This window comes from Mirounga angustirostris, unplaced genomic scaffold (assembly GCF_029215605.1).
Source record: "Mirounga angustirostris isolate CCGP_5_RB_7025 unplaced genomic scaffold, mMirAng1.0.hap1 SCAF_6, whole genome shotgun sequence".
NCBI lineage: Eukaryota > Metazoa > Chordata > Mammalia > Carnivora > Phocidae > Mirounga > Mirounga angustirostris.
This window is the reverse complement of record NW_026991714.1, coordinates 55,219,773-55,508,130: the sequence shown is the minus strand read 5'-3', so window position 1 is coordinate 55,508,130 and position 288,358 is coordinate 55,219,773. Positions and strand designations below refer to the sequence as shown.

The window sequence follows — 288,358 nt, the reverse complement described above, 5'->3', positions numbered from 1 at the left end:
TGTTACACTCCAGCAATGAATCATGGAACACTACATCAAACACTAATGATGTAATGTATGGTGATTAACATAACATAATAAAATATATATATATATATATATATTGAATTGTATCTTTTTAATTTAAAATGCTATCCTCATGTCCATTAACAAGACAATTAATAAAGATCATACTTACCTGCACAATGAAATGCTATTCAACAATAAAAAGGAACAAACTACTTTAAAACATGCAGAGCAAAGAAGACAGACTCAGAAGAATATGTACCATATCACTCAGTTTATAAGAAACTCTAAAAAGATAAGTCTAATCCTACAGAAAATCAACATAGTGGTTGCCTGGGGTTGGGCATGCAGGGCATAGCTGGCAAGAAGGAATTCTCTGGGGTGATAGAAATGTTCTATATCTTGTTAGGGGTGTTGGCTACACAGGTGTACACATTTATACAAACTCATTCAGCTATACATATAATATCTGTGAATTTCACTCTGTATAAACTATAACTCATTAAAGTTGTTCATAATTTTAAAAATGCTATCTCAACGGTGTCAGATAGTCTACCAGTGAGAGTATAACTTGGAACCAACATTTGGAGTAGTATTTTCTTTTTTTTTTTTTTAAGATTTTATTTATTTATTTGAGAGAGAGAATGAGAGACAGAGAGCATGAGAGGGAGGAGGGTCAGAGGGAGAAGCAGACTCCCTGCCGAGCAGACAGCCTGATGCGGGACTCGATCCCAGGACTCCAAGATCATGACCCGAGCTGAAGGCAGTCCCTTAACCAACTGAGCCACCCAGGTGCCCCTGGAGAAGTATTTTCATGTGAGTAAAAGAACCTTTAAATACTCACACTTCTTGACTCAGTAATTCCAATTTTAAAAGTTCATCCTAAAGCATGAGTTGGGGGACAAATATTTTTCTGTAATTGTGGTCACAGCAATATAATATTTTCCCCCAACATTTTATTATAAAAATGTTAACATATGAAAAAGTTGAAAAAATTTTTACAGTGAATACATTCATACCCATCATTTTGATTCACCATTAACATTTTACCTTTTTGCTTTATCATGTATCTATCCCACTATCCTTTGAATTTACAAATTAATTTGTGGAAATTTGACATTTTTTTTTACAATATTGAGTCCTAGCATCCAGGACTAGAAGAAAATATATTAAGACACTAACAGATTTTTTTTCTTCCTGTGTAATGGGATCCCACAAGTTTATAAATCTTATTATGAGTGACCAAAATATTTTCTTAAGTGTATTCATGGAAGTAGAGTTGAATTTACCCAGAAGCAGATCAAGTAGTTTTCTCTGTATTATAAAGAGATAAGGAAGACACCTTCTGCTTTCAGGCACCCTTTCTCATCTGCCCTGTTCTTCAAAGTTCCATCAGCATGTAGTCATTCTTTTGAGTTAATGCATTGAATCTAGAGTTTAAACATATGACTAATTCTTGAATGAACACATCAAGCCACAGTTGTTTACACATGTATACATTCAAATGAGCCACTACTAAGGCAGAAATTCCTGAGTTGTGCAGGCAAACTTTGAACTGAGCAGACACAGGAAAGAAGGTGAAGCCTAATGCTGGTGATTCTGAGAGGCTACTGTGCAGTAGGAGTAAACCTGGCATTTGTGATAGGGAAACAGGGCATCCAAGTGCATACACATGCTGGGGACACTGTAGTATGGAGCCGTCCCTGTATTCTAGAAGGGCCAGCTGCAAGGATGAGAACATAACACCTAGACTTGTAGCAAAAAGTTTGTGGATAGTCAGATAAAGCTTTGATTTCCTTTGTAACTATTAAAAATTCTGGGCTCCCCCAATATGCTAAATGGTTTGTGTTAGTTATTTGGAGGTACCCTGAGGCTGCAGTCCATCTGGCTGTATGTTGTGTCATTTTGATTTTCTACTGAAGGCCTGTGGGGACTTGGAATGGGCATCCTCAGGGGACTCAGAGAGACTTTTTGCCAATCCAATCAACTATATCTCTGGCTTAGTTTCTTGTTTTCAAAATCATAGGCACTGTTGTTCCAAAATTAATATTTTTGAATATTCAACACATCCCTGAGGGAGAGCACAGGGCCTCCCCACCTTTGTTTCCCCTGCAAAACAAGTCAAGATGAAGTCTTTGCTGATGAAACTCTTGGCTTCATCTTCTTCAGCTGTGCTTCATCCCTGTGGCTTTCCCTCTTGGAAATCCCAAAATAGTCATGGAGGATGGCCTCCAAGGCTAGAGTTGACCTGGCCTGTCTGGCTGTCTTCCAAAAGGATTTTTTATGAAAATATTACTTTGTTTTTTTCTCATCAGAGCCTTTTCTTTTGTTATTAGAGCCCATGCAAAGCTGTGTTCTTCCCCTCTTTACCATTCTTTCACAATCCCAAATTCTTTCTTTTCTTACCCCATCAAGAATGCAAGCTTCCTTCTCTGGCCTAAAAGCCTTTTCTGAGAGATTAGAAGTAGAGAAGCACGGTGCCTTGATCATGAACATGTAAAGACACTTGAAGTAATGAACCCCTGAAAAGAATTATCCATCCATCCAGTAATTAATTCCCTCTTTGCCTCAGTGGGAACTTGGCTACACTTTACTTTTCACAAATACACATGTCGACTAGCTGTCAACAAAGGCTGGAGAGTAACAAGGAGTTCCCTCTGTTGGTACCTTAATCATTCTGCCAAGTGAGACCTCAGTCCTATGTCCCCATCAGAATGCTGGGACCTGTTAACCAAGAGTAAGTGTTGGTTACTTCCCACTGACATTGTCTGGAGTTTTTCTGGCTGCATCCCCTATTAGACTGTGAGCTCCTTGAGAGCCAGCTCTGTGCTTCATGGTCCCAGTTCTTAATACAAAGTTTGACACATGAGAAGAGTTCAACCGATGTTGAATGAATGGGTGAATTCAATTTATAGTCAAAAGACCAAAGACGTGGCCCTTCTTCATGACTTACTAGTTAAGTATTATAGGGAAAGCCACTTAACCTTTCTGAACTTGTTTTTTTATATGAAAAGAATGGAAATAGTATTATAAATGCCTGCCTCAAATTCCATTTGAGAGGCAAATGGAATAGCTGTATGTGGAAATGATGTGTTAACTATAAAGAGGGCAAGGGGATTGACTACTCTTTCTTCCTGCTTCATTGTCACCCAAGAAGGTGAGGACTCAAGACAAACAGGGTGTTCTAGTGCTGACCCCAAGTGTACCAGTTGTGTGAGCTTAGGTGTGTCATCTCTTTGAACCTCTATTCCTTCTCTGTGAATTGACGAGAAGAATGTATTAGATAGACACAAAGCCTAATACACTGCCTGGCCCATTATAAGCTCTTAGCAGGTGGTCACAGTGGGGAGTCAAAGTAATATTGTGACAGATAAGAACTTTGAAGTCAGGCAGACTTGAGGTCAAAGCTGTGCTCTGCCGCTGAAATGGCTGGGTAATCTTGGGCAAGTTACTTATATTTTTGAACCTCAGTCTCTTTAGCTATGAAATGGGCATAATATTAATACCAGTTACATGGGATTGTTGTGATGACTGCATGGAACAATGGACATGAGGTGCTGAGCACATGGTAGGCAGGAGAGTTCCCTGTTTCACTTTCCTTCTCCCCAAATCAACAGGCTGCCATCCTCCTAGCCTGGCACAGTGCTCAAACCCCAAAAACACAGGACAAGAGAAAAGAAATGCTGAGCCCCACTTCCCCCCAGGAGATATTCATAGGTTAGGCTCAGGTTTCCAGAAGTGCCTTCCTTACTATCTCTAAGCCCTTATCTATATTTCATCTGATGTCAACTACACTGTTCCCCTTTGAACCAAATCCCAATGTCTGAAATTATTAATGGTTCTACAATCTGATACACTATAATTACCCTGCAGAGTCCAATTTCCTTGCAGCTATAAAAGTCAATAATCCCTTCCAGATCCTTGTCAGTCAGACCTTACCAGGGCAGTGGCCCCGGTGCATAGGCAGGTGGCCAGGGTTTGATTTCTGCAGATGGGTCCAGGAGCTGCCATGGGAGCCAGGTCTGTTCTCTCTGCCCGGGCATCTTGCTCTCTGTCTGAGAAGCCTGTGCACACTGGTTTTAGTTTTTAGTTACCCATTCCTATGTGCCTCAAGTGCACTTAAATGCAACAGTTGCCCAAATTGTCTGACCTGGCTTACTTCCAACAGGTTGACCTAGGAGCTAATTTTTTTTAAATTTTTTTATTGTTATGTTAATCACCATACATTACATCATTAGTTTTTGATGTAGTGTTCCATGATTCATTGTTTGTGTATAACACCCAGTGCTCCATGCAGAACGTGCCCTCTTTAATACCCATCACCAGGCTAACCCATCCTCCCCTCTAGAACCCTCAGTTTGTTTTTCAGAGTCCATCATCTCTCATGGTTCATCTAGGAGCTAATTTTTTAAACCATTCTGACATTCTGCATAACTCTTAATTCTGCCATTCATTGCTTAAGAAAAAAACTACTGGGATTTTTATCTAACTGATTCTAGAATGTAGAATTATGGAAATTCACAAGGAGAGAAGAGCCAAAATTCTGACTTTAATGGTTTCATGTTAGTTCAGGAAGGGCTGTGTATGTCAATGAGTAATACTATTAAGAACAGCAACAATACCCATAGCTACTATTTATTGAGCACATATTATGTGTACTACATCATTTGAATGAAGCCATATTAAAGTGGCTGCCAGGTATAGTACCCCCAAAATTTTCCTATGTGCTCTATAGTTTAAAAATGGGTTTCAGAAAGTCTGATAATTATACTCTTAGGCTAGTACAGATCATTTAGCTGGAATGGGGACAAATGGAAACAAAACAATTAAACCTGAGTATTAAGAGGGCCAATGACAATTTTGAGGGGAATATTCCTGGCTCATAAACTTTTAATAGAAATTTTCATTTTTAGCTCAAATGCTGACCTTTCACAGCCATGCCAGCCAGTCACATCACACTGTAGACGTCTTTATCATATCGCTTTTCGGCCTTTTGGCTAAGATCAAGTGTAGACCTCTTTATCATAACTGCAATGCTCTCTAATCTCCATCTCAAACACCCCATGATTTGACCCACATTAAATTCCCATTCTTTTACAGTAGTACCCAAGTCAAACATCCTTTAATGTCACTGTCCAATTTATTTATCCTATGGAACGTCTCCCTATTCTCACTCCTCTCCACTTTTCATAAGCAGCTTAAATTCTATGATCAATTGTTATAAGGAGTTGCTTCCAGACACTCTCTAATCTCATGCCTTGCCTCTTACTTCATTGTACTTGTTTGATAAAACCACAACCACAGTTATATCCAGCCCTCTCCTCCTTTTCACCAGCATCCATGCAGCTAACTATGACTAGAGAAAGACACAAACCACTGACTTGTCATCTTTAAAGTCACTGCCACCAACTCAAGTGGATCCTTAATGCTGCCCAGTAGGCATATTTTATTTCCCTACTCCACTCTCCCTCCTGGTCTCCCAAATAATTGTCCTGCACTCTCCTTTTTCTCCTCCTATCACTTCACTAGAACCACTTCATCAAGGTCTCAAATGACCTCCAAGTTGCTGAAACCAAGGATTATGTCTCAATTCTCATCTTATCTGATTTAACAGCAGTGTTTGACATGCTTCTTTAATTGGCATCTGCACTTGCATCTACCTTCACAGCTATTCCTTCTCTGGGTCTTTCAATGTGTCATCCTCACCTTCCTGTCCTCTAACTGTTGGAGTGCCCAGCCTTCAGTTGTTGGCTGAACTCTCTCCCCAAGTGAGCTCATCCTTTCTCCAGGTTTCAAATGTCATTTATATAATGATGACACCCAAACTATTACCCCCCAACTGCCGACCTTGGCCCCAGGTTTCATCATGACTTCTGTCCTTGTGTCTCTTTAGGCTAAATTCTCACAGTAGTCAGAATGATCCTGTTAAATGTAAGTCACATGATGTCAGTCCTGTGTTCAAAACCTTCCAGTGCTTTCCCATATCATCCAAAGTAAAGTCCAAGGTCCATGCAATGACCTACATGTCCAGTCTTCCTGCTCACTGCACGACACATCCCACACCCACATTAAATCTCTGATCTTATCTACCACTTTTCTCAGGTAGAGATTTGGTCTGTTTTGTTCATTGCCATATCCCAAGTGTTTTACATGTAAACCATAATCAATTGATACTCTTTGAATACATTAATCAATGAATCAGTGCTCATTCCTAGCAGGCTGGATAAAATGTAGGTTTAGGGATCTTTGCGGACACAGTGATGGGTGGTAGGATGGGCAGTGAGTTGTCTTCCTCTTTCCATCTCCACCCTCCCACCTACTTTCAAACACACAGCTAGTCAAGAAATCTGAGGGTTTTATTGACCTGGGGTAGTTTTCTTCCGATTTATTCTGGCTAAGCTTCATTGATGTGCTATTGTAAGCCTGCCTCATGTTGTCTTTCTTCCTATTGAAGAAGAGAGAACAGGTCTTGGAAGGTAAAAGTGCAAATGCACTGTGGTTTGGCTGCTCTTGGGATATGAAAGTGCCATCAAAACAGTGATTGTTGATTACTATAAAATGGATCCAAGTATTAGCTGTATTAGCTTATACTTGAACTTCTGGTAAGCCATGGAAAGGGATATGTAGGGACCCAACCACATTGCTCCTCTTACAAAGAAGGAGCTCGACTAAGGACAAGCTTACCTTGGAAATCAAGATCAGGTGGCTTAGGTTGGGTTTGCCAAATGTTAATTGCACCACATGGTATTGACATCTATTCTGACCAGGTAACAACATATTTCTTTGCCAATAAGCTGTGCATTTTATCTACTAAACCTTCAGCTCACACAGTTACCTAGTAAGTGGAAACTCCATTTACCCCCAAGAATATCCCCTTCCCTTTTGAAGGTCAAACTCACTTCCAATCTTTTCTGCTCATGTGGCAGGCTGAGATGGGTCAGTTTCCTAGCTTGAAGGAAAGGAGAGATGCTAGCCCTTTATAATCCTAAAATTTGTATGGAACCAGAAAAGACCCTGAATAGCCAGAGGAATGTTGAAAAAGAAAAGCAAAGCTGGTGGCATCACAATTCTGGACTTCAAGCCCTATTACAAAGCTGTCATCATCAAGACAGTATGGTACTGGCACAAAAACAGAAACAGAGATCAATGGAACAGAATACAGAGCCCAGAAATGGACCCTCAACTTTATGGTCAATTAATCTTTGACAAATCAGGAAAGAATGTCCAATGGAAAAAAGACAGTCTGTTCAACAAATGGTGTTGGGAAAATTGGACAGCTACATGCAGAAGAATGAAACTGGACCATTTCCTTACACCACACACAAAAATAGACTCCAAATGGTTGAAAGACCTCCATGTGAGACAGGAGTCCATCAAAATCCTGAAGGAGAACACAGGCAGCAACCTCTTTGACCTCAGCTGCAGCAACTTCTTCCTAGAAATAGTGCCAAAGGCAAGGGAAACAAGGGCAAAAATGAACTATTAGGACTTCATCAAGATAACAAGCTTTTGCACAGCAAAAGAAATATTCAACAAAACCAAAAGACACCTGATAGAATGGGAGAAGATATTTTCAAATGACATATCAGATAAAGGACTAGTATCCAAAATCTATAAAGAACTTATGAAACTCAACACCCAAAGAACAAAGAATCCAATCAAGAAATGGGCAGAAGGCATGAACAGACATTTTTCCAAAGAAGATGTCCAAATGGCCAACAGACACATGAAAAAGTGCTCAACATCGCTCGGCATCAGGGAAATCCAAATCAAAACCTCAATGAGATACCACCTCACACCAGTCAGAATGGCTAAAATTAACAAGTCAGGAAATGACAGATGTTGGCTGGGATGTGGAGAAAGGGGAACCCTCCTACACCGTTGGTGGGAATGCAAGCTGGTGCAGCCACTCTGGAAAACAGTAGGAGGTTCCTCAAAAAGTTGAAAATAGAGCTACCTTACGACCTAGCAATTGCACTACTGGGTAATTTACCCCAAAGATACAAATGTAGTGATCTGCAAGAGAGGAGTAAACAACAACACAGACTGGTTCAAAGGGTTGAGGATTGGTTCTAACAACCGGAACATTTTGTGTGGCTTTTATGGGAGAATTTTCTTTAGACTACACAACAGGGAAGACTTCAGTTTAGTCAGTGAAGGATTACTGTATCCAGCTGCTCTCATTTGCTTTTTTTTTTCAATATTCTATTATGAAAATGTTCATATGTATAGAGAAGTTCAAAGTATTTTACTGCGACCACCCACCCACCATTGGAATTCTACCATGAGTTTTTCACCAGACTTGTTTTATTACATATCTATCTATCCATTCATACTTCCATCAATCCACCTTTAAAAAAAAAAATGCAATCAACTAAGCAAGCTGTACCTAGTTCTAGGTAGCTCTAAAGTTACTGGTTCTAGGTACACTGTACCCCTAAGTATACCAGCATGCACATCAGTAGTTCAATATGTGCTTACAGTTTTGTTTTCTTCTGAGGGAGAATTTATATACCAATTAAATGAACAAATCTTAAGTGAACATTTGCTGAGTTTTGAGATACATATATATATATATAAATCCCTTTTAAGATATAAAATATTATTACCCTACAAAGTTCCCTCATACTCCTTCCCAGTCAATCCTTGCTTCCCTCCCTCTACAGAGGCAACCACTTATTCTAATTATTATTATTTTCCATAATTTATATATTGACCTTTACTTCACACAAAAATGGTTTTGCATAATATAGAACTTTATATAAATAGAATCATATAGCATTTGTTCTTTTTGTGTCTGGTATTTCAAGTTCACAACATTTTGATGACATTATCCACATTGTGTACTTTGTTCCTTTCTATTGTTGAAAAGTAGTCCATTGGATGAATATACCCCAATGAGGTTTTTCACTTTTTTATTGATAGACAAGTAGGCTGCTTCCAGTTTTTAGCTATTATTCATAAAGCTGCTATAAACTTTATACATAAGAGGGGGTTTTTGACATATATTTTCATTTCTCTTGTATAAATACCTTGGAGTGGAATTGCTGGATTTATGCTGTCATATAATTTAATTTTTGCAGGAAACTCATGAAATATCAATTGTTTCTATTTATAATGAGGAAGCTCAGAAGAGTTAGGTCAATTTCTCAAGATTGCTCACCTTCTAAGAGGTAAATGCTGGGATGCAACCCCAGGCCTCTCTGAGCCTGAAGACCATGTACTCCATTACACCAGGTTATGCAGAAAAGACATTTTGTCTTCAGTGCATTTTATCTCCTATGGACTCTAGCAGAAAGTGTGCTTGATACCTTCCTTACCTCATGGTACTTCATCACACCATACCTCCTATTTCCCTTTCTCCAAAGTCTATCTTGCTGCTATGTGACAATAAGGGAACCAGATAAATCTAACTCATATTACCCACCCAAACAGCATATTCCATAACACAATTAAAATTTGCAGTTCATACTTTTAACATTACCTGTCTTCATTTGCAATGTGGAAAATAGGGGTAATAACAGTACTTATCTCTTAAGACTGTTTACTTAAATATATATCAAATAAATATTATTTGAAAGGTACTAAGGATAAAATAGCGATCAAAACAGGAGGAGGTACTGTTTTCATGTAGCTTTCAATTTAGACAAGAAGAGACAGTAATAAAAAAGTTGTATTAATTAATGCAGTGTTACAAACTGCTAAGTGCTCTGGAAGAAAGGAACATAGTCTTATGAAAGGATGAGATTTTTTATGGTTGGTTCCCAAAGGAGTGGCCTGTATTTCAATGTTCAAGGGGCACTAGGAACTCAGCTCTATTTCTAGAAGCTCCAGGTGTCTGTAGAGCTCCAACCCAAGAAGCCAGGTACAATTATAAAACAGGGTCTCCTGTATTTGCTTCCAGAGGACCCTGCTTCTCATTAAGCTTCCCCCCACCTTTTCTAGGTACCCAGTGTTTGTTCTAATTTCCCAGAATTCTTTATGCCAGGCCTTCTTGAAATCTCCTCTTTCTCTGGATTTATCCCTTTCCCCTAACTGAAATCTCATTCCCTTGGGACATGAACTGTCAACATCTGAATAACTAAATCATGTTAGGGCACAAACTCTTTACAGTGTTGCTCCTCTGTGACATTCCCCAGCCTTCATTCAGCCTCAGAATAAAAGCTGATGAGGGCAGTAATTTCAAGCACTGTATATGGCCACCTCCATATAGACCCTGGTGGTACAGTGTGAGGAGGCATTATGCACAGTTGCTCAAGGAAGGCACTGGGTGCTTCAAGAACAGATGATACCTCCCACACTAGGCAATCTTGGCAGATGGAATAGCTGCAAGATAAATGGACTACGTGGCCCAAGTCCTCTTGGGAAAAGCATATTCTTCAGACAAGACCAAGTAGGGAGAGATCTTTATGAATTTGCAGCTTTGGGGAAAGGTGCAATCTAGATCTAAATGGAAAATCAAGGACAAAGACTAAAATGAACGCGTTGGGAAACTGGATTTCTCTTAAAGCACAAAAGGCAAAGCACACACTGTAAATTGAATGCAAAATATTCTTGCAAGAGAAAAATTTTAAATCAGTTTTATAGGAGTATGTTACATATGGAGCATTCCTCCATTATAAGTGTACATTTCAATAAGCTTTGACAAATATATACAGTCAAGTGACACCATAATCAAGACATAGAACAGTTACATCAATGCAAAAAATTCACTCAAGCACCTTTGTAGTATGGGTTATCTTTGATTGAATCATATACCAGATTCTACTGAAGATAAAGGGACAGACTTGCTGATGGACTGGGTGTGGAATGTCCAGGGTGACGCCAAACTTTTGTCCTGAAAAAGTGGGTACACAGAGGTGCCCCTCTACGAGAGGTAGATGGATGTGACAAGAGGCAGAGTGGTTTTGTGGGGAAAATCAGTGGTTTAGTTTTGAACATTAAGGAGAAGCTGATTTATGCAAGACAAAATGAAATAAGTGGATAAGCATTTACAAGACTGGCCATAAAAGTCAAAGAGATTCTTATGGAAATGACAGTGTAGTACAATTTTACATGTATGAACTTCTCAGTCATTGAAAGAGATGATGCTATGCAGCATCAGTTGTATTGGGAGAACTTGTGTAAGCACCAACTGCAGATGATGATTCAGATAAAAACTCATTTGAAAAAAGTGTTCCAGAGACATGAGATGTCCATACCTCTTGAACCCTCTCATTCCAATTCTGGGACTTTTTTTTAGGGAATTATATTCTAAAATCGAACCAAATTTAAAAGAAAACCTTTTATTTGCACCAACTGCTCACTGCAACTTTCTTTAGAATGGTAACATATAGGTAGAACTTAAATGTCTAGAAAAGAGAGTATATAAGTTAAGTAAGGTGTTTTTAGATAGAATATAATAAAAATGGCTATTATTGAATATTTACCACATACTTGCCACTGTTCTGAGGCTTAATACACATCATCTCATTTTATCTTCATAATAGCCCTACGACATAGGTACAGTATTATCCCCATTTCACTGATGAGAAAAGTGAAGGACTCATTCTTACTCAACTAACTTACATCATGCAGCCAGTAGGTAGTGAAGATGAGATTTGAATATAAGCAGGTTCTTAGCCATAAGTGAAACCATCCACTACCATGCAAATGTTGAAGGTGATTATGATGGATATGGAGTGAAGGTATAGAGAGTCACAGTATTATGTTAAAAAGGAAAGAAAATGCAAAACTTGTTTCTAGGCTGTAGTTATAGTTATGTGAAATTATGGACACATGGGGAAAGACCAGAAGAAAATACAAAACTGAACCTTTATATGACACTATTGGAATTTTCAGTTTATTAGGAACAACTAGAATTAGGAATTTATTAATGGCTTTGCCAGATAAATGTTCTTTGGGAGGTAAGGGCAAAATCCAGGTGAAAGAAGGTTGGAGAGCGACTGGCATTGAAAGGGAGAGTAAAAGGGAGAGGGAAGCTTGAGTGTAGACTAATCTCTTGGAGGGTGGTGGTGTGGGGGAGAAAGTTGCATGTTTTTGTTCGAAGAGAGCCAGGGTTAGTGGGTATGAAACAAGCAAGGTGAAGAAGTCAAAGGCAACGAACGAGGGAGGAAAAGGAAGAGAGAGACAGAAGGGGATGAGAGGAGAGGGGGAGGGGAAGGAACGGGAAAAAGGGAGGCCTAATGGTGAGGAGATGAAGGATCAAGAGTACAGAGCTTTACACATACAGTTACTCAAAAATATTTATTAAATTGGGAGTTAAAGCTATTAGTTGGAGAGCTAGATAACCGGGGTGTGCTTATTACCTTCAGGAGCTCATTTCATTGTAGTGTGTATGTGTGTGTGTGTGTAAAATAAAAATAGCTTTATTTTACTTTCCTGGGTTGTTTCTGTACATATATATGTGTGTGTATATTATATAAATATATATATATTCAGAAAGCACAGTAAATAAGAAAATAAAATAATCTGTAATCCTATCTAAACAAAATTATGGTTAGAATTTTAGTATTCTTGATTATTTCTATTCATATATGCACATGTATGTAAATTCATATTTCTTTCTATAAAGGCATCAATATTTGTACTCTACTTTTTGTAGACCAATGTCACTCAATGATATATTCCATGAACATTCTCCATGTTAATAAATTTCTTCCTCTTGAATCGTTCTACAGTATTCTGTTGTAGAATTTGGTATAACTTATTTAACCAATCCCCTATTGATGGGCACTGGGTTATTTTGAATTTTTAGTTGTTATAAAAAACATTGTGTTGAGAATCCTTCTATATACATCCTTGTACAAATGTTCATTTGTTTCCTTAAGAATTGCAAATCACTCAAGTGAATTCCTGAAGGTCCATAAACAACATCTCTTCCCAACCAACAGAGTTGAGAATGCCTGCATCCCCCACACCTTGCCATGTTGGGGTAACAGCCTTCTTTCTAATATTTCAGAAAGCCCCTATTGAGATGTACATTCAGAACCTCCCCTTTCTCATTACACATTGCCTTATGAATACATAATTTGTCTTAGGAAGTATCTAGAAACTTCTGGAGGATATTCCTAGTGGAGGAAGTTGAAAACCATCAAGGCAACATTTTATATATTTTACACCCTGACAACTAGTTCTCTCTGATGGGAAAATAAAGTAACTAAACTATGGAGATGCTTAGCAAATGCAAAAATAGATCTTAAGCAATGTAGGGAGCCATGGATTTTCCCCCTGAATCAAAAGTTATGTCAAAGTTTTAGTCTTCTTTAGTTTTTTTTGTTTTAAAGAATAAATATAAAGGCATCATCTCTCAATCCTTGAAAATAAGCATGGGAATCACAAGAAAAAGTTTCATTCTTTGAACTGTGATTAAGCAAACATTTAAGTATTAATATAATTTCAGACAAATAAACTACAGAATTCTAGCAATTTATTACAATTCTAATTTGCAATAAGGGACACTGGTAATATTCCTGCTGATATTTTAATAAAAATTTAAAATGTGTATTTATAACACTTAGTCACTTCCCTTTAAAAAAATCTTTTCAGCCTGTGTGTAAAGTGGCCAGATGCCTAATCAGGAATCCTGAAACTCAGCTGTATTGAGTTAATAAGTATCCGTGGCAAGTATAAACCAGATTATTAGATTAACCAAAATATCCCATTCTTCAACAATGAAAAAAATACTTGTAAGTTCATAAAATGAGCTGTCAAAGTGGTTTGGTAAATTTCTAAATAAGATTATTATATTTACATGTTCTTGCTGACCTATACCATTATTAGAAATCAAACCGTGCCTAATTTATCTCCCTTACTTTTTGCTGTTTCCCTCAACCCTCACTCTTCATTTCCTGGAAATATTTTATTTTTAGACTGACAGAAAGGTTATAGATTATTGGAGTTTATGTAGGGTTTTTTTGTTTGTTTCTTTAAGGATAGAAAAAGATGAGCTATTTTTGATATATGTATCAAATTGTGTGTGTGTATATACAATTTCCCTATTTTAAAGGCTTTGTGGTATATTAGGGAATCAAAATGGATGAAATTTCAGTAATCCTAATTAGTCAGTTGGCCACTCTTCCCACAGCTGAAAATAATTTTTTTATGACGAGGAAGCAATGAAGAGTTATAAATATATATTTTTAACTTCTACTAAGATGATGAATAAAATGTAACTAATATACCTTATAGGAAAAGAGGCATACTCCATGATATTTAGTAAATTACTGACAGTCTGGAGCTTAGTCATGTTTGAAGCTAAATTAATAAATTCATGTTGCATAAATCTTTATGCTTATTTTCAAGGAGTCTAGAGATAAGTGCACTTATATTTTGTTAAGAGAGATAATTAAACTCCCATAGGAAATAAAAGTAACATAAAGGTAATGTTTAGGGGCGCCTGGGTGGCTCAGTCGGTTAAGCGTCTGCCTTCGGCTCAGGTCATGATCTCAGGGTCCTGGGATCAAGTCCCGCATCCAGCTTCCTAATCAGCAAGGAGCTTGCTTCTCCCTCTCTCTCTCCCTCTGCTCCTCCCCACTGCTCATTCTCTCTCTCTCTCTCTCAGATAAATAAATAAAATCTTAAAAAAAAAAGATAATGTTTAATACTTAGTTCAAATTGTTATCATGAAAAATTAACATAATGCATGCAAAGGGCAAAAATGCTTATTTGCCATCTGGCAAGTACTCAGTATCAGCTGTTCTCAGAAGCGGTCACTCTGCCTGCCATAACCTGGCACCACCCCATCTGTTTGCTTATTGATCAAATGAGGATAATAATAGTACTGATTCCATAGGATTGCTATGAAGATCAAATAAATGCTTAGAACAGTGTCTAGCATACAGTAAATTCACACCAAATGTTAGTTTTTACTTTTAACTATTAGTACCCAGCATAAAACCTTCTTGCCTAAATTATTACTAATAGGATTTCTATATATCTTATGTTACTAATTAGATTGCAAAAAATCTTGGACAATAGAGATAGGGTCTCGTTTTTCTTCTGTAGCTGCCTTCTCTTCCAGCTTTGCATATAATAAGCTTGAAACCCACATTCTGTAAATCCACTGTTTCAATACATAAGTGATTTAGGGAATTAATGTGTAAATTCAAGTAGTGTGAGTTATGGTTTAATTGGTCATTGACAGAAATGAAAAGAAAACACAGAATTCCTTCTCAGTCCATCCAGAGGAATCCAAAGGGGGAAAGTTAAATATTTCTTATCATTTACTAATGCTCTGTAATAGAAATGATTCATCAGCCATATTTGTCTTCTCAGAAATAAGGTACTTTTGGAAAGCTTTTGTGTGCTTCTCATTTCTGCCCTACTCAATGAACAATAGGTGGGATTTTCAAACAGCAGCAACAACAAAAACAGATGGTGGTTGCTTAGCGGCTGTGCTTGTTCTGAAGCCATTTATAAAACAACAGTGCCACCTGTTGGATAGAAAAGGCAAGCCTGATACAACTTTTGTTTGCTCATAGGGCAAGTGTTTATGTCTCCTCCAGGCGATGCGGACTGTTGGGATGCTCTATGACAAAGAAAGAAAAATGAAAAACAATCCCCACTTGCAAGAATCATCCTATTTAGTCAAGCAAATGAAAGATTGTTTCTACTCACAGCTAACATTAGAGTCTCTGTTTTAAAACCTGACAACCCCCACCTAAATCCCCCCGTGGATTTTTGTCTATCTGGCATTTGCTCTATTACTCCTTCACACCCAGTGTGTTCACTCTCTCTGTAAGGGACTGCTGGGAAAAAAAAGCAATCTCTAACACCTGTCACTTAATTAAGAGGAGATATTACTTTTAATAAATCAGATAATTGTTTAACAAATCAGAAAAGATGGTTCCATCTGGGGGAACCAGCTTTGCACTGTCCTCTCCTTGCCATTGTTATGCAGTCAGAAACCTCCGAAAGGTCAAGAAAGAAAAATCAAAAATCAAGAAATCAAAAAAAATCAAAATAAAAAAAGAACGAAAAATCAGTTTGATATTCTGATAGTGAGATGACATGTGGATCTCAGCCTTGACTGGAAAATCAAAACAATGTCTTTGTTTGGGACAGTTTTAGAGTGTCTTCAGAGTGGGAGGCCTATCACTACTGCTCAAGATGGCACCTTGCCACTCACCAATGCATTAGTCTAACGATGAAACCACTTGGTGCTGTTGCTTTTCCCTTGCTAGAAAGCACATACCAAAGTTAACTTTGGCTGGGTTTTGGGCAGCAGAGAAAATCTGGAATTGCTTGCTGCCATTGCCACATGTATTGAAAACCCAAGAAGGCATGACAGATGGGAAGTAAAGGTTGCATTATCAAAGAACAGAAGCGGTCTAAAAGAAACAGGTATCTCTGTTTTTTATCTTTGGGCAAGATATTTACCTGAGGACCTCTTTAGATTGATTTTCTGGCCACGAAAACTAACTTAGTCAGGTAAAGAAAAAGATAGGTGTGCACTCAGAACAACAGATGCCCCTTTGTGTCTGTACAAAAATAAGTATAATATAAGGCAATGTGTAATGGCATCTGAGTGGCATGAGTGATTTGGAAATTTATAGGTCATAAAAATTTCAATTAAGATAAAAAGGGAAGACTTACACAAAGAAGCTCAAATTGGAAAGGTAAAAACAAGGAAAATCTGGGATGCAATCAGAAAGAGAAACAGACTGTGGGGATCATTGGGACTGTTCAATTTTTTTCCACTTCTTATTCTTGCAGGTACATTGTACAACTGCACTTTCCTGCCCCATTGAATTTAAGGATGGCTGTATGACTTGCTCCAGGGAAATGTGAGGGAAAACAGTGTATGTTATTTCTGGGCTTTAAAAGGCAGTACAGAATTTTCCATGTATCCTTTTCCTGCCTCAGCAACTGTGGATCCAAATGTTGAGATGAATCTTCTCTCGGTCTGGTCTCTTGGTAACCAAGACTATCAGAGTCCACTGCTAATTCACGATAGACATACACTTTCATGATGTTAAGTCATCAAGATTTCGAGGTTTGTTACTGTAACATAACCTGGTCCATCTTAACTAATACACAGTCAAGGAATATATAAAATATTCAGCTAATAAAAGTAAAAATAAGAAGGAAAGTCTTAAGAAACCTAAAATTAAGGTAGAACCAGAGGAAAGGAATTTATTTGGTAGCTATAAAGAAATGTTTCGGGGCGCCTGGGTGGCTCAGTCATTAAGCGTCTGCCTTCGGCTCAGGTCATGATCCCAGGGTCCTGGGATCGAGCCCCGCATTGGGCTCCCTGCTCCATGGGAAGCCTGCTTCTCCCTCTCCCGCTCTCCCTGCTTGTGTTCCCTCTCTTGCTGAATCTCTCTCTGTCAAATAAATAAAATCTTTAAAAAAAAAAAGAAAGAAATGTTTCATGTATTGTATACAAAGTAAGCAAATATCTGTAGATATATATAGTAAACATATGGAGAGATATAGCAAATATATATATACATAAATAGATACAGGTATGTATTTCCAAATCTTAGCCTTCCTCCCATTGAATAACCCATTGTCTCCCTATTTCCCCAACCCTGAAAACAGCAATAGCCACAACACAGGGGTATGTTTCAGGTAGCTCCTTCTTCCTGTTAAATTCTTTTTCATTCCCCAGACTGGAAATTACAACATCAGCTGGATTCCCTGCTTCTACCTTTGTCTGCACAGAGTTTATACAGGTAGCAGAGCAATTTTATCAAAACATAAGTCCAACTGTGTCACTCCTCTGCACAATGCCTTCCAATAGCTCATGACACACTCAGATCAAGTCAGTCCTTCCCAGAGCTCCTAAGGTCCTGTGTGTTTACTGCCTCCGACTCCTGCTTCCTCCCTGTCCTTACCTCAACTTTTACCTAAGGGTATTTATAGTTCCTAATCCTCATGCCAAAGTATTCTTCCTTGGATGTCTACATAGCTCATTCTCTCCTTTCCTTCTAGATTCTACTCAGACATTTTCTGATCACTTTGCACACTTGAATGACTACCTAGCAAATTTGCTATGCTTTATTTTTTTCTATAATATCTAAGACCCTGTGATATACCCTGTATTTCCTGTGTCTTTGCTAATAATCTGGTTCCCCTAATGGAACATAGTAAGTTCCATGAAGACAGCTCCTGTGTTTGTTTTGTTCTCCATGGAATTCCATTCCATCACCCAGATGAGTACCAGGCATGGAGAAGTTGTTCAATAATGATTATTTTCTCAGTGCTGAACTTCTGTTCTCTGCGGTGGGGCTTCTATTCTGCCTTTTCAGTCCCTGAATTGGCCACTCAGTGTCTGTCTGGGGTCAGGCTCAGGGTCAGAGCCTGCCAGCACGATAGCCCCAGGAAGAAATTAAGAGGGCTTACTGCTGAGGTTCCCAAATGCAGTCCATGGAAAAAATTGTTCTTGCCCATGAGGCAGAGAGACAAACGAGGGCAGATTTTGAGAGTTTTTATATACAGTTAATTTTTAAAATTTAAGTTGTGTCCTTACACTTTTGGCACTAATGTGTCCTTTCATGTATGAAATGATGATGGAAGGGCGCCTGGGTGGCTCAGTTGGTTAAGCGACTGCCTTTGGCTCAGGTCATGATCCTGGAGTCCCGGATTGAGTCCCGCATCGGGCTCCCTGCTCAGCAGGGAGTCTGCTATTCCCTCTGACCCTCCCCCCTCTCATGCTCTCTCTCTCTATCTCATTCTCTCTCTCAAATAAATAAATAAAAAATCTTTAAAAAAAAAAAGAAATGATGATGGAATTCCATGACAGCTTTCTGTTTGGACGATTGTTTGCGTATTCCTTTTCATTGGCTTTACTTGGCAAGGTTAAAGAGTTCAGAGTCTCCAGTAATTTTCAGTTTTCAAATATTCTAGAATTATCTATCTATCCTAAAAGGTGAGAAACTGAAGCCAGGAGAGATGCCATGCCTCCTGTAGGTTCTAAGATCTAGGTTTTAGCAGAGCTGAAGCTAAGCACATGCTCCCTCATTTCCAGCTGGTTCTGCTTTCTCTACACAAGATTCCTTTCCTCTGGGAAGCCCTTTGAGAAAGATTCCTTCTCCAACTGGGAGTGTTCTTTATCCCCTGACACTCTTGTTCTTTTAATTATTAAGCACTTTGCGGTTCTAGTAGAAAATCAAGACTCCTCTTTCTCATTTTTCTGTCTTTATTCCCCTCTGAAAAAAAGAAAAGTTTAAGATCGAGACTGGATACTTTCATTTCTTGCCATGTCCCCAAGGATGAGGGCCACTGCCAGGAGTAGGATGAAAAGAATAGGTACTTTTTGTTGGTAACGGCACAAGGTGTAGAAATTGTATTTTCTCCTTTAGAAATTTGACTAATTTATTTAAATACTTCTTTGTTGCTTAAAACAGCAACACAGAAAAGCTGATAGAATAAAACTCCCAACACTCTTCCTCCCCCAGAGAAAACCCGCAGTTAACAATTTTGCATATATCCTTCTAGATCTTTTTCTATTTACATATGTAAATAAGTAGTGTTCCAGGAATAGCATGGGAAAACCCTGCCAATTTGTGAGAGAATGCACACACACACACACATAATATCACTATGCCAACAGTGGTTCTATCTGAGTGGTAGGAGTAAGAGTGATGTGTAACTTTTATACACCATTTTAATAAATGGTATTAAAAATATGACTTCAACAGAGAGCAAGTTAAGGTTGCATTAAATATTTAGGGAAGCCAAAGAGTTTAAGTCAGTTCTAATAAAATGAAGTGTCTGTGTTAGAAGCAGAGTGAATGGTTAGGACAGGCTAGAAGGGTAAGTAGAAGGTTATGCTGTGTGTAGAACATTCCTGGATGCTACATTGTCTGATGACCCCTTTGCTGTCCTGATTGTTGTTTTGTACATTTCTCAAGTACTCTGTGTGTGTGTGCGCGCATGTGTGCATTTTGCAAATATCCAACTAAACTCTAAACTTTATTGTAGGCCAGAACCTTGTCTCCATGTATTCATTATCCTCCTAACTGGAGGGCCTGCACAGTACACAGCATGGGTAGGTAAACACTGAATGCCTGCCATGTCGACTTTTGCATTTGTTTATTCTCTTCCTCAAAGACCGTTTGAGCTAAAGATGGCTCGATCTGTTAAGAAATTCCCTCCCCATCCCTGGTACTATATTGGCTCGTGAGCTCCTTTCAGTTATGTTTCTTGTTGTCTTGGACTCTAGCCTATAAGCAGGCAGAGAATGCCAAGTGCACACCAGATCACAATCAACAAGGACTGGTCATCACAGCTGACATGGATAATGGAATGTGCTTCCTTTATACAGATCACGGCCCTGGAGAGAAGGTTCGAATTTTCATGAGCCAAACAATTGATTATAGCACCTTCCCGCCACCCAGAATGTCCTGACTTCTATATGGGAACCATCTGGGCCACCATCATGGGGTTTACATTATGATCACCGTCAGTAAACTTGGAAAATCACTGAATTCCAGGATCAAAAGGGACCTTAAAGGTATCGTAATCCAACATCCATCTTTTTTATAGTTAAGTTATTGATGACTGTTAGTAATTTATGCAATACATTGATTGTTAGGAAGTTTTCTTTTCATCCATATGAGGATTTGAAATCTCCCTTGCTGAAACTTCTACCCATTGTTTTCTCATCAATTAATATTTGAAAATTGACCTCTTTATATGTCAGATTCTGTGTTATATGTTGAGGCTAGAAAGATGGGTAAGGCACAGCTCCTGTGTGAATGTGAATAAACAAATGCAGCCTCATGGGTGGGTTGGAAGTTAATTATATAAACATATAATAAATATGCTTTGTTTATGTGAAATGATTAATAGTTTTGTAGAAAAGCAGGGTAGAGGAGCACCTAACCCAATTTAGGTTGGCAGGGTGAAGGAATGGAAGATTTCTGATGTATGTGATATGTCGCTTCTCTTTCTAGCTTGTTAACCATGGAACTATTTAATCAGCTACTAGTCAACCCAACTATATCATCTAGAGAAAACTTCCACATCTTTTCCATGAACATAATAATCTTTGCTGGGGCTGAATGACTGAATCCCTATCATTTCTTTCCCCACTCCTCTCCCACCCCTATGTAGAAACAATAACATTTCAGGAATTGACCCCATAAATCGCATATCCTTTGCCAGGATCACTAATATAAGCCTATCAGTGCATAGCATTCCATTGAAGACAATTACTGTTGAAGGAGTGGGAACATTATGAAGGGAAAAATTATGTTCTGTGCTTGGGAGTGGCATACTTTCTTTCATTTTTTCTTTCCAGAAATGAATGAGGTAACATGTAGCCTATTTTCTACTAGTGAGCAACTTACATCCATGATGAAGCCAACACTGTTATCAGAAAAGAGACAAAAAAAATTGGATCCTTGATCATATTATTGAACTGGATGAACCAGTTCTGACACATACTTCCAAGCATGTAAGCCAAAAAAATGTAGTTACTCTTGTAGCCAGTTTGATATGGGTTTTCTGTTACTTGCATCTAAAAGCATCTTAAGTGTTTAACTTGCCTAAAGCCTTATTGAAATGAAAAAATAGAATGTCTATGTTTTTTTTTTTTTTCAAACAACCAGTCTAATAATATTAAGAAGGGAGAGAAAGTCTCTTTGGTATTATTGTTTTTGTGAATCAATTATGGTTCCTTGTGCCCAAAGGCACATTTTCCAGGAGAAGTGTTCTTGATTCACTTAGAGAATGGATAACAGTTGGAAACAATTCAGCTCCACAAGTATTGATTACATGTCTACTCTTTGCCCTGCATTATGCTAGGCACCAAGGTATATGCAAAGTGGTTCTGAATAAGATATGGCTCCTTTCTTCAAGGAGCTTAAAATCCTTTGGAAAGCAAAGGTAATATAAGGAGTTTGAGCTTTGGTGTCATACACTGAGTTTCAAATCTTGCCCTGCCTATTATATGTCTGGCACTATACATATGCTGTCTCATTCAATCTTCACATCAACCGTTAAGGTCATTATTTATGAATGAGGAAATTAAGTTCAAAGAGGTAACTAACTTTCCCAAAGTGACTGTCAGACATGATGGCGCTGGGAAATGAATATAGGACTGAGTCCAAAACCAAAGGTATGACCAATGTTTAGCTGGATCTGAATATGCCATTAATAGGAAAGCACCGCCAGACAGCCAATTTATGTCTATTGTAGTTCTTCTGTCTTGAAGATATGCTCTGAAGTCAAAGGAAGTGCTCAGTTGGTCTTTTTTAGGGAAAAACTCAAATGAGGCAAAAGCTCCATCTGATGGCAATTAGTGCAAAAGGCAAGAGCATTGAACAAGCTTGTTTGTTGTTATTTATGCATTTAATGAAGATTTATTATACCTAATATATGATAGGCATTGTGCTAAACACAATGAAGAATACAAAGATTCATGAGGTTCAGTTTCTGCTCCGAAGGAGCTGTGGCCTTTTAAGTAACAATAACTGCCATGCATCATATGTCTACTAACTGCAAGGCATTTTTCATAAATCATCCATAACCTTTAAATGGCAGTGCAGTGTAAATCTTTTTGTTCCCATTTTATGGATGAAGACGCTGAGGCTTAGAAAAGGCTATACTCAAGTCACACAAACAAAGTCAAGATTTGAAAGCAAGTCTGACCCCAAAGCTTGTGTTCTTTTTATAGGAAGACTTCTGCCACATACATTTGCCACCCAAACTTGATTGACGGAAGTAGTGTCCAATAGGCTTTCCTTTCTTATCCTCCCCTCCTACCACTTGGCTCCCATTCTCGTCCACACTGAGTACCTCCTCAAGTGCTGTTTGCTTAGGCACTCAAGGACTACACATCATGTGTTTTCAGCTCTGTAGCAGAACTCTATTATCTTGTCCTAATGTTTACCAAGTGACTGATTTTGAGAAATCTGAGGTCTGAGCATTATGTTTCAAGTTCTGTTGGCCATAACAGGTCTTCTTGCCTCTAGTGTTGAACTGGTTATATGACTTAAATTCAACAAATACATTTTGAACACTTACTAGGTATGCTAGGTCTTTCCATATATGTTGTGTCATGACTTCCATTTTGCAAATAATGGATTTGGAGCTGTAGTAAATTCCTCAGGGTCACTCATGTGGTAAGTGTAAGTCCAAGATTCAAATTCCACTTCTCTCAATCCAGCATAGTTTTTAATATATATCCAGGTTTTCAATATATTTTCCAGGATATGTCCAAGTCTAATACATTTTCTGCTACACCAGATGTGAACACTGTTGGTTTTTGTATGGTGAGAACTACTTTTATTTAAAGCATTTACTCTCTTTCTTCCTCTCATTCCACTTCCATGATTGCTTTTGGAATATTTTACGTCTGTGCAACCTCTGCTTTTTTTCCTTGGTGTCTCATAATTACTGGTCCTGGCTCCATGCTCTCTCCCATAACTATTCCCAGAGGCCAGCTCTCACCATGTTACAGCCTGTCTCTCAGTTAACTTTTCATGAGAATTGCCTCTTTTGTGGCATTTACCAAAGGGAAAAAAAATCTCCCAAGCTTCTCTAAATAGCATAAAGTAAGGCTTTTCTCATAGTCTTGAAAAAGTTTCTTTTTCTTTTCTTTTTTTAACTTGTATAACTTATGCTGTTAGTAGGACCTAGACAGCTTGCCACATGAAAACTCTTCAAGTAGACTTTCTTTAAGCCTTCAGTATGACTAAAACAGTGATTTACTCTCCTTAGCCCTAGGTAATCTCTTGGGAATGCTTTATGATTTTCAGAAAGGAACAAAATAGCAAGTGAAAAATGTGAGATTTACTTTTTAAATTAATGTTTATGGTAAAACTCAATAGGACCTCACTGGGGTAAGTCCACAACAGTTTTTATGTCTATTGCTTTGTGAAGTTCTCAGCAACAAATTAGACTTTTCTGTATTTCTTGCATAAACCCATCTTGCTTGAAACTTCAGTGTGGTGGCCCTTGAATTGAACTGAAAGAGAGAGTGGAAATGAGAAAAGAGCTAGGGTCACTCACTGGTACCTTCAGAAGTTGGTAAGTTCTTGATAGAACACTTTACTTGGTATAAAGTAAGATTAAGACAACACTTTCCTTGTAGAAAGGACAAGTGGAAAAAATGTCCTAGTCTTTGAGAGAACAAGCAAAATCATGCTTTTAGCAAAGTAGTGAAAATGAACAAAGCTTCAGCAAAGTAGTGAAAAGAAATAACTGAGAAGTCTGATAGACCAGAGTGCAAATCCCACATCAACTACTTTTTAACTGCAAGTGGTTTAACATCTCTGGGGTTGATAATAGTTACCACTTCATAGGATTGTTATGAGGTTTAAATGACATCATAAAAATAGAGCACTTAGTAAAGCACAACTTGCCTATTGATCCTAAATTTGGTAAATATCCTAGCTGTTGTGATAATGATTATGACTATTTTTTCTAGAAGTGTATATATATATATCTTCAGTGAAGTCCAAGTGGTATGACAGGATATTTCCACTTGGGTATCTGGTCATCACCTCAAGCTTATAATCCTGTACAGCAGAAACAGATTTTTCTGAGATCAGGGTGAAAGGATGGATGGAACCAATGACATTGACCTAGGAGATAGATTTAAGTTGCTCATTGACACTAATCAGTCATGCATTTCCAATGTGTGCTTATTGAGGCAATTAGCCTTCAGTCTCTGTAAGTGTAGGTGACTGGATTTCCTAATAAAGTACTGGTTAAGAAAGATTACATCACTCCAAGTCTCAGCATATGTCATCAGAAATCACATGATATAAATCCAGTGTTTTGAGGGGGAGAAAGTTGGGCAAGAAGGAATTCACAAGCTACTAGGTGACACTGGGAATGACTTGGAGAAGAGAGGGACAAATTGAACATTCAGCTGATTATCCAGATTCTTCACCATAGGCCTTGCAACCCAGGAACCTTTAACATTTGGTCCTTTAGTAGAATATAAATTCCTTTATTACTATCCTTAAGAGACATCCTAACTCCAGAGCTGCTTCTGAAATTGCCAGTGACCTCTGTTGCAAAGAGAATGTTTCATTGGAGAAACTTACCTAAGGCAGGCTTTAGCAGAAATTATCCTAAAAGCACATACAAAAGTGGGATTTTGGATGGCATGACCTCCTGCCTTGCTGACAATAAGGACCACATCACTGGAGAATTGCCCTTAGCAAAAGAGCTTATATATAAATGAATGAATGAATAAATGAATGAATCTTTGTATTTATGCAGCATGGAACCAGGCAAAAAAAATGATTGGAATTATCCTCTATAGTCAAGGGGCTTACATGATATTTTATATAAGAAGCATAGACAATCCTAAATTAATCTACTAATCCCAGACTACATTTAGTTTGGTTATTATTGGATTTTGAAGATTTATGAACTAGAAATAGTAGCCTCCCACCCCTCAAACTGTGCGAACTTGCTTTAAATTTTGAAGCAGAGTATCTGTTCAAGCAAGCAGGAAATGAATTTTACCAAGTGAAGAAAGTCAGCCAACCGCCAGGCAGGCCAACCATTTACCTGGATAGCTGCCTCCCCAGAGATTGTGGAGGACCAGGGGAAGAGCCAGAAAGAAGCCCATCTCCAGCTCCACTCTCTTCCTCTCTCTGGACACCAACATTTCTTCCACAGTGTATGAATTGGATTGGCTTTGACACAATATTTCTGAATAATAAATGCCCGCCAAACTCACTGGTTTAATGAAACAATCATTTATTTTCACAATCTGTGGGTTGGCTTAGCTGGGGTGAGGCAAGGCTCAGCTGTGTGGATCCCTGGGTAACTGTGTTTCTCTGGGATGGCTGGGGTGGCTCTGCTCCACATGTCTGTATTGTCCTGGCATTGAGAACTGGCCAAGGCATGTTTCCCTCAGAGGGAGGAGAGGCAAAAGGGAGCAAGAGGAAGCCTGTGAGGCCTCTTAAAACCTGGGCATGGAACTGGCCCTGTCACTCCCATCCACGTTGTCAAAGCAAGTCATATGATCAACCCCAAAGTCTAAGAAGCAGGTAATACGCACCCTCCACGATGAGGCTGTGGCAAGGGTGTGGATGCAGAGAAGCTAGAGAATAGGGGTCATTCAGTCTACCAATCTGAATCATCTCCAACCCTACAAAAAGTTCTTTCACCTGAAGAATTTGAAGTTTCCTTATTAAAAGGATTTTTCTTCCTTCACTTTTCATCATCATTCAAGGTTCTAAATCCCCTTCATGCCTCCCTTAGCCAAAGTCCAGAGTTCTTGTTTTCATGAACAAGCAACATTAACATTAATGGTATTGCCTAAGTTCACTCCCTGTAAATAATAATAAAGGAAATAAGATACACAATCACTCTCTCTCTTTCTCACACACACACACAAACTATGAAGAGTATCCAAAATAAGGAAAAGCTAATTATTGGGTAGGGTTAATCTGAATGTCTTCATGGAGAATTTGAATATCAAGTATAACCAGGAAGGAAATTACTAAGCTCTCTAAAGGCTTAATTACTCCAGAAGTGTTTAAATAGTCCAAAAATCCAGTTGTAACATTCCACCTATTACCCATATTGTGAGAAAAGAGCTGTATGTACTGGTTAATATTTTGCTCTTTTACTTGTTACTCACCACAAGCCTTCGTCCAGCCATATTAAGCATACAGACCGTTAGTGCAAGGCAAGTGAGTGACAGCAGAGATAGCTTAGACCTAACCCAACACCACAGTTAGACAGAGCTTAAAGCCCAACTTTGGTGAGTCAGGAGTAGGGTGGCTCATGCATGCACCAATGCATGTGTCTCTGTCTCTCTGTACACATAATCAAAAGTAAATGTTTGCTGTGTTTATTGATCAATTAATGCCCATCAGTGATCAACAAATCGTACTGTATCTGCCCAGTTGCAGTTGTTGTCATTAGGAGCCATTAGTCCATTAAAAATATATGTGTTTGAGGGGCACCTGGGTGGCTCAGTCGTTAAGTGTCTGCCTTCGGCTCAGGTCATGATCCCAGGGTCCTGGGATCAAGCCCCACATCGGGCTCCTGACTCAGCCAAAAGCCTGCTTCTCTCTCTCCCACACCCCGTGCTTGTGCTCCTGCTCTCGCAATCTCTCTCTGTCAAATCAATAAATAAAATCTTAAATAAATTAAATAAATAAATAAATAAATAAATAAATAAATAAAGATATGTGTTTGAGCCATTAAGGTGATACATACGGGTCTCCCCCACTATTTGAGAGTGGAGTGTTCCTACGAAATCTTTCATAATCCAAAATGAGGTAAAATGAAGAAACAATTACCATTAATTTACATGGAAAAATCTCTGAGCTTTCCCAGACCCCAAAAATAACCTCTCTTAGGCCTTTCTGACACCCTAGGGCACATCTTGCTAATGGATACACAAAATAAATTGAGATAAAGCGCAGATGCTACAAGACACAGTTCAAAGCTGGATGCTGAGATGCCGAGTGTTGTTCCAGGGAAAGAACTCGGCAGCATCGCTGTTACTGCTCACGGTGCATGCTGCAAAATAAAAACTGCACGCTATTTTCACTTTTCATCTTTTTTTTTTTTTTTTTGGTGAAAGTGCAAATCCTCTTCCAATTTCTTTGGGTTAACGAAAACAGGTACAAATACTTATATTTGATCACTGATGGGCATTAATTGGGCTTTAAGCTCTGTCTGTGTGCTTCTGTCAAAGCAAAGTGGCATACTGCAATCTTCTGGAAAGTGGGGGATACTTGCGTTGTACAGCTGCCTTACTCTACTGTTTCTAAAACCAAGTTTAAAGTAGTAGAGGAAAAGCTGCTTTTTGGGTGAAGTACCCCTAATCACTTTTTCTGTGCCACCCTGACTACCTTTCACTATAGAATTTACCATCCTATACTGTATTTGTTCACTTATCTGTCTCCACCATTTGATCATAAGCACCAGGAGGGCAAGCAAGTAGTTGTCTTCATTTATCATTTATCTCTTGGTACAGTGCCTGCCATGCATTAGATGATCAATAAATATTTATTGAGAGAAATAAACAGCATTCCAATATGTTACACAGCACAATACAAGGGAATCATTTTGTAACTTCTCAGTTTATACAACTTTCTTATAATTATTATAATATCCATTAAAATTACCTAATGAGAAAAATTACAATAAGCAAACATCAGATTACAAACGTACCAGCCCAGGCAATCTGTCGACTTTGCACATTATCTAATTTGGGGGTTTTATGTACAGATCTCAGCATGAACATGTACAGTATATACTTAACAATGTGGGCTACAGGGCATATAAACTTGCGGCATGGTGGGGGGCAGGTCTATACTCACTGCCTACAGACACACAGAGACAACCACATTAGTAACATACAATCTTGGACTTCACATTGAAATGGTTTCACTATGAAAGTCCCTCAAGGTTGTGAAATATAACTGAGATTCAAGTACAAAATAAAATGCAAGTCTTACCAGAGGAAAAATACAGTTTTTCTCCATGTTAAAAAAAAGAGAGAGAGAGAGAAAGAAGATTTTTTCTCCCTGAACGATAGGACCATAATGATTCAATTTCTCTTGCACCAATCAGCATCAGCTTGTGAGATCCAGACCTGGCACATGGAAATTTCAGCCTTAAGTCAAATATTATTTCAAAGTTAATGACAAAATCTATTTTTGCAGTGGTCTTGTTTAAAATATTTCCCCTTAATACTCTTGAAATGCTGTAATTGAAAGCAGTTATTTGAGATGCCAGTGCATACTTCTTTAATTATGTCCTGTACCATCTGTTTCCAATGAAAGGGCAGTATCTGTTTGCAGTTACCAATCTTATGAAAAACAGGCTTGTCCCGAAATAGATTGGAACTAAAACCAGAAAACATTTCTTTCAGAGGCATCCTTTCAAGCCAATTAACTTTAATCATTATAGAAATGTTTATTTCCCATCTTAGTCTCTCTTCACATGTAAATTCCTTCAGGGGAAAAGATCTCTTTTTGTGACTGTTTGAATAGTTCCAATTTGGATTAATCAGAACCTGCTGGCCTGTATATGTTCCAATTGTGAATGCTGGCAGCTTTCTTGATGAAGGAGGCACTCGGTCCCCAAGGAGAACAGATCTAGAAACACAGCAGGCACACACCTACTGGTCAGAGCAAGTTCTCTTAACCACCCAGGCCCCAAGCTTGACCCTGAGCTGCCTTCTAGGGTGGGGACAAATAAAGTGGTTTGATGAGCTGGAGACCAGAATCCTAAGCTACATCAGTATGAAACCCATCTCCCCAGATGAGCCCAATATTCCCTTAGACCACACATTCACATGTCATTATCAGAGAAGTTGTAAGAAGGTTTGGTGACCTTGCAAAACATAGCATTTGTGGTGGTAGCTTCTAAGTGCCATCACACTACCTAGTGGAGAGTTATTTCTGAATTGCCTCTGTTTTTCAGGGAAATTTTCTAGACATAGGTCAAAAAAACCTGGTACAAACAAACCCTCAGTGAATATTTGTTCAATTTATTTATTCTTCTATATTATGGGGATACATTAATAGAAGACATACAAAGTCTCTCTCTTATGGTGTCTTGGAGATAAAAACAAAGTGGTCAAAAGACATGACACATCAACATACACATCTTGAGGATTGCATAATCTGATCATTTCTGTGCTTAGATAGGGTCTGATGCTAAGTATCTGGGGGCAGAGTTGGTGTTTAATAAATATTTGATTAATTTAGTTCAGTAAGCATACATGACTTGGCCACCACTTAGGAAAGCTGACATTTAGGGGCGCCTGGGTGGCTCAGTCATTAAGTGTCTGCCTTCGGCTCAGGTCATGATCCCAGGGTCCTGGGATCGAGCCCCGCATCGGGCTCCCTGCTCAGCAGGAAGCCTGCTTCTCCCTTTCTCCCTCCCCCTGCTTGTGTCCCCTCTCTCGCTGTGTCTGTCAAATAAATAAATAAATAAATAATCTAAAAAGAAAGAAAGTTGACATTTATCGAGCCTTTAATAAGTTCCATTCACTGTGATGAATGTTTTACACATGAGCTCCTCTAATCCTCAAAACAAACAAATACCCCATGAAATAGATATTAAATACCCCCAATGTTCAGATGGGGCACTGAAACTTATATATGGAAAATAACTTACTGATGTTGATCAGTTAATAGTAAATGTCAACATGAGATCAGGAATCTGTCTTAATTGAAAGTCAATATTCATGTATGTTCTCTATTGTCTCTTACGCATTGCTCAAACTGTCCCTCAGGAAGGTTTGCTTCTAACATACCAAAGCTCAGGGACTTCACAGTCATGTATTTAAAATCTGAAACCACATTATCATCATTTGGGAAACAATGGTCCCCATTCCCATTTTTCTCTTGAAGTTTCTGGAGTTGTACATTGACTGGGCCTCCTCACAACGATATCCTTCAATGTTGGTTTGTTGAAGCTAGAGTATGCGTAGCTTTTGGATCTCATGAGCTTCATTCAAAAAGTGGATATTCTCCTTGTTTCCCAAGAATCTTGTGGGTAAGTAATATATTTTCCCCCATTGGAGTTGAAATGTTACACTGTCAGGTTGGATGGATTTGACAGGCTTGAGTTAAAGAAAGCCACCCATCACTCTGAAAAACAAACTGAGGGTTCTAGAGGGGAGGGGGGTGGGAGGATGGGTTAGCCTGGTGGTGGGTATTGAGGAGGGCACATTCTGCATGGAGCACTGGGTGTCATGCACAAACAATGAATCATGGAACACTTCATCTAGAACTAATGATGTAATGTATGGGGATTAACATAAGAATAAAAAAAAATTATAAGCAAAAAAAAAAAAAAAGAAAGCCACCCATCTATCCCACACTCTCTTTCTCTGATGATTTACATGGAAGGGTAAAAAAAAATCCCTTAAAATTTCATAATTTAGTCCCATCCCCAACTTTCCAGAAATCAGTCAGTAATTCCCATGGGAATCTCAAGTGAAAGACAGTACAGTGTGACACAACACAGGGCGAAATGGTGGAACATCGGGAAAGAGAACCGAGACACACTAATTACACAGTAGCTGAATGTCTTAATGCACTCACACTAATGAATGCCTTCTCACATTATGCGGTCAAGGAGAAGCTTGTCTCCATGTCCTTGAGTCTGGCATTCAGGGGCTATGATTCATAAGCTGGGTTGGGAGCTAAGGAGTTATGAACAAACTCCAAGCACTAATTTTACATCAAATGGCTATGATCTATTTGTCAACTGTTCATTTATCATTTAATAATATCAATCACCACTTCTCAGTCTTCCTGCACAGTGTACGAAATTCTACCCTAGCAGCAAATGAGATGTATTTCTACCCAAAGAATGTTCCATAAATTCATCAAACACACACATACACAAAAATGGGATGAAGGTAGGAGTTCCCATAAAGAAAATAGGAATGAGGGCACCTGGGTGGCTCAGTTGGTTAAGCGACTGCCTTCGGCTCAGGTCATGATCCTGGAGTCCCGGATTGAGTCCCGCATCGGGCTCCCTGCTCGGCGGGGGGTCTGCTTCTCCCTCTGCCCTCTTCCCTCTCCTGCTCTCTGTCTCTCACTCTCTCTCAAATAAATAAATAAAATCTTTAAAAAAAAGAAAATAGGAATGACAGGGTGGTGTAAAAGTCAATGTATTCAAATGAAAAAACTAATAACAAAACAACAATAAAAATAACAATCATTTGGGGCACCTGAGGGGCTCAGTCAGTTAAGCCTCTGGCTCTTGATTTTGGCTCAGGTCATGATCTCAAGGTCCTGAGATCAAGCCCCGCATCAGGCTCCACACTCAGTGTGGAGTCGCCTTGTCCCTCTTCCTCTGCTTCTCCCCCCACCTCAAATAAATAAAATCTTTTAAAAAGTAACCATCATTTATCTAGTTTCTCACTATGTGCTGAGTACAATGCTAGGAGCTTCATAGTGACCTTTATAAGGACCCTTTGAAATGAATGTTCTTATACCTATTTTACAGATGAAAAAATTGAGGCTTAAAAAGATTAACATTTTTAGATTCCAGAGCTAGTAAATGATAGAATCAGAATTCAAACCCAGCTCTTCCTGACTCCAAAACCTCAGCTCTTCCCATATTCATGCAGGTGTCTTAAGGATTATATTAGTAGAGAATGTGGCACAGAAAACTCCATCCTATGAAGGAAGCAGATTGAAAAAATGAAGAAGTTAAAGACTAATACAGGATCCTGGAAATACTCCTGAGCTAGACATTAGATCTAAGTTCTATTTTCTGCTACTTCAGTAAAGAACTTTATGACTTGGGTAAGTCCTTCCTCCTTTCTGGGCTTTAGTTGTATCATCTATTCTATTGAATTAATGAGATGAATTTGGAGCTGTTAAACATTTCAGTGGGAAATTTTGGTGTCCAAATCCCACCCTACATTACCTCAGGGCTCTCTGTTGAAGGAGATACTGGAACAAGACCAAATAGTCAAATCGGGAATGACATATCAGCATTTCAGGTGGAGAGTTCCTTGGCCAATTCATACCAGAGCATCCTGGGCTTTGAGGCAGGACTGGGCCCTTCTCCCCCTACTCTCAACTAGTGTGTTTGGTATTGCATACTCTAAATTTACCTAAAGAACTAGCCTCATGAATAGGAACAGTCAGCCTGCCTCAGGCACCCACATACAAAGGAACTTAGGGTCAAAAATGTGAGTGAACTTTCCTTTCCAAATAAGCCAAGGCAAAAGCAGGGGCTGGAGAAGAAGCAGAAGAGAAATGCAATTTCTCTCCTCTACAAATGACTTCTAAGATTTTTCCTGGTATTATGAGTCTATGGATCAATGAAGCTGCTGTCCATAAACAAGCAAGACTAACATTTCATAACTGCCATTCAAACTGAGACATGCAGTGAAATTGCAGATTACCTACAAATAAATGGCAATGAGATTAAAAGCAGATTTTTAATTCAAGCAATATATATATCAGAAGACAGTGGCATAACACATTCAAAGTGCTAAGGGAAAATAATTATAAATCTAATTTTTTTTTACTTAGCTAAACTATTATTTAAGAGGGAAAGGGAAAACACAGTTTACTATGCAGCTTCTCACTGAAAAAATTATCAAAGGATGTGCTTCATGACATTTTCACTTTAAGAACCAGGTAGCTCTCCCGAACCCCATGCTATCTCTAGCTCTTTCCTCTTCTCCGGCTTTTTCTGTGCCTCTACCACAACATAGAATCTCTAAGGCTAAGGGGATGTGCCCACCTTCTAGACACTGGTTTCAATACTTAGAACCCCTGAATTTCTTACCAAATCATCCCTGAGCATACTCATAGATCCTGTATGTGTCTTTTTCCCCAGTTGTTGTTCCAAGAGTGGGAGTTTCCACCACTGGTCACATTCCTGTGTCCCAAAAGATGGCCCAAAGTTGGCTGTTTGCCAGGGTGTAGATGGAACTTTTGGATGTATAAAAGGGAGAACTAACATGTATGTAAGGCTTTTAATTGTGTGGGATGGAGCCAGAGTGGGAGCAGAACGTATGAAAGCTGCAAAACACAGGCCAGGGGGCCCACTCTCCGAAGCCATGATTTTCTGGCTTGGAAGTCCAAGAAATCCAAGAAATCTGATTTGAACTTAGACTTTGAGGTTGTTATGAAGGCATATTTGTCAAGAAGGAGTTTAGAATATCATTCACTTAATAATTGGTGGGCTTTACTTACAACTCTTAAATATTTAGGCATAGGATCTGTGGACCTTCATTTATATTCTTGCTCAAGGCCCTGCAAATATTAGGGGAAGCCTAGAAGAAAAGGGAGCTTATGGAAAGGAGTAGAATATAAGGTTCAAGGAGTGCTATATCCTATTATTCAAGAGAAGGCTACAAATAATGAATAACTTTATATGTCATTAAAACATTTAAAGCTAATTATGTACAGTAAGATAATACAAAGTTTAGGGTAAGCACTAAAGGAATACAAATATTTAGTTTTGGAACTGAGAGAAGAAAATAAAAGGGAAATGCATTGAACTTTATTAATCCTATAGAAAAAAGAAAAAATGGAACAAAGAAATAGTGGTAAACAGAAAAACACAAAATAAGAGAAAGAATAAATCCACATTTTAATAATTAAAATCAATGCAACTGCAATGAGAGCACCTATTAAAAGATAGGGATGAGCAGTTTGGATAAAATAAAGAATAAAATCTGGCTGTCAGCTACTTATATGATATACAACTGAAATAAAACCATGTAGGCTATAAATGCAGTTATGAAAAAAAGACTCTAAGCCAAAAAAAAAAAAAAACCAACCTTATTTATAATGTTAATACCAGGTAACATAGAATTTAGAGCAAGATAGTTAATATAAATAAAGTGTAATACAACATAACAATATAAGGAGAAGTCAAGCAAGAAGAAATTATAATCACAAATGTATGTGCACCGAGAAGTGGAGTTTCTAACATACAAGGAAAAATCTGAAATAAGTATATCCACCATCAGAGCAAAACAAAAATAAGGATGATAGAGAAGATTTGAATCAACCATTATCAAGCTTGATCTAATATCTGTATTTGTATTTTCATATCCATAGAAATTATTTTTCCCGGGCGCCTGGGTGGCTCAGTTGGTTAAGCGACTGCCTTCGGCTCAGGTCATGATCCTGGAGTCCCGGATTGAGTCCCACATCAGGCTCCCTGCTCAGCAGGGAGTCTGCTTCTCCCTCTGACCCTCCTCCCTCTCATGCTCTCTGTCTCTCATTCTCTCTCTCGCAAATAAATTAAAAAAAAATTTTTTTTTAATTATAAAAAAAAGAAATTATTTTTCCCTTTAGTTAGAAAATATACATTGTTTTCAAGAACATAAAATGTATAAACAATTAGCCACATAGTATAGAATTAAATGAAAAATTAATAACAAAAAGGTAACTAAAGTATCCTCTCTCTGTGAGATTAAAAAAAAAAACTCATGGTTTAAAAGAGAAATCATAAAGAAAATAAAAATATATTTACAACTAAATAATGATGAAAATACTGAATTTTGTAATTTGTTAGGAGATAGCTAATGTTATGCTTACATGAAAGCAAGTAATAGAAAAATTAACTCTAGAAAAAGAATAGAAATTAACAAAACTTTAATAGAATAGAGAGTAACGGCTAGGAGGATAGATAGATGGAATTAATTTTAAAAGAATAGGATCGTACTCTTTATGGCATTCAGAATAAAATACCCAACATTTAATTTTACAAAAAAATAAGTTGCTAAACATGAGACATAACATTTCTTCTATATCACTTATTGATTTTACAAGTCCCTCTAACTTTAATAGGAATATATGAAGAAAATCAAATTGGTGTCACTTTTTCTAAAAGCCACATTCCCAATATCAGACTGATTTTCCTCTCTGCCACCAACAATGAAGCAATTAGTATTGCCACAGTCCCTCTAGTACCCCCACTTTCCTAGTTTTGTTACTTAATTTGTTTAAGGGTTATAACACCTATATTGTGTTTTGCAACCATAATTCCTACTATTTTTTTCCTATTTTTAAATGGATTCAATACCCACCAGTATTTGTTTTTCTTTAATTTGACCAGTTTTCCAATCTGGTGTTCTTAATTTCTTTAAAAATCATTTAATTGTCTGGGTTTTATTATTGAATGTTTTAGTCAAGAAATCTTCACTGAGCTCTATAGTCCTTTGCTTTTTTAATATATGAGGTGTCTGCCTTTTCTCCTATTTCCTGAATGGCAATTGGCTGGGTTCATATTCTAGGGTCTGACATTCGTTCCTACAGAAACTTGTAGACATGTGTCATCATATTCGGGAAATTTTTTCCTCCTTTGATGCCTCATTTTTTCTGCCCAACTATCTAAAACAATTCCTTTTTAAAAAGTTTTTTTTAGTTCAATAATTTGAAAGTAATTTAACCAGGATTCTAGATAGCACTAATTTTCTATCATTATTTCTTAATAGGCAAAGTGCCCTCTCAAGCTGCAAATTCAATTCATTCTTCATGTCAGGAAATTTTTTGTTTTATGCTGTATCTTGAGTGGAGGTCTTTATCTCCGGGGTGCCAACCGCCCTCAATGCTAGATTATATTGTCTTTCATGACTATCATCTTCCCCTAATTGCTCAAATCTTTTGTCTGTGATTATTTCAATATCTGCCCCCATGCCATTAATCCAGTTTTTAATCATGCTTGTTCATTTCCTTGTCCTTTCTAATTCACTCATGAATTCTGCAATGTTATTAGTCCATAACCTATTTAACTCATTCTGCAACTTCTTTTTTCATCTCATTCTTTTTCCTCATCCCATCTTTTGGCTCATACTTTTACAAAGTTATTTTCTGTCATAAAGCATATATAGCATTATACCAGGTTAAGATGGTACAGAGGAGCAAGGGCACAGATAACATATATATATTATATAACATATATATATTATATAACATAATATATATAGTATTTTATATAAATTAAATTCAGATAACAATGCTTTGTCTAAATTCAGATAACACAATGCTTTGTCTAAATTCAGATAACACAATGCTTTGTCTAAATTATTAAACAATTAAATTCAGATAACAGTGTTTTGTCTAAATTATTCTTAAGCACTTAGGCTTGGAACAGATATTAAAATTTTTATATTATATTTTGTTATATATATATATACATATATTTATCTGTTTCTAAAGGGAAATTGAGGAATGCAGTACAATTTCTATTAATTTCCCTCCCTTATATCAGTTTATATTAATTCAGTCCAGGTCAATCAGCTCAATTTAACTGAATACAACTGCTTGTTCTAATCTTGCTCCACTTTCATACTAGCATGAGAAAGTAAAACTCCAGCCCTAAATAATGCTTCTCTGTTGCCAGTGTTTGCTCAAAGCACCTTTCCACTTTCCCACTTACTCACTTGACCAGGTTTTTCTCTCTCTCATCTCATGGACCCTTGATCTTTTGGCTTTGTGGCCCAGCTCTTATTACTTGCTTTAGATCCCTCTTTGTTTTGACAACCAATTTGAACCAGTTTCTGTACCCTACCAATTTCAGTCAATTTCACTAATCTCTTCTTATGATCCACTCAGTTTTTTTTTTATTCTATTATGTTATGATCCATTCAATTTTTATGACTCTGTAACTCAAACTAAGAGACACTTCAACTAAAGACTAGTTCTAAAAAATTCCCCAGGCTATGAAACTGTACTTTGGCCTCCCTACCAGTATATAATGCACTATGTCGCAGGGAGACATAAAATGGTAGAGAAAGACTATTTATACTGTAGACGAAAAAGGCAATGATGCCTCAACCTGTTCACCACTGTACTTTGTCCCTCACTGCTTACACCCACAGTTTCCCTAAGTGGGTAAAGCCAGAAAGTCTAGCCCAATCTGGAACTCCTTTTATGTGTGCTGATGCAATTCCTAAACAGCACATTGGGAGAGGCAGGCACGTAACTGAAGACCAGCATCAGTCCAAAGTGGTTCCAAAATAAATTACTTTCCAAATACTTCAAAGAGATAAGGCAGACAGACTATATGGCTGATAAAAATTTGGCATCAAAGACAGATGAGGAATTTAAACCACTGTTCGCTGTATTTTTATGCTTTGAGTGACGGCATAAGTGTCTTCCTGTTATTCTTGGCAAGGCAAAAAACTCAAATTTTGCCTGTGGTGTTTTTTTCTTTACTTTATTATTTTTTTAACTGTGGTAATGCAGTATGATCCAAAACTGAGAAAAAGCATTAAGTTATCTTCTCTATTGCTCTGGCCAAAGAATTGTTCCTTATGATTGTATTCTAAGGCTTCTATGAACTAGGTTAACCTTAAAATATGGTAATGCTCTCACTACTCTCTCTGGGACATGTCTCCAAATCTAGTGATTCTTATTATTAAGTATTTCTTTCTGATTCTGATTTTTCTTCCTTAATTTCCTTCTATTCATACTTCTCTGAACTACATTTGTCTATATTATGCCCTAATCCTAACACTGGTTATGACCTTCATATTAAGAAACATTTCCTTTAGTTAATGTACTGAGAGTGGGAATAGGTATGTGTACTGGGGCAGGATGTTACAGAATCTGAGCGAGGACTTCTCAACCCCCAAGAGGTGATATCTGTTTAAGGTAATCATTGGATGGTACCTTGAAAGGAAAATAAAACTTTAAAGATAGCTTGGTGGATGAGTGAATTAAGAGAGTTCCAACTCTTTATTATGGTGGGGAGAACAGGACATTAACTAAGTAGGCTTAGCATTTATTGGATCTTTATTGGATTCTGAGGCTGTTCTATAAGGTCTTTCCACTCTTTCTGTTGAACCTTGAATGTTTTCTCCCTCTGTGTGAGCTCTAGTAGTTGTTTAGCTCACAATGCCTCAGTAGTCAGTCTTCTTCAATAGTTGTACTTTGCCCAACCTTGTAGACTTTTGCCCTGAGCATGTGTAGCTTATTATTTGGTCAAAGTTTCAATATAGATTTCTGGATCTGACAAAGAATGAGATTTACATTACCACTTCTATTCACCATCTTACTGGAGATCCCATCCAACTGACTAAGATAAGAAAAATAAATAAATGATGTACATAATGGAAAGGAAGATACAAAATAGTCTTTATTCACAGGTGACATGGAAAATCCTAAGAAACCCTCAAACTATTATTAATATATAAATTTAGCAAGGTCACTGGATATAAGGCCAATATACAAAAATTTAATTTTCATTCTATATACTAACAATGAAATTTGGAAAAAAAATAAGAAAACATTTACAGTAGCTTCCAACAATATAATATACTTAGAGCCAAATTTAGTGATATATATGCAGACCTATGCATGCAAAACTATAAATACTGCTGAAATTAAAGAGCTAAATAAATGTTGATATATACCATGTTCTAGATTAAAAGACTTGATATTGTTATGATACAAATCCTCTTAAAATTAACCTATGAATTCAAAGTGGTAACAGCCAAAATCACCAGGCCTTTTTTTTTTAATGAAATTGGCACGCTCTTTATAAAATCTATAGGAAAATGCAAAGGATCAAGAATAGTTAAAATAATCTTGAAAAAGAACAAACTTGAAGGACATACTCTGTTGATCTCAAGACTTAATTAAAGCTACAGTAATCAAGAGAGTATAATAGTTGCATAAAGATAGGCAAATAGGTTAATGAAACAAAATAAAGAGTTCAGAAATAAACCCATGGGGCACCTGGGTGGCTCAGTCAGACCAACTCTTGATTTCAGCTCAGATCATGATCTCAGGGTCATGAGATCAAGCCCCCCGGCCCCCCCGTGTCCCCAAGTCACTGGACTCTATGCTCAGCAGGGAGTCTGCTTCTCTCTTCCCTGCTCCCTCCATCCCCTCCATGCTCTCTCTCTTTAAAAATAAATAAATCCATCTTTTAAAAAAAGAAAGAAACCCATATTTTTAGTCAATTGATTTTTTTAACAAAGAATCCAAAGCAATTCAATGGGGAAAGAAAGTCTTTTCAACACGTGGTGTTGGACCAATTGGCTACCTATATGAAAATAAATGAGACTCAACCCACACTTCACAGGTTACATAAACAATTATTTTGAGATGGATCATAGACCTGTTAAATATAAAAGTCAAGGGGCTTCTGGGTGGCTCAGTCAGTTAAGCATGTGACTTCAGCTCAGGTCATGATATCAGGGTTCTGGGATGGAGCCCCATGTCCACACTCTGCACTCAGCAAGGAGTCTGCTTCTCCCTCTGCCTCTGCCCCTCCCCCTGCTCATGCTCTCTCTCTCCTGTAATAAATAAATAAAATCTTTTAAAAAATTTATATATATATATAAAAGTCAAGCACATATAGTTTCTAGGAAGAAAAACTAAAATATCTTTATGATGTTAGTGTAGGGAATAATTTCCTAGACATGACCTAGTAAACACTAATCATAAAAAAAAATGTTAAATCAAGTTCATCAAAATTAAACATTTTGAAATATTCTGTTAAGACAATCTGAAGACAAGCCACAGACCGGGAGAAAATATATTATCTATATAGTCTACTTTTAATATATTAATTTTTAATATATTATTTTAATATAATTATATTTGATATAATTATTAATTTGTAAATATACATTTTTTAAAAGGACATAATACTTGAGCAAACATTTTACAAAGAAAATATACAAATGGCCAACTTGCATATGAAAGAGTATAAAGTATTCTATATTAGTCATGGGGGCAAAAGCAAATTAAAATCACAATGAGATACCAATAGACACTCTCTAGAATGTTTAAAATTTAAAGACTGATAACACCAATTGTTGATGAAGATGTGGAATAATCAAACCTCTAATACACTACTGGTGGGAATATTATATGGTAAAACCACTTTGGAAACATTCTGACAGTCTTTGATAAAGTTAAACATATACTTATCTGTGATCCAGCAGTCCCACTTTTTGGTACTTACCCAACAGAAATGGAAACATATATTTTAAAAAGTTAATGTTCAAAGCAACTTTACTCATAATAGCTATAAAACTGAAAATGTCCCAAATGTCCATTAACAGATGAATGAGCAAAATGTGATACATCCATATAGTGTAATACTACACACAACATGGCTAAGCCTCAAAAACATTATGCTGAGTTAAAGAAGCCAGACACAAAAGAATCTGTAGTATTTAATTTCATTTAATAGTGTTTGATTTTTATTAAACTGTTCTATAATAGTTAAAACAAATCTGTGGTTCTCAGGGGTAGGAAAATGGGTGGTTAACAGGGATTACCTAGGAAGAGGCAGGAAAGATATCTCTGGTCTGATTAAAATGTTCTGTATCTTGGAAAAAAATATGGGCTACATGGGTGTATGCATTTGAGCAAACTCTTCAGCTCTTAAAATCTGTGCATTTTACTTGATATAAATTATACTTTCACTTTAAAAAAAGATTTATAATGAAAAAAATTCATACTATAATTTTGTTCATTGATGCCATTTCTTCCTAAATGCCTACCCCTTATTTTTCCACTCCTGATGAGGACTTGAGTATAAAATTAAACTTCATTTACTGACAAAACTAGTGACTATATTTATTTAACTACAAGGATATATTGAGTACCAGTACCAGGCATTGTTATGTGTCCTGGAAATACAGCAATGAATTTTTTCCCAAGGATCAGCCTAGAATCATCTCCAAAGAAGGCAATCTGACAGGGGCTGAGAACCAGGGGAAGAAGAGAGGTGCATGCCAGCTGAGGAACTCTTTAGGGAACTCATTAGGGAACTCATTAAGGGAACTCTTGGTAGTGAAGAGTTTTGATTATTAAATAAAATTAGACAAAATAATTACTAAAAAGTTTCATGAATAAAAGATCACATTTGAGAGTGACCACAAAAGTCATGGGAACTGCTCTAGATTTCACCCAAGAGGTGGGAAGCAGCAAACCCCAGAAAGACCAATTCTATCTAGTAGTATGGGTAAAAAATAAAGACTCTGTTGTACTGGTGTCCCCATTGATGGTGGTGGCAGTTGACTTGCTTGTTTATTATGTATTCTATCAAGATCTACTCTTTCAATGTAATAATTATTTCCTGTTCATTCCTCACAGCAGTACTGTTCAATAAAACTCTCTGTAATAACGAAACTATTCTAGAGCCGAGCTGTCCAATTTGGTAGCCACTAACAACATGTGGCTGTTGAGAACTTGAAAAATGCAGCTAAAGCAACCCAGAAACCAGATTTTTTATTTTATTTAGTTTTATTAATTTAAATTTAAGTAGTCACATGTGGTTAATGGCTACCATATTAGGCAAGTTACCCTCAAAGATACACATGTATTGATCGATATAGCTACAGCCCCCAGTAGACCCCAAAAGCATTGAAGTTCTCTATAAAAGGTTGCCTTGACTCTAGAAAGTGAATTGGCATGCTTTTTTTTTTTCTTTTTCCTTGCAAATATACTTGACTTTTTTGGATAGTATACCTTTTTAACCTCTGGATCTCAGTCTCAGGGAAGTTCATGGCTTTTCTCTCCTCATTCCCTGTGAAGCCACTGGGGTCTCATTGCTGAGGAGTCAAACATTCTTATAACACTCATTTGTTCCTTCAGCAATTTCTGTGTGTGCCTAAAATACAGGGAAAGCCACTGGTGATCAAAATAAGTATAGCCCCCACCTATAAGGAATTTACTTCCTGCCTCTGAGAACTTTTGCCCTGAGAGCCTCAGGCAAAATGAGATCAAGCAATTCTACTCTGAATCTCAAGGAGAAACCATATTCTTCCCCTTCTACGTCTTTATTCCTACCCTTTTCTTTTTCTTGGTATCCATATATTAGGGCTAGTCTTCATGGATTTTATTTTTCTTCGCAGTACTATAAACTAGAGCGTTTCTGCAGGCTTTTTATTGAGCATTCAGTTCACAAAACCATTAACATGTTATCAATTTGAAATTCGTCAGGATTTTAAATAATCAAATCTTCTAGTATTAAAAATCATAGTTATAATGATTTTTTCAGGGATAGTATTTACATATTTTGTCAACCTATATATCCCCCACCCCCCCGCCGATCAATAAAGATAGCTTGACCCATAGGTCAGTTAATTCCTCCTGAATGTAGTGTAATGCAGTAGATAAAAACAGGGTTCCCAGGATTAGAATGTTTGGTTTCAAAACCTGATTCTACTGCTTACTGACTTTCTGACCATAAATAAGTTAGAGATGTGCTTCATTTTTTCATCTGTAAAATATAGAATCAATCTCATAAAAGTAATGTGAAGATTAAGTGAGATAATGCATGCAATGCTCCAAGAAGAGTGCAGGGTCCATAGCATATACTCCATCAGCAGGAAGTATCATTTTACAGCATGCTTCTTTTCTTCCTTTGTTAGTCTACTAAATTAGAAAAAAAAAAAAAGAAACTCACAGATTGTTAGGAATGAGAGCGTTTATTGACTCTCAGATCTGGATATTCATATTCAACCCTGAACTCAGGGATACTGAGAAGATTTCTCACTGAAATCTGTGCTGTGTCAGTTGCCATGTCAGCCAGCTTCGTTTGAAGTAGGGAAGAAAAAATGCTTCAACCTCTGAGATTAAGGCAAATAGTTTCCCAATATGATTTTTTGTTTCCATATGGCTGTAGAAAGCATTTCTTAGTTCCCTATTGGATGGGTTATTTTGTTTGTTTGTTTTGCTTTGTTTTGTTTTTCTCAGTTCTTAACAAATCATCAATTTCTTTCTTCAAAGAAGAAGGAAATCCCCAAATGTGGAATGATCAAGATCTCTGTGATCTCAGCTTAGTCTTCTTTCAAAAATCCTAATATCTCATCCTCAAAAATGAAAATGCTGATAATACTGGCCCCACACTAACAGGTTCTGGCCATATAAATGCTGAGTATGTTGTGGAAATATATCACCTGAGCAAGTATTTGGCAATTACAAAAATTGGCATAATGGAATTTCCGGTGTCAATAAGAAAGCTTTCATATCATTCCTCATTTCAGAACTTCTAAGTTGAGAACTTTTACTTGGAAGCCAATGAACTTCAGTGTGGAGGATCAGTGCCGTGTAAGTGCACTCAGCTCCCTGCACAGAATGCCTCAAGGACATGTGCCAGTCACTGTGGCTGAATCACATCTCCTTCCACACTTCAGTACTCTCATCACTGCTTTCGTCAAGATCATGGAACATTTCACTAACCATTAGTCACTCTGGGGAAATATAATAATCATAAAGATAAGGAGAAACAGCATTCTCTAGGAAGTTTCAGTGAAGTTATTGTAGTGTATCTGATGGGTCATTTTTTGACTTCCATGAATATCTAAAGCATTAGTGTTGGCTGCCTCAATGGTTCAGGATTTAGAAATGGAGATTCTAAAGAAACAAAGACTATGACAGACTCCTTGATTAGCCACTCCACCTATGGGACTTCTCTGCTGTGTGCTCTCATGGCATTCATACACCATATCACATTTGGGTCATTATTTAATTTTTCTCTTTCCCACTAGACTGGGAGCGCAGAGAGAATGGAGACTTATTTTGTTTGTGTCGTGTAGCCAGTGATGGGCAGAGTGCCTTGCACAAAGTGATGTCTCAGTTCATATTTCTTGAACATATAAATGATTAAATGAATAAGCCAGTCCAAATTGGAATAAAATGTTAAGATAAAAATTTAATATGAAAACTAAGCTAACCATCTTTCATGTGTTACAATAGTTAATGAGTTGACAAAAGACTGGCATACCAATGATAGCATTCTTTTTATTTTATTGTTTGCCTTTTCCACAATTCCAACATATGCATCTTACTGTAAGTAATTTAAGTTGCACATTGCTTTAGAAACCAAAGGCGAGACACATTTGCCAACCACATAAAGATAGGCAGAAAAATGTGTGAACTCTACCTTGAACTAATAGTTCATAAAGGGAGATTCTTTCTTGTATCAGAATTCCAGCTAAAAAATGCAGAAGGAATGATAGAATTAGAAATCACCATTTTGCAAACCTTAATGAAATAGTGGATGTAATCAACAGTCATCAGTGGATACTAAAATCATTAGATGAAAAGCTAAAGGGGAACATTTTAATGGGATGACTCTGGCTGACAACACCAGAATCTACTGATCTTAATATCACAAAAAGAAAAATAGCCAGGCATGCGGTAGCTACTGGTGTGATGCATAAAACATTCATAATACGTCTATGAAGTATTCTTACCAAAAATCAAATCTATGTCATATCAAACCTCTAGATCAAATTTCGAGTTCACAGGAACTGTGAGGGACAGAGGAACATGTTAGTGACACCAAAGAATGCATAAGCAAATAAGCAATAAGCAATAAGCAAATCCAGACTATAAGAAATTCTACAGGATAAACAGACCAGTTTCCTCCACAAGTATATGACAAGGGGGAGAAAAAGAGAGAGGAGAAATCTATGGTTTGAAAGAGATTTAAAAGATATATCAATTGGGATGCCTGGGTAGCTCAGTTGGTTAAGTGTCTGCCTTCAGCTCAGGTCATGATCTCAAGGTCCTAGGATTGAGCCCCACATCAAGCTCCCTGTGCAGTGGGGAGTCTGTTTCTCCCTCTTTCCCTCCCCACCATTTGTGCTCTCTCTCTCTACTCTTGTCTTGCTCTCTCAGATAAATAAAATCTTTAAAAAAAGAGAGAGATGTATCAATCAAATGCAAGTGTAAACACTTTTGGGTTCTGATTTGAATAAACTGTAAAACAACAAATTTTAAACAGTTATCAGGCAATCAGGAAAGTTTGAACACTAACTAAATATTTGATCATATTAAGGAATTGTTATTTAATTTAAGTATGAAATGTTATTGGTGGGAATCTTTTACAGATACCCATTCAAGAATTCATTAAGGAAGGATATGATACATGGGATTTGTTTCAAAATAATCTAGCTGGAGAAGGTAAGGGATGTACAGATGTACAGATAAAATATGTCTGGTCATGTTTGATACTTATTGAAGTTGGGTGATACAAACAGAGAGACTAATAATGTTCTGCTATTTTCATAATAAACAGTGTAAATTTAGGGAGAAAACAGGCAGAAATGAATTTTGAAAACAACATGGGATTGTGGTTGAGACTGCAGCTCTCTACTACTTATCAGCTGATAAGTATTCACAGTGAATACTAAAAAAAAAACTTCTTGTTCCTCAGTTTCCTCCTCCATTCAATGGGGACAATAATGGCACTTGCCTAACAAAGTTGCCAAGATTCAATGAATTAATACCTGTAAAGCAGGTAGAACGTGACAGATACACAATATGCTAATACATGTTAACTATTTAAAGAGAAGTCATTCTAACCAGGAATTAATTTTGAAGTTCAGCTGGAAAACTTGCCCACTCTAATTATTTGGTAGTAGCTTCCTAAAGTCTTGAAATGAGTATGATTTTGAGGCCAAATGTAAGCAAATGGGCTTAGGTCTGCAAATGTGGGCAAAGTAGGTGTGTGTGTGGAGATATTGCCAACTTTTTTCTGTGGACCCCAAGAACCAAAGACAGGACAGTTTTCATAAAATTACAGAACTGTGTAACTGGCATCTACTTTATCCTTTCTTTTATTGAGGCGAAAACTAGAGAGCAGAGAGGTCAAATAATGTGTTAAAAATCACACAGCTGGCATTTAAACAGCCCATAGAACCCAGATCTCAGGATCCCAGTAAGATAAGTTATGTGCTTCTTATATCCCAACATTGCATCTGTAAGGAAAGTCCATTCACCCATGAGTCCAATTAGAGCTGCAAGCTCTTTTATTCTGGGATTTCCCTAAATATTGAGAAACAGAGAAAGGAATCAGTGTGGTGGGGCTGAGGAGGGCTAAAGCAGACACCAGAGCATGAATCCCTGGTTAGTAAGAAACTGAATCATTCCCCACCACTCATCTCTTTGTTTTGCAGGGTCAAGTTTCCAAAGGATTTTGTAGGTCAAGCCCTACACACTAGTGTCTATAATCATTTACATCTCTGGTTTCCTTCGTGGCCAATGAGACTCCTCAGAATGGTCACTCCAAGAACTCAATAATGACAGTGGCATGGATCATTTTTGAGGTCTGTTTGTAGGCATCTGAAAATATCATTCAATTGCCTTGAAATAAAGGAAACATTGTTTTATTTGAGAGTGTCCTAACTGTTCATAGGGACCATCCAAAGTAAGCATATTCTTTCCCAAAAACGGTTTTCAAAAAGGGTGTATATTTCTTGCATTGCCAAGAACAAAGCTTTAATCTGTGAGGCACTTGAGAGCTAAAGTGTATTTCAAAGACATTTTAAACTTATCTGTTAATAGGTCAGTTCTTCTTGGGAAATTTCAGTGGCTGAATTGATGAAATATTCACAAGGAAATTAAAAATTGAAGTCATTATTCAAAATATTGTCTTTAAAATGTAATTAATCAAAATGGGCCTTTAGAAAGGTCAATCGACCCTTTTTATGTGTCCTCACCATGTAAATTGTTGATGGGAAAGAAAACTATGAACCAGTTACTGCTCTTCGAGACCATTTGCACACAGGGAAACACTTCATAATAAACTAAGCAGTATTTTCAACAAAGTAGTGTAGTGTCTTCAAAACATTTCTCCATAGCAAATATGCTTGCAAAAGAACCACTGTTCTCGTAATTATTGAATTTACCTGTGGTCCTCTTGACACCATGTCTTGCCATGTGCCTTTTCACATATTTGTAGCTATTCTTTGTTAATATACTAAAATTTAATAAGCTGTGATTTCTTAAAGGTTACTTACAATGTAGAATCTGAAACCATACCAACAAACTTTTCATACTCTATTACATTAAAATCCATTTGTCTTCTTATTCTGTGAGGAGATCTTTCACTCATGCCTGATTTTGTAACATCATACATTGGTAATTTGAAACATCTGGTTTGCTGAGTTATTCATATCTTCCAAATGTCGACACAAAATCATATTTATTAATATCACCACCAATTTCATCAGAAAAGCCTTTATGTATTGGGAAGCTGTCAAAGTCATGGTGGTAGACAAAATTTTCCAAGATTCTAATTTTCTTTTTAAAACTTTAATTTTGTCATTGGCAACAGATACTTGTTTTCCCTGAAGTGACAAACTTACTTCATTTCTTCTTGAGAAAATGTCTGCCAAATACCCAAGTCTGAATAACCAGTGTTAAAAAAGAAACAGCAGACCCAAAATGGAGTCACTTGTGCTTAGCCAATGTCACTAAACCAAAACTTAATGCCTAACTTAATTGCAGTTTCAGTCCCCCTTCCCTCCACCCCAGGAATATAAATTTAACTAGTCAGTCTGGAATTCCCTGATCAACACTAGTTAAATAATCCATCTTATAGACCCTTTTGTCTCCCCCAAAAAGGTGAGCTGACCCAGAATAATCCTTTTTTTCCATTTATGACTTCCTTGTCCTACCCCTCCTCTGCCTTTAAAAACTTTTCCTTTTCTGTAGCTCTTTGGAGTTCCTTTCTGTTTGCTAGATGGGATGCTGCCTGAGTCATGAATCCTTGAATAAAGCCAATTTGATCTTTAAATTTACTCAGTTAAATTTTATTGTTTAACAGTCGTGTGTCATTCTTTCCTTCAAGTAAAACAACAACAAAAAGTTTCAGGAATAAAGTGGAGAGTTCAGCTCACAACTCAAATAATCATGCGTGCTTTTCCTTAAAAATAAGAATTCATCTTATTTCATTATCTAGCAGAAGTGCTTTTATGTGCTTTGCATTTCATTACACAGAATATTAAAAGAACATGTACTAGCTTTGCCTGTTTGTTTGTTACAGTGAGTGTGTGGTGGTGAATACAGTGACTGCTGGAACAATGTGGTGTCACCGTATTGATTATGCTAAAGGACTAGCAGTTTTACCCACCAATGCTTTTGCACTATAAGTACATTATTATGAAAGTAGTTTTGACCTCATAGACTCCCTGATAGGGTCTCAGAGACCTACAGATCACCTGATGATGACACTTTGAAAACCTCTGCCCTATGGATATTAATTCTGACAGTCTATAACCTGAAGTAAAAATGTAATAAAGAAAGACTATAGGAGAGGCAAGAAGGAAAAGGCTCTAAAAAAAAAAGAGCTTAATTCCTACTTGGGTTGGGTCAAAAGTAACCTGTCATGGAAGATAGTGGAGAGTATCTCCAGGGCAGGCTAAATCTGATCCTACAGTTCAATGGTAAATGAAGAAATGGAAGGAATAAAAATCTAATACAAAATAGGAAATTACATTAAATACAATAAAAGCATTTTGCATCTGAAATGTGAAAAATACTTTTGGAATATCCTTATTATTACTTCCTTTCTACCATGGGAATAATCTTTATTTGACAATACTTTACTGGACAAATTTAGGAAAGACTCTAAGTTCTCATATTGTATACAAGAATGATAATTCCTTTTTTTTTTTTTTTTTTTTTAGAGTTGCACCTTAGCATTTCAAAGAAATGTAAAATCTGTGCCTCCAGATTTTGGATAGCAACTTTATTACTAACCTCATAACTGGGAGAATATTTCCCCCAAAGTAATATAATGGATAAAGCCAATTTAGGTGCAAATGCAACTAGTTTGATACCATAGATGTGTGGGTTGCCTGGAAAGTACATTTTTGCACACTGATGCATTAAATATTCATCAAGAAAACTTGATTTTGAAAAGAATTCTCAGATGAACCTTTGTTGGGCAGGTAATCACTTCCTATTTTTTGAAACTGTTTACTGGTTGTCTTCCCTAAGCATAAAACTAAAGCTTTTCCTTGTAGAACATGTAGAAAATGTTTTATATATTTTCTAGGAGAAAAAAAGGAAAGAAAAAGGGGGGAAAAGACAATAATAAATCATCCTTAATGTTACCATTTTGTAATTTATGGGATTTTTTTTTAGAAAAAAAATACACATTCACTGTAAAAAAAAATTCTGTGAAATTTTCTAATAAAAGTTGGCATAAGGAAATAAGAATCATTACAAAATGATAACCTCTGTAAACTGCCCTCTCATTAAACCAGTTAAATAATCTGAACTCAGTAGAAATAAAAGCATGGAACAGTTTTATATTCTTTCCTCATTATTGCCTTCCACAAGGCTAGTTGCAGCTTTCTTTCCTATCTCATGCTGATATATTACAGATGACACAAAGCTTTACCATTTTAATCTCACAACGGTGTGGATTTGAGAGGCTCCTGCCCCCAAGGTCCGGCCCCTGGGCCTGGAGTCTACTGGACAGTCACACCCCCCTTCACAATTTTTTCACTCCTTCCCAACTGCAGTCATTGCTAATATTCTTTCACTGTGTTTTTGTCCTTCTTGCTTACTCTTTTATCCCTATGAAAAGGTTAATATTATCTAAGTATTTTTCTTATGTCTTTAAAAACTGTTTGAGCATAATTTTAATGCCTACATATTTAAACTGCCATATGATTATTCTATATCTTTCCATTATTGTTGTATTCAATTTGTTTTTATAAATATGACTCCCAACATCAGATTGTTTTTTAAACATGCACACTTAATGTGTGTTGAAACCCCATAGTGCCCTTCTGTAAACTACCCCTTCCCCATAGAATTCCAGCATGGCTGCAAAGGTTTTAGCTGAGTGTTGTGTAAAAAAGAATTTGGCTGGTATTTGCCCCTGGTTCCTGGGAGGGATCCTCCAAACATTTGGAATTTCCTTAGTGATAGGAGTGTCTTTGTTATTCATGATGGACCCCTGGGAACTACTCTGAGTTTATGCTAACAACATGACTCATGGTGGGCCCTTAGATATTTTCTGGCCATGCCTGGAAGACCAACTATGTCACTAGAGGGTTGCAGGAAGGGAAGAGGGGCTGGAGATCTAGTTCAATCACATGATCAATGATTCAATTAGCATGCTTATGTAATGAAACCCCAATAAAACTCTGGACACAGAAGCTCAACTGAGCTTCCTTATTGGTGATATACATCAATGTAGGGAGACACTTCTATAGTGCTCAATGCAACAGAGACATCAAGAGTGATGGGCAGTGCAATGGTCACCAGCTAGACCCCAAGACCTGGCCTTTACTGCCCACCTGCTTGGACTCATTAACCCTTGTCTTATGTTGTCTCCTAAGTTCTTCTTTCTGGCTTTCTCCTTAACTCAGACAAATAAAACCTGAAACCACCCCCCAGGTGATGGCAACTGCCCTGATAAGACCACCCACGAGCACAGACCACCCAGACTGATTAAGCTAAACCTCACTCATGCTTGTGCAGATGGACCATGGAGTGACCTCTGGCATGACCTACAATTACCTTTACCTCATGATAATACAAAATCTCCACTTGAGGAGGAGCCTCAGCCTCATTTACATAACATGCAATGTATGTATAGGCATGTTTCCCTAAGGCACATGTGTGACCTTATGCCTGCCTTTACACAGGATGATAAGGCTTCCCTGTTTAAATATTCATCCTAACCCTAGACAAAAGGAACCCATTCACACTCTCACAGGGAGTCGCAGCTTTGGAAGCCATTCCTTGTGATCTCCTTATTTGCTGCAAATAAACTGAACCCGGTGTAGTTTCTGACCCACCAAGGAGCGAACTCATGTTGGTTTGGCTACACAACATGCCCATTCTATTAGATATACCAATTATGAAGATCTCTGGCCAAGCTTAGCAAGAAAAATTTTAAGTGAGTAGAGGTAAAAGACAGGTTGAGAAGCAGTTGAGAATCAAAGTATGGATAGTAATGAGTATAAGTTAGTTTTCCTAGAATCTTAGTTGCAGGGGAGAAGGTAGAATAAGTGGAAAGACGGAGAGGAAGGGGCTTTGAATGGAGAGTCATGCATGTTTATATACTGACTGGAAGGCAATAATTGAGAAAGAATACAAAAGAGAGAGTATACTTGATGAATCAGCTTCTCTAAAACAGATGTTGGGACAGGGTCCAGGTAGTTGAATTGATTTAGGAAAGGAGGTAGGACAACACTTCTCTGAGATAGTTGAGTGCCTTTCTCTATTAGTGTTCATCAGATTGAGTTTATTCACTGCCATTCAATGGATTACTTAATCCAGTCCAGGAGAGCAAAATTCAATTCCTGGCTACAAGGGCAGCTCCTGGTGAGTTATTGTGAAAAAGGCCTTCGGCTGCCTCTAATTTGACCTCATCCTTTCTACTTTCTTCTTTCCAGCTTGCTGTTGGCTCAGGTGGGAGACCCTGAGGGCAAAGCATCCCCAGATGGGATGGGAACCAAAACTACCCCTGAGCCAGCAAGACACTACCCGTGACTGACTCCAAGACAGTGACATATTTGACTTTTCATTGCCTACCTGCACGTACCCACTTTTGCCCCACATTTTCCTTATATAAACCTGCAAGTATTTTCAGCACATTGGAGAGTCTTTGAGCCACTACTCCACTGTCTTCCCACTGTTGACCTCATTGAAATAAATTCCTTTCTTCTTTCACCACCATTCGTCTGTCTTTGGATTTTGTCAGCAGTGAGCTGCCAATCCTGGTCTGTTTGGGACCTCAGGAGCCAAGTACTCTTGCACTCCTGTGCCCCCGCTACAATTTTAGTTGTTACTGACAGCCTACTCGGTCAGATGAGGTGATGTGTGCATCCTCCTAGGCCTAGAGTCCGTCATCATTTCCAGAATGGTTCTAGTTGTCTGTCCCCACCAAAATAATTCCTCGTTGCTTAGGGCCACCAGGACATTCTGGTTTCCTTTGCTGAGTTCTATTGAGCATGGGGACCAACAAAGCAAATTATCTGGCTGAGACCTATTTCCCCACAAAGCTACATTCCAGTAATTTTCCTAGGGGATGTTACTTCCTCTTTGTGTGTGTGCTATCTGGGATAGGCAGGATTGGGAACACATTCTCTTGGTAAATGGAATTATGTTTTAAAGGCCCACTGGAAATAGTCTTGGAAAACACTCTGATGAGTTCAGTGTAAATGAATCAGAAATATAAGGATTAGATTTCCCTGGAAATATAAATGGGCTGAAAAATGAAGGGAGGGAAAAATTTCCACCCAAAGTCCTTAAGAAAGCATTGGAATGTGTTGCCAAGAAATGACAACCTGTTTTACCAACAACACTCAAATACCATTTGAATTCTCTGCCTTTCCTTTTCAGGCACCTGAGAAAAAGTGTTTGCTTGTCAGTTGTTTTCCTCTACCCTGAAGTATGACCTTATTAATTCAATTAACCAGGATCCAGTCCTTCTTCCCATTACATAAACTAAAGGGACACCTAGAGTCTTACAAGAGCAGCTGATGAAAGAATGGGAGGCAGGCAGCTCTCTCTCGGGAAGTACCGAAGCTCTAATGAACCATTGCTCACGGGCTTCTCAAAGGGCCAATAGGAGATTATGTTACCATCCAAAGTTAACCAGAAGAAGCTTCCATCCCTGATAAAGCTTGCTTTTCTTGAGGTAAGGGGGCACAAGATGTGCCCTTTGCCTGCTGGTTCACTTCCACCATCTTTTTATTGAGAATGAGATCCTTCCTTTCCCAGATACCATAATAATGGAAAAGAAGAACAGTTGTTCTCTGAGCTTGAGTGTATCAATTAGCTTTTGTGATATAACAAATGATATCAAATGTAGTAGCTTAAAAGAGCAAAGATTTCTTTTTCAATATTGATTGTCAATCCTATGGGTTGCCTGGGAGGTTCTCCAGGTCTGAGCTGGCTTCGCTGGTGCTTGAGGGTCTAGGATGGCCTCCCTTCCATTTCTGGGTTGTGGATAATTTCTATTGTGTAGTCTTCCATTTTTATATGTTCCAAATTTTGTATACTAGTACCCATTAATATTTATATGGGGAACTATTTTTGTCTTACATATTTTTTCTCTAATGTTTATATAATTAGATTCATGACATACAGAGTTTTGTATTCTGATTTTATTTACTAAAAAATTACATTTTTAGAGTTTCCCCATCTTTAAAAATTCTCCAAAACAAAATTTTAATAGCTGCACAGTATTCTTTGATTTTAGGTATGCCTCACAATCAAGGTAACCATTTTTCTTCAGTTGATACTTACATTATTCCTATGTTTCACCATATAAATAATACTGTGATGAAGACCTTTGTAAACAAGATTTTGAATGAGTCTCTATCTCTTTTAGATCTTTTGAAGTGTGATTGTGATGTCACAAAGCAAGAACTCTCCCAAGGGTCTGGATTTATGTCTCCTAATTTAGTGACAGGAAGGTCCAAACGTGTTCCCACAACACTGGGTGACAGCTTCTGAGTATAGCCCCATCCTGTTCTCCCCTGCAGTGCTGCTGGGAACACACATCCTGAAAAGCAAAAAAAGAAGGGAGGTGGAGCACTTGGTAGTAATTTCCATCGTTTTGATTACTGGTCAGTTTGAGCACTTAGAATATCTTTCTTAGCCTTTTCTTTTTCAATAAATTTTATCTTCATGACCTTTGACTTTTTTTATACTGGATCTTAGTCCTTTGAACACTGATCTGTCAAGCCTCTTTAGATAAGACTATTGACCCATGCTTGTCATATCTATGATACATTTCTTCTTAGTTTGTTATTTATATTTTATGCTTTTGATATTACAAATCTGTAGGTGCAAAATCTATTGAAATTTTCCCTTTTGATTTTTTCCCATTATTTTTACAGTGAGATCTTTTTCTATTCAGAGGTCAGAAATTTGCTTATATTTTCTGCTCTTATTTTTTTAGACATTTATCTCTTTAATCCAACTTAAATTTCTTTTGCTGTCCTGTGTAGGTTTAAGTTCCAACCTAGTTCTCCCCTGAATAACCAGTTTTGCCTGTACTCTTGGTAGTCTAATCCATACAGTCTCCAGAGGCTTGTGATGCATCCTATCTCATAAAACTAATTTGTCAAATCCAACTCTCTATTCAGCATCTCTACTAGAACATCTGTCTAATTAATGTACAAAAACTGATCTCCTTTTCTTCTACACCATCCTTGCTCCCCTCCACCCCAGGCTTCCCTGTTTTACAGAATGTCTCATACATCCTTCTATTCGCTCATGACTTTCTCTCACACCTCGTCATGTAATCCATCAGCTAATACAGAAGCCCTAGGTTAAAAACAGTCAGAATCTGACTGTTATTTTGGTCCAGTACCATCACCTCTTACCTAAATTATTATGACCACCTATGTGCTTCTGCATTAGGCTAACTTCAGACTGTTCTCAAAACAAAATCAGAATGGTATGTCAAATCATGTCCTTCCTCTGCCCAAAGCTCCCAATGGCTTCCCTTCTTATGCATAGCAGTGGTGAGATCTCTCTACTAGCCTAATGATATCCCCCCTATTACCTCTCCTAATGCTTGACCCCTGCCTCACTTATGTCCTACTATAGTGGTCTCCTTGATGGTCTTGCAAGAAGTGCAAGCATGATCTGGCCTTAGAGCATTAACACTTGCTGTTTCCTCTATTGGAATGCCCCTCGGCCAGGTAGATGCATGGCTCTTGTTGTCACTCCCTGTGGTCTTTGCCTAAACATCACTTTCTCACTGAAACATTTGCTACCCATACTATTTAACATTGCAAATTATACTCACTCCTCTTATGCCCCAAATCTCTGCCCCTCCTTTTACCTTGTTTTACTTTGTAACACTTATAACTATATGGCATACTACATTTTGTATTCCCTTACTTATTTATTGTCTATCTCCCCATACTAAAAGGGGAGTATGAGAGCAATAATGTTTCTTTTTTTTTTCACTGATGAATATTCAGTCTCTAAGTTTTTATATTTATAATCCCATCAAAGTATTCTTTGATGTTTTCATTCTATTAATGCTCAGGAAAAACAACAACAACAACTCCAGGTGTTTAAGTAGATCATATTTTTGAGAGTCATTTTTTTTTTGTTTTTATTGAATGTAGATAAGTTTCTATGTTTTTTATCTACTTTTGAAATTTGGTAGTATAAAAGGCCAGAAAAATTATTATATGTCCTGTGCCCTACATTTTACAAAGAGTTTTTAAAAAATAAACACTTGGTCCCAAGAATATCACAGATTTTCATATTAAAAGACTTCCATGGAATCCTGAGTCCCTTCACAACACTTCTCAAATTTTGTTATATAATAGGATGTAATAAATTAATTGTGTGTTATAACTATTAAGGACTTTCCTCTTTTTTCCCCATTTTCCAGTACAAGAATTTAATTCTAAATTCAATAATCTGTCCTTAGAATTACCATGTCTAAATGAAAGTGCTATATCACTACCCTCTCCTTCCAAATTAAGGTCTATTGTTTGGGGAATTTTCTTCAGTGTGAAGGTGGGAAGGTTTTCTTTGCTTGTTTGTTTTGTTTTGTTTTGATTTACCAAAACTTGCACAATTACCTTAAAGAAATGTTCTTATTAATTAAAAGAAAAGTCTAAAATAACTAAATGAAATAACAAAAACAATGGAACTAAATTATGATGAACATGCTGCGGATGATGCCAGCGTGCTCCTCTCCAGTTGATTTTTCCATTAGGCATTGTTTTCCATTAACATTATTTTTAGCTTCATATATTTACCATTCCTATAATTAAATGCTAGGGAATAAAAGAATCAGAATAGTCCCTGCTCATCTTAAACATGTCCTTTCTATTTTGAAACATGACACAAAAAAAAAAGAAAGAAAAGAAAAAGAAAAAAGAGGGGAACATAGGGGTAGAAAACAAGGAAGTTTCTTTGGGACAGTTTATAAACATGGGAAGGGTAGGACTTTTTAAAGTTTTCATTAATAAGAAACTAATGCCTCTTCTCCCTCTCGTTCCCCTCCCTTCCCCCACTGCCTTCCTGCTCTTTCAAATGTCCACCATTAGGCCCAAAAAGTGGTGGTTCTCTTGTGCTTCAGCTGTGCTCTTGAGACTCACCATGAAATAGTGTCAAAATGTATTTTACCATAAGATCTATGAACAACTTTCTAACAAATCCATGTTACCATAAATGTGTTAAATAAAATTACAACCATGAAAGTGTTACTTTGGAAAAATAAGCCATAAGTCTAAGTCTGATTTGTTAAGACGTCTTCCAGTAATAATGCTTGTTATTTATTCATTTATTTTGTTAAACAGATAATCAATAATGACACCAAAGATTTAAGTGAGATTTTTGAAAGAATAATTTTTAAATTAGGGAAAATTTCTTCGCCTTTCATCTGCAAATTAGGAAAAGACTTTCATTGTTCAACTGGTGACTTTATTTATTAGCAAAAGCTTTCCTAAAACTAAATCTCACTTTGTTGTATATTTCTCTCAGTTCGGATTTTTTTGTGTGCATGTGACAAAAACTTAGAACAGAAGATTAGAATATATGTGTTTATGAATATAGCCCAGAGGTACACTGTGCAAGGCTGCCAAGTTAGTACCATGATCATCAAAGCCCTCAGCACAGGGTTTCCACCTCATTGTCCAGTCTGCAATGATCATGCAGACAGTAGGAAACAGGAAAAAAAGACAAATAAAGAGAGTCTCTTAATTTACAGATGACTCCAAGAATTTGTATATGGACCATGATAAAGGAGGCTGGGAAATGCAGTCCTTATTCCAAGCAGCCATTCCAATTTTAGCAGCTTAGCTAAAATTTGGGAGTTCTATTATTATAGGAGAAAATGCCACAGCATTTAATACATTAAAGGAAAGAAAAGTATATAAATAATATTTTTAAAATATGTTAAAGAATATCAAGTCTTTGAAAAACTGAGGGAGAATGGCCAGCCAGAAGAAAATGCTTAGCTTGCATCTTGGGAAGTGCAATTAACTGTTTCTAGTAGGAGCTTCTGAATAGCTCCAAAGCACTACTCAGAGAAAGAAACTTGACTGCCCTCCTCATCTCTCCTTGTTTCCCTACCCTGCCCAACCCACATTAGGGGGTCAAGGAGAAGTTCAATGAGAAAGAGAAGAAGCATACCTTACCCCCACTTGGAGGTGGCCAGACCAACACCAGCCCTGGTTCAGGGAAGAAGAAAGCTGTGATTATGATAGAAATAAGTTACTTCATGAAATTGGACAGTTTTAACTACTAAGCTGTGATAATAAAGTGATTATACACAAGATCAGAAATATCACAGATGCACCTGGGGATTTTATCCAGGAGTAGACAAAGAGCTTTTCTTCTGAATAAAGTTTAGAAGAACAATGAGAAATAAAAGCAAAGATCATTTGTGACTATATCCCATGAGTATTGCTTGTACAAAGCAGTAGTTACAATAACTACCTCACAGGATTTTTTAGGGAAGATTATGTAAAAAAGGAATATAAGAAAGTTGCAGAGAACAAGGGTTAGAGAGGCACTAAATAAATGTTGGTTTTCTTCCCTCGATTCCTACTATTCCTTCCACAAATATGCATTGAATTCATACTGCTTGCCAGTTATGGTTTTCAGAATAAAGACATAGGAGGGGGAAAAAAATCAAAGCAAACAGTAGAAGTGGATTTAAAAAAGAAAAATCTTTATCTCACGTCTCTTGTCTAAAGAGAAGTCAATCACTTCTCCTTGTCTAAAGAGAATTTGATGTATCTGCCTCGTACCACCTAAGGGCAGTTGTTGAAATTTTAGACACAGTTCCCAGGAGGAACTCCAGCACTTGAAGCTTGGAATTTTAACATCATTTTATTAACAGTCATCATATAACATATTTGTTGAGTTGTGAGCCCATGTAGTTATTTTTCTGTTAAAAGGTAACACCAACCCAAATGAGTCCACACACACATATAAAAAAGAGGGTCTAAAACCATTTCCTGGGTGTATTGGGCTGGAGAGAGGTCTCTTTCCATTTTCTCACCTAAAAGTGTAATTTCAGTTTTCTCCATTAACATGGTGAATTTCACTTGCTTTTTCTGCTTTCCTAGTTATAATCCCTAGTGCCTACAAATTTTATCTTTAGTGACACCTAGTGGTTCCATATTGTAATGAGGCCACTTCGGCTTTGATCCTTCCTCTGGCTGAATTCACAGGCCAAAAGGAGCTAAGCTTGTGGTTGGTTTTTCACCTTTAACCTCATCAAATAGTCATGTGAGAAAAATGTCTTTGTATCATGGAAATTCAGATTCTTCCACTTCCTACTTGTAAAACAGAATGATATTTGTGCTCCCACATTATTGATAGAATATCAAAAATCTCTGGAAGAGAGGTACTATGTTTTTTCAAGTGGTTGTAATTGTAAAGCAGCTCCCTTCCTACCTTTGGAAGCTATGAAGGTGTTACAAATGAACACTATGGGGAAAAGAGAAGCGACGCCAAAAGTTTTTTTTTCCCTGGTTGGAGCAGAGACAGGCTAAGGAGATTTTTAGAAAGAAAGAAATCCAGTGATTCACATTTTTCTGTCTGGCTTGAACTTGTAATTATTTAAAAGCAAAATGAAAACCACAATTTGGCATTCCAGATTTGAAAGCCATTTCAAAATCATTTTATAACAGACCCAATTGTGGTTCGACAGCTATTTATCTTACTTTTTGTCTTTTGTTTTCTTTCAACCCATAGATTACAAAAATTAGAGTTAAATGAATTCCCAAAGAACAGAAGATTCCAATCCATTATGACTCTTTTCTTTCTTCCTAACTTTTACATAGAAAAAAAGCACAAAAAATAATATAGTGTACACTCATGTGTCCCCATTTTCTTTAATAAAATAAAGAAAATATTATGGGAAAAGTTGGTCTTGTTTTTTTCCTTCATTCCAATCCCGTTCCCCATCACTATCATGCATATGGTATTTATCCTCCCAGCCAATGTTTTGTAGAAACAATTTGCTCTCTATATATGCACCCATCAAAAATATTATTCAGCATGTGTTTTAATTATATAAATATTATTGTACTATAGGTATCATTCTTCACTTTGTTTTTTACAGCTATTCATGTATGGATACATAATCTTAGTCCATTATTTTAACTGCTGAATTCCATTGTATAAAGCGATCACAATTTATTTGTCTGTTCTCTTTACTGTAAGAAATTTTTTTCCAACTTTTTTTCCTATTGAAAATAATGCTGTGCAAGTACTTTTGTAATGGTGGAGTAAGGACTTCTAAAACTCTGTTCCTCCATAAAAGCAACAAGAACACAGGAAAAATTGTCAAAATCAATTTTTTTTTCAGAATTTGGGGAACCAGTCAAAGGCTTGCAAGCATCTAAGGAGTGTTTATTTAAAGAAAATAAAAGGCTGAAAACCAACTTCAAAACCACAGTAGCTGTGAATCAGCAATCTAGACACTGCTAGAAAGGGCAGAATAGGTTTGTAGCTTTCCCCTAATCCTCCAAGGAGCCGTCACTGTTTGCCTTGTTTGTTATCCGCCTGAAAAAATACCATCACAGGGCTTGTCTTTACCTGACTCAAGCTCCTTCAGTGTGAGTAGCTGTATTTATAGCAGTAAATATCTATATTAAGAAAGCAAAAGCGGGCACCTGGGTGGCTCAGTTGGTTAAGCAACTGCCTTCGGCTCAGGTCATGATCCTGGAGTCCCAGGATCGAGTCCCGCATCGGGCTCCCTGCTCGGCAGGGAGTCTGCTTCTCCCTCTGACCCTCCCCCCTCTCATGTGCTTGCTCTCTCTCATTCTCTCTCTCTCAAATAAATAAATAAAATCTTAAAAAAAAAAAAGAAAGCAAAAGGATCTCAAATCAACAACTTAACTTTCTACTTTAAAAACTAGAGTAAGAAAAAAGCAAACTAATCCAAAAGTAGTAGAAAGAAAAAAACAATAAAACTTAGGCTGAACATAAATGAAATGGAGTGGGGGGGGGGAGAAACCAATTGAAAACAAAACTTTGTTATTTGAAAAGATAGCAAATTGACAAACCTTTTGCTATATTGCCCAAGAAAAAAGGAAGAAACTCAGATGACTAAAATAAATGGTGAGAGGACATTACTATTAACCTTACAGAAATTGAAAGGATTATAAGGGAATATTCTGAATAGTTGTATGACAACAAATTAAATAACATAGATGAAAGGGACATATTTCTAGAGAGACACAAATTATCAAAACTTCTCAAGAAGTAGAAAATAATTGAATAGAATTATAACAAGAGGCTAAATTAATAATCAAAACCTTCCTACAAAGAAAAACCTCAGGACCAAATGGCTTTACTGGTGAACTCTACCAAGTATTTAAAGACAAATCAGCATCAGTTCTTTATAAACTCTTCTAAAAAAAAAAAAGGATTGAACACTGTCCAATTCATTCTATGAGCCCACCATTACTTTGATACCAAAGCCAGACAAAGACATCTCAAGAAAAGGAAACTATAGATCAATAACTCTTACGAATACAGATGTAAAAATCCCTCAACAAAATAGTAGCAAACAGAACCTAGCAACATATAAAAAAGATTATATGCCATGATCAAGTGGAGCTTATTTTGTAACGACAATATTGATTTGTCATCCAAAAATCAATTAATGCAAAACACTGCGTTAATTTAATAAAAGACAAAAACCTTATGAGCACCTCAATCAATGGAGAAAAACATTTGACAAAACTTAACACCCTTTCATGTTAAAGACACTTAACAAACTAAGAATAGAAGGGAGCGTCCTTGACCTAATAAAAAAAATCTGTGAAAACCCACAGCTGATACCATACATACTTAGTGGTAAAAGCTTGAATTCCTTCACTACTTCCATCCATCTACAACGTCAACATTGTATTGCAGGTTCTAACCAAGGTAATTAGGCAAGAAAAGAAAAGCATCCAGAGTGGAAAGAAAGAAGCAAAACTATCCTCACTTGCAGATAAAAAAAGATCTTGTATGTAAAAATCACTTATATTTTTACACATTAGCAGTGAACAATCCAAAAATAAAATTAAGAAAAATCAATTTCGGAATCACATTAAAAAGGATAAACATCTAGGTGTAAATTTAATGGGAGAAATACAAGGCTTGTAGACTGAAAACCACAAAAGAATGGGAGATAAATAAATGGAAAGACATCCTCTGTTCATGTATCAGAACGTAATATCATTAAGATGGCAACATTCACCAACTGGAGGTAATCCCTACCAAAATCCCCACTGTATTCATTGCAGGAGTTGACAAGTTGATCCTAAAATGCATACAGAAATGGAAGGGACCCAGAATGATCAAGACAATCTTGAAAAAAGAGATGAAAGTTGGAGGACTCACAGTGAGTGATTTTAAAGCTTACTAAAAAGCTATAGTAATCAAGATAGTGTGATGTTGACATAGGATAGACCTATAGATCAATGGGATAGAACTGTATCAGAAATAAACCCTTACCATTTTAGTCAATTTATTTTCAATAAGAATGTCAAGACAATTCAAAAGGGAAAAAATGGTCTTTTTAAGAAATGGTACAGATAGGGGCGCCTGGGTGGCTCAGTCGTTAAGCGCCTGCCCTCGGCTCAGGTCATGATCTCGGGGTCCTGGGATCGAGCCCCGCATCAGGCTCCCTGCTCGGCGGGAAGCCTGCTTCTCCCTCTCCCACTCCCCCTGCTTGTGTTCCCTCTCTTACTGTGTCTCTCTCTGTCAAATAAATAAATAAAATCTTTAAAAAAAGAAAGAAATGGTACAGATAAATCGATATACATAAACAAAAGAATAAAGTTAAGCTCCTATTTTTACATCCTATACTAAAATTAACTCAAAATGCATCAAGGACCTAAATGTAAGACCTGAAAGCATAAAACTCTTAGAAGAAAACGTAAGTTTAAATATTAGTGAGGTTGGTTTAAGCAAGTTTTTCTTAGATGTGACATCAAAAACACAATCAACAAAAGAAAAAATAGATAAATTGGAATTTATTAAAATTAGAAACTGTCACGCTTCAATGGATACTACCAAGAATTCACAGAATGGGAGAAAACATTTGCAAATCATATATCTGGCAAGTGTCTAGTATCCAGAATATATGAAAAATCACTTACAACTCAACAATAAAAAGATAAATAATTCAATTTAAAAATAAGCAAAGGTCTTAAGTAGACTTATCTCCAAAGAAGACACACAAATGGCTAATTAGTAGAAAAAAAATGCCCACTATCATTTGTTGTTAGGGAGATACAAATCAAAATTACAATGAAATACCACTTCACACCCATTGGGAAGGCTATAATAATAATAAAAATGACAATATCAAGTGTTCATAAGCACATGGGGAAATTGGAACCCTCAGGTGTTGCTGATGAGATTCTGAAATGGTGAAGCCATTTTGGAAAGCAATTTGGTATTTCTTCAAAACATTAAAAATAAAGTTACCATATGAACTAGCAACTCTCCCTCTCAGGAATATACCCAAAAGAAATAAAAACATGTTCACCCAAAATCTTGTACATAAATATTCATAACAGTGTTAGTCATAATAGCCAAAAAGTACAAAAGAACCCAAATCTACATTAACTGATAAATGGATAAACAAAATGTGGCAGACCCATACAATGGAATATTAGTCAGCCATACAAGGGAATGCTTGTACTGATACATGCTACAACATAGATACATTTTGAAAACATTATGCTAAGTGAATGAAGGCAGTCACAAAAGGCTATATGTTGTGTGATTCCATTTACATGAAATGTCCAGAATAGGCAAATCCATGGATACAAAAAATAGATTGGTGACTGGCAGATGCTGGGGGAAGGAGACAGTGAATAAGTGCTAATGGGTACAGGGTTTCACTCGGGATTGATGAAAATATTCTAAAATTAGATAGTATGCATGGTTCCTCAACTCTGTAATATATTTAAAAATATATTTTAAAACTACTGAATTGCACACTTTTAAAAAATGAATTTTATGGAATGTGAATTATATCTTAAATTTTATTTTTACTTATTTGTTGTGAAATGATATTTTATTGGTTTGCATTTTGATGACTTCAAGGCAACTTAAGCATCTCTTAATATTTATTGATCAGTTTTCCCCTTCTGTGAATTTTTATTCATATTTGTTGCCCACCTTCTATTGGGCTGGTGGTTTACAAAACTACCCTTCCATGCCAGTAATGAATGAACCAGAAGCTTCTCTCTTCAACAGTGACAGGTAAGCATTACCAGCTACTTGGGCATGTTGGTATTTCCTAGGGAGGAACCACATCCATTCCAGAATGGAACCTCTGAAATATATGGTCACCATGACAAATGACAACATCTCAAAGGATTCCTTCAGTTGATAGAGTATTTTACCTTTGACTAAGAGATAAAATACTTGAGTTTCTTTTCACTACTGTCCTCATTGACAATTACAGAGAAGTTATACACAAGTAAGTACTTTTTCTCCTACTAATCTTCCAGGCAGTCAAAAGCCTGTCTTCTTTCTAACATGACTACTTTTCTAAGTTTTTGTTGTTAAAAGAAAGAATTGTGGGTATATTAGGCTTTACCTCACCATATGCCTTCTTCTAAAGTTCTTACCAAATTTGCCTATTGGAAGAGTTCATCTTTGTTAATTGACCTCCCTACTTCATGTCTATCATCTTTTCCACAACCTTCCCACATCTCTCCTGCTTTGCAGACATTTGAGCACCTATGTTACCTGATGGCCATCTATACCACCTGTCAATTGACACCCACCAAAGTTTGGTCTCACCCCAATAATTCAAAGTCTAAAATTGAACTCTCCTCAAGAAAACATTTCATTTTCTTCAATGAAGCTGGATTTCAAGGGGTCAGGAAACAAATCCATCAGGTAGTAAAAAGCCTATGGGACTACATAGTTTCAACGTCATTAAAAAATGCAAATCACAATTTATTTATTAAAATAAACTATACACACATAGAAACATAAAATGACAAAATTTGTATCAAGGAAACAATTCTAGATCTGTCCTAAAATTTATTCATGTATGTATTTAATTCCGTTAGAATTTTAAAGAGCAAATTTTCACTAAAGAAAAGCCTTTGGTAGAGTAGACTAGCAATATACATTTAGGAAAATACAAAATGTTTGAAAATAACAATGAAAATATTCCATTAATGAAAAAAGAGCTATATTGTGAGCACATACATCATCTCTGGAATGAGGCTTTTGTTCACATATTTGGATCCAGGGATACCTCCCTAGGGATGAATAATCTCTGGTTCTAGTTTTGACTCAATGATAAGCTGGTGTGGCTGGATGAGCCACAAAGATAAGCCATTGCTGCAGATGGGTCAGGATGGATGAGATAAATTCTGTGGTAGCTTTGAAGTCACCAGGATCAAATAACTGGGGAAGAATAAGGCTTCTAAAAGAGCAAATTTACACACACAATTCTAGGTCAGGAAGAGAATTCCTCCACATGAAAGTCCAGCAAACATTTGATCTGAGGATAGCTCATCTCATTCAATACTGAGTAATAATTAAACAGGAATCAACAGAGGATGTAAACAAAGATTTTACAAGAAAAAAAGCAGGAAAGTAATATAAAAATGAATGACAATTAAATAATTTTAGAAAAATTTTTTCATAGAGCAGGTGAAAAAGACTTTACAATTTAATGAAATAACTTTATCTATACAATATGACCTCAAAATAGACATATAAGAATTTAGGGGGAAATAGTGCAGCTCAGAAAAGAAGTGGATGGGAAAAAATATTCTACAAAAACAAAGGGCCTGTCAGAAATAGTACAAAGAAAATGAATATTGTTGAAAACATGATAAGGAGCATGAAGGACAAGATCGAGGTCAACTAGAAAGATTTTTTAAAAGAGATCAAATATAAGCATAATTGGTATCACCAAGGAAGAGAATCAAAATGATAGAAGAGAAGAAAATATTTAAATAAAAATTTTAATAAAAATTTCCATGATTATATAGATCAAAAAGCAGGCAATGTCTCCAGAAAAATTAACTCAAGATAATCAATGGTGAGTTATATCCCAGTAAAGCTACTGATTTTCAAAGACAAAGAATTGGAAATCCAGGAAAAGGAAAAATGTTCAATTAACCTATTTAGGAGAAGAAAAAATTCAGCTCATTTTGGTCTTTCCACAGCAAAGCTAGGTGACAGTGGAGCCGTGCCTCTAAAACCCTTGAGGAAAACATTGTGGCCTGAGAATGTTATGCCCAGCCAGACTTTAATTCAGAGTGAGTGTAACAAACACTTTTTAACATGAAAGAACTTAAGGAATGTGATTCCCTTCTTCAATAGACTAACAGAAAATGAACTTTAACCCAACTAGAGATGACAGGACAAGTCATGGCAGTATGCAGTGAATCTAGCTCAATACAGGGCTAAGATATAAAGGAAAGTGAAGATTATTATTTCAGAACTGAATATAAATATTATAAAGTTTGAAAATATCGAAATGATATAATTAACACGTAAAAATTAGAAAATAAAAAGGAAAGTAATGTCAGGGCATTGATTTCATCATTATTAAAACTTAGGGGTTAATAAGTAATCAAGTACAATCAACCCTTGAGCAACACAGGGGTTAGGGGCACCTACCTCTGTGCAGTCAAAAACCCACATATAACTGTTGATTCCCCCAAAACCTAACTCCTAATAGCCTAATGCCGACTGGAAGCCTTACTGATAGCATACATAGTCAATTGACACATATTCTGTGTGTTATTTGTATTATATTCTATATTCTTACAATAAAGTAAGCTAGAGAAAAGAAAATGTTATTAAGAACATCATAAGGAAGAGAAAATACACTTACAGTACTCTATGGTATTCACTGAAAAAAATTGATGTATAAGTGGGCCCACACAGTTCAAACCCATGTTGTTCAAGGGTCAACTGTAATACAAAAAGAAAGGCATAAAGTTTCATTAAGTAATCAATTAAAATTATATGGAGAATGAGGGAGGAGAGGAAATAAAAATTCATCTCTGATTTCAAAAATTTCATCTTGGCTCACAGTTGGGAATCAACAGATTCACTCTAAAGTTTTGAAAAATAAATACATTACAAAAAGTTAGTCTTCTTAAACAAAACAACAAAAGCATAACATAAAATATAGGACAAAGTAAAATCCACATCTGTTATGTAAATAAATCAAAACTCACCTATAAGAAAAAAAGAATCTGGATGAATTACAAATAATACCCAGAAATATGCTACATACTGGGGACATTTATAAAACAATTTCTCAAAAAGGTTGTAAATAAAAAGATGGGACAATGGGGCGCCTGGGTGGCTCAGTCGTTAAGCGTCTACCTTCGGCTCAGGTCATGATCCCAGGGTCCTGGGATCGAGCCCCGCATCGGGCTCCCTGCTCGGCGGGAAGCCTGCTTCTCCCTCTCCACCACCCCCCCGCCCCTCGCTGTGTCTCTCTCTGTCAAACAAATAAAATCTTTAAAAAAAAAAAAAAAAAGATGGGACAAAAGCTTTCCAGGAAAGTGTAAACAAACAATCATGGCAACAATTTAGGAGTTGAGCTCTTAATCCAGACAGCCTTGAATTCCACACTTCAAAATAAATCTTAAAGAATTAAATGTGATTTTTAAAGCAGTGTATAATGAAAAAATTTACAATCCATAATGAAAATAAAATAATTTTAAAAATCTACATAAGAATAATTTTAAGATGTCCCCCCAATATTCCTGTCTATCAGTATCTGTGCCTTGAATAAATCCCTCCCCTTGAAGCTGGAAAGGTAAGGGAGGATGTGGGCTGCGGCTCCGGATGTGATGGGATATGACTATGTTCCATAACATAGCAGAAGGGATTTTACAGATTCAGTGAAGGTTGTTAAGCAATTGATTTTGAGTTAATCAAAATGTGTATTACCCAAGTGGGAATGGCGCAAGTCTAGGTCTAAAGGTGGGAGATGGAAGTCAAATGTTGGAGTGTAAGAAGGTGTTGCCCACGTGGCAGGGGATGGCTTCTACGAGCTGAAAGATGCACTCAGACACAGCCAGCAAGAGAGTGGCTCTGTCTTACAGTCTCAAGGAACTGATTTCTGCCAACCCAAATGACCCTGGAGAGGATCCTGAGTCTCAAATGAGATACCAGTCCTTGCCAAGACCTCGATTCCAGCCATCTGAGAACCTACCCAGAGCCTAATCCTCTGACCTACAGAATCTGTCAGACAATAAATGGGTGGTTTTTTAAGTCATTAAGTTTATAGTAATTTGTTACACAGCAACAGAAAATTAATACAATGTATATTCCATGTAACATAGTAGCATCAAAACAGTAAAGCAAAACAATCTATAAGAAAGTTACTGGTTTGGGGCGCCTGGGTGGCTCAGTGTTAAGCGTCTGCCTTCTGCTCAGGTCATGGTCCCAGGGTCCTGGGATCTCCCTGCTCCACAGGAAGCCTGCTTCTCCCTCTCCCACTCCCCCTGCTTGTGTTCCCTCTCTTGCTGTGTCTCTCTGTGTCAAATAAATAAAATCTTTTAAAAAAGAGAGAGAGAGAGCGAGAAAAAGAAAGTTACTGGTTTATGTACTAATACAAAATACTCTTTTGCAATACTAGTAGTAGAAGACTTTAATTCACCTTTGTCAGCATGACATCAAAGATTCGGAAAACAAGTAAGAATTTAAGATGTAGTAAAGACAAAGGTAAGTGTGTATATGTGTGTGCATGTTGTGTGAGAAAGATCCGTATATCCATCTCTAGCCATAAAAACAGAGACTATATTTTTTTTCTAATGCCCACAAAAATGTCTATTCACAAAAGATAACTGTGTTAGGTTAGAAATTTCTGTATAAGTCCCAAAATATAGAAATAGCAAAAATACTCTCTGGTCACAAAGCAAAACATTAGAAAGTAATAATGAACTTATGAGACAAACCAAAAGAAGCAACCTACCACTTGCCATCTAAACTATTCTATTTTAAACAATTCTTGGGTCAAAGAGGAAATTAATACAGAAATTACAGAATATTGATAATATCACAGGACCTAGAGCATGCAACCAAAACAGTGCACAGAACAAGATCCATAATCTTAAATATTTAGACTGCCAGAAAGGAAGAAAATATTTGAATCAAATATCCAAAACAGGAAGTTAAGAAAAAATAAACACAAAAATGAATCCAAGGAAGGCAGTCGGAAAGAAGGCATGCCTAAAGATGAAGCTGAATTTCTGAATTTGATAAGAGGAAATAATGAGACTAATAAGTTCAAATTTTGATACTTTCTCATGATGAGAAGGACACTTCACTTCTATGACATTCTTTCCAAAAACCTATATTCCCAGTCTCATCATGACGAAAACACCAGATAAATGCAAATCAAGGGACAGTCTACAAAATGCCTGACTAGTATTCTCCAAAACAGTCAAGGTCATGAACAAGGCAAGATGGTGAAACAGTTACAGATTAGGGGAAATTAGGAGACCTGATGGCTGAATGCAGTGTGGGATCCTGAACTGGATCCTGGAACAGGAAAAATGGGCGAAATCAAAATAAAGTCTATAGTTCAGTGAATACAATTGTACTATTGTACTAAATTAATACCGATATTAATTTCTTAGTTTTGACAAATGTGCCGGGTTATGTAAGATGTTAATATTAGAGGAAGTTGTGTGAAGGGTGTATGAGATCTCTGTACTAGCTTTGCAAATTTTCTGTAAATCAAACTATTCCAAAAAAAAAATTTTTTTAAGAACTTCAGAAGACCTAGAAAATCTAGACAGAGCAATTAAATTGGAAGAAATACAAGTGATTATCAAAGGGCTATCTCCTCAAACAAACAAACAAAAGCATCCCAGGTACTAAAGTTTCTATAAAAGGATTTTACCAAACATTTTAGTAACTAATAACTCCAACCTACTCATTCTGATAACATAGAGAAATTTAAAAAGCACCCACATTCTTTCCCATGAAGTAAATAATTCAAAAATAATGTAATTTTTCCCTTAAAATTTTAGTATATTATTTCTATTTTCTAAAAATACTGGATGCTATATCCAGAAATGGCAAATAGTGGTAGAAATCTTTGTCTCATTCTTGACTTCAATGATAATGCTTCTAATTATTTCCTTATTACATCTGGTTCTAGCTTTTGTGTTTATATATCACATTAAGAAATTAACCACATATCTACTTTACTAAGAATTGTTATCAAGAATAGACTTGGGGTGCCTGGGTTGGCTCAGTTGATTAAGCACCCAACTCTTGATTTCACCTCAGGTCATGATCTCAGGATTGTGAGATCAAGTCCTACTTTGGGCTCAGCACTGGGCATGGAGCCCACTTAAGATTCTCTCCCTCACTCTCAAAAAAAAAAAAAAAAAAGAATAGACTTAAAATTTTATCAGATTGTTTTGCCTCCACAAAAATTATCATGCAAATTTTCTTCTTTTTAAAGCAATTAATGCTAATAATTGTGTTATGGGTTCTCTTTTACTGAGCCATCCCTGTAGGTTTGGAATAAATACCACTTGGTTATAGCTCATTATTCTTTTAACATGGTTCTGTATTCTGTTTGCTAATCTTTTTGTTAAGTGTCATTCAGTAACATTCATCATGAATTTATCTGAAGTTTTAGTGTGCATGTGTATGAGGCTGTGTGGGTGTGCGGGCACATGCTGTCCTTCTTGGGCTTTGCCATCAGGTCATACTAACTTCAGATTTGGGGATTTGCCCCATTCAGATGACAAGAGATTAAGTTGATTCCCTTTTAACTGTCTCCTTCTCCTCTCTGACTAGCAACCGGTCTCCCGATTCTACAGTCCAGTGTGAAATGGCATCACATGGTAAGTGATATCCTGTAAGACATGACTGTAACTGAAATCTTTTGGGTTAAAAAAAATAACTTGTTCACTCTCTCTCTTACAGGGATATCATAATTAGTGTTTAAAATACCTGTGTTTAATGCAAGGAAAAAAGACAGTTTGATTGAAAACTGTTTTTAGTTTTTTCTTCCCTGCAGAATCATGTTCTTGCTCATCCTCATGTACCCTTAGAAATGACCTTCAACACTAATTCAAAAATGATGAAAGTTTTGACCCACCATCCCACTGCTCCCCCCACCCAATCTCCTAACTGATCTACTGCAACAGCCTCATATCCTTCCTTCCATCGTCACTGTGGAAAGCCTTCTTACCAAACTGGGTCAGAAGATGAAGGGAGCTTTGAGAGAGGGAACCCCTTTCCCACTCCAATTATAGTGAGACTAACACTGACACAGCATTTATAACATGTTAGGCATTCTCTGAGTGCTTTAAATAAATAACTCATTTAATCCTTGCAACAGCCCTCCATGGTAAATACCACTGTTATCGCCACTTGGCAATTCAAGAAACTGAGGGCAGGAAGTGACCTGCCCATGGTCATCTAGCTACCAAGTGGCAAAGCCAGGTTACAAACTCGTGGAGTTGGGTTCCCGGGTGGCCAGTCGAAGTACCAAGCTATACGGTGTCTCCCCTACAACCAAGATCGCCTCCTGTCCTGGAGATCAAGGAGGACCTTTGAGTAAATTATCAAGTTGAAGATTTTAAAAAACAGGATTCAGTATTAATAATATGGTAATGCTGTTCAAATAACCAAAAAAGATGGAAAATTCATGGAATCAGATTTAGATGCCAATAAGGGAGACCACTTTCCAGGAGGGAATCAAGGGTAGAGGACTGGCAGAGAAGAGAGGGATAGAGCACAGTGGCAACAGTTACAGGAAAAATAGAACCATGGCACATTTGTCAAAACTCAGAAATTAATATTAGTACAATTGTATTCACTAAACTATAGACTTTATTTGGATTTCGCCCATTTCTCCTGTTCCAGGATCCAATCCAGTATCCCACACTGCATTCAGCCATCAGGTCTCCTAGTTTCCCCTGATCTCTATTTCACCATCTTCCCTTGATCATGACCTTGACAGTTTTGAAGAGTACTGGTCAGATATTTTGTAAAATGTCTTCCAGTTTGCATTTATCTGGTGTTTTTCACATGATTACACTGGAAATATAGGTTTCGGGGGAAAATATCACAGAGGTAAAGTGTCTGCATATTCCATTACTAGAATGATGCCCAGGAAACCAGCAATAATTCTGGGTCTGGGAAATAGGGCATGGGAGCTGGGGCAAAACTTGGAGACTTTGTCCATTGTTTACCCTTCTATACTGTACATATGCATATATTACTTTTTAAAATCCTTAAATAAATGGGATATCATGCTTTAAAATTTATTCAAAGAGACACTTGTATAGATAATCTACGTTTCATTACTGGGTCAAACCATGTATTTGTCCTTAAATGTACAATCTATCTCTTGCTCTTGTAAAGAGGCTCTTTACTATACATGTCTGCAAATGTCCCTCACTCTCAAAGTCTCAATTTTATCTTCATTTTTACCTTTATTTTCTCTTAGCTTTTATTTATTTTTATATCATTGGATTTTTTTTTTCTTTATCTCTAAACCACCTACAATCGCCCTTTACTTCCTTGTGGGGAGAGGAGATCTTAATTAATAAATTAGTGGAGAGCAAGGTATATTCTTATGTAAATTTGAAGCTTTTTTTTTTTTTTGCTAGTAGAGATTACAAAATGGAGGTTTTCCATTAGTGAGGGATGACCATGCAAAATTTTGATCCACTAGGATACACATACTATTAGAGAAATAGAATACTCCAAACACGATCATTGCCAACAGGAGGATGATGAGTTTTATTGAAAATATGAAGTGTACAGAAAATTTAGAAAGCCTGAAGAGTTAATTTGTGGTATTTAAATTAGTATATTAGATCCACAAATTTGTCTCTGGAATCACAATAGGAATTAGTGATGCAGCTGCTGAGCCTGCACAGTTAAGAACATGGTCCTATGAAGGTTAAAACCACACTACAATTTCAGGTTTTAATTTGTTTTCAGAAGCAGGGTCTATATTTCTCTTAGCTCTGGGAAAAATCAAGTCCAGAAACCAAATTATATTCAAGAGAATGACATAGACTTGGGTTGGAAGTAGTTGAATGTAGAAAAAAAGAAAGAAAAAGATGGTCAGGGCGCCTGGGTGGCTCAGTTGGTTAAGCGACTGCCTTCGGCTCAGGTCATGATCCTGGAGTCCCTGGATCGAGTCCCGCATCGGGCTCCCTGCTCGGCAGGGAGCCTGCTTCTCCCTCTGACCCTCCCCCCTCTCATGTGCTCTCTCTCATTCTCTCTCTCTCAAATAAATAAATAAAATCTATTAAAAAAATAAATAAATAAAGATGGTCAGATGGCTCTTGGGATATAAAACATAAACTTGTTTGATGTAGCTGTCAGGGTGTGAGCCTAAATTGAGTTCCTGTTAGGATCCAAGCACATCTGCCTAAACTAGCCACATTCACTGCCTAAACTAAATATGACAATTCTCCCATTGAGGCAGAACTAACAGAATGAAAGAGCCTGCAAGAAAAGAGCATATCTCAAGTGAAGATTATCAAGGTGGCAATTCAAGAACAAGGGGCTGGTGGAAGGGGGCGTGAGAGGCTCTCACCGAGGCAGCTGCTGAGTCCTAGTGTGATGGGGCTACTGTGAGAGAGAAAAGCAACGAGCAGCTGGAAATGGCGAGGAGTAAATGAGGTTGCCTGGGGCTCTTGCTATAAAGCCAAAGCAACTTTTGTGCAACCCCAGTTCTCTGGATGATGGCCATCAGCAGCCATGGGACACTCTCAGCATGCACTAGTCACAACACCAATGCCTCTGACAGATGGCAGCCACCACCTCAGCAGAATCTTGTGACTTCCACAGGGATGAGCAATGTCCTCACAGCACAGCAGCAATAAAGGAGTTATCACCCTTTCAAATGACTATAGATAGCTCAAATATATAAAACAAAATCTTTTTGTATCTAATTAGACAAATCTATCCAAGTATTTCTCTTTCTCAAAAATGTATCAGCTATTTTTACTCATTTATACTTCCAAAGTATATACTTAGACTTTGGAATATATGTTTCAAATTTCTCCCAGAATTTCTTTGGCATTTTAATTAGAATTGCACGAAATCTATAGATTAATTTATAGAGAATTTACTTCTTTAAATTATTGTCTTGTCATCTGGAACATGGATTTTTCTTTCCACTTACTTGAATCTTCAGTGAAGTTTTTTTCTTCATGTAGACCTTGTACATTTCTTGATCATTTATTTAGGGGTATTTTATAGACTGTATGGTTACTGAGTGTAGAATATATGATTTGCAAATTTTCTCACTGTACTCTGCAGACATAGCTAAGAAAACTGCCTAAACTATATTATGACAAAAATTTTATCCTATCTTTTCTTCTAAAGTTTTATAGTTTTGCCTCTTAAATTTAGATCTGTCATCCATTTTGATTTATTTTTGGGTAGGCATAAGGTAAATATACAAATTTGTGTTTTTAAATATGAATATCCATTGTCCCACTCTTATTTTTAACATAATTTCATCGCATTGTTGCAAAACAATGTGACCTGCACAATTTCTATCTTAAAGAGATTTCCTTTGTGACGTGGTTATGTGATAAATACCTGTCTAGTTGTATTTTTATTCAAATATACTAGACATTCAGTCATGTTTCAATCTAAAAACTTCAGCCATTTATCTCCAAGAAGTTATCTTACATTATTGATTGAACAATGTTCTTTCTTATGTTTTCTGCATTCTCGTGGCTTTAAATTTTTGGACTCCCCACTATCTGTTACACATGAAACATACTGAAGAATCAACTTAGGACAGAACAAAATGTTTCTCCATATGAAAGGATTGAGGTGTGTGTATTAGTGAATTGACACATCAAAATGTTAACTGACAAGACAATTTCAATAATGCTCTAGGACTGTTTGAAAATAAATTAAGGCCTTGGGTATTCATATAATTAAAATGTAGTTTTGTGCTTCATTCCAACTGATATTTTTAAATGTCTGTCCCTCGAACCAGGAGAGACTATGGACTCTGAAAAAGAAACTGAGGGTTCTAGAGGGGAGGGGGGTAGGAGGATGGGTTAGCCTGGTGATGGGTAATTAAAGAGGGCACATTCTGCATGGAGCACTGGGTGTTATATGTAAACAATGAATCATGGAACACTATATCAAAAACTAATGATGTAATGTATGGGGATTAACATAACAAAATTAAAAAAAACTTGAAAAATAAAAAATAAATAAATGCCTGTCCCTAGTAAGAGTAAAAAGAAATCTGGAAGTTTTAAAAATGTTAATATTAATTAATATAAATATTAATATAATCACTGAACCAACACACGCTATTTTTTCAGGTGTCCCTGGACTACTTGTTGGAATATTTGTGGCTCTCCACGGGTTAGGTTTTACCACTTCCAACTTGACCAGATAATGTTGACTGATGAGGATAATAACAATTTTTCTGGCCATTGAAGATTTATTAGTTTAAAGAGGAAACTTTCCATACTGAATACAGAAGCAGCTTGGTAATATGATCTACCTAGAAGTGTTAATGTTCATAGATACCATTAGTATAATCAAAGTGGGTAATAAAAGGCATAAGAGATGGCAAATTAAAGCCATTGATGGACTGGGGAAAGCTGACTTGAAATTGTTCCAAAATAAGTGCCAGTTCCATAGCCCTTTCTAAAATGTGGACATAAAGAAAGTATCTGCAAGTACCAGCTGGCTAAATTTGATCAATTATTTGGAGTTAAAATTTTCTGCTTCAGTGAATATCATAGGAAACTTGTGAATCATTTTTATATTATTATGATAACCCTTAATGACCCAACCCAGGAGTCTAACCCAGATATAAACTAGGAATTTGTTACAGAAAGGAGTCATTAAGAAGCCTCCAAAAAATGAGAATAATTAGAGATCCTCCTCCTCTTGAACTGTTGGAGCTGATGTGAACATGGTGGTTTTCATGATCTGTTTTACTTAGTTTCTTTTTCTATATTACATACTAAGAACACTATCTATTACAAGTTCTGGGGGTTTAAAAGATTATATGAAAGAGGTGAGAGGGAAAGAAAGCAGTAAATTTTATCAGCAGAATTCTATCAGATATTGAGACAGGTATGTGTGAACATAGGGCTTCACAATAGGTCGTTACCAGCAAGTTTGGGAATGCATGAATGAAACCACATTGAGACTTGGACCTGAAACAACACTTTGACTAACCAGTACCAAGTAGATATTACTAGGCATTGACATTGGACACACTAACTGGTTATGATATCCATGTATACTTGAGCTTAAAAATAAAGTTCCTCTTTTAGCTGGCCCTAGTCCAAGAAAGTGGAAATCCTTCCCATTTTAGAAGTCATGGAAATTCGGGTTTCTGTGTCTGTAGAGGTCCTATGCTTTTACAGTCATGCTGTAACTTTTGAGTTACCTCAAAAGAGAATACTCTAGTGGCCATCAACAAGGCAATTCATCAGAAATGCTCACTGCTCTGTTTGGGGTAGAGGAATCAAAGAAAGCACAGGAGGTAAAATTCCACCTGAGAAAAATGATAAAAAGAAAGGCATGAGGTCTCTAGGCATACAATGTCAAGGTCTCTTTAATGAGTATTAATATTTCATGCCAGAATCAGTCAAAAGGCAGGTACTGTACCAAGTACATATGGTGTTGAATGGAAATTGAGTGGTTTTGCCACAATAATACAATCTTTCTTTTTTGAGAGTTTCATGTATTGACTTTGCTCTTATAGGAAGGAAAAGTAACCTTTGGCTAGTAGCGCCTTTTTCTTTGTTCATTTGTGTATGGATTCATTTGTGTCTGAAGATAACTGAGGACCCCCGATCCAAATGTGAGACCTGAACTGCTTGCATCAGCATTGTGAACCCACCAATCTGGGGATCTGCAGCAACCCTGTCCTGAACTCTTCCCATCCAAGTCTCCCATGGCTTTCATGCTCCAAATCTAAAAGATATTGTTCTGTCTTTTTCTTGTATGACATTTAAGCAGCATCGACACTGTTACCAGTCACTATGTATCTCTTAAATCTCTCCTATCTCCACTGCCAATACCCTAACCAACCCTATCCTATTACAACCTCTCTCCTACTGGGTAACATTGGCCTTAATTTTTCTCCTTGCAACCACTTTACCTTGTTAAATGAAGTCTACAAAGCAGCGCTGTGATCTTGTCCCTCCTTTGATTAAATGATTCCCCATTGTTCTTAGAGATGAGTGGTACATCTTCAGCATTCACAAAAGGACTTGTCCTGATTTGGCCTCTCTGGTCCCATGACTTACAACTTTCCTTACTCTCTTTGCTCTGGCCACATGGCCTTCTTACCTGTCCTCTAATGCAGTGGTTCTCAATTCTGGCTTCATATGAAAACTATGTGTAGAGCTTAAAAAAAAATTACTATTGCTAGTGCCATACCTCCAGAGATTTTGATTCACTGGTGTGGGGTGAGTTCTACGCATCTGGATTTTCTCAGTCAGGGTTGAGAACCACTTCTCTAATGCATCAAACCCTTTTTCAACTCAAGTCGTTAGTACACACTGTTCCTCTGTTTGAAAAGCTCTTCCTCCACTCCCTTCACCCCCATAATCTCTAGGTTAAATTAAAATTTCTTTTAAAGGTAAAATTTCCTGGATATCCTTTACTGGGTAGCTTCCCTTAATAATCCCTGTAATTCCTCTTTTAAGACACCACAATTTCTGTTATTTGTTTCAAGTTTGCTTTCCCATAAGATTAAAGCCAAAAACTGTCTGTTTTGCTTCTGCTCTAGCCCCACTGCCTAACATGTAATAAACACTAAAAAAATATCTGTTGGTTAATTGAAAATGTCTGTGTCCTGGGAATTCAGCCTTGGACAGATATTAAAGAACTATTTAGTCCCCCACTTTCCATAACAAGATTCTAGGCTGAAGGAAGATTTATAAGGATGGTGAAGACTTTTTGATGAGGGAAGTGTATATTTGGGGTCCCATCATGAGACTAGACCATGTTTATCCATAAGATCTTAAAATGTCTGGAGAATTGGTGTTGTGTGCCCCACATCTTCCTGGAAGAAAACTTTCTAAGAAAAGACAGCTGAGGCACAAAACTAGTTTAAAGAGAATGATCCACATAGAAAGATTGGGGCAATTCTATATAGAGCCCAGTAAACTCTCTTTCAAGGATTTCTCTCACCAATCTTCCTAGGAGTGTAAGTCATAAACAAGTAAAGTTAAAAGAGCCACAATCCTGAGCGTGCACAGTGTGGTTACACTGGTTCTGTTGGCTTCTGCAGTAGTGGAAAATAATTTAACTGGCTTTGGGAGTCGGGGATGAACTAATCCTGGGTGTAGTCTTCAGCTCTCTCAGTATCTGGCCTGGCCACGGTTGGAGGGATGTGAGAACATCAGCAAAAACATCACTACCTTCAGTAAGGCACCAGCATAGACAGGAAGCCAAAGAGCTAAAGGCATTGGATATTCATGCCCTCAATTCAGATTCTTCATCTCTCTGCACTTTGGTATTTTGTATTATTGAATTATTTTGTATTATTGTCAAAGAAAGGAGGATTCTAGTGAGCTAGAGATGAAGGAAAAGTGCCGACTCACACGATATTTGAGAAGACCATGTCCATGAGCATTCCCAGGATTGTTTGGGAATTACTAGAGGGGAGTTCAAATTCCCTCAGAATAATGATTATTATGGAAATACCATTTCCCCCCAGGCTAAGGTGGCATCAGAAACACATAATGTATGTGATTTGAAACATCTGAGGTTTAAGGAACTAGTCAAATTGGCATGACTCCAATTCCTCTGGCCAAGAATGACAACAGATATTGAACAAAAATGTCAATGATATAAGATATATATAAAAAGCAGATGGTCAGCTTAAAGAAGAAAGCCAAAATAATAAATATGGAAGCGTAAGGCCCACCAGGCTGGTCCTAGAACCTAGTATTATGAAATATATTACAAAGTACAGATTTCCAGGATTGTGACCATTTCATCATTTACTCTGGGTTTCCAATGAAGAGCCATAGTGATTAAGGAATAATTGAAAATGAGAAGAATGAGAATTTATCCATATAACAGAAGTTAAAGCCAGAGTGATAACCATAATTCTCCAGAGGAGGCACTGAAAAATTTCTGGGAACACTGGTGAGCATGTTATAGAGTCTGAGCAATAACAAAAAACCTAACTGGGGAAAGCAGGTGAAATTCCTGGCCAATTCCTTTAACTTCCTAGATTGACATCACTACAGAACCAGTTTATAGATGTTAGACGATCCTTATCACTTGCCAATGTGCGCACTGGCTTCTGGCATTACATTAACTTTAGCGGTACCTATGGTGCAGGCAAAAGCATGTCCACGACAACAAGGGGATGTGCTGTAAATCAGTTATTCAACAAAAATGTGATGCCAAAGTAATAGGAGCAGAACAATAACTCGGTGATGGAGTTGTAGTAACAAATCTGGCTCCGTGAGAAAAAGAGAAGCTAGCTAATAGATGAGAAGCAGAGGTCCCTGTTATTATAGATCAACTAATTGGTAATTTATTACTGTGAAGCAAGCTCCAGGATTGAGAGGAAATAGTTCACTTAAAAAGTGCTTCTCAATCCTGGCCATACATCACCATCATTGAAGCCTTAGTTTTATTTTGTTTTGTTTTGTTTTTAATGTCTGTTATTGAAGACATGGCCGAGGAATCAAAATCAGTATTTTTCAGCCCCTCAGTGTACAACCAGTATTGAGAACCAGTGATTTAGATTTGAAGTGTTACAAATTGATTTCCAAGGACTAAAGCCCAGTTAGAACTTTGTCTATGAGGAAAGTTCCCATTGAGGCAATAGCCCCAAAAGATCATTACTTACATAGAGACAGAATGTTCAGTTAGTCACTGCCCAGAGAAATGGGTACTGGTGGATTTCCTGGACAAATTGAAAGAAAATGGTGACAAGGAAAAAAATGTTGAATTTCAAACTAGACAAATCACCGTTTATAGTTCCATGTCCCAGTGAGAGTTGTCTGCCATATAGAAGGTTTTATGTTCTCTAAGTAATGATAACATGCAATATGGTAATAAGCAACAGAGCAAAGAATTTTTCTCTTAAGATTGAATAGGATCATATTTGCTGTTGTTAGGAATCAATGATGGATATGGATATAAATATTTTAGAGAAAGGGGCACCTGGATGGCTCAGTCAGTTGAGTGTTTGGCTCAAGTAGTAATCTCGGGGTCATGAGATTGAGCCCTGTGTGGGGCTCTGCACTCAGTATGGAGTCTGCTTGAGATTCTCTCTCTCTCCTTCTCCCTCTGCCCCTCCCCTGTTCATGCACTCTCTCTCTCAAATAAATAAACAAATCTTCTTTAAAAAATATTTTAGAGAAAGAAGAATAACTCTTTCACTGCTCAGTCTGAGCCTAGCCCAGAGAGGGGGCTGTTAGGAAACATTCAGTGTGCTCTTACCCAGCAAGGTCATGACAGCATACTTGTGTCTACTGGGGAAATGCCAGTTTTTAGTTCAGATCCCAAACAGGAAGTTTCTCTTACTATCTTAGTCAGTTCAGGCTGGTTTAACAAGATACTGTGGACCGGGTAGCTTAAACAGTGGAAATTTCTCAAACTTCTAGAAACTGAGAAGGCCAAGATCAGAGTACAACAGATTCAGTGTTTGGGTGAGGTTGCTCTTCCTGGTTTTCAGATGGTCACCTTCTCCTTGCATCCTCACGTGGCAGAAAGAGAGAGAAAGCAAGCTCCCTTGCCTCTCTATTATAAGGGCATGAGCCCCATCTTGGGGTTCTACTCTCATGACCTCATCTAAACCTCATTATCTCCCACAGGCCCATCTCCAAATACCATCACAATGGGGATTAGGGTTTCAAGATACGGTTTTGGAAGGGACACAAACATGCAGTCCACAACATGGACTTTATAGACAGGCATATAGCCCTATGCATTGTAATAACTTTCACATCCCACAAAGGCAGGACATATCCCACAGGGCGTTCAATGCTGGAGTCAGAAGAGGAGCACTGAACAGACAGGAAAAGGCTTTTGTTAGGGTGATAAGTAATCAGTGGTGGGCATTTGCATACGCATTACAGGGCATAAGTGCCCTTAGAAATAGCATTAATACACAGCAGGACCTAAAAAAGAACTTTGAGTTATTTCAGAAATACAGGCTGAGAATTTCCATAAACAGTATTATTGGGTCTGAGGCAAGAAGGTGACCCTGCAAGAGAGGCTTGCATAAACAAGACAAGGATGCACACAAGGAAAGAGATGCTCTTCCACTAGGCTTTCTCCAGTTTCTTCAATAAAGAACTTGAAAGTCTTAATGGAATCTCAGTGATTATCACTGATAAGTTTAAATAGCTGTACATTGACCTGTACGTGGTTCTCATTCTATGGTGTGATACATTTTTCAGTAAGGCCTGACTTAAATCATCCTGCTGGTATTTTTTATTAAGAGACCTCCACACTGAGTAGATTGCACTTAAAAGTGACAGTGGTGTGCAGAGGAGCTCCCGGTAATGAACATGACTAACAAAATTTTGTCTGGAAATGCTCATTATAGAAGCAGAGTGGTTGGCTGTAAAAGGCCACCATTCGGGCCGAGATGCTATCATGGATTTAGAGTTTGTTCTCAACACAATGAACTCTTGGATTTATATTCCAGTCCAGTCTCTGGGAAGAAGAGAACTACATGTGATGTCTCACAGCAGCCAACATTGATTCTTTTCTTTTTCCTGATACTTCCAGGAGAACATAGCTGCCAGCCTATGGGATGCGTACTCAGGCCTGTTAAGTGACCAAGCCATGATCCTTGCTATCAACTCCAGGTACAATAAGCTCTAAAGCTCTCCCATTTCACTGACTGAATATCTTTAAAATGCAATAGAGAAAAATCACAATTGTGAAAAACAGAAAACAGCTCCAAATCCTACCATCCTGATTAAGCAGCTACTATATCTTTCTTCCTCATGTTCTTCCTCAATTCTTAAGTATTGTACAGATCTGCAGGTAATCTAATTATTGTAGAATAATAAGCAGATTTTCTGTAATATTTTTCCTTTTGGCATTATATCTTAAGTTTTTCTTTTTCTACATACTCATATTTTCATTTTAATGGCAGTATAAGATTCCCCAATTTTGAAATTTTTAAATTATATTTTATTTTGCCAATATTATGATAATCATCTTTGTACATAAAGATTGTATCTTCTCTGAAATATTTTTTTGAAATAGCATTCTGAGGGTGAGGTTACTGATTTAGATGATAGGCAACCACAAAAATGCCCTGCTGCTGGGAATCCAAATTGGTAGACAGCCCTAGCTGCTCCCTGTGTAGATCCACCAGCATGACCATCCAGGAAGCATGGTGGGATAGTCAACTCCAATGGGTGACTTTGAATCTAGAAAACTCACCAACCTGGCTGAACCCTTTGTAGAACTTACTGTAGTCTAAGACACTTTCTACCGTAAGCCTCCTTCCTGCCTTCTCTCCTTCTCTTAGAAATCTCATGCACCTCTAATCCTGTTTTGGCATCTGCTTCCCATGAACCCAAACTATTACAGATGGGACAAAAAGCTTCTTAGAGCTTTTTTTTTTTTTTTCAAAATTTTTTATTTATTTGACAGAGAGAGAGACAGCAAGAGAGGGAACACAAGCAGGGGGAGTGGGAGAGGGAGAAGCAGGCTTCCCACTGAGCAGGGAGCCTGATGCGGGGTTTGATCCCAGGACCCTGGGATCATGACCTGAGCCGAAGGCAGATGCTTAAAGACTGAGCCACCCAGGTGCCCTGCTTCTTAGAGCTTTTAATGAAGAGTCAGTTTGCTGTCCAGAAAAGCCTCACTAATAATAAATGTTTCTTCAAAGCCTAGTCATGAGAAGATATAGATACATACATACATTTTTCTACTTTACTGATTTAATAGGTTCAAAATTGTACCTCATTATTATTTTAATTTGTATTCCTTTCAAAAAAAAGCAAGACCCAATATTTTCTGTATGTTTATATATTTATGAATTTTCTCATGTAGGAATTTTTTCGTGGCCTTTGCAGCTTCATGAGGATTTTAGTGGTGGCATATACTTAGTAAGCTTATCATGGCATTTTTATGGTCTTAAAATTTTTTATTCTTTTTTATCTTATCAAAATTGATTTTAGTGTCATTGTTGTTTATTTTTTCTTTCACTTTTTTGTATGACATCTGGTATAAAATTAATTCTACATCATACTTCACTATTATGTTCACTTTCTCCTAGTTTTCTGTTACTTGAGTTTTGTTACTCTCTAGGCTATAACAGATATTTTTTATGTTATGAACTAATTTAAATTATCTTCACAATTCCATTATACAAACCAGAAGTCAACAAACTTGGCCTATGGGCTAAATCCTGCTGTTTTTGCAGCCTCCTGGTTTTGTACATTCTGAGAGAGAAGAATGTTTTTTACTTTTTTTTTTTTTTGAGAGAGAGAGGGAGTGAGGGTGGGGAGAGGAGGGGCAGAGAGAGGGAGAGAGAAAGTCCTAAGCAGGTTCCATGCTCAGTGCAGAGCTATGTGGGGCTCTATCTCATGACCCTGAGATCATGACCTGAACCAAAATCAAGACTGGACGCTTAATCAACTTAGCCACCCAGGCACCCACTTTTTTCACATTTTTGAATAGTTGGGGGGAATTAAAAGAAGAAGGATATTTCACAACATGCAAATGCTATATGAAATTCAAATTCCAAGGTCAGTAAACAATGTTTTGTTGGAACAACCACATTTATGTATTTATTCATGCATTGTCTATGACTGCTTTTGCCTTATGACGGCAGACCTGAGCAGAGACCGTTTGGCCAGCAAAGCCTAGTATACTTGTCATTTGGACAGAAAATGTTTGCTGATCACAATACAGATAGCACTTAGTTAAAATGCTTCATTTCCAAAGGCTTGTTTAAACTCTGAATGCTTTTTTATATTCATCTGTATAAGGGAATAGTTATGGGTTTAAGGGTTCCAAGCTATTCTTGAGTATTGTGATGGCAGTGGTAGATATAAGAGGCTTTACATATGATAAAATTGTGTAGAACTAAATACACACACACACACACACAAGCGTAATTAAAACTGGGGAAATCTGAACAAGATGGTTGGAAGGAATCAATATCACTATCCTGCTGGAGATATTACAGTATAGTCTTTGGAGAATGTTACCATTGGGGAAAACTGTGGGAAGTATATTAGATGTTTCTCTGTATTATTTCTTTTTCTTTTTTTTTTTTTAAGATTTTATTTATTTATTTGACAGAGAGAGAGACAGCGAGAGAGGGAACACAAGCAGTGGGAGTGGGAGAGGGAGAAGCAGGCTTCCCGCAGAGCAGGGAGCCTGATGCAGGGCTCGATCCCAGGACCCTGGGATCATGACCTGAGCCGAAGGCATACGCTTAACAGACTGAGCCACCCAGGCACCCCTCTCTGTATTATTTCTTACAACAGCATGTAAAGCTACAAATATCTCAATAAAATTTTTAATTAAAAAAAGAGTTCTAAGAACGCATTCTGACCCAACATGAAATATTGTCAATAAATTAGTGCCACATTTGGCCAGGTAGGGGAGACAGAGTATTTATCCAGGTATTTTCTATTCCCCTATTAGGTATTCTCTAGCATTTAAATTCCCTTCCATTGTTTAGAATTTTTTTGTGGTGCCACCACTAAACTGTTTTGACTTAGTGCTGTTTTGTCATAGATTTTATTATCTGATTGAACTGGATCTTCCTTATTTTCTTGATCATTTCCAGCACAGTAACCTATGATAATCCCTCCAATTTATTTTTTTGAGTGGAAGGTAAACGTATTTTATCAACTTCTGATGAAAAATCACAGGCCTGTACCTCTGAAACAAATAATACATGGTATGTTAAAAAAAAAAAAAAGAGAGAGAGAGTAGGAGGGGAAGAATGAAGGGTGGGAATCAGAGGGGGAGACGAACCATGACAGACGATGGACTCTGAGAATCAAACTGAGGGTTCTAGAGGGGAGGGGGGTGGAAGGATGGGTTAGCCTGGTGATGGGTACTAAAGAGGGCACATACTGCATGGAGCACTGGGTGTTATACGCAAACAATGAATCATGGAACACTACATCAAAAACTAATGGTGTAATGTATGGTGATTAACATAACATAATAAAAAAAATACATTAAAAAAAAAGAAAAAGAAAATGTCCTGAAATTTTAATTGCACTTTCAGAGTTTGTAAAATAATTTGAGAATAATTGACATTTATAAATAATCTTCCTATTTATAAATCTATCTTTCTAATTATTCAAGTTCTGTTTTATGTTCTCCCTCAAAAGTTTGAGGTATTTTTAACATAGATTCTGCACATTACTAGACTGATTTCTTATTTATATTGTATTTTGGTCCCCCTCCCCATTTTATTGTTTGGACAGCAATTTCTGATATGCTGGGATGCATATGGGATTTTTTTGGGGGGGGGATATATTCATCCTGTGTTTGAGCTCACTGAACTATTTTTATTAGACCATTCTTATTTGAAAAACAACAAACTTGAACACAATATTTTAAAATAGGAAATTGAACCCTTATGTTGTTCCTGTTTCTAATAAAAACTCTTACACTACTCAATTAACAAAGTGTTGGTTTAAATAAAACCGTTCAAGAAATTATTCAAACTATTCACTTTTCCTTAAAAATTGATGTTGATATTTATTAAATACGTTTTCAAGATTGATTAAAGCACAATTTTTAATTTAATCTATTATAGGTACGTGTTAATTAATAGTTTTTAGGATATTGATCCATCCTTGTATTCGATGATAAATCATAATTGGTGTCATAATATTATTTTATTATTTTTAAAAAACATTAAAAATTTAAACTTTATACTCTTAAATGAAATTAGTTAATTTTTTATTATTTTAATTCCAGTGTAATTAACATACATGTTACATTAGTTTCAGATATACAATCCAGTAAGTGATTCAGTGGTTCCTTATATTACTCAGTGCTCATCAAGATAAGTGTACTCTTAATACCTGCCATCTATTTCCATCCATCCCCCCACCCACCTCCTCTCTGGTAACTATCTTTAACCAGACTCTGTAGTTAAGAGTCTGTTTTTTGATTTGTCTCTTTTTTTTTCCCCCTTTGTATGTTTGTTTTGTTTCTTAAATTCCACATGAGTGAAATCATACAACATTTGTCTTTTTCTGACTGGCTTATTTTGCTTAGCATTATACTCCCTAGATCAATTTATGTTGTTGCAAATGTCAAGATTTCATTCTTTCTATGGCTGGGTAATATTCCATCGTATATATACGTCATTTCTTCTTTATGCATTCATTTATCAATGGACACTTGGGCTGCTTCCATAATTTGACTACTGTAAATAATGCTGCTATAAACATAAGGGTGTATATATCCCTTTGAATTAGTGTTTTCATATTCTTTGGGCAAATGCCCAATAGCCAGATTACCGGATTCCAGGGTAGTTCTATTGTTAATTTTCTGAAGGACCTCTATACTGTTTTCTACAGTAGCTGCACCAGTTTGCTTTCCCACCAACAGTGCGAAAGGATTCCTTTTTCTCCACATCCTTGCCAAAATCTGTTGTTTCTTAATTTTAGCCATTCTGACAGGTGGGAGGTGATGTCTCATTGTGGTTTTGATTTGCATTTCCCTGATGATGAGTGATGTTGAACATCTTCTCATGTGTCTGTTGGCCATCTGTATGTCTTCTCTGAAGAAATGTCTATTCATGTCTTCTGCCCATTTTTTAATTTATTTGTTTTTTGGGTGTTGAGTTTCATAAATTCTTTATATATTTTGGATACTAATTTTTATTGGACATGTCATTTGCAAATATCTTCTCCCATTCCATAGGTTGTCTTTTAATTTTGTTGGTTGTTTCCTTTGCTGTGCAGTATTTTATTTTGATGAAGTCCCAGTAGTTTATTTTTGCTTTTGTTTCCCTTGCCTCAGGTGACATATCTAGAAAGATGTTGTTATGGCCAAAGTCAGAAATTATTGCCTGTTTTCTCTTCTAGGATTTTTGTGGTTTCAGGTCTCACATTTAGATACTTAGTCCATCTTGAGTTTATTATTGTGTATGGTATAAGAAAGTGGTCCAGTTTCATTCTTTTGTATGTGGCTATCCAGGTTTCCCAACACCATTTGTTGAAGAATTGTCTTTTTTCCATTGCATATTCTTGCCTCCTTTGTTAAAGATTAATTGGCATATAACTCTAGGTTTATTTCTCGGTTTTCTATTCTATTCTATTGATCTCTGTGTCTGTTTTTGTGCCAGTACCATAAAGTTTTGATTACTAAAGTTTTATAATATAAATTGAAGTCCAGAATTGTGATATCTCCAGTTTTGTTTTTCTTTTTCAAGATGGTTTGGCTATTTGGGGTCTTTTGTGATTTTATACAAATGTTTGCTCCACTTCTGTGAAAAATGCTGTTTTTGCATCTATGTTCATCAGAGTTGTTGGCCTGTAGTTCTCTTTTTTTGTGGTATCTTTATCTGGTTTTGTATCAGAATAATGTTAGCCTCATAGAATGAATTTAGAAATTTTCCTTCCTCTTCTACCTTTTTAAAAGTTTGAGAATAGGCATTAACTCTTCTTTAAATGTTTGGTAGAATTCACCTGTGAAGCCATCTGGTCCTGGCTTTTTGTTTTTTGGGAGATTTTTGATTGCTGATTCATTTTCATTGCTGGTTATCAGTCTGTTCAAGTTTTCTATTTCTTTCTGTTTCTGTTTTGGTAGTTTATGTGTTTCTAGGAATTTATCCACTTCTTCCAGGTTATCCAATTTGTTGGAATATAATTTTTCATAATATTCTATTATAATTATTTCTATTTCTGTGGTGTGGTTGTTATTTCTCCTCTCTCATTTTTTATTTTATTTATTTGAGTCCTTTCTCTTTTTTTCTTGATAAGTCTAGCTAGAGGTTTATCAATTTTTTCAATTTTTTTCCAAGAACCTAGTTTCAATTGATCTGTTCTATTGTGTGTTTAGTTTCTTTTTCATTTATTTCTGCTCTAATTTTTATTATTTCCTTCCTTCGGCTGGTTTTAGGTTTTGTTTGTTGTTTTTTTCCTAGCTCCTTTAGGTGTAGGTTAGATTGTTTGAGATTTTTCTTTCACCTTGAGGTAGGCTTGTATTCCTATATACTTCCCTTTTGCTGCATCCAATGATTTGCTGAATCCAATAATTTGAACCATTGTGTTTTCATTTTCATTTCTCTCCATGTAATTTTTTATCTCTTCTTTGATTTCCTGGTTGACCCATTCATTGTTTAGTAGCATGTTATTTAACCTCCATGTTTTGGTGCTCTTTCCAGATATTTTCTGGTGGTTGATTTCTAGTGTCATGAATGATGGTCAGAGAAAATGCATGGTATGGCTTTGATCTTTTTGAATTCGTTGAGACTTGCTGCATGGCCTATTATGTGATCTATTCTGAAAAATGTTCCATGTGAACTTAAAAAGAATGTGTATTCTGGGGCGCCTGGGTGCCTCAGTTGGTTAAGCATCCAACTCCTGATTTCAGATCAGGTCATGATCTCAGGGTCATGGGATTGAGCCCCATGTCAGGCTCTGCACTGAGCATGGAGCCTGTTTGGGATTGTCTCTCTCCCTCATCCTCCTTCCCCCCCCACCTGTGGGCAGTCTGCCTCTCTAAAAAAATTTTTTAAATATTATGTATTCTGCTATTTTAGGATGGAGTGTTCTGAATATATCTGTTAATTTTATCTGGTCCAGTGTGCCATTCAAAACCACCGTTTCCTTGTTGATTTTCTGTCTGGATTATCTATCCATTGATATAAGTGAGGTGTTAAAGTCCCCTACTATTATTGTATTACTATCTATTAGTTCCTTTATGTTTGTTAACTGTTTTATGTATTTAGGTGTTCCCATGTTGGGTGCATAAATATATACAGTTGTTATATCTTCTTGTTCAATTGTCCATCTCATTTTATATAGTGCCTTTCTTTGTCTCTTGTTACAGTTTTGTCATAAAGTCTATTTTCTCCAAAGAGAAAAGCCATAAGTATGGCTACCCTGGCTTTCTTTTGTCTTCTACCTGCATAATGTTTCTCCATACCCCTGCTTCAATCTGCAGGTGTCTTTAGGTGTGAAATAAGTCTTTTGTAAGCAGCATATAGATGGGTCGTGTTTATAAATCCATTCTGTCACCCTATATCTTTCGTTTGGGGCATTTAGTCCATTTACATTCCAAGTAATAGGTATGTATTTATTGCCATTTTGTTACTTGTTTTGTGTTGTTTTTTTTTTTAAAGAGTTTATTTATTTATCTGACAGAGAGAGACACAGTGAGAGAAGGAACACAAGCAGGGGAAGTGAGAACACAAGCAGGGGGAGTGGGAGAGGGAGAAGCAGGCTTCCCGCCAAGCAGGGAGCCCTATGCGGGGCTCGATCCCAGGGCCCTGGGACCATGACCTGAGCCGAAGACAGACGCCCAACAACTGAGCCACCCAGAAGCCCCTTGTGGTTGTTTTATAGCTCTTCTCTGATCCTTTCTTCTCTTGCTCTTTTCTCTCAGTTTGCTGGGTTTGTTTAGTGATATACTTGGATTCTTACTCTTTATTTTTTGCATATATATTATTGGTTTTCGATTTGTGGTTACCATTAGATTTGTGTATTACATTTTCTGCATATACCAGTCTATATTAAGTTGATGGTCACTTAAGTTTGAGCCCATTCTTTACTCCTCTCCCCACCACATGTTTGGGATATGATGTAATTCTTCACAACCTTTTATTTTGTGAGTCCCTTGACTGATTTTTGTGGATACACTTATTTTTATTGCTTTTGTCCTTCCTATTTTCTTACTCTTACTTATGGTCTTTCCTTTATAATCATACAGTCTCCTTTAACATTTCCTGTAAGGCTGGTTTAGTGGTCATGAACTTCTTTAGTTTTTGTTTGTCTGGGAATCTCTTTCTCTCTCCTTCTCTTCTGAATTATAGCCATGCTGGAGAGAGTATTCTTGGCTGCAGATTTTTTTTCCTTTCAGCACTTTGAATATATCATGCTACTGCTTTCTGGCCTTCAAAGTTTCTGCTGAAAAATTTGCTGATAGCCTTATGGGGTTTCATTTGTATATAACTGTCTTCTTTTCTCTTGCTTTTAAAATTCTCTCTTTATCACTACTTGTTGCCATTTTAATTATTATGTGTCTTGGTGTGGACCTCCTTGGGTTGATTTTGTCGGGGAATCTCTGTGCCTCCTTGGATCTGGATATTTGTTTTCTTCCCTGGATTAGGGAACTTTTCAGCTATTATTTCTTCAAATAAATTTTCTGCCCCCTTTTCTGTCTCCTCTTCTTCTGGGATCCCTATAATGAGAATGTTACTATGCTTGATGGAGTTGCTGAGTTCCCTAAATCTATTTTCATTCCGCATAAATTTTTTTTCTCTCACCTGCTCAACTTGATTACTTTCCATTACTCTGTCCTCCAGGTTGCTAATTCATTCCTCTGCTTCCTCTAGCCTGCTATTTATTCCATCTAGTATATTTTTAATTTCATTTATTGTGTTCTTCATCTTTGATTGCTTCTTTTATATCTCTTTGTTATAAGGTCTCCCTGATGTCCTCCACTCTTTTCTCAAGTTCAGTGAGTATCTTTATGATCATTACTTTAAATCCTCTATCTGACATATTACTTATATCCACTTTGCTTAGGTCTCTTGCTGTGGTTATGTCCTGTTCTTTGATTTGGGACATATTCCTGTCTCCTCATTTTGTCTCTCTCTGTCTGTTTCTGTGTTAGGAAAGTCAGCTCTGTCTCCTGCTCTTAAAAGTAATGGCCTTATGAAGAAGAGGGCTGGTAGTGCCCTGCAGTGCAGTGTCTCTTGTTCACCAGAAACTGACACTTCAGGGGTGTCTCCCCTGTTTGTTACATGTGCCCTGCTGCTGTGTTTTATCAACTCTCCCTTCAGTGCAGTCATCTGCAGTGGCTCTGTTTGCCTATGGGCAGTGGCTTGTCCCTGTGGTGTTAGTGGACAAGTCTGGGGCCACCTCGGGCTTAAGTTGAGTCAAACCAGGCATTTGCCAGAGATGAAGTAGCACCAAACTGCAGGGCACTTTCCCTGTGTTGCCCCCTGAGAAATTTTTGTTGGTGGGTGGGGCCTGCAATCAGAACAACTGTCTGCCCCACCCGCTGCTAGGGCTGCCCTCTGACTGGTATGTGTGGCTCTCTTCCCCTTGCTGCGGGGCAGAATCCCTTTGGGATGGTGCTGGCCACTTGCTTGCACATTGCCAGGCGTGCGGCCCCTGTTTGAATAGGCCAAGAGCATACTGGAGTGGATGTGTCACCACCAGTGGGATGAGTTGACTGGGGTGGGGCTCACAGTTTTAGCAAGGTGTGCATTAGTCTTCCATGGGGAGGCCGCCACCAGGGGGACTGAGGTCCCACAAAGTGGACCAGGAGATGCAGTGTTGGCAAGGTTTGTGCCCATCTTCTAGGGGAGGAGACAAACAGCACCAGGACTGAGGCAAGCTTGACTGGAAAGGGCACATCCACTGAAGCTGGGGAAGGGGGGGTTGCGGCGCGGAACCCTGTGTAAGCAAGTTAGGTAGTGAATGCCTGCTCAGTGCTGGTTCCTGCAAGTGGCTGTGTGTTTATGCTGAAGGGCCAGGGGAGGGGAATGGCACCTGCGAGCTCCTCAGTTCCTGGAGAAGTCCCTCAGGGATCCTGCCAGTTCCTTTGTTCCTGAAGGAGTTCCCCAGTGATTTCTGTCCCTCCAGGACATGCTCTGAGATCAGTAAATAACACTCTATCCCATAAGCCCCAGGCATTTTTCAAACTGCTGCTTTTATGCTGCACCTCCAAGGGCTGTTCCTCTGCTATCCCTTTAAGGGCAGAGACTCTGCTTCCTATCGCCCTCTAGGCTGTCCCAGAACCGAGCCTGCTGATTTTTAAAACTCCAGGCTTTAAGTCCCACCGGTTGTAAGAACTCATGAAATTTGGTGCTTCTAGTTTTCAAGCCAAATGTCTTCCCTGTGGGGGCTCCCCAGCGTCAGGGTCCTTTTCTCTCCTCTCTGTGCCTGCGAGCTCCTTCCCTCCCACAGATGGCCTGTGGTCTGTTTAGCTCCCCACCATGTCTCCGCCCTTTCTCTCCTCTTAGATATGCCTCTTTACCTTTAGTTGTAAAGTTTGTTTTGCCAGTTTTCAAGTCCTTTTCTGGATTATTTACACTGATGTGGGTATTATCTAGTTGTATCTGTGGGACAAGGTGAGCTTGGGTCCTCCTATTCTGTCAACTTCCCAGCCTCTCTGGAATTAGTTAATATTTTAGAGATTGTCTTTTATTATAACTGTTTGAATAACCAGTTATAAACAGATCCCTGATTACCATTCATTGGTGGTTCCTCTGAACTTAAACTCATTTACTATTTTGTGTTGAGATGTGTGTGTATATCTTGCCTAGGTGAATTGACTAGAATTTACAAAATAGTGCTACACAAAGACAGATAGTAGGTACACATGAAGACCTTATATACTAAATTAATACTTTATGTGCCAGATAATACTTGGCCAAAGTATGACAAACAAAATCTATAAGAAATATTATAAAATGAAAGGAAAACTATATGTCAAACAGACCAAGTTTCTGATATCAGCTCCACCATTCCCAGATTTTGTGACTTTGAAGTTACTTAACTTCTCAATGCCTCAGATTCCTTGTCTAAAAATTGAAAGTAATGATAGTACTTAACTCTTAGTATTGCCATGAAGATAATGCGTGCAGGGCAAGTAAAATACCTAGTGCCTGGTGTTAAAGTCCTCAGTATCAGTGCTTCTTAACCTATTTTAATTCTCCTTTGGGAATCTGATGAAACTTTTGGACTACCCCTCCCCACAAAATACAGACACATAGAAACAAAAGTTGGTATATTATTTTATAGGGTTCATGAAAAGGCAGACCCTAGATTAGAATCCTCTGTTTCATATCTTTAGCTTTTTTTTTTTTTTTTTTGGTCTACCTAAATGTGTTAAAAATCCCCCAGATAATAATTTTCCTTTAATTTTTAAAAAAAATTATTATAGCTTTTTGTACTTTGGCCAAGTATTATTTGGTACATAAAGTTTTACACAAGCTATATCTTCATATATACTTGTAAAATTTAAGTATATAAATCAGTTTTGTTTCTATTAAACACAACAATAGCTTACTTCTTTTTTTGACTACTGTAGGCTCTTTTTTTTTTAAGATTTTATTTATTTATTTGACAGAGAGAGACACAGCAGGAGAGGGAACACAAAGCAGAGGGAGTGGGAAAGGGAGAAGCAGGCTTCCTGACGAGCAGGGAGCCCGATGCGGGGCTCAATCCCGGGCTCAATCCCAGGACCCTGGGATCATGACTTAAGCCAAAGGCAAATGCTTAACAACTGAGCCACCCAGGTGCCCCACTACTGTAGGCTTTCTTAATATTTAGTTTCTGCTTCCTCTTTTGTTTTTTAAATCTTTATTAAATTTGCCAGCAAAGATCATTATACTTATTATTCCCCCCTTTCTCATTTTATACTTGTCCACTTTGCCTATGCCCTTTATTTTTTGGATTACATTTTTAGTAGCTTTAAAATTTTGTTACATGCTTAGTTTGTCATTTTTCTCTCATTTTATTTTTTTATTTTAAAAAGATTTTATTTATTTATTTGAGAGAAAGTGAATGAGAGGGAGGGAGAGAGAACCTGAAGCAGACTCTGCATTGAGCACCAAGCCCAATGCAGGCTTCCATCCCACAACTTCAAGATCCTGACCTGAGCCAAAACTAAGAGTGGGACGCTTAACCAACTGAGCCACCCAGTTGCCCCTTATTTTAAATGAGAAAAATTCTAATAGTATTCTAGTATTTTTAAGTACTTTGAATTTTCTCATTTTTAAAATAGATTTCTCACTGTGATTTGAGAATCAAATGTATATCCTTTTATATTTTGAAACTTTTTACAGCTTGTAAAAAGCCTTTTACAACTATGATAAGTATTTGTCAGCACTCCATGATTATTGAAAAAGATAATCCTTGATACCTCATTTAATATAATTTATTTATACCTCCTTATTAATTTTATTTTTTTCCTTATTAATTTTAGTAAAGATCTCTTTTGCAGAATTTTTAATTTTTACCTACCATATGCTGATAATTGAATGCTTAATCTTCTATGACTGTGTTTGTTTTTCCTTGTATCTTTAATAATTTCTATTTCTCCTTGTATTTTTAATAATTCAAGACCTTGTACCTTTTAATAATTATTTTTAATAATTTAACTTTTTTCTACGTGTTGTTAACTATTCCTTCTGTTATTTCAAATGATAGTATATATCTCTCTTAATATTCTTTGGTTTGAACTAAACATTTTATCATATTAAAATGTCCCTCCTGATTTATTTGTGATCATCTTTAATATAATTTCCCCATGTTTTTATTAGGATGCATCTACTTTGTTTTATTCAATTGTGGTTCTTCAAATTATGCTTGCAAAAATAGGTATTGCCTTTTGCTTTACTGTAGCATACAGTAATTTAGTGAGGAATGCTTAGTCTTCCTTCTCAAGTTCCTTTCTGTATCACCTGGTTGTGCACCCTGGAATATAAAAAAAGCATTTGCACTGAAATTCTTAATTCTAAGATGTCACTTATTGTAAAATACACTGTAATTTAATAACTACTCTTTTGAAAGCAAGTTATATGTGGATCCAAACAAGTATCCTTAACGGCAATTGTCCACGTTGACCCGTAGATTCGCATGTGTCTTTCTTTAGTATCACTGGTGTCTCCCACTCAACCTTCCTCACATTTAAAATTTGAAGATCTAGGGGCGCCTGGGTGGCTCAGTTGTTAAGCGTCTGCCTTCGGCTCAGGTCATGATCCCAGGGTCCTGGGATCGAGCCCCGCATCGGGGTCCCTGCTCGGCGGGAAGCCTACTTCTCCCTCTCCCACTCCCCTGCTTGTGTTCCCTCTCTCGCTGTATCTCTCTTTGTCAAATAAATAAAATCTTTAAAAATAAATAAATAAATAAGTAAGTAAATAAATAAATAAAATAATAATAAAATTTGAAGATCTGTTGCCCATTAGCAGTTATGCATGGCCTTAGAGGATCATGCTATTTTTCTAATCTTTATTCATGACTTGGAGCATTTTAGCGTTTTTAGGACTAGCAGTATGATTTCGAAGTACATTGAAAAAAACTATTTTCTATTTCATCAAAATCTTAATTTTGCATTTTCCTAAGCCAAGTTATTTATCCCTAAAAGTTAAATACCTTCCCCTGAAAATTCTACTGGAGACTCTTGACAGATAGCTGTTCAGAGTCTAGTAATTCATTAAAACCATGAATAAGCCAAATTAATCTTCCCTAGATTTGAAAATTAATGTATTCTAAGAGAGTCCATTTCAAACAGTGGGTGTTACACACTTTGATTTTCCTGTCCAGTAGAGAAAAGGTATTCTGAGTCTAGCATAAAATTTCTTACCTTACCATCTATATCACCATTTTTTCAGAAAATAAGAAAATATTTTCATCTAAAAAAAATGAAGGACTGTTATCTACATCACACATATCTAAGGAATAATAACTATGTCATAACTTATCTTTCCAACTGCTGATGGGCAGGGTTTTTTTGCCAAGAATTGGAGGATGCATCCCAATAATTTCAGAAATATTAAAATGTAAGAAGCATAGTGTCACAGTTTAGAGAAAATGTGGCAGTAATATAGTTCAACTAAAGCTCAGCATGGCTTTGTGGGCTTGCTTGGAAATGTAACCACTTTTTACATTATTATGTCTATGGAGAAATATATTCTGGTTTCTAAATAACTGATTACAGATGATTTTGAAAAAGAAACTCATTCCTGTATATTTAAAGCACCATTGTCATTTTTATGAGAATATTTAAAACCCACATGTTATATAAAGCTGAGAGCTGGGCCTCATTTTATAGTAAATTCTCTCTTGCACAAGAAAAAGCCACTAAACTTAAGTTACATTTGTTCTCTCCTCTATTTAATAATTACACCTTTTTCTTACCAGCTTTTTAGATCCCTTACTGCAGTTTGAAACCCAACTGAAGATAATAGAGTCCTCCTTTAAAACTGTATTTGCTATACCAACTCTTGAGAAAGTGAAGGAAATGGGAAACAGTAAAGATGACCCAGAGGACCTGGAAGTGAGTCTTTGTTTCCTTTAATTATTATGAGATATTATTATGTGCCACAACAGTTCTGCAGAATGCCCCTCCACGGGTCATAATCCTTGTTGTTATCTCATTCACCCTTTTTAGATACAATAGATTAACAACAGTATATTCCAGCATTAATCTATACACCCTGGACTCCTTGTGAATTCTACAAGTCATGGGATTTAATGGATTGTATAGGAGTTATAGGAACAAATGAGTGAAGAGATTTTTGGTTAATTGTTTTAGCAAGGACAAGAATTTATGGGCAAATGCTGTAAGAAAGGAAATAAGAGCAGAGAAAGGTGGAGAGAGGAATATCCCTACAGTAAGGTGAGCAACATCTCTGCTATTTCCTCAGCACAGCTACCCAGTGCACCTGCCCTATAAGGTGGAGGTGCAATTCATGGCACAGGGTACTGAGAGAGGTCTCATCTCTAGAGCTGCCTCTCTCCTTTCTTACCTTCAGTTTATGGGGAAAACGCAGGGCCCCAGGACACAAAACCATAGACACTGAGTAAAATTACATCTAATTTTATCTGGCTGGCTGGTTGTGTAACTTTTTTTGTTTTTCAGAATTTATATCAAAACATTTTAAACATATTTGAGGACACTCTTCTGATCTTAGTGTCTAGAGACCTCTATAAACTGCAAATCTTAAAGGTAAAGTAAAGGGAAAATAAGCATTTTTGTTTTCTTGTCTTAAATCTAAAGAGCTCACTATATTTCAGTTATTATTTCCCTTTTCCCATACTATGTCTTCTTCAAGTATTTGGTGGCTGATTTTTTTCTTTTCCTCCCAAGCCATATAATTATCCCCAAAATGAAATCATTTCCCTTTCTTTGAATTATAGAGACATAATTTTAAGAATTCAATTTTGGGAAGATGGCATCAATAAAACACTTAAGAAGCCAAATGTTATGTGGCAGTGTAAAAGTGAATACAATATAGGTTAGCAGAAAAGAGAGGGTGATTGGCTTGAACTACCTGCAGATCCATGGAACAATACTTTGATGGTGTCTATATGCTTGCTTCCTCCTCAACAACTCTGGAGCTAAAGTGTCCTATCTTCATGGATACCATGGTATCAGAGGAAAGCCTAACAACTGTCCAAATCCCCACTTACATCCAGACCTCACTGTGTTTTTAACATCCCAGGCAGAGATAGGAGACTGCTCAGGATGTCTTATGATCACTGGGGGCACCTGTCTGGAAATACTGGGAAACCAGAATGACTTACTCTACCAGTATCATTATGAGTTTGTGCAAATCATAAAATACATTCAAGTAAAGAAGCAGAATTAGTATCTCTGAAGACAAGAAGGAATGTGAGGGAAAATAAAATATACAGAGTTAATTTGTGCCTAATTTGAGTCAAATATTTTCTGTCCATTTTAAAAACTTAACCTCACAACCCTTTAAAGTAGTTATTATTATCCCATTATTACAACCATCTCCCTATGCATGCTCTTTCAGCCAATAAACCACTGTTTTTTTGAGTATTTACTCTACATCAGGCACTAAACGGAATGCTTCATATATAGGTTATCTCATTTAATCCTTAAAATAACCCTCTGATGGTTATTTCCCCCCATTTTGCTGATAAGAAAATGGAAGCAAAGAGAGGAGCAATAATATGTGTAATGCTAACAAATGGGGAAGCTACTCTAACTTGGAAACCTGTTACTTAACCATGTTGTTCTTAAACCTTCCATGTCTAGAAACTCACTTGATTCTCAAAAAGAGCTAAAAGCCCACTCCTGGAAAAGGCACAGGCTGACACCACCCCCCACCCCACCCGGGATTTAGAGACTCTTCTGCCCTAGGAAATGGATTTCAGAACAGTTTTATACAATGGGAGCAAGTGAAAAGGAGGAGATTTAGCATAAATACTGTGAACTCCAACAGAGTGCCTTAAGAAATCTGTTAGTGGTGATTGGTATGTGAGGCATATGCAGTCTTCTTCCCTTCCCAAGCTTGTAAATATGTCCTTACATCTGAAGATTTAGAACAAATAGAAGTTACAGCAAGATGGAGTTGAATCAAAATTAACAAGAACTTTCTAACTGAGCTGCCTCCGGGAATATTCTCTGCAACTATGAGCCAGAAAATATCTGAGTGCTGAATCTTCAGAGGAAATTCTGGAGTAAGATGACACTTCAGGATCAGATGACATTTCAATTCTTTTTTAACACTGAAAATCAGATCCTGTGATGAGAGAGAGAGGGAGAGAGAGGATATGTACTTTGAAAGAAAAAAAGGAGAAGCAACTAACAATCCCATGATAGCCTCCTGTTAAACTTTTTGTGATGACTGACAAAGTGACTTATAATGCACATCATTAGTACATATTCGTTGTATAAAATTAAATAACATACAACCTAAGTGTAGTTACTACAGTAGATGAAGTAGTATAGTAGATAGCTTGTAGTATACAACTAGCTTTGTTGTCATCTTTTTGAGATAAATGTAGGTTAGATGTGAAATAATCAGGAGTCCATGGGGACCCTTGACTTGGTGAAGTTGGAAGGGACTTGTAGAAATGGAAACACCATGCTCTAGGATGATTCTTATGTTTTCCACAGGACATGGCTGTGTGGATGAATGAAGATAGTTCGTACCTGCAGGAGAGAATTATAGTGATCATCAGCAGTGTGCTAAGCTTTGCATCCAGGAAAGTCAGGGGATATGTAAGTCACAGAGTACAATCATGCCACCTGCTTCTGAAGACTGCATTTCTATAATGCTGCTTTCCAAGTCTTGGCTCTTGAAAACTCTAAGTGCCTGCTTGGTATGAGCATGCTGGCAGGCTGGGATATTAAGAAAAGAGTCAATATAATACATGATTTTATGTCAATCAGAACAGTCTCTCAACCAATTGATTAAGACCTTTTATGCTTTCCACAAACAGAATGAATGTGTCAAAATTTCTGCTGACTCTCTGGATCACAATCAATGTTATTTGCAACCTTATTAATCCTTCCATCTCTACTTTCCTTCTTATTTCTCCTTTTCTTAAAATATTTTTAAAACCATTATATATGTATTTGAAATTTACACAAGTAATTCCTGAGTCTTTTCATTGTAAAACATGCTAGAGATAGAGCAGAAGTCTTCTTTACTATTCTCTCCATCCTAATCTCCTCCCTAGCATGCTGCTGTGATATGGATCCTGCCAGACAGCCTTCCGTGTATACACCCACATAGACATGCACACACTGAGATGCATAGTTTTTTACTTAGCGCTTCTTTATTAAAATCACATTATATTTACACATGATTCTGCAATTTGATTTTTTCACTGAACAGTATGTTCCTCAGATATTTTCATAGCAATATATGTAGAGTTATCTCATTCTTTTATCCAAAACATATATCCCATAGTTTTAATGTATTGTAATCTACTTATAGATGGACATCCAAGTATATTTAGTTTTTTTTTTCTAGTTCAACAATATACAAATAGTCATCTTTGTTCAAGTACATATGTACTTAGAAATACAAAGATAATAGATCAAAGAGTAGGAATAGTTTATACTTTTAACACTACAAAATTATCTCCAGTTTGTATTCCTGTGGATATTAGAGTGCTTGTTTCCCTACACCTCCCACCAACACTGGGAAGTTATTGGACTTTCTAATTGTTGCCTTTCAGATGGAGAACAAATTGGCATCTCATAATTGCCAGTATTTGCTGAGGTTTTCTATATTTTTAATAACATTATTGTCTTCCTTCTAAGAAACCTTACTATCTATGAACATTTCTCTCTCTTATGGATACTGTGTATCCAGCCTCCGTTTTGCAACTCATCCTTAACTGTGATTTTTAAACATACACTTCTAATTGCTTGTCTGATTGTTTGAATCATTTCAGGAGTTCAGAATAAAGGGGATCAGAAACATACATTCATGATATCATTTTCATGTACCCATTTTCTACTACTTAATCAAATAGCTTCCAGACAGATTGAGACAAAAAGCCTAGATAAACCTTAGAACATATCTGAATTCTTACTATTTTGTTTAAAATCAGCTTTGGTGGAGTGCCTGGGTGGCTCAGTCAGTTAAGCATCTGCCTTCGGCTCAGGTCGTGATCTCAGGGTCCTGAGAGCCTGCTTCTCCCTCTCCCTGCTCATGCTCGTGCTCTCTCACTATCTGTCTCTCAAATAAATAAAATCTTAAAATCAGCTTTGGGATGTAATATAATTTACTTACATGAGGAAAGGTAGTTCATAATGTTCTTTGCATCATGTTGAGTCTATTTCAAAAGAGAGATAGAGCAGTTTGTTTTAATCTTCTGGTTCTCTGGTTCTGTAAACTGGGTGGCTATCCATTCAAATGTTTGAAAGGCTAATCATACAAAATTTCTAGCAAGGCTTGAGATTAAGTGTAGTTCACAACTCCGGCCTATTTTCTGCACAGTTCATAAATGTTTCATGCACTCAGCAAGTATTTGATGGTGACTGTCTGACCAAGTTCTATTCACATGCTTTTATCTGCTTTTGCATTTTCATTCAGTATACATATATCCATTCATTCATTCTAGTGAGTTCCACTCAGGTAACAGGTAAGACATTTTGGAGTTTTGTCATCTTCTACCACCTCTTCTCAGTTCATCCTCCCCTACACATAGCCCACCCCTCAACTGTGAAAAAATAAATGTGCAATTCCACTTCTGTGGCAGAAGGCTCTCATAAAATGAGGGTTCCTACCTATAACTGAGATTTGTTTGAGAAGCCAAGTAGGATAACCTATTATTTTGTTCTGCAATGTTCACTGAGTGCCACCAGGTGGAAGCACACTAGCATTTTCCAGAACATGGAAGCTAAGCTAGCATCAACCAGTTCATCAAAATCAAGGAGGCTTAAAACTTTAAACTTTCTCTTTATGATAATGTCCTCTAAAGATAGTTAAGTCCATGAAATTAATGGAGAAGAGAGGACAAATATATGAAATAAAACAGCTGAATGTATTATTAAATTAAAAACTAAGCTCCCCACAGCCCTCATCTGTGTATCTCTATGTCTGACATATTGAAGATAATCAGTGAAGATTTGTTTTGCCCTTCTCTAATTATATGTAACTATCCATTCTGTTCTCAGGTGCTGTCCATTCACTGGAAAGACCTTTTTTGTTTTGTTTTGTTTCATAAATTACCCTAGCCTTGTCTTCCAGGGTCTCAGAGGCCCTGATCCTATTGAACAATCCTGACTACCATTTGTATTCTATCAAAAAAACTTTTTAATGTAGTAATTCTCCTTATATGACCTATGTGCTATCATGGTGAAAAAAACTTCTACAATCAAAGAATATTTGTCCTTTCAATTAAACTATTCAATTTTCAAACAGGCAAGGAAATGTAAGCTAAACATGTCATCTTATATCATTAACAGAAAGATTTTCTCTGGGTTTGTTCCTTTGGCACATCAGCATTTGAAAGATGGGTGGAATTTAAGGAGGACAATGGCAGTGGAGTAGGAGGACCCTAGGCTCACTTTGTCTCATGAATACAAGTAGATAATTAACAAATTATCCTAAGTACTCCAGAAATCAACCTGAAGACTGGCAGAACAACTAAAGGTAGAGAAGAGTCCAAACCAAAGATGGTAGGAAGTGTGGACACACAGTTTGGGAGAAAAACAAATCATGAATGCTGTGGTGGGGAGGGAGCCACAGCTGAGGAGAAGGGCAAGAGATAGACTAGCACAGAGGGAAGCACACAGGGAAGATGATTTCCCCATAGCAATTGGCTTGGAAAACAAGAGAGGCCAAATTTCGTAAGTTCTTGCAACCACTGGGGCTTAAAGCCTAGAGTTTTAAAGGTCAGCAGGCTTGGCTCTGGGAGAGCCACATGGTGCTGCTAGTAGAGAGAAGGCAGAACAAACAGCCTGTGGACATACAGTGTGGAAACAGTGATATGAAGAACACTCAGGGCACACAGTGAACTTATTTGTTCTTCTCTGAGTGTGTCCCAGAGAGGCAGCATTCATGGAGAGACTCCTCCAAGAACAAAGGAACTCCCTTGCCCTCAGAATTAATCCAGAGCCATGTGCAGGAACCAGCACAGCACCAATACTAGCTTCCTAACTTTCTTACACCGAGCCCTGACACCCCATGCTCCAGTAGAACCACCCTTCCCAATCACACTTGCCTCAGTTCCAGCCCAGTAGGCCCCCTTTCCCAGGAGAATGGCCCAAATCCTTGCCCACACTGAACCTCCTGACCTGGGAGTTTTGCAGGGTTCCAGTTCTGGTAGTGGTGGAGACAGGTCTCATCTCACAAGCAGACTGGAGCACACCTAGTTAAAACTTGCCACATTCAGGCCTGGAACCAAGCACTGACCACAATAGGCAAAGAGAGCCTCTGCAGACAACTGGCTTGAAGGATAAAGTGGTCAGGACACAACAGCAGAGTGCACACAGCACACACTGGAGATACTCCCTGAAGCAACAAGCCTTGGGGAAGAGGGGACACTATACTCAAGGACACTATAGGACTTCTTCTTCATAAGGCCAATATCTTCAAGAACAAGAGATGTAGCTGACTATTCTAACACAAAGAAGTAAGTACAGAGACTTAAACAAAATAAAAAGACAGAGGAATTAATTCCAAATAAAAGAACAGGACAAGCCCACAGCCAGATCTAAGTGAAAAACATAAATAACATCCTGGATAGAGAATTTTAAGTAATGATCATAAAGATACTTGCTGGACTTGAGAAGAGAGTGGAAGTCATCAGTAAGACCATTAACACAGAGATAAAGAATTGCGTGTCATAGGGCGCCTGGGTGGCTCAGTTGGTTAAGCGACTGCCTTCGGCTCAGGTCATGATCCTGGAGTCCCGGGATCGAGTCCCGCATCGGGCTCCCTGCGGAGCGGGGAGCCTGCTTCTCCCTCTGCCTCTGTCTCTCTCTCTCTCTCTCTGTCTCTCATGAATAAATAAATAAAATCTTTAAAAAAAAAAAAAAAGAATTGCGTGTCATAGATAAAGGGCTCAATAAATGAAATCAGAAACAGGACTGACGGAATGAATGAACAGCAGGCTGGGAGAAGCAGAGGAACAAATCAATGACCTAGAAGACAGAGTAATAGGAAGTAATCAAGCTGAACAGAGAGAAAAAAGAATTATGCAAAACAAGAATAGACAGGGAATTCAGTGATTCCATCAAACATAACATTCATATTGTAGGAGTCCCATAAGTGGAAGAAAAAAGAAAAAAGCAAGGAGAAATTTTATTTGAAAAAATAATAGCTGAAAAGTTTTGGGGAAAGAAACAGACATCCAGATCCAGGAGGCACAGAGATTCCCCCAACAAAATCAACAAAAGCAGACTTGCACCAAGACATATTATAATTAAAATGGTAAAATATACTGATAAAGAAAATAATTTAAAGCAGCAAGACAAAAAACATCAGTCAGTTACAAGGGAAAACCCATGAGGCTGGCAGGAGATTTTTCAACATAAACTTGGCAGGCCAGAAGAAAGTGGCATGATATATTCAAAGTGCTGAATGGGATATATGTGCAACCAAGAATACTCTATCCAGCAAGGCTGTTATTCAGAAAACAAGAGATAAAGAGTTTCCGACAAACAAAAACTAAAGGGGTTCATGACCACTAAACCAGCCCTACAAGAAATACTAAAGGGGACTCTCTGAGTGGAAAGCAAAGACCAAAATCGACAGTATAAAGATGGGGAACACAACAGCAGTAAAAATGAATATTTCTGTAAAAAAAAAAAAATCAGTCAAGGAACTCACAAAATAAAAAGATGTAAAATATGACAACGTATAACTAAAATATGGGGAGGAGAGAAGAGAATGCATTCAAATTTAAGTGACCATAAACTTAATATAGACTGCTATATACAGAAGAGGTTATATACAAACCGAATGGTAACCATATATCAAAAACCACTAACAAACATGCAAAGAATAAAGAGAAAAAATCCAAATATATCACTAAAGAAAACCAGCAAACTACAATAGAGAGAGAGACAAGAAAGGATCAGAGAAAATCTTCAGAATCAGTCACAGAACAGGTTAAGAAATGGCAATAAATACATATTTATCAATAATTACTTTGAATGTAAATAGACTAAATGCTCCAATCAAAAGACATAGGCTAACAGAATGGATAAAAAAATGAGACCTATCTATATGCTTCCTACAAGAGACTCGTGCCAGACCTGAAGCCACCTGCAGATTGGAAGCAAGGGAATGGAAAAACATTTATCATGTTAATGGACATCAAAAGAAAGTCAGAGTAGCAAAACTTATATTGGAAAACTAGACTTTCAAACAGATTATAGGGCACCTGGGTGGCTCAGTTGGTTAAGCATCTGCCTTCGGCTCAAGTCATGATCCCAGGTTCCTGGGATCAAGCCCTGCATTGGGCTCCCTGCTCAGCGGGGAGTCTGCTACTCCCTCTGCCCCTCCCCCTGCTCGTGTTCTCTCACTCTCTCTTTCTCTTTCTCTCTTGCAAAGTAAATTTAAAAAATTTTTAAAGAGATTGTAACAAGAGACAAAGGGCACTATATAATAATAAAATGGACTATCCAACAGGAAGATATAACAATTGTGAATATTTGCACACCCAACATGAGACACCCAAATACATAAAACAATTAATTACAAACATAAAAGAATTCATTGACAATAATACAATAATAATAAGGGACTTTCCCATCTCACTTATATTAATGGACAAATCATTCAAACAGAAAATGAATACAGAAACAGTGGTTTTGAATGACACACTAGACCAGAAGGAGATAACATGTATTCAGAGCACTCCATCCTGAAACAGCAGAATACACTTTCTTTTCAAGTGCACAGAATATTCTCCAGAATAGATCACATACCAAAACATGAAAAAAGCCTCAACAAATTCAAAAAGATCAAAGTCATACCACTTATCTTTTCTGACCACAACATTATGAAACTAGAAATCGACCACAAAAAAAATTTGGAAAGACCACAAGTAAATGGAAGTTAAATAACATGCAACTGAACGATGAACAGATCAATCAGGAAATAAAAGAAAATTTAAAAATTACATGGAAACAAATGAAAATGAAAACACATGGTTCAAAACCTTTGGGATGCAGCAAAAGCAGTTCTAAGAGGGAAGTTTATAGCAGTACAGGTCTACTTCAAGAAGTAAGAGAAATCTCAAATAAATAACCTAACCTGACACCTAAAGGAGCTAGAAAAAGAACAGCAAACAAAACCTAAAACCAGCAGAAGAAAGAAAATAATAAAGATTAGAGCAGAAATAAATAATATAGAAACTTAAAAAAAAAAAAAAGAACAGATCAATAAAACCAGGAGCTGGTTCTCTGAAAAAATCAATAAAATTGATAAACCTCTAGCCAGACTTAATATGAAAAAAGAGAAAACTGAGAGCTTTCCTCTTAAGGTCAGGAAGAAGACAAGGATGCCCATTCTCACCACTTTTATTCAACATAGCACTGGAAGTCCTAGCCACAGCAATCAGACAACAAAAAGAAATAAAAGACATCCAAATTGATGAGGAACAACTGAAACATTCACTATTTGCAGATGACATGATACTCTATCTAGAAAACCTCCCAAAAAACCCATCAAAAAGCCATTAGAATTGATAAATTCAGTAAAGTCACAGGATACAAAATCAATCTACAGAAATCTGTTGCATTTCTATACACCAAAAATGAAGCATCAGAAAAAAATTAAGAAAACAATCCCATTTACAATTGCACCAAAAATTATAAGATACCTAGAAATAAACCAAATCAAGGAGGTTAAGGATCTATACTCTGAAAACTATAAAAACACTGATGAAAGAAGTTGAAGATGACACAAAGAAACAGGAAGACATTCCATGCTCATGGATTGGAAGAACAAATATTGTCTATACTACCCAAAGCAGTCTATAGATTTCATGCAATCCCTATGAAAATACCTCCAGCATTTTTCATAGAACTAGAACAAATAACCCTAAAGTCTGTATGGAAACACAAAGGACCCCAAATAGCCAAACAATCTTGAAAAAGAAAAGCAAAGCTGGAGACATCACAATTCTGGACTTAATTTATATTACAAAGCTGTAGTAATCAAAACATTATGGTACTGGCACAAAAATAGACATATAGATCAATAGAACAGAATAGAAAACCCAGAAATAAATCCACAATTATATGGTCAATAAATCTTTGACAAAGCAGGAAAGAATACCCAATGGGAAAAGACAGTGTCTTCAACAAATGGTGTTGGGAAAACTGGACAAAAACATGCAAAATAATGAAAATGACCACTTTCTTACACCATACACAATAATAAACTCAAAATAGATTAAGGATCTAAATGTGAAACCTGGAACTACAAAAATCCTAAAAGAGAACACAAGCAATAACTTCTTTGACATTGGCCTTAGCAACATTTTTCTAGATAGGTCCCCTGAAGCAAGGGAAATAAAAGCAAAAATAAACTATTGGGACTACATCAAAATAAAAATGTTCTGCACAGAGAAGGAAACAACCAACAAAACTAAAAGATAACCTACTGAATGGGAGAAGATATTTGCAAATGACATATCTGATAAAGAGTTAGTATCCAAAATATATAAAGAACTTATAAAACTCAACACCCCCAAAAACAAATAATCCAATTAAAATATAGGCAGAAGACATGAATAGACATTTCTCCAAAGAAGACATCCAGACGGCCAACAGACACAAGAAAAGATACTGATCATCACTTACCATCAAGGAACTGTAAATCAAAACTACAATGAGATATCACCTCCCACCTGTCAGAATGGCTAAAATCAAAAACACAAGGAACAACAGGTTTTGGCAAGCATGTGGAGAAAAAAGAACCTTCTGGCACTGTTGGTGGAAATGCAAACTGGTGCAGCCACTCTGGAAAACAGTATGAAGATTCATCAAAAAGTTAAAAATAGAACTGCCCTATGATCTAGGAATCGCACTACTGGGTATTTATCCAAGGAATACAAAAACACTAATTCAAAGGGATACATACACCTCTATGTTTATAGCAGCATTATTTACAATAGACGACATGGAAACAGCCCAAGTGTTCATCAACTGATAAATGGATAAAGAAGATGTGACATATATATATATATGGAATATATATATACATATTATATATATGGAATATATATGGAATATATATGGAATATTACTCAGCCATAAAAAGGAATGAATCTTGTCATTTTCAACAACAAGGATGGAGCTAGAGAGTATAATGCTAAGCAGAATAAGACAGAGAAGGACAAATACCATAGGACTTCACTCATATATGGAATTTAAGAAACAAAGCAGATGAGCAAAGGAGAAAAGAGAGAGAGAGAGACAAACCAAGAAACAGATTCTTAACTATGGAGAATTAAACTGATGGTTACCAGAGGGGAGACAGGTAGGGGCATGGGTTAAATAGGTGATGGGGATTGAGAGGAGGTCATGATGAGCACCAGGTAATGTATGGAATTGTTGAGTCACTGTATTGTACACCTGAAACTAATATAATACTGTATCTCTAACTGTAATTAAAATTTAAAAATAAATAAATAAAAGATGCGTGAAGGATTTCCAATCAAAGCTGACCGATTGTCTACATGCCTCTCTCTCCTCTGCCTTTAAAGTCCTCACAAAATGGTAGTAATGACATTTGTGAAATTCATAAAAATTTTCAATGGGATAGTGCTGTCAGTAAACTTCTGGATGATAGATAAGACAGAAAATGGTAACTGACAAAGCCTAGCACAGGAAGCTGAAAGGCAGTTGCACACGATCATTAGGAGGAGGTACAGCTTTTCATGAAGAGGTTTGCCCTGTGCAACCTTGGAGAAGTGGGAGCTATGGAAGCCCAGTAATGATAAAGAATGAGAGGCAAAGGAAGGTCAAAAATATATGCATTAACTGAAAGGATTCACCAAAAGTTTATATAGAAGAATCCATACTGCCTTCTATCCCCCTTGGTGCACACACTATATTCCACAGGGACATGGTCCATTGACAGGTAAAATTTGAGGACTTTTTCTCAAAATGTTTAAAAAATCCCTGAGAAAATTGTCTTGATTATGTTGTTTCCATATATTTCAACATGACCCCGGCTTTCCCACCTAATGACTCAAAAGCTAAGCCCACATTTTGACAAGACTTGCTCACATATATAAACCCCACCAAGAAGCATTACATTTTTAAGTATGACTAGATAACCAGATTTGCCAGACATTTGATTAAACTCTCCCAATACAAGAGTCAGCCCAAGATAAATAAAGAGAAAAACGTGATTATCAAAAATAAAGAGACAACTCAGGGCACAGGTGAGATTTTAGCCTCAAAAAAGGTAGAGAAGACATATTTATATGCCAAAAGAAGATATAATTAAAGTGAGCATGACCTATGCATTGACCAATTTTACTTAGTCACAATAATAAGACCACATTATTGATTTTCAACTTTTAGGATCAATCTATACATCAATCACAAAAAACCCACAATGCAAATGCTATTAACTTAACAATGCAAAAACAAAAGTGCAGAGAATAGTTCAGTGGTTCCTCAACAAGTTAAATATAGAATTAACATATGACCCAGCAATCTTAGGTATATGCCCAAAAGAATTTAAAACAGATGTTCAAACAGAAACTTCTACACAAATGTTCATGGTGGTATAATTCACAATAGCCAAGAAGTGGAAACAACCTAATTGTCCATCAGCAAAGTGAATGGACAAATAAAATGTGGTATATTCATACAATAGAATATTACTCAGCCATAAAGATAAATGAATTCAGATATATAATGCAACACTAATGAAACTTAAAAACACACTAAGTGTAAGAAACTAGCCACAAAAAGTTACATGTTGTATGATTCCATTTATATGAAATAGCAGAGTAGGCAAATCCACAGAGACAGAAAGCAGCTTTGTGGTTGCCAGGAACTGGGAGGACAGAAGAATAAGGAATGACTGGTTAATGGTACATGGCTTTCACTTGAGGTGATGAAAAATATTTAGAGTTAGAGGGTCGCCTAGGTGGCTCAATCAGTTAAGCATCCGCTCTTGGTTTCAGCTCAGGTCAAGATCTCAGGGTCATGAGATTGAGCCCCATGTCGGGTTCCAAGCTCAATGCAGAGCCTGCTTAAGATTCTCTCTTTCCCTCTCTTTCTGCACCTCCCCACTCTGCTCATTCTCTCTCTCTCTCTCTCTCTCTCTTTCTCTCTCTCTCAGGAAAAAAAAAAGGATTTAGAGCTAGAGAGAGGTGATTGTTGTTCAACATTGTGAATGAACTTAATGCCCACCGAGTTATGTACTTTAAAATGATTAAAATGATAAATTGTAGGTTATGTATATTTTTTGCCACAATAAAAAAATGCAAAATAAAGTACAGGCAAAAGAAGTAGGGAAGTAGAAGTGATAGAAGAAAGTTGAAGGGAAATAAGAGTGCCCCAAAACACCTACTACATAAAGTGGAGGATCAACAAGATATATTATGAACAAGAAATAAAATTATTACTATTTTGTGAAAATAGAAAAGGGAATGACTAAAAATAGTAATACACATAATGGGTAATATGCTATATTGAAAGGATTGTGGCAAAGTGGAAGGATGTAATTGAGCTAAACCCTAATTTATCACAGCAGAAAGAGATAAGCAATGTCCTAAACTGATATTAGAACAGAAATGGAAGTCCATCTTAGAGATAAAGAGGTGACTTCCAGAAGAAGCAGCTAAAAAACTTAGGACTGGTTGCCTCTGGAATTTAGCATCTAAAACTATCATTATTGCTGAGATAAGGAACTGGAGGGGCCAGATCTTCAAAGAAGGATTCCAGTAAGAAAGGGTCAGAAAACCAAGTAGAAATACTTAAGCTAAGGGATTAATACCGAGAAGCTTCTTTTTTCAGATTTTGAGGTGTTTTTTTTTTCTTTCCAGCACTTGGATAGATTTTCTATAAAAACAGGGCCATATTGTATTAGAAGTTCCCAAAGTCTTATGTTGGAGAGGGTGTAGCTGTGGTTGGCACACTTCTGAAGGGGCTGTGCAGTGCATAATCTGTGTGCTCCATGGTCCATATGGCCTTCTTCCTATCTTATCTTCCTATCTTCCTATCTTGTCTTATCCAAGGTCATGTTCCCCATCCTCCTCAAACATGCCATACAATCTAGACATGGCCACACCTACAATGGAGACAACACCTAGACAGACCTGATCTAGCAAACAGAATAGACAGACCACTGATAGCTTCATTTACAAAAACACCTGGTAAGAATTATACATCCACAAGTTCTTGAGAAGGGGGAATCAAGAAAGGCCATTTGAGGCAAAAGTTATAATACAATAAGACTGTAGGGGTAAACCACTAAAAATTGTTCCCACTGTCTGTGAACTAAACTGAGAGAAGTACTCTTCCATCATGCCCAATACAAAAACACAACTCTTCACTCTGGTGATTCTAAAATCTTGCCCTTAGATGGAAAAAGAAAGTTGGAATGTAACTCCAAAGAAAAGAACGTCCAAGGAAAAAAACATGTCTCCCTAGATCCTAGAGTAGAGGCATCCCATACTGTCTGCTTCTAGATTCTCCTAAGTCATAGGACTCCTAGAATAGAGGGATTCCAAGCCCAGGCTTACAAAAAAGTATGGGCAGAAAGAATCAGAGAACATCCACAGAAGCAAAAGATTATCTCCCCTTCTTCTACTGAGACTATCACTCCCAGCATCCTTGTTCACATGCCTTTGGCCCATGACCCAGGTTGCTTCCCACTCTTCTTTAAGAATAACTCTGTGTGCCCAGTCAGAATGGCTAAAATTAACATGTCAGGAAATGACAGATGTTGGCGGGGATGCGGAGAAAGGGGAACCCTCCTACACTGTTGGTGGGAATGCAAGCTGGTGCAGCCACTCTGGAAAACAGTATGGAGGTTCCTCAAAAAGTTGAAAATAGAGCTACCATATGATCCAGCAATTGCACTACTGGGTATTTACCCTAAAGATACAAAAGTAGGGATCCGAAAGGGTACATGCACCCCGATGTTTATAGCAGCAATGTCCACAATAGCCAAACTGTGGAAAGAGCCAAGATGTCCATCGACAGATGAATGGATAAAGAAGATGTGGTATATATACACAATGGAATATTATGCAGCCATCAAAAGGAATGAGATCTTGCCATTTGCAACGATGTGGATGGAACTGGAGGGTATTATGTTGAGCGAAATAAGTCAAAAAGAGAAAGATATGTATCATATGACCTCACTGATATGAGGAATTCTTAATCGCAGGAAACAAACTGAGGGTTGCTGGAGTGGGGGGTTAGGTGGGAGGGATGGGGTGACTGGGTGATAGACACTGGGGAGGGTATGTGCTCTGGTAAGCGCTGTGAATTGTGCAAGACTGTTGAATCTCAGAGCTCTACCTCTGAAACAAATAATGCAATATATGTTAAGAAAAAAAAGGAAGAAGAAGAAGGTAGCAGGAGGGGAAGAATGAAGCAGGGGAAATCGGAGGGGTAGACGAACCATGAGAGACGATGGACTCTGAAAAACAAACTGAGGGTTCTAGAGGGGAGGGGGGTGGGAGGATGGGTTAGCCTGGTGATGGGTATTGAGGAGGGCACCTTCTGCATGGAGCACTGGGTGTTATGCACAAACAATGAATCATGGAACACTACATCTAAAACTAATGATGTAATGTGTGGGGATTAACATAAGAATAAAAAAAAAAGATTGTGTGTCAAATAGAGATGTACGATTTATGACATTAGCGCTGCCATTAATAAATTTATGCAGCAATTAAAAAAAAAGAATAACTCTGTGTGCATGTGCATGTGCGTGTGTGTGTGTCTGTGTGTGTCTGTGTGTGTGTGTAAGTTTGAGAGAGAGAGAGAGAGGTGGGTCAAGCAACATAAGAGACATTGAAAAGGGGACATAAGAGACGAGAAAGAAGGAGAAGCAGGCCTTGGAATCCTCCCAGAGGGTTGGCTTGGACTCTTTTACCACCAACATTTGCTCTAATCCTCAAAGAATCTTTTTAATAAAAGTAATCACCTGTCTTAGAAACAAGAAGACTCACTAGTTTACCAAATCTATATGTAAACAGAATTATTTGTTTAAAAAAATGGTAATGGTACTCAAAACTTCACAAAAGCAGAATGTGTCTTCCACCTCTCTTTTCTTCTTGACAAATTAATCAAGATGAAAATCTAAATATTTGAGCAGCCTGTGTGTCAAGGAAATTGTAGGAGGAAATACATATATTGTAATAGTAGCTTTGACATCAGAAGTAAATGCCCCGAGTTTTTTTTTATTTTTATTGTTATGTTAATCACCATACATTACATCATTAGTTTTAGATGTAGTGTTCCATGATTCATTGTTTGTGCATAACACCCAGTGCCCCATGCAGAACATGCCCTCTTTAATACCCATCACCAGGCTAACCCATCTTCCCACCCCCCATCCCCTCTAGAATCCTCAGTTTGTTTTTCAGAGTCCATCGTCTCTCATGGTTCGTCTCCCCCTCCGATTTCCCCCCCTTCATTCTTCCCCTCCTGCTATCTTCTTCTCTTTTTTTTTTCTTAATATATATTGCATTATTTGTTTCAGAGGTACAGATCTGAGATTCAACAGTCTTGCACAATTCACAGCGCTTACCAGAGCACATACCCTCCCCAGTGTCTATCACCCAGTCATCCCATGCCTCCCACCCCACCCCTCACTCCAGCAACCCTCAGTTTGTTTCCTGAGATTAAGAATTCCTCATATCAGTGAGGTCATATGATACATGTCTTTCTCTGTTTGACTTATTTCGCTCAGCATAATACCCTCCAGTTCCATCCACGTTGTTGCAAATAATGCCCCGAGTTTTAAAAAATGAATTTCCCTTCGAAGAATCAGAACAATTCTAGGAGGAAAAGTTACATTTCTCCAGTGTAACGAAGAGTGTCATCTGAAGTGTTTTGTACATAGAGAAGAAAGCATGAAAGTTTTAGGGTATCCATCCCCTGCCCCAATATCCTGGGAATTTGCTACCTGAAACTTGCTACCTAACTCATGGAATAGAAACTAGCATTAGTTGAGTTGCTATTCTTTCCAAGCACTTTGCTAAGAACTTTCTTTTTTGTCATAAATAGTCCCCCCAATAACTATTACAAGGTAGCATTTATTATCCACATTTTATAGATGAGGAAATTGAGGCTCAGGAACAGATTTGAATATAGGTTTTGTAAATTCTGAAGCTCATCCTCTAATCCTAGGCCGATATATATATGGATCAGATGCAGACATTCGATGTTAACTATGCATAGCAAATACATTTTTTACTCCTTTGTTTTTCCATCAGGCAAGTGTTGATGCTCCATGTTTGGGTGTCCTGGCAGCAGAACTGTCTCTTCTGTGTTGCCACAATGATCCCTTAATCACACAACAAGCATCCTTAGGACTGTATCACCTCCTCTGCATTGCAAAGTGTCAGAATGGTAAGAATGATTTACCATCTCTTCTAATGGATACTAAGAATTTGTCCCTAATTATTCTACTTGTGGGTCCCAAGAAGGCTCTATGTCTGTAGATTTCTAAATCCTACCCCAAGATCTATAGCCCCACTTTCTAAAATATATTTTGTAATCTTTTTAGAATTATCAAAATATGCTAGTAATATTTGGTTCTTCAAGATCTATAAAGTATTGTACTTAGTGTTGGGTGTTAATGGTGGGGACAGGAATGCTGTGGGGAGGAAGGGAAGAAGAAGAAAGATTGCCAATGAGACTTTTAAAAAGGAGGCATATTTTTCTTCTCTAATGGGGCATCAAATAGAATACTCAGATTCTTCAGTGGTTGGGAAAAATTAGCCCAAGACTAAAGTAGATGCTGCTCTGGACAGCCTAACAAAGCATAAAAGCAAGTCCTGAAAGTATCAAACTATTTCCAAGCAAACTATTAAACAGAGAAAAGATTTATCCTCCCATAATACATGACTATTAAATATACAAATATAAATATATATAATTGTTCTTAAGGCAATGAACATCAGATATCAAAGGACAATGATTCCTGAGAGATGGGAACAAATGAACAAATGAGGTGATTACAATTGCCTAAAGTAAGTTTTTAGGCTCTAATCCAGTAGTCTCACCAAGTTGAAGAGACAGAATTAGGAATCTAGAGAGGTCAAGATACCTAGGGTTTACAGGTCTGAGTACCAGAGAGGAGTGCACAAAGAGAGAACTCCAGAGACCTGCAGAGGGTCCCCTTTAACCATTCAGATATGGAGTGATCAGAACATGCATGTGAGGAAACTACCTGAGGCCAGGAAGAATGGTTAGAGAGAAAAATCCAATGAACTCACAAAGGCTGGGAATAGTGCCTATGACCATAAGCCAGAATTTAAAACTTCATGATTTGTAAGTAATGAAGTAGAGTACTCAAAGTGTTTTGTTTCATTAGAAGAAAAAAAATTATCTCTAGACTAAGTTGTTTTAGTGCCACTTAACAAAGCTTAAAAACAAGATTTAAAAGATCAAGTAATCTCCAAATACTTTAAATGCTCATCAGAATGAAGCTCAAGACTACTTCTAGGAATACAAAAATTCCAACACTCAACAAGTTAAAACTTATAGTGTCTGACATCCAGTAAAAATTACTAGGCATGCAAAGAAGCAGACTACAACCCATAATGAGGAGAAAAATTAATCAAAACTGACCCAGATGATAGAATTAGTAGACAGGGACATTAAAACAATTATTGTAATATATTCCATTTTTTTATATACTCATTTATTTAAGGAGTCAGAGAAAAAGATGAGCATGTTAAGTAGAGATATAGAAAACTTTCTAAAAGACTTCAATTGAACCTCTGGAGATGAAAACTACAATATCTGAGATGAAGGACACTCTGGCAGAGATCAACAGTGTAATTTTAAAGAGAGCCAGAGGAGGGCGCCTGGGTGGTTCAGTGGTTAAGCGTCTGCCTTCCGCTTAGGTCAAGATCCCAGGATCCTGGGATCGAGCCCCACATCCGGGCTTCCTGCTCAGCGGGAAGCCTGTTTCTCCCTCTCCCACTCCCCCTGCTTGTGTTCCCTCTCTTGCTGTGTATCTTTCTGTCAAATAAATAAATAAAATCTTAAAAAAAAGAGAGAGAGAGAGAGAGCCAGAGGAAAAAAGACATTTCATTCAGAGGAACAAAGGTAAAGATGACAGCAAGTTTCTCATCAGAAATAATAAAAACCATAGGCAATCGTGCAGCCTCCCAATGTACTGAAAGAAAAAAAAAAGTCAATCTAGAATTCTTTAGTCAGCAAAAATTCTTTTAAAAACAAAAGTGAAATAAAGACATGTTTAGACATACAAGAGCTGCCAGAATTCATCACCAGCCTATCTGCACTATAAGAAATATTAAAGGAAATCCTTCAAGAAAAAAAAAATCCAGGTGAAAATCTAGATCTACATAAAGGAATTAAGAGTAATGGGGTGCAACTATGTAGGTAAATACTAAAATTCTCTTCTCATTATTTAAATCTTTTAAAATGATAATCACCTGTTAGGGGTGCCTGGGCGGCTCAGTCATTAGGCGTCTGCCTTTGGCTCAGGTCATGATCCCGGGGTCCTGGGATCGAGCCCCACATCGGGCTCCCTGCTCAGCGGGAAGCCTGCTTCTCCCTCCCCCACTCCCCCTGCTTGTGTTCCCTCTCTCGCTATGTCTCTCTCTGTCAAATAAATAAAATCTTTAAAAAAATAAAATAAAATAAAATAAAATGATAATCACTTGTTAAAGGCAAAAAATAATAACAATGTAAAAGCGAAATATATGACAATAGTTCAGAGGCTTGAAAGAGGAAGTATGACTACAGTTTAAGGTTCTTGCACAGAGTCATGAAATATCCCTTAAAAGTAAACTGTGAAAAGTTAAAGATGTATACTATAAACCTTAAACCAGCCTCTTAGATGACATAGCAAAGAGTTACATATAATAAACCAAAATGGAGATGTAATGTTTTAAGTACTGCTAAAGAAGACAAAAAAGGGGTGCCTGGGTGGCTCAGTTGGTTGAGCGACCAACTCTTGATTTCAGCTCAGGTCATGATCTCAGGGTCATGAAATGGAGCCCCTGAGCGCCAAGTCTACTTAAGATTCTCTCCCTCTCCCTCTGCCCCTCCCCACCCCAGCTTTCTCTCAAAAAAAAAAAAAAAAAGAAGAAGAAGAAAAAGAAAAAACAAAAAAGAGGAAAAATAGAAAGAACAAGTGGGAAAAGTAAAAAACAAATAGTGAAGACTGAAAGCCATCTAGAGTAATTGTAAATATTCTGAATACCTCCAATTAAAAGGCAGAGATTATCAGATTGGACAAAAAGCAAGACTCAGCTATATGCTGCCTATGAGAAATCCACTTTAAATGCAAAGCCACAAATAGAATAAAAGTTAAAAGTTGGAAAATGATATATAACATGGTAATATTAGTCAAAAGGAAACTAGAGTGGCTAAGTCAATATCAAAAAAATATAATATAAATATATATGTAACAATAAATAAATATTTATTTTATATATTTATTTATATATTTATTTACGTATATTTATTACATATATATAAATAAATATAATTATTTATATATTTATTTATATTTCAGAGCAAAGAATGCTTCCAGGGAAAAAGAGGGTCATTTCATAATGATAAAGGTGTCAATTAATAAGACATAATAATCCTAAATACATATGTCCCTAAAATCAAAAATATATAAAAATTAAAAATCAATACATTAAATAAAAATGAATAGAACTGGAGTAGATATAGAATTATAGTCAGAGAATTCAGTATCCTTCTCTCAATAATTCATAATTACACAGAAAATTATTAAGGATATAGACTTGAACTTGACCTAATTGACATTTATAAAACACTCCACCAATAATGGAAAAATGAACATTCTCAAGGAAAAATGAAATTTACCAGAATAAACCATATTCAAGCCATAGAAAAATGTCTTTATTTCATACAAAATATATTCTCTGACCAAAATGGAATTGAATTAGAAATAAAAACCAGAAAGATATCTGGAAAATTCAAAATATTTGGAAACTAGGTAGTCCACTTCTCAATAACCCATGAGTCAAAAAATAAATAAAAATGGAAATTGAAAGTATTTTGAGTAAAATGAAAATATAATACCCATAAAGAAAATTCCAGATTGAAATGATCTAGCAAACAGTTAAAGGAAGAAACTATACCAATCCTATTCAAATTCTTACAGATATGTGAGAATGAGGGAATGCTTGCCAACTCTTTCAGTGAGGCCAGCAACATTCTGATACCAAAAGCACATAAAGATTTTACAAGAAAAACAAAAACAAAAAGACTACAGACCAGAGTTCCTCAAGAACACAGGTGCAGAAATTTATAAATAGATCCACATATGTATGGTCAAATGCTTTTAAAAAAAAAATTTTTATTAACATATAATGTATTATTTGTTTCAGGGGTACAGGTCTGTGATTCATCAGTCTTACACAATTCACAGTGCTCACCATAGTACATACCCTCCCCAATGTCCATCACCCAGCCACCCCATCCCTCCCACCTGTTCAAATGCTTTTTGATAAAAGTTCAAAGGAAGTTCAGTGAAAAAAGAGAAAACATCAGTAAATCGTGTTGGAAAAATTGGTTATATATATGCAAAAGAAAATAACTTTGATCTGTATCTTATACATAATGCAAAAGCTAATTCAAAATGGACCCATAAGACTAAATGTAAAATCTAAAATTATGAAACTAAAAGAAGTCTTTGTATCTTGAGTTAGGCAAAGATTTCTTTTTTCTTTTTCTTTTTTTTTTTTTTTTAAGAGGAAGGACTGGGGAGATGGCAGCAGGGAGGGGCAGAAGGAGAGGGAGAGAGAGAATCCTAATCCCCTAATCCATCTCAGGGCTCGACCTCAGGACTCTGAGGTCATGACCTGAGCCAAAATCAAGAGTTGGATGCTCAACTGACTGAGCCACCCAAGCGCCCCAAGAATTTCTTAAATACGACACCAAGAGCATGACCTATAAATTTTAAAAATGAAAAATTAAGTATTTCTGCTCTTTGAAAGACACTGTTAAGAGAATAGATAAACCATACACTGGGAGAAGATTATGTACAAGTTACATATCTGAGAAAAGGCCTATATCCAGAATTTAAAAATGCACACTCAAACTCAGTAAGAAAACAGACAACAAATTAAAAAATAGTAAATTTGAATTTGAGTTCTTTGAAACATTTCACCAAAGAAGCACAGATGGCAAGGATGCACACCAAAAGATGTTCAATATTTGGTCATAAAAGGCATGTAACTTAAAAACTGCAATGAGATACCACTAGAATGTCTAAAATTGAAACGCTGACCATACCATATGTTATTAAAGATGTGAAGCAACTGGAACTCTCACACATTGCTAGAGAGAGTGTGAAATGGTTCAACAATTTTGGAAAACAATTTGCAGTATCCTGAAAAGATAAACACACATCTACCAAATGATCCAGTCATCCCATAACTTAGGATATACCTAAGAGAAATGAAAGCCGATATCCATACCAAGACTTGTACACAAATGTTGATAGCACCTTTATTTGGAAAAGCCAAAAACTAGAAACAACCCAAATGTCTATCAATAGGTAAATGGATTAGCAGATGATGGTATATACATACAATGGAATAGTATTCATCAGTGAAACAGGAATGAGCTATTGATACATACAACTTGGATCAATCACAAAATACTTTTGCTGAATGAAAAATGCCAAACAATGGAAGAGTACATGCTATATGAGTCCACTTATATAAAATTAGAAAATAGAAAATACAAACTTGACAGAAGGCGGATAACCGAAAGCAGATCTGTGGCTGCCTTTGGATCAGGGGTGGGCACAGGGAGCAGGTATGGTGGAGGGAATGAATATGGTTGTTGTTTTGTTTTGTTTTTTACTGCAGTAATGTTTTCATTGGTATATACATATATAAAAACTTACCAAATTGTACATTTTAAATAAGCTGTATGTCAATTAAATCTCTATAGAGCTGTTAACAAACAAATGAAATCACTGAAACTCACCTTCTCTGGAACTAAAGACATCTGCATCTGAAGTTTTCATTGAGAGCTTTTGGCTTTCCTGCTATACAACATCCCCAGCTCCTTGCAAAACGCCTCCAAGTCTGCTCTTCTACCAATAAACACTCCAACTCAGCAACAGCTTTTCCAGTGCACTGAGTGATGCATTTGATGGCGATGGCCTAAATGTATTCAACATCTGCTCAACCTATGAAAATTATCTATGTCTTTCATTCATATTTCACAGAGGCCTCACTTAAACACTTTATGGACTCTGGATCAGTGCTGTCATAATATTTGATGTGATTAAACTATCATCAGAGAATTAAATGTTCAGAATACTTTAGATCTCCAGAATTGGGTAGGAAGGAGAAATTGGAAATAGCAATGTCATAGAAGGAACTAATGATCAAATAAAAACCTTAAACTGTTTTCCTTAATACAGCGGATATTGAAAAAAATAAATCCACAATATATGATAAGTCTGGAAATCAGTACCTCCTGCCTCGTCCCTCTGATATGGAATTCCTACCTAAGGTCTCACAATGGGACAAAACTAAAATTACCCAGGTAACTTGCCCCCCTCCCCACTTTATTCTATGGCTTTTATTTCATGTGTATTATTACTTTTAGTGACAACTTATTTCAACAGTTTATATTTTTAATAAATGTTTTCCATGTTTCTAAAGTTCAGTGAAGCACAGAGTAAATAATGTGTAGAGTATTTGGCTCTCCAATTTTCACTTCTATGAATAAGAATGATGCCTATTATTCCTGAATATAGCCATTTATATTATTTTATGTAATCCTTACAGAATGTAAATAAGAGTTTTATACTTCTTTTTGTTTGATTAATAAATATGAACTAAAGATGGGAAACTTCTGGTTATTTAGCAAACTTATGGAGTCACTAGTTAACAGGCTTTTCAATAGTATTATATTTCATTCAACAAACATCAAAATAACCTGCTTTAGATTTTGTTTTAAAAAGCCTATTAAATTAAAAAATTTTTAAATTGAAGTGATAAACCTCAGTACCAAGTAAATCGTTTTTACATTGACCCAACCCTGGGGAAAACCATGAGGCTCCATGTACTCCCTCACTTTCTTCAAGGTACATGGGCTTGGGGCGCCTGGGTGGCTCAGTCATTAAGCGTCTGCCTTCAGCTCAGGTCATGATCCCGGGGTCCTGGGATCGAGCCCCGCATAGGGCTCCCTGCTCTGCAGGAAGCCTGCTTCTCCCTCTCCCACTTCCCCTGCTTGTGTTCCCTCTCTTGCTGTTTCTCTCTTTCTCAAATAAATAAAATCTTTAAAAAAAAAAAAAGTACATGGGCTTATCCATATGGTTGAGAGTTCACCCAGCTCTGCAGCCTAGGTTGGGCTGTCCCAACAGATGGCCTTCTAACCACACACATTGAGCCAACTGCTCAGCAAAGCTGCTGGGGAAGCCCTTTAGGTGAGTTCATCTCTTGGGATGGGAGAGTCTTATGGTTCCTCCTAAAACTACATACATAAAGCAGTGTCTTCTCCTCCCATGGCTGAGATAAATAGAATTGTGGGAGGCTGAGGAGCTGTGGAAGTGATACATTTTACATAATATGGTCAAAAATACTGCTTAGATATCTTAAATACGCGTTTGCATGATGGTGCATTTTTCCAAAATCAAGCATTATTCTTATCCACCTCCCCTCAAAAATCATGAGACTGGTTGACTATGAAATTGTCCATTTACTTGAAGAAACCAAGCATCTATATTCTACATTCTTGCACCCTCCACTCCAGTGCCCTGGAATTGGAATCCTGAGCACCATGATTGAGCTAGTGAGTGGAGGACAGGCAGCCTCCTCAGAGCCCCTTCCAAGCAGTTCATGAGGCTAGTTACCACCAATTTCAGGTTGCATTGTCTTTTCTGAGTTTAATGTCCTTCAGATTTGGAAATCCTGGGGTTCGGGGGGAGGGTGGCCTGGGTCCTTACGTTCATGACCTCTTACTTGGTTCCCACTTGTGAGACCAAAGCAGGCCAGTCGTGGCCCTGTGTGCAAGAGTGGTAGCTGGGAAACTCTGAGGTGGGGACTTTCAGAGGTGTTTTGGAACAGGTGGGCTGAGAGAATCTAAGTTTGTAACAAGGGGATCAAGAAGACTATAGCCAGAGACAAAGTCCGAAGGATGCAAATAGGAGGATAAGCATTAAGGTTTTTAGCCAAGAGAGCTAGAAACAAAACACCATGAAATGGGAGGATCAAATTAAAAAAAAAAAAAAAAAGAGTTTACAGACCAGTTATAAGAGAGGACACTATCTTCTAATGGAGCCACAAAGTGTCATAAAAGTGTCACAGTCTAAATAAAAAAAAAGTGTTTATACCAAATAAACTAATAATCTCACTCATGGGAATTTATAAAAATGAAAAAAACTCAATATATCTATTTATGAGAAGAGGTTTTTCACAGACGTGTGGTCTATTTTTTAACAAACTGTGTGTCAAACACAGAGAAATAGATTATAAATTGTGGAATATCAAGTTAATAGTATATCATGCAGCCACTACAAGGAACAGCATCAAGAGTATGTAATAACATGATGTAAGAGTAAGAAATAAGGGGAGATATCAAGAGTATGTAATAACATGATGTAAGAGTAAGAAATAAGGGGAGATATCAAGAGTATGTAATAACATGATGTAAGACTAAGAAATAAGGGGAGATATAGGTGATTTCTAAAGAATCCAGCTGGTCCTATGGGACTGGTATATTTCTGAAGAGTTACATGTAAATCCCATTTTATAGGCAGTCCCTGTCCTCTGATGTAGTCTACTGTCATACCTGGAACTTCATGTGACAGAAACTTCTAACAGTAGTTCTAATTTTCACTAGAAATTGCTTCTTCTACAACTTTTAAATAGACACTAAAATAATTTCATTGAATAAACAAATAAATAGTTAAAAGAGAATATTCCCCCATCTCAATGTTTTTTTTTTTTAATTCAACAAATCATATAATGAAATCTGGCTTTCTTAAAGAAGGGCAAACTATTTGTGATACTCAGTCCACCTCACCAAGCCTCAATGACCCTCCTTTAGCTTTCTTCCATAGCATTCCAAGAATACCACCCCTCGCCCCAGTGCCCAGTAGGAGGGAGCCTGGTGGCCACCCATTCTCACTCAAACCTCAGGTTTGCCCTATTGACCAAAAAGAGCTGTGCTCCATCCTTTTAAGAGGGATGCAGATGGGGCGCCTGGGTGGCTCAGTTGGTTAAGCAACTGCCTTCGGCTCAGGTCATGATCCTGGAGTCCCAGGATCGAGTCCCGCATCGGGCTCCCTACTCAGCAGGGAGTCTGCTTCTCCCTCTCCCGCTCCCCCCTCTTGTGCTCTGTCTCTAAAATAAATAAATAAAATCTTTAAAAAAAAAAAAAAGAGGGAGGCAGATAAGCTTTTATTGGCAAGATTAGGTACCTTCTGTACTTGGGAAAATGACGTGTGTGTGTGTTTATAATATAATATGCAATATATATACATATATATTTATGTATATGAAGGGAGAAAATGTGACTCATTCATCTTTCTTAACTGAGAGATCACGTAATTTTGTTCTTATTTTATGGTCCATGGATATTCCTCTGACTTTAAAAAAAGGATTGTTTGAATTGTAGTTCTTGTACCTCAATCATCGACATATGAGCCTTTTTTTCTCTCTTCCTGCTTCTTGATCCTTCTCTGGGTAAAAGTCCACACCCTTGAATTACCCTGCCTTTCTTACTTCATCCCCTCCTGTATCTACTGATCATGCTTGTTTCTGATCTCAGCAAACTCATTTCCAAAGCTAAAGAATCTCACAGTAATTTCTAATATTCGAACAGCTGAACTGGTGTAAAATCAATATTTTACAGTTCCTCCTAATTGTAATGCCATGGTTTTTCATTTTTTCCTGGCCTGGTCCCAGAGCTGACTTATCTAGATAAAAGTGTTTTAACTGCTTTAAAAATCAGAAGAAAAAAATAAATGTAATTCCACTTGAATTATAGTCATCTCAATATCGATACAGTTGTAAAATATGACTTTTAACATTTTTGAATGGAGAGAGAGAGCCATGACAGCAAAAATACCTAAGGCCTGCAAAAATCTCTTGGCCCTACCTGGCCCTGGAGCTTCCTTCAGGATGACTGAATTCAGTAGTTTTTCTTATGTTTCCCATAGGTAAGGCGTAAGGTCATGGCTCTCCTTTTTGGTTTCAGAGTGTAGGACACACCCTACTGCCATCCTTGCTGACTGACTTTGTGTGGAGTCTCCTGATGAGACTCTCTTCACCTAATTATATAATCGCATTCAAGGCGTCAACCATGCTGAAACTGACTCTGGAATATCATGCGCATAAGATCACCATGGTAAGATACTTGACAGTGAGTAGAGGAACAGATTTTATTCTCTAAAGGGCTCTGTTGCCTTTGTTATATGCCTACTTCTTTTCCTATGTATTTCTTGCTATTGTGCATTATGTTACTTTAATCAGATGAGGCTTTTTTTGATGAAATATTTCAAGCACACAGAAAAGTTTAGAAAATAATGTCATGAACGTTTACCTATGAGTCATACCAAATCATAGTATCTTGACACATTTTCATCAGTTTTCTTAAAGAATACATTAATAAGAGTAAAATAGTACAGATATAATTGAAATCTTCTGCGTAACCACCAGGGGAAGTTTTCAAGGACCCTCAGCTTGCTGTAGGGCTGACTACATAATTTGTGGGGCCAAGTGTTAATGAATGTAGGGCTTCCTGTTCAAAACATAGGGAAAAGCTGTCATTAAATATACAAACATATGAAGGTTTTTTTCCTTTCCTCCACAGTCTCTTTCTCTCTCAATTTGTCATGGCATTTTTATTTTCTATTTAATGTCTTTCTAAGTTAAAAAAAAAAACTAAATATTTAAATAGCACAAATTTTGCCATCTTTGTATTGTGCAATGCCAGTGAGAGATGTAAATATAACAGCGCTTAATTCAACAAGATAATGCAATTCACATTTCATAGCTCATACAGGAATATGTTTTGGCTCAGGTAATGATGTGGGGGTCATGAGATCCAGCCGCACAGAGCTCCTCACTCAGTGTGAAGTCAGCTTGAGATTCTTTACCCCTCCCTTTCCCCCGGTGCTCCTCCTCCTGCTCACATGCACTCTCTCTCTCTCAAACTAACTAAATACAATATTTTAAAAATAAAATAAAATAAATCAGTTATAATGGAAAATTGTTCATGGTTAAAATTATCCCTGAAAAATCCCTGAATTGCCCATATAGTATGTGGGTTTACAATCTCTAAATAGATCTAACATGGCAGGTCTTTTCTTAAGAATTAAAGCAGATCGTTATTGCTATACTTGAGTGTACAGTAACATAGCTGGCTTGTTTTGGGTCATGCTGCATGGAAAGGAAAAGGGGTTGAGAAGAGTTCTAAACCCATAGTTAAAAGGTCTATTGAGAAGAGCAATGTTTAATGTCCCCCATTCATGTCCCCCATGTTCACCTTGGAGCATATGCAGTATGAAGAATGTCCTGCACTCTTAACACTTTGCTTATTTATTTATTTATTGCTTGGAGTAGGGGGATGTGCACAGATAACTGACTATATATAAGACAGTTGCAGTGGAATGTAAATTATGTCAACTTATGATCTCTGAGGAATAGTTTCAAAATAAAAAGTGAAGTTATCTTGGGTGAAATCTGATGTTGAATATACAGCCATTAATTTGAGACAAATTTCAGGTCTAGCTAGTAATCTCCTTGTTCAAGAATTAATAAAAAGGGGAAAAAATAAAACTGATATGGGGCCTATGAATAGAATTTGCAAGATATGTGACTCAGCGTTTACCATTCTAGGCCATTCTTCCAACACATAGTTTATCCATTCTGTATGCAGATTCAAGTCTTCTTTAATTGTCAGAAAGGTTTTTTGAAGTATGCAGTTCCATTGTTATTCTGTTCCATTATTTCGACTTCCTTCTTAAAGGACTTGAATTATACGTGGGTTTGTTTTTTCTATACCGAGCTTATATGTCTTAAATAAGGAAGTCTATCTTGCCCAAATAAACTTCTTTTTTTAAAAAAATGGGTATTTTCCCACTATCAATAAATGCATAGGCTTATTTCTCATCCCAATAGATATTTTACATTGTGTAGTCACACACATAAATATGCTTTCCTCTAGTGCTTATTTGTATGTTAATTGCCGCCTTGGCCATTCTGAGAAGGACTGAATTCTTACATCCAAGAAATGCCTTGCTTTAGAGGTGGCCATGGAACAAGAGACTCTTGTTGACCTATTAAATTACTTTTCCAGGTGTCTACGATTGTGGATGCTATTTATAAGCAATTGCGTCAAGATTCTTCTCATGTTATGAGGCATACAATGTTGCGGGTTATCACCTTGTTAACACGCACTTCACCGAAGAAGGTTATCTTTCAACTTATGGATTACCCAGTCCCAGCAGACAAGTAAGACCCCCTCACCCCTTCCACAAGGGTTTGTTCACAGGCTCTAGAATCTGACAGAGCTGAGCAAATTAGGCCTGGCTTCTTTTTTTCTGAAAAAAGATATCTATTTTTGCATTACATAGGATGATCATAAAATTTAAATAAGATCATGCACTTTATTCATATTTTCATACAATACCTACACACAGTAAACACCATCGATAAATGATCATTGTCACTATTATTTCTTTGAGGTTTTAAATGGTGTTCTGCTGTATATCCCATAGGAACAAACCTCTCCTCAAAGTGATGATGGGTTTTTTCCCCCATAAGTGATAAAATTTATAGTGCTTTTTTCCCTCATTTATGAAGAACAGATGTAAGGTATTTCCACCCACCAAAACAATAATGAAACATTAAAAATAGCTGTTCCTTAGCTATTCATCTGAAATTCATTATCGAAGATCACAGGAAATATTAAAGAGAAAAGAATACCAATGTGAGCCTATGGGACAGTGTGAGCCTAACTCACATTAGAAGAGAGTAGTAAATGACATCACTCCATTTCTATCATTTGTACCTTGAGAAAGAAGGTAATACTTCTTTACTATTAACCATATAAAAGGCAGGAAGTTACATTACAGAAAGGATTCAGGCTTTGGAAACAAATGGATCTGAATTCCTTCCCAGCCACACAAGTTTCTAAGTTCCTTGATCCTCAATTTGTCTGTGAGATGAGAAAAATTCTCTATCTATACAGCAATTATATGGGTTAAATGAGTTAATGTCTATGAAAGGGCATCAAAATCCACAAAATGCTAAACCAATTATACGACTTTTTTTTTTCCCCCAACTGAAAGCTTATATTTATTTGGGAGGCTCACAAATACTCAAAGTATTTTACTACTTAGAAAATTTCTGGAAATTAAAAATCTTCATAAGACTCAGTGTTTTCTCATTCAGGAATTAAGCACCCATGGTATGTAATATATTACCAGCCTTCAAACATTTTGTTGAGAGGGAATAGCCTGACATTGATAAAAGTCGCCAGTGAATCCAGTACGAACAGTATGAAATGAGGAAGTACAGAAAGCAAGCATAATTAGAGTTAGGTAAACTTAATTAAAATAGTCACCAGCAGATCCTGTGCAATAGTAGATGAGAACTGAGGTAGAAAAGACTAGGATTTGGAGTTGAGCTAAATCAGAGAAACAGAGAGAATATCTAATCAGCTAGAAGGTATGATCAAGAGGTAAGGGGATGAGACAGGGCATATGAGACTTGATGTCCATGTGGTTCTAAAGCATAGTTCTAAAGCTGAGCCCAGAAGGCAGGAGCAGTGGAGTAATGGGTTCTAAAGAGCTGGTATATCTGTGTTCTGGAGGACCAGACCTCCCTATTAGGACCCTAAATGCAGAGAGACTATAAAATAGGGTTCAAAACCCAGCATGGATTGATAAGATATCAGGAATATACCCACACAGAGGTATATAGCAGTTTTTAAGATAAGCAATAATAAAAAATAATCTTAAAGAGTGGCCAGGTATGTAGAAAGGAGCTAGGGGACTGGAGGTTGAGAAACCAGGCTTCCAGTGAGTGACATCAGTGTCACTAATTAGATGTGTGACATTTCACAAAAGGGCCCACTCCTTCGAGCTCAATTTAAACTTACTTTTCTAATTTTTAAATTTATATAGTTTTTTGCCTAATATTCCTACTTATTTGTTTTTTTAAGTTGATATATTTATGTTAATTTGTATTTTTATACGTTTTTAATATTCTATTATTCCTGGACAAACAAGATCACAAGGTGGGAGGACCAGAGTATGGAATGGAGAAAGCTTATCAGTTCTTGACATTGACCTGGACAGATATTTAAATGTGCTAGGAAATGAACTTGCAGACTTGCAGACTATATTTTCTGTAATATCTCACTGAAATTCTTCCTGTGTTTTCAAGGACAAGAGATTAATGGGATCATTTGGAAATGAGCATATCAATTTGGTTTAGACTTGTCCGCAATTTCTTTGCTGTAAAATGTGTAAACCCAAGACTTTTCCCGATTCATGACGGGAATTAAGTAGGAAATGAACAACCTGATTCTCACTATGGTGGTGGGGGTGGGACTGTGTTCACAGCACTTTGATACTGATGTGGCAGGCGGCAGGTTCTGAGTCAAGTGTGGCCCCTCATGTGCTGAAGACAATCTTGCTGATACTGAAAGGAAAGCCTGGAGAAATGCAGGATAGCTTCATGGAAAGAAGACGTTTCTCTCTTGATACTACTAATATGATGCCCGTAGCGGTAAGGAATACCATGAGTGTGTCTTTGTCCTGGTATTTTTCTGATCATGAAAATCCCTGTCTGCCCACAGATTCAGTCATACTTCTTGACACTGTCCTGCTTTCATTCATTCATTCATCCAACACATACTTACTGAATAGCTACTATATGCCACACCCTGATCAGTAAGCTTACATTCCGGCAAAAGACACAGACAATGAACAAAAAAATGTGTCATGTGTCAGATGATATAAAGCTGAGAAGAGACATAAACTGATGTGGGGAAAAGAAAGTGATAGGGAGGGTTTAGGAAAGTTGGTCGGGGGAGGCCTCTCTGCTGAGGTGACATCAGTCAAGAATGAAGGAATGATCCTTGCAAATATCTGGGCAAGAGAGTTCTAGACAGAGAGGAGGACAAAAGCTCTATAGTGATGAGAGCTTGCCTGGTACATCAGTGACTGCAAGGAAACCAAAAGGAGAGAATGGAGCAAAGGTGGAAGTTCAGAAATGGTGTCAGAGAGTAGCCATTAGCTAGACCATATAGACTTTTACAGGCATATGAAGGCCAAATGTAATTTGTACCCACCATTTTATATCTCCTGGGGAGTAAAATCACCACTCCTGGGAGTAAATTCTAGTCTTACAGACATATAGTGGGAATAAAATGGGTAGTGCTCCACAAATGTGAGGTGGTGGAATGTGTTTCCCTGATGCGGTGGGTGGGTGTTGCTGTAGTTAGTGGGCCAAATGATTGTTAGTGACCTGGCCTGCCTCCTCTTAAATATCTCACCGGCCTGGATTGCTCAAGCACAGGGAGGACCTGGGTTACTGGTAGGACTGTTCTTCATGGTCACATATGAAGGGGACATTGGAATGTATTCTATCCTTGGGAACCACCTTGTTTCCCACTGGTTTGGCAGCCAAGTGATTATTGATAGTGCTTTGGGAGCTCATTGCCGTAGAATACCAGGCACAGTTCCTGGTTCAAAATGGACTTAATAGCTGTTACAGAATGAATGAATACACATGCACACTTTAGGCTTTCTTTAAGGGGGTTGGAGGGGAGGGGTTGTGGTTCCCCCTTTTCCCCTCACTAAGGCTGACTGGGTTTAGAGGCAGAATGCTCCATTCTTGACTTCTTTTTCCTTCCCTTTAGGCATCCCAGGCCCTGTGCACATTGTTGCCTGTTGGTTCTTACAAGAAAGCAGTGGCCCAGTTTTTCCCCCAGCTCTTGATGGCCCTCATGCTTCAACTCTTCTACAGCAGTGACCTGAGACTGATGACAGAGAACAGGATGTTGTGAGATTGTATTGGTTATTTTAGATTCGATAAGAAATAAGCTTCCAGCTGTCAACTATTTCTAGTCCCTTGGGTTCACGTGGAACTCTTTATAATCATAAGCAATGCATTCATTTATTACAGTTTTCTTTCCTCTGAAGGGAGAATGTCTTTAGAATCCCTAAGTACCTAGAAGTTAGCTAGGACCTTCCCTGAGCATGTGCAGTGTGTACGAAGAACCACTCCCACAGAACATGGTTTATTCTTGCCAGAGTGGGAGGCTACCAAGGGAAGAGAGAGCAGGCAGGAGCATTAGATCCAAAGCCAGACACATGCTAGCTCTGCCATTTACTCTCTGATAGTGATTTCTCAGGGTAATTGTACGTGAGAGATTAAAATAATGTGTGTAAATGTGCTCTGTGAACTGTGAAGTTGTTTTGTGTTTGGTGATGTGATGCGTGGCCTTAAGATGGCACACAGTCATTCTGTCCACATAAGGTGAGATTCAGTTAGCTTTGCTGCCCTCTGGGGAAATCTGGACCCACTGCCTGCTCTTTGCCCTCATCAGGGGTGGACTTCTAAACCGGGCAGAACTCCAAGGCACAATACATTCCATTAAGATATTTAACCCATTCTCTGTCTTTCAAGCAGACATGCACCAAATCATCCCACACAGATGAGAATATATCTATTTATTTAAAGCATCTGAAAAAGGAAAGCAGCGGGCACTTTTAGCAAATTATCACATCATTTAACATCTTTTGTTAATAAGCGGTTAAGCTAATAAACTAATACGCTGCTCCATGATTAATCCTAGATTTTACATGCTACCATGTCAGTTGAACCCTAAGTCCCATGTACTGTTGATCAGGGAAGATGAAGAGCATTGAAAGTGGTTTTCCTTTGAAACATCCCCTTTCCCAAAACCAGCATCCTGCCCAGGTTGGAATGAAAAGGCAGGTCACATGTACTTAGTTACATGAAGGCCACTGTCAAGTGGTGACTCTGTTCTTCTTTGGGGCCTTAGCTATGCCAGGGACGCCCTGAGAGTTCTGCTGAATTGTTCTGGACTGCAACAGGTGGATATTGCTCTAAACGAAAAGAATTGCTGGAACCAGTTTAACCAAGCGCTGTTTCACCATCACGGGGTCTACCTTGTTGCCAAGTAAGAACAGGGGCTCTGCACAGGGCTCTATGTCTCTATCCCACCTTCTCCAACTTCCTTCAGTTAAGCCATGTGTGAACACAGTCAATATTCACTCCAACTTCCCTCACTCCCCTAATGATCTGAATTGCCATTTGATCTACTTCTTCCCTTATTTTAGGGTTTTATTACTTATTTGTGTAGTTTTCTCTTTCCTTGTCCTCCTACTTGATGATACAGATACCCAATTATCCTCCCTCCAAAGAATGTATTTCTCTTTTCGTTAAGGAGAACTAGAGGTACATTAGCTTTTTCTTTCCTCTGCTGTTAGCAGATCCCTGCTATGTAGGCATCAGACAGTTACAGAGGTGCTCCCACTTTAAAGAGGTTCAATAAAAATCTGTTCTCAATGAGACAAATAAATTTGGAAAGTATAATGAAAGAGAACTTTTATTTTTCTTGTAGTAGAAAGGGTTTTTTTTCCTTGTTAACTCCTTACTGAATAGCAAGTTTCTGATTATAGAGATCAGATTTTCTGATCAAGAATCAAGATACACAGACTTGACAACATAATAGACCATTTAAAGTTGTGACCAACCCAGAAAGTATAGTCTATATGGTCTCTGGGCCCTCTATGCATTTCAAATGGCATCTTATTTACACACAGATTTCAGGAACATGTTTTATTTTATAAAAGTATGATACATCTGCACCCCACAAATGGCCACTAGTTAAGAGTCACAATATCCTTAGTATCTTTGGATCTTCTTTCTTAAAGTGTGGTCCTCAAACCAGCAGCAACAGCATCACCTAGAAGTTAAAAATAGAAGGCAGACTAGAATCTCATGGCCCACCCCAGTCCCACTGAATCAGAATCTGCATTTTAACAAGATTCCTGGTTAATTTGTATACATATTAAAGATCAAGAAGCACTGGTTTAAAATACCAACCTGGAGTCTTTTTTTTTTTTTTAATTTTATTTTATTATGTTATGTTAGTCACCATACATTACATCATTAGTTTTTGATGTAGTGTTCCATGATTCATTGTTTGTGTATAACACCCAGTGCTCCATTCAATACCTGCCCTCCTTAATACCCATCACTGGGCTAACCCATTTCCCCACCCCCCTCCCCTCTAAAACCCCCAGTTTGTTTCTCAGAGTCCATAGTCTCTCATGGTTCATCTCCCCCTCCAATTCCCCCCTTCATTCTTCCCTTCCTACTACCTTTTTTTTTTTTAATATATAATGTATTATTTGTTTCAGAGGTACAGGTCTGTGATTCATCAGTCTTACACAATTCACAGCACTCACCATAGCACATACCCTCCCCAATGTCCATCACACAGCCTCACCATCCCTCCCACCCCCCACCACTCCAGCAACCCTCAGTTTGTTTCCTGAGATTAAGAGTCTCTTACAGTTTTTCTCCCTCTCTGGTTTCATCTTGTTTCATTTTTTCCTCCCTTTCCCTATGCTCCTCTGTCTTGTTTCTCAAATTCCTCCTATCAGTGAGATCATATGATACATGTCTTCCTCTGATTGACTTATTTCCCTCAGCATAATACCCTCCAGTTCCATCCACATCATTGCAAATGGCAAGATTTCATTCCTTTTGATGGCTGCATAATATTCCATTGTGTATATATATACCACATCTTCTTTATCCATTCATCTGTCGATGGACATCTTGGCTCTTTCCACAGTTTGGCTATTGCGGACATTGCTGCTATAAACATCGGGGTGCACATACCGCTTCGGATCCCTACATTTGTATCTTTGGGGTAAATACCCAGTAGTGCAATTGCTGGGTCGTAAGGTAGCTCTATTTTCAACTTTTTGAGGAACCTCCATACTGTTTTCCAGAGTGGCTGCACCAGCTTGCATTCCCACCAACAGGGTAGGAGGGTTCCCCTTTCTGTGCATCCTTGCCAACATCTGTTATTTCTTGACTTGTTAATTTTAGCCACTCTGACTGGTGTGAGGTGGTATCTCACTGAGGTTTTGATTTGGATTTCCCTGATGCCGAGTGATGTTGAACACTTTTTCGTGTGTCTGTTGGCCATTTGGATGTCTTCTTTGCAGAAATGTCTGTTCATGTCTTCTGCCCATTTCTTGATCATATTATTTGTTCTTTGGGTGTTGAGTTTGATAAATTCTTTATAGATTTTGGATACTAGCCCTTTATCTGACATGTCATTTGCAGATATCTTCTCCCATTCTGTCAGTTTTCTTTTGGTTTTGTCCCAACGTGGAGTCTTAAAATGAAACCTGTCATATCAACTTTCCCAGTCCTGCCACTAGCCATCTGATCCAGGCCAGCATGTCAGGACATCTGTGAGCCTGGCCACTGCCCAGAATGGCTTTAGTGAATCAGGACTCCCCACTTCTTCTCCTCAGTAAAACAGGATAGTCCCAAACTCTCGTCTTCATTTTATCATTTAAAGGAAAGACTTGGTCTAAAACCATGATGATGACCTATTCAGCCATCCTGGATTGCCAAGATATTTATTTTGCACTATTTATTTTCTCTCCTTTTGGTCAGGCAGGAGCTTGTGGTATTACAGGGCATTCTGTTGTGGGGCTCAGGAGGGGAAAGATGGGAAAGAGGAGTGATGTTAAGGAAAGAGAGATTGTCAGTGATCCAGATATATATAATTGCCTGGAGTCTGTGTAGAATTCAGAATGGGGCTGCAGTTTACCTTAGATTTGGGAATATTAGAAAATATCTTTCTTTTTTTTCTGGGTGGTACAAAATGTGAGGATGATGATTCTCTCTTTACTACCATTAGTAGTTGCCGATGCAGGAAGAGTTTTCATCTTCTTTGCTAATTCAGTGCCTTATTCTCCATTACAGAACTCTCAGTGACTATAACTTTCCACAGTTTCCAGAGACCTTGCATTATCTCTACAAGCTCTCGGTGGAAGGTCCTAGACGGTCAGAAGACAGTATCATCATAATAATATTCCTCACTGAAGTGAGTTTCATTAGAAGACTGCGAACAACAGCGTTCTCATTCCTTATCCAAACTTAAGTCAACTTTCCAATCTTTTATCTCCCTCTCTGAATATTAATTCTTACCAAGAGTTAAGACAATGACAGATAACTTTTGTCATGTCCTAGGAGATGTGGATTTGCACAAACACTAATTATTTTTGAAGTACCAGTTCATATATCTCTGCATGCTTGTTAAACTACATCAACAACTAATGTTGTACTATATGCTGGCTAATTGAACATAATAAAAAAATAAAAAGAATTAAAAAATAAAAAATAATATCAAGGAATACTTAAAGTGTACTCAAAGTTTACTTAAAGATAGTAGGTAACATCTGGGATCTGAATGATACTTCAGACTATCTAGGGAAAAAAAAAAAGAATGGTCCAAATAACTAAATAAAATGAAAATATAGAACTACACTAATATTTATATGAATATTACATCATATATTGTAATGCTATACTAGTTGAGCAAATTGAGGAAGTCCTTTTGCTTACAAAAGGCATGTAGAAAGTTCTATAAGTTGAAATTCTCTGAGTCAAATACTAATTTTTCCATAGAACTAATATATAATAAAGTATTAATCTAAGGTGTCATGCCAAATATTCTCAAAAGTTTGACATAATTTCAAGCATCATAGTCAACAGAACAGCTAATAAACTATAAAAGACATACCCATACACTACACTACCTACTTCTAAAGTTTTCGGAAAGATACATAAGTCAGTTTAACTGAACATTGCACTAGCAAATCACTAATGTTTCCAAACTTGCTTAATCTATTTGAATCTCTCATTATTTTTATTACATGACTCATTATTTTTATTGTATCATCCTTTTAAGTATGTACAAACATTAAGTAGACCTAAATATGACATACATGATTGCTCCCATAAAATGATACATTCAAAAGAAATTTACAAACAATGTATGATTTATATAAGCATTATTGTGACAGATGATGTTTAATGAACCCTAATTGCCTCTCTCATCATGAATGTAGTGCTTACTCCTTTTGGAGAGTAATAAACCTGTCCTTCTAAGAACTGAATAATGATCACATTGTTCTCCCACTTTCTCTAACTGGCACTCTGGGCAATCCTCAACTGCCCAGTTCATCATGAGGTCACTTGGCCTTTAGTTGTTCTGAGCACACAATCTATGTATTTTACCTTAGTTTAGTCTTAGCCAGCAATATTGAACAGAGTACTATCGATGCTTATGCCATATATATATGTTATTTCTAATTTTCTACCGATAAAAGTAATGATAGAGTTTACATCTTTGTGCCTGTCTTCTTTCTTTTAGTATTTTAGATTACTTCCTTCTAGTAGATTCCAAGAATCTGAAATAAGAACTAAAGAGTATAAACATTCTAAAGGCTAAGGATTTTTATTGCCAGACTGATTTCTGGAAAGCAGAGTCAACCAGTGTTTCCCATGTGGTTTGTGGGTGCACTCACCCCACTGCACTCTTGCCACTATTGATGAGCTTTCCAATTTGAGGGGTAGATGTGATGTCTTGTGGGGGATTTGATTTGTCCTTAATTTTTGAATTATTAGAAAGGTTGAACATCTTTAAAAAATAATTATTCATAAATTAAATTCCATAATCTGAACAATCTGATCTCTTCTGTGCCCATTTGCTTATTACAGTCTTGGTGTTTTTCTCAATGAATTCTATGATTCTCTGTCTCTCTCTTTCTCACACACCCACAGAAATTTGTGAAGGATATTAAGTGTGTTATGCATTTGATTATAATGCCTGTTGAGAATCAGTATCCAGTTTGTTGTTTGCCTTTTAATTTTGTTTCTGGAATTTGCTTTTTTTTTTTCATAAAATTAAGTATTAAAAAATCTACTGTGGTCAAAGAGTTGATAAATATTCATGTATAATTTATTCACATTTATACATTTTTATATAAATTTTTACATGCAATGTTGTTTCCCATGAAGTTTATATGGTGTACCATGAGGTACACTATAGTTTTCCACTAAAACTAACTAAAACTAAAGTTTTCACTAAATAATTAACTTCCTATCCCAGCATCATGTAATTAATAAGCCTTAAATTCTCTACTCACTGGTGACACTACCTTTATGAATTCTATTATTAATTTCATATACATTCACACAAACACACACCCACATTAGGGTCTGCCCTGGATGACGCTGTTAGGCTCCATTCATTTCATTCCTGTGGAGGTATCACACTGGAATTAGGGCAGTTTGCAAATAAATTTTAATGTCTTGCAAAGCAACTTTCCCTCAACTCTTTTCAAAATGTCTTTAGTCTTTCCTATGTATTTATCCTTCTAGTTGCATTTTAAAATAATTTTGCCAGGTTTAAAAGAAAAAAAAACTTTCGCTGAAACTATATTGCAGTTAAATTAAAGCTATGAGCTTCTTGGGAATATTTGGTATTTTTATAAATTTGCTTCTTTTTTTAATTCAATATTTTGTCATATTCAATTTTGGAATTATTAAGTAGTTTATATTATTTTAAATTGTTAGTGCAAATGTGGCCTTTTTTTGGTTCTCGAATTTATCTCTATTAAATATGATTTTGGGTATAGGTTTTCATGTTTGTTTTGTTTCTTGAGATAGCTGCCACATAATATTACAGTAGTTTTAGGTGTATAGCATAGTGATTTGACAACTCTATACATTAAGCTGTGCTCACCACAAGTGTAGTTACCATCTGTCACCACGCAACACTATTACAATACCCTTGACTATATTTCCATTGCTGTACCTTTTATTCCCATGACTTATTCATTCCATAACTGGAAGCCTATATCTCTCACTCTCCTTTACCCATTTCGCTGATCCCTCTGCCCCTCTTCTTTCTGACAACCATCATTTTGTTTTCTGCATTTATGAATCTGATCCTGCTTTTTGTTTGTTTATTCATTTCTTTTGTTTTTTAGATTTCACATATGAGTGAAAATAAGGTATTTGTCTTTCTCTGTCTGACTTATTTCACTCAGCATTATACCCTCTAGGTCCAACCATGTTTTGCAAATGGCAAGATCTCATCTTTTTATGGCTGAGTAATATTCCACTATATATACATACCACATCTTGTTTACCTTTTCATCTATGGATGGACACTTGGGTAGCTTCCTTATCTGCTATTGTAAATAGTGCTGCTATAAACAGGAGTGCATGTATTGTTGGTGGGAATGCAAGCTGGTGCAGCCACTCTAGAAACGAGTATGGAGGTTCCTCAAAAAGTTGACAATAGAGCTACCCTACACCCAGCAATTGCACTACTAGGGATTTACCCCAAAGATACAAATGTAGTGATCTGAAGGGGCACCTGCACCCAATGTTCATAGCCGCAATGTCCACAGTAGCCAAACTATGGAAAGAGCCCAGATGTCTATCAACAGATGAATGGATAAAGAAGATGTGGGTATTATAAGAGACTGATGAATCACTGACCTCTAACTCTGAAACTAATAATATATTATATGTTAATTAATTGAGTTCAAATTTAAAAAATAAATTGATGTTTTTGTTTTCTTTGGGTAAATGCCCAGTAGTGGAATTATTGGATCATATGGTATTTCTCTTTTTAATTTTTTGACGAACCTCCATACTGTTTTCCAAAATGTGTCCTTTTTCATTCAATTTTCAAGCTCGTTAGAGCTGGATGTTCAGGAAAATTAGTTAAACTGTATTATCTTAAATTCATCTACTTTGTTGTATATAATAATATTTTTGTTAATTCTCTTGGGTTCTCTAGGTATATGATCCTGACGTATAAAAAATAAAGATAACATATTGTTACCTCTGGTCGAATTATTTTCCTGAATTGTGTGTTTTTGCCTTGGCCTTTAAAGTTCCATTTTGTGAATAATCTGACCTCGCCTTTGCCCATTTACCTATTATGATCTGAGTGTTTTTCTCAGTGAATTATATGATTCTCTGTTTCTGTCTCCCTCAAATACACACACACACACACACACACATTTGTGAAGGATATCAAGTAGCTTATGAACATAGTGCTTTGACTATATATATCCTTAGTGAAATACATTCTAAGGACAAAAAAATCTATAAAGAAATATTCACTTTTACTGAGGAGTTTTATGAATATTGTATGTTGATGATATAATTTTAAGACTCTGGTATGCATTCATATAGCAGAAAGCAAATAAGCAAATATATTAACACTATTGGCAAAAAGTTTTTCCAGGTAAGAAAAAGATGAAGCAAACATAAAACTGTTAAAAGTTAACATAAACTCTGTTACGTTATATTTGAATTGAATATATCAACATTGTCAAAATGAACTCATGACTAAAAAAATAAAACAAAATAATTCTTAGTTTCAGGTAAAGGCCAAGAGGACATAATATTCCAATAACAATGAATACATTCTAGTACTCATTTCTAATGATTGCCAAATATCATTACTCACTAAAAGAAACCTTGTCTCCTTGAAGAAATGGCTGATTCCAGGGGCAAGAAAAATATAAGCCTGGGGCATCTAGTTTTTCCACAAGCAAAGAAGTGTTAAAAGATAGATGGGTCATGTCAAAAGGATATGAAAGTCAACTTGAAAGGGCTCCTACTGGCCAAATTTAGCATCAAAAGAAAGAGTAACTGCAAATAATTATAATATATTGGAAAAGAAATTTTTTAAATGCTTGAGTCCTTGGTGGGACTCAAACCCGGAGAGCTGGAAGAGAGAGACAGAGAGAGAGATGCCAGCCAGTAAATATAGAGGGAATGCTAGACATGAAAAATTACCTCTTTGCAAGTCCCAGTGTGATAACTAAATAAAGAAAAAATTATCAATGAATTTTAAAACCATTAAGTGAAAGGTTGTTGGAGAAGAATATTCACATAGTACCAAATTATCACCCACAGATTAGTTACTAGTTCTAAATGGAAAATATGCCTTTATGTTTTGATGTGTGGTGATCACTCAAAAAGAACTAACCTTGATAATATTTGGAAATAACACATCAATAACCATCAGTCTTCCATTGTTCCTAATCAATTTCAATTATCTAATTTTCTTTGCCTCATAACTGGAACAAATCCCAGCATATGTAATATAGAAAAGCTGCCCCAGAAGATCCCGGTGCCCATCCTTGGTTAAGAACCATTGACACAGAGAGCATCCAATATTCTTGTGAAGTTTTTAATCTATTTCACACCCTTTTTCTCACTGTTCATTTTATGTCTACTTTTTATATTATATTGGTCAAAATTGGCCTATTTGAATGCTTTTTTTTCTAGCACAGGCATTAGATTGATTAATGCCACTGTTTTTCTGTTTCCCAATTCCATAACCTCTGCTTCTACCTTTATTATTTTCTTTTTTTTTTTTAAGATTTTTTTTTTTTATTTATTTGACAGAGAGAGACACAGCGAGAGAAGGAGCACAAGCAGGGGGAGTGGGAGAAGGAGAAGCAGGCTTCCCACCGAGCAGGGAGCCCGATGCGGGGCTCAATCCCAGGACCCTGGGATCATGATCTGAGCCGAAGGCAGTCACTTAACCAACTGAGCCACCCAGGCGCCCCAACCTTTATTATTTTCTTACACCAATTTTCTTCAGCGCAATCTCATTGCTTGTGATATTTCATGTCTTGTAATTTCAGGAAATAAATAATTTATTCATTTTTAACATTTCTTTTTAAGCAAAGTCAAGTTATGCATTTCCTTCCAACAGCAGGGTAAACATCTATTTTATTTTTGTTGTTTTATTGTTTTTGCAGTAATCCTTGTTGTATGTTTGATTTCCTCTGTGGTTTATAATTTTGATCCACAAAATAGAGGAGAGTTCTCTTAAATTTCCAAGTGCTTATAGGCTTTTTTATTTCCATTTAAACTTTCTTCTTGGTTTCTTCTTTTATTATAGACACCATGATCTTTTTTTAAAAGGTGCTTTTTAAATGATTTGCTTTAGGGAAGTTATTGATTTTTTGGATCTGATAATTAATTTTTGTGAAAGTTATTTGGAATGTTGAAAAGAATATATGATCTGCCGTCCCCTCTCACTGTTGCTCTCTTGTTCTCTATTCTTCTGTGTACTTGATCTGTCTTAGTGATATTTTAAATTCTTGAAATTTTTTTCTAAAACTGTCACTTGTGTTTCTAAGACATTTTAAAAATATATTTTGGCTGCTAGTTACTAGATGCATAAAAGCTCATGGTAATCACATCTTCATTTTGGGTATTAGCTGTTAAAAGACTAAAACTCTATAACCTAGCCTCCACATCCTGAGCCACCTGCCTTGACTGTCCACCAGCCTCACTACCCTCCAGTCTTCTCATCCCTTCCCATCCTATCACTCTGGCCTTCCTTCCAGTGTTCAAACACACCCCGCTCATTTACCACAGGCCTTTGCACATGGGTTACCCTCCTTGGGGAGATCTTCTCCAAACAATTTATCTAGCTAATGCCAACTCTGCTTTCAAGTCCAAATCTAAATATCACTTTTCATTCTAAATTCAGTTTACAACTGCACAGTCTAAATTCAGTTCTCCTTTAGATGTTTTTGTGGCACCTTGGAACTTTTCTTCCTAGTACTGATCACAATTAACAACTCTGTTTTCATTAGAATAGTGTAGTATAGCATCATTGTACAGTATCAGTCTCTCTTGCTAGTCTATAAGCCCCACAAGGTCATGGATTGAGACTGTTTTGCTCACTACTATATTCCCACTTACTAGCATAATACCTGGCCCACAGTAGGCACAGCCTCCTAGTACATACAAACATTCACTATCAAGGAACTCACCCACCTAACTATAATCTGGGAGAGGGAGGTAATTTAAATTGAGTCACTAAGTTTCCAGCAACGGGGAGAAAAAAAATTTAATGCATATATTTAACTCCTAACAACATGGGAGTTGGGATGCTGACCCCCATACCATCCAAAATCCACATATAACTTTTGACTCTCCAAAAACCTAACTACTAATAACATAAACAACACATATTCTGTATGTTGTATGTATTATATACCATATTCTTACAATAAAGTAAGCTAGAGAAGAGAAAATGTTATTTTAAAAAATCATGAAGAAGAGGAATACATTTACAATATTGTGCTATAAAAAATCTGTATAGGGGCGCCTGGGTGGCTCAGTTAGTTAAGCGACTGCCTTCGGCTCAGGTCATGATCCTGGAGTCCCAGGATCGAGTCCCGCATCAGGCTCCCTGCTCGGCAGGGAGTCTGCTTCTCCCTCTGACCCTCCCCCCTCTCATGTGCTCTCTCTCTCTCTCTCAAATAAATAAATAAAATCTTAAAAAAAAAATCCGTATATAAGTGGACCCACACAGTTCGAGGGTCAACTGTAGATATATACAGAAATACATATACATGTGTTTCCTATTACGACTGCTACTTCTCCTTCCAGAGAACACAAAAACTATGAACACAGAAATATGTGTGGGGATATGTGTAAGTATCTGGAGTTTTAGTGAGACTTGTGCTTCAGTTTTACTGAAAATGTCTCGATTTTTATGACTGGCGCAGAAATCGTGCATTAGCCTTTAATTTTGTTTATGAACTTATCAACTGTTTTCTTTCAGCTTCTAAATAACTTCTTCAAGGACCCATTCCCAGAAGAGTTTTTGGTTCTCTTCAGAAACTGGGTCAATGACTCCAATCCTGCAGTTAGCAAGCTGAGCCTTCAGAAAATCGCCAGCATGGCGCCAGTTATCAATGAGGCACGTGAGTGTGTGATTTGTGGATGCCGTCACCATCATAGTCAATCATAGTTCAAGATCCTTACTGATAAAACACTGATATTTCTCGGTTTCTGTATAGCTAAAACAATTTCAAAGCCTGGGTTGAATGGAAGCAGTGTGGTAAGTAAACTCAGACGCTTAAGCACCCTGTTTATATTCTTCCTAGAAAATCATTAATTGCCCTTAGAATGGATCAGCATTGCCCTACACAAACTCCTAGAGGCTAAACCACACACACATAAGTTAATTTCCCCTCCAACATACACACCTGCCAACACATTAATTCTTATCCCAGAGCACTCGCTCAAGTTTTGTCTTCCACTCAGCACATTCCTCCTTTACCCATACATAGTCACATTGGTCTCTGTTCTCAGCTCAGGTCAGACTGTGCGGGAATATTCTGACCTGCCAGTCACATCCTTCTCAGAGCCACACCCACTATGAGCACTTGCTTATGCAAGACTTTATATTAATAGTTCTCTATATATGATGCTTGAACCAGCAGTATCAGCATCTCCCAGAAACTTGTTATAAATTGTTGGGCCCTATCCCAGGTCTGTGGAATCAGAAATCATGGAGGTGGGGCCCACCAACCTGTGTTTTTGAAAATCCTCCAGGTGATTTTAATAGTTTAAACTTGAGAACTGTCTTACACTCTTTCCTACTGAGTCATGTGAATACTTCTTGCCTTCCAGGAAGACCGAATCTAAGCGTGTTTTGTAATTCTCTTATAAATCCTTTTTTTTTTTAAGTTTTTATTTAAATTCCAGTTAGTTAGCATACAGCTATCTGTCTTCAGCTCAGGTCATGATCTCAGGGTTTTGTAATATTAGTTTCAGGTGTACGATTGGGTGCTCCAACACTTCCATACAACACCCAGTGCTCATCACAAGTGCCCTCCTTAATCCCCATCACCTATTTCACCCATCCCAAAGTACCTTGCATAATGGAATTATGCTGATTCCATAAATCATTGTTGACTTAATAAGTTTAATAATAAGTCCTTATTTATCTATTAAGCATTGTCTCTAAAGGCTCAAAGACTGTCCGTGGGCACCCATTTTGCATTTAGAATGAAATGAGCCATGATCTGTTTGCTTTAAATAAATCACAGAAGTCAGTGTACATTCTTTTAGTAATCAGAGTTATTGCCTTGTCTAGAGCTCTTCCCACTGTTATTAACAACTGAAAGGAAGATTCTATGTCAAGGTTATTTGGGAGAGTAAGAGAGAAACCGTGGAGTGAGCTGGGTTGAGGTCACATACTATTTATCGGTAAAGACAACTTCTCAGAGACACAAGGCCTCTGATTATTATTTTGGCAAATAGTATTTGTTTATTTCTTTTGCTTCGTCTCTTTCTAGCTTTTGTTTCTCTTCTTTGGTGTCTCCTTTTTGCCTTTTTCCTTGCTTTCTATTCCGTTATCTCTGATCCACAATTGACTCTCATGATCTGGCTCAGCAGCTCAGCAGCTCCCATGTCCACATGAGTCACCAGCGCCTGGTTTAGAGGTCATCCTGCTCATGGTGTGCTGGTGAATGCTTAACAACCAGCTCTCTGGAAATAATACCAATTGCTCTGGTGTACTCTCACCAAGGCTAATTTCAAGCAATCAAAGGGACATCATTAAACATAGAATTGGGGAGAAATGCCTGGTAGTGCCTCATTATTTAATATTTCCACCATACAGATATAATACATGTAAATAACCTCAAAGGCATATAAGAGTAAAGTGGAGCAAAAGAAATAGGAAGTGCTAAGTTTTGAGTATTTATTACCTTTGTTTTATCTCTTCCTAGTTTTCTAAAACTTACTTTTTTAATAATGACTTTTTAATTTTAACTCCAGTGTAGTAAACATGCAGTGTTATATTAGTTTCAGGTGTACTATGTAGCGATTCAACAACTCTATACATTACTCAGTGTTTATCGTGATAAATGGACTCTTAATTCCCTTTACCTGTTTCACCCATCCCTCACCTCCCTCCCCTCTGGCAACCATCGGTTTGTTCTCTATAGTTAAGAGTCTGTTTTAACAATCGGCTTACAAAGTTTTTGACAATTTGACAATTGAATCTTGTGAGGCATTCCCAGCACATGACTGTACGCTGCCCAAACTCAGACGTGTGTGTGCCAAATGCTACCTCAAGTCTCCTTCTAGTTCCAAAATCCAACCATTTTCCTCTTTTATATATAGATAGAAAATGTCTGCAGCTTATTAATATCCATCTTGGATGCCTTCCTTTCAAAAGACAAGACTGTTATAATTCGGGCCTTGATCACCCTTCGAAGACTTTTAGTCAAGCTGGACAAGGTGACCTACTCCTCTTTGTGTACTAGAATTGCCTCCAGCTACTGTCCTCTGATGGATCATGTGAGTTACACAGTTAGATATGTGAAATCATTAAGTTTTATAATTAAGCGGAAGCCCCAGCTGAGGCAATGATATTACATTTCAGAATAAATCAACAGAAGATAGTCATGTTGTGCTGAGCTACCATTTCTTCTCCAAAGATAACAATATTAGTCAAAGAAGTACTGTCTGTATATATATATATATATATATATATAGTTATATACATATATAACTACATTTTATATATATTTGTGTGTGTGGAGACATATATATATATAACTACATTATGAGAACCTGGAAAAGTTTGTCCATAAGAAAGGAGAATCAAAGAACAGCCTCTGTCTTTGGAGGAAAGAGAAATTGTATGTAGCTTAGGGCTATATATTGGCTAGCCCTAGATCAGGACTGCCTGGGTTCAAATCATTATTCTGGCTCCACCTAAGCAGGTGATTCAGTTTCTTACTGCTTAAGTTCCCCCCACCCCAATAAAATAGAGATAGTAGAAGGTGTATTATGGGCATTAGAGATGACATGTTAATGTTCCCAATGTGTTTGTTATTATCATATAAAACTCAAAAGGTCTGAGTGGCTCAGTTGGTTAAGCATCTGTCTTCAGCTCAGGTCATGATCTCAGGGTTTTGTTATCGAGTCCAGAATTAGGCTCCTTGCTCAGAGGGGGCCTACTTCTCCTTCTGCCTGCCCCTCTGCCTGCTTGTGCTCTCTCTCTCTGATAAATAAATAAAATCTTAAAAAAAAAAATAAAAGATCTTTAATTGAAAAGTTGTGCACTTTGAAAATTCTTGTTTTGTATGGTAAATGTATTCCAGAAAAATTGGATGATAGTAACATATTTTAATAAGCAAGACACTTTGGTATGCCATACAGAATATTTATATTTAAAGACTTCTATAATGAGTTGTTTGTGAATCAGAAAATTATCTCATAAAAAATTATTTTCCAAAAATTTTGTAAGTTCTTAATTATTCAGATTTCATTGAAGAAGGGAATAATATTATTAAATTATAGAAAGAAGTAATTTAATGGCAAGAATTATTTTCAAAAAGACATAAGGATAATAATAGTAATAATAATAGTGGCTGGATTTATTGAGCATTTACTAAGTACCAGTCACTATTCTAAGGGATCTACATGTACTATCTTATATAATTCTCTAAACAACTATTACTATTATCCAGTTTACATCCAAGGAAAATGAAGCAAAGAAAAGTGAATATTTGGCCAAGTTCACACACCTAACAAGTAGTTGGAATGTCCATGTAAAAAAAATATATATTTTTTCAAAATGAAATCACTTGGGAAAAAAAAAAAATGAAACTAAACTAAATAATCAAACCACACCAAGTGAAAAGAAGCAAAATCAGAGAGAAGAGAAAATTACCAAATATCAGTTTACCCTAAGTCATTCCTTGGAGATAGAGTGTTTGAAAAATATTAGGATATCAAAGAAACTATGATACTGTGTTTCTCCATATTTAAAGAAAAACAGTGACAGGCCTGTGGCCCCCAGTCTCCCGGGCCGCCTCCCCCAGGCATGACACAAGGCCTCAGCTCCCTAGGGCAACAGCACCGCACAGCACCTGGACTCCAAGCCCCGCGCCAAAGCTGATGGTGGTGAGAACATCAGCTCCTTGTTCCAGGAGGAAGGGATGACGGAGTCGGTGCCCACGTGTCAAGACCACAGTTATTTAGCAACCAACATAAACAAAAATGGCAGCTTCGCTAATTTGAGAATTTACCAACATGGATTGGTGTTGTTGGACCTTCAGAGTTACCGCCAGTCTTTTGAACAAAATAGAAGCAAGAACGAAAGACCTGAGTCAGGACCGTACTTGGCGGGTGAAGCGATGACCACCCATAGTTCGAGGAAGGGCCATAGACGGATACTGACCCACCACTAATGGTCGCCTGGTTGAGTAAGACATAGATGTAGTGGTGTATGATGGAGATCCACTTTATCAGAACATTACAATTCTACAATCGAAGCAGTTTGGAAATACTCTCATCCTTAGTGGGGCTGTTACTCTGGCGGAGAGTGATTTGGGTATCCCCAGGCCATCATGCGCAGTGGGAAAGACTAAAGAGGCAAAGACGCACTGATTCTGGGGGGTGGAGATGGGGCATTTTATGTGAAATAGTCAAACTGAAACCAAAGATGGTCACCATGGCAAGAGATTGGCCAAATGGATGGATATAAGAAACACACGTGAAAAACATGTGGCCACGTCTTACACAATCTGAAAGGAGACTGCTCTCAGGTCCTACTAGAAGACTGTATTCCAGTGCCGAAGAGGTTAACCAAAGAAGGGAGAGAGTTTGACTATATGATTAATGATTTGACAGCTGTTCCGATCGCCACATCTCCAGAAGATTCCACATGGGAGTTTCTCAGACTGATTCTTGACCTCTCAGTGAAGGTACTGAAACAGGATGGGAAGTATTTTACACAGGGTAACTGTGTCAATTTGAGGGAAGCCCTATCACTCTATGAAAAACAGCACTGGCACCTATATTGTCTTGTGGAATTCTTGAAGGAGTTCCTCTGTGTTCCTTCAAGCTTGGACTTGTGAGTATTTTACAGTTTGGAAGAAAGCTAAACCTTGAAGACCAGTATCCCCTAATCGTGTGTACTGCAAATAGCCTTCCTGACCTTCTTATGCGGTACAGGAGATTGGAATGAGTCAGGCAATTGATTGTGAATTCTTTCAGGTTTTCTCTTTTTTTAATTATTATTTTTAATTTTTTAAAAAGCAAATGGAAAATGTATATGTTGATGAGCTAGGGTGGGTTGTTGGTGGTGGCTTTTTGTTTTTTATTTTTTTTGTTTTTTGAAAGTCAACTGAAGAATGCTTAGCACAGGGAAGCCTGCTAAATGCACTGAACCCCTAGAATGTGATTTTTGTTACTTTTGTGTGTGTGTTGGGGGGGTGCTTTTTGTTTTTGCTTTGGTAGACTTCAAATTTGGTTGTTTGGAGGAATGAACATCATTGTTTTGTTCTTGATGCTGTTTCCCAAAAGATTTACTTAGATATTAAAATTTGGTGCTTATAAGAAAGAGTTAAGAAAAAAATGAGTAGCAAAGTTTTGATTAAAAATACAAATGAGAAAAAAATTAAAAAGAAAAGAAAAAATAATTTGCTCAAGCTTACCCAATCTTTGGGGGACAAAACCGGGATTTCAGCGGGTGTGGGGCATTTCAAAACTCTTTCCACTAGTCCAGATAGGCTTTCAATGGTTAGTGTATATCTTCCTGTAGACCAAGGATACAAACAGGTAACCCACAGATGAATACAACTTGCAGGTGTGTTAAGTTTGACTCTCAAACAGTGTAAGTCCAATATTTTTAAACTGGGAGATTTCTCACAGAAATCTGAATTGTAAATGAAGTTTAAGAAGATTTGAGAATACTAGAGCCCACAAAACTACCTGGCAACAGTCTGCAGGAGCTGGATGCCCTCTCTGAGAGAGGCCCAGAGCTTTCCTTTGTCTCAGCCTCCCTGGTCTCCCTGCTTTCCCTGAATGCCACCTGCTTTGCTCATTTACATCAGCTTTCCAGCCCCTAGGATGTGATTTGATGACCACTTCTTTATGTTTTCACTTTGATCCACATTTATTACCTCTGGGAAGGAACATAAGAAGGTATATTAGCCGTTTGTATTTTGCTGGGAATATATCTGATGTGTTCCTGAGAACAGAAAGAAAAAAAATTAATGAAATCATGAACATGTCCTAAAAACTGGAAAGTGATATTATATTTTTAAAAATTAACCTCTTCTCTAACTTGCAGTTTTTCTCTTCTACCTCTTTATAATCCCATAATCTTCCTATCTGGCATAAGCAAGCCCTTAGAAACCTGGTTCTATGCCAGTATGCAAAGAGCTCCCATTGGTATTCACTGGCAATCTGCAAAGGTCTACAGCATTTGAATACACCATGTTACTTTACTTTAAGTACCTTTATAGAAATTACTTCAAGGTTATACAGATTATTCCAGTTTATCTTTTTAGGCCATTATTAAATACTGTCTTCCTAAATTTAAGAAACACTTTTTTTTTTTTAAGATTTATTTATTTGACAGAGAGAGAGACAGTGAGAGAAGGAACACAAGCAGGGGGAGAGGGACAGGGAGAAGCAGGCTTCCTGCGGAGCAGGGAGCCCAATGTGGGGCTCGATCCAAGGACCCTGGGATCATGACCCAAGCCGAAGGTAGACACCCAAAGACTGAGCCACCCAGGCGCCCCAAGAAACACTTTTCACAGGGAATTTTTCTAATGCATTTTGAATTTTGGTAAGCAAATCTTTATTTTACAATCAAAAAAAGAGCTGACTACTTAGACCCAGGTGAATCTTTTCTAAAATTAAATGATAGGGATGCCTGGGTGGCTCAGTTGGTTAAGTGTCTGCATTCCACTCAGGTCATGAGCTGGGGTCCTGGGATTGAGTCCCACGTTGGGCTCCTTGCTTAGCAGGGAGCCTGCTTTGCCCTTTACCCCTCCTCCACTTGCGCTCTCTCTCTTTCTGACAAATAAATAAATAACCTTAAAAAAATTTTTTAAACAAAATAAATAAAAATAATTGATAATAATAATTATGTATGTATGAACACATATCTACATGGTATATATACACATATAGTATATATACATGTAAATATATTTGAACATATATATATATTAAAGTGTGAGATATATATCTCCCACTGCTTAAAGAAAAGAACCCAGTGATATCCTCAAATGAGGCCTTTTTCTGTGTGCATATTCTAGAGTAATGGAGGCATTCGGAGTATGGCCATTCAACACTTTGGTGAATTACTCAGGGACATGAGTCAGTACACATGGATGCTGAATGATGTGGTTCTTGGAGGCTTGGTGCCTCTGATCCTGTTTTTGGAGGACACAGAAATAAGAGTAGTTCAAGTAAGTCCTACAATCTTTTTTTTCTTAATTTTGCAGAGAATCTCAGTGTTTTATGTAACATCAGATGAACAGATCCTCAGTGACCTTTTTCTACTTCACAGGCATGTAAGTATACATTAGCAATTTGTGTCTCAGAATTAAATTGGCCAACATCGTATTTGCTCAAAGACGAATTTTACAGTTTTGAGGTGGTGGTGCTCAACATCTGTAACAATCTTGTAAGTAACCCCTCAGTATTTACTACCATAAGAGTTATAGAAATAACTTTAAAGGAGATCACAAGTGATGAAAGGTGTGGCAGGGACAAGAGTGGATCCTGGAGAAAGAATGTGAAGAAAAGATAACACATGAGTAATTACAGCTAGGGCTTAAGACCAGAAAAAAAATTCAATTTTCCATTACCTCTTCCCTGACATTAATTCTCTCTGATTTTCTTTCTCCAACTCACCCACTTTGACCTATGGATGGTTATAAAGGTAGGAAGAGCATTTCAGATCGCCAAAAGCAAAACTGCAATTATTTTGCCACCATCTAATAAGCTGGTGCTCTGAAAACCAGTATGAACTGCAGTGATAAACAAGTGGGGTTGGAAGAATGCTTTCCAAAGGTTGGAAACACAAAGTTGGGAATCACATAATAGACTGAATACATCAACAAACAAAAGAGTAAAGAGATTACTATCCCCTAGTTTTAAATTGGCCCTGATTTGGTATAAGCAACCAAGCTCTTTTTTCTGGAAGCCTCTCCAGAGGGAGCAAATGTGCTTTTTCCAATGATTGACTATTTTTTCTTCATTTTATTCTCAGCTTACTTCTCATGAGAACTACATTACAGATTTGATCTCTGATACCTTAGGATTCCTGAGAAGCTCCCGAGTATATCTGAGGAGAGCATCAGTTATTTTAATAGGTAAAGAAAATTCAACTCTCATTATCTAATTTTCCTTAAAAGGTACAAAATGGGGTAGCAGCTGGAAGTGTTTCTTTAAAAAATATAAATTTTCTTAGTTTATGATGGACAGCACCTGCCATGGTGATATCTATGAATAGAAGTTAATGCATGTGATGATAATAGAGTTCTGTTTTATAATGCAGTGAGTATTGCTGTGTGATTAAATTATTATACAAAGTGTATCCAACAAGATGAATTTCAAATTTAGGATGGACATCTCTAACTACAAACTACAACAAATGAGGAAATGCTACCAAATACAGCAAAGGTTTTTTAAAAAAAATATTGTGGGGGGAGGGGAGATGCAGGAAGATTCCAATAGAAGACACCTAAGGTTTTGTTTTGTTTTTTTTTTAAGATTTTATTTACTTATTTGAGAGAGAGAAAGAGAGAGAGAGAGAGAGAGCATGAGAGGGGGAGGGTCAGAGGGAGAAGCAGACTCCTTGCCGAGCAGGGAGTCCGATGCGGGACTCGATCCCGGGACTCCAGGATCATGACCTGAGCTGAAGGCAGTCGCTTAACCAACTGAGCCACCCAGGCACCTGACACCTAAGGTTTTTGATCTTGGACAAACCTGACCAAAAAAAAATTTTTCCCATTAAATTCTCACCATAAAGATCAGAATTAATAAACCTTTATTTGGAATGACAGGAAGTGAGCTCCCAATTTGACTGTGGGATCTTTCCTCAGCCCTATTTGGCATCATGGAGTAGCAAGGCCACCAAGGACTGAGGAAACACAGTCATGTTGTACTTGTAGAGAGGAGTCTTGTCATTTAGTTAGGGTAGAAGGCAAGCTGAACTATGATCATCACTAGAGCTCCTGATCTCTATTGATCTTAGAGGAGTAAAGGAACACATACAGAAAACTCTGTGTCATAAGAGCTTTATTTCAAACCAGACAGAATTCCTGCTATCTTGAATTCTACCCTGGAACTTTCCACAAACACTCCTCTGTATATAATATTGCAAGATCCAAAAATAAGTAATTTAAAAAAGCATTATCTTTCTACAGAGGTATTCCCAGGGGGAAAATAGAGGAAAAAAGAAAAACAAAGTTTAGAAAATGTTTCTACAGACCAGGTAAAAATCAGGATATATGTTTCTGTGAGTCCAAAACTTTCTTATATAAAGATAAGGTATAGATACAAACACACAGGAAATATAGGATGGGATAATGGGAGCTCAGGAAAAATAAGCCTTGAAAGCATGGGGGGAAGCGTAAGAAAAAGTGCATAAACATTTTTTAAAAGTACACTACAACCAGCAGAAGAGAAAATATATATTGTTGATAATCCAGTAAAAGACAAGGGGTACAAGGCTGAGAAATGCTAGCAAAAGGAATGAAAACCAGCAAGAAACAGTTCGAAAAACTAAGGGACAATAAGAGATATGGAAGATAAATGAAAGACATCACCCATCCTGAGGGAATTACAAATCAAAACCACAATGAGATACCACCTCACACCTGTCAGAGTGGCTAAAATTAACAACTCAAGGAAACAATAGGGTGTGGAGAAAGAGGAACTCTTTTGTGCAGTTGGTGGGAATGCAAACTGGTGCAACTACTCTGAAAAACAATATGGAGATTCCTCAAAAAGTTAAAAACAGAACTACCCTATGGCCCAGCAATTGCACTACTAGGTATTTATCCAAAGGATACAAAAATGCTGATTCAAAGGGGGACATGCACCCCAATGTTTATAGCATCCCTATCAATAATAGCCAAATTATGGAAAGAGCCCAAATGTCCACCGATTGATGGATAAAGAAGATGTGGTATACAATGAAATATTAGCGATCAAAAAGAATGAAATCTTGCCATTTACAACATTGTGGATAGAACTGGAGTGTATTATGCTAAGCAAAATAAGTCAGTCAGAGAAAGACAAATATCATATGATTATGATTTTTGTATTAAAATAAAATTCCACTCATGTGGAATTTAAGAAACAAAACAGATGAACATAGGGGAAGAGAAGGAAAGATAAAATAAATAAAAACAGAGAGGGAGGCAAATCATAAGAGACTCTTAAATATAGGAAATAAGCTGAGGGTTGCTGGAGGGGAGGTGGGTGAGGGGATGGGCTAAATGGGTGACAGGCATTAAGGAGGGCACTTGTATTGAGCACAGGGTGTTATATGTAAGTGATGAATCAATAAATTCTACTCCTGAAAGCAATACTACACTATATGTTAACTAAATTGAATTTAAATTAAAAAGAAAGAAATGGAACTATACATAAATGATATCCCTGGAGAAGAAAAATTATGAGAGCAGAAAAAGGGTTTCAAAGATATAATTTAAGAAATAAAAAAAGACTTGATTAAATAAATTGAGGTGGTAAATAATTTTTCAAGAAACATTTTATACAGAATACAACATTAAGACATTTCCTAATAAAGTTATGGAACTTCACAGTTAAAGAATTCTTGAGCATTTAGGGGGGTAAAAGTCATCTACAAATTACAAAATAAGTAAATCTGTCATTAGATTTCTCCCTTCAGTATTCAACCCTAAAATACAGAAGAATAGTGCCTACAAAATCCTAAGTAGAAAATAAAGGGGAGGGAGGAATAAAGAAGGAAGGAAGGGAGAGGGGAGGGGAAAGCAAGAGGGGGGAAAGGAAAGAAGGCAAAAAAGAAAGCGTCCCAGGGGGAGGGAGATGAGCATGGGAGGAAGGAAAGGAAGAAATATGGACAGACTGAAGGAAGGGAGATCCAGAAAAAACTCTACAATACATGCAATATTTCTATTTTAAACACTTGCAAATATTACTGAAAGACACAAAGAAGATTTGAATAAATAGAAAGGTATAAACCATATTTTGGAAAAAGAATCAAAATTTAAAATGTGCATGGAAGGGATGCCTGGGTGGCTCAGTCAGCTGACCTGCCTTCAGCTCAGGTCATGATCCCAGAGTCCTGGGATCAAATACCACATAGGGCTCCTTGCTCTGCGGGGAGTCTGCTTCTCCCTCTGCCTGCCGCTCCCCCTTCTCTCTAGCTCTCTCTCTCTCTCTGGCAAATAAATAAATAAAATCTTTTTTAAAAATGTGCATGGAATATATGCATGGAATGATATGCCAATTAAAATATCAGTAGGGGGTTGCCTGGGTGGCTCAGTCTGTTAAGTGTCTGCCTTAGGCTCAGGTAATGATCTCAGGGTCCTAGGATTGAGCCCCTAATCCGGCTTCCTGCTGAGCAGGGAGTCTGCTTTTCCCTCTCCCTCCACACCTCCCCCTGCTCGTGTGCACTCCCACACGCGCACGTGCATGTGCTCTCTTTCTCTCTCTCTCTCAAATAAATAAATAAAATCTGAAAAATAAATAAAATTAAAAATAAAAAATAAAATATCAGTAGGGCTTTCTTTTCTCAAAAGTGACATGATGATTATAAATTAATGTGGAATTTATCATACAAGAGTATCCAGGAAATTCTGACCAAAAAAAAGAGAGAGGGGGACAGAGACAAAGACAGAGAGGACTATCTCTATCAGATATTAATATAGCTACTGTACTTAAAATCACATGGAATAAATAGAGAAACAAATAGAACAAAATACCATCTAGAAATAACCATCAAAACATGGCAATATTTTAAAGTGAATCATTGACTTTAACAGTGATGAAAATATAGAATATTTCTTAAATAGCTTGGGGACACCTGGTGAGCCATCTGGAATTTAAAAAATTATTTTATTCCTATCTTACTTCTTACTTTAAATAAATTCCAGATAGTCAAAGGCTCAAATGCTGAAGATGAAACCATAATAATGATAAGCAAAATTAGTTAGAATAGTATGGAAGAATTTGCTTTATAATCAGGGGGTGGGTAAGATCTTTCTAAGGTAAAAGTCAAAATCTAGGAACCATAAAGAAAAGATTGATAATCTAGGAAAAAAGTAAATATTTCTGCAGGGCAAAACCACTATAAACAGAGTGAAAAACCAAATTGAGATGAAATACTTATGACACCACAAATGAAGGGTTAGTTCTTCCTGTCCAAAGATTCTATACAAATCCATAAGAAAAGACAACCCATTAGAAAAATGGACACTGAACATGAAAAAAATTATTTGGCTCATAAACATGAAATTTTCATAACTTCATCTAAAAAGTGATGCAAATTGAAATGATGAAATGTTTCCATCCATCACACTGACAAAGATCAAAAAGTTTTATACTCGACCGTCACCGTGAGGTTGCAGGAAGTAGGTAATCTCTTCACATTACTGGTGAGAGTGTAAATAGCTACCATCTCTAAGAAGACCAGTTTGATAGTATCCATCAAAATGTGAGATGTGGGGCGCCTGGGTGGCTCAGATGGTTGAGCGTCTGCCTTCGGCTCAGGTCATGATCCCAGGGTCCTGGGATCGAGTCCCGCATCGGGCTCCCTGCTAGGCGGGGAGCCTGCTTCTCCCTCTGCCTCTGCCTCTCTCTCTCTCTCTCTGACTCTCATGAATAAATAAATAAAACATTTTTTTAAAAATGTGAGATGTGTACTCTTTTGACTCAACCTCCTCTCAGGAGGACTAATTCTCTGACACACTTGCATGTGAAAAATGATGTGTGTACCTAGATATTCATTGCATTGTTGGCTTTATTATGCCACCCGTCCTTAGCATGTGGCATCTCTCCCCATCTGTGTTTTCTGATTACCTTCAGCATTTCAACAGTGTTACACCAAGGAAGAAACAAAAAATGTAAAGGGCAAAAATTACCTTTTTGTTTCTGCGTCGGCCTGATCTTACAAAGCTTTCTTCAAAGTTTCAACCAGTAGTTTATCTTACACCCCCAGTGACTGTAAGGGTCATTGTGTTTTTCAAATCATTAGTTGAAAGAAATGCTTGGAATTATGTTTTGTGTTGTTTTGTTTTGTTTTGTTTTGTTTTGAATGGGAAAGAAGAGGACAATGATATTGATTGGCAGCTAGCAGTATGTCATAGCAGCCGACATGTAAAATTTGAGAGTTTTCACATGAGTCTCTCTGGATGTCCAATTATTTTGAGCATGGGGGAAGGAAAGATAAAGCGCCCCTGAACCACCATGGTAGCAAACTGAGTGGAGTTAACAGTCACCACACTCATGGCTGGAGCTTGTAATTCCTGTACACCACTCTCCCCACCGCCACCAACTGCCATCTTCCACACAGCTGCAGTTACACTCATGTGGGCCTTCTTGGCATTTTGGTTAATCCACCATGTTTGTCAAATCATCAAATTCTGCTCAACCTTTCTTTTGTGACTTTCACAACCACCCTGTCAGGAGAGCCATTCAATTTTCAGGTGTTGTTGCCTAACTTTGCCACCTGTTTTGTTCCTTTGGTGGTAATACTGCATTTATGAAATATGTCCCTGCCCTGTAAGAAAGACCCAAATATAGCTGTGGCTGATACAGGGTAGTAGTTTATTTCTCTCTCATGTAGCAGGCCAAGTGCCTACTACAGGCCAAGTGTTCTCTTGCTCTAGCATCCTCGTCACAGTTTCCTACATCAAGCCCAAGATGTTTGCTCCAGCACCTGCAACCACTTCTACATGCCAGTCAACTACAAAGGAAAAAATATCAAGAGGTCACACCCAACTCCTTAAAGAGTAAATATGCTTCTGCTGAATGATCATTAGCCCAGAACACAGACATGTTGCCAAAGTGCAAAGAAGTCTTGAAAATTCCGACATCTGCTGGGTAGTCATATGTCCAGCTAAAATGCAGTGGCTTTAGTAAGGGAACTAAAGGAAAGAAGCAATTTGACATTGGGGGGAATTAGTACTTTCTAGCATAGGAAACTTTTATTCATCTATTTGTATTCTCCATCGAATTCTAAAAGGAATTGCATTGGATTACGAAATTAAGCAGATCTAAAAACTTGACATTTAAGGATATCTCACAACACACATTGTTGTTTCAAGCATTGTTCTTATAGGTTTAAGCCCATGTTCCCCCCCACCAAGAACAGTCACTTGAGCTTTATGATCTGTAGATGGGTTTTGAAAATGATCAATTGTGATTTTTGTGATCACTGTTTTGACTAAAGCAGAGACAATATGAAATATTGGTGGGGGTTAGATCAGCTTGCCTTCACATCTCACAATGAATGCTCATTAGCCATGTGACCTTTACCAAGTTACTCAACCTCTGTGGGCTTGGTTGTATAATTTGTAAAATGAGGATAATAAGAACAGTTTCAAAAAGGCTTTAAAACCCTATCTGAAATTTAAGAGCTTTTATAAAGCTTTTATTCAGTGATCCAGAACAGAAGAATAGAAACACCAAAAGAAGTAGACCTGATATCTGGGGATTATTTCCTTTTTCAGGTTTTGCCAATTCTAAATGCAAAAGTGGTAGTTAGGAAGCTGAAAAACAGTGCATAAATTTTAGGGTTCACTGAACTGAAGGAACAAAACTTGCAATAGACTGACCATGAGGAGGAACTCTAGTAAATAGTCCCAGGCTTTTCCAGAACTAAAATAAGGTAGTAACAAGAAATAAAATGTATACATTTGGACAAAAGAAAATAAAACTTTTAAAATTTGTAGATAAAAAATTATATTTAAAAATATTTAGAACACTGGAAAGAATTAAGAAAAAAACTATTTGAATAATTTGTAAATTTAGCAAGTTTTCTACACACAGCATCAAAATACAAAGATCCATTGGATTTCTATATCCCAGCAATAAACAACCAGGAAACCACATTTTTTTAAAGATTTCATTTATTTATTTGTGAGCCTGAGAGAGAGAGAGCACAGAGGGAGAGTGGAAGGGGGAAGCAGACTCCCTGCTGAGCAGGGATCCCGATGTGGGCCTCGATCCCAGGACCCTGAGATCATGACCTGAGCCAAAGACAGACGCTTAACCAACTGAGTCACCAGGTGCTCCAGAAAACCAAAATTTTGAAAATGCCTAATACAACAGCACCAACAAAATCATCAAATGCCTCAAAACAAAACTAAGGAAAGATGTACAAGACTGATACACAGAAAACTAGAAAACATCAAGAAAATTTTTAGAAACTTTAGAGTGACATACCATGTTCGTGGATTAAAGGATTAGATATTATGGCAATGTCAACTCTCCCCAAATTCATCTGTAGATTCAATGCAATCCCAAACAAAATTTCACCAGGGGTGTGTGTGTGTGTGTGTGTGTATGTGTGTGTGTGTGAAATGAGACAAGCTGATTCTTAATTTTACGTGAAAATTTAATGGTTAGAGAGTTAGCCAAGATAATTTAAAGAACCACAAAGCTGAAGAACTTCCACTACTGGAAAGATATCAGGACATGTCATACATTAAGGTAGTGTGGCAGTAGCAATGATAGAATGAAGTCAAGACATTGACCCCCACACATTTTATGATGTAAGTGACTCTGCACAGGAGTAAGGAAAGGACTTTTTTTTCTTTTAATGGTGCTGGGTTAATTACACAGGTATATAAAAAATATATTGACTCCTACTTTATACCGTATAATTATAGTTCAGTCTACAATCCCAAAGAGTAAAAGGTAAAACAATAAAGCCTCTAGAAGTAAGTATAGTAGAATATCAGTATTACTTTGAGACAGCAAAGATTTTCTATCAGGACTCCAAAACTCACTAACCATAAATAAAAAGATGGTGAATTGGACTGCATTAAAATTAGAGACTACTGTTTACAAAAACAAAAAAATACAAAAAGAAAAGTTTAGTCCCAAAGTAGGAGGAGATATTTGTAAGTCATGTGACATTAAAAAAGATTAGTATCCCAAATAAAACATGCCTACAAATATATAAGTAAAAGACAACTCAATATAAAAACAGGCAAGATACTTACAGATATTTTACAAAAGAAATATCCAAGTCGGGGCGCCTGGGTGGCTCAGTCGTTAAGCGTCTGCCTTCGGTTCAAGTCATGGTCCCAGGGTCCTGGGATCAAGCCCCGCATCGGGCTCCCTGCTCTGCAGGAAGCCTGCTTCTGCCTCTCCCACTCCCCCTGCTTGTATTCCCTCTCTGGCTGTGTCTCTCTCTGTCAAATAAATAAATAAATAAATCTTAAAAAAAATATATCCAAGTGGCCAATAAATACTATATAAAACTCTTATTAATCATCACCAAAAAAGCAAAGAAAATCACAGTGTGATACTACCACCAAATCCATGAGAATAACTGAAAGGAAAAAGACTAACAATGTCAAGTGGCAGAGAGTATGTAAAGCAATAGAAATGTTCATAGTTGCCGGTGGGAGTGAAAACTGGTACAACCACACTTTGGAAATTGTTTGGCGGTAATGATTAAGGGTAAAGATAAGCATATCCATTAGCCAATAAGTCCTCTGCTAGCTACATACCAAACATTAGTGCATACAAATGCATACCAAAATTCATATAAGAATGTCCACAATAACATCATCATTCATAATAGCCATGAGTTGAAAACAACACACTGTCCATCATCAGCAGAATGGATTTAAAAAAAAAAAAAATGCTGCATTCATAAGATGGAATACCCTATAACAGGGTTCAGCAAACTCTTCCTGTAAAAGACCGAATAGTAAATATTTAAAGCTATGAATACCTGTCTGGTCTCTGTCAAAACTACTCAGCTCTGCTGTTGTACGGTAAAAGCAGCCAGGATAGATATTATATAAATAAATGAGAAATGAATGAACTATTGCTGCAATAAGGAACCTGGATGAATCTTACAATAATGCTCAACAACAAGTTGAGCAAAAGAATATTTTAACGGGTGGAGGAGGAGATTGGAAAGGGCATGAGGGAGGCTTCCGGAATGCTAGTAATTGTTCTATTTAATGGTCTAAGTGGTAGCTAGAAGTGTTCAATTTGTATTCATCACCAAGCTGTGCAATTATGATTTGTGCACATTTATAGACATAAATATATCTCAATAAAGAGTTTCATTAAATAATTATTTGAAAGCACTAAAGGATGTTTCAAAGATAATCTAAAGATCCTTTTCTTTGAAGAAAGCTATGAAGGCAGCCAGATCAGAGAATGCATTTGCATAATGTATTTTGGGGTAACTTTAATTTTACTTCGTTCACAGGATACTTGGCAAAATTAGGTGGCCATTTACTGCTCAGAGATGAAATTGAAGTCATGCTTGAGGGTAAGTGTTGAAGTTATAATGAAATCTGTATGTATATGTCTAAGTGAATTCACTATTTGTGATTCAGTTCACATATGTGTTCTATAATGGTGCCAGGGATGGGAGGAGAGTGGTAAGGGGGAATCAGTGGAAGGACTAGGTTACAGCACATCTTTTCTTCCTTTCCCTTCCCTGCTTCCCTTCCCTTCTGAGTGTGTGTGTGTGTGTGTGTATGCTTAAACCTATCTATCCGTCTCATTATTTGAGACCTATCATCCTAGAGCCCTTAGGAACTACAGAGTTGAGATTTATTCACTCATTCATCTATCCAACATATATTCTTCCAGCATCTACCATGTGATAGCACTAGTCCAACTGTGGAGCATATAGCAGCAAACAAAGCAAAGTCCCTTCCCTCAGAGAATTTACATTTTAGAGGATAGCAATGCACACTTGGACCAGAGGGAATTAAAGAAGGAAAATGTTTGCTCTCAAAATGTCTGAATCTTTGGCATCTCTCTCTTAGCCTCTATTTCCTCCCCAGGATGAGAATTACAAACAGGTGAGGTAGAAAATAGGGTGGCAGCCTTCCTTCCTTCCTTTTTTTGTGTGTGTCACGGACTTTATTTTTCAGAGCAGTTTTAGATTTACAGCAAAATGGAAAGGGAGGTACAGAGATTTCCCATATGCCTTCTGCCCCCACCCACACACCTCCCCCGTATCGACATCCCTCCCCCCGTGGCACGTTCTTACAACTGATGAACCTGCACTGACGCATCATTATCTTCCTTCCTTTTCCACTCAATCATTGACCCATTCACTGATGTACTCAATACATATTTATTGACAACCTGCAAACGTTAAGCATGATAATTCTGCCTCCATGTCCCGCAGAATCTTCTTCTTCTTTCTCTCCTCATTCACTTCCTGCTCCTTCTCCTCTCTCTTTTCCACATCTGTCCTTATTTTCCCCTCTTGATTTCTTTTTGTTAAGAAGAAAATAAATCCTACAAGCCCGGTATCTGGATAGAATGATATTAGCATTTTGGTATATATATTATCTCAGATGTTTTTAAAGAGTATAAGCTATTACATGTTTATTTTTTAAACTATCATAACTGTTGTATAACTCTTTCACTTCTTCATATATTCATGCCAAGAAACATGGGTTTACATCATCATGTTATTATGTGTGTGCTATTTCATTTTATGATATGCCTAATTTTTACACGCTTCTTGTTGATGAACACTGAGACTGATTCCAACTTTTTTTTCATTATTATGAGCACTATTGAACCTCTTCATGAATATATGTTTATGCTACTTAGCAGAATGCTCAGTACATAATAGGCACTCCATAAATATTTAGTGAGTATTCCTATTTTTATTTATTGAGGTCTGGTGGGGATAAGCAGATAAAACTTCCTGGATGCTTCTAGTCGAAATAATGAAAATTGGGGGGTTGGAGAAGAAAAGGAGAGACTCTGTGAAAGGTGGTGGTGCTGTTCAGGGTTAGAGCTTCTCAACCATGAGAGAGATGTCTTAAACTAAAAGACCCTTCTGCTCTTACAGCTATTGACCGAGTGCTTCGGGATGAAGACCCTGTGATCAGGAAGTTGGCAGAAATAACCTACAAAATTTTTAAGGAAATAGCCCATAGATTGACCTCCTCAAATCTTAAACAAATCTTCCGAAGAGTATTTAACTCTATCTTCACAAAAAAATTGAAGCCTCTTTATAATTATAACTGGCCCAACAACCTGGCAGGCAGTCCTATGAGGATTAAGGAAACCAAGAATGACAAGGAAGTCCATACAGATGAGAATTATGAATCCAATTCGGTAAAGAATGAGATGTTGGTCTGTGGCTCAGAGCACATCTCAGAAGAGAGATGATTTTCCTTTTCCTCTTGATAACTTGAGCCTATACATACATGCTTTTCTGAAGGATGCTAGAAGCCTTTCCTGTCATTTAATTCTCTATTCAAATATAGAAATCCATTGCCTTTCTATGTTCGACAGTGATCAGAGGGCCACTAATAAAACTGAAAAATCATATAAGCAAAGTGTTTGATGAGAGCTCTTGGATTTTGATTTTATCAATAAGCATCTATTGAACACTTTCTAAGTACCAGGCACTATGCTAAGCAGTGGGAACATTTGGATGATATAAACAAGGTTTCTGTTCTTAGGAAGGTCACAGTCTAGTGACACACAGTGTGGCTATTTCCATCCTGCTGGGACAAATGCTGCCTAGAGCAGTACTAACAAAGGAAGAAACGGGACTTGCGTGGAAGGAGGAAGGGAAGTAGGGAAATGTATTCCAGGTGGAGACACTGAGGCAAGAAGAGTGCTGGGGGGAACCTGGAGACTTTGTTATGGACACAGGTGGGCAAGAAAAGAATGGGGAGAGCTGAGGCTGAGGGGAAGATGATGCTGTTCTAGTCACTTTAAACTTCTTGAAATGAAAATTGGATAACCCATCATAGTTAGTGGTGGCCCATTGCCCTCTGTATCCAGTTATCCTCAGAAAGTCCTCAGTGATCTTGCTTGACCTGTGGCTTGGGCTCATCTTTTACTTCCCTCACTGTATCTTCCTCCCACCCTGTCCTACCACCCTAACATCAGCCCTTCCAGTCACAGGAAACTACTTGTAGTTAGTTGAAAGCCCAGATTACTCAGGTGTTGTGTCTTTGTAATGTGTCCCCTTGCAGTGCATGCATGTTTTCATTTCTCTGGTGTGGGGAAGCAGCCACTGCATCTGCCCTGAGTCCTCCTTCAGCTTCTCTGACTTCTGAGCCAGTGGGTTGAATTCTGTTGACAAAGGACACCAGCTTCTCCTGTGAAACATGCACATCATCAACACCATCAATGGTAGAGGCCATACCCAAGATTGTGTGTTCCTACCCTGTCGATTCCCACTCCCACTTTACACGCCCCTTCCCTTCCCAACTGCATGCGCTGCAGACTTCAAGCTCCAGGTTCAATGTGAAGACAACAGCCTTGCAGAGACTACTTAACCTGCAATTGCTTGCAGTCAAATCCCTGATTCTGCCTCTCTACTTGAACCCTGACTGATATATCTGAGATGCATCTTCCAGACCCCTTTGATCAAGTATGTTCGTGTTGCTCCTATGTTTTGCCTTAGTGTTCCACGTAGCTTTCATTGCATTTACCAGCCTATAGTGAAATTACTAATTTTTTCTCTTTCTGCCCCACAAAATTGAAGTTTCTTGAAGGCAAATGTATTTTACACTCGGTTAATTATTCTGGAACTTCAGTGCCTGGCACCTAATGGATGCTCAATGAATACATGCCAAATGAAAGAGATGCTAACAGGACCTTTCTCCCTCACGCTTCAGTAGAAGTTTTCAGATGTTAATGAGTGTTATTTGATATTAAAAATAATGAAAGAATGGATAATTTTAATTTATTCTTTAATCCATATTGCTTCATAGTACTCAGATGTTCCAGACCTCACTTTTCAAAATCAGGGCAAATTTTTTTGCTCACCTCCTAAACTAGCAGGATGCCTACCATGCTAGGCTAACTAGTAACCTTTCCAAAGATATCCAATTCCTGATCCCCAGAATCTGTGAGTATGTTACCTTACATGGCAAAAGGAACTTTATATACATGATTAACTAAAGGATCTTGAGATGGGAGATTATCCTGGATTATGCAGGAGGCCAAATATAATTATAAGGTCTTTATAAGGGAAGGTAGAGATCAGAGAGAAAGAGATTTTTGGAGAGGCAACACGCTTGCTTTGAAGATGGAGGTAGGTAGTAGGAGCCAAGGAATGCAACTCTAGAAGCCAAAAAAAGCAAGGACATGGATTCCCTTCCAGAACCTCAAGAGGGAGCACAATCCAACCAACACCTGGATTTTGGCCCAGTGAAACTCATTTTAGACATCTGAACTCCAAAACTATAAGAAGTTGATGTTGTTTTAAGCCACTACTAAATTTGTGCTAAATGTGCTAGAGTAGAAATAGGAAACTAACATACCTGGATTTCTATAAAACAAAGCAAACCAAACCAAACTATAACCCTCCCCATTCCAAAAAACAAACAGATATTAGCAATGAGTATAACGGACCTTATACAAAATTTGAGGCTTGAGATTTCTGTAAAAGATCTGATATTCTGTGATGTTTATATATTAGACATTTTCTTCAAAGTCTGTGAGGCTACCCTCACCTTCATTCAGTCTGCATTGTAACCTCCTTCATCACCTCCTGGTTCTCTCTCCGCTCTCTCCCTCCCATCTTTTCTCTTCCCTCTAGAGTTCCCTGATTCCCCAGGAACTATGAGCTCTTTTCACTTTGTTTTGTAGAGTCAGCTCTCCACAGTTCCCAACGCCAACCTGGATTCCCTTATCTTCCATATGTTCTGAAGACATAAAAGTATCCCTTAAAAAGATCCTACTTTCTTGAGGACTAGTTGTGATTATAAATAGCACATTTCCATTGGCATATGTCTATGTTATTCCCATTATCTTTTGACTTTTCCATGGGAATAGTTAACATGACTTTTGATGCTGTGCAGAATGTACCTTTGCATCATTGGCCATATTCCTCTAACACTCACCCCTCATTCCCTGCCCTCTGTAGCCACTGGCCTTCTCAGCTCTTTGTGAGCCATGCATTAGGGCCTTGATTCATGCTCTTCCTATGCCTGAAACACGGTGCCTTCCCCATCACCCAGTCAATTCCTACCCAACTTCATCACCTGGTCAAGCTCCAACTCAAAATCAGTTTGAAGGGGTTCCACAGAACCCCCTATATTCTTTTGTAGCACTAACCACAATAACTTGGATAATTAGCTAGGATAATAACTAGGATAATTATGGAACAAATTAATAGAAAAAGTGATTTATTTTACAATTAGTTGCCTATATTCTGATCCCATTGCTAAAATGTCAGCTCTATAAGGCCATGAATCATGTCTGCTTGGTCAGCCCTGTATCCACAGGGGCCTGGTACAGTGCCTTGCACATAATAATATCTAATATATATTTATCACATGGATGAATGAATGAATAAATGAATGAATAAACACATAACCAGGTTTTTTGATACTAGGTGGCTAGATATGTTGGTAATAATGTTTAAGGGAAGAGTCAGCCTGAGCTTGATTAGGCACATTGTTGTGGCCCACGGTATAGGGAAATGGGCTACCATTTGTTGCACACCTGCTATGTGATGCGCACTTTGCTATGATTATTTTATTTCGTCTTCACAATAACTCTGGGAAAGAGATATTTTTACTCCATTGTGCAGATGAGACACTACCATACACTCTATTAGTTTTGATATCCATGTAGCTGGAGGGGGTGCAAGTAGTCCCCGGTAAGGTCACTCTTCCAGAAATGACAACTGGCCTCTAAAATGATGGTGGCACATGGTCAGGAAAGAAAATATCCTCCTACTGAGATACCTTCTCTAACTCTCAATGTGTTCCCATAGCACACTCTGCCTACTTTCCTCAAACAAAGTAATAATAATAATTGATAAAATTGAGTGGCTACTATATGCCAGACACTACGAAGTGCTTTGCTTGCACAATCCAAATTTATTCTCCCAGATATCTTAATAGTTGGCTATTATTACTGTTTCCATTTTACCCGTAAGGAATTTGAGTCTCAGAAAGGTTGGGTAAATCATCACTAACTTAAGGAGAGGGAGGTAGTATATTTGACCTCAGGGACTCCAGACCCAGGGCCCCTAATCACTACACCATTTTATTTGCCTTTCATGGATCTATTTTTCCCACTGAGTGTAAACTCTAGTTATACACTGGAATTACTTGGACTGTTTTGTTTTGTTTTAAATGACAAATAGCAGACTTCAATCTAGACAATTTACATCAGAATCTTTGTGCCTGAGGCCTGGGCATCAGTGTTTTTTAAGAACCCAGGTGGATCTAGAGAGAAGACAATACTATAAATCAATTTTGCCCTAGAGATTGGATTTTAGACATTTCTGTATCTCAGCATCTAGCATTGTGTCTGAAATGTGGAGAAAAACTTCATAAAATTTATCTATTATTTATTAACACATATGGAAGACAGGACCTAATCATTTATAAACAAACATTTATTAAGTGTCTAGTGCACTCAAGGCACTGTACTGGGGAATAAGGGTATAAATTAAGCATTTCCAGATACGTGATTGTAATAAGATATTGCCAGTCAGTCCTTCCATAATAGGGTGAGCAGCAGGGGAAGAGAGTCTATTTCCCTGTAAAAAGAAAAAAGTATCTAAATTCTAAATAGAGTTACTGTTTAGACCAGCATAGTTTGGATTCTAAACATCTGGCAAAGTAAAAATTGGAAGTTTAATATACTTACATTAATTTGTTTACTTTCCAATATATTTTGCTTTCTTTGCAATATCTAAATAGACATTGATGCCAAGTTAATAAATAGTGAATTGTGTCCATGGTATTGAGGCAACAACACCTTACAATAATCACGTGGGTAGACAGAAAGGCACATTTGGTAAAGAATGTGTCACAGTGGTCCTTGCAAGGAAGTGTCACAATGGTCCTAAAACCTTTCAGCAATCGGTGTGAACCACTACTACAATGAGTCCCTCTTCGAATAACAGTAGAAGAACCTAGGCTTGAATTGAGGAGACATGGGGTTGAATCCTGTCTTCTCTGCTTACCAGCTCAAAGCTTTAAGGAATCCACTTCATTTCAGGTTCTCTTTCTGTGAAATGGGTTAATATTCTCCAAGCAAGCTCAGGATTATTATGAAGCTTTAACAGTATAATTATATATGAACACCTTATAAAATACTGTGTATAAACATAAATCACCGGGTCAGTAAAGGCCACATCTCTAGTCCAGTTATGTCCCCTCATTTGGATTCCTGAGTTTGTAGGTTATTCCTGAAAGCCTCTGAGCTGGGAGAGATATCCTCTCCATGCACCTCCACCCCCACCCCTGGCTATTCAAGCTGTGGGGACTAAGAGGATCAATAGCTGGGTGACCTTCCACAGCAGAGCTCCTTCCCTGGACTCTGAACCTTCAATTCACATCTCATTGATTTGGGGTTCATCACTAGGAGTCTTGTTCTGCTTATAGGATCCCCCAGGGAAAACCCAGCATATCATTCTCCTGATAAGTCTTCAGTGAGTCCTGGTTGTTCTCAGCATAAAATTCTAACTCCTGAGCTTGGCAAACCTTCCCTCTCTCAGCCCTGCTTACCTCTCTAACCTCATTATATCCCTAACCTCCTCTTATTTTGTATGCTATTGTCCCAACACAGTGATCTGGAGCGAAGACTTTAGAATCAGGTGGCCTGGACTCCACCACTTGCTAGCTGTTAACTTGCCCTAAGAGAATAAGTATAGATGACTTAGTTCACGGTCTAATAGTTAATCATTCATGAACATTACTAATTTTATTATTGTTCCTGCCCTTACAACCCTCTTCTTCCTCTTTCCCCTTACAATAATAGCATCAAGAGCTCCCATTCATCACAAGCCTACTGATTTCAAAGTACTGCCCCCAGGAATTTTAAACATAGTGTTTTTACGTTTTTCTTATTATTGCAACTCTAATATTACCCCGATTTTACAGATGTAAAATGCGAGGCTCAGAATCTAAGTCGAGTGATTTCAGCCTGCTTAATCTGAATGATGTTTTTACTTCACTAATTCCCACTTCATCTGGGGATTCAGCCAATTCTTCACCTCTTCCTGGTGCCCTGCCTTGGCTTCCTAAGACTAGCAGAGGTGTCCTTCTGTGTTTCCAGGAAGAGGCACAATATTACACAGCAGAATTTTACTACTGCACTCAAATGTTTTGTCCACTAGATAAGAGTGCCTTGAGAAAAGGAATCTTTTTATTCATTTCTGTGCACCTGGTAGAGTGCCTGTTTCAATGAAAGAGTGAACGTAAAGCAGTGAGACAGCTATTAGGCCTGAGGAGAGGGTTCTGCCAAAGAAGTAGGAATTTGTGAGTAGCCAAAGCCACCCTGAAATGAAAAGGAAGCTTTAGCTCACTTGACGGCAGCTACTGCCTTTGGCCTGATCCCTCTGGGCTAGGACCTAAGGCCTGCAATTGCCATCTGGGATCAAGAAGAAATCTTATGTGTTTCTAAATATCCATTTACCATTTTGAATATTATATTCCCTTTAATAAATCAGCAACTGTCAAAAAGTATGCAAAGTGAGATTTCTCAAACATTTGAAAAATTACTTGTTATCTTAATAAAACTCTTGCTATATGGGCAAAGAAAAAACTTCAGTGTTTTTCAGAGTAAATAATAGTCCTGCAAGGTTAATTCTTCAGTGGTTCTAGATGATCACAATGATTTATATCTTTAATTCGTGAATCCATAATTAAGACAATTTTATTTAATTATCTTCTAGACTAGTGTTTATCATCCAACATGCCACATCTCTACGTTTACTTTCTGTATTATGTGAAAGTGACCATTATTATTTTTATTTCATTTGATTGAATAGTCCCAAGCATTCACAAGAATGGAGGTTGATGGGAGCCATTACTAGAACCTCAGCTGGGTCTGTTGTCCAGAACAGCTACCCATGGCTTCTCTATGTGACCTAGGCTTTTTCACAGCTCCGGGAGTGAGACTCCTATGAGAATAGAAGGAAGCTGTATCACTTTTTTATGACCTATCCTTGGAAGTCACAAAATGCTGCTTCTGCTGTAGCCATAAGCAACCCAGATGCTTGGGGAAGGAACTTAGAACCCATCATTCAGTAGGAGAGGTGTCATAGTAAGTCTGTAAGAAGAGCATGGAGGATTGGGGATAACGTTGCACCCATTTTGGGAGAATGCCATCTGCCACAGTCCCAGTTTGTAGCCCTGCAGAGTTAAGAAAGCCGACTGCTACCAAACGGAAAGCATTACAAGCAGAGGCTTAGGAGATAAAATCAGTGCTACTATCATATAAAAGCAGAAAGCTTCTGTTGCAGATGGAATTTGCCATTTTCTCAAATTTCCTCACAGCAGGAGCCATCTAAAAAGATAACACAGAAGCCTGTAGGAAAAAGATCAGAATTTTCACATGTAAAAAGCATGTCTTCACAAGATCTTCAGCTGTTGTTTCTTATGTGTGGAAATGACTGGAAGCAAACAGATGGCAGACCTGCAAATTTGAATAGAATAAATTGGTCAAAGGAGCCCCAAGCCTGGCCTGTAAAAACTTTTAAGTGCTAGAGTAATCTCAGTGCACTCAAACTCCCACCAAAATAAGCGGACTTCAAAAGCTGGGCAAATTCCCAGAAGTGAATCCATCATAATCCTCCCCTTGGAGAGGAAAGATCCAGGTCCACAGAGGACAATGGACTCTCAGAAAGCAGAATCAAAGCAGGAGTTTCCAGATTGCCTAACCAATGAGCTTACTCCTGAGCTAGGGCCCAGAGTCCTCACCATGTCCGCCAGGCAGAATTTGATGATAGCTATGGACAGATGACCCCCACATTTCCCACCCTTCCTTTTTCTGAATGGTAGTTTCTTACTACATTTACCTGTTCCTTCTCCGCTGTTGTATATTGAAGGGTTAGAGGCAGATGACATCCTTTCTGTCTGCCCGGAATGTGGTCACTCTACTGTGAAGAAAAGAGCCACCGTGTGAAACCACCATGAGAAGCAAAAAGACAAAAAGGAGCCTGAGCCCTAGTGGGTCATTAAAGCCATGCATTAACTCTGCATTCTCAACTCCTCAACTTCTTGTTAGATAAGGAAAATTTACATTCCTTTTTTTAGCTACCATTTTTAATCTCTGTTACTTGCAGTCTACTATAATTAGACTGGTCCCATGCAATCCTGACTGGTACAGTATTGTATTCTATTCTCGTAATCAAGTCCTGTACCATACTTTATTGGTACAATCATAAGACTTGCCCTTATTTTATGTACCAAAAACAAAAGAAAAAAGTACTCTGCCAAGTAGAGCTGTAAGATGGCATTGATTGTAAGACACATACCCATTGCAATGATGTTAAGTGTGACCTGATTAAATACATTATATAGAGTTAGAGTTTGATCCATTTGCTTAAAAATAAAATAGTCACACATATTGGCATAAACATAGAACATTTGGGAAAGATACAAAAAGCCATTAATGGTGATAACCTCTGGGGAGAAGAAATGAAGGGTATAGAGTAGGAAAGTCAATTTTTGCATTTTGCTTTCTGTAATTCTAAGCAGGTATTATTTTTATGAGTAATCTCAGCCAGAAGGAGAGCACTGTGAGGGTGAACGTTTAACTTTATCCACTACTGTTGCCCCAAATGCTAGAACAGTGCCTGTCATTTAACAGGCACTCAAATATATGTTGATGTCAAAACCAGATAAATGATTTTTTAAATAAGTCAGTGTCATTGAAAAGGAAATAAAGAAATTGCTATGGCATGAATGTTAGTGTTTCCCCCAAAATTCATATGTTAAATCCTAACCCCCAGTGTGAGGGTGTTAGGAGGTAGAGCCTTTGGAGGTTAGGAGGCTGTGAGAGCCGAGCCCTTTCAGAAGAGACCCCACAGAACTCCCCAGCCCCTGCCACCATGTGAAGAAGATCCAACAGAAGTCTGCTACCTGGAAGAGGGAACTCAAGACCACGCTGGCTCCCTGACACCAGACTTCCAACCTCCACAACTATGAGAAATACATGTCTTTTGCTTATAAGCCACCCAGTCTGTGGTACTTTGTTATAGTATCCTGAACAGAGAGAGAAATCATCTGTTTTCTCATCATTAGTCTACAAGCTTGATGAGGGCCGTGTCCTATTAGTCATCGAACACCCAGCACTTTGCGCAATGCCATATTAGGAACTAGATAAATATTTTAGGAACTAGGTAAATATTAGGTCCATATTAGGGACTAGATAAATATTTTAGGAATTAAAAAATGTTAGGCAGAGGCATTTAAGCTCCTTACGTTGAGATTTCAGTAGTGATACAGAGCAGGGGCATGATTTCATCAAGCTATCAGAAAAAAATCTGTTTGATGGCCATCTGCAGGAGAGGGGAGAGGGGAGAAGTACAGTCGGGAAAGTGAGCCGCACTGACGTGGAGCTACCACAGGTGAAGTCATGTGAGGGCTTCTGTCCAGACTGACACTGGGAACGGGAGGTGGAACTTTGCATTTTCCTTGCACTTTTAATATTTCAAAATACAATATTACACTTATCACAAAAGGCAATATCCCTCTTTAGTCTCCCAACCCAGTGAGAATAAGGTAAGATGCACAAAGTGCAGCCTCAAAAAATTCAGCCAGCCTCCTTCAGCCTCCCGATACTCAGTTGCAGAGCTGGAGTAGGACTCAGCAGTTTTGTTTCTAATGCTCTGGTTTCCCTAGACTCTGCTGATTCCTTTTCAAGAAAACCTTCTCTCTGTCCCTCTTCCCTCACCACCTCACCATGACACAGAGAAAAAATTGAGAACTACAAATATAGCTTGGAAAGAGAATGGTAAGAAATACTCTTTCTGGAGATCCTTTGTCAAAGAACATGGGAACCAAAATTCTATAATCATATATTGATTGAAATTGGACCACCCCTTAGAAATACGTATTTGAGGACAGAAGCACTAAGCTATCCTACAATTTAATTCCTGATATCCTGGGGTCCTATTTCTTTACAGCTTGATTTCAGTTAATGCCTTTCTCCCTTTTATTCTCCCTTTCACCATCTATAGATATGGAATATGTTCCAGAATAAATTCCTTCACCAACTGTCAGCTACAGAGGAAGGTGTTCCATTAAGGGGTTATAACTGTAGCCAAGAAGAGCAAAAAATAAAGAGAGTGGGCAAATGGAGGAAAAGCCCCAAGTAATAGGAGTTATCTGGACCAACAGTGGCTAATGAACATGATGTGTTTTGCAATAAATAAGCTAGAAAAGGCTGCTTCACATTGTTATTTAAGAGGACACAGAGACTATAAGTCAATAAGGTCTAACATACATGTGATATTAATTACCTAAGTTATTGTATAACATATTGAAATTTGGGAGTATTTTAGGTCCTTCCTTGCTCGTAAAATGTCCACCACTTTACAGATGTGTTTAGAAAAAAAATCATAAACTAACTCCAAAAATGAAATATTCTCTACTTCAGAAAAGTTTAAAATAAGCACAGTCATGCATTCAGAGGATATTACAGGTATTTCAAACACTTAAGTCTTTACCAAATGAAATAGTTTTAAAAAATACTATCCTCTCAGTCAATCAGAGAAAAACATAATATGATCTCACTGGATAGGAGGAATTCTTAATCTCAGGAAACAAACTGAGGGTTGCTGGAGTGGTGGGGGGTGGGAGGCATGGGGTGGCTGGGTGAGGGACATTGGGGAGGGTATGTGCTATGGTGAGCGCTGTGAATTGTGCAAGACTGTTGAATCTCAGATCTGTACCTCTGAAACAAATAATACATTATATGTTAAAAAAAAAAGAAGAAGAAGAAGAAGATAGTAGGAAGGGAAAAATGAAGGGGGAGAAACTGGAGGGGGAGACGAACCATGAGACACTATGGACTCTGAGAAACAAACTGAGGGTTCTAGAGGAGAGGGGGGTGGGGGGATGGGTTAGCCTAGTGATGGGTATTAAAGAGGGCACGTTCTGCATGGAGCACTGGGTGTTACACGCAAACGATGAATCATGGAACACTACATCAAAAACTAATGATGTAATGTGTGGTGATTAACATAACAATAAAAAATTAAATTTTAAAAAAACTAATGATGTGTGGTGATTAACATAACATAATAAAATTAAAAAATTAAAAAATAAAAGTTCTTTACAACTTTTTATTTTGTTAAGCCACAATTACAAAATAACAGACACATGCTTGGCTCTGCAGTTTCCATAGGTTTACCATAGCTCCTCCCCAGAGTGTGCTTCTGTGTCTAAACTGATCACAGTAAACTTTTATGGGGCTCCTCTGTTAAGAAAGAAAAAAAGAAGAAAGAAAGAAAAGAAAGAAAAGAAAGAAAAGAAAGAAAGAAAGAAAGAAAGAAAGAAAGAAAGAAAGAAAGAAAGAAAAGAAAGAAAGAAAGAAAAGAAAGAAGAAAGAAAGAGAAAAAGAAACAAACAAACAAGCCCTAAATGGAGTCATCTGCCCCCCAGGACGGCAAAACAAAAATTAGAGTTTCAACCTATTTTAGGAATGTGATCTTTTAACAGTCAATCTGAAATTTCCTGATCAGTGCTAGTGAAGTAATCTGCATGATAAAAAATAAAAACTCTGTCAAAACCACAATGAAATATCACCTCACACCTGTCAGAATGGCTCACATCAAAAAGACAAGAAATAACAAGTGTTGGAGAAATATGGAGAAAAAGGAACCCTCATGTACTGCTGGTGAGTATGTAAACTGGTGCAGCCACTGTGGAAAATGGTATGGAGGTTTCCCCAAAAAGTTAAACATAGAAACACCATATGATCCAGTAATTCCAGTTCTGAATATTTACCTGAAGAAAACAAAAGAAAAAAAAAAAAACACTAATTCAAAAAGATATATGCTCCCATATCTTTACAGCATTATTTACAATGGCCAAGCTATGGAAGCAATCCCAGTGTCCATCAATAGATGAATTGATTTAAGATGTGGGGAATATATATATATATATATATATATATATATATATATATATATATATATATATATATGGAATATTAGTCATAAAAAGAATGATATATTGCCATTTGCTACAACATGGATGAACCTAGAGAGTATTATGCTATGTGAAACAAGTCAGACAGAAAAAGACAAATACCATATGATTTCATTTATGTGTGGAATCCAAAAAACAAAAACAAACAAAGCAGAAATAGACACATAAATACAGAAAACTGATGGTTACCAGATGGGAGTGGGTGGGAGGATGGGCAAAATGGGCAAAGGGGAGTGAGAGGCACATTGTTCCAGTTATGGAATAAATAAATCACAGGGATTAAAGTTACAGCACAGGGAATATAGTCTATGCTATTTTACTAGCTTTGTATGGTGACAGGTAGCTACATTTGTAGTGAGCATGGCATAACCCAAACACTATGTTGTACACCTGAAACTAATGTAACATTCTGTGTCAAATGTACTCCAATTAAAAACAAAGAAAGAAAAGCCAGACTTTCCCTTCCCTGCAAAAAGATGTAGCAATCCAATAATCCTTTCTTTTCCTTTCCTAATAACTTCCTTTCTCCACCTTCTTTCCTATAAAAAACTCATTTTGTACAGTTCCTTGGAGCATCTCTCTACTTGCTGGATGGCGAGCTGCCTAATTCACGAATTGCTTAAGAAAGCCAATTAGATCTTCAAATTTACTACTTGAATTTTTTTTTAACACTTCCTAAGAGCCAAGCACTTTGTATGTGTTATATTATTTCGTCTACATAATAGCCCTCTGAAGGTAAGGGGTTTTTATTCCTTTTTCATAGATAAAGAAACCAAGGCACAAGGACAGTAATTTGCCCAAGGACACAGAACTAGTAAGTGAAGTTCAAGGATTCAAACCCAAGTTTTCTGACTCTAACCTACCCAACTGTTGATTGTTAAGCTCTGTGACTTGTAATCTTTTTAGGCTCATAACATGAGGGCATCACACTTGGTTACAGGATCTTATGTTCATGCAAACATCCTGATTATTACAAACCTTTATACATATGTTACCTTCACAACAACTTTATTTGTTGTAGGAAGGATATATCCCTATTTAAAATTTTTTAAAATTAGGTTGAGTACCTTCCTTAATCAAGACCAAACAGACCGAGCTAGTTTCAGGTATATGGAGAAGTGTGAGCCTGGGGCATCAGAAGGACATCCAGATTCTTTTCCAAAACCAAGCCCAAATACAGTCCCTGCAATTCTTTCATTTGTCATTAAGTTAATGTTACAGGATTTTTTTTCCTTTAGTGCCCGTGGTTCTTGGTCACACCACTTCAAAGAATAGAGGTAGAACAGATGGAGAGTGGTGGGCAGCAAAGTTTATTGAGCGATAGTAAAGTTTATTATTGAGTGATAGTCCAAAGCTCCCGAAGAGGGAGGGAACCCAAGAGTGTTGCCCCCAGAGTTTCTAAGTCTAGGGGGTTCTGTGGGCTTGGTGGTGAGCTGTTTTAATCTGATTAACCCTCCATGAGCCTGTCATCCGATCAGGTTTTTGTCATCTATCTATCATGTGGGAAAGGGTGGAGGGCTCCTTCCAGGGTGGCATAAAATCATTTTAAGGGTGGTTTCCTCTTAGGGTGGGGGCCCCTTGTCCCTGCCTGCCTTTTACCAACTATCCTTCATCATTAATACTTACCAAGTGCTGTCTGCCAAGCAGTGCTAGGGGTACAGTAGTAAGCTCATGGGGTTTACTATTTACCGGCAAGGCAATCTTAAACATATAAATGTACAAATTAGTGTCCAATTATAAATTGTTATGCACGCTATGAAAGGAAATATAATAGGCTCTGAGATCATGTCATAAAAAGACCTAATATAAAATAGAGATTTGGGAGGCTTCTTTCTGCTGAGATGTGGGGTTATGTAGGAATGTAGCAGTGGAAGAGTTGGAGATCATTCAGGTAGAGGAGACACCATGTGTGAAGGCACAGAGACAGTAAGGAGTCCTTAAAAACGGGTGGGATGGATGGAACATAGTGGGGGAGGAGATGGGGTCTGGGTGGGGTGTGTTGCTCAGGATGATACTGGAATGGTTGATAGGAGTGCAGGCTGTACCAAGAATTTTGGGTTTTATTTCAAGTCCCATGGGAAACCAATGAAGAGTTTTAGGCAAGAAAATGATGTCCAATTTGAAGTTTTAAAAAAGATCATTTGGGCTGCTTTGTTAAGAAAGAATTAGAGGTGGGAAAGTTTAGAAGCAGGGAGACCAGTTGGGTTGTTGCACAAGCCCAAGAAAGAAGTGGTAGTGAACTGTACCAAGATAGACTATACCACACCATGATGTGCAGCACAAACCATCCCTTCATCAGACCCAAGTGTTCCAAGATCACAGATTAACTGATATAACAGTAACTCTGAACAGACTCATGTGTTTTATTTAAAAAAAAAAAAAAGGCCCAAAATGGAGTCACTCATAGTAAGCGCCACCAAAATTTAATACCTATCCTAACTGCAATTTCAGCCTCTCCCAGGAGTGGAATTTTAAACCAATCAGTGGAATTTTTCTGACCAGCACTAGTTAGGTAATCTGCAAGGTAAGACCCCCTGTCTTCCTGTAAGGGAAGGTAACCTTGCCTGAAACAATCCTTTATTTTCATTTGGTAATAACCTCCGTGTCCCACCCCATTTCTGCCTACAAAATCCTTCCATTTTGTACAGATCCTCCCAGTGCCCCTCCATTTACTAGAAGCAGTGATGTCCATGAACTGTTGAATAAAACCAATTAGATCTTCAAATTTACTCAGTTGAATTTTGTTCTTTAACAGATTCCAAGACCAGCATCTCTTGCCAAGTTCACAAATTCTGACCAAGACCTTGCCTGCTTTCTTCTGCCTTAAAACCTCCCTTTGATAACCCCAGTCCCCAGAATGTGTAAGTACCTTTCCCAGTAACCCCTTTTAAGACACTATCAAAGTTTGCCAGGGCAGTTCTCTCTCAGCTTTCTATGTTCTGCCTGTTACCTTCTGGTCTCTGTACCTGGCAGCTTTGAGAGTCACTTAGACTATGGTGGTACCAGGCAAAAAAAAAAAGTGGATGGAGTCAATGTATATTTTGGATATAGATGCCATAGGTCTTGAAAACTGGATATAAAGGATAAGAGGAACAAGATGATAAGGATTAGTCCCAAAGTTCTGTTATTTTATTTCAACTCCAAGGAGATAAAGCCTGAGGAACTGATGTGAAGTACTTGGCGTGGTTCTTGGCATATATTAAGCAATAAATGTTACCTACTGTACAGAAGATTATTCACAAGCACAAATTCTAATATGCAAGACATTTAGTTTTTCTATATTAACCGTATTTTTCCACAACAACTTAATTTTTGTTTAAACCCCCTTTCTGCCCAGTGACAGAAACCTTCTCAGTCAGTTCAGTTGTTGTCCCCCCGTCCATCCTGCAGACAGGATGTTAAAGGGCTCAGGTAGCTCCAAGCCAGCAGGTGCTCTGGTGACAAGAAAGTGGATGTAGCTGGTCCTTGCTCAGCATCCCCACACTGCTGACTCTACCTCATGTCTGTCAGGAATTCTGTCATTCAACATTAGTTCATCCCTGGGCCCTGTTCATTCTCACCTCAAGACCTCATGACGCTCAGCTGTCTCAGCCACTCAGGCCTCCCTGACACATGACAAAACCTGTTCCTTTTTCTAAACGCCAACTGTGGGACATTAGATGGGGCTGCCTAAGGCACTTTGCCTTTTATATTCACTTCATGGCGGACCTGGGAAGCTCTGGGGTCTTATCAGCTTCCCGGTGCTCCCCTGCATCTATAAGGATGGGCAGGAGGCTCAAGTCCTTTCTTCCCCAGATCTGTGGATCCCTGGAGTGCATTCATCCCTCTCTCCCATCAAGAGAATTTAAGGGAAGTGTGGCCAGAACCACACTTTCCAGTTCTGTCTCCCCAGTGAGGAGACAAGCCCACCTGGCAGGGCAGGTGAGATAAAATGGTATTCTTTCAAATCTTTTGTTTATGCCCAGAACTTACAATTTAATCATTATGGAGGCCAAGAAGCCCACTACTGTCTGCCAGCTGGAGAACCAGGACTGAGAGCCAGAAGCTCCAATGTTTGAGGACAGGACTTGGATGTCCCAGCTGAAAAAAAGAGAGAGCAGATTTACCCTTCCTCCATGTTTTTGTTCTATTCAGGCCCTCAATGGATTGGATGATGGCCAGCCTCTTTGATGAGGGGGATCTTTTTTTTTTAATTATGTTATGTTAGTCACCATACAGTACTTCATTAGTTTTTGATGTAGTGTTCCATGATTCATTGTTTATGTATAACACCTGTGCTCCTTGCAATACGTGCCCTCCTTGAGGGGGATCTTTACTCACTGGGATACAATTCATCCCAAAACCTTCATTCCTACCACACCAGGTCTCCACTTTATTGGGACATTCAGACTCTTGAGCCCATCCCCTCACATCTTCATTTCTTTCTTTGTATAGCCTAGGACTCTTGTCTTTCATTTCAGCAACCTTCCTAACAAAATACACAATTCCACCACCCTTCTTCTGTTGGACCCATCTAAGAAAACACAAATCTTGGATCAATTCACCCGTTATGTAACTGAATGAATGTGAATTCGCTCCTCGGTGAGACACAGATAGAAACTATACCAGGTGGAATTGTCAGCCAAAGCAAAATTGATTAGATGCAATGAGGAACCATGCGTAATAACTTCCAAAGCTGTAACTCCCTGAGTGCAGTTGAGTGGGCTTCTTTTATTTAGGGTTAGGATAAATACTCAGAAAGGGGAGTTTTGTCAACACATGTAAATGTGGGTATAAGGTCATACATGCATACTTAGGAAACATGCCTATACATGCATCATATGTTATGTCATTAACAAGGAGGTTTGTGCTCCTCTTTAGGCAGAGATTTTAACATTATAATGGGGTAGATTTAACCGTCAGACACTCCATAATCCATCTGTGCAGGTGTGAGTCTGTGGTCGAGCTCAAACTGGTCTAGCCACTGGAGCTCTCCCTGTTGTTCGCCTCTAAAAGATAAGGTTAACATTCCTGTGAAGAAGAAGAGGGGGGTGGGGGTCAGTGGGGTTCTTCCTGGTGATAATTTTAACCTCATCAACCCTGTGGGGCACAGTTTCAGTTGTATCCCCTTTCTAGATCCTAGATCCTAGATTGACATTACTCCTGGAGGAAAATCACACAAGCACCCAGAAGGTGCTACTGCATGTGAACAAATTATGTTCTATTAGAAATTCATGCTCCTCAAACCCAACTAGTCCCTGGGGCCCCCGGGAAGCCATGTGGCTAGTTCCTACCTTTAACACTTTCCCAAAGTTTCTTCCTATACCACTTGCCCACTTGTTCTCAACAGATGACTTTGCTCCCTATATCATAGAAAAAATAGATGCCATCATCCAAGAAACTGCTCAACTCCATGCTCCAGACCCATAAACATTTGCTTCTATTCCCTTTCTTACCCCCGATCTATTTGGTTTGGAATCTATTTGATTCTAAAACTCCTGTGTTCTGTTTCTATCGGAGGGAGGGGGTAGCAGAGGTGGCAGAAGAGAAGAAAAAGGTGTTAGCAAGATGGTTATTTCTAATCTGTAGCCAAGCATAAATATAAAATAAAATTTGTGTTCATATTTAATGCAAAGTTTTGCATTTATTTATTTTGTTTTAGAAGCTTTAATATAAAATCATATCCTATCAAGCTCTATTAAAATATGTAGGTTTCTACACTATATTGTATACTTGAAACTAATATAGCACTGAATGTTAGCTACACCAGGATTAAAAAAAAAACCTTAATAATAAAATTTTTTAAAAGATAAAATCATTTCTTCTTTCTTGAGAGGATATCATAAGATCTTAGGAAAGTTACAGGTCAAACTTGAAAACTAAAACTTACCCTAGGGAGTTGAGCAGTGGTTGTATGTGTGCACATGAAGCAGATGTCAGCTGGTCAACTGCCCTCAAGCTATTTTTAGTTCCAAGGTAGAAGCCTATTGCACCAGGTATCAACTGTGTAGGATTTGGATGAGGATTTCAGGTGTCCCTGGCACATCCCGTCAGGCTTTGCCTTCCATTTCAGCTTTTTCCCAACTCTTTGCTTTCTCTTAAGCTCATAAAAAATCTTTCATGCTTATGTTTAATAGCTCCTTGTATGCAGTTTTCTGAGGTGATCACATATGAATCACTTTTTATCTTTTGTACCGCCATCAGCTTCAAGCTGTAGACATAAGATAATGTAACTCAATCACTATGTTCAAAGTAGGGGGGAAAAAATCAGAAAAGAAGCTTAGCTGCAAACTTGGAGGAGTTTTTAGATCACACATGTGATATTTTATGACTCACACATATTTTTTACAGTACAAAATTTATCTTCTCAACCAAGAAAAGGGATTCATTTCTAAACACTCACCATGGGTTATTGCAGATCTATGTATCGCTAACATGAAAAATCTGGCAGTGTTTTCTAAGGTCAGCTTCAGTATCTCTCACATGTTCACATTTTTACTGACTTTTTTTCATTCCCAAAGTTCTTTCCATCTATTCATTTCCCTTCAATATGTACACAATCTGTTTTATGTTCAAGGCCATGTTCAAGGCCACATTCTTATAAAAAGAGTGTTAAAAAAAAAAAAAACCCACAAGTAATGGCGCAGATAGTTCTTCCACACCTGGTCATGGAAAGATCCCAGAACTCCATGCACAGACTAGACTCCTCAGGTTAATACCACTGCACCATCCCTAGTGCCTCTCCATGTCCAGAGGCCTTATGTGCAATATCTCATTTTAGGACAACAGTGTGAGATACACTGAAATGAATGAGAACTCTGATGTCTAGAGAATCTAAATAACTTGTGCATGATCAAGTACATAGCCAGTGGAGAGAGTTAAGTCTATTAAAGGAATATGTCTCCAATTTGAACTTTATTGTATTTTTATTTTTCATTGTGCTAGTGTCTTGCTTATGAGGCTGTCAACTGATAAAGAGGCAATGTCCTAGACTCTGAACTCCCAATGGAATATCTAGAAAAGGTCTATCATCTTTTTTTGTAATCTAGACAGTCATCAATTTTGAGTTAGAGAGAAGTTTTACTTTGATATCCTTAGCCTTCTAGTGCAACTCTAATGGGGAACAGAAGTATATTAAGTACCTGCAGCCACTCTGCCTTTAGTCTATGTAATACAGCCAGACATGCATTAGAACCAAAGATCTGAGGACCAAGGAAGGTCAGAAAGTAGAAACAGTACAAACCAAGATTTATTGTATACTTATCTGATGCTTTCACTGTCCCCAGCATTTGTTTCCCAGAAATCAACACAAACTATCTGATATTTTTTTACTTCCCACAGAAGAGTGATACCAAGGACAGAGTCAGAGGGCCACAGATTATAAATCGGTATTAAGGTCATCTAAGGAGATGATGACCTCTAGTAATTTCCCCATTACAAAAGATTATCCTAATTATATGCCTAATAGTCAAAGTCATGAGAGATTTCCCCACATATACCAAGCACTTTGGCCTACTAACATATATTCAATTTGAGGGAAGACAAAGAATTTATTAATAATAAGATAATAAATTATAATATACTTGACTAGGGACTCTTCTTTTTACAGTGAAATTATGTCCGTTTCATTTATAGCAATAGAAGTACCATAGATTTGGCATTTAGCTCATTCTTCTGCATGGAAGAGCAAAGAGGGTGACCTTCTTGCAGCCAAGCTGACTCTGAAAGGAGAGTTTAAGGAGCTAAACCCCAGCAGGTTCAGCTCCTTACCCCAAATGCTACTGGGACTTCATCTCTCACTCACTTTCTGGGCTTTGCTAAAGGTACAGACTCCCTGCCTCTTCATACTTTCATTCCTAATGGCTGCCCCACCATCACCACAATGCCAACGACTACCACCAATGCCTGTAATCTGACACAAGAATACGGGCAGTTTTGTCTATAACTCACACATACTACTATGAAAAAAAATTACCTGCCCTTTTTTGGAGTCATGGCTTCATCTTTTTAGAAAGGAGAACACGTTTTCTAAACAGTATGGTGAAAGATTTGTACCTGTGGGCCAGATGAATAAGGCACAACTTAAACCTGAATGAAGAGCCAACATATCCTAGAATCCTAGTCACCTCTTTAATTTCAAGTTTGCTCAGCAATTTCCCATAGTAGTAGTGATCTTCTTAAAGTCATTCTCTCAGGCCACGTTATTACAAGGTCAAATATGAAGGCATTTACAGAAACAGTAGTGTCCTTTGAAGATGGCACCAAGGAGGAAAACACTGATGCTGTCATCTTCGCCACTAGTTAGTCCTTCTGTTTATCCTTTCTTGAGGAAGCCATCCTCAAAATCCACAGCAACAGTCAGATCTCCCTCTACAAATATGTTGATCTCCCCTCCACAATTTAAAAGCCAACACTGTCATTATTGGCCTCCTTCAACTTCTGGGAGACATCATGCCAATTACAGAGTTGCAAGTACACAGGGCTACCAGGGTTTCCAAGGGTGAGGAGAAGGGTGATGGGTTGGAGAACTCGAGAGCACAGCCTCCTGGCCACAACTGTGCCTGGGTTTCTTTATCAGTGCTGCCTAATCTCTTGGTTTGAGCCTCCAAAATTCAGATGACCTCACTGCTTTGCTTCCTGGTGCCCCTTCTTCCAAAGTTAACCTAAGCCATTTAAAACATAACTCAGGTGGATCCGTAATGATCCTTTACTAAGCAAAGTACATTTAACATGTATAAGTTCAGTTGACTGAGGCTTCCAAACAGGCTTGAGCAATTTCTACAGTTCATCAAGTATCACTCAATTTTTAATTCATACTCTATACCTTAAGTGCCAGATCCAGCCAATATAGGTAAAACCTCATCTAGTCCGAAATGTCTCATGTTCAGTTATACATTTGAGGCTATATACAGTTATTTTACAACTCATAAGCCCATTTCTACACCCTCATGCCCTCAGTTTGGGCTTCTCATTCTCACTAAGACATTCCAAATTTCATCCGTCTGAACTCTTCTATAGAACTAGAGGTCCAGTTCCTGTCTTTGACATCCAGCTGAAACAGAACAGAGACGGATTCAGGTTCCCTTGACCTTAACCACCAAATCCAGCATTCCTTGATAGCTAAAACTCTATGCCCATTGAGTAGCATATCTTGCAGGAATGCAGAGGCAGAAATGTTTACCCAAAAAAGGACTTGACTACAAAGACTGGCAAAAATCAGACCAAACCAGTCTGTACCAACTTTCACCCCAGCACTGAACTTTCACCCTTTCTCCCTCATTATAATATTAAAAATCATGCCCAAGGATGGAGATTTAACATGCTAACTAGACATGCAACCCATGAGGAAGCATGACCTTTAAGTGCACAGGTGCCAATAAATCTCTGCCTCTACATGCTTAACCCACCACCCTTTTCCTACCAAGTCCTCTTTAAAGCTCTCCCAACCTCTCCCTGGGGAGCCAGCCTGAAGAACTGTATCTTTTAAGATTATTTCCATTATTTAAATGTTTTTCAAATATGTATTCAAATTAAATGATTAGAGAAATGAAGTTTGAAAGATGAAGATAGGACTTTGCAGAAGCCACAGCCCAACTGTTGGAAGAGATTAAACATCCATAACTTGAGCACTACTCTACATCTGACACACTTAACTCTGCTCATCACAAACTCCTGTCACTCCTCTCTATCACTCTTTTTGGTGTCCTATATCAAATGACACTTTTATTGACTACTTTTTGTTTCAAGTTCCTATGCTAGGCATGGGGATATCACCAAGAGTGTAACATGTATTCTCTTTCTTTGAAGAGTTTAAAGGGTAATTGGAAAGACAAGACAGACAGGAAATTAAATAATAATGCAAGAGATAATAATAAGAGTGCAAAATAACAAGCAAGGCAGAACATGAAAAGTTGCCATGAGTTAAGGAAAGAGTTAGAGAGAGCCCTGGTACTTCTAAGAACCTGTTTTATACCAGGCTCTGTACTGGGTAGTTTTATAGTTTAAGCTTTTTAGACGGCAACATCATAGAATTAATGCTGTTTCCCTGAGTTTTGTCTATTTGAGCCTTCAGAATCTTGATTAGAATAGAAAATAGTCATGTAATATAGGAATTTACTACTATAACACAATTCTATCAAGTTGCTAATGTTAATCTCCCCATTCTATGAAAGAAAAACTTACAACTCATAAACATTCAGTAATTTACCCAAGGTCAAATATCCAATAGATAGAAAAAGCAATTTTTTTATTCTAGATTTTATGCAAGTTACACAAGAATTTAAGAGTATCTCAAACCCACACTCTGAAATAAGAACCAGATGGCCTTCCCTGTAGCTAAGTTAAGCATAAATATAAGTAGCACTACCCTAAAAGACATGAAGCAGGGTGTTTATATGAATGTGCAGTTGCTCCCTACTAAGGACCTGGTCAAAGTAGCCAGGACCTGTAGCTTGTGTAACCAAGGGTACCAAATCTAGTGTGGTCTGGTCAAGTTTTTATGCTGGACTTTTCTGATCCTTCAACTCGGCACTTCTAATGCCTGGGGAAGGTTTTTGCTTTCTTCCTTTCAGAGCTAGTGAGTGAAGTGAGGTATTACAAGGGAAGTGATTAATTCTTGGACTTTGCCCTTCATTTCTGATCCAGTAGGCTTGGGATGAGCCTGGTCATGGTAATCTGTTTTATGTTGATTCATAATCCACTCAAGTTCATCTTGGTGTTCACTGATGTTTAAGAATCTTTAATCCTCAAATGCATGTGTCAGGGCAAAACAGATTAGGTTTGGCTTCGGTGTAAGTGATTAAATAAAGGCCACTTTCAGTGATTCACCACTTGATTTCTCAAGCTACTTGCTTACTTCTACTAAGAGCTACAACATGCACTGTCTTAACCTAAGAAAGCTTCTCTTAAACAGAATATATTTTTGTGCCTATATTTTCCTTACCAGCTGTGCTTTCTTCCAGAATAATCATGCTTTGCTGCTAAATGAGTATGTGTGCAAAAATACTCTCTGCCAAGTTTCATATACATCAGCTAATTTATTCCTGTGACCACCTTCTGCAGTAGTCTACATCCCTGTTTTACTGCTTTAAAAAAGATTTAGAAATGAAATAATTTTCTTAAGTTCATGCAGCTAATACACGTTGGAGCTGAGTTTCAAACCAGATCTGTCTGATTCTAAATCATTCTTCTTCGATTTTTTTCCTCTTTGTCTTTTCTTTTCTTCCCAAGTCTTGAGTGCCATCATATTACCCACAGGCATCTCTTAGTCTTATTCCTGGCTCTGAAGACTGAGGCAGTTGAAACTTGGTGCTAGGTAGATTTCTACCTAGACTTTCAGCTCATATATGAGTCTTTGGATAATTTGTTGGTTTGACACACCACTAAAAAGACTAACAAGTTTACTGTTTGGTAATTTTGACTTTCATTGTGGAGACTATGCATAAATGTTGCCTAATGTTTATTCATTCATCTCATTCTTATTTAATATTATGGCACTGAGAGCAATTCTCACATTTGGCAGGGGGAGGAGGGAATCCCCCTACACCACCAAGCAATTCTCTGGACACCAGCTGGGTGTCCTACAATTCAACTCAATTCTGACACTATCTACCCATAGATTGCATCAGATTCCACAGGTTAAGAGTTCAGTCCCACAAGACTGCTGCCTCACCCACTTCAGATGCCAGTCACAAGCTTCTGTGACTGTCCGACTGACTCGCTACAGCTTGGAGGTTCCTATGACTTCCTCCTTGGGTTCAATTTATTTACTAGAGCAGCTCACAGAACTGAAAGAAACATTTTACATCCTAAATTACCAGTTTATTATAAAAGGCTATAACTCAGGAACAGCCAGATGGAAGAGATGCATAGGGCAAGGTATGGGGATAGTGTGTGGAGCTTCCATGCCACTCTTCACAAATATCCATTTGTTCACCAACCCAGAAACTCCCCAACCCAGTCCTCTTGGGTTTTTATGGAGTAATGAATTCATTAAGTCATTGGCCTTTGATAGGGACCTCCAGCCCCTCTCCCCTCCCAAGAGGCAGGAGGATAAGACTGAAAGTTCCAACCCTCTTAAGCACCATGGTTGGCTCCTCTTGCATCTCCCTGCCATTCTTAGGTGACCTGGGGGAACCAAAGTCACTTCCTTAATATGACAAAAGATTCCTTTACCACTTTCATCACTTAGCAATTCCAAGGCTTTTAGGAACTCTGTGCCAAGAATGAGGATGAAGGCCAAATATATATTTCTTATTATAAATCAAAAATTATAAATGCTTGCTTTTTATTGTAAAGATTGATTTCCCAGGAATGCAAGGTCTCCAATTGGAAAGAAAATATTTCTGTTACTGGACTTTTTTTTTTTCAGGTCTGATCAAAACCCTTAGCAACGATGTCACAATGGTTGATATTATCAAGGTGAAGGACAGTGAGAAGCAGTACAGCAATACTTGTCAGTTTCATAACTTTATATGGGCTTGACTGCAAGGAAGACAGCTAAAGATCATAGCCTCTTCTCCTGTACTAGGCTTCTGCTTCTAAAACTGGGCCCTATTTCTAAAACTTCAGACCATTCAGTAAATAATCCAGTAAGAATATATGTGTGCATTGGGCATCGTGCTAGGAATTGTGCCAAGAGAAATCCAAGGAAGAAAAAAAAACATGACTCCTACACTCTGAAAAATCTATCATCTATTTTTGGAAATGAAATATCATTGTGCAATTACGATGATAATGGTAGCTAAGGCATGATAGTGTCAAAATAAAATAAGATGGAGATCAGGCTTAAAGATCCCCTGAGCAGACAGAACCAGCTAAGCCACTTAAGCAAAACTTAGTCTAGCTTAGTTCATAAATGTAAATGCAATTTAACTCTAAAAATCATAAATGAAATGTGTCATCTTCCTAAAATGGGATAAGATAATCACTTTTAAACAATCCCCTGCCATCTGGAAACTTATATTGTAATAATCTGATAGTGATTATCATCATCATCATTGTAAAGGTTAAACGACTTCCTCGTTTTCACTTTATAAGCCATCCTGTAACATAATGCCTCTGAGCTTCATACCACTTTTGGGTTTGAAGTCTCCCTGTTCAAGACTATTTTGTTTCTCACTCAATAAAATATTCATATCAGGTAAATCTCTCTGAATTTTCTTTTGACAGTAGATATTCAGTACCGTGAAAGTTGAGATGTCAAAATAAGTGGGTGCCTCTTTGAGCCTAAGGAAGTCCTTGGAATGAAAAGAAAAAAATCATTTTACTATAAAATAGCCATCATATGGTATTAAGGAGAGCACATGTTGTGATGAGCACAGCGTGTTTTATGCAACTAATGAATCGTTGGAACACCACATCAAAAACTAATGATGTACTATATATTGGCTAACTGAACATAATGACAGTAATAATAATAAAATTAATTAATTAATTAATTAAATAGCCATCACATAACAACTCTGGCTTTTGTGGGCTCCGACCACTATCCTGTGGGCTTTGACCAGCAAAACCCATGGCGGCGGAAGTAATGACTTGAGACTATTGTTGAGTCAAGAGAGGTGAGAGGGAGCCTGAGGATAGACTCCCCAAGCCACTCTTAGACTCTCCTGTTTATTAATGCAAAGACTTTAGGTAATAAAGTGCAGAGCAGAGGCCTAAGTGCAGAGCAGGGGGTTACAAGATTCTTGAAGCAAACAAGGTAATTAATCTTAAGCAATTCAAAGGGTAGGCTTTACTATTTCTGGATATGAGTTTTCTATAGGTAAGGCAAAAGCAGGCAAGAATCCCACAAATTTGGTAGAGCCTGTACTAGATAAGCGAAGCATGTCCTGTTTTCCACAAGACAGGAAGCAGTTTTCTGCTATAACTTATTAACCCATGATTGTATGCCCACAGACTTTTATCCCATCAGAAAATGTTAACGGGTGTGCTTAAACAGGGTACTTTTTGTTCTCTGATGAAAAGATCAAAGAACGTTTGAATCTCTTCTAACACCTTCAGAAGTCAAGCCAGCAAAACTAGTTCACAAACATACTGGGTTTCATATAAATAAATGCATGCTAATCTTCAAACCCACTTGATTGATCTGCAGATAATCATCACTATAGATTGATCTGTACAGTAATCATCACTAAAACATTTTCATCATTACACGTAACATTTTCATAAACTTTAAGCCTTCTAAAGCAATTTCAAAGGTTTTATTTTTTATTTTTTATTTTATTTATTTTATTTATTTCTTATTATGTTATGTTAATCACCATACATTACATCATTAGTTTTTGATGTCGTGTTCCATGATTCATTGTTTGCTTATAACACCCAGTGCTCCATGCAGTAAGTGCCCTCCTTAATACCCATCACCAGGCTCACCCATTCCCCCACCCCCTCCCCTCTAGAACCCTCAGTTTGTTCTCCGAGTCCATAGTCTCCCATGGTTCGTCTTCCCTTCCAATTTTTCCCTCTTCATTTTTCCCTTCCATCTCCTAACAAAGTTTTTTTGTTTTTAAATGATAACTTCTGTCTAAGTGGCTTCTGTGTTACTCCTGGGCCAGTAAGTGTTGGGTCTCCCCTTGATGGTATTCTGGGTTTGGGAGCAATAGTGAAATGGAAGAGTACTCATTTTAACATTTACCGATAGTATCCTAAATTTTAAAGATAGACCACTGTTGGCAGTCATTGAGGAGTAAACTGGGAAAGTAGCAACAAAGAAGGCCACTTGAATATAAATTGCATGAAGGAATGTATCCTTAATGCTCAGAACATTACCTGGCACACAGTAAGCATTCATTTACCAGATTAATGACTGAAAAATACATATGAATGTAGTTGAAGATACAAATGAAAGGCATCACGTGCATTCTCCTTGATTATAAGTTCCCTCCAGCTCCATGAACCTTATGTATTTGCTATTTTACCTATTTAATGTCATACAACTCAGCACACTGGACAGTGTGTGAGTGAGTGTGTATGTGTGTGTGTGTGAGTGTGTGTGTGTGTGAAGGTAATAGTGAAATTACCTTCTTATGTGTCTGTCTCCTTTGCTAGACTCTGTACTCTGTGTCTCATAAATCTTTGTATCTTCAGCAATTAGCTCAGTGCCTGACACATCATAAGAATTATGAAATATTTTTGTTGAACTAGTCAACTACAATTTGAATAAATCTATTAATATCCTTCACTTTTTTTTTTTTTTGTCTAAAAATAAAATAAGTAGGTTGATCTGTAAGTGGTTCTCAGTGAATCACGATGTGGTACTTCCATATAGGAATATCTTGAGATGTACAAGGACAGTTTTCTGTTTTCCTAATGCCAGCGAGGTATCACTGGTTCTTATTGACTAAGTACCAGGTGAGCTAAATACATGGTAATCACTAAACTAGTCCCACACATTGAAGAATTGCCCTGCTCAAGCTGTCATAGTGAGACCATTCAGAATTTTATTCCCTAAAGTCCTTTCTAGTTCTAAAACTATGATTCTAAGTGGAAAATATATTTTAAAAATTATTGTTTCAATATGCAAAAATGAATATCAAGCTAACATCACCTAGTAAGCTCTTGCTTTGCTTCCTATTTGCCTTTAGCTATGTTTCTGGCTGACATGTTGCTCTCAGGTACAGTATGTGACTATATGAACGAAAAGGCCAATTTTTCTAGTGTGAACCCCAAACTACTATCCCTGTTCCTCGTGGATCCCAAACTAGCCTGGGAAATCTTTCCTGACCCTTGTACACCAATGCAGTTCCAGCTGATAGGATCTAGGAAATTGAGGAGAGCCAAAAGACTCTTTAGCACCCCCACCCCCAAAAAATCTATCAAAGCCCTCGAGACAAGGAATCTCCCTCCTATGAGCTATAAAAGTGATCTTCCGGTGGGCGGAGCAAGATGGTGGAGGAGTAGGAGACCTGGATTTCGTCTCCTCTCAGGAATTCAGCTGGATAGGGATCAAACCATTCTGAACACCTACAAACTCAACAGGAGATCAAAGAAAAGAAGAGCAACAACTCCCTCATCAGAAAAGCGACCACTTTCTGGAAGGTAGGACATGCGGAGAAGTGAATCCTAGGCGATATTCGGGAGGATAGACGGCGGGGGAGGGGCCTCCGTCAGCTGCTTCTGGCAAGTGATAGAGCTGCGGAGCACAAAATCGGAACTTTTAGAAGTCAGCTCCGCTGAGGGATGTCACTCCGGTGGCTAAGCGGGGGTGGAACTCTCCAGGACAGTGTGGTCTCAGGACCCTCGGGGTCACAGAAAGACCGGGGGTGCCTGAGTGTGGCAGAGCTCCCAGGTAACGGAGCAGGGAAGCCGGCTGCAGAGGCGGAGCCCAGGCACCGGCTCTCAGCTCGGGGTCGCCATAAACCGTGATCCGCGGCACAGTCGGGCCCCTGCTCCTCCAGCAGGGACCCAACAAGTGGCAGATCCGGGGAGACTCACCTTCCTCCCCCGGGAGGAGCCGCGCGGGAGTGCACCGCAAGGATCTGCTGGGTTTGGAGACTCCACATGGGGTCGGGTGCCAGAGATAGAAACATGCGGTCACAGGCCGGGTGAGCACACAGTGCAGCCGGAGACCGGGGAGACGGGAGTGACTGACAGCTTTTCTCTGGGGGCTCACTGAGGAGCGGGGCCCCAAGTTCTCGGCTCCTCCGGGGCAGAGATTGGAGGCCGCCATTTTCACCCTCCGCCTCCAAAGCTGTACGGAAAGCTCGCAGGGAACAAAAGCTCTGGAGAGCAAACCCGAGCAGATTACTTAGCCGGGAGGGGGCAAGGGCGGGGCAATTCCGCCTCTGGCAAAGGCATTTGGAAACCACGGCAACAGGCCCCTCCCCAGAAGATCAGCGACAACAGCCAGCCAAGACCAAGTTTACCGATCAATGAGAACGGCAGAACTCCAGCGCGAGGGGAATACTACACATAGAATTCATGGCTTTTTTACCATGATTCTTTAGTCTTTCAAAGTTAAGGTTTTTTTTTAATTGTTTTTTTTTTTTTGAATTTTTCTTTTTCCCTTTTTCCAACCAACATCTTATCAATCCCTTTTTTAAAAAAAACATTTTTATTTTTCATTTTTAGAGTCATATTCTATCCCTTCATAGTAGTTACTGTATTTTTGGCTTATATATATAAGTTGTTCTCTCTTTAAAATTTTGAGATAGTTTCTTCTAACAGATTAAAATATACCCTAAATCTCTAGTATATGGTGTTTTCTATTCCCCTGCCTGATCACATCCTCTCCCTTTTTTTTTTCTTTTTTTAAATCCTCTTCTTTCTTTTTTCAAACAACTTCTTATCAATTCCTTTTATAAAATTTTTTATAATTTCCATCTTTACAGTCATATTCCATCCCTTCATCATATCAACCCTTATTTTTGTACATATATAAGTTTTTCTTTCTTTAAAATTTTGGGAGGCCCTTTCTTCTAAAAGACCAAAATACACCCCAAATCTAGTGTGTGGCACTAGATACCATATACCAGCCTGATCTATATACCAGCCTGATCATATTTGATCACATTCTGGTTTTGTTGTTGTTGTTGTTGTTTTGTTTTGTTTATTTTTGTTTTTATCTTTTTCTTTTTTTTCTTTTTCTTTTTTTTCTCTTTCCCTTTCTTTTCCCACTGCTTCAGGTCTTTTCTGATTTGTTTAGAGTATATTTTCTGGGGACATTGTTACTCTGCTAGCATTTTGTTCTCTCATTCATCTATTTTCCTCTGCACAAAATGACAAGACGGAAAAAATCACCTCAACAAAAAGAACAGGAAGTAGTACCAACTGCCAGGGACCTACTCAATACGGACATTAGTACGATGTCAGATCTAGAGTTCAGAATCATCACTTTAAAGATACTAGCTGGGCTTGAAAAAAATATGGAAATTATTAGAGAAACCCTTTCTGGAGAAGTAAAAGAACTAAAATCCAACCAAGTAGAAATAAAAAAGGCTATTAATGAGGTGCAATCAAAAATGGGGGCGCTAACTGCTAGAATAAATGAGGCAGAAGAGAGAATCAGTAATATAGAAGATGAAATGATGGAAAATAAAGAAGCTGAGAAAAAGAGAGATAAACAACTACTGGATCACGAGGGCAGAATTCGAGAGATAAGCGATACCATAAGAAGAAACAACATTAAAATAATTGGGATCCCAGAAGAAGAAGAAAGAGAGAGAGGGGCAGAAGGTATAATGGAGCAAATTATAGCAGAGAACTTCCCTAATTTGGGGAAGGAAACAGGCATGAAAATCCAGGAAGCACAGAGAACCCCCCTCAAAATCAATAAAAATAGGTCAACACCCCGACATCTAATAGTAAAACTTCCGAGTCTCATAGACAAAGAGAAAATCCTGAGAGCAGCTCGGGAGAAGAGATATGTAACCTACAACGGTAGAAACATTAGATTGGCAACAGACCTATCCACAGAGACCTGGCAGGCCAGAAAGGACTGGCAAGATATATTCAGAGCACTAAATGAGAAAAATATGCAGCCAAGAATACTATATCCAGCTAGGCTGTCATTGAAAATAGAAGGAAAGATAGAAAGCTTCCAGGACAAACAAAACTAAAGGAATTTGCAAACACAAAACCAGCCCTACAAGAAATCTTGAAAGGGGTCCTCTAAGCAAAGAGAGACCCTAAAAGCAACACAGAACAGAAAGGAATACAGACAATATACAGTAACAGTCACCTTACAGGCAATACAATGGCACTAAATTCCTATCTTTCAATAGTTACCCTGAATGTAAATGGGCTAAATGCCCCCATCAAAAGACACAGGCTATCAGACTGGATTAAAAAACAAGACCCATCGATATGCTGTCTGCAAGAGACTCATTTTAGAACCAAAGACACCCCCAGATTGAAAGTGAGGGGGTGGAAAACCATTTACCATGCTAATGGACACCAAAAGAAAGCTGGGGTGGCAATCCTTATATCAGACAAATTAGATTTTAAACCAAAGACTGTAATAAGAGATGAGGAAGGACACTATATCATACTTAAAGGGTCTATCCAACAAGAAGATCTAACAATTGTAAATATCTATGCCCCTAACATGGGGGCAGCCAATTATATAAGGCAATTAATAACAAAAGCAAAGAAACACATCGACAACAATACAATAATAGTGGGGGACTTTAACACCCCCCTCACTGAAATGGACAGATCATCTAAGCAAAAGATCAACAAGGAAATAAAGACTTTAAATGACACACTGGACCAAATGGACTTCCCAGACATATTCAGAACATTCCATCCCAAAGCAACGGAATACACATTCTTCTCTAGTCCCCATGGAACATTCTCCAGAATAGATCACATCCTAGGTCATAAATCAGGTCTCAACCGGTACCAAAAGATTGGGATCATTCCCTGCCTATATTCAGACCACAATGCTTTGAAACTAGAACTCAATCACAAGAGGAAAGTCAGAAAGAACTCAAATACATGGAGGCTAAAGAGCATCCTACTGAAGAATGAATGGGTCAACCAGGAAATTAAAGAAGAATTAAAAAAATACATGGAAACCAATGAAAATGAAAACACAACTATACAAAATCTTTGGGATGCAGCAAAGGCAGTCCTAAGAGGAAAGTATATAGCAATACAAGCCTTTCTCAAGAAACAAGAAAGGTCTCAAGTACACAACCTAACCCTCCACCTAAAGGAGCTGGAGAAAGAACAGCAAATAAAGCCTAAACCCAGCAGAAGAGAAATAATAAAGATCAGAGCAGAAATCAATGAAATAGAAACTAAAAGAACAGTAGAACAGATCAACGAAACTATGAGCTTGTTCTTTGAAAGAATTAACAAGGTTGATAAACCCCTGGCCAGACTTCTCAAAAAGAGAAGAGAAATGACCCAAATCAACAAAATCATGAATGAAAGAGGAGAGAACACAACCAACACCAAAGAAATACAAACAATTTTAAGAACATATTATGAGCAACTCTATGCCAGCAAATTAGATAACCTGGAAGAAATGGATGCATTCCTAGAGATGTATCAACTACCAAAACTGAACCAGGATGAAATAGAAAACCTGAACAGACCTATAACCACTAAGGAAATTGAAGCAGTCATCAAAAATCTCCCAACAAACAAAAGCCCAGGGCCAGATGGCTTCCCAGGGGAATTCTACCAAACATTTCAAGAAGAATGAATACCTATTCTTCTGAAACTGTTCCAAAAATAGAAATGGAAGGAAAACTTCCAAACTAATTTTATGAGGCCAGCATTACCTTGATCCCCAAACCAGACAAAGACCCCATCAAAAAGGAGAATTACAGACCAATATCTGATGAACATGGATGCAAAAATTCTCACCAAAATACTAGCCAATAGAATCCAACAGTACATTAAAAGGATTATTCACCACGACCAAGTGAGATTTATCCCTGGGCTGCAAGGTTGGTTCAACATCCGCAAATCAATCAATGTGATACAATACATTAACAAAAGAGAGAACAAGAATCATATGATCCTCTCAATAGATGCAGAAAAAGCATTTGACAAAGTACAGCATCCTTTCTTGATCAAAACTCTTCAGAGTATAGGGATAGAGGGGACATACCTCAATATCATAAAAGCCATCTATGAAAAACCTACAACAAATATCATTCTCCATGGGGAAAAACTGAGAGCTTTCCCCCTAAGGTCAGGAATGCAGCAGGGATGTCCACTATCACCACTGCTATTCAACATAGTATTAGAAGTCCTAGCCGCAGCAATCAGACAACAAAAAGAAATAAAAGGCATCCGAATTGGCAAAGAAGAAGTCAAACTCTCATTCTTTGCAGATGATATGATACTTTATGTGGAAAACCAAAAGGACTCCACCCCAAAGCTGCTAGAACTCACACAAGAATTCAGTAAAGTGGCAGAGATATAAAATCAATGCACAGATCAGTGGCATTCCTATACACCAACAAGACAGAAGAAAGAGAAATTAAGGAGTCAATCCCATTTACAATTGCACCCAAAACCATAAGATACCTAGGAATAAATCTAACCAAAGAGGCAAAGAATCTGTATGCAGAAAACTATAGAATACTCATGAAAGAAATTGAGGAAGACACAAAGAAATGGAAAAACGTTCCATGCTCATGGATTGGAAGAACAAATATTGTGAAGATGCCAATGCTACCTAGAGCAATCTACACATTCAATGCAATCCCTATCAAAATACCATCCACTTTTTTCAAAGAAATGGAACAAATAATCCCAAAATTTGTATGGAACCAGAAAAGACCCCAAACAGCCAGAGGAATGTTGAAAAAGAAGAGCAAAACTGGCGGCATCACAATTCCGGACTTCAAGCTCTATTACAAAGCTGTCATCATCAAGACAGTATGGTACTGGCACAAAAACAGACACATAGATCAATGGAACAGAATAGAGAGCCCAGAAATGGACCCTCAACTCTATGGTCAACTCATCTTCGACAAAGCAGGAAAGAATGTCCAATGGAAAAAAGACAGTCTCTTCAACAAATGGTGTTGGGAAAATTGGACAGCCACATGCAGAAGAATGAAACTGGACCATTTCCTTACACCACACACAAAAATAGACTCCAAATGGTTGAAAGACCTCAATGTGAGACAGGAGTCCATCAAAATCCTAAAGGAGAACACAGGCAGCAACCTCTTTGACCTCAGCCGAAGCAAGTTCTTCCTAGAAACATCGCCAAAGGCAAGGGAAGCAAGGGCAAAAATGAACTATTGGGACTTCATCAAGATAAAAAGCTTTTGCAAAGCAAAGGAAACAGTCAACAAAACCAAAAGACAACCGACAGAATGGGAGAAGATATTCACAAATGACATATCAGATAAAGGGCTAGAATCCAAAATCTATAAAGAACTCATCAAACTCAACACCCAAAGAACAAAGAATCCAATCAAAAAATGGCCAGAAGACATGAACAGACATTTTTCCAAAGAAGACATCCAAATGGCCAACAGACACACGAAAAAGAGCTCAATATCGCTTGGCATCAGGGAAATCCAAATCAAAACCTCAGTGAGATACCACCTCACACCAGTCAGAATGGCTAAAATTAACAAGTCAGGAAACAACAGATGTTGGCGGGGATGGGGAGAAAGGGGAACCCTCCTCCACTGTTGGTGGGAATGCCAGCTGGTGCAGCCACTCTGGAAAACAGTATGGAGGTTCCTCAAAAAGTTGAAAATAGAGCTACCATATGATCCAGCAATTGCACTACTGGGTATTTACCCCAAAGATACAAAAGTAGGGATCCGAAAGGGTACGTGCACCCCGATGTTTATAGCAGCAATAGCCAAACTGCGGAAAGAGCCAAGATGTCCATCGACAGATGAATGGATAAAGAAGAGGTGGAATATACATACAATGGAATATTATGCAGCCATCAAAAGGAATGAGATCTTGCCATTTGCAACGACGTGGATGGAACTGGAGGGTATTATGTTGAGCGAAATAAGTCAGAAAGACATGTATCATATGATCTCACTGATATGAGGAATTCTTAATCGCAGGAAAGAAACTGAGGGTTGCTGGAGTGGGGGCTGAGGTGGGAGGGATGGGGTGACTGGTGATAGACACTGGGGAGGGTATGTGCTCTGGTAAGCGCTGTGAATTGTGCAAGACTGTTGAATCTCAGATCTGTACCTCTGAAACAAATAATGCAATATATGTTAAGAAAAAAAAAAAAAAGAAGAAGAAGAAGAAGGTAGCAGGAGGGGAAGAATGAAGCGGGGAAATCGGAGGGGTAGACGAACCATGAGAGACAATGGACTCTGAAAAACAAACTGAGGGTTCTAGAGGGGAGGGGGGTGGGAGGATGGGTTAGCCTGGTGGTGGGTATTGAGGAGGGCACCTTCTGCATGGAGCACTGGGTGTTATGCACAAACAATGAATCATGGAACACTACATCTAAAACTAATGATGTAATGTATGGGGATTAACATAAGAATAAAAAAAATTAAAAAAAAAAAGACAACCTGGGAGTACTTTATCATCATCACTATCATCACGATTGAAGTTAACAAATGATAAATCCATGAAAGGAAATGTTTCATATAATTTTACATCACTGATCCAGGACCCACAGATGCATAACACAGATAGAAGACACACAAAAAATACATCTTTGGAAATCAATACAACACTCCTGTTAATATAAAACTTAAAATACAGAATTCTTCTTAAGTTTGTAGTAGAAAGTGCAACGGACTGTCTCAGCCTAACTTAGCAGTGCCTGTACAAGGTGTCCCTCTTGAGATGTTAGCTTCAGAATGTGCACACTGAAGAGGCTGCATCTTTGTAGTGTTCCAGAGGAACACTGGGGATCTGGTCTGAATTTTTAAAGGCCATTGTCATTTCATACAAACCCTCCAGTCATTAAGAGTTGCCAGACAGGACAACATAGCATCACAAGAGTTATCCATCCCATCTCTTATAAGTCAGTTAGAAGACAAAACCAAAACCAAAATGTCTTCAAAATACAGAGCAGATTATGCTTCTCTCCTAGGAAAGGTTAAGGAGATTGATGGGACCAGATATGCACTATTTGTACCAAATGGCAGATGTAGATTTGATCTTCAAGTCTAGTGGAGTAGACACTGCTCTCAGTACCATTGCTGACCTGCAGCAAGTTACAGCTATGGGCAAGCCAGCCACGCCAGTCTGCACTCTCTCCACAGCACCATTTCAGGAGACTTTAACACATACAAAAACCACTGTATTTTTCAGCAGTGCACTCTAGGGTCATCATCCAAGTAACAATGTGCAACCTCACTCAGTAGGAAAAATGTGTAGAATAATTTAACACAGTCTGACCTGCTTACACAATCCTACTACCTGCTCTCAGCAAACAGGATGTTTTAGCTCAAATCTTTTTCATTCTACTCTTAGCTACGACTCCAAGACTTCATACATCACAACAACAAAGCATAATATTATGACCCCTAAGCCAATGCTTACTCTGGATTCTAGAAGCAGCCCTTTTAAAACTACATGAATTAGGGATCAACCAGTTGAGCATGACTTTACTATTATTGGCCAACTAGAACTGATCCACAGTTTCTTCTTATCCTGGTGATTATACCACTTACAAGCTTAACTGAATGTAATCTTCTTAAATCATGAGTCCTTGTAGTATACTTATTACTCTTCCAAACCAGAAATGGGACAGATTTCTCCTTAGGACCATCATGGAAGGAGCCCTCAGCTCCACCATCAGTACCCAGGGCTGAAATTCTACTTAAACTATTCCCTGTATTGTTATATGTAAACAAGAATCATTATTGTCATATGCTAACTCAATATTGAGGAAAAAAATAAAAATTAACCCACTATGTACATCATGCATCATGTGATCCACCACATACTATTTTATTAGTATATACTTGTTTAATTATACATAATATTATATACAATTGTACATTAAACTATTTGCCCCATTCACATAAGCATGTACATTAAACTACTCATCTTATTTAATACATTTGATGGTGTATCATACATAAAACCCCAGACCACATGAATAGTATATACCACCTATCACCATTCATATCACATAAGACAACACATTATTGATTATCCATAGCACAAGTTAGTCAAATTAATCCTTGTCACTATGTTTATCATAGCCATTTTCTCTCCTTAATCACCAAGTTTGAGAAACTAGCAACCTACTCAGGTTATACACTTCTTTCCTCTCCGGCCCCATAATATGTGTGGGGGGGGGGTTAATGGGAAACTATACTTGGCAACTGATTCTTACTTCAGGACCATCTCCTCTAAAATTGTCCATCCATTCCCTTAAATAAGACATCCCAATGGACTAATGACTAATCAGCTCATGCTCACACATAATTGCGGTGCCACACATGTGGTATTTTTTAATTTGGGGGGGATGCTATTGCTCAGCTATGGCCATCAAAGGCCTTAACATAGTCAAGCAACTTGTAGCTGAGCTTAAACTGAATATTATTTACCAACATTATAACCATAAGGTATTAATTGGTCAATGCTCACAGGACATACAAAAAATTATAAATCTGTACACATATTATCATCAAACAATATTAGCTTGGCAAACCTCCTCACCTCCCAATAAACTTTTAGTTCTGTATAATATATGTTTATCTTGCCAAACTCCCAAAATAAGATTCTATAACAACACATACAAGACCTAAATAATCCTAATTATTCCATAATTTATATATTTTCTCCCATTATAGTTTCAACCAAAACATATTCTAGCCCAACTCCTAATTAAATAAAATATAAAAGCACTAATTTTTTTTCCAAATATTAGGCTTAGTGGGCTAGAAAATTTTTTATTCTTTATTAAGTTTAATTTCACCCCTTTCAAAACTGACATAGCACTTAATATTTCGAGATTCAAATGGAAAGGAATTTCTCTAGATCTGATTTAGTTAATGTAGCTTAACAACTAAAACAAGGCACTGAACATGCCTAGAGAGTTTATAAAACTCCTTAAACTCATAGGCTTGGTCCCACTCTATTAATTTTGTATCAAATTACATATGCAGGTATATGCATCCCAATGAGAATGCCTTCTAGATCAGCAAAGATAAAAGGAGCAGGTCTCAAGCTTAATAAGAAGTACTTCATTATGCCTTGCTTAACCACACCCCCACAGGAGAGAGCAGTGATAAAAATTGTTCTAAACGAAAGTTTGACTAAGTTATATTAACTTGTTATTAGAGTTGGTAAATTTTTTGTAGCAGCCACCACAATCATGCAGTTAACCCAAATTAATAAAATTTTGGTGTAAAGCATGCTTAAGATAATTTAATAATAAAGTTAAATTTTAATTAAACTATAAGAAGCTGCAACTAAAACCAAAGCAACCTACAAAAGTGACTTTAATATTTCTGGTTACACAATAGCTAAGATCCAACCTGGGATTAGATACCCACTATGTTCAACCCTACACCCAAACAATTAATATAACAAATTATTCGCCAGAGTACTATTAGCAATAGCTTAAAACTCAAAGTACTTGGCAGCATGTTCTAGGATTGATAAATCCAGATAAACCTCACCACCTCTTGCTAATCCAGACTATCTACCACCATCTTCAGCAATCCACCCTAAAAAGGAATTATAATAGGCATAAATATCAGCATAAAAATATTAGGTCAAGGTATAGCTTATGAGGTGGAAAGAAATAAGCCCCTTAGGGGCGCCTGGGTGGCTCAGTTGGTTAAGCGACTGCCTTCGGCTCAGGTCATGATCCTGGAGTCCCGGGATCGAGTCCCGCATCGGGCTCCCTGCTCGGCAGGGAGTCTGCTTCTCCCTCTGACCCTCCTCCCTCTCATGCTCTCTGTATCTCATTCTCTCTGTCTCAAATAAATAAAATCTTAAAAAAAAAAAAAAAAAAAAAAAAAAAAAAAGAAATAAGCCCCTTATTCTACTTTGAGAACATTAAATATCATGCAAAATCCTTTATGAAACTGAAGACTAAGGAGGAGTTAGTAGTCATTTAGGAATAGAGAGCTTCATTTCATTAGGCCATGAAGCACACACACACTGTCTATCACCCTCCTTAAATATTAATTTCATATTTAAGACTATTTATAATTATCTAACGTGAGAGGCGACAAGTGTTCTTGGACAAACCAAGGTGTAAATAAAGCACCTCGTTTATACTCTGGAGATTTCAACTTAAAATGACCACTTTTTTTTTAAGATTTTATTTATTTATTTATTTGAGAGAGAGAGCACGCAAGCAAGGGGAGGGGTGGAGGGGGGGGAGAGAAAGAGAATCTCAAGCAGACTCTGCACTGAGCGCAGAGTCTGATGCGGGGCTCGATCTCACAATCCTGAGACCATGACCTGAACCAAAACCAAGAGTCAGACACCCAACCCACTGAGCCACCCAGGTGCCCCTAAAATGACCATTTTGAACTAAAGCCAACCAAAGCTTAACTACACCTAACAATTATATTTAAATGAAATAAGATATTTATTTACAAAGATAAATATAGGGGGTAGAAATCTTAGTAGGTGCTATGGAGAAAATACTGTTAGAGAATGGTGAAATAAGTACTTAAAGATTTGGGGACAAAGTTTACCCTTTTACCTTTTGCATAATGAATTAACTAGAACAATTTCACAAAGAGAACTTAAGTCAAATATCCTGAAACCAGATGAGTTACTTTCAGACACATCAAGGAACAAATTCATCTATTTGGCAAAATAGTGAGAAGGTCTATAAATACAGGTGAAAACTTGATGAGCTGGCGAATAGCTGGCTCTCCAGGAGAGACTTTCATTTCAACTTTAACTAACTAACTTTAAATTAACTAAAAAGGTAATAAGTCCTACATAAATTTAGATGTTAATCTAAAAAGTATGGCTCTTTAGACATAGGAAATAACCTTCCTTAGCAGGTAAGTATTTACAAATCCACAGTTGGCTTAAAAGCAGCCATCAGTTAAGACAGTATTCAACCCCACAATTTTATTTTAATTCCAATAAGAAAAATTAACTCCTAATATAAGATTGGAATATAAGATTGGAATAATCAATTAACAAAAGGAATACTGTTATAAGTACTTATAATACTAGTATAATACTAGTAATAAAAATTATTCCTTGTTACAAACTTCTATCAGATCAGATAATCACTTATAGTAATTAAATACATTTAACCTAATAATTAACTATTTATTAAATCAATTGTTAATCCAACACAAGCATGCACAAAAAGAAAGATTTTTAAAAATAAAGGGAACTCAGCAAACATAAATCCCACCTGTTTACCAAAAAATCACTGCTAGCCTTTCTAGTATTAGATGCACTGCCTACCCAGTGATGTGTGTTTAACAGACACAGTATCCTAACCATGCAAAGGTAACATAATTACTTGTTCTCCAAGTAAGGATTTACATGAATGGCCACATGAGGGTTTTACTGTCTCTTCCTTTCAGTCAGTAAAATTAACCTTTCTATAGAGAGGCAGGAATTACAAGATCAGAATGGAGCTTTAATTAGTCTAAATATAAACATTTTAACCACATTGAAAAATTATAGAAATTTAAGTGGATTAATAATTTTGATTGAGGTGACCTCAGAGTATAAAATAACTTCTGATTGAAATTTAGACCAAACTACTCAAAATATGTGTTATCATTTATTGATCCAAAATTGATCAACAGAACAAATTACCCTAGAGATAACAGTGCAATCCTATCCCATTCTAGAGTTTATACTGACAATAAGGTTTATAAAACCTCAGTGTTGGATCAGGACAGCCCAATGTTGTAACCACTATTATGGTTCAGGTCATGGTCTCAGGATTGTGAGATTGTGAGTGATTAAAGTTTTACATGATCTGAGTTCAGACTAGAGTGATCCAGATCAGTTTCTATTTAATATTTTTCCCCATAGGAACAAAAACTGAGAGAAATAAGGCCAACTTGAGAAAATTGCCTTCAAACTAAAACATGATATAATCTTAATCTATTTCTATCAGCCCAGACCAAGACCAGGGCTTGTTAAATTGCAAGTCCAGTAACTGCATAAAATTCAAAACTTTATAAGTAGGGGTTCAAATCCTCTTCTTAACACTATATTCATAATTAATCTTCTGTTAATTATTCTTATTTTACTTGTTGTAGAACTTCTTATATTATTTGAATGAAAAGTATTAGGTTATATAGAACTTCATAAAGGACTAAATATTGTTGGTCTTCATCATCCACCTTAACTATCACCAATGCCCTCAAATTCTTTATCAAAGAATCTTTACAATCATTAACATTATTGATATCTATATCATAGCCTCTATCCTACCCCTTACAGTAATCTTAACAATATGTATTTTATTACCCATACTATATCTACTAATCAACATAAATCTAGGTGTATTATTCATATTAGCTGTAGCAAGTTTAGCTGTTTATTCTATTCCCTGATCAGGATGAGCTTCAAATTCAAAATACGCCTTAGTTGGTGTATGCCAAGCAGTAGCACAATTTCACATGAAGTAATTATTATTCTATTATCTATTATTCTATTATTCTATTATCAGTACTACTAGTAAACGGATCATTTACATCATCAACCCTAATTATCACTCAAGAGTATTTATGATCAATTTTTTCATCATGACCGCTAGCCATAGTATAATTCATTCCAACCCCAGCAGAAACTGATTGAGCCCCTTTTGACTTAACAGAGGGAGAATCAGAATCTGTCTCTGGTTTTAGGGTCATATGTGCAGCAGGCCCATTTGCTCTATCTTTTACTAGCAGAAACATGCCAACACTATCATAATAAATACTTTAACAATTTTTTCCTAGACTTTCACAATACTTACATACCAGAAATGTATACAATTAACTTCATTATTAAAACCGTTCTTCTATTTTCTTTTTATGAATCCAAGCATCATATCCACAATGCTGATGTGACCTTTTTACACATCTCTCATGAAAAAAATTTATCACTAACGCTAGCATTATGCATATGATATGTATCAATTCACATTACTAAAACAAGTATCCTGCCACAAACATTAAAAATATATCTGATAAAATAATTACTTTGGTAAAATAAATAACAGAGTCTTAACCCCACTTATTTCTAGAATTATAGGGATTAAACCTAATCCTAAAAATTTAAAAATCTCCATGTTACCATATCACACCATGGTAAGGTCAGCTAAATAAACTATTGGGCCAATACCCCCAAAATGGTTTATATTCTTTCCACACTAATAAGTCCTCTTATCTTTATTATTATGTCACTTACCATTATTACAAGCACCATAATCATTATGTTAAGCTCACACTAATTAATAACTGAATTGGTTTCAAGATAAATGTAATAAGCCATATTCTAATTCTGATTAAAAATTATAATCCATGACCCATAGAAGTATCCATTAAATATTTCTCCACCACATCTGTACTTTTCACAATAACTATCATTATTAAATTAATATGTTCTGGTCAGTGAACAATTATTAAAATTTATAATCCAACAGCACCCTTTATTATTACAGTAGCCTTTATTATAAAACTTCAATTTTCCCCATTCTACCTTTGAGTACCAGAAGTTACACAAGATATTCCATTAGTGATCAGACAGTTTTATTGACATGACAAAAACTTACATATTAGTTTTATATCAAATTTCACCATCAGTTTTATATCAAGTTTCACCATCAATTAATCTAAATATATTAATTATTGATATTGTATCAATTGTAGTTAGGAGAATGAGGAGGACTTAACCAAACACAACTATAAAAATTCTAGCCTATTTATCAATTGGCCATTTAGGCTGACTAGAGCTATCATGATTTATAAACCAAGTAACATAGCTCTAAATCTATTCATTTACATTATATTAACATTACTACGTTTGTACCATTTATTTACAGTCATCTACCACAAGACTTCCATACACATGAAATAGAATACCTTTAATAACCACTATGATTTTTCTGATTATATATTATCCCTAGGAAGCCTCCCACCACTCACAGGTTTTGGGGGGTTTTTTTACCCAAATGAATAATTTTCCAAAACTAGCAGCATTATTATACCAACATTAAAAGCTATTCCAGCCCTACTTAATCTATAGTTCTACACACAACTAAATTATTCTACATCACTACCATTTCCATCAATAAATAACAGAAATAAAATAACAATTTGCAAATATAAGCCAAGTAATTTTTTTACATCCATTCATTATTGTATCAACATTAATCTTTCCCTTAACACCAAAATTATCAGTGCTGGACTAGGAATTTAAGTTAACATAGACAAAACACCTTTAAAGCTCTATGCATATATTATCTTTGTTCCTGAAATACAGATTGCGGGCTACCTTACATCAACTAAATGCAAATCAAACACTTGAATTAAGCTAAATCCTCACTAAATATGCCAGTCAACTGGCTTCAGTCTTCTCCAGGGTTTAGGGGAGAAAGATGGGACAAGTCTGACAGAACTGAAGCTCCTTTTTTTAATTTGAAGTTCAATCTGTTATTCACCACAGGGCTTGGTAAAAACAGGATTCAACCTCTGTCTTTAGATTTAGTCTAATGCTTGCTCAGCCACTTTACCTATTTTTATAAACCACCGACTATTAACAAGCCATAAAGATATTGGCACATCATGTTTACAGTTTGGTGTTTGAACTGGAATTGTAGGAACCTCCTTAAGTCTTCTTATTCATGCTGAATTAGGTCAACCTGGAGTTTGATTAAGAAATGATTTAATTTACTCAAATAAATAAAATCTTTTTTAAAAAAAGAAATGATAAAATTTATAACATAATTGTTACTGTTCACGTTCATAATAATCTTTCCGATAGTCGTATCTGTTATAATTGGGGGCTTTGGCAATTGATTAGTACCATTAATAACTATAGCCTCTGATATAGCATTTCTTCAAATAAACAATATAAACTTTTACTTCTTCTACCATCATTCTTATGTCTACTTGCCTCATCAATAATTGAAGAGGTGCTGGAATAGAATGAACAGTATGTCTGCCCTTAACCAGTAATTTAGCCCACACAGGAGCTTCTGTATTTTTGACTATCTTTTCATGACATTTAGCAGGTGTCTCATCGATTTTAGGTGCAATTTTATTACTACAATTATCAATATAAAACCACCAACTATGTCTCAATACCAAACACCACTATTTGATGTGTTCTAATTACAAATGTAGTATTTTTACTTACATTCCCAGTACTAGCAGCTAGTATTACTATATTATTAGCAGGTCATAAGTACCACTCCCTTTGATCCTGAAGGAGGAGGCCACCCAATTTTATATCAACATCTATTCTGATTCTTCAGCCACACAGAAGAATATATTCTTATTTATGGGTTTGGAATAATTTCACATATTGTTGTATGTTATTCAGGAAAAAAAGGCTTTTGGATATATAGGAATAATATGAATCATATTATATTGGGAAGTTAAAAGTTACTCCCAGATTTTCAACTGCACAAGGGATCAATGCCTCTGACCCCCACATCGTTCAAAGGTTAACTATACTTGCAACACTGGTATTACACCTGGTATATTTTAACCAGAACAGTGCACTCAAGTAGCACACACAAATTAACCAATAAAAGCAACATATAGACATTTTATTCAGTAGTATTAATTCCCAAGAACTTCTCCCTTTGTCCATGAGCCCTTTCTGTTCTTTTTCATTTACATCTAGCTCCAAATCCTTGATTTTTCTCCTGTTGGGACCCTTCCTGCGTTTTGGATTGGGGACTCACCTTGGCTTTGTTATATTCATCTTTACGGATTTTAAGAGTTTGACTTCATCTTCTTCACTTCTTGACACATCAGGTAGGATATTCTTCCTTAGTTCTGACCCCTTGTGACTGCAAACTCATTTAGGGCAGGTAGTAGGCGTATGTCACCTTGGTTTCCTCCTCAAGGTAATTCAGATAACCATCTGTAAGATGTGCTTTTCTGTGTAGGTAAAGTGTCAAACATTTATCTATTTAGGAAAAAAATTATACATTTGTTCTTCAACAACACTCTGATTCAGATCTAAGCATATCTAGAAACATAAAGTTTCCTTTGCTCTTCTATTAATTCACACATTTTTTGATATTAATATTTTAATTCTTTTTTTATTATGTTATGTTAGTCACCATACAGTACATCATTAGTTTTTGACGTAGTGATCCACAATTCATTGTTTTCGTATAACACCAAGTGCTCCATTAAATACCTGCCCTCCTTAATACCCATCACCAGGCTAACCCATCCCCCCACCCCCTTCCCCTCTAAAACCCTGAGTCTGTTTCTCGGAGTCCATAGTCTCTCATGGTTCATCTCTCCCTCCGATTTCCCCCTCTTCATTTTTCCCTTCTCCTAATGTCTTCCATGCTATTCCTTATGTTCCACAAATAAGTGAAATCATATGATAAATTCACACATTTTTTAAAGATTTTTTATATTTATTTGAGAGTGAGAGAGCTAGCACTAGTGGGGGAAGGGGTAAAGGGAGAGGGAGAAGCAGACACCCCGCTGAGCAGGAAGCCTGACATGGGGCTCCATTCCAGGACCCCAAGATCATGACCTGAGCCAAAGGCAGGTGCTTCACCAACTGAGACACCCAGGTACCCCTAATTCACACATATTTAAATAAGAATACCCAGTGTTAGAAATTAATGATCTCTTATGAAGTAGGATTCAGTTTTCTTGAAGGAAATTTATATAGCAGTGGGACTTGTCAGTTAAGGACTTGTTTGACTTGGATTTGTCTTTATTCTGTTGGACTTTTAAACTTTCATTTTACATCATTCTTCGTCATTATTGCATCTCATTGGGGCTTTGGATCTCTGAATGTGAGCAGGTGAGTAAACAGATGGAACTAATAACTGATAAGCTTTTTAAGATCACCTCACAGAAGCCCTGCAATCCTCTGAACAATGGTTCACTAGAATAATGTAATTTCTCCAAAGCAGGGATAAACCTGTGGCCAAATCTGGTCCTGTTTGTTGTATGACTTGCAAGCCAAGAATGGTTTTTACAGTTTCAAATGATTTGAAAAAAAAAATCCAAAAAAGACTAATATTTCATAACATGAAAATTATATGAAATTCAAATTTCAGGGTCTATAAATAAGTTTCATTAGAACACATCCTCACCCATTAATTTACATATTGTCTACAGCTGTTTTCAGCTACAGCGGCAGAGTGAAGTAGTTGCAACAGAGACTATATGGTCCACAAAGATGAAGTATCTGCTATCTGGCCCTTTGCATAAAAAGTTTGTCAACCCCAACTCTAGGCTTATTCAAGAGGAAAGGAGGTACCAGGCACCGAATCTCCCTGGATACATACAAAATGATGATCTCTTTACAAGCTTCTATAAGTACCTCTTCTATGCAGTTATGGGGACTGAACAAGTCAAGGAAGAGAGAAAAGAGAGTGAGCTGGTACAGTCTTGGTGCTTAACTCGAACATTCCTTCAGGAAGTCTCAGTTGTCAGTCCTCTTCACTGAAGCACTCACATTCAAACTTCTGCCTGGAAACCTGAAACTGAAGGGTCTAGAACAGCAGTCAAAAATAGTGCATGCGGAATGTGACCAGGAATTAAGAGTAAGCTTGGGACACACCTGATCTGCCTCCAAGGAGTGCCATACTCCTCCTCTGAGCTAAATTGCTCTACCAAATGTTCTCTCTAACTGGCCCCAATCCAGAGAACAGGAAGGAAACTGCATAAAAGATTTGGAAAAGAGGGGCAATGAAGCAGGCAGTGGCCACTGCCCCAACCAAGCCTGGGCAGTTGAGATTCTGAAAATGAAAAAGAGCTTTGCAGAAAGCTACAGCAAGCAAAAACTAGGCTGAGATGCCCAGGAGAGAGACCAGGGTCAGTAAATGTGTCCGCCACAGATGGAATATACTCCTGAAAAGGGCAGAGGGGAAGAGTGGCCTTTTTCACCTGCTGGAGAGAGAAAACATCAGAGGCCAAGATGGAATTGGGTGTGTCCTACCCCTCCTTAGATGAACAAGGCTACAGGAATGTTCCTGAGGAAGAGATCCTCAGGATTAGCATTAAAACTAAAAAGAGCTTTATGAAAAATGAGAGGAGATAAAATCATGTGGTCTGAATTGCAGCCCTAGAAAATTTAGTGAACCCTGTGATTAAAAAAAAATATCTTACCTACACCCCACATTCACCATTGGGTAATTGCCACCTACATGCCATGTGTGTGTATATGTATAAATATAAGTATACTTATACACATAAATATCCTATAATCCTTGCAACAACTGAGCAAGACAGATGGTAGTAGTGTAGTATCCCTATTTCATTAATAAAGGAACCAAGAACTGGAGAGGTTAAATGACTTGCTCAAGGCCAAGCTGCTCTAAGTGACTGAATGAAAATCTGAAGTCTAACTGTTCACTTAATTACATTTACTTTACAGATGAGCACTACCATCTCCAAAAGACATAAAAAAGCAGTTCCTCAAAAATTAAATATATGCTAGTTTATGCTAAGTATAGCCTGCTTAGTGAAGGGATTAACTGGGTAGAATAATTGAGGTGTCATAATTTTAAGTGATATAAGAATATGCTTGATAGGGAATTGATTTTTAGAAATTACACTGTATTTCAGGAGTGGGAGTTAGGTGCACCTTATTTAGTCTTATCACCAACATAATTTTATCTGGTACTAATGGATCAATTTATTAAATTTGATCTTTTCCATGATGGCACACTGTCCCCAGAACCAAAGAAATACCAATTTGCAAATTCCAGGCCTTTGACCACAAGAGTCAAAGGAGAGAACAGGAAGAAGGAATGTAGAAAACCCATTTTCACTGCTGGGATATCTCAACTAAGCAGCTAGGTTTCTACAGTATTAGGGGCGCTACTAAGAGATATCCCCCCCAAAATTAGGACTGAGTAAAATAAGGTAAACTTCAAAATAACACACAATAAAATAGAGCAGAAAACCGAAGTCATCTGAGAGAAACTGCCTGACTCCCAGGCCAAGTATCCAGAAGTGTAAGCAGTGGATCATGTTTACCTTGACTAAAGGGAAACCAGTCACCAGGTAGCCAGGAGACTGGGAGAGTCCAGCCTATCTGGGCAGTTGGTGGTGTGGGTTCACTTGTGAGAAGACCGGGAAGTGAGTTCCCCTTTAAAAGCAGGTCCTCCCCCAAAATAAAAAAAAATTAAAAATAAATAAAAGCAGTTCCTCCCATTTTCCAATAGTTTCCATGGAGTGCTGGTTCAGGGAAAACACTTTTCCTTCCCAACTGCCCAAACGACTTGGACAGGACTTAAACATACAGAAGGGAAGATAAAGAAAAAGGTAGAAAAGGGGAAAAGGATGATATTATAATGGGTTGAGAGGGAGGAGGGGGGGATGGGTAAATGGAAAAGGGAATCTATAGTTCATACCAAATGTGGTCAGAATGAGAATGACATATAATTCAGCTAGATCTTTTTTCCCTGAGAAGTAAGGGTCAAGATTCTTATCATTCAAGTCTATTTCACTATGTATCTATGTGATTTTGTCTAAAAAGAAAAAGAAGTAACAGTAAGGCCTGAAGATAGTGTCAGAAACAGGAAAAGATTAGGAAATCTAATTTTTCAAAAAGAGAATGGAAGTGGGGGTGGCAGCTAGGGGAAAGAAGTTTTTTTTAGACAAGAGACCTGACTTTTCTTTTTAATTGAGAAGGTGAAGAACATTGTAGGGGAGAGATGGGGTGATTGCCTGATATACTGAAATGTAGACATGCCCTGACCTTGTTCCTCATTGAGTCTTATGTCAAAGAGAAAGAAGAAATAAATATGTGGGTGCACACACACTCATACATATTTATTTCTTCATTCATATATACATACATGTTTGTGGGTATTGGTATGTGCATATGTGTTTTAGTTGTGAATCTCCTTTTCTTTCTCATGTTCACTCTGTCTGGTGGAAAACTAATGACAAAAGGCCAAAAGCAAAAAAAGATAAATATATATGCTAGACCATCAGTCTCTTAATTTGGGGGAGTTGACTAAAAACAAAGTGCTTCTTTTTTTGGAACAAAACATTCTCTTTAGAAATCAGAGAAATGCAAAATGTAGTTAGATTAGTAAAAAGAGTTCTGATCTATTTTTTAATATTGATTTCTTGGTGCAAAAATAAAGTTTTTAAAGATTTATTTATTTGAGAGAGAGAGGGCAAGCTCCTGTGGGGGGAGGGGCAGAGGAAGGAGAGAGAGAACTTCAAGCAGACTCCCTGCTGAGCACAGAGCTCAATCCCACAACCCATGAGATCATGACCTGAGCCAAAATCACGAGTTGGACGCTTAACCAACTGAGCCACCCAGGTGCCCCTAAAGTTTCTAATTAAGCCAAAGAATGATAGCAAAAAAAAAAATTTTTTTCAGCAATACTGTTGCTAGAAATGTTCTTTTCGTGGGTCTTTGCACAGACAACCATGGGGAAGAGAATAGCCATCATTGGAGCTGGCGTCAGTGGCTTGGCCTCCATCAGAAGCTGTCTGGAAGAGGGGCTGGAGCCCATCTGCTTTGAGAAGAGTGAAGACATTGGGGGCCTGTGGAAATTCTCGGTGAGTGGGACATCACTGCAGCAGACCAGGAAGTGAGGTATGAAGTATGTGAGAACACATAGTTGGAGCACAGGCCTCCAAATCAGCTTCCATGCAGTTATAATCCCTCTTAGGTTAGAATCTACAAAACACAGCATTAGGAGCAAGTTGGAAAGTAAGTTCCTTGCTTACTTCAAGTAAATGAGATAGTGGGCTAGCTTTGAAGGTCTCTGTGTACAGAATTCACCCCTGATAAACCACTAATAACTGAGCAACTTTTGGGAATAAAGTCCAAGGGCAAATATTGGTTAGGTTTATGTAATGTAACTACATGAGTTACTCATTTAAAAAACAGGTTGTTCCCATTCTTTTGTTGAGGTTACCAAAGGTCCACTTAATGATTCAGACCACAGATTTTTTTTTTGTATTTGAATTAAGAATTACTTTATTAAGTACTTAGAATGCACTTAAAAACTATGTATACATCAGTAAAACTACCACTCACATCAAGATATTGAACATTTTACAGATGAATGCCATGTTATTTACCACATAAAGCTTCTTAAATGCTACATCCTACACTGTTTTATACTTTGTTAGCTTAAATTCTGATAAAAATGTTGCTCCCTATTTCAATTTCTATGCCTTAACAGTTTTCATTATCTTTAAACTCCTTTTTTCTATGCCTTAACAGTTTTCATTATCTTTAAACTCCTTTATTCTTTGTTTTATACAAATGTGAACATCCAGGTTCAGAGACTGATTTTTGACCCAATTTGAATCCTTTTAACAGGGATATTTAGCCTGTTTATGAGTGTGATAATTCACCTGTTATCTCTGCTAATCTATTTTATGCTAATTTTAATGTTTCCTTGCTGTTTTTGTTTTTTCACCATTTCCTCTCCAATTTTATCTGTAACACTTATCTCAATGTCAAATTTACTTAGAATGAACTACTACATGAAGTGGTTACTACTGATTTTCCCTAGGCAAGATGTACATAAAACAAGGTTGTCATCTACCACCTCCCCAGTCAGGGATTTGGAAATTTTTTTTTACACTGTCAGCATTAACATTATAAACAAACTTGTTACTTTTCCCCCCTCTATAATTAAAAATAAAGACCACAGATTTTAAGGTTTTAGGTGCTGTTTGGCCTTGCAAAAACCAAATAATTAATGAGACTGCTACAGGAGGAACCAAGAACAAGATACACTGATTTGAAGTTCTTCAATGCCCTTTCATCTGTGCATTCATAATAAGGACTCTGTCAGCAGACATGCCTCTATGCAACCCTTAAATCACTTCCTCTGTTGCCTGACAACCACATCGGCAGGTGTGAGGGCTTGCCTGTGCCCCAGCTCCCTCATTTTCTCCAACCTTAGGAACACTGCATGGTTAAGCCTACCCCATTTGTCTTCTTCTTCTGATAGACCATACATATATGCAAATTTAGGAGGAACCCTTTTTAAGCTACTATTTCCTCCTCAAGTGCAAAATTAATATGTTTTATACCTCAATTAAAAAGATTGCATTTAAGGAGACAGTGTCTGTGACAGACAACTCTTTAAATATTATAAAGATATGAGAATTTTTCTTATTAATAAAACTATTTTTCTGCGCTGTAAAGAATTCTTGAAACTGCTCAACATCTTGTATGATGTTGTAGAGCCTAGAATATGTTGCTGAAATGTGCTGACAGGGCTTCAGATTAGCACACTGTTGATTCTTAGGGCTATTTTAGTGAGCTCTTTCTATATGCCTAACCCTTTTTTCCATTTAATTAAATCTTTACAATAATCCTATAAGGTAAGTATGAGTTTTTCCCTTTTATAAATGAATCTGAAGCTTAAAAAGAAAAGAAAAAAAATGATAAATGGCCAGTAAATGACAAAGACAAGATCCCGATTCAAGCTGGCCTGTCTCTCCAGCCTGAATGCTTAATCCTTGGTAAACTGCTGGGTGCCATTGCAATAAATGGCCTATTGAACTAGTAGGATTTCTATAGGAATCTTAACCAGTCCTCGTATTCAAACTTTGCAAAACATTGCTGCCAATACAGCTACATCTCCTGCTGCTCAAGGAAGACTTTGACATTTGAACCTGGCATCATAGATTGATGATGTTTTCAGCTGCAAACATATGCTTCTCTTCAAGAAAAATATGGAATACCCCAGAGGATGAAACTGCAGGCCCAGAGGCTGGCACCTTGAGACACAGAAGATTATTCCTAGGCCTTGAGACCTAATAATGTTTACCCTACTAGATTTCAAAATTGGGACTGTTAACTCTTTTCTTCCTTCCATTCTCTTCCTTTTGGAATGGGAACATCTGTAACTGGTACCCAATGCCTGTCTCATTGCTGTACTTTAGTAGAAGAGAATTTGTTTTCTAGTTCACAAGTCCACAGATGGAGAAGCATTTTGGCCCAGATAGATCATACCCGGAGTCTCATCCATTCCTGATTTAAGTAATTTTAGGTGATACAATTTGGGACTTTTGAGCTGATGATGTGTAGATGAGATTCAGGACTTGATCTGATGCTGCAATGGATTGAAACTTTGGGGTGATGAGATGGGGTGAATGTATTTTGCATGTGGAGTAGATGTGAATCTTGCTGGGCCAGTGGACTGTGGTAGGCTGAACAATTGAACAATGGTTCCCCCCCAAAGTTTCCAGGTCCTAATCCCTGGAACTCGCAAATGTTCTTAAAAAGGAAAACTAAGATATGATTAAGTTAAGAATCTTGAGATGGTGAAATTATTCTGGATTATCTGGGTGGACTAAAAATGCCATAGCATATATGCTTATAAGAGGGAAGCAGAGGGAGACCTGACACCCAGAGATAGAAGGGGAAAGATAATGTGATCACTTCAGCAGAAAGAGAGTTTTGAAGATGCTATGCTCTGACCTCCATCTTCAAGATGAAGGAAGAGGCCATTAGCCAAGGAATGCAGGTGGCCTGGCCACTGAAAAGGCTAAGGAATGCTGGCATCCACCAGAAGCTGGAAGGGACAAGAAATGAATTTTCCCCTAGACCCTCTGGAATGAACACCAGCCCTGTGAACACCTGAATTTCAGACCAGTGATACTGATTTCTGACTGCTGGCCTCTGGAATGGTTAGAGAATAGATTCCTGCTGTTTTAAGCCATCAAGCTTGTGGTAACTTATTACAGTAAGCAGGAAACTAATACACTGGTTATTCAGAGTTTCCTAATTACTTTACCTCTGTGAGAGGGTCCACACTGCAGGTGGTGGCATCACTTCCTGTGTTTCTCAAATACCACTAGGAGCCTATAGCTGTATGCCTAGAATTCACATTATGGGATTGTATTATAAAATCCTGTTAATTTTGTATTTTCCTTACCTTTGGTTTCTAAAATCAGCATTTTACTATCTCTCAGCATTTTCTCCCTTTGAGAGGTATCCAAACATTTCTTAAGTGTGAAAAAATAAGGTGCAGATCATTCAAACTTTTGTAGCTGTTTCCTGCAGCACCTCCCTATGCCCTTCTAGTTGTCATTTGTAACACTGATCTAAAGCCAGAGTGATGTATTTCCCTCACCTGCTTTGATCACTGAGAAAATAAAGTACTTTAGGACTAGGCCACAAGTTGAAGGGAAATGTCTTTCTTTCTCAGGAGATCCCCAAACACTACATCAGTAAATTGTCTGGATTTGGGCCTGAAGTTTCATGAATAAAGGCTCTTTTTTTCTGGGCACACACCCCTTTGTTCACTTCCCCTAATTTTATTCTACTCTTTGGATCAATTTGTTTTTTAATGTGTAGTCTCTCCTGTGTTGATTACATTTCTACCAAGCTTTCTAACCTCATCAAAAGCTACAAATCACAAAACTACTAGACAAAAATCAATCATTTTTATATATTTTAGAGTTAGCAAACTGGCTCTTTTTATACTGCAGATAATCTATTTTATCTATACAGTTTTTAAGATTTTAATCTAATATTTTAAAATCATGATACTTTACATAAAAATCTAGAGATCTGTCTTCTTTTGAAAAATCAGAAAACCAGGCAACATGGGCTCCTCTTACTCATAGTAATAACTGGCCTCTTCTAAGCTAAATTTAAATTCTCTGTTTCACTATATTCATTTTCGGCCCATTTCACTCATTTCTTATAACCTCCTCTGCACCTATAAAATTTGTTTTGACTGATGCTATGTACAAACAGCAATCCCTTAAATTATATGGAACAAATTCACACCTATTTACAAAATTTTTCATCTCCTTCTTCATATAGTTTTATGATCTTTTTTGTTTAAACAAACCACCATGTTTATTATACTATAAACATGTAAATACTGGTCTGCTGAGCCACTTAGTGGATTCTAATTACATTTTCTTCCTTGAACAACTTTTGTTTTCACTGGAGTTAATAATTGCCTTGTATCCTTTGTTTAACCTTACAAATACTATCTCTAATTCATTCCCCAAGCTCTCCCACAGAATTATGATTCTCTTCTCAATATGTTTAAACACATTGGCTGGTCCATCAGCTTAATTTATCTTTTAACTGTCTATTAAAGATAGTTCTTCTGGGTGCCTGGGTGGCTCAGTTGGTTAAGCGACTGCCTTTGGCTCAGGTCATGATCCTGGAGTCCCTGGATCGAGTCCCGCAACGGGCTCCCTGCTCAGCAGGGAGTCTGCTTCTCCCTCTGACCCTCCCCCCTCTCATGTGCTCTCTCTCATTCTCTCTCTCAAATAAATAAATAAAATCTTTAAAAAAAAAGATAGTTCTTCTGCTTGTCTTCCTTTTCTAGTCAAAGCTGCATTGCTGTTGCCTGGATAAACCCTGTTTTCTGAAGCCCTTATTGGCCTACTATTTAGTTTATTCTCTCCTTTAGTAGAGTACATTAGAGCACATCCTCCAGTAGTTCTCTGAGAAGTTATACATGTGAAAGAAAAGACTATAGACCTAGAATGTCTTATGATACCATTTTTGGATCTGGATTCCCATTTGATTAGACTGAGGCTTAGCTTTCGGCTTTCCTAGGTCTTCTTTCTATTTAGCAGGGTTTGGCTCTTTGTTGACCACTCCCTCCAAAAAAATTTATATTTAAAAATGCAATTATTGACTCTGTAGCCATTCTCTTATGAACTTTCTACCTTATCAACTTAGAAGAATCAGTCTATAAACATGGGCTCTGAGATGCACTATATAACACTGAGTAGAAACAGTAAGATGTCCATGATTAAGTTTAAGGGAAAAAAAGAACAAGTCACAAATGATGTATTTAATTATGCTGCAACTCCTTTCTCAGTAATCAGGACCTTTTGGTGGCCTAAGAAATACTGAAGACCAATCAGCTCAATATTTCTAGGGAGATTGATTATCCTGGAGCAGCCAAAGTTGCAAAACTATTTCAAACCTGTCTCAAAGGTTTGCATCATTTTTATTTTATGAAACTCTTCCCTTGGTGTAATATTACATAATTTTCCCCAACCTTGACTTGCTCCAGTACCTTACCTTTGCCCTTGTATTAGTGTTCTATTGCTGCATAACATATTACTGCAAACTTATCAACTCATAACAACACCCATTTATTACTCTCGGTTATGTAGGTCAGAAGCACAGCATAGTTCAGCTGGGTTCTCTGCTTATGGCCTTACAAGGCCAAAACCAAGGTGTGGCTGGGCTGGGCTCTTATCTAGAGGCACTGGAGAAGAATCTGCTTCCAAGTTCATACAGGGTGGTGGCTAAATTCAGTTTCTTGCTGATGTTAGGCTAAGGTCTTTGTTTCCTTGCTGGCTACAAACTGGGGATTCCTCTCTCGTCCCTCATCTCCTTGTAAGTTCTTGATATTTTGCAATGCTTTATCCATAAGTACATACTAAACTACTAATGCTTAGGTCACTTTTTATGTCTAGCACAAATAACACAACAGACAAATATCCAAAATTACACAGGGAGAAGCATAAAAGCATTCTAAGACAAGTACCCCCAGTTGGCATAGCTTAATCTCCAAGTCTCTTTTGGATCAATGCTCAGTCTTTCAGGTCCCCCCAACCCCTAAATTTTTCCAAGATTGTATCTGGACTTATGGAGAAAAAGGACTTATGTGACCTTGGGGTGGAGGAAAGCCAAAGTTTCTCAAATTCAAACACACATCCTGGGACTGTTGTCTGGCCCCTCTAGTCTCTTGGTGTCCCTTTTTGTTTGCTTATCATTCATGCTCATCCTTTAGAAATCTTAAATTGAAGACAGCAGATGATGAACTTGGAGACTGTCCTCTCTTAGCTTAGTTAGAGGCCAATGGACCTTGCTGATTAGATCTCACTTGCCCCTATGAGCATATCAGATGAACCTCCCCAAGATCCAGTTTTCCCATTGAGTTCCTTAACCAAGTAGCCCACTCTACAGCTCTCTCCTAAAATACCACTTAGCCCCCTCCATAGCAACTCTCTGGTAGACTATCTGCTACAAGTCTCAAATAATTTCTTCATCCCTGCTGGGAGCAAGTGGGAACTCCTTGTTTTGCTCAAACTGAATGGGTTCAAGAGAGCTAAACTAAGATCCTACCTCTTCCTAATCACTGCTACTTGACTCTTCTGTGTCAACCTCCCCCTACCTAGGTTGGTCCAGGGGGAGTCTTTAAGATAAGTGATATCTTACCAAAATCTCAAATCTAGAAACAAAAGCCCCTCTGCCCTCAGTGTTCCCCTCAATTTTATATGAAGTATGTTGATGTTGAAATTTCAGCCCAAAAAATAAACTTTAAGACCTAGGTGATTTACCATCACCGTCTTTCCTGTCTCTATTCCCCTTTCTCCCACCCAATCCTCCAAACTTCACCCTTCATTTCCTTTAAACCACTACTTTTCAAACTAGAAATTATGACCTATTGGTGTGCTATGAAATAAATTAATGAATCAATCTGAATTTTAAATGGAATGGATAGAAAATATCAGAATGCAACTCAAGTAGTTAGATATGATTTATTCATAAAACTTTTGTTGTGTGTTGCAATGTAAAATATATTTCTAACTATAGGTTGTGGTCAAAAACATTTGAAAAACACTATTATAAACATAACCTAAGTTTTCTCTGCCCTAGGTACATAAGAAAATATTATAGTCTAACTCACCAGAACTACCTCATGATATGTTAAAGGAGATTTTTTTTTTATTGCGGCAAACATAGCACAATAAATATTTACCATTTAATCATTTTAAAGTGTACAGTTCTGTGGCATTAAGCTTATGCACATTGTTGTACAATCATACCATCATCCATGTTCAGAATGTTTTTTAATCTTCCCAAACTAAAACTCTGCCAATTAAACAATAACTCTCCATTCCTCCTTCTTCCTAGCCCCGGGCAACCACCATTCTTTCTGTCTCTATGAATTTGATAATTCTGGGTATCTCATATAAGTGGAATCTTATAGTATTTATCCTTTTGTGACTGGCACATTTCAGTTAGCATAATGTCCTCAAAGTTAATCCATATCATAACATATATCAGAATTTTCTTTCTTTAATTCTAGTTATATATTCTTAAAATGACATAATGAAATTCAAAATTTATTTCCCTTAGAAAGATGTTAAGAAAGGTATATTCTTCCATATTCTAAGGTCCTTTGATTAGCATCAAATTGTTTAAGTAAAGTTAATTTATTCCTCATCTTACTGAATTTCATTATGGGTAAAGGTGAGTGATAATTATTTGGAACTGGCACTGACCCTGGTAAGTGTACACATTTACAAACTCTCTTCCATTTCAAACTATACATTTACAGGACCATGCAGAGGAAGGCAGAGCTAGCATTTACCAGTCTGTCTTTACCAACTCTTCCAAAGAAATGATGTGTTTCCCAGACTTCCCATATCCTGATGACTTCCCCAACTTTATGCACAACAGCAAGGTCCAGGAATATATCACTGCATTTTGCAAAGAAAAGAACCTCCTGAAATACATACAATTTAAGGTAAGATGCTGTCAAAAGATTAGTTTGAGGCAACGTTGTGAAGAATTCTATATTTATTAGAAGATTCTTATTTATTCCTTTCAGTATTTCTTCCTTATTTACCAACATTTTTAACAGTGTGGCCTCCTTGACCCTAGATTTAAAGAATACATTGGAAATTTATAAAATACCACATACAGTTCTTAGACCAAAATGCCATTAACTTAGAAATCAATAAAAAATAAATAAGTAAAATAGCCATGAATTTCAAAATTCAAAACTCTTTTTTTCTGAACAATTTATGGCTCAAAGAAGAAATTGCAATGGAAATTTTGATATTTAGATCTGAATGATAAATTCTACATATCAATATTTGTGGGAAGCATAAAGACCAAAACTTTCCTGAGAATTATAAACTTAAATACTTATTTAGAAAATAAGAAAGTTTCCAAAACTAACAAGATGAAGAAATTAAGAAAAGAAAAGCAGAATAAACCCAAAAGAACATAGAATGAACAAGATAATAAAAAGAAATTAATGAAATAAAAAAGCATATTAAGAACATAGAAAGTTCATCCTTTGAAAAACCAAAAAAAAAAAAATATAGATGAGTAGCTGACAGTTTGAGGAAAAGAAACAAAGATACAAATAAATAATACTAGGAATTAAAAAATGGGTAAAACTGATGTGGATGAAATAAAAAATGTAACAAGAATACTATAAAAGTGTTTGCCAAATAATGTTTAAATTGGTTAAATTTAAAATCTTTTTTTTGAACTTGCCAAGATGCACACAAAAAGAAGTAGAAAGCCTGAATAGTCCTTTAATAATTTAGAGTTCTTTTGACTCAGAAACTAAAATTTTTCCCATTAAGAAAAGATTCCATAGGTAATTCCAAATTTGCAACAAGAAAAATATTTCAATATTTTATAAACTCCAGAGACTAAAAAAATAAAGTATGGCTTCCAAGCTTATTCTATGACATTAGAACCTTGACATTAAAAGAAAATAAAAATAATAAGAAATAGGAAAATTATAGACATATTTCCCCCATAAAAACTAGTAGAAAAACTTCAAAACTGAATCTAACAAAATATTTTTTAAAAATTAACTGTCTTCATTGAGTTGAGTTTGGGCTAAGGATACAGAATATTTTAATGTCATGAAATATAAATATGTAATTCAGTACAAAATCCTGTCACAGGAAGAAAACAATGCATTTACCAAATCTGAAAAGGCATTAAATAAAATTTAACATCCATTTCTACCTGAAAGAAAGACAAAGAAAAGCAAAGAAAAAAAAAGAAAAGAAACTCACTAGACTAAAATTAGAAAGGAATTTTTTTGATCCATAGAAACATATAAATATTATCTTAAATCTGCATTGCTCAATATGGTAGTCACTAGCCAAAAATTGAGATGTGCTGTAAGCATAAAGTACACACTTTATCTCAAAGTCTTATTATGAAAAAGAATATACTATACCTATTAATGATGTTTATTTTCGTTACTTGTTAAAGCAATGATATATCAGACGGATTGGGTTAAATTATACATTTTTTCTATTTTTAATGTGACTACTAGAAAATTTTAAGTTACATATGTTGCTCATATTATATTGCTACTGGACAGTGCTGTTCTAAAGAGTGCAGAGTTAGAATCATTTCCTTAAAAATCCAGGACAAGACAAGGATCCCTATTATTACTGCTTCTTTTCAATAGTCTCAAGAAATTTAAGGGACAGTTTAAGTAAAGAAAAATAAATAAAAAGGAATAAATAAATAAATAAATAAATAAATAAATAAATAAATAATATAAAAGGAATGACAACTAGGAAAAAAGTAACATCCATCACAGATGATGTGACTTTCTGCATGGAAAACCCAGAAGAATCTAGAGACAAATTACTAGATTTAATAACAATTAATATAAAAACGTTAGGCAAGATGGTAGTATATAAGATCAAGATATAAAAATCAATTGCATTCCTGTATGCCAGCAGCAAAAAAAACAAACTATAATCCAAAAAGGAACCATTTACCATAGCATAAATAAATGCATAATCCCAGTTATTCTAAATAAATGATATGCAAGATTTTATGGATTCATGGTGCTTGTTTTATTATATTTCATAAGTAACAAGCATTATACAGATATGTGTACATGTATTGTTTAATATGTATGAAATACTATACATAATAAAGTTTATAAGAACAATTCATACCAAATAGAGATTCTCTTCCAAATATAATCAGAAGAATTGAAAAAATATTTTTGACGAGGGAGCACACCAACCAACAAGCAGCTGTTCAGCTGTGAATAAATATTTATTGATAGTCTAATCCAGTGCTACTCAGTATATGGGCCAAATATCATCACATCTCCTGGGAGCTCATTAGAAATTCAAGTTTTCATGTCCTATGCCAGACCTACTGACTCAGAATATCTGGAACTGTGGCCTTGGAATCCATACTTTAACAAGCTTTCCAGGTAATCCTTATGCACACTAAATTTGAGAACTCATTCTCTGAATATAGACAATCTCTCATTTTAAGATAATAATATTGAAAAATAAAATAGCTAAAGAGGTATGTTAAGAAGTAGTTGTTACTACAAAAATGATTGGCCACCAGATTACTTGGTACCTGTGGTACATGCTATTTGTAAACTATGATTGAATTCACAGTCATATCTCCAAGAGGGGAGTCACTCAGTCCAGAACATACTGGCTATGCCCAAGAAGCCATGTAAGGATAAAAATATATATTTACCTGGGCACCTGGGGGGTTCAGTCGGTTAAGCATATGCCTTCAGCTCAGGTCATGATCTCACAGTCCTGGGATTGAGCCCCACAGCCCGCTCATGCTCACTCTCTCTCTCTAAAATTATAAAATAAAATCATAAAATATATATATTTACCATTTAATGTTTTGATTTTTGAGTTTTGAATTCAAATATGTATCTTTTTTAAGTTTTTTTTAAAGATTTTATTTATTATTTATTTGAGAGAGAGACAGCGAGAGAGAGAAAGAGAGCATGAGCCAGGTAAGGGGCAGAGGGAGAAGTAGACTCCCAGGGGAGCAGGGAGCCCAATCCCGGAATTCCAGGATCATGACCTGAGCCAAAGGCAGACGCTTAACTGACGGAGCCACCCAGGTGCACCCATAATATGTATCTTAATAATGGATTAAGTATTTTTCCTAAGCCACTGTTAAGGATTTTTTTCAATACTATTTGATCAAGTTGGTGCCAAATCTACCTGTTAGCATAGAGAAGGCTATCTTTCTATATTTCTTTTAGACACTTGTATCTGGTATAAATAAACATCCTGATTTCTCAATCACCGGCCAATGGGATGTTACCACTGAAAGGAATGGTAAAAAAGAATCAGCTATCTTTGATGCTGTATTGATTTGTTCTGGACACCATGTGTACCCCAACCTACCAAAAGAGTCCTTTCCAGGTAAGGCTGAAATTTCGTCTGCCAACTACATATCTGGCATGAATGAATATCTTGATAATGTCTTTTTTTATATATATAAAAGTACAGGTTGAATTAAAACATGCTTCTATTATATGTAATATACCTGGAGTGTTAAAGTTCCATATTATTGTGACTACATTCACCCACAAGTCTTTTACAGCAGTTTTTTAAATGGAAACCAAATGATTCTTATGTTTCCCACTTTTCACTCAGGACTAAAACTTTTTAAAGGCAAATGCTTGCACAGCCAAGAATATAAGGAACCAGGAATATTCAAGGGGAAGCGAGTCCTGGTGTTGGGCCTGGGGAATTCAGGCTGTGATATTGCCACAGAACTCAGCCACACAGCTGAACAGGTACCGTTTCTCAGATACTCAGAAACTATCTTTAAAGGAACAGAGACAGTTACCATTTGAAAGGTGTGATAAGAAACTAGGGAAGGGGAGGTAGTGTGCAGGGTTCTTGACAGGAAGACTAAGTAGTGTTTCATACATCTCAGCTTCCCTCCATAACAGGGGAGGGTTGTTTTGTTTTGGTTTGGTTTTAGATTTATTTATTTATTTGAGAGAGAGAGCATGTGCAAGCAGGGGGGTGGGGCAGAGGGAAAGGTAGAGTATCTCAAGCAGACTCCCTGCTGAGCAGGGAGCCCCATGCAGGGCTGGATCCCACCACCCTGAGATCATGGCCTGAACCAAAATCAAGAGTCCAACTGACTGAGCCACCCAGGCATCCCAATAGGTGAAGTTTTAAATAGTTTGGTATGACAAAAGCAGAATATCAGCAAGGAGTGATGTTATTCAACAATCTTCTTCGGGACATTTGGTGTCTAATGTGTCTGATCAATTCCTCCAAAACTAGTATGGATTTAGGGTTAAGATTATGACTCTGACACTCTTAAGTCCATCAATCCCTCTGAGTGTCAGTTTTCTCATAAAGATAAATAAAACAGATAAAAATAGAACCTACTTGTTGAGCTTGGTAAGGAGTTAAACATTTAAATACAATTTCATCAACATAGAGTTCTATATTCATTCATTCATGCATATGGTCATCCCATAGTTATTTGTTGAGAGCCCACTATGTGCCAAGCACTGGCTTGGGTGCTGGAGAAAAAGTGGAGAGCAAAACAGACATGATGCTCACACCGAACTCAGAGTCTAGTGTAGCAAATGGGTATTAAACAAGTAAATGCACAAATAATGTGAAAATTGTGAAAAGTGCTAGTAAAAAAAAGAAAAAACATGCTGTAAGAGTAGATAATAAGGGTAACCTGCCTTAGACAAAGAAGTGAGGAAGGTCCTTTCCAGCTGATGACATTTAAGCTGAGAGCTAAAAGTTGAGAAAAGGGTTCAGTGTCAGAAGAGGACTCCAGGAAGTAGGTCTTGAAGCAGGAAGAAGTTTAGAGTCTCAAGAAACTGAGAAAAGACCCCTTCACTGCTGTGCATTGGGTCTGGAAAAGAATGGTATGAGGAGAGGTTGGAGAGGAAACAGAGAAGAGATCAAATAGGGCCCATAAGGGGATGAGAAGGAGTTTGAACAAATGCCACCTACTAGCTTTGGAAGATTCTTTAGGGACTGACTGCCCAGAAGCCCACAGACAGGAATTTTATCTCTAGAGGCTATGCCTACTAATGTCACACTGGGTATCCCCAAACATAGGTCCATTTTAAATGATGGTTTTACAACCAGTGAAGCAAGATCATGACAGGACAAATGGTATAAAAATATATTCCTGTTTACCTGTTCAAAGCACTATACTAAAAGTATAGAGACACAAAGAAGTCCAAGGAATGTAAAATCTACTTGGGAAAATAATACATTGATATAAATTAAACATAACCTCAAGAATTAAGTAGAAACTCTTAACAGTACAAGAGCTGCCACTGGAAAAAAGGATGCACAGGTGATTCAAGAACTAAATGCTCTGATTATGGAACTGTAGGCCTCACAAAGAAGGTAGACCTGAACCAGTCCTTGAAGGATATTTATGAATCATATGGTTGAAGAGGTGTCAAAGGGTGTTTTGGAAGGGAGAATGGCATATGCGAAGGGATGGAGACAGGAGTGAGTACAGCATATTTCACTATTGTGGTTCTTCTTGTTGGAATGGAGATATATAACAATAAAAGTTTGTGTAATGCATTATGGTACTCCAGTGCCTGCATATAAATGTGCTCCTTTGATTGTGGAAAGAAAGCAGACCAGGTTTTATTATGCCCATTTTACAGAAAAGATAACTGAGGACTAGAAATGTCAACTGTCTTCTTGAAAGTCATAGAGGAAATTAATGAAGTGTTAGAGGACTGAACACCAGATCTGATTTCAAGGAACAGAGTAACTATAGGAATTGAGAGAGGAAAGAAAGATTGGAGTCAGGTTATGTCGTATTCTTTAAGGAATTGAATGACAGGCTAAAGAATTTAAATTTCTTTATAAATAATGGTAAATCACTTCAGCATCTTGAGCTAAGGAAAGATATGATAAAGACATAGTTTTAAGATAAGATTCATCCATTAGTTGTATATATGATAAATTAGAGGAAAGAAAGACCAATTTCAGAAGCTCTCAACAGATTGATCCTCTAGTCTCTCCTTCTTTGCTTGGCTTCCCTTATAAAAAATACTTTGAAATGGCATTATATATAAAAATTCTTTTAAAAAGTGCCTGAAAACCTACACAGTTATGGATTATCATGATAGAAGGGGAGTTAAGGAACACATTCTCCATGTCAGGCAATGGTGGTCCTATTTCATGGTAAGCACACTGCATGAACTCACACACAGATTTGATGTGGCAGATACTTATTATCTCCATTTTATGAATAAGGGAACTGAGTATTAGAGAAGTTAAAGGAATTTTCTCCAAATCACATAATCAGTAAGTAGCAGAGCCATGATTTGAGCCTATGGTTCTCTGATGCCAAATTTCTTGCCTTCTTTTGGGATGGGGAAAAGCAGTTAAGTCAAAATGCCTATTTTGGGGTCATAATTGCTTGATTGTAAACAATGATCATCAGATAAGTGCTAGAGAAAATGTGATGAGAATTCAGTTATTGGTCACCTCCCCCAGAGAAGATGGCAGGGTTGTTGGTCCTAAGATGTAGACTGGAGTGTAGGAAGTTTATTTGGGAGAGCTCTCTGGATGAATACCTCTGAGGAAAGGGAAGGAAGTTTCCCTCCACCCCACTCCAAAGCTATCCTTCTGTCCCAAGTTGGGGTGAGAGTTTGAACCTTTATATCCCTGCATCAAACAGACACTGAAGGCAGGGAATCCAGAAAGAGAATAAGACTTTGCGTAAAACCCCCTCCCCCCTTTTCAACCAAAGCAACTCTCAAAGAGGACTGACAGCTGAGGGCTGCCTCTGGTAACACCCCCAGTAGCTACTGTAATAACTCCATTCCAAAAGTCAGATCTGAGGGACATACCACAGTACCCACTACAAATAGTCACTAATGGTTAAATTGCTGTTTTTTTTTAAGGTCATGATTAGTTCCAGAAGTGGCTCCTGGGTGATGAGCCGGGTCTGGGATGATGGCTATCCATGGGACATGCTGTTTCTCACTCGATTTGAAACCTTCCTCAAGAACAACTTGCCGACAGCCATCTCTGACTGGTGGTACATAAAGCAAATGAATGCAAGATTCAAGCATGAGAACTATGGCTTGATGCCTTTAAACAGGTAATGCAGAGTTAAATATGATGTGCCTGTTAACTTTTATTTCAGTGTCAACAACTCACAGTGTGTGTTGTAACTCCCAAACCAATCAAAATAATATTAGTGAAATAACCACGTCTCACATTTCAGAGGATGAAGAACTGCAAACATTCAGAGTGATTTCCTGTTTCACAATCCTCCTTGCCAGATTTGTACAGCTGGAAAGTTATATCATGAATCAGGAATTAGTCCCTCAAGCAAGGATAATAATAGTTAACATGTTTTAAGCACTTAATGTGACTCAGCAAGGCTCTGACATGCATCATCTCATTTTATACTCACAACAACTTTGAGGAGGTCTCTATTACAATCCCCATTTTAAAGATGAGAAAACTGAGGTTCAATGTAGCGAATAACTTTACCAAAGTCCCGTAGCCAGAGGGAGAGGCAATATTCAAAATGAGCCCAGATCTGCTGACTCCAGAGCCCCTCACTCTTAACCACCTTGCTCTACTGCCTCTCACTTCATGGCAAAATTCAGTTAAGCAAAGCAGGACTTTCCCTGTGCTACGCTCTCATCACCTGCCCTTAACTGAAATGTGGCTGCAACACCTGCATCTTTAGCCTCTTCCTCACTCTCTCCTATAATATGCCCCTAGACATATCCCTCAGACACATAAGAAATTACTTTGATGTGTGGTGAACAATCCAAATTATAAACTGTTTACATCAAAGTTAACTTACTCAACAAATATTTATTAAGCATTTATTATGTGTTAGGTCTTATGTTAAGCCCTGTGAATACAGCTATGAACAAAACACACAAAATCCCTGTCCTCATGAGCTTACTTTCTAGTAGGGGGAAATAGACAGGAGACAAATGGCAGAAGATCATATGCTGATGTGTACTATGGAGAAAAGAACAAAGCAGGCAGAGGTAATGGGGAGTGCTGCTAGCATCCCCAGAGGAGGTCTTACTGAGAAGGAGACTTTTAAGCAAATTCCTGAAGGAGCTGAGGAAATGAGCCAGGCGGATGTTTGGGGAAAATATCCCAGAAGAAATGGTTAAGACATTGCCTCTTCAGGGCCTCTTCAGGGCCATGACTGGAATGTTCAATGGCCTGCTCTCCCTGGGGAAAAAGGGATGGGGAGATGAAACAAAAAGACATCAAAATGGCCAGATGGCATTGGGCCTTGTAAGCCCTCATAAGGACTCTGGCTTCTACTTTGAACGCAATAGGAAGCCAGAGCAGGCATCTGAGCAAGCCAGGGACTAGATCCAAGTTAATCTGAAGAAATCACTCTGACGCTGTGGTCATCATTCAGTGTATAAGGATAGGTCAAGGAAGGAAGTGAAAAGACTAGGTAAGAGGCTATTGTCAAAAACCCAGATGACAGAAGTTGGTGACTTGGACTATGATTGTTAGCAGCAAGTGCTCAGAAGTGGTCAGATTTGGGATATATTTTAAAGGTAAACCCAACTAGGATTTTCTGTTAGATTGGATAACAGATGTGAAAACAAGAAAGGAGTCAGGGATGCCTTCCAGACTTTTGATCTGAGCAAAGATGCAAGGATGGAGTTGACAGTTACTGGGATGTGGAAGACCACAGGAGGAGCGAAGTTTAGTTTTAAATATATCAAAGTTGAAATGCCAATTAGTCATCATTGTAGAAGAATGTTGAGCAGCTTAGGAATACCCAAGACAGTAGGGAAATTGAAACCATAGGTTAAAAATGTGGATTCAACAGAATATAGATAGTACTTTAAGAAATGAAACCAAGGGGCGGAGCAAGATGGCGGAGGAGTAGGAGACCTGGATTTCGTCTCCTCTCAGGAATTCAGCTGGATAGGGATCAAACCATTCTGAACACCTACAAACCCAACAGGAGATCAAAGAAAAGAAGAGCAACAACTTTCTGAACAGAAAAGCGACCACTTTCTGGAAGGTAGGACGTGCGGAGAAGTGAATCCGAGGCGATATTCGGGAGGATAGACGGCGGGGGAGGGGCCTCCGTCGGCCGCTTCTGGCAAGTGATAGAGCCGCGGAGCACAAAATCGGAACTTTTAAAAGTCTGCTCCGCCGAGGGACGTCACTCTGGTGGCTAAGCGGGGGGTGGAACCCTCCGGGACAGTGTGGTCTCAGGACCCTCGGGGTCACAGAAGGACCGGGGGTGCCTGAGGGCGGCAGAGCTCCCAGGTATCGGAGCAGGGAAGCCGGCTGCAGAGGCGGAGCCCAGGCGCGGGCTCTCAGCTCGGGGTGGCCATAAACCGTGATCTGCGGCACAGCCGGGCCCCTGCTCCTCCAGCAGGGACCCAACAAGCGGCAGATCCGGGGAGACTCACCTTCCTCCCCCGGGAGGAGCCGCGCGGGAGGGCACCGCAGGGATCTGCTGGGTTTGGAGACTCCAGACCGGGTCGGGTGCCAGAGATAGAAACGCGCGGTCACAGGCCGGTTGAGCATGGAGTGCAGCCGGAGACCGGGGAGACGGGAGTGACTGACGGCTTTTCTCTGGGGGCTCACTGAGGAGCAGGCCCGAGTTCTCGGCTCCTCCGGGGCGGAGATTGGGAGGCCGCCATTTTCACGCTCCGCCTCCAAAGCGGTACGGAAAGCTCGCAGGGAACAAAAGCCCCGGAGAGCAAACCTGAGCAGATGACTTAGCCGGGAGGGGGCAAGGGCGGGGCAATTCCGCCTCCGGCAGAGACATTTGGAAACCACGGCAACAGGCCCCTCCCCAGAAGATCAGCGAGAACAGCCAGCCAAGACCAAGTTTACCGATCAATGAGAACGGCAGAACTCCAGCGCTAGGGGAATACTGCACATAGAATTCACGGCTTTTTTACCATGATTCCTTAGTCTTTTAAAGTTAATTTTTTTTTAACTGTCTTTTTGTCTTTTTATTTCTTTTTGAATTTTTCTTTTTCCCTTTTTCAAACAACATCTTATCAATCCCTTTTTTTAAAAAAAAAACATTTTTATTTTTCATTTTTAGAGTCATATTCTATCCCTTCATAGTAGTTACCCATATTTTTGGCTTATATATATAAGTTGTTCTCTCTTTAAAATTTTGAGATAGTTTCTTCTAACAGATTAAAATATACCCTAAATCTCTAGTATATGGTGTTTTCTATTCCCCTGCCTGATCACATCCTCTCCCTTTTTTTTTCTTTTTCTTTTTTCTTTTTTTAAATCTTCTTCTTTCTTTTTCAAACAACTTCTTATCAATTCCTTTTATAAAATTTTTTATAATTTCCATTTTTACAGTCATTTTCTATCCCTTCATCATATCAACCCTTATTTTTGTACATATATCTTTTTCTTTCTTTAAAATTTTGGGAGACACTTTCTTCTAAAAGACCAAAACACACCCCAAATCTAGTGTGTGGCACTGATCTATATACCATATAGATCATATTTGATCACATTCTGGTTTTTCTTTTGTTGTTGTTGTTTTGTTTTGTTTGTTTTTGTTTTTATCTTTATCTTTTTCTTTTTTTTTCTTTTTCTTTTTTCTCTCTTTCCCCTTCTTATCCCACTGCTTCAGGTCTTTTCTGATTTGTTTAGAGTATATTTTCTGGGGACGTGGTTACTCTGCTAGCATTTTGTTCTCTCATTAATCTATTCTCCTCTGCACAAAATGACGAGACGGAAAAAATCACCTCAACAAAAAGAACAAGAGGCAGTACCGACTGCCAGGGACCTACTCAATACGGACATTAGTACGATGTCAGATCTAGAGTTCAGAATCATCACTTTAAAGATACTAGCTGGGCTTGAAAAAAATATGGAAGTTATTAGAGAAACTCTTTCTGGAGAAGTAAAAGAGCTAAAATCCAACCAAGTAGAAATCAAAAAGGCTATTAATGAGGTGCAATCAAAATTGGGGGCGCTAACTGCTAGAATAAATGAGGCAGAAGAGAGAATCAGTAATATAGAAGATGAAATGCTGGAAAATAAAGAAGCTGAGAAAAAGAGAGATAAACAACTACTGGATCATGAGGGCAGAATTCGAGAGATAAGCGATACCATAAGACGAAACAACATTAGAATAATTGGGATCCCAGAAGAAGAAGAAAGAGAGAGAGGGGCAGAAGGTATAATGGAGCAAATTATAGCAGAGAACTTCCCTAATTTGGGGAAAGAAACAGGCATGAAAATCCAGGAAGCACAGAGAACCCCTCTCAAAATCAATAAAAATAGGTCAACTCCCCGACATCTAATAGTAAAATTTACGAGTCTCAGAGACAAAGAGAAAATCCTGAAAGCAGCTCGGGAGAAGAGATATGTAACCTACAATGGTAGAAACATTAGATTGGCAACAGACCTATCCACAGAGACCTGGCAGGCCAGAAAGGACTGGCAGGATATATTCAGAGCACTAAATGAGAAAAATATGCAGCCAAGAATACTCTATCCAGCTAGGCTGTCATTGAAAATTGAAGGAGAGATAAAAAGCTTCCAGGACAAACAAAAACTAAAGGAATTTGCAAACACAAAACCAGCCCTACAGGAAATCTTGAAAGGGGTCCTCTAAGCAAAGAGAGACCCTAAAAGCAACATAGACCAGAAAGGAACACAGACAATATACGGTAACAGTCACCTTACAGGCAATACAATGGCACTAAATTCCTATCTTTCAATAGTTACCTTGAATGTAAATGGGCTAAATGCCCCAATCAAAAGACACAGGCTAACAGACTGGATTAAAAAACAAGATCCATCGATATGCTGTCTGCAAGAGACTCATTTTAGACCCAAAGACACCCCCAGATTGAAAGTGAGGGGGTGGAAAACCATTTACCATGCTAATGGACACCAAAAGAAAGCTGGGGTGGCAATCCTTATATCAGACAAATTAGATTTTAAACCAAAGACTGTAATAAGAGATGAGGAAGGACACTATATCATACTTAAAGGATCTATCCAACAAGAAGATCTAACAATTGTAAATATCTATGCCCCTAACATGGGAGCAGCCAATTATATAAGGCAATTAATAACAAAAGCAAAGAAACACATCGACAACAATACAATAATAGTGGGGGACTTTAACATCCCCCTCACTGAAATGGACAGATCATCTAAGCAAAAGATCAACAAGGAAATAAAGACTTTAAATGACACACTGGACCAAATGGACTTCACAGACATATTCAGAACATTCCACCCCAAAGCAACGGAATACACATTCTTCTCTAGTGCCCATGGAACATTCTCCAGAATCGATCACATCCTAGGTCATAAATCAGGTCTCAACCGGTACCAAAAGATTGGGATCATTCCCTGCCTATTTTCAGACCACAATGCTTTGAAACTAGAACTCAATCCCAAGAGGAAAGTCGGAAAGAACTCAAATACATGGAGGCTAAAGAGCATCCTACTGAAGAATGAATGGGTCAACCAGGAAATTAAAGAAGAATTAAAAAAATACATGGAAACCAATGAAAATGAAAACACAACTGTTCAAAATCTTTGGGATGCAGCAAAGGCAGTCCTAAGAGGAAAGTATATAGCAATACAAGCCTTTCTCAAGAAACAAGAAAGGTCTCAAGTACACAACCTAACCCTACACCTAAAGGAGCTGGAGAAAGAACAGCAAATAAAGCCTAAACCCAGCAGGAGAAGAGAAATCATAAAGATCAGAGCAGAAATCAATGAAATAGAAACTAAAAGAACAGTAGAACAGATCAACGAAACTAGGAGCTGGTTCTTTGAAAGAATTAACAAGATTGATAAACCCCTGGCCAGACTTATCAAAAAGAGAAGAGAAATGACCCAAATCAACAAAATCATGAATGAAAGAGGAGAGATCACAACCAACACCAAAGAAATACAAACAATTATAAGAACATATTATGAGCAACTCTATGCCAGCAAATTAGATAACCTGGAAGAGATGGATGCATTCCTAGAGATGTATCAACTACCAAAACTGAACCAGGATGAAATAGAAAACCTGAACAGACCTATAACCACTAAGGAAATTGAAGCAGTCATCAAAAATCTCCCAAAAAACAAAAGCCCAGGGCCAGATGGCTTCCCAGGGGAATTCTACCAAACATTTCAAGAAGAATTAATACCTATTCTTCTGAAACTGTTCCAAAAAATCGAAACGGAAGGAAAACTTCCAAACTCATTTTATGAGGCCAGCATTACCTTGATCCCCAAACCAGACAAAGACCCCATCAAAAAGGAGAATTACAGACCAATATCCCTGATGAACATGGATGCAAAAATTCTCACCAAAATACTAGCCAATAGGATCCAACAGTACATTAAAAGGATTATTCACCATGACCAAGTGGGATTTATCCCTGGGCTGCAAGGTTGGTTCAACATCCGCAAATCAATCAATGTGATACAGTACATTAACAAAGGAAAGAACAAGAATCATATGATCCTCTCAATAGATGCAGAAAAAGCTTTTGACAAAGTACAGCATCCTTTCTTGATCAAAACTCTTCAGAGTATAGGGATAGAGGGTACATACCTCAATATCATAAAAGCCATCTATGAAAAACCTACAGCAAATATTATTCTCAATGGGGAAAAACTGAGAGCTTTCCCCCTAAGGTCAGGAACGCGGCAGGGATGTCCACTATCACCACTGCTATTCAACATAGTATTGGAAGTCCTAGCCACAGCAATCAGACAACAAAAAGAAATCAAAGGCATCCAAATTGGCAAAGAAGAAGTCAAACTCTCACTCTTTGCAGATGATATGATACTTTATGTGGAAAACCCAAAAGACTCCACCCCAAAACTGCTAGAACTCATACAGGAATTCAGTAAAGTGGCAGGATATAAAATCAATGCACAGAAGTCAGTGGCATTCCTATACACCAACAACAAGACAGAAGAAAGAGAAATTAAGGAGTCGATCCCATTTACAATTGCACCCAAAACCATAAGATACCTAGGAATAAATCTAACCAAAGAGACAAAGGATCTTTACTCAGAAAACTATAAAATACTCATGAAAGAAATTGAGGAAGACACAAAGAAATGGAAAAACGTTCCATGCTCATGGATTGGAAGAACAAATATTGTGAAGATGTCAATGCTACCTAGAGCAATCTACACATTCAATGCAATCCCCATCAAAATACCATCCACTTTTTTCAAAGAAATGGAACAAATAATCCTAAAATTTGTATGGAACCAGAAAAGACCCCGCATAGCCAGAGGAATATTGAAAAAGAAAAGCAAAGCCGGTGGCATCACAATTCCGGACTTCAAGCTCTATTACAAAGCTGTCATCATCAAGACAGCATGGTACTGGCACAAAAACAGACACATAGATCAATGGAACAGAATAGAGAGCCCAGAAATGGACCCTCAACTCTATGGTCAACTAATCTTCGACAAAGCAGGAAAGAATGTCCAATGGAACAAAGACAGTCTCTTCAACAAATGGTGTTGGGAAAATTGGATAGACACATGCAGAAGAATGAAACTGGACCACTTCCTTACACCACACACAAAAATAGACTCCAAATGGCTGAAAGACCTCAATGTGAGACAGGAGTCCATCAAAATCCTAAAGGAGAACACAGGCAACAACCTCTTTGACCTCAGCCGAAGCAACTTCTTCCTAGAAACATCGCCAAAGGCAAGGGAAGCAAGGGCAAAAATGAACTATTGGGACTTCATCAAGATAAAAAGCTTTTGCAAAGCAAAGGAAACAGTTAAGAAAACCAAAAGACAACCGACAGAATGGGAGAAGATATTTGCAAATGACATATCAGATAAAGGGCTAGTATCCAAAATCTATAAAGAACTCATCAAACTCAACACCCAAAGAACAAAGAATCCAATTAAGAAATGGGCAGAAGACATGAACAGACATTTTTCCAATGAAGACATCCAAATGGCCAACAGACACATGAAAAAGTGCTCAATATCGCTCGGCATCAGGGAAATCCAAATCAAAACCTCAATGAGGTATCACCTCACACCAGTCAGAATGGCTAAAATTAACAAGTCAGGAAACGACAGATGTTGGCGGGGATGCGGAGAAAGGGGAACCCTCCTACACTGTTGGTGGGAATGCAAACTGGTGCAGCCACTCTGGAAAACTGTATGGAGGTTCCTCAAAAAGTTGAAAATAGAGCTACCATATGATCCAGCAATTGCACTACTGGGTATTTACCCCAAAGATACAAAAGTAGGGATCCGAAGGGGTACGTGCACCCCGATGTTTATAGCAGCAATGTCCACTATAGCCAAACTGTGGAAAGAGCCAAGATGTCCATCGACAGATGAATGGATAAAGAAGATGTGGTATATATATACAATGGAATATTATGCAGCCATCAAAAGGAATGAGATATTGCCATTTGCAACAACGTGGATGGAACTGGAGGGTATTATGTTGAGTGAAATAAGTCAAACAGAGAAAGACATGTATCATATGATCTCACTGATATGAGGAATTCTTAATCGCAGGAAACAAACTGAGTGTTGTTGGAGTGGGGGGTGGGGTGGGAGGGATGGGGTGACTGGGTGATAGACACTGGGGAGTGTATGTGCTCTGGTAAGCGCTGTGAATTGTGCAAGACTGTTGAATCTCAGATCTGTACCTGTGAAACAAATAATGCAATATATGTTAAGAAAAAAAAAAAGAAGAAGAAGAAGAAGAAGGTAGCAGGAGGGGAAGAATGAAGCGGGGGAAATCGGAGGGGTAGACGAACCATGAGAGACGATGGACTCTGAAAAACAAACAGGGTTCTAGAGGGGAGGGGGGTGGGAGGATGGGTTAGCCTGGTGGTGGGTATTTAGGAGGGCACATTCTGCATGGAGCACTGGGTGTTGTGCACAAACAATGAATCATGGAACACTTCATCTAAAACTAATGTTGTAATGTAAGGGGATTAACATAAGAATAAAAAAATTAAAAAAAAAACAAACAAAACAAAAAAAAACAATCAAAAAAAAAAAAAAAAAAGAAATGAAACCAGATGACATCCCTTAAAGAATGAATGTAGATGAAGAAGACAAAAGGTCTGAGGGCTGACATCCTGGGGCATGTCATTGTTCAGAGGTCAGGAAGAGGAGGAGAATTCAGCAGGAGACAAAGAAAGAATAGCAGGTGGGTAGGAAAGGAATAGAGAGAGAGAGAGAGAGAGGTGATGACCTGAAAGCAAAATGAAGACAGTGTTTCAAGAAGGAGGAAACCATCAACTGTGTTAAACACTGCTGAGAAGTGACAGTGGATCATTGGATCCGCAGTTTGAGGATCCTGGTGGCCTTAACAAGAGCAGTTTCAAGGTGGCAATAGGGTCATCAGCCTGATGGCAGTGGGTTTAAGATAAATGGCAGGTAATTCTCACAGTTGAATCCAGCCTTTTTCTAACCAGATTGCAACCCATCTCATTGTCTAACTCAGTTTCGTCCCCAGTAGACTCTCCCTGTGGCTTTCTCTCACCGCTCCCATAGTAATATAAGAGCAAAGCCTTTTCCCTCAGTGTTATTCACATTCACCCCAAAGTTCAGATTTATCTGCACTCACTAAAGATAGTGCTGAACAAAAAATAATCAAAAGCTCTCCTTTTCAGACTTCCACTGACCAAAGATTCAAACTAGCTCCCTCCTTCTTCTGGCCTATATAAATTCCTGGAACTCCCTCCCTCACCTGACTTGTGCCTTTGTCTGCAAGGGGCTCATACCCCACCCCTATCAGAGAGCTCAGCCTAGATCTTTGTATCATTTTGGTCTCCCAATGACCCAAGATGGGCATAACAGTTATTGTCACTCCAGATGAGAAAGATGAAGCAAGAGAAATTAAGAAGCTTTAATTTGATCAAGGTTCACAGTTAATAAGAACTGAAGAAAAAAAATCCAAATACCCAGGTACTCTGATTTAAGATCTTTCCTGATACAGCTTTAACAGGGGATAGGGCCTGGGTGCTGATTCTGGAATTTGGAGCTCTGTGGAAGAGAAGAGAAAGATCACAGGAAATAGAGAAAGGATCAGCAAAAGGCAACTTGTCTTATGTCACAATATTGCCTTACTTCAGTTTTGTTCTTCAGCCATATTGGTGATACTCCATGGCACAAGGAAAAAAGCTTGGGTAGTTTTCTCCTTCCTTATGAATTTATTATTAATTAATTAATATGGAGCAATAAAACAAAGAGAATATATTACTGTTCTATTGGTTGTCTTTATTTTCCATACAGAGCCCTGAGGAAAGAACCTGTGTTTAATGATGAGCTCCCAGCTTGCATTCTGTGCGGCACGGTGTCCATTAAGCCTAATGTGAGAGAATTCACTGAGACTTCAGCCATTTTTGAGGATGGGACGGTGTTTGAGGCCATCGATTGTGTCATTTTTGCAACAGGCTATAGTTATGACTACCCCTTCCTTGATGAGTCCATCATTAAGAGCAAAAACAATGAAGTCATCTTGTTTAAAGGCATTTTCCCTCCTAAACTGGAGAAACCAACCATAGCAGTGATTGGTTTCATCCAGTCCCTTGGGGCTACCATTCCCACAGTTGACCTGCAAGCCCGCTGTGCAGTACGGGTAATAAAAGGTGAGTAGACTAAGAAGGTCATTGATGGGGAAGAGGGATGCCAATAAGAATGCCTTTGAGTCTTTGTGAAAACAATAATCTTAATAACAAGGGGAAAATCCTAGGTCCCATCCAGTTTGGAATCTATAATTCTGTATTTTTGGTACTATCTTTTATAAGCATTTAAAAATATATCACATTGGATTATCATATGCAATAGTATAAGATATTATTCAAGAAGTATTTTGTGATTTATAACTCCTTAGAGCTGTTAACTTTTATTAAACTTGAGAACACTGGACCTTCTGGTCTTAAATGCATTACAATTTTATAAAATTGTGATTTCAAAACTCAATAGAATGACCTTGTTTGAAAGGTTAATAAGAGAAGGTGTTTCCAAGCCAATATCCAGCCAACTTCAAATATTCACAGTCATGGAAAAAATTATGATTGCTGGAAAGGCAGTGTCTTTTCTGCTCTATCATCTTCCCTGTCATGTGTCAGATAAGAACAAGTAGTGGATCATTAGAAGCAGAAAGTACTAGGTGTAGTAGATGGTCAGTCTCTAAGGTAGAGGAATACTAAGTTCCTGTATTAAAAAAAAATAATAACAACAACAACAAATTCGATTGGGGTCAGGCAAGGAAAACGGGCAGCATCCTCCAACAAAAGTTACAAGGCTCAGATTCATATTGATTCGAATGCAGTTGTGTAAAGATTCAGATCATAAGACCAAAGTCCATGGTTATAGAACAAAAAAGATGTCAAAGTTTAATGTACAAAGTTTGTTTAGTCCTAGAGGTATAAAACTTCTGGAAAAGGTTGCTTAACAGGTCTACTTCCTTTGAAGCCATATGTAACTGGTCCTACCTGATTTGCTGGGATTTAAATCTTCTTTTATACAGGAGGTTGGAAACTGCCACTATGTATACCAAGACACCTTTCACCACCAGGCTGTCATCAACATGATAACAGTCGCATATATCAGTGATCTCTTTAAATCTCCTTCACTCTTTCCTCCAAGGCAGAGTTGTGTTGCACCATGGAGAAACAGCCAGGAAAGCGGTGGCATGAAACCCCACTCAGAAAGAAGTGAATTTAGGGTTCAGGCTCAGGGAGACTGGCATTAGAGGGTCGGACACCTACTCTGTTTGGATAAGTTGTAACCTGGGCTCTGAAGAAAGGAGACAATGCAGAGACCCAATCAATAGAGAATTGATATACAAGGCAAAGACTCAGCCTTAGGGGAAATGAGTGATAAGGCAAATAATCCAATTTGGGGAATCCAAATACCAGGCCAGAGGGGCCAGCTACAGGCAACCCAATGGTAGTAGCTGGTGGGCTAGTGAGCATAATCACTTCCTTCTTGATCTCTCTTTCTGCCCAGGGACAGGACAAGTTCCAAGGTTTGGAAAAAGGCCATGCCAACAAAGGCTGTTCAGGTGACCCTGCCTGCAAGAATTGCAGGAACAGGGAGTTAGACAATCATTGTATGTCTTGAGCAATCAGATCTGGGATTTCTAGTCTTGTTCTAGGTGGTCCCAAATTTGCCAAAGAAACCACCCTAAATTTCAAGTATCTCTGGGCACAAAAGCATGTTTTGGCATGGGTTTCAGAGAAGTCTGTATACCTATTCCAGAATGAGCCTGCAATCCTGAACAGTCCCAACCTGGATCTGGTCTCTTGAGGCTCCCCCAAATCCTCAGTGACCTGCGCACAGTTCATATCTTCAGTCTCATCCAGAATATGTTGGCTCTTCAGAGGAACAGTTGGGACTTGACTAGATTCTGCATCTTATGTGTTGGAAATTCCTTTTTCTGACAAAGCAGGATAATTTCCTATGAAGTTTTTTTCCTTAAATCTAGAAAAGAAATGCCGATATACCTTTGGCTATAAACCATTAGATAACATTTTAAAAATACAGCTGAGGGACTAGAATATAATCCTTAAAACTAATTTTAAACATCTGCTAACTGGTTTAAGAACAAACATACAAAGATAAAGAGCTATTTGGTTCCTGGTTTTTAATTATGTCGCATTTCAATTCTGAGAAAACTGGAAATGACTTGTATGTTTGTCTCAAAATGACCACCTGTTGATTTGCTCAAGATTTTATTTTGCTAGGCAATGACCCCCCAAAAATGGAAATACTAATGTGATACATAAATCATTATTAAGAAGGAAAAATTGCAGGCTGATCTTATGCCAGACTTATTTAACTATTATCATGTCTTTCCCATTTTTTTTTTAGGAACTTGCACTTTGCCTTCTGCAACAGACATGATGGATGATATTGATAAAAAAAGGGGGAAAAAACTCAAATGGTAAGAGCACCTATTGTAAAGAGGGTCTAGGGTTTCCATAGAAAAATCAGAATCCATGAATACTTCTAACTATTTTAGTCTTAAATGGTCCAGAGTGAAGTCATTAGGGTGACAGCTATGAGCTAAGTTCATCCATTCAACAAGTATTTATGGAGGATTTACTTTGCATCTGACACAGGACTCAGTCCTGTTTCATCCCTCCATGACTCTTGCAATATATGACAGAAAGAAGACCCAGAAAGGATTGGAAATCAGAGGAGTTTGGGAGTGCATGAATGTGGACTTCTATTTTCCAGCCTATGAATCCTCTAAGGTATAAATGATGCCTCAAAACAGATGGCTCTAAGAAACATGACTCAGCAGATGAGAATAGTCAGGAGAACAGAGCTCTAGTCCTACATCTGTCACTAATTAGCTCAGTGGCCATGAACGAACTTCATGAGTAAGAGACAATTTCCACATGTGAATGGGGATGGAAATGCCTTTCTCAGCTGCTGAGCAGTACTGGGGAATGTCCAGATGAGATCAGTATTCAGGTCTCTTGGAAAAAGCTACAAAGTGCAGAATAAATAAGCAAGGTCCCCTTACCAACACAAAGGATTGACGTTGATTCCCTCTGATAAAAAGCTGTGAGGAATTTTCCCTGTTCTTGTTCCTATAAGACATGTACACAGAGCTTCGGTATCCACAGTGCTGTTTCCTCTTCCCACCTCTAGGTTTGGCACCAGCAAGACCGTACAGACGGATTATATTACTTATATGGATGAACTTGCCTCCTTCATTGGGGCAAAGCCCAACATCCCATGGCTGTTTCTCACAGATCCCAAATTGGCCGTGGAGGTTTTTTTTGGCCCTTGTAGCCCATACCAGTTTAGGCTGGTAGGCCCAGGGAAGTGGCCAGGAGCCAGAAATGCCATCCTGACCCAGTGGGACCGGACCCTGAAACCCACGAAGACAAGAGCTGTCGGGAACCCTCAGAAGCCTTGCTTGCTTTGCCGTTGGGTCAGGCTCTTCGTTCTCCCTGTTCTGTTCATTGCTGTTTTCTTTGCATTGATCTAATTATCATTCCCCCTAGGCTTCTGAAAGTTACTGACAATACCCAGGAAGGAACTTTTCTAGTTAAAAATTAAGAATTTCACACCTCCTACTTTCTTATTCAGCAGGCATTAGTCAATAAAACTGTACTATTTCCAGGCTTTTAAATAAGCCTCTTTAAGAGTCATGTGATAATCTAAAGGGAGCACTAATTATTTCTCTTTAGGTTTCCACTAACATTTCATCATCAGAATTATGCTCTTCAACTCTAACCTCAACCGTCTCCTAAAACATTTTGATGTGATTCCCTTTCTCCTTCAATCAAGGTTTGAATTACATACTTCAATCTAAACAGAGAGCAAATTCAGCGGAATAGTTATGATATTCTCCAGCCACCCCCGCAAACCATTTGCAGGAGGATCAAGTAGAGAATTTGGCTATTAATTCTATTTTTGTTTATACCAAATTCCCCAGGCAATGCATCCTGATCCCTGGCCAAAAAGACCTGGAGCCATGGAGACCTGGTCTATAATGAATGCTAACAAGAAGTAAATTAGCATATCTATATTCTTAATAAGGACACAAACTTTCCAACATGTAGCAGCAAAATAATATCAACAACAATGAGTAGAACACTAAATATACCTTTTAGCTGAATGAAATGTCTTAAAAAAAATAAACATTTAACCAAAGCCATGACCACAATCGAATGCTACGTTTATTACATGAACTTTTGGGGTAACAGCATAAATCTAAAGTTCTATTTTTTAAAAGTATTATCACATTGTATAGTTAAAATTTTGATAGTTAACATTTTTAAAGTTTGACATCATAGAGCAGATCTGTCCGTGTCATCAGTCACCAGAGTGCTCTGGTTACGTCACCTATTTCTTATTACACTTTCACTTCTGAAACAACAAGATACATATATGGGAAAGGGACAGAAGACCACATTTTTCTGTAATACTTTCTTCTTTTTTTTAATTCTCTTTATATTTTTGTCTTTGGAGCTAAGATCTATCAAGGATGTTGTTGTACACAATTTTAAATATTTCCCTTTCCCTAACTGTTTAAGGTAGCAAAATAACATTCTGCTTTTTAGGTCTTCTCACAAGATGTGAAATATTCCCAAATGTTCCCACGTGAAACAGAACTTTTCTTGAAACTCCGTGTCCTCGATGGAATCAAATAATGAAAAATTAATGACAGCCCATAGAGTTTATTTTGTTTGATGTTATCAATGCTAGTACATAAAATAAATTCCATATAAAATTGATGCAATCCAGGGCGCCTGGGTGGCTCAGTTGGTTAAGCGACTGCCTTCGGCTCAGGTCATGATCCTGGAGTCCCGGGATCGAGTCCCGCGTCGGGCTCCCTGCTCGGCAGGGAGTCTGCTTCTACCTCTGACCCTCCTCCCTCTCATGCTCTCTGTCTCTCATTCTCTCTGTCTCAAATAAATAAATAAAATCTTTAAAAAAAATTGATGCAATCCAGGGGCGTCTGGGTGGCTCAGTCGTTAAGCATCCGCCTTCGGCTCAGGTCATGATCCCAGGGTCCTGGGGTCGAGCCCCACATCAGGCTCCCTGCTCAGCGGAAAGCCTGCTTCTCCCTCTCCCACTCCCCCTGCTTGTATTCCCTCTCTCGCTGTCTCTCTCTCTGTCAAATAAATAAATAAAATCTTTAAAAAAAAATTGATATCCAATTTCTGTTATTTTTCCTCATATGATTAAGTTTTTGTAAACATTAATTGAATCATAAAGGACATAATATTCTTCCTAAACTAATGTAGCAAACACATTCTCTTAATGGTCCTATTAACATCAATCTATTTCCATGCTAAATTGAACTATTGCCAATGTTTTAATTACTTCTACACATAACAGGAATGATTTTCAATCATTCATTTTTGCATATTTTACTGATAAAATTAAATATATACTTATACCTTAATGGACATACAATTTGAATATATGAAGCACAAAAGATCTTTTCACTCCCAATTTCATCTCAAAATTCTTACCAGGACTTAAAAGTACATGGGTCAGATATTACGAATACAACGAAATAAAAATTGTCTTTGTAGCAGACACAGCTATGCTGATTAGATCCAAAGCTGAACTGCATGATCACAGGGTTGTTGACTGCACCCAGTTTCCAGGATGGGAAGCAGGAATTTGAAGCAGGCTTTTGGCTATTCAGCCCTTCTAGAGGTTTCAAGCTTCTGACACCAAGCAGTTGTTAGCCAAATACTAAGCCAAACTTCAATGTATATATCTACCTATCTTCTTCTCATTCCTCTGTTCCTTTCTCCTTCCACTTTATCTTCCTCTTCTTTCTTATTATTATTCTTACTTCTTTCTCCCTTTTTCCTTCTCTAACTTCTTTGTCTTCCTTCTTTCCCTTTGTTCTTTCTTTTACCTTCTCCTTTAGTAGGAATGATCGGAGGTAGGGATATTCACTTTGAAGGACTCTTGGATCTTCTGGGATAGTGTCCCAGATGCTACCCCAAATGGGCTTTCAAGGAGTGAGTATATTGGGATGCCTGGGTGGCTCAGTCGGTTAAATGTATGCCTTTGGCTCAGGTCATGATCCCAGGGTCCTGGGATCAAGTCCCACATGGGGCTCCTTGCTCAGCGGGGAGCCTGCTTCTCCTGCCTGCCACTCCCCCCACTTGTGCACTCTCTCTCTCTGACAAATAAATAAAATCTTAAAAAAAAAAAAGTGAGCATATTCCCCTACATGCAATTACCCAGGCAAACTCAATGTTACATGATCCAACCTCACTGTTCATTCCAGTCACCGCTCAAATGTTAATTCTATATAAAAATACAATCCTTTGTCACTCTCTACCTCCTGTCCTGCGTTTTTCCCATGGCATCTGACATAGTCGCCATGTGTTTGTGAGTGATCTCTCCCCTCACTAGAAGTAAGTTCTGTGAGAGCAGAAACATTTTGTCCACAGCTGTTCCCGCAGTGCTTGGAACGGCACCTGGCACCTCGTATGCAGCCAATAAATATTAGCTATTCTTGTTGAAAACAGGCATTATTCAGCCTCAGTCAAATGTTCCAGACACAAAGCATTAAGTGTAAGGTGATAAGAAACTGTTTTGCTATGGGTGAGTCCTTTAAAGTGTAGGTTTTATTATTATTTGGGTACGGTGAGGCCAACAGACCAGATGATTGCCGTTGGAAAGATGGGTTGTTAATACTCACAGATCCCAAGAGCAGGAGGCATGCCCACACCACAGTCACCAGGGTCAGACAGGAGGCAGAGGGAAGAAAAAACCTGGGCAAGAGCCTTTATTGGTTTTGGGGGGGAATCTGGGTTTTTTTCTATGAGAAGGAACAGGGGAGGCTGCGTAAGCAGGTTTAGGACTGGCTGGTTTGAATAATTTCAGCAGGCTCTGGGGTGTAGGGGTGGTCCTTATTTGTCTGATACCTAGAGTGTGAAAGCCAGCAGAGAAGGGACTGGGGGTGTGAGCTCTGGATGGGTTGCTGCGCTTATGAAAGCCTCACTCTTTGGGCTAGGTGAGTTTTTTGCTATCTGTACGGATTAGCTAGCCCTGGAAAGGGCAGTCCTGCCACATCCAGCAAGGCTCCAAGATGTCAAAGCATCAAAAATACTGACTAAAAAGACATGACTAATACAAGGTCAAATCTGCCCTGGGTTGGTGCTGGAGGGGAAAGCAGGAGTCAGACCCTAGAGAAGGGAGGGATTCCTAAACAAATGACAGGGATTGAAGTGAGGTAGCAAAGCCAACTGACTAGAGCCTACGTTGGTGGCAGAGGCCACCAGAGGCTTGGAGCAGTTATATGACATGAGTTTGGGAACCTCCTGCTGTCTTAAGGCCAGGAGATTTAGTAGAAAACAATCTGCTCTCAAGACAATTAGTTAAAAGGTGAATATCTAACACTGGCCTTTCACACATGGGTTATTTTGTTACTCCAAGTCAAAGTCTTGCAAAACTATGTGTATATAAGCATTTTTATCTATAGAATTAATCTTTGTTTATTTGAATAAAAAATACATAAAGTCCTTTTGTCATGATCTTTTCCCTGAGTATTTTTTAAATACATAATTCATTTTCAACTAATTTTTCCTATTCTATTGTGCTTAATAACACAATATTGGAAATATCTCAGGTGTCTATAATAAGGAATTAAGTGTCCTGTGAGTCCCCCACACCTCTAAGATATTGCATTCTGCCCTCCAAGTGACCATTTTATTACTATTGTTGTCTGCCAAGGTCAGAAAGAAGCCTCTGGTGACCAACAAAGGTTTGTACTTCAAAAAATATGATAGTAACTTTTTCTAAGTCATGTATGCAACATATATTTATGAAGCTTTTCATGGGCTGGGCCTTGTATAAGGTGATAAACACTTTCCCTGTCTTCACAGAATTTACAGCTTAGGAGGTAAGAACAGATATTAACAAGTTTATATTCAAATATATTTTCAGGCGGCTTACACTTTTGAGCGATAAACAGTTGTTATTTATTTTTAGCTATTCTTTTATTTGTCTTCAAAAAAATCTGAGTCTGCAGGCCTCTGCATTACTATGTGGTAATCTAAAGATAGTCTTAATCAGATGTGACACTTTATTAAAATAAAGAAAAGTCAGGTAGCAGGTAGCTGTTATTCTCAGCAACAATTGCAGCAACAAGATTGACAGTGTTTCATTAATATTAAATACTAATATTAAATAATAAATTCTGTGAAGACGGGGAAAGTGTTTATCACCTAATACAGGGCCAGCCCTCAAAAATATTAATAATATTAAATATTAAGTCTCTTTGCCAGCATTTTAGATCAGTTCCCCAATTATTAATTGATAGCCTATTATGGCCAAGTCACCATGCTAGACAGTAGGATGAAAAAGCTGAGTTAGAGATGGTCCCTGTCGGGGTGCCTGGGTGGCTCAGTCGTTAAGCGTCTGCCATGATCCCAGGGTCCTGGGATCGAGCCCCGCATCGGGCTCCCTGCTCCGCGGGAAGCCTGCTTCTCCCTCCTCCACTCCCCTTTCTTGTGTTCCCTCTCTCGCTGTCTCTCTCTCTGTCAAAAAATAAATTTAAAAATCTTAAAAAAAAAAAAAAAGTGGGGCGCCTGGGTGGCTCTGTTTGTTAAGCAACTGCCTTCGGCTCAGGTCATGATCCTGGAGTCCCAGGATCGAGTCCCGCATCGGGCTCCCTGCTCGGCAGGGAGTCTGCTTCTCCCTCTCCCGCTCCCCCATCTTGTGCTCTGTCTCTAAAATAAATAAATAAAATCTTTAAAAAAAGAAAAGAAAAAGAAATGGTCCCTGTCTTCAGGCAGTTGCAGTTTGGAATGTAACAGAGAACTAAAAAATATCTAGCTTTGCTTTGAGTAAGCAGCAACACTTAATACAAATCCAAATTTTAGAAATTGATAGTACCTGCTATCATTTTAGAGTTTAATTAAAGTATTAAAGCTTAATCAATCCCAATATAATCCTTTGACATGGGTCTGTCAAAAGATAATTACTATAAGTTATATTACAAAAAATAGGAATTTATAATACCTTTATCTTTAAAGATACAGCTGCAAGTTCAAGGCTTTAGGATAAATAACTTCTTTCGGTTCCATTATTGTGAATCTGGGACTGCGTGTGCCATCTTGTTTGGAGATGATATCCAAAGTATAAATGCAAGGCCCTTTAGGAATATGAGTCTGGGCCAAGTGGCCTCCCTGTTCAAGATGCTAGTGGTGGTCAGTGGCCCTCAACACAATTCAGTGCAATGCTCTCGTTTGATAACAAGTGTCTTGTAAAGGTTTTTCTTGTGTGTATACAAAATAATAGAAAGTCCAACTTACTGGCATTGATAAATAATACTAGCCCCATAAAGCCAGCCCTTTGCATTGGCATCCAGAAGTGACTGGGAATGGATGAAAGACTCTGAGTTCCTTCTTTGAACTTCTGTTCATCCTGGTAATGAGACATCTAAATATACAGCTTCTCAAGCCGGACACCCAGGCATAATCCTTGATTTCTTTCTTTGCCTCACACAGTGGTTTGCCAGCATTGCCATAACAATACCACAACCTGAGCGGCTTAACAGAAATGTACTTTCTCACGATTCTGGAGGCCACAGGCCCAATATGTAGGTGTCAGCAGGGTCGTTTTCTTCTTGTCGATGATGACTTTTTCCTCCCTGTGTCTTCACATGCTCCTTCCTCTCCGTGTGGCTGTGTTCAAATTCCCTCTCCTTAGAAGGACACCAGTCTTAATTAGGCCCACCCTAAGACCTCATTTTAACTTAATCACCTCTTTAAAGACCCAATTTCCAAATACAGTCACATTCTGAGGTACTAGGGGTTAAAACTTGAACATAGGAATTTGGGGAGGACACAGTTCAGCCCCTGACACCTCACCATCTGCCTATCCACAGCGTCAGTGAATGTCTTCACCTCTCTCTGCCTCAGCCTCTACCCTGGTCCAGGCACCATTAGGTCTCCCCTGTGGCTCTAAGAGCTTCCTACGTTGTGTCTCTGCTTCCGTTCCTGCACCTTCCACTTCCTGTGCAGCAGCAGGGGTGATCTCTCTCAAGCATGAATGGGATCTTGTCGCTGCCATGCTTCAACTCTTACGATGGCTAACCATTGCAATAAGTATGAAACCCAAGTCCCATCATGACCTACAAGATCCCACTCTACCTTCAACCCCATTTAATACCTTTCTCCTCCTTTTGTATATTCCCAGGAGACTGGCCTTCCTTCCCACTACATTCATTCCCAATTGAGAGCATTTGTTCTCTCTCTCTGCCTGAAATGCTTTATCCCAAGATCTCTGCATAGCTAGCACTTTCCTGTATTCAGATTTCAATTCACATAGGACAATCCCAAAAATGAGATGCCTTCCCTGGCCACCCAGTTTACATCAGCACAACCCTCTTTCAAATCATCCTATTTTGCGTCCTTCTTGGCACTTTCATTTCTGAAATCATCTTACTCATTTTTTTTACTTGTTTATTTTTCTCTCTCTATTTTTTTAGATTTATATTCAATTAATTAACATATAGTGTATTATTAGTTTCAGAGATAGAGTTCAGTAATTCATCAGTTGTGTATAACACCCAGTGCTCATTACATCCCATGCCCTCCTCAAGGCCCATCACCCAGTTACCCCATTCCCCCACCCCCCACCCCTCCAGCAACCCTCAGTTTGTTTCCTATAGTTAAGACTCTCTTATGGTTTGTCTCCCTCTCTGATTTCATCTTGTTTTATTTTCCCTCCCTTCCCCTATGGTTAAGCGTCTGCCTTCAGATCAGGTCATGATCTCAGGGTCCTGGGATCTAGCTCTGCATCAGGCTCCCTGCTCAGCAGGGAGTCTGCTTCTTCCTCTCCCTCTGTCCCTCCCCCACTTGTGCTCTCTCTCAAATAAATTTTAAAAATCTTTAAAAAAAAAAAGAAGTAACACTCTTTAATAAAGGAAATTCTGACTACGATTTCTAATCCTTAGATGGTGCCTACACTGCTCAAACCTTTTCCTAGAGACTTTTGTTTCTACTGTATTCACAACTTCTCACAGACTCAGTTATCAGTTTAAATATGGTTGAAGCCCTGAAGATAAAGAGCTTGCTAAGTTGGAAACATAAGCTGTCAGGAAAATTGCCCATTTCTGATTGCCAAAAGGCCTAAGCTGTAATGTTATAACCTATGTGGAAACCTATAGCATCCTGCATGTTGTGTAACTGGGTGGGTGTCTGACAAATAGAGATTTCAATTCCAGTTGAGTCCACGACACAGGTATGTAGAAAGCCCACAACACTCCCTGACATTGGAACAAACTATGGTGGCAACGAAGTTTTACTTTGAAATTACTGGCTTACCCTTTGGCTTTTGTGCTGCTTAGAATATTTTCTGTGTCGCTCAAATATCTACTGCTTTCATGTATCTTCTGCTTTCACATTAATCCCAAAAAATATCTGTAATTCACTCTTAATAAGGATTGCTGAAAATGTAACTTCTCCTAAAGAGAGTATATTTCAATTTCTCCTTTAGGTTATTGGTACTCTTAGGTACTTAGGCTATTGATACACAGGAAGGTAGGACATCAGCTCCAGGCTGGTGTGAAGGGAACAAGGCCCCAAATCATGCAGGCTACAGGCTTATGTAACTAACCTGCACATTCCAGGATTAACACCACAGAAAGGTGGCCAGTGGTAAAAATTCCAGTTTCCAACTTAGATCAACTCATAGTTGATATCCAAGAGGAGGACAAGTTGATTTTTTGGTCTTAGCAATAATGATGAAAAGATAATGAGCTTCTAGGTGATAGCAATAGTCAAATTCTTACAGATAGTTCTGGAAGAACACTGTAATTCTAGATGGCCCACCCATTTAAATAAGAGTCCCACCAGAAGCAAATGGCATGTAGGAAAGATTCAGCATCTAATTAAAGAGGAGAGAATATTGCTAAGAACCAGAAAATATCAGAGTCCTGATCAAGTGACCTAGGGATCAGAATAGAAGTTCAGTTCTGATTTAAAAGACAAAGAGGGTAAAAGCCCAGTCATAGAGAATGAGTGTGTTAGTCCAGGGTTCTTCGAGAAGGATATGCCAAGACAGGACTAACCGAGCCAGGATTTTGTTAGGAGAAAGCCATGAGAGGTAACAGGGAGGGAGCAGGGAGACAGGAACAGCTGAGAGATAAGGAGGTAGGTCTGAACAAAGCAAAGAGGGCAGGAGGGCTGGGTGAAGAGTCCTAGACTGCTGAGCAGTCTAAGAAAGGTGTGTCAGGCCTTAGGAGAATTGCAGATCTAAAGTTGGGCATCAGATGAGTCCTGTGTCTATAAGGAATAGAACTGCTTAGTGTCCCTGCCACTCTCAATCATCCTGGGAGCAGTTCAAATGAGCAAGGATGGCCTCAGTTTAAAGGCAGTGTTCAGTGAACAGCTTGGGTCCTTGGTCAGTTATGCTTCCTATAGTTGGAAATCTGTGCATTCTTGTGGCTGCCAGAGGGGTCAGTGCAGTAGGATTTCTCAAAAGGCTTGGTGAGGGGACAAGGGAAAAGCTTCTACCAGATACTAATATTACTAAAGCAAGACTCATCCCAGACCCTGCAGCTGGCCAGTGTGAACTTTCCACCCTGGGGCATGGATCAGCTCAAGGACTGGCTCAAGGACTGACAGCAAAATGAACAGATTGAAAATTCTCTGTGTATAGGTGAACAGGTGCCTCTATGTGAAGGCATAACTGGAAATTATTAATCCTCCTTTCCCAAATGTATATAAATTCAGGGGAGGCTCTAAACTATCAATTTAAGACCCAGAGCTTTCAAATAAGGAAATAATAACTTCTTGAAAATTTTCCAACAAGATAATGGCAAACTCCTATCTAAATGTTCGTGTGTCACTTGCATCCTCAGACAACACTATTTGTATCCAGTGTTTCCTGTTATTCCCCTGACCTCTTCTCAGCCTTCTTCCTGCAGAACAATAAACAGATAGTACTGGAGGCAACACAATCTGCTTCTTTCTCAGACTGCTGGTCTGCTACAAATAGCATTTCAATGCTAACGCTTCCAGCCCCAAAACCATTACCATGTTTTCCAGTCCAAAAGTCTCAGTAAAAATGATAATACTTAGGATAGAATTCATATTTTCTGTCAACAGTTATTAAATGTTTATTACATGCTAGAGTTTATCTAAGGCTTTGGGATCTACCAGTGAATCAGATAGAAATTGTCCCTACTATTAAAAAGGTTACATTCTACTGGGGAAAAACAATCAATAAACAAATATACAAATTAATTTTTTAAATATCATAGAATAATAGAAAATAAAGAATATAATAATTAAAATATTTTATCTTATTTCATGTTATCATACTTCTAGTAGTTATCATTATATATTATATTTAATATTCTTTTAAAGAACAAAAGAAAGACTGGAAAGAAAGAATAAAAGGCCAAAAAGTGATCTGGTCCAGTCCTCTAGCTTTAGACCAAAGTGACCCAGGAAAAATGCAATGTTGTTGGTAACCAACCCCAACAACCCCACCAGAGTAATGCGTGTACTTGTCTCAATCTCTCCCCTCCACTGCCACTCTCCTCTGCACAGACATGTCCATGAAAGATGACCTATGAATGCTGGAACAGTAGTGCCTCCTTTGTCCCCACATCTCCTGTGACTCCTCAATAGCTCATTATCAATTTATTCACACTGAATCCCCAGTGCCCACAACTGGACCTGGCACATAGTAGGCATATATATTTTAATGAATGACTAAATGATTTAGTGAATGAATTTAACTGAATTGAATAGCAGTCTGGGGAAACCAGGCTTGGCTGACACCAGGGGTTTTCAAATAAGGGAATGCCTTGGTTAAGCAGTAAGTCATCTTTGTGGAGTGACTGACCTAATCTCAAATTCAGGAAACTTCTCAGGATCTAACTCACTGCCTTCCCCACTGCTCCTTCAACCATGTCAGAAGGAATACGTATGCCAAAATCCCATGGATTTAAGTGGATCCATAACCCGAAACTAGTTTCACATAACACAATAAATGTAGAGAATGTGTTTTGCAACCAATTCTAATGACAAAAAAAAATTATTTGGCATGGGCTTGCCTGAAAAGATAAACATAGCGTATTATATTCAAAACAAAGGAAGAATGGCCCCAAGCATTCCTGTGGAAAGACATGAAGTCTGTTCCAAATCCTGTGGTACAGATAGTACCCTGGCAGATAAAGTTAATCACTATTCTGTGTCACTAATAAGGAAACACTTAGAAAGGGATCATCAGGTTAAATCCACATTTACTTATGGAGCTCCTGTTGAATACCCAGCTCTCCACTAGGTGCTGAGGAAGGTCAAATTAAAAGTATACATGATAGGAAATATGAAATCTCTTTACAGAGGTCATTAACATTCATGAGACAATTAGCAAACAATCCCTAGAAGTCTGCAATGTTGAATAGTGTGGGACACAGTGTTTGTTCTCTGGGAGCTCAGCAGCAACAAGTGCAGGTGCTAAGAAGCCTTCTTGGGGACACTGAACTTTGTTCACAATCTTGACCCATGGATAAGACTTGTATGGACAAAATGAAAGTGGAAGGGCCCCCACCCCCAGCTTCAAAAAGACAAGAAGGAATGTGGTATGTGTGATGGGCATTCAGGTGTTAGACATTCTGATAGGCAGGGTATGTGCAGAGAAATGATGAGAGCAGTGTGAATGCCAGTGGGGCGAGGCTGTCAACCCCTAAAGAGGGGCTTGACATAATGGGTGGATTAGGAAGATTAACTTTCCCAATACTAGTTGAAGTCCCAACTTTAGAAGGACTTAGAATGATCCCTGAGAAAGAGAAAGAAACTTACTGCTACAAGTGAAAGATCTCCACTACAAGAACTGAGTTGAGCTTAAGTTCACTGGATGAGCAGGGTGGTGTCAAGAAGAGGAAGTATTCACTGGAAAAGTGATCCTGCCCTTCTGGCCCTTTAGGCTTCCTCCCTTGGCCCAGGGCATCCTCCTGGCCAACATGAGGGGTCACTGCAAGGTGATGTACCAATATATCTGGTTATGGAAGGAAACTTCAGGAAAGGGAAGGCTAAATCTTTTCCCCTGTGTCCTTCCTTCTATCCCTGGGATAAGAGAGAACCAGTGAGGCATGGGTCCAGACAAGCAGGTGCAGGAGTATGTCTGTGGTAAGAACTGGCCTGGAGATGTGATAGAATGAAACCAGGGATCCAGAAATCATAAGAAATCAAGATCTCTGCATACAGTTGTAGATCCTCAAAAACTCCCTTAAATCTAGCAAAATGCAATAATGAGAATTACAAGATATAACATGATCTGGAAAATCTCCCCAGATCCTCACGCATTCTGCAATAATCAGTTTGTCTGGTGAGCACCAGGCTTCCCACACTTTACCACGAAGCCCAGAGTAAATTCTCCTATCTCCTCCAAAATCCTAGTTGTTGCCCAGGGAAGCCAAATAACAGGCACCCTGTGTAAACCACTCCTGCTCAGTTTGGTATTCAAACTACAAACTACTCATGGAATTTGAAAACTGGAAAGTCTATAAAAAATCCAAGAGCTTGACCAGGTAGTTGCTGCTGTCCCATCATCTTGTAACATACTTTGTCACTTTGAAAGGAGAGAGAGATTTTACAATCCTCTTAAATTCCTTGCAGCCCCTTCAAGGGATGGAAACTCTGTATTTCCAAAACACACTATAATCCCCAAGTAGCTAATGAGTCATTTAATAAAAACATACTTATTGAACACCTGTTACATGCTTAGCAGTGCCCTAGATAGAGAGATAGGAAGATGAGTAAGGCGTGGTTTTTGAGGTAAAGATGCTCACTACTTAATGGTTGAAACAGTGCACAGTTAAAGAATAGCTTAGAAAAAAAACATACAAATGACCAACAGTTACTGGAAAGATGCTCAACATCACCAATCATCAAGGAAATGCAAATCAAAACCACAGTAAGACTTACCTCACACCTGTCAGAATGGTTTATGAAAAAGACAAATAATAAGAATTGGCAAGGAGGTAGAGAAAAGGGAGCCCCTGGGCATTGTTGGTGGGCATTTAAGTTGGTGTGGCCACTCTGGAAAACACTATGGAGATTCTTCAAAAAATTAAAAATAGAACTACCATATGATCTAGCAATTGCACTTCTGGGTATTTACCCAAGTAAAATAAAAACAGTAATTCGAAAAGATATGCACCCCCATGTTCACTGCAACATTATTTATAATAGCCAAGATATGGAAACAACCTAAGGCCCACTGATGAATGAATGGATAAAGAAAATGTGGTATAGATATACAATGGAATATTATTCAGCCATAAAAAAAGAATGAAATGTTGCCTTTTGTGACAACATGAATCAAACATGAGGGCATTATGCTGAGTGAAATAAGTCATATAGAGAAAGACTGATACCGTGATCTCATTTATATGTGGAACCTTAAAACACAAAAACAAAAACAAAAAAACCCAAGCTCATAGACACAGAGAATAGATTGGCAGTTGCCGGAGGTGAGGAATAAGGAGCAGGGAAAATGGGTGAAGGGGTCAAAAGGTACAAATTTCCAGTTATAAAATAAATAAGCTATAAGTATGTAATACACAGCATGGTGACTTTGGCTAATAATACTGTATCATAAAAGTTCTCATTATTAGAAAAAAATTTGAAACTATGTGTGGTGACAAATGTTAACTAGACTTACTGTGGTGATCATTTTGCAATATATAAACATATTAAATAATATCATATACCTGAAACCAATATAATATTATATTTCAATTATGCATCAATTTATAAAAAACAATAAAGTATACTTCTTATAGTAAAAATAACAACAACAATAGTTTAGAATACTGTGAAACTGACTAGAAAAGGATTAGGAGGTCAGAAAAGAGAGAGTCTGGTGGAACCTAGAATTTTGGGAAAAGCTACCCACAGTGCATCACCACCCACATGAGTGCAAAACCCTAAACATGCTGGGCAACAAGCCCAGTTGGAAACATTTGCTCTGAGTCAGAGCCTTGGGGAAACAAGGTGTTAGCATCATTTAAGAAAATGGTTCTCCTTGGTGGACTTGTCTTCTTATAAAGTAGAACCATTCAATAAGTAAAATTAAGTCTTACAGAAGACTATTTTGCACTTGTACTGTAAGAAGTTTCCAGGAAACAGACTCTAATCTAAGACAGTAGCTACCAGAAAGAGAGCCAGCTGTGTTTGTAGAGGCTGAATGGGCCTCTGGAATGAAATCTGAACTAGGGTAAGAACATCTCTTATAATAAATAAGGTGACCATATCATTTTTCACTTAAACCAGACTACTTTTGTGAGTGAGAGAGGGCACTATTAATAAAGATGCCAACACAGCAGTTCCAAGACTGTGTGGAGTAAACCAAGATGCATGGCCACCCTGCTTATGAAAAACTACCCTCTCTACCAACCTGACCTTTCTCTAATGGTCAAAGTTCCACTGTTAGAAATACATTCCTTTGGTTTAAGACATTGCTGTCTCTTAAAAGCCAAATTCCCCTTTCATGAGTTGCCATATCAACCCTTTCTTAGTCATTCACCACTTAGTGTGACTGTTATTCAGATCCCTTGCAGAGACATCATTACCTGGAGAGAAGGCTTTGAAAGGTTCAGGTGGGAGATATACCTCCCTCTGACTCACACATTCCTGTGCACTCTCCCAGGTGCATGCCCACCCTCCCTGTGCGCTCTGACAGGTGTGTGCATTGCTCTTGTGGTCCCCAGGGCTGACAGGCTTTTCCTCTCTCTCTCACTACATTTTTTGTCCTCATGCTTCAAGACCTAACTCAAACACTGATGCCACTGCAAATCTTTCTCCAGTCCCTTCCCGTAGGGTAAACTCCTTACCCTTCTGAGTTTGAAAGACCCTTTTATAAGCCTCTGTTACTGTGCTGATCATCATCAAAAATGTATCATCAGCAGCAGTGTGTGTGGCATACTCCCATCTTTATGTTCTACCACAGTGCCTGGCACCTAATAAATACTCCATGCACATTCATTCCTTTCCCCCTACCTTTGTTCCCCTCAAGAGGAGCGGCAAAGGATCACAGCCCCATCGCTTGTTAGCTGTGTGACCCTGTGCAGCTTGACCTCTGTAAGTCTCTATTTTTTCTCTGTAAAATGGAGACAGTAATACACCTGACTCCCCAGGTCCTTACAAAAATAAATGAAATAATGTGTAATAGCATGGAGGACATTAGGAGAAGGAAGGGAAAAATGAAGGAGGGGGTCAATCAGAGGGGGAGGTGAACCATGAGAGACTATGGACTCTCAGAAACAAACTGAGGGTTCTGAGGGGAGGAAAGTGCGGGGATGGGTTAGCCTGGTGATGGGTATTAGAGAGGGCACGTTCTGCATGGAGCACTGGGTGTTATACGCAAACAATGAATCATGGAACACTACATCAAAACTAATGATGTAATGTATGGTGACTAACATAACATAATAAAATTAAATTAAAAAAATAAAACAAAATGCTTAGCTCACTGCCTGGTACACAGTGAATGACCAGTCAACACAAACAATAGTGGTTATTATTAGTGGTAAATCCTAATACCACCCAGTCATTTCCTGAGCATCAGGCACGGTGTAAAGCATTTTACGTACTGTATCCTGGAGTCTGCACTAGAACAATGCATTCTTAGGGGCTGGTACTCTGTCCTCTTTTTGTTGTTGTTGCATCCCAATGCCTCAAACAGTGCCTGGCACATCATAAGAGCTCCATTAATATTTGTTGGACAATCCTCTGAAGTATTATCTTCTCCATGCTTTCTAAAGTAGATATTCTCATTACACTCATTTTATAAGATATTGGAAAAGACACACCCTAAAGTCATAAACTTTTGTTGGTTTAATTAATTTGAACAGCTCAATTTCTTCATTAGTAAATTGAGAATCATGGTAATAATTATCTGACAAGGGTGTTAGAAGATAACAAATGGAAAGGAAACACTTTCTAAATAGTTGTTAGTATTCTACAAATGTTCCTTAATCTCAATCTGATCTTCATCCAGTTCTTAGAAAGTCTAGTGTGAACTTCGGGGTGCTGTCAGCCTCAGTGGTTTAAGCTACCAAAAAACAGCATGGTATTTTGAGGACATGGAGAGCTGGGGCCAACCAGGAGATCGACTCCCCACTCATGGGGAGGTGAAGGAGCCCTGGTAATGCCTTCCTGGTCGTAACACATTTCTGCCTCCTGGTCCTCCATCATGCTCAGGGTCCGAGCTGAAGAGGCAGCTCCAGGGCACTTTGAAAAATGTTTTCTCATTGTTTCTCAGTCGTGCTCATTTTAATCTATCACATAACTCTGAGGACATTTTCATTCATCTTTAAGTACCTGGAATACCGCCACTTATGTCCCTAAAGATGCTGTCAAGCTGCAGGAACTTAGAGGAAAAGACCCCCAAGCTCATGACTTTACTGATTACTTTTGGGTAATAGACATTTCCGCAGTCTTGTTAAGTCACAACCACACTCTTAATTCAGAAAATGGAAGATCCAGTCTCTCAGCAATAATCAAAAACTTGGACTTCATTTAAAGTTCTAATCTTTTCTCTAGTGCCTCCACGTGGGCCTGCTGCTGGGGGAACCTAAGGTCCTAGAAGGGGGCATAAAGCTTTTCTTTACCACTTAATGCTTCCACTCTTCTTCCCCATGATGCCGATGGGGAGGTTTCTGAAGCTTCCAGAAAGGCCAGGAAGGGAGTAGAAAGAGGGAAGGGAAAGAGAGGTTTAAAAAAGGCCGAGTAAGGGACAGGGTGGAGGGCTGGTGGAGATCTAGTTTCATTGGTATTATCATATTGCAGCTTCCAGGTCTCTGGGCAGGTAGATGTTTAAAACTAGTTCTTACTTGTATGGATGTCTTGGCTTATACTTCAGGCACCCCAAACAATGGTGACCTCTCCCCAGTAATTCTCTTGACCCGGAAGAATGAACCCTATCCCGGCAAACACTTCTGTAGCCCTATTAGACGGGACCTAATATGGCCCCATATTTGCTCTCTCTTGGTGAATCACATCTGGCCCTCAGGAAACCCTTACACATGCTTTGTCTCAATAAACTCTGGGAATGCTGGCCAAACACAATATAAACACAACTCCCTGTCACAGTTAGCCAGCCCAAATCCCATCCTCTAGATTTCCCAGGCAAGATCAGGTAGACAAAAATTCCATGGAGCTCCCAAACTGCTTTCTAGGTGGTAGGACTGAGCCCCTTGCTTCATGTTTGCCTCAAGAAGCAGGTCTTTTGATTCCATTTCTTTGATGGGAAAACAACACACAGCACACCAACAGCTCTTTCCAAAGAGATCTACTCCAAAGATTCTCATGCTCCATGTTCTTGACTCTCTTATATTCTCAGTTCTAGTAGCTGAAACTTCCTTTTTAACAAGTGGCTCTCAGGAACAAATTAAATCAACTTTTTAACAGTTGGATATGTCGAACAAGAAAGATCCTCTTAAGCAAATGAAATGCATTTGTGTCATCTTTGGCTTATATTTTCTATTTTTAAGAAGGTTTACTGAGGCTTAGTCAATAAAGTAAGAGATTTGTGGAATGTTGAAAGGACTTTAGTAAATATCTAGTTCAACTTGTTCATTTTACAGAGGAGTGATCTGAAGGCCAATAAGAATTATCACAAAATATACAACCAAGGGGCACCTGGGTGGCTCAGTCGGTTAAGCGTCTGCCTTTGGCTTGGGTCATGATCTCAGAGTCCTGAGATCAAGCCCCATGTAGGGCTCTCTGCTCAGCGGGGAGCCTGCTTCTCCCTCTCCCTCTACCTGCTGCTCCCTGTTTGTGCTCTCTCTCTCTCTGTGTGTCAAATAAATAAATAAATATTTTTTAAAAAAAACAAAAAGTAACAAAAAGTTAAAAACTTGTTTAAAAACAAAAACAAAATATACAACCAAAAGAATAAATCACTGAGGATTTACTGTATTACTATTAGAGAAGAATAGAGTTTGTTTGGGTATTCTAAGAATACGGGAATGGCTCCCATTTAATACCACACATAACCCACTATGCTAGATGGTGCCTAGTGACACTTGGCACATCGTCCCCACTCCCCCCCCTTGGGTTCCCCCCTCCATCACAAGGACTGGAAGGCTAAAAACTATATTTCTAAGACTTCCTTGCAGTTAGGGCTTGGATGCAATTTAGGTTTTTCCAGTGAGATAGATATCTGGGCTTGGAAGGCAAAGGGAAGCAGAGGCTGAATTTCTGTGACTGTGTTGATCTGTAATCATTTTCCAACAGGTGTGTTTACATCAGCCAAACTCCACATCCCACCCTCTGGAGGTGTCTGTGGTGACAGCAGCAATTCCTGTCCTTTGGATGGTAGCTCTAGAGGTGTGATTTTCAAGGCCTGTGGCAGGCAGACTCCTGGTTTTTGCTCAACAGTCCTTCCATCTGTTGCATGCACCTAATTCCTGCACTAAGTCCCTTTCTTTGTGAACTAGAATGGTTACTGCTTTCTGCACTAAATCAAGAGTGATATGCATATAAATCACAACATAAAACCTCAAAGATGGAACGACCTTATTTGAGGCATCAATCAGTCAACAGATTCCCAAACAACTACCTCCTGAATATCTCTTATGTCTCTCTATTCTCCATTCCCCTGACACTGCTCTACTTCAGGCCCTCAGCATCTCCATTCTAGACTATCGAAATTACCTCCTGGTACCCCTGATTCTAGCCACTATCCATATGAATCTAGCTGTCTAGCTAGATGTCTATTCTGTCTAGCTTCCACATGAATCTGATCTTTTCTGATCTTGTCACTACCCTGCGCAGAATTCTTGAATGGATCACGATAACCTAGAAGATGGTATCCAACCTGTTGAGTGTAGCACTTCAATATCCTTCAGAATCTGGGCCCTGCATGTTCAATTTACCTTCTGCTATCCCCATTACCTATGGCTTCAGCAACACAGAACTAATTGTAGCTCGCTCTATCGAGTTCTTGTACTTCTCTGTGCATTTGCACATATGTTTCTATCTGTCATGTGTTCCTTGCTCCTTGACTGCCTGGCAGGCATCTATTCTTCCTTCAAGACTCAGTTCTCTTCTCACTTCCTCTTGAAGCCTCTCTTATTCTTCTCTTAGGTGGACTCATGTTCCTGCCTGAGTGCTGGCACTCACTGAATCAAACTTCCATTGCAACATCAATCATCTCTCTCCATTAGACTGTCTGCTTCTGTGTGGAAAGCACTGAGCCTTTTCATCCTTGAATCCCCAAGAGACTACTATAACACATGACATATGGTAGGTACTCAGAAAAAGGAAAGGAAGGGCGGGAGGGAGGAAGGGGGAGAAGGAGACTATAGAAGCAGGAAAGGTGGGAAGAAGTGGGAAGGAGCCGGAGACAAGATTCAGGGACTTCACCATTCTGTCCTTTGAGTTCACTAGTTTTACAAACTCAACATCTCCAATTACTAGCTCAGCTCCTCACATCATGCCTTCCTAAGCTTTCAGAAAATTGGGGGTTCTTTTCTAGAACCTAACAAACAGTCCAGGTGCACAGCCTTTGTTTATATATTCTATAGTTCCAAAGCAACAATAAATAAAAGAACCATTGTTCCTTTAATCTCCCAGAGGTTTCATCTTACAGCTTCGGTGAACAATATCAGTTATTTTTATTTTTTGGAGCCAGGACCAGGGACCTCATTCTTGCCCTTTTCCTCTCCCTTTCTTCCTCTGCTTCCCCATCCCCTCCCATGTTCTGCTATCCCTACCACACTCAGTGCTTCTCTTCTAGGTTTTAAGGGGCACTAGACCATGAAATATACAAGGAAAAAGGTATTTTTACTTTAAGACTAATAACTCCTCCCCCTTCCTCAGTTTTTACATCAAAAGACATTGTTAAATACCATCTTCTTCTACATTTAAAGAACTGCTGGTTCTCTGGGGAAAGGAAGGCCTTTCATTAAGACTAAGACCCCTTAGAACCAAGCATTCAAAGTGAGTAGGGATGATTTGGAACAGTGGATTTCATGCAGAAGGCTTGAGTTCTGGTTCCAACTTCTTTACTTAGCTGTGAGATGTCGAAGAAGTAATTTCTAATCTTCTTGGAGTGATTATTGCTACATTTGTAATTGATAGCATTAGACTAATGAACTTCAAGGTCCTTCCTGCTCCAAAATTCACTGACTCTGCTATGTTGGGCATCTTGAATAATCAGGAGAAGAAGCCAGATTTATTATCTTACTATAGCAAAAGTGGTAAAAATAATAAGCATAACTTGTTAATGTGCATCTATGTCTTCTTGTGTTAAGGTGAGGATCCTGACGCACAAACCTTGGCTGGTTCTTCCTACTGAAAAATCCCAAGTATTCAGGGACACTCTTCTGAAAAAACTCTCTCCAGACCTTCTTTCCTGGCAGCCATGGAGAAGAGAGTGGCCATTGTCGGAGCTGCTGTCAGTGGCCTGGCCTCCATCTGGTGCTGCCTGGAAGAGGGGTTGGGGCCCACCTGCTTTGAGAGGAGCAATGATGTTGGAGGCCTGTGGAAATTCTCGGTTAGTGGGACATCACTGTGATACCAATAGAAGGGAGATGGGTTCCTCTGTAAATCAAATCTGATCAGTTCTATTCAGACTTGGAAGGTAGGTCACAAAAGCTCCAGATCTGGAAAGCAAAATTTTATCTCTCCCATCATGTTATTATTGTCCAATAACTCAAAACTACTAGCTCATAAAACATTGTTACCTTCGTAACAGAGCCCAGATCTTGAGGCTGTAAAGGGTGCTAATGTCAGTAATTTATAACAAAAACAAAAACAAAAAACATATCACTGCCTTCCCTGTGTAACTGAAAGGATTCTATCCCTGTTCACTGTTGCTCAGAAAACCTAGGAATGTGGGGGTGGGGGAGAAAGAAAGAAAGAAAGAAAGAGAAAAAATTAGAGTCAGAAGTTCTGAGCTATAGTCTCAACCTTAGGTTTTCTGGGAAGATTAATTTTTCTTTCTTTTTTTTTTTTCTGGACCTCAAATGCTCATTTGTCAAATGTTGAGGTTGGAGATTAAGTTTCCTCTAATATGCCTTCCAATTGTAATGGGATGTGATTCTATAATTAACTCATGTCTATTGCAAAGACATTGTAAGTTATGATAAATAATGATTGCGTGTGTTATGTGTGTGGTTATTGAATACTCTGCAAACCCCAAAACCAGAGAGAAAAATGATTGTCTTTGCCATTCAGTCTCATTGTTGGACAAATGATATAATCAGAAAATATTCACTATAAAAACAATTTTTAAATTTTGAAAGCCAGGTTGGGGAAACTGCTATCCTTTCTGTCCTGAATTTCCCAGCCATTGTGATTGAATGTAGATGATACATATTTGACATGAAGACATTATATCCACACCATTCGCCTTGTAACCAAATTCTGTCTTGGTCTCAGTACTTGCCCAAACCACAACAACACGTTGCTCTACTAGAACATATCAGTGCTAACTTAGGACATATTTATATTCATCTCAAGAGGTTTTTTTTTTTTTAAGTGAGAGGTCTTATAATCCTGAATGTATCATATGAGATATAAGATCATTTCCATTAGGAAATAACCAATAGTTATTTTTTTTTAAGGATGCGATTTTCTTTACTTACATTTGTTCAGGGAGATGTGGCCAGATTAGCCTAAATCATGAAATGGTTCTCTATGATCTCATCAGCAACAATTAAATGCTGCTTGAACACCTATTTTGGCAGAGTTTTGTGCCAGGTCCTGAGATGAAAAATATGTGACATAATTATTCTACATAAACAGTTTCCAATCCTTTCGGTGAAGGATCCATGATCCTTTGATAGAAAATGCACAAAAATTCCTTTGATGGCAAAATCTTTCCTGAAGTCATATGGTCAGAAAACATGAGTTGAATTTGACATTAGGCTAGTTATAATCTTTATTTGTCCCACTTTGTGTTTCACTGCAGAAATGTTCTTGCGTTTGATTATAGGGTGCTGTCCCAGATCTCACTAGAAGTGTTATGGAGAAAAATCCAAAAATCTACAAATTTCAAAATATTTCTAGCCCTAAGAATTTCAAATAAGAGGTTATAGAACTGTGCAACAATGAGGTAGCCTTTCGTGATTGTCAACTTAATGAACAAGTGCCTTGAGATTTGGAAGAGGGCGGGGCAGGGCGGGGTGGGGTGGGGAGGTTGCTACCGAAATGTTAGCAGGTCAAAGGAAACTTCCTGCAAGGAGAGCACTTAGCTGAGACTTGAAGGATGTTCTCAGACAAGGAAAGTAGAGGACTATTATGTGACACAACTCCAGAGAGGGCCGTTCCCACTGTAGTCTGTGAATGGCACCCCATAGACAGTCACCAAGGCTGGTGGGGGAGGTTTCTAGGTAGGAGTGACAAGTATGAAAGGCACAGAGGATGCAGTGAGCATGGTATATCCAGGGATCTGTAAGTTAACCAACGCAACCAGATCACAAATTTTATTTAAGGAAGCAATAGATGACAGATCAGTAAAATGCAAAGTCAGACTCTGAGTTATCCACAAGACGGGATATTTCTTTCCCATCAGGTGACTGGTTATAAGCAGAATTATACTCCACGGCCCCATGGGCTTGTAAACACATAAAAAGACTCTAAAGTTTAGTCCCCTCCATACACTGCACGCCTTTCTTCTTTTAGAAGAAAAGGTGCTTGGTACATACAATCTATTCTCAGAAAGGGATCTTTGAAAAATATGTTACATAAGCTTTTATCTTACAAGTCCTGTTAGGCAGAAGGTATTCCGAAAGAAAGAAACGTGGTAATTCTGAACTTTTCACCATGTGCTTTTTCTGCAAAATGGAAACCAAATGAGGTTTAAACACTAGCAGGCTGAATGTGAACATGTTTTAAGTTTCTTATACTCCAATATTAAGACCTCGTGTCCTCAAAAGACTTTCATGCTGCTGCTATACAAAAGGGGAAAACAATGGAACCAGAACTATCTGGACTTTTGTTCCACTCACTCAACAAATACATTGGAAGTACACCATGTATAGGATACGATGTTAGGTTATGGCTCAGATAAGATGTACGGCGGGCAGCCAGCATTTTTTTTTTTTTTAAGATTTTATTTATTCAGCCAGCATTTTTAAATCAGAGAAAACAAGTCTTAGATTAACTATAATATACATGAATATGCGATTAGGGCAGTAAAAATGATCAGAGGTTGGTAGAGGTGGGGTCAGGACAACTTCCAGTTGATAAGAAAGAGGCAAGGAAAGGCATGATGGAGGGAGCGACTTTTGAGTTGGTCCTTGAGAGTATATTTGGACAAGTAGAAATGGGATTGACAAGCAGAGATGGAATCTGAAAGAAGATCAAGACAGACTGCTGCCATGCATGCACAACATTCTCGAATTAGCCTCTGACCTCGCCCTCCAGTTGCTGACGTTCTAGTGGGGAAGATGAGAAATAGACACAGTTATAACCCAAGACAGGCCGTGATACTGTGACCACAGCTGCTTGGATCTCTGGGTCTAGGGCAAGCTCTCTCAGCCAGCGGCAGAGTCTGAGCTTAACTTCCTCCTTACCCGTTCAAAACACACCACATGTTGAAATTGAAAATATGAGCTCTCTGAAGCAATTGTCTGTTGTTATATAATACATCTGTTTTCCTTTGTGTGTAGAACAGCCCTTTAGGGAAAATTCCAAGGAGCTATAAGGGTACATATTCTTTCTCCTCCTGTTATGATTGGCTGGGGTCAAGAGGCAAAAGAGCAGAGATTCATTCATGATGGAAATAATCCAAGGTTTTATCCTCTGTTTCCCAGAGCAGTCTTAGATTTTTTTTAACCAGTCCCCTGCCTGGAGCTCAAGCCTCCCTCCCTTCAATGCACAGCTGAGAAACTTCCCTCCCACTTCTCCTTCTCACAACCACCAACGAAAGGTATGGCTGTGGGTGAATGGGAAAGACTGAAGCTTGAAAATCTGCCAGGTATGAGCCATCACCCTTTTTCTGACCTTAGCAAAAATTTCAAAGTGAGGCTTAAAGAAAGTTAAAATCTCTGAGCCTGTTTATTTATGAGAAACATAGCAACCGTGACTAGAGGAAGTTTTATTTTCAAACTGAGGCCTCAGGCAGCCCACCCCACACACAAGCCTGTCAGTCCTTTCCAGCACTTTTTGTCTATAGCTTCCTGAGGTCAGTATGGGGCTGGAGGGAGATAGGTATCTCGAATCCAGCAGCAACATGTCATTCCAACCCTTCCCCACATTTCAGAGAGCTGCCTTTGGGTTTGGGGGAAGCAGAGGCTGCCAGATTTTTAATGTACTTTCAAGCCAGCACATTGTGTGAACTTTTATCCTTTCCTTAAAACAGAGAGGAAATGTTTGTTTTCCATTTAGCCTTCAACTACTTCTCAAAAAGAAGCCACTTTTCAATGATGTGGCTTCATGATGGAGTGGAAAGATTTACTACAAGTTCTGAGGCTTCTGGTTTCCTGTGTCTGTTTGGTGAGGGGTGAGGAACCCTAACTGGTGATTCAGGATCTCCTCAAGCACAGAGTTCATTTCTAATAGAGCAGTGGTTCTGAGTCTGGTTCCTAAACCAGCACCTTGAGCATTGCCTGGAACTGTAGGAAATGCAGATTCTCAGACCCCAGCCCAGGCACACTGAATCAGAAATTCTGCAGGTAGGGCCCAGGAATCTGTAATCTAAGGGGCCCTTCAGCTGATTCTGACTAGGCCAAATAAATAAACCCTCCACTTCAAGAGAAGATTCCGTTGCGGGTAAAGCGTTCACTGACTGCCATATAGCCGAACAAAGAGACTAAACACTGCCGCCTCCTTTGGACCACTTAGCTGTGTTTTTTTTTTTAACATGAACATGACATCAGAACCAGTTGCTGTGATTGAAAAAAGAAAGAACACTCTGCGGGACTATAAACACAGAACTAATGTGGGGGTAATTCGAGTAAGAGAACTAAGGTGTAGGGCCCCAGCTCTGGGCTGGGGGCCATGCTAAGGGCTTTCTTTTCCACATTTTACAGAGAGCTATGAATTGTTTTAGTGTCTTTTTTTTTTCTTACATATTAAAAAGGTTTCAACTGACCTAAAATTGAATATTCGCTGAACGGAACGTCATTCTTGGCTTCCTTTTTAAGCTTTATTCCTCTTCCTAGAACCATGCAGAAGAAGGCAGAGCCAGCATTTACCAGTCTGTATTCACCAACTCTTCCAAAAAGATGATGTGCTTTCCAGACTTCCCTTATCCTGATGATCACCCCAACTATATGCACCACAGCAAACTCCAGGAATTTGGACATAAGGACATTTGCTCAAAAGAAGAATCTTTTAAGATATATACAGTTTGAGATAAGGGCCTTGTAACTGGTGCTGTTGAGATCAGTATGTTTATCGGTTGGGGGTGCTGGGGAGCACATTGCCCCTGTTTCTGTTCTAGAAATCAGAGCCAAATATTTGGATAGCTCACCAATCAAATGTTGTTTTGGATTATAAAGTATTCGTGTATTGTTATTTTTCCCTAAACGTGTTCTCCATTAGTCTCTGAGAGCTTTTAGAATACAATAGAAAATATTAGAGAAGCCCTATATCATCATAGTGTACATTCCACCCTCATACTGTCATGTTTTAGAAACAATCCCAAATTCTCTAGTCCATACTTAGACTTCTTGAGTTCAATGCCAATGAGCTGTGGTTCAAGAAGCCATGGCATTCTTTAGAAATTCTGCCATTATGAGGAGAGTAAAATTTTAAATGAATGACTAACATAGTCATTGCTCTCATCCTTTGTCCACTTAGTTCCTTAGATTAGGAGACTTAGCAGATGACTTGGCTCCATAAATAACAATAATATTTCACATTTGTTTAGAATTCTTAATCTCAATTCATTACTGTTAAATACAAAGCATATATATGTAGTGAGAAAAATAATCAACAAAATTATGAATTGCGATTACATTTAATGTAATTTCCTTTATTATTATTTTATTTATTATATTTAATATAATTTTACATATATTTACATAATAGTCATACTATGGAAGTGGCTAATATTTCCAAGGGAGTGTATCTGTACATTGCAAAGGAGAAATAAAGATTGATAACCTTAAGATATTCCCAAATTTATGGAATTGATAGAAAATGAGGTCAGAGAGAAAGAAGCCAGGAATGTCAGTTGAGGGTGGTAGGAAGCAAATGAGATGGCATCTTTCACAAGAATATTCAGTGTAATTTACCCCAAATCTACTAACTAGATGTCAAAAAAAGTAAATATGCCCCACTGGGTAATTTCTCTTGGGAGATCTCAAGAATCACTATGACTCCTTACTTTAATGTTTTCCCATATATTTCTCAATGATCAGGGAGCTCATGACAATTATTTCCTCTACAGAAACACTGTGAGAAAATTAAAACCATAGAATTGTAAATAGAAGGAATTTCTTTCTGGTTTTCTTTAAGACCCTGGTTTCTAGTATAAAGAAATGTCCCAACTTCTTAGTCACTGGACAATGGGAAGTTGTTTCAGAAAAGGATGGGAAACAGGAATCTGCTATTTTTGATGCTGTAATGATCTGTTCAGGACATCATGTATACCCCAATCTACCAACTGATTCCTTTCCTGGTAAGTTTGGAAAATATACAATAGTCTGGGGACATATACAAATATCAAGGGTTGAGCTAGATCTTTCCATAGATTATATATAATAATTATTCTTTTTTTTTTAGTTTTTAAAAAGGAAAATTGCTTTATTTTTTTAATTTAAAAAAAAATTTTATTGTTATGTTAATCACCATACATTACATCATTAGTTTTAGATGTAGTGTTCCATGATTCATTGTTTGTGCATAACACCCAGTGCTCCATGCAGAACGTGCCTTCTTTAATACCCATCACCAGGCTAACCCATCCTCCCACCTGCCTCCCCTCTAGAACCCTCAGTTTGTTTTTCAGAGTCCATCGTCTCTCATGGTTCGTCTCCCCCTCCTTTTCCCCCCTTCATTTTTCCCATCCTGCTATCTACTCTCTCTCAGTTAATTTTAGTTTTACAAAAAGTTCAGGAAAAATTCTCTAAGCATCACAACAGCTGCTCTGAGAGACATGTAATAAAAATGCAGACTATTAGTAAACTGATGGGGAAGTAGGGACTTAAAAAGTAGGTAAAAATATATCAACATACACAACATCAACTATTTATAAGCTTAATGGGGGAATAGAGACTTAAAGTGCAAAATAAAAATACATTTACTTTGTTAAGCAATAATGTTTTTTTAGTTGAGATAAAATTCATAGAGCATAAAATTAATCATTTTGAAGTGTATGTTGAAGTAACATTTACTACATTCATAATGTGGTACAAATGCCACGTCTATCAAGTTCCAAAACATTTTCATCAACCCCAAAGAATATCCTGTATCCATTAGGCAGACACTTTAGCAAAAATATTTTAAATCTTGTTAGCCCTGGGATACAGAAAATTTGCACCACTACCTTAAAAAAATCATGAGGGGAAAACTTCATATGGTTCTTGAAATATGAGGATTCTACATGGACAGATTCTTCTACTCACAGTACTTTCAATTGCAGTGCAAATACATATTGTGAACACTTTGCTTTATAAGGAATACAATTCAAAAGCAGCTCTAAGTGGGGTGGAGTCTAATTTAATTTCTTTAACTTAGAGGAGTATCCATCTGATATTTCATTACATTTCATTACAAGTGTCAACACATCCTTACAGAGCCTTTAAAGGGTAGCCTCACTAGGTTGCAGTGGACCCCATAGGGGATATAGAGTAGGAGCCACCAGGATGCAAGAAGAAAACATTAGAATTCTCATACTTTTAAATTTCTTTTTGGAGTATGTTTTCAAATGTTTATGATAAAATCGTACAATAGTATATCTGTTTTTTTTTTAAGTTATATATTCATTTGAGAGATAGAGGGGCGGGGGGAGGCAGAGGGAGAAGGAGAGAGAAATTCCAAGCAGATGCAGGGCTCCACGTGGGGCTCACGACCCAGAGATCACGACCTGATCTAGCACGAAGAGTCAGAGGTTTAAACTGACTGTTCCACCCAGGCATCCCCATCTATATGGTTTTTAAACAAACAACTATTGGGACAATATGATTAAATAAATTGGTGCTATTAGGTTTCCAGTATCTATCATTGTGTTTCCATAGATCCTTTTTTTTTAATTTTATTGTTATGTTAGTCACCATACAATACATCATTAGTTTTCGATGTAGTGATCCACGATCCATTGTTTTCGTATAACACCCAGTGCTCCATGCAGTACGTGCCCTCCTTAATACCCATCACTGGGCTAACCAATCCCCCCTCCCCCCTCCCCTCTAAAACCCTGTTTGTTTCTCAGGTCCATAGTCTCTCATGGTTCATCTCTCCCTCCAATTCCCCCCACCCATTTTTCCCTTCCTTCTCTTAATGTCCTCCATGTATTCCTTATGTTCCACAAATAAGTGAAACCATATGATAATTGGCTTTCTCTGCTTGACTTATTTCACTTAGCATACTCTCCTCCAGTCCCATCCATGTTGATGTAAAAGTTGGGTATTCATCTTTTCTGATGGCTGAGTAATATTCCATTGTATATATGGACTACATCTTCTTTATCCATTCATCCATTGAAGAGCATCTTGGCTCTTTCCACAGCTTGGCTATTGCGGACATTCCTGCTATGAACATTGGGGTGCATATGGCCCTTCTTTTCACTACATCTGTGTCTTTGGGGTAAATATGCAGCAGTGCAATTGCTGGGTCATAGGGTAGCTCTATTTTTAAATTTTTGAGGCACCTCCACACTGTTTTCCAAAGTGGCTGTACCAACTTGCATTCCCACCAACAGTGTAAGAGGGGTCCCCTTTCTCCACAACCTCTCCAACATTTGCTGTTTCTTTCCCTGTCCATTTTTGCCATCCTAACTGGTGTAAGGTGGTATCTCAGTGTGGTTTTGATTTGGATTTCCCTGATGGCTAATGATGATGAACATTTTTTCATGTGTCTATTAGCCATTTGTATGTCTTCTTTGGAGAAGTGTCTGTTCATCTCTTCTGCCCACTTTTTGACTTGATTATTTGTTTTTTGGGTGTGGAGTTTGAGAAGTTCTTTATAGATTTTGGATACCAGCCCTTTATCTGTAGTGTCATTTGCAAATAACTTCTCCCATTCTGTGGGTTGCCTCTTTGTTTTGTTGACTGTTTCCTTTGCTGTGCAGAAGCTTTTTATCTTGATGAAGTCCCAAAACTTCATTTTTGCTTTTGTTTCACTAGCTTTTGGAGATCTATCTTGAAAGAAATTGCTGTGGCCGATGTCAAAGAGGTTACTGCCTATGTTCTCCTCTAGGATTTGGATGGATTCCTGTCTCACATTGAGGTCTATCATCCACTTTGAGTTTATCTTTGTGAATGGTGTTAGAGAATGGTCAAGTTTCATTCTTCTGCATGTGGCTGTCCAATTTTCCCAGCACCATTTATTGAAGAGACTGTCTTTTTTCCATTGCATATTTTTTCTTGCTTTGTCAAAGATTATTTGACCATAGAGTTGAGGTTCCATATCTGGGTTCTCTATTCTGTTCCATTGGTCTATATGTCTGTTTTTGTGCCAGTACCATGCTGTCTTGGTGATCACTGCTTTGTAATATAGCTTGAAATCGGGCAACGTGATGCCCCCAGCTTTGTTTTTCTTTTTCAACATCTCCTTGGCGATTCGGGGTCTTTTCTGATTCCATACAAATTTTAGGATTGTTTGTTCCAGCACTTTGAAAAATGTCATTGGAATTTTGATCGGGATGGCATTGAAGGTATAGATTGCTCTGGGTAGCATAGACATTTTAACAATGTTTATTCTTCCGATCCATGAGCATGGAATATTTTTCCATCTTTTTGTGTCTTCTTCAATTTCTTTCATGAGTGTTCTGTAGTTCCTAGAGTATAGATCCTTTACCTCTTTGGTTAGGTTTATTCTGAGGTATCTTATGGTTTTTGGTGCTATTGTAAATGGAATCATTTCTTTAATTTCTCTTTCAACAGTTGCATTGTTAGTGTATAAGAAAGCAACTGATTTCTGTGCATTGATTTTGTATCCTGCCACATTACTGAATTGCTGGATGAGTTCTAGTAATTTGGGGGTGGAGTCTTTGGGGTTTTCCACATAAAGTATCATGTCGTCTGTGAAAAGAGAGTTTGACTTCTTCTTTGCCAATTTGAATACCTTTTATTTCTTTTTGTTGTCTGATTGCTGTTGCTAGGACTTCTAGTACTGTGTTGAACAACAGTGGTGAGAGTGGACACCCTTGACGTGTTCCTGATCTTAAGGGAAAGGCTCTCAGCTTTTCCCCACTGAGGATGATATTTGCTGTGGGTTTTTCATAGATGGATTTTATGAGCTTGAGGAATGTTCCCTCTATCCCTATACTCTGAAGAGTTTTAATCAGGAAAGGATGCTGTATTTTGTCAAATGCTTTTTCTGCATCAATTGAGAGGACCATATGGTTCTTCTCTCTCCTCTTATTAATGTGTTCTATCACATTGATTGATTTGGGAATGTTGAACCACCCTTGCACCCCGGGGATAAATCCCACTTGATCGTGGTGGATGATCCTTTTAATGTATTGTTGGATCCTATTAGCTAGGATTTTGTTGAGGATTTTGGAATCCGTATTCATCATGGATATCGGTCTGAAATTCTCCTTTTTGACGGGGTCTTTGCCTGGTTTGGGGATTAAGGTAATGCTGGCTTCATAGAATGAGTCTGGAAGCTTTTCTTCTATTTCTATTTTTTGAAACAGCTTCAAGAGAATAGGAATGTTTGAATCTTTGAATGTTTGGTAGAATTCCCCAGGGAATCCATCAGGCCCTGGTCTGTTTTGGGGGAGGTTTTTGATCACTGCTTCAATCTCGTTACTGGTTATTGGCCTATTCAGGTTGTCAATTTCTTCCTGTTTCAGGCTTGGCAGCTTATAGGTTTCCAGGAAGGCTTCCATTTCATCCAGATTGCTCAATTTATTGGCACAGAGTGGTTGATAATAATTTCTAATAATTGTTTCTATTTCCTTGGTGTTAGTCGTGCTCTCTCCCCTTTCATTCATAATTTTATTAATTTGGGTCCTTTCTCTCTTCTTTTGGATAAATCTGGCCAGTGGTTTATCAATCTTATTAATTCTTTCAAAGAACCAACTTCTAGTTTCATTGATCTGATCTACTGTGTTTCTGGTTTCTAATTCATTGATTTCTGCTCTAATTTTAATTATTTCTCTTCTAATGCGTGGCTTAGGCATCGTTTGTTGCTTTTTCTCTAGTTCTTTAAGGTGTAGAGTTAGTTGGTGAATTCGGGAGTTTTCTATTTTTTTGAGTGAGGCTTGGATGGCTATGTATTTCCCCCTTAGGACCGCCTTTGCAGTATCCCATAGGTTTTGGACCGATGTGTTTTCGTTCTCATTGATTTCCATGAATTGTTTAAATTCTTTGATTTCTTGGTTGACCCAAACATTCTTGAGCAGAGTGGTCTTTAGCTTCCAAGTGTTTGAATTTCTGCCAAATTTTTTCTTGTGATTGAGTTCCAGTTTTAGAGCACTGTGGTCTGAGAATATGCAGGGAATAATCTCAGTCTTTTGGTATCGATTGAGACCTGATTTGTGACCCAGTATGTGGTCTATTCTGGAGAAAGTTCCATGTGCGCTCGAGAAGAATGAGTATTCTGTTTTTTAGGGTGGAATGTTCTGTAAATATCTATGAGGTCCATCTGGTCCAATGTATCATTCAGAGCTCTTGTTTCCTTGTTGATTTTCTGCTTAGATGATCTGTCCATTGCTGAGAGTGGAGTATTGAGGTCTCCTACAATTAACGTATTGTTATCAATATGACTCTTTATTTTGGTTAACAGTTGGCTTATGTAGATGGCTGCTCCCATGTTGGGGGCATAGATATTTACAATTGTTAGATCTTCTTGTTGGATAGACCCTTTAAGAATGATATAGTGTCCTTCTGTGTCTCTTATTACAGACTTTAGTTTAAAATCTAATTTGTCTGATGTAAGAATTGCCACCCCAGCTTTCTTTTGAGGTCCGCTGGCATGGAAGATAGATCTCCATCCCTACACTTTCAGTCTGGATGTATCTTTAGGTTCAAAATGAGTCTCTTGTAGACAGCATATGGATGGGTCCTGTCTTTTTATCCAATCTGCAACCCTGTGCCATTTTATGGGAGCATTTAGGCCATTCACACTGAGAGAGATTATTGAAAGATATGAATTAATTGTCATCATGTTGCCTGTGAAGACGTTGTTTTTATAGATTGCCCTGTAAATTTCTGTTGTAGATCACTCTTGGGGTCTTTCTTCTTTTATAGAACCCCCCCTTAATATTTCTTGCAGGGCCGGCTTAGTGGTCACATATTCTTTCAACTTCTGCCGGTCGTGGAAGCTCTGCATCTCTCCATCCATTCTAAATGAAAGCCTTGCTGGATAAAGTATTCTTGGCTGCATGTTCTTCTCATTTAGTACACTGAATATGTCTTGCCAGGCCTTTCTGGCTTGCCAGGTCTCTGTGGATAGGTCTGACGTTATTCTGATGTTCCTCCCTCTGTACGTAAGGAATCTCTTCCCCCTAACTGCCCTTAAGATGGTTTCCTTGGTTCTAAGATTTGCAAGTTTGACTATTACATGCCGGGGTGTTGGCCTGTTTTCCTTGATCTTAGGAGGGGTCCTCTCTGCCTCTAGGACTCGAATGTTTGTTTCATTCCCCAGATTAGGGAAGTTCTCAGCTACGATTTGCTCAAATACATCTTCTAGCCCTCTCTCTCTCTCCACTCCCTCCGGGATTCCAATGATTATGACATTGGAACGCCTCATGGTGTCACTTATTTCTCTGATTCTATGTTCATGGATTCTGAGTTGTTTTTCCCTGGCCTCCTCTTTTCCCTTTTTGTCTATTATACTGTCTTCCAGATCGCTTATTCTCTCTTCTGTTTCAGTTACCCTAGCTGTTAGCTTATCTGGATTGGATTGGATCTCATTGATAGCATTTTTAAGTTCTGCCAATTCCCCTTTTATTTCTGCCCTTAGAGACTCTATGTTGCCATTAATTGATTTCTCCATTCTAGCCATCGTCTTCACAATTGCTGGCCTGAATTCCATCTCCGACATCTTGGTTATATCTGCATCCATTTGTAAATCTGCAGCATAAGTCATAATCTCTGAGTCTTTTCTGTTTTGGGGGCTCCTCCTCCTAGTCATTCTGTTGATGGGTGGTTGAGGGAATGTATAGAGTCCAAATTATTGACCAGAACCCAAGCAAGATGCACCTGTTTTCTTGGGACCTTAGGGTTGCTGGCCTCTTGTTTTCCCAGCCTGTCTTCTGCGGGAGGGGCCTGCCGCGCTGTTACTCAGGCAACCCTGTTTGGGCAGAGTTGCCCTGCGCCCCTGTGGCGGGGGATGGGCTCAGTGGGAATCAGTCTTGGGGGTTTTTGTTCTCTGGCGCCTTTCCCTGGCAGCTTTCCACGTCTCTTCCGTGAGTCAGAGCAGAAAAGACCGTTTCCAACCCTTTGCCTCAGAGCAGAGAGACCTCAGTCTGTTCTTCAGTGAGCTCTCCAGGCCACACCGTCTCCGTTTCTGTCCGTGCTGCTATAAACTGCAGCGTCCTGGGTTGTGCGCCCCTCCGCAGCACTCCCAGTCCTGCCTCCAGGTCGGGGCACGTCTCTGCCCTTTGTGCTTCTAAAACCACCAGCCGCTCCCAGTTCACTGCGCGCGCGACTCCACCGCTCTGGGTTTCCACCCCGGGAGCTACAGTTCACCAGCGAGACCCTGGCGCTCTGGGTTTCCGTCTGGGGGGCTGCAGTTCGCGTGCGCATGACCCCGCAGCTCTGGGTTTCTGTCCCAGGGACTGCCCTAAAGTCCTTTCCCATACCAGTCTGCGAGTCTGTGCCCCATCCGCAGCGCACGAGGCTATCACTCACCCGCGGTGTAGGATCCCCACAGCCAGGCACCCTCCCACTGCCATTTATCCTCCGATATCTGCCCGCGGAATCATGGCTCTCCGCTTCATACCTCAAAACCAACTGCCTGCGATATTCTGTTTGTACAGATCCAGATCTTCTTACATCTCAGGCTGGTTTCATGGGTGCTCAGAGTGGTCTGGTAGATATCCAGCTCAATTCCGGGGACCAGTTGAAATAGGGTCCCCTACTCCTCCGCCATCTTTCCCCCCTCCTCCCTATAATAATTATTCTTAAGGTTCCAAAGATTTCAAAACAAAATTTTGAAGTCTGATGATACGTGAAATATAGCAGTAATTGGCCTCCTGACCTCTTATGCTAAAAGAATCAAGGACCTGCAAGTCAGAGATCAGATGAAGACCTGTAGAGGAAGTGTTTGTGTAGAGGAAGGGTTTTTAAAAGTCATCTATAGGCACATTTTGCAAATTCACTTTAGAAATTTCAGTGTGTGGGGGCGCCTGGGTGGCTCAGTTGGTTAAGCGACTGCCTTCGGCTCAGGTCATGATCCTGGAGTCCTGGGATCGAGTCCCGCATCGGGCTCCCTGCTCGGTGGGGAGCCTGCTTCTCCCTCTGACCCTCCTCCCTCTCACGCTCTCTGTCTCTCATTCTCTGCCTCAAATAAATAAATAAAATCTTTAAAAAAAACAAAAAGAAATTTCAGTGTGTGTGTGTGTGTGTGTGTGTGTGTGGTTTAGTGGCATACTCCATTACTAAACAAAATGCCAAACATCAAATAAATATAATACACAAGCAACCATCCTTTCTCCTTCCTTCCTTCTTTCTTTGCAACAGGAACACATGTCCACTATAAAATATTAGACTTCCCATCTGCAGGCATGCTGTTCATAGGCCAAGATAATTAAAAGAGTAAGATTCAGGAAGAATAGAAGATTGAAAGCATGAAGGTTTTAAGAGGCAGTATATCAAGGGGTTCTGAATGTAGCCTTAGAACACTTGGGCTCAACGTCTTATTCCACTAGTTCCTTACCATGTGACCTTAGACCAGTCACTTAATTTCTTTGTCTTGATTTCCTTGTCTTTTAAAATAGGGATACTAGTATCTGCCATTCAGAGATGTTATCAAGATTAAATGTTAAACTGTAAATCCTTTAGCAGAGGGCCTAGCCCACAGTAAGTACTCAATAAATATTAGCTATGATTACTATCAAAATATGAGTTCCCATACTGCAGGTTTTTTAAGGCACTGTAAGTACTTAGTTGGGGGTTTATTGGTCAAAAACCACTAAAAGGATAAATGCACTTCAACTAGGAAACTTTGTTTTAAAAATTAAGACTGATAATAGGAATTTTTTAAAAAATGAAAACAGTGAGTCTTCATCATTTCTCCTGAAAATCAACTCAAACCACTCCTCATGTTCCACTTAGGCCTACATCAGTTTCAAGGCCACTACCTCCACAGCAGGGACTATAAGAACCCAGAAGCCTTCAAGGGGAAGAGGGTCCTTGTGATCAGCCTGGGGAACTCAGGATCTGACATTGCTGTGGAGCTTAGTCCTCTGGCTGCACAGGTATACTGTGAGAAACAAAGCTGGGGTATAGCTATGCTCTAAAATCAAAGCTTAGGCTCTGCGGCTCGTGTTTGCCATGTCATAAGACAAGGGATCCACCTATTGCATAGGCCCATTGAATCAAGGAGGACTTAAGACATTCTCCCTGTGAATCAAGGTAATGTGGCCCAGGCTGGCAAGGAAGTACATTCTACCAGATCCAGAGGTAAGTGTACGTGTGTATATATGTATATATAAGAGTGCATTTTTTGTTTTAATTTTGTGTTCTGATCACTTCTAAGCAAACTGTTGCTAGTTGGGATCCACCTTTATTTATATAACAGTATTTCTTATCACCTACCATACAAAAAGCATTGTGCTTATCATTCCGAAAGTCTGGAAGACATGTATGATTTGGTTCTTACTGTCATTTATCCACTCAAAAGCCAGTGCTCAACAAACACTGGGCACATGTTATATGCCAGAACTATGTCCGACTAGAAATAAACACAGAAATAAGTCAGAATACTTCTTGACTTCCAGGAGCAGTCAGTGGGTGGAGGTGAGATGACAGGCACGAAAGGAGGTAATAAAAATGCCACACATTAGGTGTGGAGATGGCAGCACCATAAAAAGAGAACCTAGCTTAGCCTGGATGAAGTCAAAGAAGGCTTCCCAAAGGACTCTAAGCTAAATCATCCATGACCAATAGACCCTGAAGAACTTATTTTTAAGGAAATACATGCTCAATAAACAAATTCTTAAGTGGATGTAAATAAAACTTAAGGAATTTTTTGGAGTTCAATTCCCTTGGGTTGTCACAAAAGTGGCATAATAGACAAGCAGCTGGGCTTGTCTCAGAGCTGAGACTGCTGCCATGGTTTGGGTTCCTAGCAGAGGTCATGGAGTGGGTGTGTAAGAAGGACTGGAAGAGACTTCAGACAGAGAACTGAATTAACTCTTTGGCATCTCTTCAGCCTAATTTCAGGTAGAGATTTAGCTACATTTCTTCCACCCAATCCAGCAACTACCACCATCCACTACCACTGAGGCTCTGGACTGGCTGGTACCCACCAGTCCTACCATCGATGTCTCTGACTCTGTGAAGATTAGGCCCATCACAACTGAATACACAGCCCTCTTGTTCCAAGATGACAGGTTCTCATTATTTCAACAACTGTTCACTACCCCTGTGGGGTGTAGAGGCAGAGTAGTTCTGTCTCTACCTAGTTTCAGTCATGGTCTATTCGTCTTGACCCAACTCTTTAAAAATGCTTCTTTGCCTGGATATTGAGGGAAATGTATGGAGATGTTCACAGAACATGTCCATGTGTCATATCTGCTTCTTTCTTACAGAGTGATATTGAAATCCATGTTGCCTTCCCCACCAGGTCATTATCAGCAGCAGAAGTGGTTCCTGGGTCATGAGCAGGGTTTGGGATGATGGCTATCCTTGGGACATGGTGTATGTGACCCGTTTTGCAACCTCCCTCCGGAATGCCCTTCCTTCATTTGTCTCTGACTGGTTATATGTCAGGAAGATGAACACATGGTTTAAGCATGAGAACTATGGCCTGATGCCTTTAAATGGGTACTACAAGTAACTCCTATTTTATCATCCAAAAAAGTGGGGCACTAGTTTCAGTGGAAATTTTTCTCTCTAGGTCTAACTTTAATCAGCTCACTGAAGTTATTGGGATTAAACTGAGGACTGCATAACTGACACAGTATACTCGGAGATCATGCATGCGGTGAAAATCTTACTGAAATGACTCTAGTGGGGAAAGGTATATGGGAAAATACAAAATGGCAAAGGAGCAGACAGCTAGATACCCCTGACATGCAAGATTCATTTACGGTAGCTACGAGCTATAGCAGAGAATTTTGAAGGCTGAGCCAATTCATGAATTGTCCTTTTGCGGAACATCTTATCCATGTTTTGGGTGAATGGGGATAGCAATAATAATAGCTACTCCCCAAGACTATCCTGGTATGCAGTAAGATAAAAAATTAAGGCATTTTGTAAACTATAAAGCTTTACAAATATTGGTTCTTATTAATCTTAAATTTTCCAATATGCTTCTAAAGAGCAATGAACAAAGTAGTATTAATCAACATGTCTCAGAAAGCAGAAAATCTCGAAATGAAAGTGCACACTTCCTTAACCACAGAGTCTGGGATTTTAGCAGGACAGTAAGGATGCATGGAACATGTAAAACAATGAAGATTCACAAAACTGATGTAGCCTTTAAAATTAATATTTGTTTATATACTTCTGTATAGAGACAGAGCCCAACACCTACTAACTAGAAAGGCATTCTAGGGGCACCTGGGTGGCTCAGTCAGTGAAGCATCTGACTCTTGATTTCAACTCAGGTCATGGTCTCGGGGTCGTGAGGTCAAGCCCCGTGTCCGGCTCCATGTGGGCATGGAACATGATTAAGATTCTCTCTCTCTCTCTCTCCTTCTGCCCCTCTGCCCCTCCCACCCCACTCACATACTCCCTCTCTAAAAAAAAAAAAAAAAAAGGAAAGAAAGGAAGAAAGAGAAAAAAAGAAAAGCATTCTTGGCAGAAGAATCAGTATATCAATAAAAAACTATTAAAGTGGGTAAGACAAGAAAGGACTCACTAAGAAATTTCATCTTGGCCCATGCTAACAAAAATGTTTCATTCTGGGGGCACCTGGCTGTCTCAGTCAATAGAGCATGCAATCTCAGGATTGTGAGTTCAAGCCCCATGTTGAATGTAGAGGTTACTTAAAAATAAAATCTTTAAAAAAAATGCTTCATTGTGTTTAGAGAATCAGATAAGGAAAAACAAGAGGAAACTGTAAATTGGAATAGCAAATGCCAGGTTTAGGAGCCAGACCCTCACTCCACAGCATTTATCCTACCTAGTCTGGCAGACTGCTACATCCTTAAAGAAAAAAAAATGTTGATTTCATGCATTGAAAATTATGTTTAATGTAACAAAAGCTCCAAAACCTGAGCTGATTAAGACTTTTTGTCTTGTAAGAGCAACTGCAAATCATATTCTGGCTTTGCCCTTTAGACAATTGAAACATAGATTTGGAAATCCATTCATTCTTGGAATGAAGCTCCCTCTTAGAAAAGCTTCCAATTACTCTAAGGTATTGATGACACCTTCTCAATCATCCCTTGGGTAGGGGGCAGGGGGAGAAAAACAGGTTTTATTGTGTCCTACTTTTTGTCACCTTATAAAGCAAAAGAAGAGGTAGCAGAATTATAGACATAGAGAATGGTGTGGAAGTATATAGACAGATTCTAAGATTTATAAACTTTCTGAGTGCTTCAGATACTTGGAGTAAATTCCAAAATCCCTGAATCCTGGAATTTTGGCAATCAAAGTAAAGGAAACCAAACATGGCAATAAAGCAGCTCACCAAGCAAATTTGATTTTCTCATAGAAGACCTCATTTATAATAATAGTTCACTTATAACAATGATGCTCGCAAGTGGCAGACACTGTTTTAAGTGCTTTACAGGTAATGTTCATTTAATCCTCACAACAACAGTATGAGGTAGATTCTATCACTATCCCCATTTTATACATAAGGAAACAAATACAGAGAAGCAGCCACTCATGAGAGACAGGGGTAGATTATAAATTTGGGCCATCTGGTTCCAGATTCTGCACTCTGAACCATTGATTATGTCTAGGAATTAGTCTTATTCTCATCTATTTGGTGAATCACCAAATCGTATAAGTACTCATAGGGAAATCTTCAAGCTTCAAAAGGCCAAAAGAGGCAGCTCAGGGCACCTGGGTGGCTCAGTTGGTTAAGCGACTGCCTTCGGCTCAGGTCATGATCCTGCAGTCCCTGGATCGAGTCCCGCATCAGGCTCCCTGCTCGGCAGGGAGTCTGCTTCTCCCTCTGACCCTCCCCCCTCTCATGTGCTCTCTCTCATTCTCTCTCTCAAATAAATAAATGGAATCTTTAAAAAAAAAAAAAGAGGCAGCTCAGACAGAAATTCTTTTTTTTAAAGATTTTATTTATTTATTTGAGAGAGAGAGAGCATGAGCAGGGGATAAGGCAGAGGGAGAAGCAGACTCCCCACTGAGCAGAGAGCCTGATGTGGGGTTCTATCCCAGGACCCTGGGATCATGACCTAAGCTGAAGGCAGACGCTTAATTGACTGAGCCACCCAGAATTTCTTAAGGATTGTTGCTGACAATAGGAAAAAAAACTGCCACAAAATGAGAGCTCAGTAGTCCTCATGTTAATGTTTAACTCCTCAAATTTGGTTCCAGTGCTATGAACTATTGCAGATATTTCTTGGAATTGAGGTATGTTACAGCAAGAGCCTTTGTATCTTGTCTCTGAACAGTCCCCTGAGGAAAGAGCCTGTGTTCAATGACGAGCTCCCATCCCACATCCTATGTGGCACTGTGTCCATCAAGCCCAGTGTGAAGGAGTTTACAGAGACCTCAGCTGTGTTTGAGGATGGGACCATGTTTGAGGCCATCGACTCCATCATCTTTGCAACAGGCTATAGTTACGCCTACCCCTTCCTTGATGACTCCATCATCAAAAGCAGAAACAGTGAGGTCACCTTGTTTAAAGGTATCTTCCCCCCAAAATGGAGAAGCCAAACTTGGCTGTGATTGGCCTTGTCCAGTCCCTTGGGGCTGCCATCCCCACAGCTGACTTGCAGGCTCGCTGGGCTGCTAAAGTGTTTGCAAGTAGGTGGACCATTCTGTCTTTTATCCATTTAGTCAATGAGCATTTATTGAGCACCTACTATATGCCAAGTACTGTGCTAGGTGCTAGGAATATAAAGGGAACAAGACATACTCTTTGACCTTACACAGTCTAAAACAGAGCCAGGGGAATGTTACAATAGGGGAAGTCTTAGGGTGTTCTGTAAGGGAATATAAAACAGAGGCAGGGAGTGGTAAGAAATAGAGAAAGGGACTAGAGCACAGAGGGCCTTAAGAGCTATGACTTCTCATACGGAAATTGGAGGGATTTTGCAAGGTTTTAAGCAAGAGAAAAACAGCAATAGGTAGAGGCAATGTCAAGATACACTGTGAAGGTTAGAAGGGCCCTGAAGGATGTTGTAGGCAATGCTAGAGAACTTACTGGTATCAAACTGTCAGAACAGCAATGTCAGGCCACACCCACTCTATCGACAATCTTCTCCTCCTCCCTCCACTCTAGACCCCATGGTCTCCAGTGGCTATAAGTGTGCTTTTGTGAGGAAATCAAGAATATGAGGATTACATGAAGAAAGGCAATGTCTCAAATATATTGATTTAATTTACATCAATCATACCGATCATCCTTATTACTTAAAGTGTCTTTTTATTCAAGGGTTCAAAAACCTTGGCCAATATAGGTATACTTCACCTAACATATTGTCCATAAAAACTTAGACTATAAGTAATGAAGAAAATGTTACAATCATAGACTGTATGTTTTCTAAAAATGTCGTGGATAAATAAGCTATTTCAAGTGTACCACAAAGGACCATTATTTAAATAAACCCTGTCATGCAATCTTTTATAAGGGTGTTTTCTGTAAAATACTTCTATCGTGTTTTTCTCTTAAAGGCACAACAGTGCCAAACACCTGGGGTTTTAGAAAAAAATTGGCTACAGTTCATAAACCCAAGAAATTTACATGAAACAAAAGGTATCATTTATTCATCCATCAAATACTTATTGAGCACTACTATGTGCCACACTCTGTCTTGGCACTTCAGACACAACATCAAACAAAGCAGACAAAAATTTTAGCAAACATCTGACCACAAGGTACTTCCAGGCTAGGTAAGATGCTACCAATGACTAGGAAGTGTTCTGCATCGTGAATGTCATAATAGCTTTCTACCACTGTTACAAAGGCAAAAGAGCTACACTCAGTAATCAGATGACCTCTCCACAGTAATCAGATGACCCCTCCACTGCAAAACACTAACAATTTTCTGATGCCCCTTAAGATCCCCTCTGGCTGCAGGCTGATGCTGGAAAACTCATGCTTCTTTCCATTGTTCCATTTTAATTGCCATGTCCCTCAGAGTGAACTATTTTACCAGATTATTTCTTGAAAGAATTATTAATAAGAGGATACAAATCAGAAATACAAAGAAGCTGTTAAGCTATTATGTGCATGAGGTGCATCTCAGGCATGTTGAGGATTAGGCCTTGCATGACATCACAGAAATATGAGGTTGGGTGATTTGAAGTCACAAACTTCTCTGCAGTCACTATCTCACTGCAGGCCAGCTTTGCCATTCACAGAGGGGGTTCATTGCCTTCTCAAGTCTTTATTTCTGTAAATTGTTATTCTACTAAAGATACCAAAGGCAGCTTCTCTTGATACAAAATCTTTTAGGGACATAGTTCATAAATACTAAGAAAAATTCATCATGTGTCATTATGTATTTCTGATTTTTTCATCTTTTTCAATATTTCTTTCTTCATTTCTTATCTAGAATCATGTACCTTGCCAACTACAAGTGAAATCATGGATGATATTGATGAGAAAATGGGAAAGAAACTCAAGTGGTAAGAGATTGTACTTGCTAATGAAACAAATCCTGTTTTTCCTTTACATGTAGGAAAACATTTATATATTTTATAATATTTTTGCTAGTCAAAGTTCACATTTTTGGAACACTTGCTATGATCAAGCAGTATTCTATAGAAAATAATAGTCATTACACGTCACCTGTAGTGTAGACCAAACTACACTCTAGAGTACAGTTTCTCAGATGGAGGTGATTTTGATCCCCAGGGGACATTTTGCAAAGTTCAGAGATATTTTTGGTTGTTGCAAGTATAGAGGGCATACTATTGGCATCTAATGTGTAGAAATTAGGATACTGCTAAACATCCTACATTGCAGAGGACAGGCCTCCTAAACAAAGAATTATCCAGCTCAAATGTCTCCAAGAAGTCCTTTCCATCAGCCACATGTCCACCAGCAAGTTAACTAGCTGGGAAGCGAGCACTGTAATAAGAAAACCAAATGAAGAACTAAACTGAGTTCCCCTGCCCTGGTATTTTCGTCTAAAAGAGTATTCACTTCTGATTCATCCAAACACGGGTTCTCAAGTACACCATAAATGGGATCAGAAGAAAGTCATTTAAGTGGCTAGACATCAGATATTTAAATGTAATTTTTATGTTAATTACTTCTATATAAGTAAATCTTTTTCAAATTATATATTAAAATCTGTTGAAATAATAATTAGATAATGAATCCCATTCAGATGAATAGGCGACTGTATAAGAAGTTTCTTTCCTCTTTCAAGTTCTAACACATCATTCACTGAGTGCTGCCAGGTAGTTGCTGGTGAAGGATCTAGAAAAGAGAAGACTTGGAACTTTCAGACTCAACAAAACCTCCCCTGAATCTCATCCAGTTCACAGGACAGCTCTGTGAAGTGGGCACCCTTGTGTGCTAGCAATTCACACAGCTCACTCACCATCCTTTATATTACAGGCCAGTAGGAATAAGGAGGAGGAAGAAGAGAAGCCCCAAAGTCAACCTCATTTCTTAAATGGTAGACTGTTCTTCAGGGCTCATAAAAGTAAATGAGGCCATGCCCCAAAATCTAACCCTGGAGCAGATCCTAAGCAATGTTATGTAAAGAATAACCATGTGTTAAAGAGTAAACTAAGTTAATCAGTCATCTGGACACATGAAGGTCAGTTCTCTCCAGGCCAGAAGGAGAAGACCAAAATAACATCAAACTTAGATAGAGATTAGGAAGTAGAAAAAAATCAACTCATTTATAGCCAAAGAACAAATGATAAATTCATTGCTGTGAAGAAAGAAGAGTGGGATAGTTTTGGAGGTGCTGACCAAAATGCTACTTTTCTGAGGTAGAAAGTAAGAAATTAGTTCTTGGTTTACAACTGTGACACTCATTCCAATATGTTCTTTTCTTTCCTCAGGTTTGGCCAGAGCCAGACTTTGCAGACAGATTACATCATGTACATGGATGAGCTGGGCTCCTTCATAGGGACCAAGCCTAACATACCATGGCTTTTCCTGACTGATCCCCAGCTGGCCCTGGAGGTGTTCTTTGGTCCTTGCAGCCCATACCAGTTTCGACTGATGGGACCAGGGAAGTGGGATGGGGCCAGAAATGCCATCCTGACCCAGTAGGATAGGACAGTAAAGCCAACCAGGACAAGAGCTGTCAGTGAAGCTCAGAGACCCCAACACTTTCACAATTTGCTCAAAATGCTTTCATTCCCAGTGCTTTTGCTGGCTGTTTGGCTTACATTTTATTAATGAGAAAGTCCTTTACGTCTCAGAGTTTAGCCTAGAAGTTTAATCACAGATATGTATGTAGTTTAACACTAGATATATACACATATGCATACATAAAATCTCAGAGCTACTCTTTCCCTTCCTGCAACTGTAAAAATGAATTCTGGCCCATTTAACTCAAAGTCTAAATAAAATGGAAAATACTCAGCCTCTCCCTTTCTGATGAAAATCTATACTCTAAAAAGGCTTTTTGCATGCTGAATTGGCAAGTTTGGAGGTGCTTGAGATAAGGAAGAAGTAGGGTGAAGGGGAGTGAGCACAGATTTGCAGGATGAACAAAGTTTAGTAAATTTCTTAAGGGTGTTTTATCATGGGGAGAAATGACAACACAACAATGTTGAATCTTCTAACCCATGACACAGTATATCTCTTCATTTACTTAGATCTTCTTTAATTGCTCTCAGCAGTGTTTTGTAGTTTTTCGTGTATAGTTCTTACCCATCTTCTGTCAGATTTATCCTATGTCTTATTTTTGGATGTTATTACAAATGGTAGTTAAACATTTTTTAATTTCCTATTGTCTACTGTTAATATATAAAAATTCAATCATTTGTTCTAGTAACTTTTTTGTAGGTTCCATAATACTTTCTACATAAATAATCATGTTGTCTAAAAATAAAGATAGCTTTACTTCTCCAATTTCTATTTGGATGTCTTTTATCTCTTTTTTCTTGCCTTACTGCATTGAAACTCTAGTATAAATATGTTGAATAGAAGTGGTGAGATCAGACATCCTTGCCTTGTTCCTAATCTTAGGAATAAAGCATTGAGTCTTTTACCAGTAAGAATGATGTTATCTATAGATACTTCATAAATACCCTTTATTAAGTTGAGGAAGTTTTCTTCTATTCCTAGTTAGCTGACAGTTTTGGTCAGGAATGGAAGTTGGCTTTTGTCAGACGCCTTTTTTTTTTTTTTTTTTGCATCTATTGAGATGATCCTATGGTTTTGTTTAAAATATGGTGAATTACATTGACTATTTTTTTTTTGACCTGAAGGACATTTTATTCATAGCACTCTTTAGTCTCAGAACAATAATGCCACATTTGTATAAAAACAGCAGCGGAATGAGTAGTTTTCATAAAATTTTCATTAACTAAAATTTACCTACATAAGCACCAAGAATTTATTCATTTAACTATCTGGGTGAAAATTTACATTATATGCACCACTGGATTTGTTGGGTCATATTTTTAAAAATAAACTTTTTAATCTGGGACAATTTTACATTTACAGAAAAGCTGCAAAGATAGCAGAAAGAGTTTCCATTACCCTTTGCCCAGTCTCTCCTAATTTTCCATTGTACATGAAATACACTAAAAAATTAACATTGGTACATGACTACTAACTATAGAGTTTTATTTGCACTTCACCAGTTTTTCCACTAATATTCTTTTGCTGTTCTAAGATCCAATTCAGGATAACACATTGTACTTAATTTCACCAATTTTTTAAACCAAGTATTTTTAATGTGAAGTGATCTTTTCTTAAAACATGTTTTAATATTATAAACATCTATTATGTAATAATTCCTGATTCTTCCAGGGTTTGCTCAAATGAGTTGCACTCTTTGAATCTTATACTAACTGGACACAGTCCACTATAAATTTGAGTACATTCTTATGTTTACGGTGTTTTTACTGTTTTTTTCCCCCTGGTGGCAAAATACTGCTGTTGTATTGATCATAGTCAAAGTTGAAGCTATTGTGGTGGTTGTTACTATCATTGATGTTTTGCTATCATCCATCAATTGTGATTTCTTAGATATTACAAAATCTAACAGCATATTTCAGTTCTTGTCCTTAACCTCTTTGGATCCTTTGATATAATTAAATAGCTCCTTCATTAAAAAAAAAAAAGCAGTTTTTTTTTTTAAAGATTTTATTTATTTATTTGAGACAGAGAGAATGAGAGAGAGAGAGAGAGCACATGAGAGGGGGGAGGGTCAGAGGCAGAAGCAGGTTCCCCGCCGAGCAGGGAGCCCGATGCGGGACTCGATCTTGGGACTCCAGGATCATGACCTGAGCCGAAGGCAGTCGCTTAACCAACTGAGCCACCCAGGTGCCCCAAAAAAAGCAGTTTTTGTTTTTGTTTTTGTTTTTTCTTGGATTCAGTGACATTACAGTCTTGCAGACTTGCTCTGTTGCTGACTTCACTACCCCTTATCTGCCTCAGTCTCTGGCTATTTCCTATCATTCTTCCCCCACAATAAGTATGTGCCACAATGACCTATCACTGATAATATTTACTTCTCTCTTACACCCACCCTTTCTTTGGCATTCTTTTTTTTTTATTCTTATGTTAATCCCCATACATTATATCATTAGTTTTAGATGAAGTGTTCCATGATTCATTGTTTGTGCATAACACCCAGTGCTCCATGCAGAATGTGCCCTCCTCAATACCCACCACCAGGCTAACCCATCCTCCCACCACCCTCCCCTCTAGAACCCTCAGTTTCTTTTTCAGAGTCCATCGTCTCTCATGGTTCATCTACCCCTCCGATTTCCCCCACTTCATTCTTCCCCTCCCGCTACCTTCTTCTTCTTCTTCTTTTTTTTCTTAACATATATTGCATTATTTGTTTCAGAGGTACAGATCTGAGATTCAACAGTCTTGCACAATTCACAGCGCTTACCAGAGCACATACCCTCCCCAGTGTCTATCACCCAGTCACCCCATCCCTCCCACCCCACCCCCCACTCCAGCAACCCTGTTTGTTTCCTGCAATTAAGAATTCCTCATATCAGTGAGATCATATGATACATGTCTTTCTCTGTTTGACTTATTTCACTCAACATAATACCCTCCAGTTCCATCCACATCGTTGCAAATGGCAAGATCTCATTCCTTTTGATGGCTGCATAATATTCCATTGTATGTATATACCACCTCTTCTTTATCCATTCATCTGTCGATGGATATCTTGGCTCTTTCCACAGTTTGGCTATTGTGGACATTGCTGCTATAAACATCAGGGTGCACGTACCCCTTCGGATCCCTACTTTTGTATCTTTGGGGTAAATACCCAGTAGTGTAATTGCTGGATCATATGGTAGCTCTATTTTCAACTTTTTGAGGAACCTCCATACTGTTTTCCAGAGTGGCTGCACCAGCTGGCATTCCCACCAACAGTGGAGGAGGGTTCCCCTTTCTCCGCATCCCCGCCAACATCTGTCGTTTCCTGACTTGTTAATTTTAGCCATTCTCACTGGTGTGAGGTGGTATCTCATTGAGGTTTTGATTTGGATTTCCCTGATGCCGAGCGATATTGAGCTCTTTTTCATGTGTCTGTTGGCCATTTGGATGTCTTCTTTGGAAAAATGTCTGTTCATGTCTTCTGGCCATTTCTTGATTGTATTCTTTGTTCTTTGGGTGTTGAGTTTAAGAAGTTCTTTACAGATTTTGGATACTAGCCCTTTATCTGATATGTCATTTGCGAATATCTTCTCACATTCTGTCGGTTGTCTTTTGGTTTTGTTGACTGCTTCCTTTGCTTTACAAAAGCTTTTTATCTTGATGAAGTCCCAATAGTTCATTTTTGCCCTTGCTTCCCTTGCCTTTGGCGATGTTTCTAGGAAGAAGTTGCTTCGGCTGAGGTCAAAGAGGTTGCTGCCTGTGTTCTCCTTTAGGATTTTGATGGACTCCTGTCTCACATTCAGTTCTTTCAACCATTTGGACTCTATTTTTGTGTGTGGTGTAAGGAAATGGTCCAGTTTCATTCTTCTGCATGTGGCTATCCAATTTTCCCAGCGCCGTTTGTTGAAGAGACTGTCTTTGTTCCATTGGACATTCTTTCCTGCTTTGTCAAAGATGAGTTGACCAAAGAGTTGAGGGTCCATTTCTGGGCTCTCTATTCTGTTCCATTGATCTATGTGTCTGTTTTTGTGCCAGTACCATGCTGTCTTGATGATGACAGCTTTGTAATAGAGCTGGAAGAATTGTGATGCTGCCAGTTTTGCTTTTCTTTTTCAACATTCCTCTGGCTATGCGGGGTCTTTTCTGGTTCCATACAAATTTTAGGATGATTTGTTCCATTTCTTTGAAAAAAGTGGATGGTATTTTGATGGGGATTGCATTGAATGTGTAGATTGCTCTAGGTAGCATGGACATCTTCACAATATTTGTTCTTCCAATCCATGAGCATGGAAGGTTTTTCCATTTCTTTGTGTCTTCCTCAATTTCTTTCATGAGTATTTTATAGTTTTCTGAGTACAGATCCTTTGTCTCTTTGGTTAGATTTATGCCTAGGTATCTTATGGTTTTGGGTGCAATTGTAAATGGGATCGACTCCTTAATTTCTCTTTCTTCTGTCTTGTTGTTGGTGTATAGGAATGCCACTGACTTCTGTGCATTGATTTTATATCCTGCCACTTTACTGAATTCCTGTATGAGTTCTAGCAGTTTTGGGGTGGAGTCTTTTGGGTTTTCCACATAAAGTATCAAATCATCTGCAAAGAGTGAGAGTTTGACTTCTTCTTTGCCAATTTGGATGTCTTTTATTTCTTTTTGTTGTCTGATTGCTGTGGCTAGGACTTCCAATACTATGTTGAATAGCAGTGGTGATAGTGGACATCCCTGCTGCGTTCCTGACCTTAGGGGGAAAGCTCTCAGTTTTTCCCCATTGAGAATGATATTTGCTGTAGGTTTTTCATAGATGGCTTTTATGATCTTGAGGTATGTCCCCTCTATCCCTATACTCTGAAGAGTTTTGATCAAGAAAGGATGCTGTACTTTGTCAAATGCTTTTTCTGCATCTATTGAGAGGATCATATGATTCTTGTTTTTCTTTTGTTAATGTATTGTATCACATTGATTGATTTGCGGATGTTGAACCAACCTTGCAGTCCAGGGATAAATCCCACTTGGTCATGGTGAATAATCCTTTTAATGTACTGTTGGATCCTATTGGCTAGTATTTTGGTGAGAATTTTTGCATCCATGTTCATCAGGGATATTGGTCTGTAATTCTCCTTTTTGATGGGGTCTTTGTCTGGTTTTGGGATCAAGGTAATGCTGGCCTCATAAAATGAGTTTGGGGGTTTTCCTTCCATTTCTATTTTTGGAACAATTTCAGAAGAATAGGTATTAATTCTTCTTGAAATATTTGGTAGAATTCCCCTGGGAAGCCATCTGGCCCTCGGCTTTTGTTTTTTGGGAGATTTTTGATGACTGTTTCAATTTCCTTAGTGGTTATAGGTCTGTTCAGGTTTTCTATTTCATCCTGGTTCAGTTTTGGTAGTTGATACATCTCTAGGAATGCATCCATTTCTTCCAGGTTATCTAATTTGCTGGCATAGAGTTGCTCATATGTTCTTATAATTGTTTGTATTTCTTTGGTGTTGGTTGTGATCTCTCCTCTTTCACTCATGATTTTGTTGATTTGGGTCATTTCTCTTCTCTTTTTGATAAGTCTGGCCAGGGGTTTATCAATCTTGTTAATTCTTTCAAAGAACCAGCTCCTAGTTTCGTTGATCTGTTCTACTGTTCTTTTAGTTTCTATTTCATTGATTTCTGCTCTGATCTTTATTATTTCTCTTCTCCTGCTGGGTTTAGGCTTTATTTGCTGTTCTTTCTCCAGCTCCTTTAGGTGGAGGGTTAGGTTGTGTACTTGAGACCTTTCTTGCTTCTTGAGAAAGGCTTGTATTGCTATATACTTTCCTCTTAGGACTGCCTTTGCTGCATCCCAAAGATTTTGTATAGTTGTGTTTTCATTTTCATTGGTTTCCATGTATTTTTTTAATTCTTCTTTAATTTCCTGGTTGACCCATTCATTCTTCAGTAGGATGCTCTTTAGCCTCCATGTATTTGAGTTCTTTCCGACTTTCCTCTTGTGATTGAGTTCTAGTTTCAAAGCATTGTGGTCTGAAAATAGGCAGGGAATGATTCCAATCTTTTGGTACCAGTTGAGACCTGATTTATGACCTAGGATGTGATCTATTCTGGAGAATGTTCCATGGGCACTAGAGAAGAATGTGTATTCTGTTGCTTTGGGATGGAATGTTCTGAATATGTGTGTAAAGTTCATTTGGTCCAGTGTGTCATTTAAAGTCTTTATTTCCTTGTTGATCTTTTGCTTAGACGATCTGTCCATTTCAGTGAGGGCGGTGTTAAAGTCCCCCAATATTATTGTATTGTTGTCGATGTGTTTCTTTGCTTTTGTTATTAATTGCCTTATATAATTGGCTGCTCCCATGTTAGGGGCATAGATATTTACAATTGTTAGATCTTCTTGTTGGATAGATCCTTTAAGTATGATATAGTGTCCTTCCTCATCTCTTATTACAGTCTTTGGTTTAAAATCTAATTTGTCTGATATAAGGATTGCCACCCCAGCTTTTTTTTTTGGTGTCCATTAGCATGGTAAATGGTTTTCCACCCCCTCACTTTCAATCTGGGGGTGTCTTTGGTTCTAAAATGAGTCTCTTGCAGACAGCATATCGATGGGTCTTGTTTTTTAATCCAGTCTGATAGCCTGTGTCTTTTGATTGGGGCATTGAGCCCATTTACATTCAGGGTAACTATTGAAAGATAGGAATTTAGTGCCATTGTATTGCCTGTAAGGTGACTGTTACCGTATATTGTCTGTGTTCCTTTCTGGTCTATGTTGCTTTTAGGTTCTCTCTTTGCTTAGAGGACCCTTTTCAAGATTTCCTGTAGGGCTGGTTTTGTGTTTGCAAATTCCTTTAGTTTTTGTTTGTCCTGGAAGCTTTTTATCTCTCCTTCTATTTTCAATGACAGCCTAGCTGGATATAGTATTCTTGGCTGCTATTTTTCTCATTTAGTGCTCTGAATATATCCTGCCAGTCCTTTCTGGCCTGCCAGGTCTCTGTGGATAGGTCTGTTGCCAATCTAATGTTTCTACCCTTGTAGGTTACATATCTCTTCTCCCGAGCTGCTTTCAGGATTTTCTCTTTGTCTATGAGACTCATAAGTTTTACTATTAGATGTCGGGGTGTTGACCTATTTTTATTGATTTTGAGAGGGGTTCTCTGTGCTTCCTGGATTTTCATGCCTGTTTCCTTCCCCAAATTAGGGAAGTTCTCTGCTATAATTTGCTCCATTATACCTTCTGCCCCTCTCTCTCTTTCTTCTTCTTCTGGGATCCCAATTATTCTAATGTTGTTTCGTCTTATGGTATCGCTTATCTCTCGAATTCTGCCCTCGTGATCCATTAGTTGTTTGTTTATCTCTCTTTTTCTCAGCTTCTTTATTTTCCATCATTTCATCTTCTATATTACTGATTCTCTCTTCTGCCTCATTTATTCTAGCAGTTAGTGCCCCCGTTTTTTATTGCACCTCATTAATAGCCTCTTTGATTTCTACTTGGTTGGATTTTAGTTCTTTTACTTCTCCAGAAAGGGTCTCTCTAATAACTTCCATATTTTTTTCAAGCCCAGCTAGTATCTTTAAAGTGATGATTCTGAACTCTAGATCTGACATCGTACTAATGTCCGTATTGAGTAGGTCCCTGGCAGTCGGTACTACTTCCTGTTCTTTTTGTTGAGGTGATTTTTTCCATCTTGTCATTTTGTGCAGAGAAGAATAGATTAATGAGAGAACAAAATGCTAGCAGAGTAACAACGTCCCCAGAAAATATACTCTAAACAAATCAGAAAAGACCTGAAGCAGTGGGGAAAGAAAGGGAAAGAGAGAAAAAAGAAAAAGATAAAAACAAAAACAAACAAAACAAAACAAAAAAACAAAAAAAAAAAAACAGAATGTGATCAAATATGATCAGGCTGGTACACAGATCAGTGCCACACACTAGATTTGGGGTGTATTTTG

General features: G+C 38.1%; 2 protein-coding genes and 2 pseudogenes across 2 annotated transcripts; all 4 read left to right on the top strand.

Annotated features, from left to right (window-relative positions):
• Positions 1-67,774: 67,774 nt before the first annotated feature.
• Positions 67,775-183,732, top strand: MROH9 (maestro heat like repeat family member 9). Its single transcript, XM_064595528.1, has 24 exons — positions 67,775-67,829; positions 93,571-93,628; positions 95,171-95,306; positions 95,892-95,978; positions 97,902-98,006; positions 112,676-112,811; positions 118,855-118,979; positions 122,640-122,789; positions 124,743-124,897; positions 127,015-127,180; positions 128,316-128,458; positions 129,465-129,602; positions 132,440-132,560; positions 140,142-140,283; positions 142,500-142,672; positions 147,436-147,588; positions 147,690-147,806; positions 148,395-148,497; positions 157,578-157,640; positions 159,192-159,460; positions 172,034-172,084; positions 172,509-172,593; positions 179,445-179,549; positions 183,620-183,732. Exons 1-24 carry the CDS (start codon positions 67,775-67,777, stop codon positions 183,730-183,732), a joined length of 2,949 nt encoding a protein of 982 aa, XP_064451598.1.
• LOC123845586 (spermine synthase-like) lies at positions 143,168-145,276 on the top strand (annotated as a pseudogene).
• Positions 183,733-206,954: 23,222 nt separating the features above from the next.
• Positions 206,955-238,916, top strand: LOC123845412 (flavin-containing monooxygenase 3). The gene is made up of 9 exons (XM_045876176.3): positions 206,955-207,077; positions 208,194-208,331; positions 216,074-216,262; positions 219,542-219,704; positions 219,939-220,081; positions 223,205-223,404; positions 233,559-233,914; positions 236,145-236,217; positions 236,934-238,916. The coding sequence occupies exons 2-9, from the start codon at positions 208,200-208,202 to the stop codon at positions 237,274-237,276; spliced, it is 1,599 nt and encodes a 532-aa protein (XP_045732132.1). The 5' UTR covers positions 206,955-207,077; positions 208,194-208,199; the 3' UTR covers positions 237,277-238,916.
• An 18,243-nt stretch (positions 238,917-257,159) lies between these two features.
• LOC123841296 (putative dimethylaniline monooxygenase [N-oxide-forming] 6) lies at positions 257,160-280,566 on the top strand (annotated as a pseudogene).
• The last annotated feature ends 7,792 nt before the right edge of the window (positions 280,567-288,358 follow it).

Excerpts from the sequence above, each read along its gene's own strand:
- MROH9 (XM_064595528.1), top strand. The coding sequence starts at position 67,775 with ATGACATCAAAGATTCGGAAAACAAGTAAGAATTTAAGATGTAGTAAA. Across the intron at positions 118,980-122,639 it reads ACAAAACTAAAATTACCCAG|AGTGTAGGACACACCCTACT; the intron begins GTAACTTGCCCC and ends TTTTGGTTTCAG. Across the intron at positions 147,589-147,689 it reads CAGAAATAAGAGTAGTTCAA|GCATGTAAGTATACATTAGC; the intron begins GTAAGTCCTACA and ends TCTACTTCACAG.
- LOC123845412 (XM_045876176.3), top strand. The coding sequence starts at position 208,200 with ATGGGGAAGAGAATAGCCATCATTGGAGCTGGCGTCAGTGGCTTGGCC. Across the intron at positions 216,263-219,541 it reads TGAAATACATACAATTTAAG|ACACTTGTATCTGGTATAAA; the intron begins GTAAGATGCTGT and ends TATTTCTTTTAG. Across the intron at positions 236,218-236,933 it reads AGGGGGAAAAAACTCAAATG|GTTTGGCACCAGCAAGACCG; the intron begins GTAAGAGCACCT and ends TCCCACCTCTAG.